The 288358-nt window shown below is 42.5% G+C and overlaps 5 protein-coding genes across 11 annotated transcripts; 3 read left to right on the top strand and 2 right to left on the bottom strand.

The window, feature by feature from the left end:
* Window positions 1-97528: 97528 nt before the first annotated feature.
* ERMARD (ER membrane associated RNA degradation) lies at window positions 97529-116887 on the bottom strand. Of its 2 annotated transcripts, none has more exons than XM_064445629.1 (18): window positions 116856-116887; window positions 115508-115676; window positions 114289-114428; window positions 113664-113765; window positions 110952-111041; window positions 109732-109829; window positions 109004-109140; window positions 107606-107720; window positions 106691-106793; window positions 106226-106255; window positions 105639-105707; window positions 104703-104873; window positions 103711-103794; window positions 102798-102877; window positions 101871-101999; window positions 100186-100395; window positions 99233-99346; window positions 97529-98574 (listed from the first exon to the last, which is right to left on the bottom strand). In XM_064445629.1, exons 2-18 carry the CDS (start codon window positions 115674-115676, stop codon window positions 98415-98417), a joined length of 2001 nt encoding a protein of 666 aa, XP_064301699.1. In that variant the 5' UTR covers window positions 116856-116887; the 3' UTR covers window positions 97529-98414. The 2 variants fall into 2 exon arrangements, 1 of the variants encoding a protein (XP_064301699.1); XR_010371933.1 differs by having other exon boundaries at window positions 98477-98574; window positions 100178-100395.
* DYNLT2 (dynein light chain Tctex-type 2) lies at window positions 116563-123527 on the top strand. 2 transcript variants are annotated; one of them, XM_064445636.1, is made up of 4 exons: window positions 116563-117166; window positions 120346-120552; window positions 121396-121505; window positions 122884-123527. In XM_064445636.1, exons 1-4 carry the CDS (start codon window positions 117080-117082, stop codon window positions 122972-122974), a joined length of 495 nt encoding a protein of 164 aa, XP_064301706.1. In that variant the 5' UTR covers window positions 116563-117079; the 3' UTR covers window positions 122975-123527. The 2 variants fall into 2 exon arrangements, with proteins under 2 accessions (XP_064301706.1, XP_064301705.1); XM_064445635.1 differs by having other exon boundaries at window positions 121396-121554.
* Window positions 123528-123819: 292 nt separating this feature from the next.
* On the top strand, window positions 123820-143372 carry PHF10 (PHD finger protein 10). Of its 4 annotated transcripts, none has more exons than XM_064445631.1 (12): window positions 123820-124805; window positions 127533-127639; window positions 128206-128336; window positions 129031-129108; window positions 130499-130632; window positions 130743-130892; window positions 132061-132170; window positions 133651-133804; window positions 136185-136340; window positions 141115-141223; window positions 141507-141695; window positions 143141-143372. In XM_064445631.1, the coding sequence occupies exons 1-12, from the start codon at window positions 124308-124310 to the stop codon at window positions 143224-143226; spliced, it is 1902 nt and encodes a 633-aa protein (XP_064301701.1). In that variant the 5' UTR covers window positions 123820-124307; the 3' UTR covers window positions 143227-143372. The 4 variants fall into 4 exon arrangements, with proteins under 4 accessions (XP_064301701.1, XP_064301700.1, XP_064301702.1 ...); XM_064445630.1 differs by having other exon boundaries at window positions 124293-124805; window positions 129025-129108; XM_064445632.1 differs by lacking the exon at window positions 136185-136340 and having other exon boundaries at window positions 124293-124805; window positions 129025-129108.
* Window positions 141859-147007, bottom strand: C3H6orf120 (chromosome 3 C6orf120 homolog). 2 transcript variants are annotated; one of them, XM_064445637.1, is made up of 2 exons: window positions 146802-147007; window positions 141859-145167 (listed from the first exon to the last, which is right to left on the bottom strand). In XM_064445637.1, exon 2 carries the CDS (start codon window positions 145121-145123, stop codon window positions 144566-144568), a length of 558 nt encoding a protein of 185 aa, XP_064301707.1. In that variant the 5' UTR covers window positions 145124-145167; window positions 146802-147007; the 3' UTR covers window positions 141859-144565. The 2 variants fall into 2 exon arrangements, with proteins under 2 accessions (XP_064301707.1, XP_064301708.1); XM_064445638.1 differs by lacking the exon at window positions 146802-147007 and adding an exon at window positions 146254-146483.
* Window positions 147008-147035: 28 nt separating this feature from the next.
* WDR27 (WD repeat domain 27) lies at window positions 147036-283398 on the top strand. Its single transcript, XM_064445639.1, has 25 exons — window positions 147036-148727; window positions 152412-152601; window positions 153486-153627; window positions 156025-156149; window positions 156623-156736; window positions 158762-158813; window positions 160419-160489; window positions 161387-161501; window positions 162779-162911; window positions 165901-166004; window positions 166434-166501; window positions 167441-167574; window positions 168955-169031; window positions 169464-169542; window positions 170076-170147; window positions 171351-171454; window positions 174331-174420; window positions 180188-180309; window positions 180905-181038; window positions 188740-188837; window positions 189144-189265; window positions 199265-199362; window positions 212590-212692; window positions 226868-226966; window positions 282642-283398. Exons 1-25 carry the CDS (start codon window positions 148717-148719, stop codon window positions 282687-282689), a joined length of 2505 nt encoding a protein of 834 aa, XP_064301709.1. The 5' UTR covers window positions 147036-148716; the 3' UTR covers window positions 282690-283398.
* Window positions 283399-288358: the final 4960 nt, after the last annotated feature.

Here is a 288358-nt window from a genome sequence, read left to right as displayed (position 1 = left end):
TCATCCATCCCATTCCTCAGGGTAACAATTGACTCTGTACACATGGCATTTGCCATGTGTACAGTGGGCTGATATAGTTCAAAGAGCTTCACATAATGAGAGTGGGAAAGACGTGGGGACGGTCCGCATGGAGACACTTTATCAGACTGGTTACTTTGCTTAGAAATACTCTGTGTCCACACAGAGCACTTACTAAAGCAAGTGATTTGGCATCACGAATGCAGTAGGTAGTTCTCCCTATGACGGGAATGTCTCCAGCTTTAGAGAGTTTGTCAGCTTCAGGATCTGGGTAGTCCCTTTCCTGTTACTCCCCCACCCTTGCTCTCAGCGTGCAGAGACCCCTGGCTTTGGCTGTCTCTGCTGCATGCCATCCCACCCTTTGACAACGGGGCGGGTATCCCCAGGGTGCCCCCAGATCATGGCCCCCCCCAGACTGTCTCGCTCCGATTGGTGCCCAAGACCACTTACAGGCCAGGGAGTCCAACCAGGGAAGATTTATGAGAGCAACAAAAAACTGTATGATCCATACAGGTACCCTGGAAAAGCAATCAATGAGTCTCCTCTGTCTGTTCCTCCTAAAAATGCCCTTAAGAAATTGGCTAAATAATCCAAAAAAAAAAAGTAGACGCGGTTCAGTAAGCAAAAGGCAAGTAATGGTTATTTGAAAGGAATCATCTGCAGAAATATAAGCTGAGAGAAAACACCTCTATAGCAAAAGACACTATGCTGTATGCAGCGTAGCGCAAGCTAAAATGATTCTGTAACATCATACTTGTGTAAAAAGCAAATTTCTTAACAGGAGTAGATAAAGATGATTATCAAGGAGTTAGACTCGAGTAGCCTTGCAGGTCCCTTCCAACTCAGGACATTCTATGATCACATCTGAGAAGCATTAAGACACGCTTCCAGTCTATCCAAGTCCTGACAAATACAGAGTTGAAACTTGTGGGCTTGGTCTTCAAGAAGGACGTTAATCATCTAAAGACAGTCTAGAAAACACCAAGGACGATCTCAGAGAAAAATGTCATCTGCCAGGAAAGATCAGGCAAAGTGAGGGGAGACTCAGTAGCACTTAGGAAGCCACAGATATATTAGAAGATGCCAGAAGAAGTTGCCACTATTCCCCAGAAGGGAATAATTTGTGTTTCATAGTGCAGAGGACAAGAAGTAATGAGGGCAAATTGCAGAAAAGACATCTGTATTCAAAATCAGGGAAAAAAAATTAACTGTAAGGACAGAGAATCACCTCAAGTTATTGCAAAGGTGCAGAAATGTGCCCATTTGAAAATATTGATTTGTGACAGAGTGGCTGTGCATATCTATGTACGTGCAAGCTGCAGACAATGCAATTTAATATCCATGGGTTTAGGAGAAGAACAGGAGGCAGGATTTTGTTTCCACCAGGAGATGAAGTGAAAGGGCTTTCTAGCATAATTCCTTGTGGGTAGTGGGGTGAATTACATCGAGCAAAATTGGTACCAAGCAGAAACAAAATGAAAAGCAGCCATACTGCGTGAAATAATAACCCCAGCACCTAGGAATATCCAAAGATTGTCTCTTCATTTATGAAAGTATTTACAAAAGTTCATTTCAAATATGTAGGAAAAAAAACAGGAGCCAGATGTAAATGCTGTATTTGGCATTTTTATAGTAAAACGCAATTTGCAAATTTTATTGTGTTGATAACTGTATTAATTATCCCTCAAAGAACAGAGTGACCCCCACACGTCCGGAACCCCCATGTGCACCAGAAACCCCCAAATTCTCAGTCACCTGCAGTCACTGTGGTGTAGTTTTCCTTCTGCCCCTTGCGGGCTGTCCCACGGTTGCGGGGTGCCGTGTAGAGGAAGCAGACAGAATACTCGTCCTTCTCACGTGCGGGTTGTAACTGAGACGGGACTCAGCAAAAGGTGGCCACACACAATGCCGTGAGATCAGAGCTTTCCAGAGAGTCAGGCGGGGCAGAATACTATTATGAGATCCCAGAGGTACTCTTGGGTATTATCTTTGCTTGCTCCATTAAATGTGTGATTTGAGAGGCAGATGGGGAGACAAATGCTTGCCTACCTTGGTGTTACTTACACAGGGATGTACTACAGCTCAGGAGCAGAAACTCTGCCACGTGACTTAGGTTATTTATCAACCCTATGAATTGCAAATATATTCAAATTGCAATTGACAGCTTGTAAACAATCTGCAAACCAAGAATTAGCCTCTCCAGGGCATCACATCTCTTTCTGAGTAACATATAAATATGAATATTTTACAATCTGGATAAAACAATTCATGAGCAGTTGACACAGTAACACGCATGAAAGCCATCAAATAATTATGTATTTACTTTTGCTAATTACATGTTTGTCTTTCTTTCCAAGCACTTTTTTTCCTGTCTTTTCCGGTTGTCTTCTCTGCAAAGAAAAAGAAAAAAAGAAAACACAAAAACCCAGTTGGCCTTAAATGCCTCTTCAGGCCAGAGAAGAGAGTTGTGGCTACATGCAACTCACAATGTCAAAAAAGACAAACCTCCTACAAAGACAGATTAGAAAGTGAGCCTTAATGACAAATAGAAACAATACTTGTTAAAAAAAAAAGAAAGAATCCCAGGCTCCCATCATACCAAACAATAACTGAGCATTATTGTATTTGTTTGCATACCAGCTGTGCCCACCGAGCTAATAGAAATGTTCAGAAAATGCCAGTAAAATCTGGTAGGGGGCAGACCCAGGGCCTTGAGAGTGTTCTCACTCCCATCATCATGTAATTATCGGTCCCCTCCTCGAACTAACACACACACACAGAGACGCTCACCAGCCTCGTGGGCAAACGAGAGGAGCATAAGGAGATTCAGAGTGCCCTCTTTCTCTCCTAACCGTATTTGCTCAGGGGAGAGCAGGGCTGGAGCTGCTGGCGGGGCCGCTGGGGCTCGTGATGCCCAAGTGAGAATATTGCTGGGTTAGAGGGGAGCTGCAGCTCTGACGCTGCTGCTGCTGAGCCTGGCAGATCTCAGGCCGTGCCCTTGCAGCGCAGCAGCGATTGCTACACTTCACCTCCGCGTTGCAGTCAGTGCTGGCCATTCTGGCTCGGTAGAGCAAAGCAAAAATGCAGAAGTGTTGGGAAAACTAATTTCTGACTGCATAAGGCTACAGCACAAAGAGAATCCTGGAAGATGAACGTTCAAAGGAGGCGGTTAGTGGAAGGGGTATTTTTCATACAATAGAAATGAAGGTCCATGCAACAGCGTGGTTACATCAGCTTCTGAGATGTTATTCCTGGTGTGCCCTCATCTGACTCCCATCGGAGTGTCAGAGCTGTGAGGACACACTGGCAGCCTGTGCATGCCAGAGACGTCCATGCCCAGCGCAGGCGTTGGCTTTAGACGTTTGCATGGAGAATAGGCCAGAGAGAAATAACCCTCCACGGTGGTGACACAAGCCACCTAGCCACAGCTGCTTCTGGTAAGCATCCTGGGTCACAACACAAAGCAAACGTGGTGTGCAGATGCTCGTATCACTGTACCTCCTGGGTCAGACCTGGGCCCAGGCTCAGAGCAAACCGTGGTGCCAGGCTGAATCTGGTGCCCTTGGAGCAGGAAAGGGTCCAGCTGGGCCTTCTGTAAAGCACAGGCTCTGCACGGAGACAGAAAATCCCACTGCGGTTTTCTACCATCACAGGGACTTAATCCAGATTTCTTCAGAGAGGAGAATATTCTTGTTCTCCCGTCCTTGTTGTCAGGTATAGCATACTGAGGATGTGTTGGCCTAGGAGATGCTGTATGTGCTACTGCTGGAAGTGCCTTGCAACAATGAAATCTGCTTTTTCAACCTTCCATCTATCCCTCCCTCCCCTCTTTCCCCTCTCTCCCTCATTGCAATGATGTTAACCACTGAGGCACCATGTAGGGGTTTCTGGAGAGATTACTGGCCGTTAGCACTATCCACAGCCACTGTTGTCCTCTCTTACCTCCCCAGCGGTCATTTGTCTCCAAGACAGACAACTCGATTCACGTGGCTGCCTCCAGGATCACCCTTTACTCGTCACCTAGCTGAAACATGAACAGGAGTAGCAGTAGACGGCCTGACCCACTGACGGGTGGTCTCTGCAGGCATCCCTCATCCCTCGGAATCCCTCTGGCTGCCTGGTGGATCCTGGGGTGATTACGGTCACAGGCACGCACACCGTTCAGCGCTGATCTGTTCCACTCCATCCTGGGAAACCTGATAGCCCCCTTTGCTCCCAACCTGGAGACAGCAGTGGACAGAACGGCGGCTGGGCTTTGCTCCCTGCCCACTGGATGCACACTTGACCCTTCAGGTACAGCCCCGGGTTGCAGTTAGCGTCCACGTGGCCGGAGGACAGGGAGAACCCAGTTTTCCCTTCGCGTATCCGATGAGAGCACGGAGTTTGGCAGCAGCGACCTTGGGCGGGGAGCTTAGGAAAGGCGAGGCACGGCGTGCCCTCCTACATCCTCACTGCTGGGTACTGCACCTGGAAATGGAAACTGAGTCTGTTGCAGGAAGCCTTTCCCCTGCCGTTTCACATGGCTCAGCAACATGTGAAGGACATTGCTTGTCCCTGCAGGAGCTGACGGTGGGGTGGGGAATTACAGATCAGGCAAAGGAAGGGAGTTGATAGTTATCTGACCTGATCCCAATCTAGAAATAGAATAACCTCATTTATTCCTCTTCACAATCTGCCCAAATAGGATTGCCTAATGCGAAATACTTGGAGGGTTGTGTGGCTCCCTTAATTTCAGATGCTTACTGAGAAAATGAGGTAAAATATAAGAAAAACCCACGCAGTATCTTTAGGTGTGTATCTGGACTGATATAGATATATCACACACTGTTGTGCCATATGGCAGAAAGCTGTAGGCAGCTTTTCACTGTCTTCCTGCAGACTTGGATTTTTACCCAATCTACCATTTAGCTCAGTGCCATAATTTCACTCTGCAGTGAAGATCTTTTCTACTCCGCAGTGTGTCGATGCAGTCTGGGGCAGTGGCTGTACATGAAGAGCTGTATGGCACTATGGATAACCCTATGGACTTTGGAGCATCCAAAAGGGCTTTGAAGCATGGGCCTCATGCACAGGAGAGTGTCACGGGCTCCATTAGGACTACAGAGCTTCAAGGTCTTCCTATAAACAGGGCATGGGGCTTCAGGGTTGCAGCTCTGCTACTACCCTGTGACAGCCCATTGGACAGGCTATTCCTCATTCGGTCCCACAGATGTTCTTTTCACCCGTTACATGTTTCAAACATTTTGCCTGCAAGCTGGAAACGCTGGCGTGATGCATGGTAGCCTAACAGCCACAGCCCCCGCGTACTCCTGTGCAAGAAACGGCAATGGCTGTAGGATGCTCTATAGTCCTTTTGCAGCAGCCGTGTAAGGAGAAAAGGGCTGCCACGACTCTGCCTTTTCTTACCCTTTGGCCCCAGAGCACCCTGACGTTGCAGTTCACGTGCTCCCCTGATCGCAGGCACTGTGACAACCCACATGGCATCTGCAAGGGGTGGCAGGAGAGAAACCTGCGTGTCGAGCGTAGATTTAATGGGGGGTGCCTTTACTATCCCCTTTCTTCATCCAAACTGGCATGTGCTTGGCTGGATGAGACAGTCATAAACCTTCTCCATTTAGGTGAGGGCTGAGACAGCCCGGAAACTGCAGAATGTCGTTTCTACAGAGGGAATTTTAATTCAGGGGTCTGAATCTTGGTCCATTAGGGTAACAGGCAGAAAGCCTCCACCAGGCTGGATACTTTTCTTTTCTTTGTATGATCCAAGCGCATTCCTTCTGGAGGGCTGGTAATCCAAATGCCAGCCCTTAGAGAGGTTCAGACGTGAAGACCTGACCCCAGGCCATCCTGCTGAGCCCCAGCCAGAGGCGGGCACCGTCAGCCAGAACAATCCTGTCCCCGCCGCCCTCCCCGGGGCGCCTTTCGCTGTGGAGACCGCCCTGTTCACAAAGCTTATTCATACATGTTGGGGTTTGGACTTGGTAACAAAGAGCCTGCTTGTGCATCTTATTATTTTTTCTTACTTATTTATTTTCTGTAACGGGTGGTTGGAGCTCAGGCCGATGCTAAAGGTCTGGGCTGACCTCTCCTCCCCATCAGGGGCTGTCTTCTTGTGCGATCCCTGCCTGCCGAGGCACAAGGCAGGGCTCCTCACCAGCTGAGAAACAGCTCTGCGGGACCATTGTTAGGCTCCAGGACTCCTCCACAGAGTTGGGGAAGGGTCAACGTTCACAGCGAAGGAGTATACGAGGCAATAAATTTTTTGTGTGTGTGTGGAAGATGCTAAATTAAATCTGAGGCATTTGGAAAACCACAAGAATAATCCAAGGCCATGAACATTATTCCTGCTATACAACAAGAAAAATAGAAGATTCAACAGACCATAAAATGAAGGGGAAAATCATGTTTTCTTGCCTCAGGAGGGTTTGAAAATTCAGTGCTGCTGCTGCTGCTGCTACCACCACCATTAAGGATTTTTCATTGATGTCAGTTTGGGGGCAAAGCTTAGGTGAACGATGGCTCAAGGGCATTTAACCCTCCCAGTGCTTCACAAGCATTAATTAATAGAGCTGGGCAAATAATTTGCAGCAGATCATCCAATGAATTCAGTGCCTGTGTCTGCTTGCAGAGAGCTAGTTTGTGCCCTGGTTTTGCTCTGCTGAGCAGAAAAATAAGTCTCCTTTCCTCAGAAGCGCTCAGCCTACATGGTATTTGGGGTTTGGTGAGGAGGGCAGACCCCTCCACCCAGGTGCTTTCCCTGTACAGGTGAGCAAGGCGAGGGCAAAGATGTTCTGCTCCCCTCTCTTCTAGGGTCAAGCTGCAGTAAAACGACAGCCTTTCACGGCATCCAGTGCTGCTGGCCTCGGCGGGGACCAGGCTGTCCTCCAAGGGGTGCCCCTTGCCCCCCTCGTCCTGGGGCTGCGCTTGTGGCTGGCTCCTGCCGGTTCCTTCCAGCGTCAGACAGTCTCTGTGCTGCCCGAAGTGCAATGAGCGACGGGACTACGCCGCTGCAAGTGGGTCTGCCGAGGTGTCTTGCCAGCAATCATCTGCCTGCCAAGGACCGTCCCGTCTCTGAGAGGAAAGTAATGAGGCATACTTAAGCCAATAGAATGAACAAAAATAGCTAATAAATAAGCACATAAGACTGTGCTTAAAAGATGTATAATATTGGTAATAATTTTTGACCTGAAATGTTATAAAATACAAATATCACAATTTTTCTCTGCAGATATTTGTATGTACACATGCATTTGTGAATGTGTTTGCGTGTGCGCGTAGATGTGCGCGTGCCCCTTGGTAGTCTATGAGGCTGCTGCTCTAGTAGAACAAAATTTAGCAGAGAGAATAAGATAACAAAGATGACTGTGACTATAAATTTCATCCACGTTTCAGACGAACAGTGTACAGTCCAAGGGAGACCCAGTATGTGACTCCCATAAGTGATTTGATGGACACAAAAGCCATAATGTGAGCTTGGCTCTCAGCAGACTTCAGAGAAGCCGTGAAAGTGAGAGGGAGTGGGAGGAAGGCCTTATCCCAGCCCCAAGGATAAGGCCACTGGGAAAGCTTTGCTTGCAGCTGATATATTCTTAGTCACCAGTTTTAAACAACCACAAGAAACAGATCTGTAGGAAAAAAATTTCATGGAGGGAGGAGGCAAGCATGGATGCTGCATGGTCTCCATCCAGAGACCATTTAAAAGCTCAGCTTGACAAGGACCTGAGGGCTTGGTCTACTCTTCAAGTAAGCCCTGCTTGGCCCGGGGAGTTGGAGTAGAGAGCTCCAAAGGTCTCTTCCCACCTAAATCACTCTGCGAACCGATGAAACCAGGCTTCATTTGTAACTGCGCCCATGGAGCCGCATACTCAGCCCGGTGAGGAAAGTATCTAAATAGCGGCTGATGGTGAGGAGTACCAGGCATGGCCACAGAGGAAGGCTAGTATTGCTACCAAGAGAGGAAAATCACAGAGATGACCTTGTTAACAACTGGGAATATCATCCGAGCACCAGAACTAGTTGCAGTGGGACATTTTAATTAAAGTTTCTTGGGGAAGGATGTGGAACAGCCCACAAGCCTTTGGAAGTCATCAGTGGCCGTTTCTTATTCAGAAAGTGGAGGTAAACAGAATAGGGACCTGTTCTACATCTGATTAACGAAGATTAACAAGGAGCACATGAACTGTAAAAGGGAGGTGAGGTAAAAGGTTCCATAGAAGGAAAATCTACTGGCAAATAGTGGCAAGAAAGCTGGTGCATTAAGGTATCTCTTATCTGGACTAAGAAAGAAAAATCAACTTCCAGGTAGTGAACACAACTACAGGCTTGAATGGGTGAAGGAATGGATGAGATAATACTTTGGTAAATTAGTGCTTTCAAGTTGGCCAAGGCTGATGCACTTCACTCTAAAATCTTTGAAGTATTGGCTGCAGTAAACCGAGGGCCGCTTCTGGTTGTCCGTGAGCACCTGAACAAGACGGTTGAGATATCGAATAACTGGAAAAGGTTTTCCTGATAATAAAAGCAAGACAAAAAAGAGGATTTGGAAGTTATAGACCAATCATCTTATCTTCAACTTCTGAAACAGTACTGGAACTAATAATTAAACAAATTCCTAAAAACTTAAGAGATAAGAAGATTCATAAAAGTCTACATGAACTTGTCAACAAAAAGCCTTCAAGAAATGAACTTTTTTTTTCTTTTCTCAGCTAACGACAAGAAAATTCAAAAAAGGCAGACAGACTGGTAAGAAGCCATATCATCCCACCTGGCACAAGCATACAGAGTAACTTGTGTATTGTCACACAGCTGGCCAGCACACCCACAGGTCTAGAGTCACTGTCGCTTCAACGCTGACCTAATGCTTTATAATCCCCTCAAAGTCCTGCTGCCAGACAGGCCCAGGACCCCACACCCCCTTCTGTTTCTGACTCTGGCCTCAGCCGGCAGGAGAGCAAAAGCAAGTCACATTCTTCAATGTCTGCCCTTCTCCTTGGCTTCCGAATGAAGCCGGTGTGTGCCACAGCAAAGGAAAGTTCTCCATAGTGCCGTGGCACTGTTCCTAAACACAAGCTGGAAGAATCCTGCTAGGAGAAATTCAAGTCCCTAAATAATACTCTTTATAATCTTAAAAATTCTCCTTGCTTGTCAGTCTCATTGTTACTTATCTAGAAATATCCTATTTTAATTAAAAGGCCTGGTATAGATAAAAAAATATTTCTTGTCCACTTTTTTTAGTATCGTCTAGAATGTAGAATCATATACTTTGATTATTCAAGCCAGGGAAACCATAGGGCATAGCAATCTGAGAAACCTAGAAGAGGTAATTATAAACATTTCAATAATAAGAAACAATCTCAGTGAAGACTTTGTTCTGTAGGTCAGCCGGCACCTCCCATTCCCACTAAGCTCAATCAGTGATAGGATGTAAATGCCAAGAAAAGGAAAAACTAGCCATCAGACCCCGGCAAGGAAAAGCTGAGCTGAACAGCATGTAGATTTAATCATCAAAGGTAACAACAACATTTGCACAATTTACCACACAAAATAGCCTTCACACTGAAAACTCCCTAATTAGATGCTCCTTACTGCTGGAAAAAATGACTTGATGGTATTTACAGATGACTATAGCAACGTCTGTAGTTAGTAACTAGCACCTACCTTGGTTAAAAGAAAAAAGAAGAATCCACAAAAAATGGCGTTGGCCTGAAAGCTTCCAATATAATGTGCGAAGGCCTCTAGGGAATCGAGTACGGCTGCCAGGGGGTCAGAGAAAATTGTAATGCAGAATCGAGAAAGGCAATAAACCTGGCGTTATTACAGAACATGGGACAAAGCCTCTGCCCTCAAGGACTGTAAATAAGCCAGAGGTAGCGCGGGGACCGGAGCAGGGGCTTGGGTGGGCGCGGGAGCCGGGGGGCACGGGGCAGGCTGGTGTCCATCGTGACCAGCCCTGCGGCCCGCGACGGGCCCTTCCACCCCTGCTTCTTCTCCTGCGTTCAGTTCAAAAGCTAGTAGAGGCAGAGGAGGAGGTGGGCAGTACTTTGCTTCACTGCTGCTGGGAAAAGAGAAAGCTCTGGTGCGTTTCAAAGCCACTCTGTAAACCCGTGGTCAAAAGAGCAAGTCACACCAGGCAAATGGGTGCAGACAGACTCCTCCTTTAAAAAGAAATTAATAACAACCCCAACACATCTCCAGTTATAACGTTTATCTGCTTCCCAATACCCTATCGCAGCTGGGAAGGACCTTCCTCCTTGCTAACACCTCCTCTCTCCCCCCTCCCTTCCCACAGTCACCGGGACCGGCACGTGTCCCGCAGCACCGGTATGGTCAGCACACCCCGACTGTGAAGCAGCTGAAGGCTTTGCTGCCAAACGGGATGCTGAGATAACTCTTTGGAAAAGGCAGGTTAGCCAAGAGGCCGTGGACAAGAGAGGGAGGGAAGTTAGTTCCAAGGATTTATGTGTATGGCAACAAACCTCTGCCTTGGGCTGGGCGCCAGGTGGAACGAGCCGCCTGGGGATGGGGCTGGTGGGCTCAGGTGTTAGGGCTGGGAGCGCTGATACCCCTCCTGAGCGGGGTCTTTCCCCGGAGCAGCTCTGACTTCCGAGATTGGAGCAGCAAGAGACAGGAAAGCATTAGTGGTGTTTTTCAAAGCCAGTGGTACAGGGCAGGCAATAGGTTTGAATTTACTACGTCCTTTGATACCACTGTCTCACGAGGCAGCACAGCACTCAAAAAATAGTTCAGATGGGCTTTGCAGAGACACAGACGTGAGGGACTAGGCATTGCCAAGTGGAATTAAGGAAAGCATGCATGAATGGTTCAATCCTAGTATACCCAGCTGTAGGGAGGTACCAGTCAAGAGACTGCAGTTGAAGGGGTTTGTTTGAAGGGGAGTTTTGAGGTTTGACCTGGATACACAAAATTAAATGAGAGACTACCTTGGCCTGAGTGATCTTCAGATCTTCAGATCTTTTTTCAAATAATCTATTAATGGCACATGGAATTAATTAATGACGTTAGCAAATGTACAGATGATGCCTAAATGGAAGAGATACAAAAACCTGACGGGAACAGGGAAATTATAAGGACCCAGAAAGGTGAAAACTGTGGGCAGAAATGAACAAAATTGTATCATAGATGGGAGACAAACACAAGGTAAATACATTTTAAAAACATAATTCAAAAGTTTAGCAACGCTGAAGCACGGCTCATGGATTCTGGAGTGAAAACAAATGGCAAATGAAAAAGTTCACCAGGTGCTTCCTCCAGTCAGGTTTCATTGTAATTCTCAGTTCAAACCTCACACTTGGGAGTGGGGAGGTGGGAACTTCTCTCAGCAGCGCCAGGGGCCGGCATGCAACGGTCTGCCCAGATGCGGGGGCGTCTCTGTGCGTGCACGGACAGACGGCAGGGAGCCCACGCGGCCACACCAGTGACCAGGGAGGCGGCGGTGCTCCAGCTTCCTCTCCCCAGCAACTGCCTGCAGGGCCTGTCAACCCAGAAAGACCCCACTGACTACACTCAGGTCTCGGTTATATCTATAGGTCTTGAGTAGAAATTTCCATATAGATTTCATAAACATAGGTCTTCATACCTCTGCACTTCACTTGGGAGTGAAATATTTAATGTACTTCTAGAAAATGGTCCTCTTTCTTATCTTGGTCCTCATCACAGGCAGATAATTTTAATTGGTGTTTCCCTTTGCCTAAGGAAATGAGCTTGCTTTATATTTTGCCATCTGTATTGAGCTTCCTATACTTCTCCAATGAAGAGCAGAATGCCGAGGCCATATGAAGTGTCCCTGCTTTCACTGGTGGCACAGCACTGACGGCTCCCAGTTAGGGTCCAGTCCCAGAAGCCTTCTGGATTTGGTGGTGCTTTGGAGGTATTTTACCACCTGTAGTGGCTGAAAGTGAGTCAGCTTCTGCGAGCGTCTTATAAAGCAGCAAGCAATATTTGGAACTGCCTTTTTTCTAATATGGATCAAGGAACTTTTTAAAAATAAGGCTTTCTCTATTTGATCTCTGAGTTCTTTAGTTGGACTTCTCTGACATCTCCTTACCTAGCTCCATGCTATAAATCTGGAAAAAACTGATGAAAATATTGGAAGGCATGGAAATAACACTGAACAGTGGAAAACTTAGATACAGATCCAGAAAGAGCAATGATTGCATTTTTACTGTATCAGGCAGTCTTCCCAAGTGATACTTCTGTTAACCTCCAGGTGGTTAGACCTAGACTCATGGTCATGGAAATATAACTGTACATCAGTCAAAGAAACAGACTGGATGCTAATGATGTTAGGGTGGTGGCAAGAAAAGTCCTAAAATCTCAACTGTTACATTAAAGTATTTGGTTTCACGTGTAACCATAAGGATCCAGGAGTATATTTTACTACAGGTATTTATATACCCAAGACATCTGAAAAAAGAGACAAAATGAAAAGGTTTTGTGAGGGTCAGTTTGAGTCTCAGTGAGGGCAAATTGACCTCCTCACGATTTAGGAGGGCAGAACCAAACAGGAACGTCTTACTATAGCAAACGTTACTAAGAGCACTGAGTGAGGATGGGTAGGACTTTCTCTTTTTGCTGCCTTCAGGAACTAGTGAGGACACTTGTGTACGTAGAGTCAAGCATATGGATTTCCTCACTGATAACACGGGCATCCTGGTGCGTAAGTGCTGCCGGATCAGGGCTGTGGGCGGCTCCTCCCATAGGCAACTCTCATGATTAATGAGTTCTTTCCAGAGAGGCATCTACTGTCAGCAGCTCACAGTGATAATAATAATAATGATAAAAACAATAGTAATAATAATAATAATAATGATAATCATCATCATCATCTTAATCATTATCTTATTCCATGGCTTCTGCCTGAAGTCAGTGACTACAGGCTTCGTAACGGAGCCGTCACAAGTCAGCGAGCGCAGATGTCAGCTCTGTGATCGGTGGTGGTGGACGGTGGTGCGGACCATAACCTCCCTGCTTCAAATGGGCTGGGGCTGGGGACACTGTGCTCACCCAGGGCTGCTGTAGAGAGGGAGGAAAAGCATTGCTGAGGCAGCTTGCGGAGCTGGATGTGTAACCAGGTCACTTCCCTTCTGGCAGCTTATAAAAGTGCCAGAGGAAGTCTGCAGTGTACGCTGATGTGAGGTGGAGGGAGAAGCAGGGGCGGGAGAGGACAACTGAAATGTGCACGCACACAGACCAAAAAAGAAAAGGAAAAAAAAAAGGAAGAACCCTAATATTGAAGTGTGTAAGACCTCTTCTTATTAAGGAGTGATGCAGTCATTTCAAATTTAGGTCAGAAAGCAAGCACCTCTCAGCAGTGCTGGACTGTGCATTATTTTCTGCAGCTTTGCAGCCGCTGTATCCTCTTGCCTGACCTTGAGTCTTAAAGTCTCTGAATACCGAGGATCACAAACTCATGGGAGGCGACGGCAACAAATCCACACTGCTGTCTGTATGAAGCTGGGTAGGGCCCCCAGGTTGGAAAGAAGTTGTCTAAAGACTGGGCTTCTCCTCAGGGGCTGGGGAAGGTGAAAGGTGTTGGTAGGCATGGCACGTGCGACGTGAGAGGGGCAGGCACGGCTAGGGGTGACATCTGGCTGCATCTGCTGTTTTAACTCAGCGGAGGGCGTGTAACTCTTGCCATATTGGAGCAGGGCCATGTTCACCGTGGCCAGCATCCTGCCGCTGACCGGAGCCGGCGCCGGATGCTTCAGAGGAAGGTGACGCCCTCCCCTCTCACCTCAGAAGGTGAACATGGCCAACGACTGCGCAACCCTCCACAGGGCTCAGGGCGGCCAGGCGGTGACTTCAGCCCATGGTGAGCTTCCAGCCTCGAACATGGAGATTAATGACCGTTGCGGTACCTGCCCCTGTTAGCATAACTGCAAAATGCCTCTGTAAGACTATTTAACTTTTTCCCGGATCCCATCACAATTTTACGTCAAGAGGACAAAGAGAAGTCAGGCTGTCTTTGCCTCCTGCCTCCACCAAGCCAGGGAGTCAGCAAGGATGTAAGACGTCAGAGTTACCGGAGCCTGGCACCTCGTGTTGGCCAACCAGAGCTGCAGCCGCTCTAGGTGCTCTGCTCAAGTTTTTAACACTTTTTACTGGGGGCTGAGGGGCAAGCAGGGAGGAGGAAGAGGAGAAACATTGGCATGATTTAAGGAATGAGAGGCAGTGCCTTATGGGCTCTGTCCTACAGCAGCTTGTAGTTTTCTCATGTTTCTGGTTTGGCACCTTGTGGTGTTGTCGTCTTAAAAATATATAGAAAATACAGAACTGGGCAACATAGTTTCCAGTGCAATGGTTATCTTCTGGCCTCTTTTCAGAGAGTAAGAAATCAATATGCAGCATCTTTTCTGCTTGCCTGCTTTCAAATGACAGTTATTTGCTTTGCCTCTGAACAGTAACAACGTGAAATATAAGTACTTGGCAACGAGGGCTGCACCCAGAACAGTTTATCATTTACTCACAGCAGGTTACACATTGTAAAGTGATGGAACTGAGCCCTGTGTTAACATTTAACCAGACGTTAACTCCACCCTAGCAGCGCTTGGATATCACTCCTTGAACAGATCTGCAGGTGCATTGCATTTCTGAACAGCTCTGGTATTTCCACTGCAGGGCACGTACGTTCAGGAGAAGGGGGATATGTTCCCCTATGCGCTGTACAGGGTGAAGTGATTGAAAAAAATACAATAACGTCACTTCCAATGAGCAACTCAACCCTAAATATTAATGCTAATAGTATACCTGACAGGAAGAACCCTGACAGTTTTCAAAGCAGTCTCCTATTAATATAGCATGCAATAGAAACTGCCCTGTTCACCAATATTGCCAACCCATCTGATCCCCACCAGCCCAGCCTGGTAAGTCCTGGTCTGGTCTTCTGGTAGTCCTGGTAAGGACTTCTGCTTTGGTCCAGTTTACTTTTAGTGTTCAGACGTGAAGTGGCTGCTACCCTTCTGGATTACAGCCAGGAGGGGAAAGCAAAGAGCTTGTGCAAGAGACTGTTCTCCAGGTATTTTTTAAAATCCTGACCCGAAACAGGATGCACCGATAATCTTGTAAGAGAGCTTGGACTCGTGATTTCTGGTGCAATCTGGCAGATTTAGGAGATGTTTGAATAATTCAATAAAGTCCTGTCATGCACACCACATTTGGGCGCTTGTCCTCTGAGGGTATGAATCTCTCTTTGTTCGCTCACTGCCTGCTACACTGATATACTTTCACTTAACATATCTACTGGGACAAGGGCTGTATCCACTGGTCTTTCATGGGAACTCTTCCAGGCTGGATCTCACCCTGATCCCATTCACTCCATGCGTAAGCATTTGTCAGGTCAGTTCCCAATTGCCTTTCACTTTTTAGTGTGCTGAAAATTTATTCTTTAGCCTTGTTGCTTCCTTCTCTCTGTCTATTCAGATATCTATATGATTCGCCTAACCCTGAATACCCCCCATCAGTAAACAGGACAGCAAATAGAGTTATCTTTCTACTGTTTTTTGCTGATATCAGAAGGATACCAGATGTGAGGTTGGGTTTTGGCTAAAATTAATGTGCTTTTCATCTGGGGAGAAGTAGAAGTAGTTACATATCGCTAAGATAGATGGAGGCTGGGTAAGTTAATACGGTAACTGCAGCACTGGATCAAGGCTTTGTGGGACCAGCTGGCATCCAGTTTTCCATATGTACAGTGCATGTAACACACTCTGCTGCTGCTTCTCAGGAATTTTGTGGAAAAAAAGGATCAGTGTGCACAGAGTTGAAAGAAGATACGCAGCAGCACAGTCACAAGATCCAAATTTGGTGTAGAGAAAATCCCCAAATATGTCGTTCTGAAAACTTTGGCTCAGCCTGAGCTGAACTTCTTGAGAGTGTGAAAGTCCTCGACCTTTTTCCCTCAATCTGGATTTGAAGGAAAAGCCCACGGCGCTTTGCCTCAGCTAAGCTGTACACAGAAAGCTACGCTGGACATTGGGATCTGCCTGGGTACGGTGCAAAGATGCTGTGAACAGCCACGCAGGCGAAGCAGAAGCAGCTTGTTTTGCGAACCATGCGGAGTGTAGAGGGAAGCCCTGGCAGGGACCAATGTGGCAGGGTGGACACCTCGGCTTTCCCTTGCCTTGGGATTTCCCAGGAGCAGAGGCTGCTGGGCTCAGAAAGCAGAAACAACTCAACCACGTGTTAAATTGTCACAACAGAATGGGTGAGGGGAGGAGGAGCAACTTTCCCACTTCCAGGGGTCTGTGAGATATGTGTGTGTGTATATATATGTATTTCCTACCATGTGGACTACCTGGCTCACGTGATGACTGGGAGGCAGGTCGGGATGGGATGGGGAGGGATGGGAAGGAATTCATGGGGCACTGCCGAGAGGAGCAAGGAGGAGGAGGAGAGGTGCAACTGTGTGGAGGATGAAGCAGCAGTGGCAGAGGTGAGGGGACCTTGCTAGGGGCAGAATTTAACAGGTGCTTTAGGAACCAGTTGTGCTTTTAACAGCCAGCCCAGCTGGCAGTACCAAACTCAGCCCTGAAACCAGCCAGCTTTTGTTCCTGAGGCATCCGAAAAGCTCTGCAGCTTCAGCTCAACAGAATGCGGTGAGCGGGTTTGTACCAAATACATCCAGGAGATAAATGCTCTGTGGAGATGCAGATCTCGTCCCTCACCCCTGGGCAGGGGGCTGGGGGCAGCCGGCAGCCGAGCAGCATGACAGCTCTCTCTCCCAGTGTGATACCTCTTTATTGGTGCCAGCTGAGTCCTGAAATCTCCGCTTTGGAGAGATGAAAACACACGCTCGTATATTGAGATGGGACAGCTCTAGGGCACAGCCACACTTGGCTCTGTTTATTTCATTATCTTTCATTTATTCCTTGGTGTTCACCCTACCAGAAATATAATAATAATCAGACAGATAGATTAAACAAACCAGAATCTCTACTTAAAGATTCAATAAAAATTGAGCTTAACTGTCTCGTAAGATCAAACAAACAAAAAAACCTCTTAGCTAATTTTCCTTTCTATCTTCCTCACTGTTTAATTTAATTAATAATACTCTGGGTCCAGAAGTAGAGCTATCAAAATCCTTTGGGAGAGACATCCATTTCCAGCTCAACCAGAAAGAAGTTTGCGCAGAGTCTTGTGTGGTGACTTGTGTTTTTGTGGCTTGCAGCCTGTTTTCATAGTAACAAAGAGACGTCGGTATCTCAGTACTGCAAGTGCCTATATCAGCAGAATTTCTGAAGCCCCCAAAGTTTGTCTGTTACTGGTGGTTTGTTTTCTTTTAAAAATTATAGCGCAAACCCCCGAAAGCCCAACAAAATGAAAGAAAGAAACCAGAAGTGACTGAACGGTTCTTTCAAGAGGGAGACAGGAGCCTGGCATGCCAAGCTGCTCTTGGATGCTGCACCCACCCATTCTGGTCAAATAAGTTCATTTAGCGAGTCTCCATCCCTGCTGGAGCATATATTAAAGCCACGATGACAGTCACTGCAAAAGTGACCAACCTGCCAACAAACAGCAGTAATGTTCAGTAAAATTCATTTGCTCCCGTGGCTCCCTCAACACAAAGTCAGAAATCAGATGTTGGAGGAGAGCTAGAGCGACGGCATGTTCTCTCAGGGTTATGTATTTATGCTACCCATGTCATCTGGGCTACCTGGCAATCCCAGCCTTTCCTTTCCGGGAGCACTGCTGTCCGTCAGGATGGTGGCAGTGGGGGGGATGATGTGACAAGACAGGATTGGGGATAATGCAAGGCCCGCTTGTCCCCATCCTCCACTGCTTAAATCTTGTTGTTATAGCAGTTATAATTAATTCACATAAAGATCTTAACGGCTCAAAGCTGTATTCACATTTTCCACCACTGAAGCTTTACAGGCCAGTGAAAGGCATTTCTAGGAAAGCGATACCCCGGGATATCTCTAGGCAATAAATTAACCTTTCCCCGCTCCCCCTCCCCACTCATCTCATTTAAAAGTGAAGGGTGCTGAGTTTTATTAGCCCCCCTCTTGTCATCACAGCCTGTGATTTGCAGTCCCAGGGCCAGACTTCTCTTCCCTTTTTTCTCCCAAGTGCCGCGAGATCACGTTACATTAGACGGTGAGGTCTGCCAGGTCACAGCCCCGGTCGCTGTCACCCACTTCCCATTTCCTGCAAAAACTATACGTGGGAACATTTTCCCTTCATCTTTGTGAAAGAAAAAAAAATGGCCCGAGGGTTTGTCTGTGCAAAGGCTGGCAAACAAAGACACTTGCTGTATTCGTGTGTTTGCGCATTGATGTAACCAGCCGTACCTATGAGCCAGATGGAAAGAAAACCTGAAGGAGAAAGGAAGGAAAGTGGTTAAATCTGGGTATCTGGAAAACACATTTCCCACTCTTGTACCACTTGTCACCACCTCTCAAGCAAGCCGTCACCCTGACAGCAATGCACCGCTGCTCAGCAGCATCCCCCTCACTGCCCGGGTGCACAGTGAGTTGGTCCAGCTGCCACTCCAGGATTTGCCAGTTCTTAAGCTCAAAGCAAAGTAAAACAAACACTGACACAACCGTCAATGACAGCAAGGGAGCAGACTACATGCTTTCCTTTCGGAAAGGATTTATGATGTGAGACCCCCATGGGGACCCAGGAGGATGCTCAGAGAGCAACATCTCTGTCCATCTCCTTGCCCATATAGGCATGAGTTAATATTGTATTTCATTTATCAAATAGCACATACACCCAAAGCTCAGACCAGTGCTTGCCAGCACAGTTGGGCAGCTAAAGCACCAGAAGGCATCCTGGCCTGCATGCCCGGCCGAGGAGGAGCACCGTGCAGTGCCAGGACAGGGATGAACCAGGGTCTCCTACGTCCTTCCCTGAGCAAGCACCTATGGCTGAGGGAATGCTGGTGAGTGACAAAAAAAAGACCTTAGGACTGGCCAAGAGAACCTGAAATCTTAGAAGCTTTTGCTCCCATGAGACTTACCCAGCGAGTTATGAGTTATAGACACTGCAGGGGGATCATCAAGGGTATCACTGCAGTCTCGGTACAGGAAAATGAAGACGGTTCCCCTCCGGGGAGTGGAAGAACTAAATAATTTTCTTTCTTCTGTGTCTCTTGCATTAATCCCTTGTGAGCTGCCTGTCTTCTTGCTAACATAGCCCACAGCCAGAGCCGAAACAGAGGGCTGACTTTATCAGACTCTGCAGGTTAGCTCATTCTCCTTTATGGAATCAGTAACAGGAAGGAATTTTCTTTCTTATCTAGGAACTGAACCTAAAATTGCTTTCCTCAGGCTTCTGGTTTAGCTGACTGGTATTTGCCATTAAGCAACAGCAATTGTTAGCTGTAGCAGAGTGGGGCCCCTTTCCCTGGGAGAGCAATGGAGATGGCTCTGCTAGTATCTGGAGTGAGGGATGGGAAGCACAGCAACCTTTCTCTTGTGAATGATTAGCAGCGTGAAGCGGGTTAGCAGTGGAGGTTTAACCACGTGCTTAGCCAGCATCTGAGGCAAACCCAAAATGGTGTGGACCTTCAACACAACAAAGCTGTGGTTTTGAATGTTTGGCATTTACAGTGTAAGACTCACCATATTTGGTGGATTTCTTAAGGTTCATCTTAAGGTTCATCTTGCCTAAAGGTCCCTCTCCTGAAGCAATATTAACAAGTAAGGATGCCACATTTCTTTTTGAAGGTATGTTTCCAAGCCTCAAGACCAAAAAGAAATCTGACTACACGAATCTTGAAGGCTTTTTAAGTATTTTAGGTGTATAAGAGTGTACTGCACATGAAGACAGCCATGAAAGACAAGCCCTGCAGTATTAAAACAGGACAAGGAATGAGGCAAAGCAAAAGCAAGAAAGTTGGCTGGAGGAGGGGCTGTATGGAGCTTCAAAGAGAAAGGCAAAAGAGGCTTGACTTGACCTTGCCCCAGGGTGCCAGTGAGAGTCGCGGAGATTCATGTGGGGAGTGATGTGTCTGAGGAGAAGGAAAGATGGTGCTGGTAGAGACAGTCTGTGTGAAGTCCTTCCAGAGCAGACAGGAGAAAGTGGCAAAGAGCAAAGCAAGAGTTAATCAATGACCAGGCAAGGGACGTCACAGTAAGCACAGGAAGAAAAACAAATGAAGTGTTGGAAAGGAAGAAAATACTCAACGGTTTCCAGTAACAAGCCAGGGTGATGAAAAGGGAGGAAAGAGAGGAATAAAATCTGACAGTGTTGATGCAAAAGGAGGTGACAGTGAAGTTAACATCAATGAGAGAGGCAAGTGGAGCATTGCAAAGGAGAGCATTCAGTGGCTGTCGTCTGGCTCTGCAGAGCCAGATGGGAGGGTGAGGGAACAGGCAGAAATGTTGAGTAGCATACAAATGGAGAAATCAGGACAGAGGGTAAGTTGGTCAACACAGGGTTGCTTTTGCAGTCCAAGGTGTTACTGAAGTCACCCGGGTTATAGAAGGCAGAGAAATAAAAAATGGATCAAAAGCCAAGCTGACAATGAACTTAAAAAGCAGAAGCAAAGATGATGCCGGCCAACAAGCAGCAAGAGGAAGAGGAGATCCCAGAGAATGCACAGAGCTCAGGAGGCGAAACCATTGCGTCCTGAAGTGAAATAGGGGGATGAATGGCCAAAAAAGGGGGTTCTTCCAGACAAATCTGCTGCACAGTAGCAGAGCAGTTTCCCCTCACTACATACATTCTCCAAGACCCAAGGCGTTTGGTTTTAGTGGCACACATTGGGGTTCTGCTCCAACACTAATTGCAGGCAAAAAAATAAAAACTGGTGGAAGTGTCCTGGCCTGGGACTCAGGTGAGAAAGATTGCTTGCCATAGCACAGGTTTGCAGAGGAGGGAAGCGGTAGCCCTTCGCATGTGGGGTATGAAAAGGGAGATAAGGGAGTGTCTGACCCCTGCCTGGAAGAACAGATCTTCTGTCAGCAGGGCAGTCATATTTGCAGGGAGTCTCAGATATCGAAACACAGCATGGCAGGAAGAAAAACAACTCAGGAAAAAAGCGAAGGTGGCCTGAGCAGACGCTGAAGAAGCATAATAACACTTCGCATTGTGCAGCACTGTTAAGGAATAGAAGAGCTTTATATAGCTGGTTAGCTTTTAAACCCATCTACTCATGGTGAGTCATCGGCATGTGTCTGATCACACATCATACAGTGTCTTGACAGGAGCCTAGCCTGGACCCTTTCTGATTAAGAGCTACCAGGTACAGCACGTTCCCGATTAGAGGCTTGGTCCGACAGGTCAGGGCAGAGATGCAAATGGTCTCAAAGACTCTCCCTCAGCGGCTGCTGCCTTGGTCATTATGCCCAGGCTAGCTAATGCAGTGGGTGGAAGAGATCTCTGTGAAGGCTGAAAAGTGAGTGTAAATATGCTGGGAGTTAAGTGGTGTGGAGCTGCCTCCTGGTGCAGCTGTACTACAGAGCTCAGCTGGGTTAAAGCTTGCTGGGAAGTGTCTCTGTGAGCTACCACCACCATGTAGGTGATGGGCAGGCTCCAGGGAGAAGCGGTCTCTTGCAGGAGGCGTTGCACCCTGTGGCACCACACCTGTGACTTTGCCTTGCTCTTTTCCACGGCACTGAGAAGCCAGCTTACGGTGAGACTTACAGTTCTCACGAGTTTCGCCTGGTTATCTAAGAGGAGGATTTATTCCAGGGTTCTGTTCCTTTTTCTGCAGCAGTTTTTCTACTCCAAGTATATGAAGCATTTGAAGTGAGCCTGATTTTCCTGGCAGTCCCAAGGGGAATGAGGGAAGCCTCAAGGAGAGGCAGAAACCTGAAGATTTAATGACTTATAGATGCTCTGCTCAGCCCCCTGCTCTCTGGTAAGATTAAAAACTTGACCTGCTTCCTATGTATCGCACGGCTGGATTTTTGTTTTATTTCAACAGAGCAATGCTGAGGCTGTAAGGCCTGATAGTCCATTTCTTCTGCTGGGAAATGCGGCGTAGGGAGCAAGGGTTCATGAGTCAGACCCCTCCGTGGGTCAGAGGGCAAACAAATGGGGACAAACTACTTTTAAAAGTAGACTTCAAAGTAACACATGAAACGTTAAAATCTGATTGAAAACTGTGAATGTGCCTCCTCTTCTGCTTAAGCGAACACCCTTGAGTTTCCAAAAAGTAGGGCATTTGGGGAAAGAGTTCAGGCTATTAAATTAACAGCAGACATATTTCTAAACAAATTTCCCAAGAATCCCTGCCAGGCTGGGGTGCCACAGACATTTTAGGATGCCTGTTTTGATTTGATATAATGAATTTCTTGAGTATTAACTTCCCTTTCATTCTTTCTGTTGCCCCGTGAATGGCAAAGATACTGTCTGAAAGAACTAGATTAAAATTTGGGGGTGAGCATTTAGGTTTATGTTCCCCAGGCTAGAATGTATATAAAACACCAGCACAACTGGTGACGTTTCTGGCCTGAAAACACACAACTCTCTTACACAGCACTCCCAAACCTACTGTGCATCTTTAGGGCTGTTTGTGGGCATCCTCCTGTCTCATGCCAGGGCTGTTACTGTGGCTTTGACTTTCACATTGGGAATACAGTCTTTCCACTCACATTCCCTCACATATGATTACCTGTAAAGTGAAAGGCACATTTATACAATTACAGTGGAGCAAACTTTATAAAAGCTTGTACATCCATAAGTATTTAAAAGCCTTTCATAAAGACCTCTAAAATCTCATTCTCGAAGTGTGCATGGCCAGCAGGGTGGGGGAGGGGGTTCTGCCCCCCTGCCCCGCTCTGTGAGACCCCCCTGCAGCGCCGCCTCCAGCTCGGGGCTCCTCGGCACGGGACATGGAGCTGTTGGAGCGGGGCCAGGGGAGGCCACAAACGTGACCCGAGGGCTGAAGCACCTCTCCTACGAGGCCAGGCTGGGAGAGCTGGGGTTGTTCAGCCTGGGGAAGAGAAGGCTGTGGGGAGACCTTATTGCAGCCTTTCAGTACCTAAAGGGGGACTATAGGAAGGACGGGGACAACCTCTTTAGCAAGGCCTGTTGTGACAGGACAAGAGGTGATGGTTTTAAACTAAAAAAGGGCAGATTTAGGCTGGATATAAGGAAGAAATTTTTTACAGAGAAGGTGGTGAAGCACTGGAATAGGTTGGTCAATGCCCCATCCCTGGGAACATCCAAGGCCAGGCTGGACGGGGCTCTGGGCAACCTGATCTAGGTGAAGCTGGCCCTGCTCACTGCAGGGGGTTGGACTAGATGGCCTCTAAAGGTCCCTTCCAGCCCAAACCATTCTGTGATTCTATGATTCTATGAAGTTTCTTGCTTCTCCTAAAACTAATTTTGAATTTGTCACAGCAAATGGGGCAAAACTTTGCCACAAGGATGGAGTTTTGCTTGGTGTAGGCTTTCACCCCCGATCAAACTGGGTTCACAAACTTCTGAAACATGTAATGAACCTGTCCCAAGTTTACAGTTTATACTGTTACCTGATAGTGTCAAAATCAAACCTGTTTTCATTGTGACAGGTAGCTCAAGGTTTAATTTTTAAGCTGACAAGGCACCAATAGACAGAAAAGTTGATTGTATTACATAGAAACTGACCCCCATGCTCATGATTCAAAATATGCTGGGCCATTCTTCGCTCAAGCACCAAAACACTTTTGCTTCTTTGGTACTTAAGGAGCATACAAATAGCACCATGGAGATCACAGATATGTTTAAAGTTGCATACAAATTAGTCCATTGCTGGATCTAGGTTCAGCTAAGCATGGCAGTGTATGAAATCCAACCGTGGAGGATCTATATGAACACTTCAGCATCCCCAATCTGTTTACTACATTGGAATTTTAAATATTCAGATATAGATGTAGATATAGATGAAAGAATTAGACATTTTTTCCTATTTCAATGTAACATGAACCTAGTGACTCTTTGAGTTTCATCTAGAGAATCCAACAGAGAAATTTTTCATCTTTTCCTCTCTGAAACCACTCTCCTAGTACTGGAGATAAAACAGCCCTAGTCTCTCACGTGGTCTCTTTGTCACCTGACCCAACCAGGCACAAAAGAGTCTTTACCATTTAACTGTTGTGCTAGAAGTGGTTAACAGGGGACTGATCTGGCCCAGCCCTTCGCTTTTTGTAGTTGAGCACAAGCGACCGGAGTCAGGCTATAAATGAGGATGTGGTGCTGGGTGACTGGCAGTGCTGTAAGTGTGTGTAGCTGCACGAGGAGGGGAGGGCAGAGCTGTTCACACACATGTCCGTGCTGTTTAGGCAAAAGTTAAAGGAGAACTATAAAAATTATTCAGCTCCATGCAGACTTTTAAGGTGAGAAATCACTCAGGCATGTCAAGCAGCAAGCAGAAGCGGCTTTTGGTGCTAATGCCTGAAGCTGTGAAAACGGGACATTTTCCCTTCGGTGCTGCAATAATCCACCACGCTGCTGCAAGGCAGGGTTCAATTTTATCTTTCGTCACATGCCAATCACTCCAAGAGTTGCTGATGTCTGAAACCAAACCTGAGTGTTTCCCCAGCTTGTGTGATGGTCCAGAACTCGCCTTTCTCTTCAGGTCTCCATCCCCCTGAACATGTCATCGCATTAAATATGTATTATTTAAGGTGGCCTGTGGGAGCAGCAGTGACTGTGTCATGTACTAATGGCTGTATTTTTAGGGTTGCATCTTGGCCACTGGCACATTGCCTGAGACCGTAACCATTATGAGCAGATTTGCACCTGACTCTCTAAAATATTATTACTCATTTGCTATTTTTATTTGCTCTCCTTCATCCCCTCTGCCCTTCCTCCTTGTATGCTCTGAGGCTCCAGGGATGCTTGCTGACTTCTGTGTTATGACTCCTGTATGTGCACGTCCACGCAGAGCAGGACCAATCTCCCCACTACAAAAAAAGACTGGGAAATAACAACATCTCGGTTTCTCCCTCCAGGACACAGGACTTAAAAAGACCTGTATGTGCCTCAGTGGCATTTTTACATTAACCTGGAAGCAGAATGCACACTTGAATAAGGAGATCCTTTTTGCCTTTGGGACTGTTCTCAGCAGGGGTTATTTGTGCCGTAACAGCCCAGGGAGGACACAGATAAACATTTGCTGAGGAGGAACCCTAAGCAGACAGAGGGAGGGGAAGACTGGGCAGGTGCCAAGTGGCCTGAGGTGTCCCGGCCGTGGTGGGAGCACAGGTCCCAGGTTGCTCCACCCTATGCCTTTGGAATAGGGAATGTCCTGTTTTGTTTCATTATAGTACTGCATCCTACTGCTGTGCTCCATGGACATAGTCGAACCAGAGGAAGACACAGATTCAGCTTCTTTTTTCCTCACAAGACTCGGAGGGTCTCACCCCATTTGTCCAATGCTTGCTACTTTTGCCAGAGCACTGGAGAGAAAATTTGTATCTCCTGGAACAACAAGGCAGAAATTCTCAGGCTTTGGCTCAGATTTGAGTAGATGTGTGCAATCTCCTAAGTGATGCAGTTTATAGAATTACATATTAGCTTCAAGAGGACCAACTAACGAACATAAATGACAATATATCACCCAAAAGATGTCCCACTGATAACCCATTGGGAACAAATTTCATTGCTAGTCCTGTGAAAGAACAGTACGTTGCCACTGTGAACTCACATTACCTTGCCGTGACATTTCTTCAAAGAAAATCACTTCTCAAGCTTGGACCACAACGTTCTTAAATGTCTTTCCAGGTTCTAGCTTCAATTCCCGGTTCTCCCAAACCTTTCTTTGCCCAGCTCTCACATTGCTGTGAAAATGTGTGATATGGGAAGGGTTTGCTCTAAGTAAGGAGTGGAAGTGGCAGTGGCAGAGTCCACATCCCAGCTTTGTCAGCTCAAGCATGGCCATAGCTGGCCATCAGTGTGCCAGTGGCCCCATTCCCTCCTGGCCTTCTGGCGAGGATAAGGGCACGAGGATGGGGAGAAGTGGAAGTGTGGGTAGGTCCAGGGCAGAGCAACACATGCAGAAGGTAAGAAGGCTTCTCATCAACCCACCATGCCAGGAGTGTGAAGAAGGCCATGTGGAGCCAGGGCACTTACCTCCATCCAATCTCTTGTGTGTTGATAAAGCTCATGGCCGTCTAACTCCAAGCAGTACTTCACCTTCTGAGTCCCACCAGCTGCTGCAATATTTCTAATGGGTACTTCCCTGCACAAGGGTAGCACAGCCCAGCTTAGATTTTGGAGCCTCTTGGAAGTCAGTGGAAAGCGAGTAACATCAGCTGAAAGCTTGGCCTTCTCTCCTTAATGAACTCTAACCAGTGAGTTCAGCAGAAGCTCCCCTATGCTGTCTTTCTCTATCATCAGTTTCTCTTGCAAGCCAACACTCAATTCAAGGCAAAAAAAGGCTGGATACACTGGTCAGGTATGAAGGCGGCAGATATTTCCATAGGAGGCGGGACTTTGGGTAGGGAAACGTGGGCCAATAGAGAGAGGAAAGATTTTTGCAGAAAAAAACTGGGATAGACAAGTCTGCTCTGAAGAGGCGTTTTAAATCTCGAAATGTATCAGACAAAGTAAATAAAAGGCCAAATATTTTCAAAATTGTACAGTTACATCTAAAAAAGTCTCTTACTTAATTCCTAATACAGTTTCAAGGACCTGCCATCACTTGAAATCTTCTGTTGAAATGCCTCTGATTTTTGTTCCGTTCTCTGAAATTTGAGATGAAGCCACTTGAAAGACAAACTAAAAACTCTGCAATAAATTAAGGAATATTTTACATTTTTGCCTGTCTAACTGGAGACGCTAGGATTGATAGACTAAGAGCAGTGCTCCCAGAACTCGATGCAGGGCATTCACAGTAAATCTAAATTAGTATATAAATATGGGTCATTTCCAAGAATTCCCATTATCGTGATAGATTAATCCAAAGAATAAAAGATTGAAGAAGTGGAAACCAGAGTATTTCAACAAGCAAATGGCAGGTCCATTCTGATCTTACTCATTAAAAATTAGTAAAAAGGAAGAAAGAATTAGGGAAAGATACTGAGAGGAAGTAAGTTAAGAAACCAAGAGCAAAAAGCTGGGACATCGCACCCTCATATTATTTATAGAGGGGAAGAGTTATGAATCACAAAGGAGGACTGCAGTAGGCCATTTACAGACAAAATTAAACAAAGGTCATTTCTTTCCCAGAGAACTGCCAGTCCAATGCCAACTACTGAGAATGATGGAAACCAGAATGATTAATGGGACAAGAAAGATGGACGTTTCCTGTTCCTTTGGTATACAGCCTTGCAAAATCAAAGAAAGGCTAAACGGTACCCTCCAAAGCATATCCAGAGTGTTCAATGATTTTATCTGGATAAAACAGGCACAGAAACAAAAGGGGAAAGCTATCTTAAACATAAACTCACCACCACACCTCTTAATCATTAACCACCTACCAAAATATTTTGATTACTTTTCTGGTCTTCTTCCTTTCCTGATTTCAAATTGGATAGAGCAAGATCACTGGAGGAGTCTGGGGGTCTGAATCCTTGACTGGTCATTGCTTATACCTACCTCCAGCTTTCTCTGACCTGGAGGAATTGATATACTCTCTCTGATTCCAGTTAGTATATATGGAGAGAGAAATAACATTGATTCCAGATAGGTGTCAGCACGTGTAAGTCATCTAGTGAGATGTGAATGCTTCTGAGCAGACAGCGTGGATATAATGAAATATAGTAGAAAATGCCAACAATTAGGGCAACATTGTCCAATGTTGGTGCTGATGCTTAGCATTTCAAGAGATTAGTTAATAAGAAATGTATTTATACATTGAAGTCAGTGGGCAGTCAAAGTGCTCATCACATTAGTATATGAGACCATTTACTTACATGCCTCATCAGAAATAAGGACTTAAGTCTCTGTGTTTCAAAATGCTGGCCTTGCTTATGAGCCAAAGTGTGTTATACCTCCTTTTTAGCACAGGGCGATTCTGTGGTTAGCTCTGACTGCAAGAGCAAGCAATTATCTATGACTGCAACTCTGTCACTTGGCGTCTTACAAAAAATTAATTTTACAAGAAAGCTGAAGAAATCAGCTATTTTTGCTTGGCGAAACAATGGGATGTGACTGCTGAGTAAATACATCAAGGAGCAGTAAACCTGAGGGAGATGAAAAGAGCTATTTAAGCTAAAAAGTAACATTGGCACATAAACAAACAAATGCCAACTGGCCATGAATAAAATTAGGAAAAGTAGAAGCAGGTTCCCAGTGACCCAGACAATGTGGGAAGGAAGGACCTTTCCAACAGAAGTAATGCAAGCGCAATACCAAAGTACTTTTAAGAAGGAGTTTAACTAATTCCTGAAAGGGGATAAGAGGATTCAGCCTCTTGCTGTGGCTAAGCAGAGAGGCCTGGGATCAGTTCCATGTCAGGCTGATATTCAGGTGAATAACCCCTTTCTCTGGCCTCCTTGCATCCTGCTTTACATCAACAAAGAGTGCAAGGCCAGTAGTAGAAGGCGAAGCAAGAAGGATGATGGCACAGCATTCTTCAGTCAGGTCTCTCCTGGAAATTCAGGGAACCCAGAGTTTAGTTGGTGCTATAGAGTGAACCCTCACCTAGTTCCCCCTTGTGATACTGGAGGTCTGGAGTAACATGCTCAGAAAGTTGCCTTTTATGTTTCTATCAGTTAATACGCCCCTATTTTTTGCATTTAGGAGATGTTTAAAGAAAAATACCCCAGATTTCATATATATAAAAAGGCAAGATGTCCTAAACAGACTTTGTTTTCACAAAGCCAAACACACTGAGATAGAGATGATCATTCCAACAGCTAAATAACTAATCCTTAGTTAGTTAAACTACTGGTTATTAAACTGAACCCCTGACTGCAATCTTTACAAGGGTCTGTAGGACCACAGGAGAGCTCTGATCCTTTGACTGGTACACTGATATGACTTTTCCTCTTTGAAGAGTACTTCCTTTTACAGATGCCACATCATTGCTGAAGTGTTTGTTCTATTGCCCAACTTGATTTTTACCCAGTCACTGTAAAACCTCCTTAATCACATATACTAGTTAGTTATATGTAAAGAACACAGCAACAACTTCTAGTGTGTCAAGTAAAGTTGCACCAGGTAAAAATGAAAGATCTAAAAAGTAGAGTCTGACTATTGTGACACATCTGAGGATGTGACACATCCTTTATTCAGCTGCAGGCAATGTCACTCCATTCTTTCCAAAACGATGGACCTGCCTCCTTGTACTGATAAAGTAATTAGATCTAAAGCATGATGATCAAACTCCATTTACAAAACTATTTTCTAGCTTTTTCCAAAACTACCAGACTACTAAGCCTCCAATAACTCATACACTACCATTTACTTTACCATTAAACTTCTAGCTGGAAAGTTCATTCATTTTCTCACCAAGAGGTCCCACAAACCACATTCCCCACCACTTGAAGCTTCTACCATGAGAATGTTCTCTGCAACTTTTATGGGATGTTGTCACTGTGTATGCCTTGTTTCTGCCCCTTGGCTGACTGACAAGCCAGTCTTGTATCCAGCAGTACAAGGCCCGTGTCCTCGTTCCTTGGAGGACCAACTCTCCCACCAATTTCAGACAGTCTTGTGGAGACAGTCACCCACCGCATCGCTTGGGTATTGGTGCCTAGCCACTTGCCTCGGGAAGCGAGCAGCAAAGACCCCAGTCTCACCATCATCACGAGGAGGATCTTTTCACTGTCCTCGTGAGCAGGTGTTCATTAACCTCATTTCCTGGGTGCAGAGAATGCAGACAGCCTTTGTGTCCTGGGAAGTGATCCATGCACAACTCCCTTACTTCTCAGGACCATTATCATCAACTCTTCCTCTTCGCTGATCCTTTGGAAAGGTGATCATTTTTTCCCAGGCTGTTCATTACTGTGAACAAGAGGAGGGGCAGGAACAGCAGCCACAGTTTGGCAAATGACCCTTAGTAACAGATTAAACAAATGGTAAAAGTTAGCCGTGCTACAAACTCCCTTAACTCCTTCTCGCTTTGCTTCTGCACAAGCACCTTCCTTCCCACCTGCAGCCATATAATAGGCTGAAAGATATCTTCTCAGGGTCCTTAATTAGCAGGAACACATTAATGGAGAGGAAGGATGACCAAAGCACACACAATTAGTCACTAAGTATAATTGTAACTCAGGACAGATTCAGTGACTAATTGATTCTCAAGTCCAGGATTGCCCAGGCACCAACAGGAATGCCTGGCGTGGAGCGCTCAGCCTCCAGTAATCACTTTCACACCAAAAACTGTGTCACAACGACTTATATCAACAAAAAACCCAGTGTGTTTGCAGCTGAGTCAATTGTTAACTTGCCCCACTCAATGGACCCTCACACTCCCTGGAAAAGAAAAGGTCCAGGGTTGGTGCAGACCTTCTAGCTCCCATTTGGAGCTGAGGAGGCAGCTAGGACTTCAGCACGATCAGTTAGTTTAGGAGCACAGGACCGGCCAAATTCCTCCTAACTCTGTCAGACATTTTTGAGAGACCCCCTCTTGTAGGAATATATTCAGACCTGGGAGCTTGAACACAAAAATAGTGGCTCTGCACCTGAAAATCTCTAAAGTGTAGATTAGTAGAGGCTGAGAAAATAGACCCCTGGCCTTATCCAGTTTCTTATCTGATAGTGGAGGCAGCGCAGGCATCCTTGCCTTCCTGCTCAGCCCGCTCCATCCTGTCTCTTCATACAACTGGCCAGCTGGTAGTGAAACCTAGCACTGGGGCATACCTTATACCCTTTGCATGATCCTGCTGACTTCTCATCTTTTTCTAAGCTTCATCTGAAACGGGCCATTTTCTCTCCTGCTGTTGCTTTACGTTTGTCTACTCCTTTTCAACACACCTTATTAAATTTCACAGTAATTTCCCATTCTCATTAGGGACTCTATAGGATGATGACATTACAACGCTCATGAGGGATGTTCAACAGGAGTACAGAAGTGACTCCGAAGTGCTGCGTTCAGGCCCTGGGTCCCATGAGCCCCTAACTCAGACAGTGTTCATGTCCACACTTGGTTGATGGAACTGCTGTGAGCAAGGCAAGTACTTTTAGTGTGAAGTCTGGGGCGGTCACGCAGCTTGAAGATAGCAAAGTAAGCTTGCTATAGTAGTGGTCTGAGATTTCTGCTGCTCTTCTGAGCTCAGGTCCACCCTTAGTAAAGTACTCCAAGGAAAGGAATTGCCTCAAAAAGGGCCAAGTTTCTAAAGAAGTAAGAAACCGAGAACTGAGTCATTGCCCGTTGCAAAGCCAGGTAACAGCTCTCCAAAGTTTTATCAAGAGAAACACATAGAGTCATAGAATCATAGACTCATTTAGGTTGGAAAAGACCCTTAAGATCATCAAGTCCAACACACACCGCCTTTTTTTCCTTTGAAGCATTAAGCTGACACAAGCACATTTATTTCATTAAATTAGCAAAATCTCAGTCTTCTCTAATTGTGCAAGCCAGGAATCCCACAAGAATGTTTCCCAGTGTAATTTTGAAAACATTGCTCTTAGGCTTGAAATCTTGTAAGAATAACCTTTTTTTCCTGGTGTTTTGGTGCTCGCTCTTCAAGTCAAAAGCAGAAGCACAGAGGGCTCAAAATGAGAGGGGGAATTCCAGCAAAATGGGAGTCAAATGGGAACTTTCTAAAAGGCTCACTTTGGTATGTTTGGTGATAAAATGGGCAGAAACAGCTTGTTCTTCACAGAACCCTGTCTGTGCCCTTGCCGGTCCATATGCCATCAGCGAGGATGGCGTATAGGGTTCGGTCCTGCCTGTTTGCAGAGGTCCTGCAAAGGCAGCCCCGTTCTGCACGGAGAGAGCAGCTGTTAACAGCTCTGTCGAGATCTGAGCTTCAGAGAGTTAACTCAGAGCTCACCTCTGAATTTGACCCTGTGAACTAACACAGCAGCATCCTTCAAACCCTTCTAGTATCTCTTTGATGAAAATATTTTAAAACAAGATACCAGAACAAAAGTATGGTAAAAATTATGTGGTTTGCGGAGAGTTTTGTCTACCCCTGCAAAGCAAGAAACTCTAAGCAAATATTTACAGTTTGCTCATTGGGAGTTTAGATACAAACCTACTAGGCCTATTTACAGTGTGCTTGTTAGGAGTTTAGATACACACTAATATCAGCACTGGAGAATTAGTCACTCTTCCTTTTCCCATTATGCAATGGATTCAAGAGAAGAGTTTTCTTCTCTGATGTTTGCTGCAGGAAAGGTGTGTTTCACCATGGAGAGTAACTCGGTCAGAGATGCAGAGGTCCCAGCAAGGAGGTCCCACCTCACTAGCATCCTAGGCAGTGTTATGCGAACAGTCTGAATCCTTTGAAGTATGTGTCTGGCTGCAGCAGGACATCCACAAACCCCAGCAAGATGCCTTGGTTCCCTTTTTTATGGGAGGAGGTTGAACTGAGGGTGGTTTGACAGCAGAAGAAACCAGTCAGAGGCCTTCCACATGGACACCAGCTCTGCTTTCCGTGTCACCTGCGTATGCACCGAATGCTCGCAGCTGCCCACCCTCCAGGCTGCTCAGTGTCTGCAAAGAAACCAAGCAAACAAACCAGAAGCCACAGGCAAGCTCTGCCTGCCTCTGTCCCAGAAACCAGTCCCGTATATCACAGCTTGTACTTCACTCCTGCACATGGGCTCACTACTTCGCATTAACCGCCGCAGATTTTGCATATGCTCACCATGCGCACGTTGGGAAAAAGCCTTTGGGAAACACAGCTCTGTAATAGAAAAGGTTCTGAAATACGACTGTGAAAATAGTTGCTTTTGGTTTTTTGTTTTCCTTGCAGCGTTATTTATATTCATCTTTAACAAGGCAAAAAGCTTCTACGGGAATCACCTCGTTACAGGAAAAGGACAAAGAACAGTGAGCTTGAAATGCAGCCTGAGCAGGTGCATGTTGCCCCCCGAATGCTGTTTCCCTTCTTCCCCAGCTCCCTTTTCCCCTGACGTTGCTGGCAGGCCGTTTTCTTAGCATAGCTGGAAAGTGGGGACGTTATGGCCAGAAGCAGGGTAATTTTGGGCAGCCACGAGTTAAGAATCAGTTAATATTAGTTAAAGTAAACAATGCTATTCGTTTTACCTTTCCAAAATGTGATAATAAAACAATAATGTAATTCACCAATTCCTGGCCTTTCTCCAGTATTCTGAAGTTTTGTTATGATTTACTGGACACAACAATGTCAGGCAAATCTATTATCTTTCAGATGGCTGTTTATCTCAAGCTTGGTCTCCAGACCTGGCTTTTTTTTCAAGGCGTGCAGCTTTATCTTGAATTCACAGAGACTGACCTGTCTGACTCCTGCTAGAGTATGCTATGGTTACTTTCCAAACTATACACAAATATATACATAAAAAGCAAAAAAAAGAAGCATATGGTGATGCCAGAATTTTAGCTACATTTTCTGTTGGGGCAAGTTTCGGTTTTATTTTATTTTTAATGCCTCTGGTGGAATGAAAAGGGTGGTATACAATAGTATGCCTACATCAAAACATCAGCAGTTATATAGAGTGACAAAATTTTCGTCTCTGATTCCACTGACATAAACTCCAGCACGGCTGTCTTTCTCCTCTTGCTACTCATTACAAGTTCCACTTTTGCTTTTCGTTTTGTTGTTTGGTTTTTAATCTGGGATGTGCATCTATTGCATTCCATGAAATACGACATCAGTAAGATCAGCTTCAGGCCCCGATAGATTAAAGGTGGGGTAACCGCAGCGTGCAATTACTTTACGCAAGGTGGGTAATTACAGCGTGCGCATCCAGGCCTGGTTTACATCTGCGTTCAGATGTCTAACTGAAGAGGACTCATACCTAAGTCTGAAAATATTTATTGGAAGCTGTTTGGCTCCCAACCTTTCCATCAGATCTGACTACTCAGCTGGTACGCTTTCTCCTCCCCACTGCGGTGGCCCGACACACCCTTTCTGTCCCTCACACGTTATTTCATCGAGCAGTTTGTCACAGGGTTGGATGCTCAGTAAAAAAACCCCACCCCACAAACCGTAGCATGGGAGCACAGTGTTTTAGAAGAGCACTGTGCAGAGAAAGTATATTTTGCGTTTTGTGGCATAATTGCTTAGAAGATTATATTGAATAAGAGAGCACTTAAAATACTGGGTTCGTGTTATTCTTGGATGCTCAGTGTATGGAGAGGATTTTTTTGCTACTTGTTAAGTATTGATTTTCTCTACCAAAGGGCTACAGCTGCTTCCTGGAGCTCAGAGGAACCTTTTCTGCTTCCAGAACCAGAACCAGAGCATCAAACAGGCACCAGAGGGCAATAACCCACCTGATTTCTTTTTGCTTCTTTGCAACACCTCAGCAAACATCTTCTCTCCTGAGCTGTGCCCCTACCTTTTCATCTCCCTTGATGCACCCCAGTAGCACACATATGCAAAAAATGAGCTACTGCAAAATGGCAATTATGCTTTTATTTCACGACAACACACTGGGAACTGAGAAGGCGTCTTTGGCCATGACAACCTAATTGTCGCATTCTTGACAATGTAAATGTGGAGCACGATGCTGAAAGGACACCGACTTTGGGCCTATATTTACCACACTACAACTGAGAGAGGTATCATCCCTGAGACGATCTTGTGCTGTCTCAGTGTTGTGCTCACGCAGAAGAACTATGCAGAGTATGAACCTTGAATGTGTAAGGAAATTTTTTCTTAGGCTCGCAGCAGCTTTCTCCTCAGAAAGCTGAAGTAACCAGAATGCTGATGAGGTTTTAACTTGCTTCTCTAAGAGACATGTCAGCCCACACTCATTAGTTCGGAGGGAGCGGAGGGTTAGCGGGGTGGATAGTTCCCACAGCAGCGGGAGGCGTAGCCCAGGAGCCGACTGTAGGCTGCTGGTGTTGCTCTCCTCGAGAACCTCTGTCCTTCCCCAGCTCCTTCAGGGGGGCTTCTCCTGAGCTCTGGCCTGGCCAATGAATGAAGAAAGATACAGCCTGCAGCCACATTACCCGGTCGTTTGTCCAACAAGCTGTATTAAGCCGGACATGTGATGGAAAATGGCAAAGCCATTGCCTATTTTGTTCACCAGGCTCCTCTGGTTTGGAAGATACAAGTCATTAGACGCCCCAGATTGAGGCTGAAGGCAGGATGTGAAACCTCTACCTCTCCTTAACTACTTTGTCTGAGGCAAAGTTAAAGCCACAGGTTCTTTGACTGCGTGAGGGAGCCATTGTCTAGGCTATGTATGCTCATGTCTGTATTTATTCCTGATCACTGAAGAATTTAACAGCAGAACTTGTGGCTAGTGTCCTCGGTACTGAGAGACGTCAGTGTGGTGCACACGCTGTAGTGTCGCTTAGCTTTTTTATGCAACCCCCTACATATTCTTTTGGTAAAAGCGTACTCAGTAACATATTTTATTTCTTCTAAGACATCACTTTTCAATAGCAGCGGCTGCAGAGGTTTCATCTGTTGTTGAGTGAAATCCCAGTAGCCCCACCCTTTCAGTCTGTTTCTAAAACTCTGGGAACAGGAATCTTCATGGAGGGCAGTGGCCGATAGCACTTTCATAGTCAGCATTTTACTATTAGCCAACACTAGCAGCAAGGATACCCCTCCTGTGTGTATGAACTGCCGTGATGAGCGGTAGATGCTCTCCTCCAGCAGCAGAGGCCAGAGGAGAAGCTGGTGACCAAACCTGTCCTAGAGAACCAGCTTTACCAGGTGTAGGCATTTTCCAACCAGATGTAGCAAGACGTATATTGTCTAAAAGGCTTGGGGTGCCTGGGAAGCACCTTGTACCGTACCTGGTGAGCAACAGCAGCCCCAGTTTGCAGCTCTTGTATAGGACTAGTGGTTTGATCCTGGTTCTGAAGCTGCTGAAAGGAGCTGGACAGGGCTTTGGCGGAGGACCCTTTGCCTAGGGTACTGGGGGAAGCCCGAACATATTGCACTAAAACCAGGGGTAGATTCAAATCAAAGTATTATAATGGTGGTGAGAAGGAATCACAAAGAGATTGTGTTAACACTTCCATTGAGGCAGTCTTCCTTCAGTTCCTGAGCCCTGATGATAGGGCTTGTAGTCAGCCTGTCACACTTGTGTTGGGCGGTTTCTGGAGACCGACGCCAAGTATTGCCTCTAGAAATGGAAAGGAGCCAGAAATGGTGTTTTTACACGCCTTACTCTAAAATACTATTAGTGGATTCTAAACGTAAAGCAGGAAAATACAAATATTTGCCAGGCAATTAGGCTGGAATTAAAAGTTCTCCTCCACTGTTATTACAAAGATAAACTTCTCTACCTTTCAGTGAAGTCTCTGCTACGAACAGGCTTGCCTTGAACTCCTGCCTGACTACCCAGGGCTGGATATCATGCTGCCATGCGCCTTTGCGAGACAGTTGCCCCAGATTAGCAATCATGTCTAGGTTTGAACACTGCAAAGTTCGGGGGGACATTTCTACTTCTGCTCCTCGAAGGACATTAAAATCTGACCAGTTTACCCACAGAAAAATACCCCTGGCTGAACTGCATTTAGTGTGTCTTATTCTATTTATTTTTTTTTTTTAACTATGATTCTTTAAACTAGTCAACATCATCTGGGAACGGCTGCAAACACCAACATTTTTTAATTATATGCACACATAATAGTGAACAAAGATTTGTCAGTGATCCTCCCGTTGGCACATCTCTGCTCAAAAGAAACGTCTGTCTTTTAACCATACCCCTCTAAGCCTTTCTTTTATGAGGCATCCTGTTATGCAAGACCTTGGCTGCGATCCAAACCATATTGGGCCCCTTTTAAGCATCCCTTTTACAACCTATCCTTTACAGTAACACACCAGTCCCTTGTTTCCCAACAACAACTTTCTGTACAGAAAGCTTTCAGCCCCAAAGAAGCCTTTAGACCCAGCAGTTGTGTGATTTTCACCATAAATAACAGCTCTTATTAATCAGCAGCATTAATCTATAAAGGCATTATTCGGAAAACTAGCAGCTTTTCAGAATTTGCTGAGAAAGTTACAGGAACAGTAACACCTAGGAAATCCCTTGGATTTAAATAGCGTTGCATTTCTTTCGGGTTGCACCGTTCAGAGCTGTTAAATACTCTCTCTCGGTCACCGCTTTGGTTGAACTAGAGGACACAGTGTATATATTAGCTACCTACTGATCTCCAGAGAAATTCTCCTGAACTAATCACTGAGCCCGTTACGGGCTTATTTCATGAAGGCTTAATAACTGAGAACGCGGAGATCTCGATATCCTGTTACACACCCTCCTCGCGCTGCCATCTGGTTAACAAACCACTACCCGGGAAAGTAATTAATCTGTCTGTAGGTCTCCATGAAGAAGGCAAAGAGAACAGATTTCTGAATGAAAAGTCAGATCATTCCTTAGGATATGGAAGAAATCAGAAAAGAGAAGGCACCGTCCGAGACTCAAATCTCTTGCTGTAGATGGAAATGTAAAATTTAGCAGCCTAGTTAAGAAACATTTCTGTCCTGTAGAGAGAATCCCAACTGTTCATTGCAGAGCAGCCCACCTCTAAATATCATAAATGAGTTGTAAACTGTTAATATTTTGATTTTTCAAGTCTTTCATTTAATTTTGCAAGCACAATGCAGTAATAGGTACATATGGATGCTTTCCTAGGGAGATTACAGTTGCTGTCTGGCAAATTATGACTCAAACACAGGCCTGGAGGAGAGGGTATTTTGGCAGAAGGACAAAATATCACTGGATGTTTTCATTATCATTAAGTATAATGGTCAAATGAGCAGATTTTATGCCTGGACTGGTAAATTTTCAGGCCAATTTGAAACCTGAATTACAGTACCTAGTACAGAAATTTCTTATTGTACCATACTAGTCACAGTCCCTAGTGGGAATCTGGAGGAGTCTGTATTTAAAGAGTGGGAAATAAAGCATAAGGGATTATTAGCTGCAAATGTGTTACCGTGACAAGCAGAATGGTGATCTGCTAGCACGTTCTTGAACCTGTGACACAAAAAGAAATCCTTTGGTCTGACTTTTATTGGAATTATGCTAGTGTAATTTAGAGACGATGGGTTGGATGAGAAAGGAGAATCAGAATCCAGTCCTGACATTCCTGCCGCATACATGGACACCTATAGAAGCAGGTTATGAATCACACTGATGCATGCATGCCTTTGCTGTATCTTCAGTGTTGTCCAGGCCAGAACATCTCTTAGGTTTGCTTTTTTTCACCAACCCTAGAGCCTGGTCACTCCATACACTGGGCCAAGGGCAGCTGGTGAAGAGGAACCTCCTCTGTCTTTAAAATGCACGTCTCACTGCTGAGTTCAGGTGGGGTCATTAATTCTGCTTTTGGAGCAGCCTCAGAAGAGAGAGATCCACGGCTCTGTGTAACGAGAAAAATCGGGCACTGCTCATACCTGCGTTGTATGACTTCAGGACCTCTTGCAGCCCTCCTTAGACTCTCTTTTCAGCCTCACCAACTCCATGAAGTTTCATCAATTTGTGAGGCTAGCCTCGTCTGGCTAATGTATTTAGGAACAGTTTTCAAGTTTGATCGCTAAATATATTTTTGGAAGGGAGTGGGAATAGAAACAGGGGAAGGGCATTTTTCCTATTAGTTTTTCACCTGAGGCTATCATTGTACAAACGTGATTGGAAAAAAACAAGGATAAGCGAATACATGACTTCAGCAGGACTTTAATTCCTTCACTCTCAGGTATTAATTTAAGCCACAACTAAAACAATGGGATGTTGGGCGCCATTGGTTCAGCCGAAAGCCTGGTGCACATGACTTTTCCACTGGAATGCTTTCAAGGTCTTTTTCCTCTTCCTATCCTAGCTGTGAAACCTTTATGCAAACGGTCTTAGTCACAATTAGATTACATCAAAGAATGTTTGTCTTGGTTTCAAGCCTGCTTGGGCTAAAACCAAGATAAATTGCAAATTGGCTAAAACCACCAACAAACACCCACTTTTTCTGGTCATTACAGATGAGGAATGTACAGTGCCTTTAGGTCTTATATTTCCACCGCCCTATCCTGTCCTTAGTCAGCAATTTGTTAGGTAATTGGAAAACAAAGTTCAATAGACTGCCTCAGAGTGGGTGGGGATTTTTTTCTTTCCCCTTTTGGCTTTTGTGCGTCACAGAGTACTTACAAAGGAATCATCTCACAACCGGGCCCATGCAAAAGCAGCCACATGTGAAGCACAAAGAGAGGAGGCAACTCATAATCCTCGAAGACAAGTAAAACTTAATATGACAAATGGCAAGGGAAGGCAACCCTTTTCTGCCTCTTCCTCTCCCTCCACCGTCACAACTGAGGAAAATAAATAGGTACCAAGTGGGCTTGTCCTTCTCCCTTGCTAATGTAAATCTGCTACCCTCAAGATTGTCCATAGGGTAGAAAATGTAGACAGAGATCATTTCAGCAGCTGTTAAAATAGAGGTGCCTCTGGAGGGACACACCACGACACGGCACAGCAAAGCCCCAGGTGGGAGTCTCTGAAGGCCGGTGAGAGTGGAGTTACACACCCTGCAACTGGCCAAGCAGGGGTGTGAAGAGTAGCTTCACATTAACAGGCCTTGGCACAAGGCGGGTGGCGAAGTCAGGAGCCAGGACTGACTCTACACCCTGTAGACTGGAAATGAAGAGCCACTGTTGGTGTAAACGAAGTTTTCGTTTCTGGAGGCTGAAGGGGGCCGTGCAATCTGACGGCGTTAGGGCTGTGCTGTTCAGCTCTCTCAGCACCGTGCCAATTTTGCTACATAAGTTTTAAATCTGTGTGGCTCAGTAGACACTTCTGGAGTTATTCTGGACTTACACCATTACTTTTTAGTAGAGGTGGCCAGAAAAAATAAATATGATCCATGAAAAAAAGTTGAAAGTAGAAAAATAGTCTTGGCTAGGTTTTCACCATGAGGAATATTTACTCCTTGACATTTACATTGGCCAGTCAGCCCAAAACAGACTGTTTTCCCAGAAAACAATTCTATGAAAGGTACATTTTTGAAGAACTTTTTTTCAGGCTCTTTCCCTTAAGTACTCCTCCCAGAGCTCAAGGTTGCTGCCACGGCTGCTAATGCCGTGCTGAAATCTCTGTCATATAACCATGCGATGGCATAAAGGCTGTGCAGAGAATTTTAACAGCTAGAACTTTGTCAGGCAGTAGTTTCAGCTGTGTGCTGCCGCATGCAGCAGATGAATCAACTCCTTGGAATGCAGAACAACCATAATTATCCCTTAGTCCAAACTGAATCAGTAAAGCGTGGCTGAGGGTCAGCTTCCCGGGTACCTGCAGACTCTCTGCTTCCTCACCTCCCCTTTCCAAGCATTCTTCACCTTAGGTCTATGTCCTGAACGCCAGAAGTTTTGATTCTTCACCCACTGCCATCCTTCTAATAGCAGCAAGATTATTCTAAAGAATGCAGTCAGAGCAGAGGGGTGAAAACTGGGCCCTGAGCTAGGGTGGAAATTACAGTTTTAAATGTGAAATAAAGAGATCCAGCTTTTAGCAGATAAATGTGTTACTACGTTTTCCTCCTTCATGAATGGTAACTGGTAAGCTAAAGGTCACTTTTGGACATTTCAAGGTGAATTTTTATTAAGACGTACTGCTTTACGTGGGGAAGTGATGCTGAGTTCAGTGAGGGAGAAAATGGCTCACTCTGCTCCCAGGAGTAACTCTTTCAGTAACTGTGCTGATATTGGTACACGTCATGGCCTGGTCTGGAACAGTAACAAGAACTGCAAATTGATGTTTTCGTCTTCGTAGTCACTGAAGCTGTCACCATAGACCAACCAAAAACGCAATGCGCCAAAAAATCCCCCAAAACACTTCTCGAACAAATCCAAGAACTATAATTTCATCAGATTGACTAGACATATGAGTAGTTTACAATGAACATTGAATTCATCTGTACTGTTCCATTTAGACCCGCTGTTCTACATGCAGCACCATGTGCCCTGGTGTCTTGACCACCTCCAACTGGACACGGGGCTCGGTGGCAGAAGGAATCTGACAGAGGAGGACAGCTAATGCCCAAATCTCAACCAGAAAAGAATCATTAGGTGGGCTTGGTGCTGCACCCAGATTGGGTGGCTCTCCCAATCTGTGCTTGTGAAAGCACAGGTGTAGTCTAGGGTATAATGGATACGTCTACTTGATGTGATATAAAAGTTAGGTACAAACTGGTAGGTATCCAATCCCAGTGCATTATTTTCTGATGGAAGAAAAGGTTTTCAAATGAATTCAGTGCCTTCCACAGACTTTGAAGGCCCTTATGTTTTATTAACCACACAGGTATTTTCTCCAAAATCTTGAAGTTCTAGAAAAAACAAAGTATCACTCTAAAAAATACAGCTGACATTAAAGAAAGCAATTGTTGTTATGATGAAGTGTTATGTTTCTAAGAAGGTTGGCAAATACTTCTTCCCTGATGCTTTGATAATGAAGTAGAAATTAAGACTTTTCAGAAAGCATGGGTGGTTGGGGGTGAGTTGTGTCTGTATGTCAAACTGGTGTCTGATTTCATGCCTGATTTTCAGAAATGCTGAGAAATGCCTTTGAGAAACAAGCCATCTAACGCTGTTGAAAATCTCAGTCAGAGTTCAGATCCAAACATAGTTACAAATTTCAGGAGTGATTAAGTCAGTGGTCTGTTTTTTATCCTTTACAATTATCGTGATGACTTACGAGGTTGGGATCTGGTTCCAGATTTCCCGAAAGTGTGTGACAGTTTTCATCTGGCATGTCCTAAGGCCATGTGCCCATTTAAATTACTTACTTGACTGAAAAACATGGATTAAAATAATTTACTAGTTTTTAAAGAAAAAGGTGTCGGCAGGCTACTGCAGCCTACGTACACATTTGCCAACCAGCAAAACATTTTCAGACTCACCGACAAGGCAATCTGAAGGGTTTGTTACCATCATTTAATAAGAAATTTCACCGAGCTCTCTTCACCTTATTTTCTGCATCGGACCCAAAGCTTCTTCGCACAAATGTTTTCTGATGGCAATGTGGGATCAAGTGATTTGGGGACTCCATTGACAAGGGTTTTATGGCTCTCTGTTGTGCCCTGCCTACACTTACCTTCTGTGAGCCACAGAGCAGAGTATGCCTTCCCGTCCCGCGGCTGCAGCACATGGCAGTCCCCTTCTGAGATCCTGTGCTTATTTAGGGTGAAAGACAAACGCATGCCTGATGTTAACCAACGTTATGGGATGCTAATGGGTCATGCTGCTGATCTCGTCCGACAGGACAGCTCGAGTCAGGTCACATACAGCATTCCCCCCTGATGTAACCACGCGGCTAACCTGGTTAAGGCTGGTGGGTCATAGGAAGGTTGGTGGTGGTTGGGTCTCCTGTGACTGAGTCTGGGAGTTTCTGCACTTTACTCCTGCCTGGAGATGCCTTGATAGGGATGAAACACACTCTCCCTGTCCTCTCTTTTGGGCATAATCCAAAGCTCGGTGCAGTGGCAAGGTTTCTTCTGAGCTTCACATCAGTCAAGGGTTAAACTACATATGTAAACCAGAACCTGACCTTTTGCGGCAGTCTGCTAACTCTGGGCCGTCCCTGCTTGCAGAAACGAAACCAGCCTCAGTAAGAGATGGATATGCTCAGTAAGACAAAGAAAACGAAGCAGATCTACTGAATATAGGACACTATATCAGAGACAAAAGCATAAGCCAGAAAATTATTCTGTTCAACAAGATGAACCAAAAAATTTCAGAAACATACTCTTAGTGTACCTGTTTTCTCCCTCCTCATGAAACAGACCAATGAACCAACCAGACCTTCCAAGGAATGGTGTGGGTTAAGTTTTGAAGGAAAGCTTCCTGGTAGAGCTCGGAATACGGGACCACATTCCAATTTAAGCATGGATCACAGTGAGCTAGCGGGATGGTCCAGAACAGTGAGCAGCCACTCGGTGCTGTGTTGGAGGACGCTGTGGGAGAATTCTGCATTATTATTTTTTTTTTCAAAGAAACATTAGCCTTTCTTACATCCAGCCAATAGCATTTGTTGTTGGAAGTAGAGTGAACTCTACCCAGGAGTGTTTGCAGGACTCCCAGGTCCTCTATATCCTGCAAGTGTGACCTGCATGCTGTTTAAACTGAGTGCAACCCAGGAAGGAGAAGAGAATGATCCAAGCACTTTCCCTCCCACCTCTGCATTACACCCAGCAGGGCTTTAACAGCAGCAAAGGAGGCAGCTACTGTTAATACTACAGCGAACGGTCTGATCAGAAAGGGAAAGCTGATGGGGAAATGCCAGCCAGCAGTGGCTGTAGGAAGGCATCCGAGACTGAATTCCTGGCAGACTTGGGGTGTCTTTATAATTTTATTGCAGGTTTCCAGGAGTTTTGCTTTTTTCTTCTTTTTTTTTTTCTTTTTTTTTTTTTTTTTCCCTAGGCAGCAAACACATTCCTCACAGTGATTTATTTTGTTCCTCTCCTTCACTTCCTTGGGCACTCACGCATCACCGCACAATTTTTCTGCCTTGCTTGGTGGTGTGATGGGGAGGGAAGGTGCGGGGGGCAGATGAGTGGCTGCTCATGACCTGACAGTGTGGCAGCCGTTGCGGCTAGCGGGGAGCAGAGGAAAGGTTCTCAACAGAGCCATTGCCGAAGTCAGTTTTAATCAATTTAATTGTTAACGTTCGGGGGAGAGAAGGAGGAAGCAGACCGCAGACTAACACGGTGGGGTTAATGGAAAGAGAAGTGATAAAGTATAACCTTACAGCCTGCTGTGCAGCAAGTCTCTGGGAGATTAGAAAGTTATCAAGCAAGAGAACAATTAAACTGATTTGTAATTAACACTGCAGAGAGTAAAACCAGCAGAGTTAATGGAAGGCAAAATACTGCTTGCTGGGTTTGTCCCTAAAAACTGTTTCGGTCCCTAACTCTTTTCCTCTGTGCCCCTTTAGCAATCCCAAAGAGCTGGCAGGGGGTCTGGGGTGAGCTCGCCCTGCACGGGCAGGCGCTGGTGCAGCTGGGCTTGCTGCAAGCCCATGGCAGCCCTCGCCCCCCAGCCGCTGCCCAGCGCTGAAGAGGAACGACGGGAAAGGGAGGCAATTATGCTTGATGGTTTAGGCAGCTGCACAAATACTCACCATCAGCCCGGCAGGCGCACGGCCACAGCCCGTGGGTGAAGGCAGGCGGTGAGTCCCTGCCCCACACTGGTATGTAGGGGCAGAGCCGGATGGGCATCCTTGCTCCGAGCAGCCGCCGCGCAGAGGTGGGCTGATAAAAGGCAAAGCCCTGTTAATGACCCGGCAGCGGCTGGGTGGACATGGGTAGTGTGGCGTGGATGGATGGCCGGCAGCTGCCAAGGATGCCTGTCCTTGCTCCGGCCCTGGAAAGGCTCCTTGCTGCTCCCGTCTCTTCATGGTCATGTTCCCCGAGGCTCATGCTTGTGGCTGAGTTTGTTGGAGCAGCAACACCCTGCTTACCTGTGAAAACATTTGTTTTACTGGCTTAATGTAGGTGTGAGGATAACCCCAGTCAGAGGGCAATGCCTCCTCTTGAAGGAGATCTGCGTTTCAAGACAAACCCTGGCTTACTTAAACCCAGGTCCCATCCATGCCGAAAATCCCCTAACTCAAGGCTACCAGTGCATTTAACTACACCAGTCATCCTGTCTTTGGTTAGAAACTAAAACATCAGTTGCAGCCTATTTACTTTGTAGCGTGGCTATAACCCCCTAAACGCTACCAGTGTGTTCCTGCCTTGCCGTAATTAGCAGAGCGAAGGCACTGCAACCGCACGGCGGCTCTGCGGCGTGACTCCTCTCCCTGGGGCACACACCACGTGTGTGGTGCTAACCACCACGACCGTCTGTGGGGAAGATGTGCCATTAATTTCAAGCTTCCCACTTTTCTCTGGGCTCCTGGTGATGTGCAGCTGGCTCACACGGCTACTTGGGCCACAGAGGTGGAGGAAAGCCCCCAGGCGGGGGCACAGGCAGGAGAGATGGTCTCACCTCCAGCAATCCAGACGGACGGGAGAGAAACCTGCCTAACTGAGAGTTTTGCCCAGCAGCCCTCTGTTTCTGCAGGTTGTATGCCTTGCTTTGTGGCTTTTTTAGGCACGATGTGTTTTTTAGCCGCAGCGTATTGCTCTAAAGCTGCAAGTGGGCTAAGAAAATAGAGGGTGAAGCTTTTTTCCCCTTTATGCAACAATAATGTAACATGGAAGGAAGCAAGGGAAGAAACAAAGGAGAAGAGAGGGAAGTCAGGGGACAGTTAAAATAAATACAGAGGGGAAGGGGGAAGTTAATGAACTTGCTCCATCTAATAAACCGTTTCCTTCTCTCCCCACCCTGTGAAGGCTGTTGTTTCATGCCGGTGCCGTTCTCCCAGTGCTCCCTGCCCAGGCTGCCGGGGAGCGGGGCCCGTCCACCACACCCCACCTGGAGAGGGGCCTCGCTCCCCGCCTCAGCAGCGCCGCAGGCACAGGGGCTGCCGTGAGGAGGGAGCGGGGAAGCTGGCCTCCGTGGCCCAGACGGACCCCGGCCTCTTTTCTCAGCGTGCCAAGAGGGGCAGCAATTAATGCCAAGGGGGGTGGTGGCTTTAATGATGCGGACACCTGTTCCCCGAGAAATGGCCTCAGCTCTATTTGGCACGAGTCGCTGCCGAGGCTCCTCAGCCACAAATTGCTTTTCCATAAAGGCAAAGCAGCTTTGTTTATAAACTGCTGTAGATAGGCTGGAGTTTTCATGATGAGAGCACAGAAGCAACAGTCATTACAGCCGTATAAATGAGTTTATTTATTCAGCGAGAGCACATCTGCCAGGCTGTCGTGAGGTAATCTGCTGCCGCTACAACCCACAATTAATGGCTTCTGGGGGACAAACGAGATGAGGGAGCGGGGAAGGAAGAGCTCCGCTGGCTTTGCAGGGCACCCCATGCTGCCTGCCCCAGCACCGGTCCCCCTGCGTTGGGGAGGGTCTCCCCAGGGACCGCCCGAGGAGCCGCGACAGCAGACCTGGCCCCGACCTTAATTCAGGTGTGCGGGGCAGGAGCTTGCTTGAAAGAGGAACGGGCAGGGAATGCGGCTGTAGTGGCTCCATCCCAAAAAGAGCAGCCTGGAGAGTAGGGCTGTCCCTGTTTATAAGGCTGGGTGCTAAAACAAGAAGTAAGAGCAAACCTGGGCTGGAAATGGAGGGTGGATTCATGACTCCAATTTCAGATCCAGTCTGTAAAAATGGTATCCTTCAGGGGATTTTGGATCCAGAGCTCTGACTTGACTCACCAAAAAAGTTGGAACCGTTTCTTGAGTCTGTATCAGTTTCTTGGCTCCAAATTTGGGGTGGGGTGAGTGCAAAAGAGGTGCTAATCCAAGGGTTTGGCTTGGACTCTTGCTCAGCTGGAAATGAATACCCTGCCTGTGGCACAGCTCCTGGAGGCGAGTTGCTGGAGATTAGTTGGCTGTCATATATTTGACCCAATGAGGCCTGAAGAATTCGCTCGCGATGCCACTAAACTGGTCAAATGCTGAAACATGAAGGACAGATGGAAATAACTGTAAAATGCTGTAACCTGGCATGTCACCAACACTTCACAGCTTTCACACCGAACGCCAGCAGTAGCAGGAAAAGGCATTAACACGAAAAGCGAAAACTTAGAAGACCTCATTTGTAGGGGGCAATGCTGAGAGAGGTAATGAGTTGCTCTGCAGAGGCGGGTCTGTAATCTTTCGAATGGCTGGACAAACACGGCAGAATAAGAGGATGTCACATGCAAAGACCAGATGAAATCCCCCCGTCCTTTTCCTTCCACCTCTAGGGTGAGGTAGACGTGACTGGCAGGCCCAGCTGATACCGCTGCTGCTTGTCTGGTCCCATCCAATGGTCCTGACAGATGTTTTAATCTACTGTTTGAAGAATGACTTCTGCACAGCTCTGCTGTTCAAACATCTGTTTCTGTTTAGATAGACAGAGGCATTTCAAACTGCACTGGCCATGCCACACACTGGGAATTGTTTAAACGGCAACCCAAGTTGCTTACATTACTCAGTTACAGCATGAGGAGGATTTACTGCAGCAAACCTTGACATATTTTTAAGCCCTGTAAAATAGATCATTCATGAAAAGGGAACAGTTTTGCTTCCTAAATACATCCCTTTAAAAAAGGGAGTATTTACAGTTATAAACCCATAAAGGCATCTCTGAAAAGCCATGGATTTTCTACTTCCATCCCTGTTCCCATGTCAAGGGAGAAAATGCTTGTTTAATCATGATTTCACCGTCCTTGGCTTTCCTAGCTTTTGTAGTTGAGTGTGTGTGTGTGTTTTTGTTGTACCACCTCTTGCCCTGCTGTTGTCAACACCCTCTGATTACTCCTACTCCAAACAGCCCATGACATATTGCACGTCAGAAGATTTCTGTGCTGAACTTCCCCGTTTCTCAGTGGAGAGGAACAAGAAGCAGCTAAATTTCATATGATGCTGGTGAGAGATCAGTTCCACTAAGCCAGTAAAATTTAAAGGACTTTCTCCATTCCCAGGTTTTGTGTACCTACCTTCTTGCCCTTGAAATTAAAGATGGTGTCCTCTTCTTTTCCTCCGTCTTGCTTAGCTGTTCAAGCCTTGAACTACAAAGCACATGCCAAGATTGAATTTTCAGCTGGTCAATAATTGCTGTATATCACATGTAAGGAATATCCTGATTGCTGGCCATCAAGTAGGAGCTGCCATCATCCAGCCCTTTGCCTGCATTCTTGTAACAGGTGGAGTGCTTCGTTAATGCATTTGGCTGATTTTCAATGGTGAAATATTCCCCCGGGGTTCTGGTTTTAAAAATAGCAGAAATCGGAGCTTTGTCTACAAAGTGATAGAAGGAGCACACTGTGAGCTTTTGCCTCTTTTGTCCTACTGGGAATTACTGGGATAAAACCACATGCTGAAGGATCATGCTGCTTGTTTTCTTTAGCATCCTTCTCTGTGACTTTTCAGATTTGCGAGCCGAGGTAGAAGTCTCCCCGGTTGGCTTTTCTTTTCCAGTTGCCATCTCCCCTAAGAAGCACATCTCAAAATCAAACCTATGGCAATACTTTTGTCCTTATACACTGTTTCTATCCTCTGTGAACAAAAGAATAGGTTAAAAGGAAGCCCTTACACAAACATGCTGGTTCGTGGCTGGCTGTGTTTCTGTGCACGAATGGTATTTCTGTGCTATGCAATACTCAAGGGATTAATTTTCCTTTATGGGTTTGGTTATATGGCTCAGCTTCATCAAAGTCCTTAACTACTTGTGTAACTCTAAGCGTGTAAATAATCCCAAGCTGAACGAACAGCTCACCTTCTTTAAATCAGACGTGTTTGAATACGCTCCTCATTTGGGTCCTGCAGTAATTAGCCTGGAAAGAGCGAATAGCCAGTTGCATTGAGATGAACTTTTCTTTCAAAGAAGTGCCAAAAACAATTGAAAAAGACTAATGATATTTCCTGAGATCCACCTGTTGCTCAGTTTCCCTTCAATTAAGCGACAAAGGGGAGCTGCGGGAACCGCTTTTTGTTATAAACACAAATTAGTATTCGGACAAATGAAGCTGGGAAGAGAAAGGTGAAGGCAAGGCGAAACAATGAGAGAAAAGCTGCCTCTGCTTTATCACGGGCTGGCCATGCGCGGGGGCGCACAGGAAGAGGCACATTCCGATGCCGCACGAAGGCTGGAAGAACAATGCGGTCCTTCCTCAATAAGGCATTTGAACAGGCTAAATGATCCCTCTGGAGATTATATGGAAGTGAAATACATCAAAATAGGAAAGGAGGAAGAAACACATTTCTGCCTTGATGAGGCACAGCCCGCGTTTTGCTGAGACATGACAATGGACTTCTAGTAAAAACACCGAGCAGCCCATGGAGGTTTTTCGGGGGGTAATTGCCAGCCTGTGCTCCGCTGCCCTGTGAATGTGCCTTGGGGGCACCAAGCTTTTGGCCAGCTGTCTCTGCTCGTGCTGTACCCCCGGCTGCCCCCACCTATCCTTTTCCTCCATCCTCCAGTTCCTTGACAGTGCTCCCCTCTCCATGCGTTATTCCAGGTGTCTTTGACACCTATGATCAAAACATGGGCTTAAGGAGCTGCAGCTCCACTGCAGGACTATCACTTCAATGCCTGTAGGCACACAGCAGAAGAGGAGATGACTTATTCATGAGTCTTCAGGAACTACCCAGCACCCAGGAACACCTGCACAGTGTCCTGGACCCTTTTATGGAGTCACTGCTCCGTTACGCCGTGGCCATGCCTCTTCTCACTGCTTGTTAGTCTCCATGGCATGAGTGCCGTAGTGCCTGTCAGGCAATTACGCCCACCCGCCAGGGCACCCGAGGAACTGGGTATTTACTGATGGTTGCCAGTGCAGGTTAAAGGCCCTGTTTCAGCAAAGACATGGCCCAGGTCTGCACTACCAGCTCCCTCTGTCCTGCCTGTGGCCAAGGACGACAGTTATGGAGGTGCTTCTCAGCCATCCCTCTTGTGAGCCAGGATGATTCTCCTCTGTTTGGTGGCCCTTGCTTTGCCTTGGATAAGATGTCCAGCTCTGGTCTTAAACGCTGAGGAGAAAGGGACCCTTTGTTGTCTTCCCTGTTGCCATGTGGGATGTTGCAAGGCCCCTTCAAGCACAAGCCCAGGGGTCAGGAGGGACTTTGCAGGTATCCAGGATGCTGGGGAAGGAGCAGAAATCCTTAAAGAGGCCATCCCGTACCTCCTCCATTGCTGAACAGCACCTGGGCTTTGCAGAAGGCTTGGTGCTGTAGTTTTGAAACACTGCTGACTATTTTCCTCAGTCTCCCTGATAACTCTCTCATTTGCTGTAAGCAGCCACACTGAGGAGCATCGTGAATGCATTCTGAGCTGCAGAAGACCTGTGTCTGCAGAGGGGTGCAGGTTGCCCTGCAGTCCCTCCCAGGGTGCCACATGCAGCATTCTCTCACCCCTGCCCCTGCATGTCCTCATCTACTCTGGAAGGAAACCCAGCTGTACGCTCCCTCCTGCCTGGTGACCGAGGGACCGCTCCTGGGCTGTGCTCTATAAAGCACATTAGCCCCATGCGGTCAGCACAGCCTGGATGAGCCACCCCGACACTTGTCCGCAGGTGTTGCTTTGGGCATGTTTCATACCCCGTGGTCATAAGACTTCCAGACCCAGGTGATGTATAGGCACTGTTATGGAAAATCATCAGAGGTCGGTGGAAAGACCACTTACGACCTTTGCCTGGAAACCCGTGACAGCCCTTGTTAGTCGTCTCCTCAAGAAGCTCACCTACTCCTGATGTTCTGTAACTTCATGTAATCCATGTGCTATTCAAAATATCCCTTCCTTCACTCCAGAGATCTCATTGTTCTGGCACTGGGAGTCACCACAGCCAGGTACCTTCCCAACAGATCAGGTAAGAGCAAGTAAGTGACTCTTCAGGAGGACGTTATTCTGCTTTCAATTAAGGTAATTTGTGATGAGATTACACTGGTGCTGTGCCTGTGAAGCATTCAGCATTATTTAGCAGATGACTATCCCGGCGATGTCCGTTTAGGCAACTTTATCCTTGCTTTGACACGAAACAAGTTGCTGTCTGGGTGAACATTCAGTCAGATGGAAAAGAAAAAGCCCAACCTATCTTGAAAAGCACTAAGGAGCATGTAGGCCGGTGTAATTTGGGTATATCAATACAGGGCTCACCTGAGGTGGGTATGGAGGTGACGGGGACCTGGTGGAGAGGGGCCATGTGAGCTGGGGTGAGGTCACAGGGAACAAAATCTGCTAACAACCACAGCTCTGGCATCACACTGCCGGGGCAGTAAGTTCTCCTCGTGTGCAATGTTTGTGTATTTACATCCATTCACATCTTCAAACTGCAAAAAAAGCTGTTCATACCATTCTTGGAGCCTGCTGGCATCGTGTTTTCACAAGCCTGCACAGAAAGGGCCAACTTCTATTCTGACCTTGGAGCAATCTGTGAAGTTCTTTCTTCAGAAGCAAGGCTTCATTTTAAAACGGTGGTTTCCTGATTAAATGCTCTTTGGGGCAATTCCCTATTTTACATGAAGGTAGAAGATCACAGAACTATTGCTACAGAAAAAAAGATAAAGCTTCAGACTGGATCGCATTCATAAACGTATGAAACAAATGCCTACCTTTACAGAGAATATAAATACCTTTGACAAATGCCCGTCACTTCAACTCTCATGTTGGGGTATTTTGGGTACCCATGCACTGACAGTGTTTTGCTCAGGGAGAAAAAGCGTCTGAGACAGTTCATTCTGCCAATCGTTCCCTAAATGGTTTATATAATATTAGCAAGTGATTAGGAACTATTTAAAGTCACAGTGTAAGACCTTCACTTTTGGTTTTTTAATGTTCAATAGTACATGACAGTGAATTGTGAGCACCGGGTTGGGTTTGTCTGAGGCCAGGTACCTGTCGTCCAGAATAAAGATCTTGATGCAGAGGAAAGCTGTGCTTTCAGCAAGGTGTCCTGCTGACCTTTGCTTGGGAAGCAATGCGCATCTTTTGCCTAGATAGGTACACGCGTGTTTATTCAACGGTGGCGTGGAAGAGGTTTGTTCCAGCAACTGATTGCTGGAGGCAGAGAGGAGCTATCTGCCAGGGGAGACCTCGCGAGCTCCGTGAGACGCACAGCCCTTCGCGGGGCCGGAGCAGGAAGCGCTTAGCTCTGCCTCACACGGTCTTAATCCCCTATGGACCCGCAAAAGCCGAAAAGGTGTGTATGTCTGGGACTGGGAAATGGGAACCTTCCAACCTTCCCGTCTTACCTTGGCTCGGTTTGACATTATTTCTGCCCAAGAAAAAGCAACAGCTGATTATATATAATAAAGATAAATGCTACATTGCAGTACTGTGTTTATTAAATCACTGCATTTGTAGGGGAGTTCCTTGGCATTGTTTGTCTGTGATATAAATATTTTAAGTCTCTGTCGGTAAGTGAGGCTGGTGTGTGTATATTACATAATGTACTCTCTTATCCGGTTAAGAAAAGCAACAGATGCAAATTGTCCAAACAAACATTTTGTTTCTCCCCACAGCTGGCCTGATTGTCATCATTCCTTCCAGCCCCAGGCTCCTTCTCTGCTCTGGGTCCGACACGTTACTTTTACAGGTGTGGACTGCGCTGGTGAGGGACAATCTGAGCCGTGCATTTCCCCCTTTCTCTGCTGCTCAGATCATCTCCCGCAAGTTCAGCCCCCCGCTCCACCAGAAAGCCAAGGCTGCGTCCATCTGCAGCCCTCCACTACAGCCCATTCCTCTTGTCCTGTCCACAGTCAATATAGAGAAGAGTTTATTTCCTTCCTCTTTGCAGCAACCACTTACAAAACTGCATTTATGTTATTGCATCTCCTCTTAGCCCTGTCTTTATTCTAAACAAACTCAGCTCTTTCAGCCTTCCCTCATAGGTTCTGTTTCTGAGCTCTCTCTTTGCTGTTCCCTGGACTGTTTCCAGTTGGTCCACACCCCTCTAGAAACACGGTGCCCCAGCCTGGACGCAGCACTCTAGCCGAGACCTCCAAGCACAGAGGAGTTACTTTGCTTGTTCAGCACTCCCATTGTACTTCATATTTCACATTGCGAGAGCACAGCAAAATTACCCTCTGCCAAGAGGAAAGCAGGCTTTCTCTGCGTCGGAAATGATCGTTTTCTTACAGAAAGCCAAAAGATCACACCAGTTGCATCTGAACTAAATTGTAGTGCTCTACTATGGCTTATTTTAGGGTCCAGAGCACTTCACAACGCTTAACAAGACACTTCTTGATGAAACCAGGATGTGAGATTGGCAGTTGGGTCTTATCCTGCTCTACAGTGACCTGGCAGCAAAGGGCATCCTATTCTTGAAGTGGACCAGAAAGAAATCAACTTGAGGAAAGGTAAATTCCACTCAGCACCAAAGCAAATGCCTAAGAAAAGGTTATTTCTGATCTTGGCCTCCATTGCACAGAAACGATCACGGGAAATAAACGTGCTAGAGTTAGAGAAACCCCCCACCAGAGACTGACCTGGAGTCCAACGGCACTGACAGATCCCTGTGCTTCCGTACCCCAGTTGCGCCCAGGTCCATAGAACAGATTTCACATTATCAACAGAGGAAAAATTACTGGGTCTGGATGAATTGAGGGGTCTGAATAAAACGCATGCAGGGACAGCCGAGAAAAGTGGGACAGAACCACTTTCTTAATGGATTAGTAAAGATGAGTGAGAAGAGATGTTTGGCACATGAATATAGGAGAAAATACTAGAGTGAGTGTGCTCTGTGTGAAAACCAAGGCTAACACGGGGGCTCTTAGAGCAGGGGTGTCCCTGGTGGAGAGCAGCTGGGGGCTCGGGGTCTGGGGTGCAGGGGCCCACAGAGAGGTCAGGGAGAACCAGCTCCTGCAGCATCCCCAGCGCTGCCGCATCCCCAGTGCATATGGTGCTGCTTCATTTTAACAGTGCTATTTGTTTAATGAACTAAAAAGGCACCCGAAGCACTTTGGTGCAAAGATGAGGAAATGAACGTTATCTAAACTGCAAAAGGCAGCGGCTTCTCTAGCTGCTGAAAACACGTTTTCTCCTTTATGATCCGAGTAATTGGAAATGTCCCTTATCAAAATTTAAAACTTTAATTGCAACATTTTTTCACCATCTTATGTTATTAGAAGAAAGCAAATTATTTTGGTAAAAAGCCAGATGTCATGTTTATGTCAAGTTATAAACCAGAACAATTTTCTGTTGCAAGACTGATGAAGAAAGATATTCTGCAGTGGCTACTAGAGTTAGAAGCCCAGATGGATTCAAGAGGTGTCAAAGGAGTGGCCCAGGATCACTTTACCTCATTCTTTCTGATTTTTATAAAATAAATCTTGATGCCCAGGAGACACTCTGATGTATCGGGAAAGATCTCCTTGCTGTTTCCATATTAAAAATCTATATTGGATAACCCGGTGCCAGATAATGGAATGGTTCATATAAGATGCAAGCATTACTGCCATTGATGCAACCAACATGGGCTGATGGGAGACAGGTTCTGCCTAACTAGCCAACTTCTAGACATCGGAGTTTAGGTAGCTGACTAGGAATCTTTTAAGCAACCATTCTGATTTAACCAAGGAGGGTGAAAGCGTTGATGAAACTAGTAATTCATTTCCCTCATTTTATGGTGTCATTTTGACTGAACAAATCACTACGGCACATACCAAGGGGTTTAAGTCTGTTTTCTTTTTCATGTTACCAACTCATCATATTCTGAGGGGAAGGTTTATAACCAGCAGGAGACCCTGCTTTGTTTCTTTGGCTAGGTTACAGTCTGCAAAACCCAGATGGGGAATATATGTTTGAACTTTCCTTCCTACCTCATGAGGACATTATAGCTGTATTTGGAATGTGCCCCTAAAGCGTCCAGACTAACAGTCTCCAAAGTGCACGTATCAACTGGCATCTCCAACCAGTCTCAAATCCTTGAAGGCAGCGGTGTGGAGGGGTGGTGACGGGTACCCTGTGCATACAATAGCGCCTGCTAAACTCCTGGGGCCAGTATCCTAGAAACAAAGAATTAAAAAACCAAAACAAACCGTAAAAGTCCAGCAAAATCAGGACGCTGCACTGGTCGCCCTTCCCAGAGTATTTTCCAGCAGGTGCACTGTTCAATAGATGAAAGAAAGTAAGGTTAAAAATCAACTTGAAAAGAAATATTTCCTTGGAGGGGGCAAATAAACTAATCCATCACCTTATGCTTCCTTTTGAGAGTGACAAAAACACCAGCGATTAATATCCCAGCACAAGATCACATGAGGCATCTCTGCAGTAAGACTTACCATACATATAATAACACGCTGTCATTTGTCAGCCCCTGAGGTAACCTGATGGCTTTTGTTACTCATGCTTTTGGCAGTGGCTGTGCTGCTTCTGAATTTTTGCCATTAAAAGAAAGAGAGAAAAAAAATCAGAATGTGACATTAAAAATACAGAGGTATGTTAGAAATGGATTTTGTGATGTTTTAATCATGCTCATCATCCCAACTATTAAAAGCACTTTGGGTATAGTGGCTGCATTCAGCATTTGCTCAACGGTGGCTTGCTGTGCCGAGCTTTTTAAAACCTCCCTGCAGGAGGCAACATGACTGCATTGGTGAGAAGGGAGCGACCGCTTTGGGGAAAACCTCCATGAAATGTGTACCTGTGCGTTATCGCTTTATCCGGCACCCGAGCAATGCGCAATGTTAATGCACAAGCTTCATACGCCACGAGCCACAATAGCTGCAATACGGGAGCGATCTAAAGGGTGCTAGGGTCCATCCCCTGGCCCTGAGGCCAGCTAACGCAGTGTAACAAAGTCCATGCAGCTAAACCCTGTAGCTGCCAGAAGCTGCCCGTTGTGTCTGAGCTGCCTGTTGGGAACGGTCTGTGTCCCCCGCCAAGCCCTGGGCTGTGTCGGGATCTGTCTGTCACCCCTGGCCGGACGGGGCCAACTCCTTGCCAGGGCACACGCTAAGTATTTACCAGTTTAGGTGGTTGTGTTCCAGCGGACCTGCACCCCGAGTTGTTTAATTTAGTCGTATAGATGCAGCCAACAACCCCCAAACCCTAATTTAGTTACTGTTGTGACTCGGCAGCGCTGGGGGTACGCGGGGAGGGACGGCGCGGGGGGGAACGGGGCACTGGTCCTCAGGACCAGGCTGGGATGAGGCATCGCCCTGCCAGCGCTTCCCTGCGGGAATGGCCGTGGGAGCAGCTGCTGAGTTATATGAAATGCTAACAAGGGAGAAATTAAAACGGGGGAGCCTAGAAGGGGTAGGGAAAGGGGTAGGCAGAGTAGGCAGTCTGCGGGAATGAGGATGAGAGGGCATCAAGACATGAAAAGGGCATCAAGACAGATCACCCCGTGATGCTGGAGAGGGCTAGGAAAGTGGACAAGCAACAAATACACAGCAAAAGGCGAGGAGACTTCAGGGTGTTAGTACCTGCTCCGTTAATTTCGATGGCCTTCTGCAAAGGTCCTACTCACTCTGACTTTTAGAGTGATCCAGTCACAAGCATGTGACTAGATCCCTTTTAACAGGCTGCAGCTACTCTGTTGTACCATTTTCAGGCCAGGATGCTCTTGTCCCAAGCCCCACGGAGAGATCTGAGCTGAGGCTGAAGGAGGGAAGGCGGTGCTGGGAAGTCAGCCCCATGTGTGGGAATATAGCTGCAGTTCTCTTGTTTAGTAAATACTTCTCCTACTAAAAGTCAGTTTAGTCTTAGGATGACTGAGTTCTCTTGTGTTGTTTCTCAGCCATGACACATTTCCTACTGATATTGCTGGTAAAACTGTTCTTTACTTGATAGAAAATACAATGTTTAACAAACACTCCATATTTTGTATATTCATTCCTGTTCTTCAGCTGATTTTATCCCCAACCTATGTCAAGTTAAAAGAGAGAGCTGAGTCTAGGTCCACAGCTGACACTTGGGTGTCCAGACTGAATTCCCATATGCTGTTCTTGGCTGCTGGCACGACCCGTGGCGGGGGGAGCTGGAAGCGGGAGCCCAGCCCATGCCCATGGCACAGAAATGGAAGGTTTGCTCTCAGCCTCACCTCGAGCAGGATTTGGCGTGGTGTAACACTGTGGGAGTTTGCCAGCAGGGCAGAGGAGAGGTGTCCCGTGTGCAGCTTGGCAGGGATGTGAGGGCAGTTCACCTCAGCTCTCAGCCCTCCAAGGAGTCGCTCAAGCTCTTTAGGGCAGGGAGGGTCTCGCTGCGTTGGCGCTGCACAGGAAAGCTCCGCTCTTGAACAAGAACTCTAGCAGACCATATAATTAAACTCTTTTTCATTTACACTGCATATAATTTTTGCATACATTATGGTATTTCCTGGCACAGCTTTAAACGTGTGCAAATGCTAGTTGCAGAAGATTTACAGAGGTTTTCACGACATCGAGCCAGCGTTGCTTTCCGCACTCATTTGAACACCTCCTTTGCCCGTGTCATGTGGGATTCTTCAAGCTTTTAGCTAAAAAGGAAAGACAGAGCAAAGGTATGACATGATCAGGCCTCTGCACAAAGCTGCAATAGTTGGGAATGTAAATAGTCTGCTACTAGTCATCCTCTGAGCAGTGTCAGTATTACTCAAACAGGTTGTATATGCTGGAAGTGTCTTAGACATAGTTTATTCTGATTTGGGTCTCGCTGAGCTCTCTGCCTCGGGAAAGTTAAATACCATGCAGAATTGCACGGTGCCTCCTCGAAGGGACGTGGGTGATATGTGCAACTACTGCTTTTCCTGACCTGGAGAACGTCAGCGTGAGAGGTATCCAGCGTAGCAAGCAATGCACAGCCTACTGGGCATTTTCCAGGAACGAACGTTGCTCTCAGAGGATGGCTTATTAACAAGCAGAGAGCAGCCCGACAAATTTTGCATTCACATAAATCGACATAGGATTGTAACAGATGGGGTCTGTTTAGGTTTTGCTTTTTTTAACAGCACGAGGAAGGCTTCTCAACTGCATTAGATGATCCATCAGCAAGAGGGTTCAGTCGAAAGGACTGAAAGGGGGGAAAAAAAAATCCCATTCATTTACAGCTACAGCCATCCAAGTTAAAGCCTCTCCCGCCTGACAGCAGCAAGTGGCAAACTTAGGGAAGCAATGGGTCATGGGAAAGGTCCCATTAGATCAGTGGGAGCACACACTAAACAAATACAGCCACATGGATGCACACATTTAAATACTGCCCAAGGGAATATGTGGACATATGTTCAGTGTGGCTGAGAGAGGCAGGCTTTGGGCCTCGAGAAAGCTATGTTTAAAAATAAAATAAAAAAAAAAAGAATTCCATCAATCAGTCCCTGGGCCCTGTGAATTATGAAGATGAAAACTGCAAAGGAAACATGTGCTCAGCTCTCTCCACCAGCTGCCCCATTAAGCAGCGCTGCTCTGCAGTACTGCCCTGGAGACCCCATGACTTCAATTCCAGCCTCCCTTTAAGCCCGGACGAGAGAGGGAGAGAGAGGGAGGGAGGAGAAGAAGAAAGAATTAAGAAAAGAGACTAACATCATTTAGCTTTTAATGTGACCTGGGTTTTTGCCACTGATAATAAAATTTACTTTTTATGTTGGTCTCTGTCCTTTCAAGGGAGATGACTGAGGCTTATATGGTAATATCAATGCTATTAGCACAGCAAAGCAGGGAAAAAATAAAAGACAGGCACAAACTCGAACATGATAATCTGACTGTGCCAGCTCAGCTGGTGCCAGCCGGGGCTTTGTGATGCCATCTGCAGTGATGCTGTCACTGGGGCATTTCCCTGCTTAGGAAAGTAAGATCAAATCAAAGTAAAAGAAACAGATCTTCAACCCATAGTGCTGTGCCACTTGCAGATGTTAATTTAGCAGCTGAGAGTGTTCCCTTGCTTCACACCAGTCAGGCACATTGGCCTGGTGTGTGCACAAAGCCTCCTCCGGGGCCTGCCCATGGGGCAGGCAGGGAGGGGTGGCTGTGTCCAGGGGAGGAGGGATGGGGGGTGGCTGTGCCCATGGGGCAGGCAGGGTGGGGTGGCCGTGTCCAGGGGAGGAGGGATGGGGGGTGGCTGTGCCCATGGGGCAGGCAGGAAGGGGTGGCCATGTCCAGGGGTGGAGGAACCAGGTGGCAGTGTCCACGGGTCGGTGCTGGCCTCGGCTGTGGGGTGTGGGCCTTGCTTATTCTCCTGATGAGACATCAGGATGGCTTGGCTGGGAATAGCCCTAAACGACTGGACTGTCCAGTTCTGTCTCCCCCCCAGTGCCTTTAGAAAAGCCATCGAAATGACCTGGGACGTATCAGCATCAGCTTTTAGCAGTAGTTTCAAGGGAGTTGCACTGCAGCCAGGACACCTTGTTCTTCCTAGCCCTGCCACCCAAACTGGGTATAGGATTTGGTTTCTTAGCTTGTGCCAGGCAGGGGCACCACCACTGCAGCAGGATTTGCAGGATGACGTCTGAGGATGCAGGATGCTTCAACCACCAGAGAGCCCCCGGAGAGCAAAGGGACACTTTGAAGGCTGTCCTCTTGCTTAAGGGAGCACCCACTCCCGTGTGCCTGGGGGTACCTTCCCTAGGGGAAGGAGCACCCTGCCCTCTCTTTCCAGACCAGCCTTCCTGGTGGCTGCGCAGTATTTCTTTCATTCTCCACATCAGAGCAGGGTCTGGGTACAGGGAAAGCTGGTTCTGGGGACAGTGCAGTGTTAGGAGCAGCAAAGTAACCATGGATCTGCCGCCTCATTTGTCCCTGCCAGAGCCTGCTGGCCCTGAGGGCACCTGGGAAGAAGCAGGATACCTGCCGGGGCAGCGCTGCAGGGAGATTTCCTTTTTATGGCATGTAGGAAGAGAAAAACCTAGCCTTATGAGGATACGCTGCAAGCCTTCAGGCCCCACAGAAAGTAGTAGGGAGCTATGCTGTAGGGGTTTTCCAACAGGCTCAGCCCACAGCGATGGACGCTGCCACGGGCGCTGACAAAACTGAACTTCCCCTCCACAGGACCTTTTCTTGCAAAGAGAACGTGTTCTGTCCTGTGGGATCATCGGGCACAAAGGCCAGATTTCTAGCTTTGCTAGGCAGGAGCTTGTAAAGGACATGGGAGGTGGGAAGGCATTTCCAATGAAAGACAAAAACTAGACCATGGCTACGATGCAGAGCACACCCGTCCATGTGCTCCCTGCCAAAGAGACCTCCACGAGCTCCCTCCCGGGAACAGCCTGGGGACTGGTTAGCGGGTGGGGAAGAGGCTTGTGTGGCGAGCAAGGTTTGGGCAGGTTAAAATTTGTCACTCAGCTTTTTGTTGATATCCTAAAAGATTACTTCCCCTCCTTCCCCCACCCCGGCTCCTTCCCCCACCCCGGCTGCAGCCACTCAGAGGCAGGGAGCCTCCAGCAGTGCGGCCAGCCCAGGGGTCTCGTGCTGGAGGGGCACGGAGAGACACAGCCCCAGTCCCTGCTACAGCGCTGGGTTCCCATCTGCTCACTTCGGTAGGAGCTAAACCCCCAGCCTAAGGTTTCCCACTACTTGGTACTTTCCCTCTGAAAGACAAGACCTTATACGTTGAGAAGAAATACGCAGAGACCCACTAGACTGTAAGCTGGAATATGCAGCTCACCTCCACTACAGACTTAAAAACTTTAAAATAAATGAATTAATTAAAATCTATCTATCTCAATATATGCTTAGGAAACTGCTCACAGGTAATTATCACTCCCATTACACAGACAAGAGCGCTCCCCCCCTCTCCCCACGCTCAGGGCCCTTCACACACAACAAAGAGGGAGGCAGAAGCCTCCATTTTATGTCCCTTTTGACCTACAACATGGATCTGTTCCAATCTAGCAGGTAATTAAGTGATGAGGCATCTTTTTAATCCACATTTTATGTTCACAATCAGGTCTTTGGGGTATTGATATAATTAAATCATGTGATCCCTTATAATGAAATCCTTAATTAGGGAAAATATAATTAAACTGGGTTTCTTAAAAACTGAATGTCACAGCGCTTAAGTGTGTTTTTCTTTTAAACATGCACAGCATTTTCTTTCAAACATGCACAGCAATCAGGCTACATCTCCTGCTGATGCTTTGCTCAATTTTCTGTTTAAAATGGCATTATCTATAAGTTCAAATAAAACAAAAGGATTTTAAATTAATTGCTAAATATAGCTTTTAAAATTAGGTTTTCGTGTAAAATTACCAGATTCCAAATATTTTACTTTGCAGAATGGGAAAAAAAACGACCCAAGCTGAGGCCTGTGTTTGGCAAATTGCATGTTCATAATGTTTAAGTTTTCAACCATGGAGTACTGAAAATGAGACATATTTTTGGCTTCTTTGTTTGCTTTTTAGCATGAAACCATTTCGTTATGAAAGTTGCCACGCAGAGAGCTCCTGGAGACCCCGAGCGGATATTCCTTCCCCAGTCCCTAACCTTACGCCGTAGCATTTTTCAGCCAGTTTTTTAGGTGGAGGAAGAGGAAGAGCGGCAAAGGGGGGGACCTGGCCCACCTTTGACTCTTGTCTGTCTACCCCTGTAAGCTGCTGCTTGTTAGAGTTCAGGTTTTGGGGGGAGGGATGGCCTTTTTGTCCTCTGTCGGTACAGCCCGTGGCACAGCGCTGCCCTGCTTTGTACTTGGGTTTTGTGGTTTGTCAGGTGGTGGGAGCAGCGACGTGCGGGCGATCGCTGAGGGGCACCGGCCCCTGCCTCAGGCTGGGAGTCGTGGTTCGGCCCCCGTCGGCAACTGAACACGGCGCAGCCGCTCGCTGCCCCCCCCGTGGGATGGGGGAGAGGATCGGAAGGGCCAAAGTAAGAAAACTTGTGGGTTGAGAGAAGAATAGTTTAATATTTACAATAAAAAATAATTATAATAATAATTATGATGATAATAATAACAATAATGATAATATAATTAAATGGAAAAGGGGAAAGGGGAAAAAACCAAACCCACAAGCGATACAGCCGCTCACCACCCGCCGACCGACGCTGCCCGTCCCCGAGCCGCGATTGCTCCCAGTCCCCCTGGCCAGCTCCCCGCCCAGTTACCATACTGGGCATGACGTTACATGATACGGAATATCCCTTTGGCCAGTTTGGATCAGCTCTCGTGGCTGTGCCCCCTCCCCTCCCGGCTCCTTGTGCCCCCGGCAGAGCACGGGAGGCTGGAAAAGCCCCTGACTAGCACAAGCTCTGCCCAGCAACAACCAAACCATCGGTGTGTTATCAACATTATTTCCATGCTAAGCCCAAAGCACAGCACTGCACCAGCTGCAGTGAAGAAAATTAACTCTGTCCCAGCTAAAACCACGACACCGGGTTTTTCGGTGGGTGCACACTGATGCCCACCAGATGCGTACTAGCAGGTGGGCACTGTGGAGACCTGAGGACAAGGTTTCCAGGATAAGCTTCTAAGCACCCTGACACGAGAGCATCGGGACATGCCTTCGTGCTACCTGGCACACTCATCCACCGTGCTTTCCTGAGAGGTCAGTGGGAAAGAACCTGTTTTTTTCCGTCTTTGCTAATACGCGGCAGATTGGTGACAAAAAAGCTTTGGGTGTTCAGGATTCGCTAAAGGGATGAAGACCCCGAGGTGACAAGCGTCAGCATCTCCCAGCTGCTCAAGCTGCGGGGTTTGCTCTGGGGCTGCCGATGCCAGGGAGGGGGTTGGTACCACGTAAGCGACGGGCAAACAAAAACCCTGGCTGTGCTTTTCACATCCTACCCTGGATGCCATCAGGCTTTTGCTGCCAGTCCCTCCCGCGGGGGCTCTGCTCTGGTGGTGACGCCGCGGCTCCCGTTACTCCAGCAACACGCCTTATGCTAGTTTGGGCAGAAATGAAGAAGGAATGGAGGAACGGAGAAGGCGCTGTGTCGGGAACTGGTGGAAACTGGTGTTTGAAATGAGAGATATAATTTATGTATGGTTGTGCAGAAAACAAAGTAAGTTTTCTCTGTTTCTATTGCAGCAAAATCAGCAGTAGTGCCTCTGATAATGAAATAATAAAATGTAATAATAAAATATTATAATAATATCTATTCTGTTTTATTTTGATAGCCAGTGAAATGCACTCTTTTTAAAAACAACTTGTTTACAACTGTAAATGCTTTGCCACTTGAAGGCAGCGTCTGCCTGGTCATTCGGGTGCAAGGCAATCTGCTGAGAGGATAAACGCCACATCTTAGACTTGCCATTGCCGTTCCCCAAGGAGCTGAGTTTGTGAGAGGCTCTTCATCACTGATAGGTTTTCAGGGCCCACGTTAATCCCGACTCCTGAAGACAAGCACATAACGTATTTGCATTATTTCTGGAAATAAATAACTTCTTAAGAGAGCACAAGCTTCTGACCAGTCTCCCGAAGGAACCAGGGGAATCCCAAACTGGTGGTTGGTGTTGACGCTCCAAGCGATATTTGTATTTTAGGATTCATTTTGCAGGAGGGTATTAACGGTTCTGAAAAATAACAAACTTCACAAGACACGCGATTTTACCCGTAATCACTTTCTGACTGAAACAGGCAGTGAGATTGGCATTTCGTCTAAGGCTCATCCCCGTCGCCCTCCTCCCACAGACGGGACACCTAGTTTTCCACTGACGTTGGCCAAAACTCCGGTACTCCCCGCTACCTGCCGTGTGGCTGGTCACTGTCGGTGTCTCCTAAAGTGCATTTGCTAACGGGTGGCGTCGAAGCACACTCCTAACACCTCATAATCTTTGCAAGGTAGCTGTAACGAGTCGCCTTTCCCAGCCGCCTCCCTGAGCTTCAGCTTCTCCTTGACAAAGCAAATGTAGAGCAGTTCCAGTCTAAGGTGCTTTCACATTCATGTTTCATTTCGGTCGGTAGTGCAATTCTGAAGTGAATTTTGTGGCAGTCCCTGCTTCGGTTTGCACCAGGGAGCAGTCCCAGAGATCCTAAATTGGATTTCTTTCGTGCAAAACTAAGCCAGATGACATGTTGCGAGAACACGACGACCTAATTTGCTCCGGCCTTTAGCGGATATTCGGTCCACGGGATTGGATGAGGGCTAGAGTCAAGGGAAACTCCAAAACAAGTGTGTGGTAGAGGTCAGGTCCTCAGCACCAGGTAGCCTTGCCTGTCGTGCACTTGAGGAGGTGCCTCCAGGGCTCCTGAGCAGGCTGAAACTGCAGCCGGTGCTTCCTCCCAGCCCTGAGACACCGCGCCGTCCCTGCAGCTGGGCTGCCTGGGAGGGACAGGGCTGCCACCGAAACTCCCGCAGTAATCACAGACGTGGCCAAGGGATGCCCGGGAGCGGGGGGCGAGCCACGCTTACGGCAGCTTGGCGGTAAGTACCTAGAAAGCTTGAGGGAGGGGGCAGGAGGGCAAGCCCAGCATCACGGTGTAAACTCCTGCCTGGGAACTGCAGTACTTGCAGCAAAACCACTGGTAGATGTGGTTTAGTCTCCGGACCACAGGAAAAAAACGATCTGTTGTGGTTATATCTGCCCTTTACCACATTGCACCATGTCTGTGGTGCAGTACGAGAGAGGAAAGCAGATCCTCTGCGCTTGGAGATGCAGCTTCCAGCGTGGAAACAGGCCAGCGATGCCAGTCTTACCTTAACCCTGGCTTTGAACAGAGGCAAGCGACACGATGAGAAGCAAGCCAAGCGTTACAGGGCCAGCCCAGCCAAGTCCTTGCTGTGCTCACAGCCTTCAGGCTCCAGGGCACGGGCTCAGGTCAGGGAGGAGCAGGGCGGGTTGACACCCCGCTCCGGTGCTACAGGGCAGCCGAGGCTTTCCACAACTTATGGCTTCTGTGGTACTGAGTATCGGCAGGAGCTGGAAACCATGGCCACAGGCCAGGCACACAGCTCACGCAGCCGTTTCCGTGTGGTGGCCCTGATTTCCCAGTAACACCAGAGCCCCGGTGGGTCATCGCGACTGGTGTCATTGTAAGTCAGGATGCAAAATGCAAAGAGTAAGAGGAGGTTAGAGCCAGCCTGCTTTGGCTCATAGAATTAAAAAGCGGGTCCCTCCCACAAAGGTCTTGTCATGCTGTCTGTTGGAAACAGAAAAGAAAAAAAAATTCAAGTGCACAAGGCAGGTAAAGAGCAGCGTTGCTGAAAATAGGCGGTAGTTACCGGGCACCTCAAACCGAGCAAGCAGCGCAGTGTCGCTTTTCCGAATTTTTTCTCAGAGAGTGAAAAAAACCACATCCTCGACTGCTCAACACACTCATCCTATGACAGCCATTGAAAATAAACTATTCCAAAAGCTACTGAGGTCTCAGCTGGAGCACTGAGCCTGGCGTTGGGCTTTGAAGGCAGACACTAGAAGGCACGCCAGGTTGAGAAACCATGAAAGGCTGCAGGGAGAGGCTGGCAGAAACGGGTCTGCCGCGCCGGGGAGGAGGGAGAGTCCAACAGGCTCCAGGGAGAATATCCCAGTATATAAAGGGATGTTGTTTTAATGAGTATGATCAGCTATTCCTCATCTCCTCTGGCAGTGTGACGAGATCAACTGCGTTATGAAGTAACAAAGGAGATACAAGTAATGCAGAGGGAAAACACAACAATAAAAAGGGTATAATAGACTCTTTGGGTTGGACCAGTCGTCGGTTACGTCGTCGGAGCAGGGCAGCTTGCGAGCCCGAAATCCTCCTCACTAGTGCTTAGGCTCAGGGTCAGGAAAACCCATGGTCTCGGGGGAGCGGAAGCGGTCCGCTGCGGGGACCCAGGGGTCCTTCCAGCCACCCGTTCCTGTGCGTCTCTGAGAAAGAGACCTGGAAAGAAATAGGGAGTCTGTCTGGGTTTTTAGCATAAGATTCTTACTTTCCGGCTGATTAAGAAAGCAGCAGTCAGGAATGGTGGCAGTGATTAACAGATTTAGTAGAAACTAACAGCCAAAGTTCACGTATTTGGGTGATTGTTATTTTTCATCAGTATTGTATTTTAGTAAACAACAAAATTTACAATTTTTTGTTGTCGTGGGAAATGGTGTTGAGGCAGTCATCTTTGATAGATTATATATACGATCGTGTATTAAATTAAACTACTTCCATGCATACACAGTTATTTGTCTAACTTACTGTAATTGTTTGTGTTTAGCAAGAGGCAATTTGAAGGCTGTTTATCTTCTGCTCTGATCTGCGGCTTGAAAAGAAACAAAAAGGAGGCCTTCCCATGGCTTTATAGCAGCTCAGACCATCGAGTATGCAAGAGAGTAAGCTAAGTACATGACTCAGCATGTTTCTCTGCTCCAAAAAGAGCATTTTTAGCTGATGTGAGCAGAGAGGAATTGTTCCAATGCTTCTCTTTGCATTCTGCTTTCCTCAGAAAACAAGTTTGCCTCAACATTAGGGAGATGCATTTTCTTACAGTAACACTGTTGGCTACAGTTTTGCTAAGGTGCTCCACCTCCAGATGGATGTAGTGGCTGCTATTTTTTTTTTTTTTAAATAACATCCCTATTAGCAAAATTTTTGTTGTTGTCGTTGTTGGTTGCTTTACGATTTCTCTCATTTCTGAGGAGGATTTTAAGCTTCATCACTTTTCAGGTGTTTTAGATGACTCTCCCAAAGTAAGAGAATCAACGTTATTGTCCTCATGGTTGCGTACACGTTGTGCCGATTTCAGCTTAACGAAACACCACGTCAGAGCAACGCCTGGGCCGCACGCAAGCGTTTCACAACAGCATCCTCCACACAAAGATGAAAACAGAGGCTCTTGTTGTTTGCACATTTGAAGACTGTAGAGGAATTATCTTTTTTTTCCCCCACTCAGCACTGTCTTTAGCGCCGCGAGATGAAAAGCGCGTGAAGAACCCAACAAGCTCAAATGAACGTGGCTCCTAACGTTGGCTTCCATGGCACACAGGGTTTTCCCAGAGACTGTATGTCCCCCCGACTGCTGCCGCACAGCGGGCCCCAAACTGGTGCTTCCATTGAATCAACGCCTCTGACATTTGAGCGCAGCTTCTACGCTTCACAAATTTTGTGCAAAACCATTAACTGCTAAGGCGTTCCCCATGCCAAGCTTCCCGCCGCACCCTTGAGCTTCTTCAGCAACTAGAGAATAACGGAAACTTTGCAAAGTGTCAGCTCTTTGTTTGATAACCGTCGTATGCTTCAGGAAGACGTACGGTCAATAGTCATCATCTCAGGAGAAACGTTTAACGGGAACGCGTGTTTGCTTAGTAAAACTAACGAAGGCTTGAAAATCGAGCCCTCTCACAACACAAAGCACGCACGGAGTCCCACAGGACCTCGCCCACCAGATTTGCCTCTCTATACGTACATCCCAGGCACGGCGCTCTCAAGTTTTATGAAGTTTTTTCTCAGGCCTTAATTTGATGCGACTAGCAGATTTATTATTTTTTTTTAAAACTCTCCAGAAATCGCTTGATTTACCATTTGCTTCACTGCTACAATGTTTGTGGCTTGAAATCATAATATCCACACTGTTCCTTTTCTTCAAACATTTGCTTCCAGCTCTTTACACTCTGTGTGACGCTCTTTAGTGGCTTCTCCACACGTTCCATTCTCACAAACCAGCTTCGCATTTAATTAAATGTACATCTTTTTTGCATCTAAACATCAGGCTTTTATTGACAAGTTTGTTTTGGCAGGGAGGGAGCATCGGAGAGGAAAGCTAATTACAAATTGCTTCTTAAGACGAAAAAAACAAAACAAAACAAAACAAAAAGCACCACCGCAGTCCACCAGCGAGCCTTCTAGCGAGGAGTAGTGGGAAGGGGGTTGCTCCAACGCAAAGCACAGGAAAGCTGTATTTTGGATTATTGGGTACTGTTTACACTTGTCCCTCTCCTGGAGCACCCATAGTACGGGACTGTGTTACGGCACACTCAGGCATCTTTTCTTGCCGGCAGCCTTCTCCTCTAAGCAGTGAGGAAACTTCAAGGAGCACGAGGCCAAACAGAGGATATTATAGGGGCTCACCTTCTCTGGCTATGGATGAGACACACTATTTAAAGGCTTCAGGGAATACGCCCCTTTCTGTTCTCTCTTCTCCCACTCTCTAAGAACACCCTCTTTTCCACTGTGTTTCTCTTACCTTACGCAGTTTTCCATTCCAGGGAAGAAACACCAGCTAATTCGGTGGGCTCAGAGCCACCCCTGCCAAGAAAGCTACCGCTGCACATCCCCAAAGCGTCTTCCAACACCCAAACAACTCTACCTATAAGCCTCGTGCTTTTTTTAAAGAGCCCTGCAAATAACTCGCTTCTGTTCCTTGGCAAGCTTGCAAGCTCTGGTGCCACATGCTCTGCCCTCCCATCTCATCGCCCCAAAACCTTCACTAACCCAACACGCTCCTCCAGCATGCAGACCTCCTTCCTTATTGCTAGAGCCAACAACCTCATGCTCTGCTGATTACATGAAGATAATGTCACAGATAAAAGCAAATCCGTCTTTCAGCTGCAGCGCTGCCCTCCCCAGCACAGAATCCTCTTTACTCCCCAGGAGTAGGGAGCCCCCCTGTCCCCTATTTATCTGCACCTGTCCAATTAGTGCCTCATTAAGAAACACACCTGCAGTGGCTTTACTTCCACCCACTGCACTGTAACCATTAACCCTCCACGGTATGTTACGTGAATAGCATCCTCCGCTTCAAAGCCACTGAGACTTTTTCTTGCTGTTTTTTTAGCTGTTAATTGAGAATTAAGCTAATCTGAGACCCCGAACTGTAATAAGTGCATTGTAGCTCGAGTTCATACCTGAGAAGCACTGGAAATCCGCGCTGCTGTCGGTGAAGCGTCAGCCTGGCACTCCGGGCTGTTCGGTGGGATGTGCGCATCTAGGACACGACCCGTCCGAGTGCCACGTTGTGGGAAAGGGGGGAGTTATGCCGTGTGGAGGACAAAGACACAGGCACCTCTGGGTAGAGCAACATGACATTTCTTTTCCTTTTAATTATTTTCCATGAGACAGCACTATTTTAAATTCACAGGCAATAGGGAAGGGCAACAGTTCTGCGTGATTAATCTCACAGGCAAAAAATAATTAAGATATTCTCTCTGTACTGCTAAGGACATGAAAGTAGAGTTGTCTCTGATCTTTATTTTGTTTTATGTTTTTGCTGGTATAGCCTCTGAGAGGCAACAGCCAAGGGAATTTGTAAGAGTAAAACCTGTGCCAGATCACATCACAGCTGACATCGTGCCTCCAGCAGCGGCCTCCCGCTAGATGCTCCAGGCAAAGACAACAACAGAAAGCTCCAACCCAAACCTTGCTCCCGGTGGGCAGTCCCTCATCCTTTAGCTGCAAAAATACCAGGATCACAAAGAAATCAAGGGCACCACTACATAAAACTGTACGAGGACTCAGCTGATGGAAATTCTTAATAAAACTCCTGGTGTCTTTCATGAAGCAGGCTTAGGCGAAGCTCCCAGCGAACTGGTGTGGCTTCCCCTGCCTCCCGAGGCATTAATGAAGCACGTATCTCTCTTTCTAAGCTACCTGCGGGAGAAATGTCTTCTTAAACCTTCTAGCACTTGGTCTGTGCCCTAAAGCAAGGTCAGCTTATTGTGCAGATGAACACAGGATCTCCTGCTCTTCTTTTCTTAGGACCTGCACCCCAGAAATTAACTACTTGATTGTTTTGCCCCCAACGTAGAGAATTTTGCAGGCCGACCATCACTCTATGAACGAGCCTCTTCTTATTTTGGGCCTAAATTTTCTCCCTATTTATTTAACATGATGTTATAATTGCCCCAAAAATATCTCCAAAAGGAATGAACTAGCTCTCCCTCCGTATCCCGTAACTATCCCACAAATATTTTTTGATAAAGGAAACTGAAGTAAGCTCAAGATTTTCCTGGGTTTGTCTTCTGTTAAAATTGTTTTCTGTTCCAATGTATTCATAGGTTATAAAGCCAGCACCACTGTGACCATCCTGCCTGATCTTCCCTGTAACACAGCATGTAAAAGTTCTCTGAAGCAAGTAAAGCATCTCTTTTTTCTTTTTTTTTTTTGGGGGGGGGGGGGTGAGGGTGGGGTGTGGAAGAGATGAGGAAATTGTGATGTGATTTAGAAGTCTCCAGTGACAGAGAATCCACCACAGCCCTCAGCAGTTTCAGTGCTTCGTTATCCTCTGTCATGAACCTGCCCTTTAGCTTGGACCTGCCTAATTCCAACTCCTTGCTCTAGATTTTGTTACACTTTGGCCGACTGAGGACCGATGCGCTGCCACACGTCCTTTCCCAGGGTAGGTGCTTGGGCAGGGCGGGGGAGCTCTTTCTGTTACACCGAGGCAGACACGTTTCCCCTTTTTCCACTCCGCTTGTAGCTCTGCCCAGCTCCCTTCCCTGAAGCCTGCTCTTCCTTAACACCTCCCTTGCAAACTTTGCTCTCCGCCAATCTTTGTGCGTAACATGGCTTTTATTTTTCTTCCTGATCACTGATAAAAGTGTTGAGGAACTTGGTTCAAGAACTCATCCTTTGAGAGCCACTAGAAACATAATTTTTTTTGCTTTCTGTTAACTTTGGACACGTAACGGCTGGTTCCTGTCTGATCCATTTAGCACATTTTATATATTTCTAGCCTCTTCATTAACAAATCTTGCAAAACCAAAGCTTCCTTACACAGCCCAAGTATATTTAGTCACCAAAATGCACAAGTTCACTAAAAAAAAAATTAAAGAAATCACATTGCTTGGCTAAAATCTCTTTTCCTTACTTCCTAATTACTGGCACAAACTATACAACTCCCTTCTAATTCCCCATTAAGTAAATCTCACATTAGCTATTGACTCACTATTATTTGTTTGTTGTCACAAGAAAACAACCCGAAAAAATTTGAAAGGTCAAATCTAGGTAGGAGGGTGCGTGGAGGAAGAACATCTGTTCTCATTAAAAGTGTCAGTTCATTGCAGTGTTCGTTGCGGGTACCAGGATGATACAGCGGCGCCTCAGAGTGTAACCACTCAACACTCCAACGTTTTAACATCAGCACAGGCCTTTTAAACAGCTGTGAGCAAAATGAAAGTGCTCGTGCTGCTCTTCGCCTGTGTGAATAACCTTCCCCAGCAATGCACCTAACATGGAAAGCAAGGGCTGCTGCTCTGGGAAATCAGAGGAAAAATAAGCCCTGTCCAAAAAACACCCAGCACAGCCTTTTTCTCTTCTTCTTTTTTGCTTCTTTTCTCTTTTTTTTTTTTTTTTTTTTGTTTTCTTTTAAGGGGAGGGGGGAAGCTGGGAGAAGGCTCAGGCAGAGACAAAAGGCAAGATTTGTCTTCAAATAGCAGCACTTAAATGCTAAGCCCCCACCACGGCAGGTGTTTCAATCCCTGATGAGCAGGTGCAGTAAACTGGCTATTGGGCCTTGCAATGCCCTCCAGCCAGATTAGACCATTCATTCAGGGAAAGAAAAGGAATGTGTAAAGCCATCGGGGATCTGGCCAAACGCGGGTGACTCTCAAGACAGCCACCGCTCCGACAGAGCCCAAGGCCAAAATAATGGAAGCCTCCACTCTTGGAGCCTGCCTTGCATCTGTCGCCCCATCTCCCCAGGGGAGAGGTCTCACCCCGCACACCGTCCCCTGGTGCCGCTGTCTCCTCCTGCCCTGCCCAGGTCAGCCTGGGCAGGAGGGCAGGGAAAGGGGCGCTGCTGGGATGCCCCCATCCCAGGGATGAGGGGGGCATCGCTGCCATTCCCCCCGTCCCCCTTTGGGTCTGAAGGATGGGAGCTGGGGGGCCCGGGGAGCATCCCCTGCCCCGTGGATGGGGCATGCAAGCAGGGAGAGGAGCTGCAGGGCTGGCACAGCGCGCACGGGGGAGTGCAGGACTGTGCCACCCTAACCTGTGCGTCTGGGTTCACCTGAAATTTTGCTGAGAGTTCCTCTTGGTTCACATCAAGCCTACAGTTTGTACTGGAAAAGCATCCCACTGGTGAGCGGGGCCCCAAAGGAGCCCCTCTGATGCATGGGCAGCCCAGCTGAGGTAAGCACAGAGAGAGGGGCTCTCCCAGCATCACCCCCTCATCTGGCAGCAATAGGGGAGACACATGTTTCTCCTAAAACACTCTGCAAAATGCAAAGCAGCTGAGTGCTGCCTGCAGGGCATGGCATACCCCACGCAGCCCCGTGGCTGCCGGTGGTGGGCAGCATGCTGCATGTGTTCCCGGGGCGGGGGGAGCACGGTGCCCCTGCGCAGGCTTGGGGGCTGCCGGGTGAGCATGCGGGGCAGGTCACTCTTTGCTGCATCCACAAGCAGCACCTTTCGTCCTTTCACCTCCTCCTTGGCCGCTGGCCCCCATGCAGCCTCCCGTTTCCGTGTACCCTGCCAAAATGAGGCAAAGGCAGATGTACTTGAGGCAGACCTCATGATCCTGCTGCTTGTCATTTGTGGACAGGATATGTGGTTGCCCAAAAGCCAGCAAAGAAATCAAATCTGTTGGCAAAGGGCAGGATTCTTCCACCTCCTGCTTATTAACTCCACGGCTGCCATTAAAACAGACACCTCATTAACAGCTTGTAATGAACGCCAATAAAGAATGTGCTGGTAAATAATAAATATATGTGGTTATCCGATACGGCAATTACAGGCATAGCTGATGTTGTTGGATGACTCCGTTCTGGACTATTATGGTTGAGTAGGATCGTACTAGCTAATCACAGCTTGGTGACGAGGAGCTGGCAGTTTCACCAGGCCTTCCTTGCCCTTGGATGGTGCTGCCATGCTTTCCTCCCATCCTCACGGGTGGCACAAGCTGGGCTCAGTGGGTGAGATAAACAGCACGTTCTCTATTCGCACATAAAATACCTTACTGCCTTTTAATCCCTGCCATGGCAACATACATCTGTACCTACAGATCGCTCCTGCAAGGAGTCAGGCTCTATGGCTGGGACCCGGGAAAGCTCTTGCCAGCACGCTGAACTTCAAGCATCGCTTGCACCATTGCAACAGGCGTAGAACGAGGCACAAAGTCTTCGCAGGATGGAGGCTGAGGGTCCAGAAACATTTCCCAAATTAAGGTCCTGGGTCCATAGGTAAGGAGGAACAGTGCTACTCATCGTTTAGAGAAAGAAACCCAGGCCTGGGGGAGTCAAAACCCAGGAGACGTCGTCGCAGGGCTGAGCGCAGCGGTGGGTGACGGGGCAGGGGTGGGCAGCAGCATGGCAGCTCCCTGCCCATGGCAGCCAGCCGGTTGAGGTTGTCTAATCCCTGCCCATGGCTCGTCCTTGCCCTGTAGCTCCTGAAGGATTTTAAAAAATTCAACCTGAACTCCTACAGTGGAAAGCACAAAGGGTTGCTCTGACGGTGACTACACAGGGAACTGAAACCCAAGAGCTGAGTGTGTAATTTTGGTAGAGACACTCTCACGAGCCGCTCGTAAAGCGGCCACCAGCTCGGTGGCCACCCTCATGCTGCACGTTTCAGGTCCGTTAGCTTCACCGGGGACCGGAGCATCCTGCCAGGTCTGCGTAGCTGCAGAGGTGCTGAGCACGCCCAGGGCAAGGCAGGCTCAGAGACGGCTCTGGACAGAGGCTTTTCCCCAGGTTTTGAGTAAGGGCAGAGGGAGCCTGGGAGGACTATTACAAACCCACATCCAGACCCATCAGGACAGGCTTCCTACAGGCACCTCCATGAAGGAGCATCTTACTCAGACCCCACTGCCTCCAAGCATCCGTGTGCTGCAAAGGCTGCCTGTGGACGAGGCTCTGCTCAGCCCACACTCAGCCTTCACTTTACCAATCTTTTGCCACCACCTGATTAAATTACACCCATTCTGCCACCCACGAGCTTACAGGCCTAGAAAAGAGGGCTGAAATTGTCCCAACTGGTCAAAATACTACAAAAAAGGCTATTTTCATAATCTGCTCAACAAGTCAGTGCCAGAAAGCCCCTAAAGGAGCCTGAACAACAGCAGTTTTGTGAAGCTGGCTCATCAAAGAGAAAGGCTTTAAAAACTGAATCACATGCAAAGCAACCTGCCTTATTCCCTCACATGCAGGGGCAGAAGAAAAAGAAAACTGGTTATCCTCACAGCTGCCCTCCCAAACTGACCCCCGAGGCTGGACGGCCGCCCCTGGAAGGGCACGGGACAGGGACAGTTCGGATCGGCACGTGTGGGACAGCAGTGATTTTGCTCTGCAGTCATAGTAAGCATTCAGGGAGACTGGAAAGGGAAGATCAACAAGTTTTCACAGGGCAAATATACATCCCAGTCTGGCAGCAATGCATCACAGCCATCCTCTCTCAGGCTCTTTGGGTGGGCATGTTTACAGCAGAGAGCACAGAGCACTAGCAGGCCATGAGGAAAACATCACAGCTGCAGCAAAGAAAAGTTTGGTTAGACCTCCTGAGTTCATCAGAGCATTCCTGATTTTGGGAGTCAGATGACACCTCCCATCTACAGCAGGCGAGCCCTTGTACGCACAGGGTTTGGCAGAGTGTGGTCCTCGCCGAGTCCTGCGCACACCAGCATCACCGAGCGCGCAGCCGCGATCTGCTGGCTCCTCATCTGCCTTGGTACATGGTCTAATGTACATCTCAAAACGCTTTTCAAATGAGCTGCCTTGTGTACCCGGAACTTCTGATGCAGTAATGAATGAAAGGTGCAAAGTGGCATGTTTCCCTCTGAGTTCTCATGTTCCATAGATATCTCATGGTTTACATTTTGGAGGCATCTTTTACATGTTTCTCACCCCTTTCATCTACGCAGCCTTTCATGTCTGAGAAATCATTGATCAAAACTTCGAGAGCTTGGGTAGCTTTCCTTATCCAGCCAAGCTGTGCTGGGAGCAGGACGGGGCTGGGGAGGCAAGGGAAGAGAGCAAACTACTGTGGTGTTAAGTCACTCCACCCCGCGCAGGACCACGGGATGAGCAGCGCCGCCTTGGGTGTCTCCAGCATGCTGGGAGGCTGCAGGTCCAGGCCCATGATGCTCGGGTCATTCTGCACAATCAGAAAGCGGCTGATGAGGGTGAGCTCAGATTCCTGCTGGGATAGCTTGCACACTTCCAGGCTGCTTCCTTGCGAGAGGTTTTTTTACCTCCAAAGGAGTGTGTCTAGAAAGTGAGACCAAAGAAACCTAGGGCTTGAAAAAGCCTGACACACTATCATTTTCACCGCCAGTGCTGCAAACGCCTCCTTTGATACGTTCCAGAAGGATGCATTATTCGTGCTGTAATTTGGCATGGATTTTGCTCCCCTATTTGTATAGTGTGCCAGGTGCCTTGCTGTTCATGAACCCAACCCCGCTGCTACTAAGGAGCCAGGAAAGCAAACAAGCAGCGGTGACATGCCAGTGGTACAAAACGCTCTCATCTCCGAAGGCCAGCAGTGAGGGCAGGGGCGTACGGCATGAGCTAATACCAGAACGGCAGCCAAGAGGTTGAATGCGCCTTCTCATTTCCTCTGCTTCGGGAGGTTAATGGTGGGCCTTTCATGTTCCTTAAGTGTAGCTTTGGTTTTGATGACTCAAAACTAATCATACATAGTCGGACACCTGTATTTATAGTAGACTGTGTCTCCTGGTAGCTCTCGCCACTGCGGAGCTCTCTACCCTTTTAAGGAGGAGCTGGGAGTTATCAGCTAGTTGATACTCATTTTGAATCGTGTACTCATTTCAAAGCTTCGTCCTTTTTTTCTCCACGGCTGCTTGCTGCTGAGAGCCCATGACCTCTTGTTTCCTTATCTCGTGTGCCCCCCCTCACTCGCATGCTGTCCCCGGCTTTTTTGGCAGTGAGCTCTGCAGACACAGGACTAGTCCAAGTCCTCCTCCCAGCTCTCCCGGTAACCTTCGCAGGAAGAAGTGTCCCATTAAATGTGAGGTGTTAACTGCTCTCCTGCCTACATATTCCAAGATGTTTCCTGCTCATATTTCAGGAGCGGCCTGCAATGTTGCAACCCCCACTGGGGCCGTTCTGTCAGTCCAAGCATTTAATTAGCTAATTACAACCTGCTGACATGAATACACAGAATATGGTGTTCGAAGACCAATTTTTTTTTTCAATTCATTTATTATTAACCCCCAGTAAACATCTGATATGCTCTTCCCCGAGGGGACAGAGTGGTAATTGGTCCCTTGAACACTGAGTTCCCTTTCTAATCTGCCTGAGCTGGAGCTGAGTGTCACCATCTGTCAGTGTTTGCACATACAGCCCGCCGCGCGTTTCACGTGGTGAAAGGGGAGAAAGAGAAAAAGGAAGCAGGAAAATCTCAGAGAAGGATTTTGAATGTAGCCAGGTCCCAGCTCCTCTGCCTGTCACTCACCGCTCGCACATCTGCACCCAGCCCGGCAGGCGGTGCGGAGGGCCCAGCCGAAACGCCCTGCCCAGGGTGCTGCACTAATTGGGCTGGCCCCTCTTTAGCCTTGCTTTCTTCCGTGCTTCGTCAGGCATCGGTGTAACGCCTGAGGTAGGGGTGGGAATGAGTCGCCCCTCTGCAGCTCTGACCAAAGTGCTACAAAGCAGCAATAGCTGGGTTATGTTTTTGCAGGGGGCGAGGATGCCTTGCAAATGGGGAACGTGTATTGGGCATCTGATGCTGGGTGAAGCACCGTCGCTGGAGATTCTCTGGTGAGCACAAGATCTACGAAACGGGGCTCGGCTTGTCCGCTTGGTGCTTCTGAAAGGAAAGAGGCTGATGTTTGTATTAAAACAGCTCCTAACAGGCCCCCTTGGTGCTGTTCCGCTTGGAGGTGTTGGCAGCCGGGGTCTCGCATGGAGAGGGACAAGCCCTGCCCCAGAGAGCTGGGAAGGGCACGGGCAGCAGCAGGCGGGCAGGGAGGGGGACCAGGGAGCAGGGGGTCCCGGCAGGGCAGGATGGCAGCTCGGGTTTCCCCTCCAGCTCCCACCGCGTGAGGCTGCCTCCCCAGCGGTGTTAGAAAGACTTAAACCAAACTCCTAAGTATTGACATAAAAAAAAAGCTCAGAAAACTGCCGGAAGATTTGTTTATGGCTATTTTAAAGCACTTGGACTTCAACGGTATCCACGCTGCTCCAGTACCTGCTTTCTATGGGTGCAGCACTGATTCCCAAAATAAAGTAAATGCTGGGAAGTATCCAGAAAATACAAACTTTCAGGCTTTGATCGTGCCAGTAGAGACATTTCTGCTTAATGCGATGAGGAGTCTCTCCAATGGGTACTTTATCTGCAGTGTTTGCACAATGGTACACGTCACGGTCCCACAGTCAGACAGCAAAGGCAAGGTGGAGACATGGAAAGAGGCGGGTGAATCTGGGAAACCACAGGAGTAGAGGGATCTTTGGTTATAAGTAACAAAACCCAGCTTATAGTCTCATCAAATGTTTTCAAGTATTCAACAACAAAAATACACCTTTGTCTTTGGGCTTATAAAAACGTGATTTGTCCACATCTGCCTTGGAGGAAAAAGCAGCAGAATCCAGAGGGAAAAGAAAAGTAAATAAAAAAGAAATAAATGAGAAAAATAAATAAAAATTTGTGTCAAAGGGTGGATGGGGGAAGACCGAGTACCTACAGCTAACTGGCTGAAAGGCGGACGTCTGACTGGAGACAGCTGGTCTTGGCGCCATCCTGTGCAGATGGGGGAAGCTGGTGGTCACCCAGAGCTTGTCCTGTACAGGGTGAATCAAGCATGGGCAGGTGCAGGTATCGGCACCGAGCCTGAGACCCGCGTGTTCAACCCAGGGAGCAGAAAAAATCTGTAGTGCAGTGGCTAGGTGGTTTCGACAGAGACTAACTTCTGGCTAGAATTCTTTGGCTCCACACATTGAGTGTATCGGTGCTCTGACACCAACCCCAGCGTGGATTTTTTGAGGTGGTCTGTGAGCACGTAGCAGATAATCCATCACAAAGACACAAAGAAAATGGTATTTTCTACTGCAACATATTAATTTCTAATGTAAAGTACATGAAAAAGTTTCCTCTTTAGGAGACCTTGTTCCTTAGCAAGCCTTGGGCTGCAGTTCAAGTACAAACTAGTGACATTTTGGCACCCTGAAAGATCATTCCAAGCTGCTGAGGGAAAACCCTGTGCTATGCGCAGTGCTCAGGAGAAGGACCTAAGATCTAAAGCAGAAGGCCAGACACGTTGGTTTTACCCTACCTGTGTAAGAGCAGGGTCTGCTTCAGCCTTTAGACCTGGCAACGAAGTGTGACCTTCATCTTACTTCAGAGGCATTTGGGGGTTGGATCTGGTCCATCTCCTCCCGCAAAACAAACGTTCGGTTCTGATACAATTTTTTGCACGTGGTCCAGTGGAGCAAATGTGCGTGCGCGTCTCCCGTCGGGAAATGCTTTCTCTTCGGGTCCCGGCGGATGGACGGCACGAGCCTCAGCGAGCAGGCTGGCAGCAGCACCCCCTGAGAAGCACCCTGTAAAATGTCTCTTTTTGGTGCCAGGGCATCCCCCTGCGTGTGTCCGCAGGTGTCCCATTTTGCCCTCCAGCGGAGCCTGATGGACACCAGTCACTGCGAAGGGGGCAAGCCTCGTGTTTCTGCCCTGGGGGAGGTGGCATGGCCACGGCAGTGGGCAAGGGCAGAGGGCTGCCGGCAGCGGCACGTGGGAAAGCAGCTGCTCTTGGTGATTCAAGTAAAGCTGCCCGGAACGTTGAGGCATCCCTGACACCGCTCCATGGCCCCACTGCTGCTCTCTTCTATGTGCAGCTGCCCTGCGGGTAAAGCAAAGGGACCTCTGCCGCCCCTCGGAGCTAGGCTTGGGCAGGCACAGGCACTCCCACATCACATTTTTAAGCCTTTCTTCTGCGGAATGGAGATTTTCATGCACAACCCTGGCCTTTCTGGATAAGCAGAGGACAGGGCCGCTGTCGTGGGCCTTGGCGCGTTTGTGTTAAGCAAGTTTTGGGTTGGTGCCATGTACAGATGGATACGAAACATATCAGCTCTCCTCTTGTTGTTTGCTGCAACAAAGTGATGCAATAATTTCACTGAACCCTGCTGTTAGTTCAGAAAGTGCCTCTCTTCTCTTTTAGCCGGCCTTTTTCTTTTAATGCAGCATTATTCAAACAGGTTGGCTACTGACAACTGAGATCATGATAGCAAAGACAGTTTAAAAAAATATCATGAATTAATTATTTGCTCCCATGCCCGGCTGTATCACTTATCAGGCCTTCAATGGGAGCACTGGCCCAGCTCTCTTACCATGTGCACGCTAATGGCTTGCTCCTCTATTATCCCTTTTGATCAGACACAGGTGGACAACAAGGCCTCCTCCTTGTCTGTCGAAGAAGGTGCACACTGTTGTCAGGGTGATTATATCTAATTACATCCTGGTTAATTATCAGACATGAATAATTATAGCAGAGCTGCTCTCCTCCAGAGATAGGTGCACCTTCCAGATGTCGCACCGCCGTCTCCACAGGGCAATTTCCCGAGACCTTTTGTTGGGATGCACCGGCTGGCGGAAGGGGCTGCGGGGGAACTGCTGAGACCCACCGGGGACCAAACAGTCCAGTGGCCTTCACTTGCCCTCCCTGACCTTACGGCTAACTGGGCTGCGTTGCTTTCTCTTATTTATACTCGTAATAGAGTCACGCACCCCTACGGCTGGAGCAGAGCCTGCGTGGGGGCAGATGCGTGAGGGAGAATGCCCCCCCTGCTGCGACACAAATGCTGGCACGCTGTCAGGCTCGCTGCCGCCCAGCAGCTTGGGCATAGCCATGTCCCGCCTCTATCCCCTGCCCCCACAGCGCTGCCCAGCTGGACCCAGCACAGGGGGTCCCAGGCCCTCTTCAGTTGGCAGAAACCTTTCGTTTCCTGGCAGAGTCCTAACATGGGTCTAAACCTCCCCCAAAAGACTTCTTGTCATCTGAGTTATTGTGCTGGCTTGGCTATCAGAGCTGAGACACCTCTTGTCTCTCCTGGTCCTATTTACTGGTTCATAGCTGGTGGTTGGTAGATCTTCCTGTGAAAGATGTGAATATCTCTGACAACCTGAAAACAGCAAAATAATTTAAAAAAAAAATTCCTCTATTGGATTCGGCGTAACATATGACTGCTTTCACTTCAAGGGCTACTCCAGAGTCTACACTGTGGACAAGAGCAATAAAGAAACAGCAGCACAAGAAACACCGTACAAAATTATCTAAATGAATGCACGTTAAGCATGCATAAGTTTATCAAACAGTTTGTATTAAACACACCTGAGTATTTCATTTCATGCCATAATTGACTGGCTATGAAGAGATGTCAGAGGCTTCTGGTATAAGCGTCTTCCTTGGTCCTTCACCCAAAACGTTACATCCTCACTGCCACTCAATGAAAAGAAACAAAAGAAGAGTAAAAATAAAGTAAAATAAAAGAGCTATCAGCTTCCACGTTTCTTTAGTATAATTCTGACATTCTTTTTACAATACAAATGTCACGCCTTACTTTGACTCTTAGCATGTTCTTGGGCTCACAGGATACATCTACATTAACATTTGAGTTTGGATCTGAGGTGTGCTTTTGGATTGTTTCTCCCCGTGGTCCCCACGCGGCAGGCTTCGGTTCGCAGCGCGGAGCGTTCATTTCTAGCCAGTGCACTTCCTAGGGATGAAAATAAAGCGCAGCACGTGCCCGAGGAGCGTGACGGCCGAGTTGCTGCTGCTGAACGTTTGGTCTGTGGGATCCGAGCAGGTCTAGTCCAGTGTCAAAGCCCCAAAGGCACATCGCATGGGTGGTGGGTCCCCAGCACAAGGTGTTCACTCCACAAGCCCACTCCTGTCGTGACAAACCGCTTGCTGCTACAGGCTCAGCAACCGATGTCTGGTGGCATCGAGGCCAATGATACGTGAGCAAAACATTTTCTGTTCTTCATCGGCTCTGAAATTGCTCGCTCTCTTGCTCCTGAATTGTAACACAGGCCAAATAGGCTTTCTGCTGGCTAGCTGTATATCACAACCTACCTTTATGATATTTATACCAATCACCTCTTTTTCGCCTTTTTTTAAAGGTAAACCGTCCAGCCTTTTCAGTCGCTTCTCACATGGGAAATTTCACATGTCCCTTTCCATTCCTGTCACCTTTCTCTGAACTCTGTTTTGCTTTGGCGCAGGCTTCTTGTGAAACTCGGGAGTATTGGGGTGACCAGGCCTGCATGTGTTACTCCAAATGCGAATGCATCGTCGCCTTACGTTATTAATCGCTTGCATTTTACACATTATTCTCTATCCTGTTCCTTTTGCAGTCTAACATCTTGCCTGACCAATAAATTAGAGCTGTGCTCTGCATCCAAATGATCGCTGAGCCGTCCACAGCGACGCTCAGCTGCCTTTCCCAAGCCACTGCAGGTAATTGAGAGCCCTGTAAGGCATACGAGCACATCCTTTTTTTTTTTTCTCCCCTTCAGCGTGCAACACTTTGTCTGAACAGAGCTGAACTTTGTCTGACACCGTGTCACCCATTCATCTAGTTGGATTAGGTGCCTCTGAAGTTTCTCACAGCCTTTTCAGAATTTGACTAATTCTGTATTCTTTGCAGATTTGGTTGATTCACAGACACCCTTTTCCAGATCTTTCCTGAATATTCTGAGCAACCCAGGAGGCGGAACGGAACCTTAAATAACCCGAAAGGCAAATTTTGGCCGTGATGAAACACTGATATTTAAACACACTTTTTGTTTCCTATCTCAGAGTCAGTTAAAACTCTTCTATGAGCAAACGTTAAGTGGGATTTTTTTTCCCCCTTCTCATTTTTTTCTCTTCTTTCGGGACCCAGGCCTGTCCCACCCACGGTGCAAGCAGAGAAAACAAGAGTCCATTAAGGTCAGCAAAAGGAGGAATCTTTCCCCAAGGCCACTGCAAAACACTGAGGATAGCTCTGGTTCCCAGTGGTACCCACTAACAGCCCCATGCCTCCTAGGGGTAACTTCTCTCTACCCTATTGTAGTTAAAACACCACCGTTTTCCTTTATTCCTCTGTCAGCCCATATTTGCCTGAGGTTTCAGGAGCACTGTGTGTCTGTCCCTGTTTGTACTTCTGCTTTATTTTGAGGAAAGAACAGTGCACAATATGGCGTTGCCCAAGAGTGGCAGACTCAAACATGGCAAAGAGGAGAGGGACAGGAAAGGTGCCAAGCACGAATTAAGTCTGTATTCTGCCAGAACAATGCCGCATCGTACAGACGTGTCCTGGAGCACACAGCACCCTAGTGATAATTTCACAGAATTAATTTTCCCAAAATGAAAAAAAAAAAAAAAGGCAACAGCACAGAAAGGATGAGGCAAATTACCAACACTAATCAGTCTCCCTCTCTCTCTTCCCTTTCCCCTTGTATGATAATTATGATAATTAACAAGCTAACAAGCTTCTAGTAAAAACAGTTCCAGAATTTCAATGTATAATTAATATTTACATCCATAACAAGTTGTCATCTATGGTGCATGTTGATTTTCTTTTTTTCAAAAGAAACTGTGCTTTATACTCAGAAAAGAAAAGTCCTTCAAGAACACGCACTAAAAAGGCTTTCTAAATTCAGAAATCTTGTCCTTATTTGCTGCTTATTTATGCAGGGATGTGCGAGTGTTTTAACGTCTGGGTTTCTTACACGTTATGGGTGCACGCGTGTAAACTGATGCAGTTCCCTCCTTTTTCTTCACAGAAGAGAAGGCCACAAATCCACCACCACACTCCAAGTCAGAAAACAGATGCAGCCACAACACACCTGTGTGTCAGGTGGGTCCTCACGCATAAACCTTGTACCATTATTTAGTGACCTGTAAAGCCAAGTTCAGGTGACCAGTCATTTGCAGAAATTACGGACCCTTGGTATGCAAATCTCTGCTGCTTGTTGTTGCGTGTTTTCTCCAATAAAGCTGGATCTGTAGTTTTCCACCTGCTGGGGAACACAGAGCAGGAGGCAAATACTTCACTAAAATAGGCTCAAATTTCCCAGTGCTCCTGCAGGGTGGCAGCCGTGCTCAGATATCACAGTGATGATGGACAAGAGTTGCACACAGAAATAACAGTCACCAGCCACTTCTCTTTGAGTATAAAAGCATCACCCACCGGCAGCTGGATAAACTGGCTGCAACAAACACCTTCAATTTGCAGCTTCTGCTTTACAGCTGAAAGATTTTATAACCTGAGAAATAAGAATGGTACTATCTCAAGGGCAGGCACCGACTGAGTTCCTCTTAACCCGTCCGTATGCGATGGCTCTCATCTCAGCCTACAGCAAACGGTTGTCCTCAGACTCTCACAACACTACGGCACTTCAAAGGAGTAACTGGAGGAGGCAGGACAATGATCCACATGGCATCAAAAATAGATCAAATGATGAAGCAAATCTCTATGGGGATAGAGAGAAGAGAAGCAATGGGAGATACAGCCAAGACAAGTTCTATGAAGACTTACTGTCCTTATTCATTAATATTTGTCCCAACAACGTATGTTCTTTGGCCAGCTGGTTTCCAGGTTTTGCCTTCCCCGCAAGTGCAACAACCAGATTTTCAAAGGAAGCATGGGCGGTGGGGTGAACAGCTAGTTCCAGCCGCCCAGCCCCAGGGGAAGGAGGATGTGGCTGCGGGGTGGGAGCCAGCTCCCACCTCATCCTCCAGCTCCCTCCGGTGGGGACCACGGCCCATGCCCCTGGGGTACCTGCTTGGCAGAAGGGATGGGAACGGGGAACAAGGGGAAGAAAAAGGGAGGGAATGCACACCTGGAAAACTAGGGTGGCTTAGAGTCTCTCTAAGACACAGGTTTTCAAGAAGAGGAAAGGCACTGTAAATAGCCACAGCCTAGAGAGAAACTCATAGAAGTAGCCAAGTAGCCAACTTCAGAAGGGAGCCAACACTTGGTATTTAAGTTGGAGCCGAGGGTAGATTTCTATGTAAGTGAAGTTGGACCTGAATTCTGGCATTACTTCTTTGCTAGATGAGATGAAACATGTGGCCTAGATATACAGTCAAGTCCACAGAAGCTGAACTAATTAAAACATACTCATTAAATCAGTCGCTCGCATTCCAGCTGCGGAGGGGTGCATGAGCACTCACCTACCCAAAGTCACCATTTTGTACAATATTTTATGGCAAAAAAAAAGAAAAAAAAAAAAAAAAAGAAAAACTGATGAACTTGTGTGTCTTCCCAAACTACTCTGCAGACAGATCCCTGCCAAATGTTGATAGTGGAGTCACCTTGTGGCTGTTTCCCAAGTGACTAGCAGTCTTTGACTGAATTCTTTAGAAATGGATTACACCCATCTTGGTTGGATACTTGCACAAAGTTGATTAAACATGCACAAAAAGTCAGAACAGAACTAGGTCTTGTGTACGAACCTAGAAGACTCCTTCTAAGCTCTGACTCCTTCTAAGCTCTGACTCCTGTAGTTATTTCAACCCTGAAGGCAGGTACTTTGCCATGATGAAATGTAGAAAGAGTATTGTACAGAGGATGCTCAACAGCTGATGGACCGCACATTTGATTAATAAGGGCAAAATAATAACACAGGAGATTTAGATTTCTTCCACAAAGCATTTCACCTGGTACCATATGGCACTTTAATGAAGAAACTAGGACACTACAAGGTAAAAGCTTTTAGAGTAAAATTGGTTAAAAAATGTCTGCTAGCTCTCGAAGTGTAATTTGAAATGAGAAATCTTTGTCATTGGCATCAACCTCCAGTAAGTGGGTGTGACCTTTTTATATATATTTGTATTTTTTTTTAATCAGCGGGGAAAAATGAGTTTTAACATTGCAGGTGGCACAAGATAACACTCTTCTATTTATCTATGTGCAATTTAAGAATTATGGTAGAAGTTAGGCAGTTCATATGGCCCTGTTAAGCCATAAAATATTGTGACGTACTGGAATCCCTCTTTTACTGTGAAAACCAAAGCATTTCCCTGCTGGAAAGTCAGTCACTTACTAAGTACGCACCGAACCAACAGTGGGAATATTTAGAGGACGCTTAGGCAAGGAAATAGTTCAACAGGGTACAGCTATACAGAGGCAAATTAATAGCAGTAAAGCAAAGAAGCCTGCTGTCAGTAAGGAGAAGGGTGCAAAACTGCTGTAACAGTAACTAAATAATAAGCTTCAGATGAAAAAGGGGAAATGCAGCACACTCTCCTACAGGAATTTCAGTTGAATCAGGGAACCCCCTAAGGACAGAAAGAACAAGTCTACCCAGACATGATTCTGAAGGAAAATTACCAACTGGAAAAAGAAGTTGAATAATTTAGAGAGCTTCACCCTCTTCCAACTCTTCAGAAGGATGAGAAGTAGAAATAAAACATAGGTGTATTAATGTGTTTATCCTTTCTTCAGATCTCTCTCTCTCGTGTTCTGCTAAGTAGTTTGTAACACTACGTTAGGGTCAGGCGCAAAGCTGTCTGCGCCTCTGTAGGCTCGTCCTGGGTCTGTCTGAGGCCCTCGAGTACCCCTAAGGATGCAGCACTGGGAAGGGCTGGGTGTGCCGTAGTGTGCAGTCTGCAGCTCACAGTGCAAAGGCAAGACCCCTTCCTGAGATCCCGGAGCCACTGGGCTGAGAGATCCCACTGTGAGAAAATTCTGGTTGGAGGCGATTTTGGCTCGCTTTGGACTGACGCTAAATCTCAGACACACACAGAGATTTCTCACAGGTGGGAAATTTTGCTTCTTAGTCAGTGGTGAAGTAAAAATTTGGCCTGGTCTTTCTCATATCCTTGGAGGATGCCCCAACAAAGCTTTACTTACTGGACATGCAAGCTTTATTCTTGGCACGGGCAACTCAATTTTACCAGGAAAAAGAAGACCACTGACTGCTTTACTCATCCTATACAGTTAAGATCTTCTTGCTAGCCTGGGTTCAGGCCATGGGGACTTGGGAAACAGTGACTCAGATCTTGAAATCAAAAGCCATCACTGTTGCACATCCAGATTTTCAAAGGGACCCTGCTTGATTAAATGTGTTTTAAGTTAGAGTAGGGAAGGAAACAGATCTGTTCACACAACAAATAAATCTTCCCCTTCGGGTGCACAATGCAAGACTTGGTAGAAGCAAGAAGCCGTTCTCGTCTCAGGACATGGCTGCAACAGGGAAATAGCCCGGAGTGGCTGCCCTGTGTTAACTTCCAGCTTGGACACACTAATTTTCTACTGAATGCTGCCTACATTTAAGCCAGTGCTGGAGGTGGGTTAAGTGGAGTGACCAAAAGGCATTCTTTATGAGGAGTAAAGGCATTCGTTTAAGGAGCTGATTCAGAGCACTGTTTTAAATTCACTCCCACACACACACTCTCTTCTTCCTTATTTTGTAATAGCCTCCCCATGAGGACAGGCATTGAGCCTACAGAAACGTAGGTAAATTTGTTTGGGGAAAAAAACCATACTTCTTCATCATGATAGATGCACTGATGTCCTGTATTTTGCTCTTACTGATGTCATTTTAACAGATGCGATATCAGTAATAGGTGTGTTGTTTCCATTAGTCCTCAGGACTTCTCTGACCTTTATGTCATTCTATAAAAACACCTGAGCACAAGGTGGGATGAGGTCCCCGTGACTGCCAGGGCAGGACGGCTCTGCAGACTGGAAGGAGGTAGGCGCGCTCCAGCGTACCATCCTTCAGCCCCCAGAGAGGCTACAGCACGTAACCAGAGCTCCCAGCTTACACCCAGGCAATCCACTGCCTCACGGCCACGCCGGCTGAAGCAGAAGGTGGCTGGAGGAAGGTTTGCCCGGCTGTGGCAAAGGGTGATTCAGACACACGCCGTTAGCAAGGAGGGAGGGTGAATGGGCTTGATCTGGGGTCAATCTCAACTGCTTCGGGATCAATGGGAGATGCTCTCGTGCCTGCTCATGGACAGCAATAGCTGTGATGGGCACGGGATGGGAATGCATCATCATGCAACTCTCCTTCCAGCCATGGTAATACCAGCTCCTCTGTGGACAATTCTCAGCACCTAAGAAGAGCTAGTCGCTCTTGACGGTTGTGCTCTGGGTGGGATTTCCAAGGCAATGGCTCCCTGGAACATCCCTTTTGTTCCCAGGAGATGAAGCCATCTGCCACTCCCCTGACTGAGCCCAGGACTAACAGCAATCCTTCATTCTCTGCCAGCGCTAGCCCAAACAGAGCTTTTAAGTTAAGAGCCCCTCATTGCTAACACATGTGAATCTAAAAAGATTCCGTAAGAAACAATGTAAGTTTTTCATGTAAGTATGGGGTCTGCACACAGCAGAGGGGGAGAGAGAAGGAGAAGAGAAGAAAGGCAGGAAAGCAGGCAAGTCCATACCCAACACCAGGGACTTTGACTCTACCTATCACAAAACATACGGACAGGTATAATACTCCTCACTTTGCTCCTATGAGAAAGTGAAGTGGTCTCTCACGCCCATACTCTTTCTTTCTCTTAATGCTCTCGGAGACGTCTCTCTTTAGTCAGTCATCCTTGCTGTAAGTTCCTTTAAATTGTAATTGGATAATCTTCCAGATTCTGGGGTCCCCTTTGTCAGAGGAATTCCTGGACATCCAGCCCCTGTTTGGTGAAGTTCAGAGTTGCCAGATTAACACAGGACTGACTGAAGATACAATTCTTTTTTCATAGTAGAAATCCTGTTTTAGCAGCAACTACCTTTAAGAAACTGTATAATAAAATATGTATGCTTGTACACTCATGTTACTGTATTTTATTTTATGTCAAATAAGATTCTGAATTTATGAATACCATGACCTGTGCAGGTGCCTCATTGATAATTTGGACCCTAGGCTGCAAGCTTGCTACCCTCAACCTCAGAGATCCCAAACGTGTAGGCACCATTTGAACTGATTTCCCCAAATATGTTCCATTCCGTCACTCTGAATGTACACGTGGCTCTTAGTCACTTGCAAAAAGCCCCACGCATAACAAGCGAGCTCTCACTCCAAAGGAAGCACAGCGACGTGCCAGGGACACGGCCGCAGCTTCCAGACCCCTGGCTGCGGGCAGGGGCCCGCTGCCCGCCTTTCCCTCTGCAGCAGGTTGTACCTTCTGGCCTCCTCTCTGCACGTGCGTGGAAGGAATACGCCCATCGCCTTGCTTTCTTACAGGCCATTCACAGAAGGGAAGTTCAGGAGCTTTGCTTTGGTTGGGACGTGCCGGCATTTGAGTCGATGGCAAACCTGCTTTATTTTTCCTCCCAGTAGGTAGGAATGTGCTTCTGTGCAGAGTAACAGAAGATATCCTCCACCACCCCCTCCTCGCTGCCTATTTGTTTTCTCCCGGTTAAGTCTGTGAGGAAATCCTCTTGGTAAAGCCAGTTAATAAGATTAGATAAATGTCTTTGAAACCAAAATGCTGATATAAAAATCAGAACAACAGAGCACCAGCTGGCTTTCCTTTTGCTCATTCAAATGCAGCTGCAACGCCGCAGCCAGTAATGTGCAAACTGGGAGTGATAATCAATAAGCAGTGAAACAAGAGCAAGATGCCTCTGGAGGAATTTTCCCTTGGTGAGAAAGATGGATTAACTCTAATTCTCAAGGCAACTGAACAAAAACATTTGCCTAAATTCAGACATAATTTAAATACTGATCCAGAGAAACGTGACAGCCTGAAATAGCAGTGAAACAAGATCCTTCAGTCACAGCGAATTATGTTATTTAACGTTGGCACTGGCCTTTTTTTTAATGCAAGGTAGCTGCTGCACTGTCCAATAAGGAACATATATTAACAATATATAATGATTAAAGGCTGTTTGTTAAGGACACCAGGTGAGAGAATGATATTGCTGACCATTATAGCTCCGTGCTTACAGAGGCACACAGTTCTGGGCAGCTTATCCAGCAGGGTGCTGTGTACACAGCAGGCTAAAGACAGAAACATTAACTAAATCACAAGATTCGGATCATTTATCTTATCATCGCATGGGGGAAGAGTTTATCTTTCAGGCAAGCACACCTGCTCTCCTTGTAAAACTTTACTCGTGCCATTACCGAGCGTGTTATTGTTTCTTGTTCAAACATGCCGCCGCAGGAGCGGGATGGCGCCCAGGGTGGGCGTCTGTCCCTCGCTGAGCGAGCACCCAGCCCTGCGCCTGCACATCCTCACTTGAGCGGGAACACCTGCCCCGGCTCGGGGCACCGGCGCACGGCAGCAGCAGACAAGCTCCGCTACACACTCACCTTACCCGTGAGAAGGGCGCTGGGCTGAAACTGAAGATGCTTTAGAGGCTTTTACAGAACCAACACAAAGTTCTCTTTTGTGATTCTGCCCTATGGGATAAAGTGATGGGAATTAAATCTGGGAATTTGATTACATTTGAGAATTTAATGGGATGTATTAGTGTAGTGAACTGGGTTGAAAAATCTCACTGACCTGGATTTTAAAAGAAACCTGGAACGTCTTCGAGACAAAATTTACGTGAAATGTCAAATCTCTGGCCAAAGGAGGAGCTCTGTAAGCGCAGCACCAAATCCATGTGGATGAACGATCACCTCAAAAACTGTACTGGATTAAGCAAAGATCACCTAAATGCTGGAATTTGGGATTGGCCTCTGAAGAAATCACATTAGGGATGAGAAAGTGTGTCCCCAAAGCCAAAATTATTCCAATTGATCTGACCTTGACCTTACCCAAAAAAAAAACCAAACCCAAAGTAAAAAAAGAACCAGGCATTAAATATATTGAAAACCATGGAAAAATAGGCCCTTCTAAATTTAAAGACATCACAAGTGTTCTAGTAGGATCTGAAATCTAGATGAAGGCTTTGCCACCAGGCCTTGCGAGGGAAGGTGATGTAAAAGGTGGAAGAGAGGCAGGATGGCTAATGGGAAGAAGGCTGTGGCGATGGAAGCCGCTGCATCTAAAAAAGCTGTGAACTAAAAAAGCGACTGAGTAGGGTCCATCTCAGGAGCCTGAAAAAAAAGCATCATGTGAAGCTGTAAGATCAGTGGCAATATTTTTAACAAATATTTCAAGAGAGGTCGGTGCAAGGGAGTTCTGAATAAGTGCACGGCATTGTTCCAGAGCAAAAAAACAAAGCAAAAAAACAAACCCTGCATGCTGACTTAGGGACGAACGAGAGGAAAAAGACCTTTATTTATTAGATGATTATAGAATGACCAGGACCCATGAAAAGGAGACGTGGCAAAGGCAGATGTGGTCTTAGTGTGTCGCGTGTGAAGTAAAGCCAGTGCAGGCAGGCAGATATTTCTGCCATTATGGTAGATGGTGGTGCAACCTCAACCACAAGACTGGTAGGGTTGTGCAAGGCTGGTCCCATGCATGAGGAACTGAAACCAGAACAGGTGCAGAGAAAGGCTACTGGGTATATCCAGGAAATAACGAACCTATTTGATGAGGTTGAGCTTGTTTAGCCTAGCAATATGAAGACTGAGAAAGGATATGGTTCCTTATAAATAGAGCAAGTTGATGTGTAAATGTTAGAAAGAGAGAAGAGCTACCCGACAAGGGGACAGTACAGGCACGAGAACAAGTGAATATGAATGGGCTGTGAAAAAAAAAAAGGATACTAGAAAAGGGTTTCTAAGCAACCTGAGCAAGGTTCTGATACAGCAGCACAGCAAACAGAAAAGTAGGAGAGACAAATTATTTCTGGCACTTGATACAACCGGAAAAGATCGGGTTCAATCTGCATACAGCAGCCTACGGCACCCCAGAGGCCCCTTCTAGTCCCATCCTTGATATTTCTAAATGCTTTTTGCTAATTGGAGGGGAAACTACATATACAAAGGTCAAACTCAGGATCTTTGGAAAATTTGGATAAAAACACCTGAACAAATAGAACTTACATTAGGCCAGTCTGTAAAAGTCAAAAGGAAACGATAGCTTCCCCTTGATTGCTCACAGCTGCAGTCCCTGCCATCCAGCAAGGGTGTGGGCAGGTGAATCCCTGCCGTCACAGCCCCACCGACGTACACAACCGGTGCACTCATGCTCACACCCTGGTTCCTCCGAGCCCGCAGAAGCCCCAGCTATAGATCACCATGCTGCAGATGCACGGGTGCAGGGCTCCTTCCATCATGCGTCCTGTCTTTCCCGCAGACAGGACCGCGCCTTGCTTGAATGTCAATGAAAATAAACTATCAAAATATCCATAGCGTAGCATTGACACAGTCCATGTTAAATTAATCTCCATGAATCAAGAACACATATTTGCAGAGGTGGTTGCTCGCGCCTGATCTGTACATAGCATCGCATAATGAAACTGAGAAATCCAGTTCAGTTCAGTTACGATTTATAGTCTCACTTAGGACATCCAGTCACGGCCACAGCGCAAATAATACACAAAAATGCAGCTGTAACGCTCAGGCCAGTCTCCTGAGATCGGTAATGTCTCGCTTGCTTCAGTACATTAACCTGGTTTAAAGTAAGGGATGCTAAGAATCTCTGTTGGGCACTATCTCATATTACCTGGTGCAGATAGTCAACCGAAAAAAAAACCACCCCAGCAATAAACCCCCCTGGCTTTATACATATGCAAATCACATGGGAGACGGCAGCCAAAAATAAAAAAAAAGAAGAGGAAGGAAGGAAGATTACAAATCAGGTTAAATTGGCCAGTATTTCTAGCATGAATAATAGACTGTAAATAAATAAACAACAATGGCGTGTGGTAAAGCTTTAAAGCTCACAATGTGATTCCTCATGTCAAGCTGTCAAGCAACTACTGATTAATCTGAATAGAAATTAACAGCAAACTGGAAGATAATTGTGTAGCAGCTCTGTCTCTCCTGAATCCAGAGCGCAGGTGCTGGGCCACATCTGCCCCCGAGGATAGCACAGAGACCATTATTCTTAACCAGAAAACGCCCTGTCCCACTTTTTACAGCAGAAGACTCAGGAGGACAGAGCAATGCTATCAATTTGATGGCCATCAGTTCTGTAATCATCCCACAGCCATCTCCCCAGAGATGTATTTAGTATTAGATGCATTTTTCAACCAAATAAATATTCTAGACTTCAGCGTTAATACGCCATTAAAATGACACCGTCATGCTACACGGAATACTATAAATTAGACCTCAAATATAACAGGCCAGACAGAAATAGCTATTACTCTCTCCCCTACCCCACTTTCTCCACCTCCACCTTCCCTCCCGAAGGAAAATATTTGTAAAGGAAGGAGAAAAATTGCTTCCTTGTAACAATGCCTGTGACTTTGAGGTAGACGCTCATTCTCTGCCGATGCAGGTCCCTAAATATCAAGAAATAAGCACCAAGAGAGCCAGCCGCAGGACATTTTCAGTTCTGGGTGTGGTGCTGAAGAGGTGAGCTGGGTTTGCTTTATCTTCCCTCCTGCCTCTTTTTCCCCTCCCTCTTCCCTCACCTCGTCTCTCCTTACCCCCTCCCTTCGGCGCTATATAAACCAGAGGGCAGGGCATCCAGCTGCTTCCACAGCAGAACAATGTTTGGGCAGAGTCCATGTTGACACAACTGCATTATATCCTGAAGGGTCAACGGCAGCTTTTTAGCTCATTTTTTTGTTGTTGTTACTTTTTCTTTACCAACTGCATAGAATTAACCTTCCACTTTTGCACAGATGCCATTGGTCCAAAATATATGAGCTCATCTACTTGACATCTCCTACCACTGTACTATAGGGCCAGTTTAAGAGTATTACTATTTTCCCATTAAAACAACTAGAAGCCCTCCTGTTCCTTAACATTTAACATAAGTTACATGTAGAACATGAATGTGAGACTGGTCAGACAACCAAAACCTCTTTGTCCCATCTCGGGCTTTTCTGAGAAGGATTATCTCAGCTAAAGGTCAAACACAAAACCACAATATACCATCCCATGGTCCAAATCCTGGCTAACTCAGGACCTCAATATCTACCCCCTTGTGCAGCGAAGAGCTGTCCAAGGGCTTGGCATGCTGTACATAACCCCTCTCCACAGCACACCTGTGCTACTTGGCCTTAGGGATGGCAAACTTTACACGGGAGGCCCTACAGCGTACAGCCTGTTTGAGAAGTACCTTGGTAAAAGCACGGTCCTACAGCTCTGAAAGGGCAAACCAGCTTCAGCCACCTACAGGCAACAGCCCCGCCAAACCACTCTGACTGCTGTTTCTGGGAAGCAGAAACATTCCTCACCTCTTTCAGAAAACATCCCGCTCCACAAAACGCACGTAAGGTGGAGGTTAGCCAGTGGAGCTGCTGGCAGAGAGGTGTATCACAGTTCCACGGATTACACAAGGACGTAGCATTACTCGTAAAGGCCCTCTCAAATTTGAGACTGACAGTTTCAGAACAAGAAGCCCACGAATCTTCTAGCTATTCTGTGCACGTTTTCTCCACGCTGGATCTTTTTCTGGTGGCAATATACTCCATGGACTATTCAAAACGAGCTATCTGATGGTACTTGAATTTTTCTTCTCTAGTGGGATCTCTACTAAAATCAGCACTGGGAACTTCATAAACACACCCCCACCCACCCCGCTTCTAAATATTGGCTGCGCGTCAATAGTTCAGGGTCTAGGCATTTCAGATACAAAACAATAAAACAAATCAAAGGAAAGATGTTTTTTTGTTTTTCTTTTTTTTAAAAAAAGAAACTTCCACCAGTCATTTTTTTTTCCAGGCAAAGTCTTTGTGTGTTTGCTCTCCCAAAACACAATGCTGTGGTATCTCAGAGTTTCTGAAGTGGCAGTGGAGGCACTGTAGTCTTATGTTTCATTGAGTGCTCGTTCAAAACAGCTGTATGTTCTATATAAAACATGTTTACATAGTAAATGTACTTCCTGTAGACACAAAGAAATGTTAATGAATAACCATTCCTGCATTTCAAATTTTGCAGGGCTGTGGGAAGGATCAGTGCATGACAAAATAGTTAATGTTCACCCACTTTCTGGCACATGAAATCTGTTACTACGACTAATCCCTTACAGAGAAAAGAAAACATGGAAAACAAACTGGCACTGGCTGGTTCTACTGTGCGGGGATTTTTTTTTTGTTTTTTTGGGGTTTGGTTTTTGTTGTGTGGTTTTTGTTTTTTGTTGGGTTTTTTTTTTTGGTAGAGAAACTGTGAGATGCATATACATGGGAGCGGAACAGAGGAGGTATTCAGTGGAGAATGCCAGAAGGCATGGACTCCTTTTGGTAGGCAAGGCTGTTGCCTTTAATTGTATACATTGTCTTGAATTCTCACCTTCAGAAAAAACGCCAGTTTGATCTCACACAGTATTCACTACCCATATTTACATCCTGTTGCCCGGGGCCCAGGGAAGGCAAACAACAGGCATTTTCCTTTCAGTCAATTTCTATCTGAAAATCTATATGACTTAAAAGACTTCTTAAAGAACAGATCTGCATTTATCCTGGAAAATTTTTAAAAAGCAAAAATCAGGTGACCTAACCTATAGCATTGCCCCTGAAAAAGCCTCAAAAAGAAAACTGATTACTACTCGAGGTGAAGTTCTTTCTGAAACACAAAGATATTAAAGAATTAGGAATTCAGTAGATAGCTGTGAAGTCCCACACATGACCCCCACCTCCCTGCGAAGTAAGCCACTAAATTAATTAGGCTTTGCTATGCAGCAGTTTTATCTGAGATACGTAGCTCTTTCTTCCAGTCCCCTGAATACATGCAAGCCTGAAAAAGAAGCACAGATAGGAACCAATCCACTTCAAGGGAAACCCAAACAGCATGGGGCAGATCCTTACTGGAGTAAAGGATCTGCACTGAAGTAGACGGGACAGGAATAATTTACACCAGCCAGGAATCTGCTCCGCATCTGCAGACCAAGTTATGAAAAAAAGGTGATACACCATATACGGACCAGATGCACTAGTGTATGCAAGGCAAAAACAAGCTCTGCTGGGGATGTTCCAACATTTCTACACAAGATTTCACAGCATACAAAAATTAATTCATGTGAATGAAAAGCTTTTTTAACTGCAACCTCTCTGCATGGTTTCAAAGTGCTACCGTGGACAAGGTTTTCAAAGGCCACCCAACAAGCAACGCTCAACTGTATCTTCTTCACAGGGTGGCATATGAATAGCACATTTCAGTTTTAACAGACTGAAAAATCATTACCGCAGCAATAAGGCTGAGACCTCAGAGCAATTTTCTCAATAAACACATTCCTTGACAATTATTATTTTTCTTCAAAAGATATATTTTGCTTTGTGATAAGATTTTTCTTGATATCCCAGCAATTAACAAAGGACAATCTGGTTATTTTTCTTGTAGGAATGCCAACCCCTTCTTATGTTTTGTGATAAACAATAATTTATTAAAATAAACTATTTATTAAATTCAAAGAACTCATTCTCTTAAACTACCTGAGGAGAGGGGGGGTTGATGAACTTCTGGCAAATTTGAAAAGTCCTCGGCAAGTAACGCGGTGAATGTGATGAACCTCTATCTAATGAATAAAACGCTGTTTACAAAACAGTTTTTCAGAGGTGTTCAATTTCTCCAAAAGTGATCTGAAACAAATCAGGAGAGAAAAAAAGTTCCACCAGAAGCAATGGCCACAGTTAAAGACACGTACAACAAAGCTGATGAAATCAGAGGAAAACTTGATTCCTGTATACGCACTCTAAGAAAAGAGATAAGAGAGTGAGTGTCAGGATGCAATGCTATTTTGAATTACCAAACACTGCCACCGTGTGTTCACTTCAAAGACTATCAGGCTGCTTGAAAACAGCCAGATGATAGGTATTAAAAGATAAAGTAAATCAAATTTGTTGCTCTATCTCTTCACGTCCAATGTTTCTGTATAATGCAAAAGTAATGGTCACCTCAGAAAGGTTTTAACTATTTTTAGCCACTTGTGTTACGTTTGAGCAAGAACACATGGCTCTGCTTCCAACCCCTTCTACCATCATTGGGGAGAGTACAAACTAGAAAACGACAGAGAAAATGATGGACAAGCTTTGGTTTCACACACAGATGCCTACCGTAATCGATGCTTCATTCTGCTTGTGCAGTGCCCGCCTCGGTAAGCTTCTAGTTCGTCCTGATGGTCCCTAAAAGATACCAAACCCCACAAATGTTCATACAACTACAATATAATTATTTCAAGAGATTGGCTTTTCTTCAAAAGTTGATGCATATGAACAAAAACATTCCTATAATGGTGGAGAAAATGGATTCAGATGAATTCCTACTAGTTCTAATGTAAGCAGCAAAGGATCTCTACTTTTACTTGAAAACTCTATCTGTTCCAATCTGAATTAAGAGCATCCAATTTCTTATTATTTAATACAATCTCCCACCTGAAAACTCCCCTCGAGGTGGAACACAGGCAGAGGAACCGCATCTCAGTACTGAAAAGCTAAAAAGACTAGAGATGCTCCTCATTTAGCTGAGATATTCATGAAGATGCAAAGGAATTGCAATGACTTAGCCAAAAAGATGGATGCCCAATTTTCTTCCACATTTTCAAAGCTTCTGTCATAAATTCTTTGAGTTGGGATGCCTAACATTAGCTTGTAAGATCAGGAAGTGTTAGAAACACATTCCTAGCTATTTTTAATTAATATGTATACACACACACAAAAATTGATGAACTGAAGTGGGAAGAACTGGCTGAAAAATCATCCCCCCCTCATCAGCATTATCCAGGTAAACAAAAGATTTCAACCACCTTCCTCAGAGGATGCTGCAGGTTCCACCTCTCTGTGTAGAGATTCGTTGAGTGGGTGCCAGCTCCAGGAAAATGCAGACCTCAGGGAGCTGGGCCAGCAATTAAAAGAGACGCAAGTAATACTTTGATGAAATAGCACACCTGCAAGAAAACGTTCTTCGGCACAGTTGTAGATATTTGAAATTGCAAGAATGAAAGAATTTTGCAGAAAGACTGAACAGCAGCTTGAATGCCTAACGGACGACTATGCAGTTCTGGACCGCTCAGATCCAGAATTAATTCTCCGTAGGACAAGAAAAACCACAATACTTGCATTTAAACGTGATGTGCTTTGTCAGCGTTACTCATGCCTGTACCCGCTGGATGTCTTTGGTTATTCCAAGCTTCTTTTGCTCACAGGAATCCCGAGTGTTCAGAGTCAAGCTTCTAATACCTTAAAATTCGGTGTGACCCCAAACAGATGGCAAAGATGAAAAAGCGAGTGGAGAAGTCGTTTCAAGTAACTGATAAAGGACAAACCCCACGATATTTACCATGTCACTTGCCATTTGTTCTTCAGTGTGCATTGTAGAGTATATGCTTATCTACAGCTCTGTTCTGCAAGTCGTCTAACAGCAGGAAGAAACCATAAGCCCCACATGCAGCTCTACGGGCAAATGACAGCATTAAGTCAGGAAAAAATTGGGTTGTCCCAGTCTGTTCCAGATTTGTCTAACAATAGATGGTAGCAGCATTCCCATCAGAGAGGTTCAGAGGTAGGAAAAACAAACTGGAAAAGCATCTTTGACCAAGCTTCCAGAACTCCATCATGTTTCCTACTGCAGACTTAATGCAGCAAAACACATCTATGGCACTAATTAGTAAAGGAGAAACTGTCAATGGGCTCCATCTTAGGTAAAAGCAGATGAAGAGAATAGCATGAAAGATCATTTTAGCAAAGTTTAAATATAGGATCAAAAGGAGAACTTGTAGGAAACCGACATCTATGGTCTGTAAGGTGCTTTTCAGTACATGAACATACTTTCAAAAGGAGAAGGTGTGTCAGCTGTTTAGGTACTTTTAAACCATGACTTTGTGTTTTAATTTCTTGATCTCTTTCCTACAATAAATACATAAAGCTTAAATTAATTTTTTCCTTACAATACTTATCACCATCAAAGCAAGTGTCATCATCAATGTCACTACCAACCTACACTTCGCAGAAGTTCACACGTCTGAGTAAAGTCAGTGGGTACAAAATAAGCCTTCAAAAATGTAACCAGGATTTGCCAACTCAGGTGTTAAAAAAAGTTGACATTTCAGACTGTGGCTCATACACTGCATTTGACTCATTATTCTCTATTCCTAGTTTTAATCTTTTTTATCTAGTTCACACTTCTTCACATCATTTAGTTCCATAGAACAAAAACCCCTTGGAAAGCGACATAGTTAAATTTCAAACACACACAATATATTGCAGGAGTAGCATAAAGGAAGCAATATGATCTCAGTTTATATCCATCCCCCACACCAAATAAACCGAACTAGTAATTCTCTCACTGTGATTTCCAGTCAAGAAACATTGCAAAGAATCTTATTAAAATGTAACTTGAATCGCTAATCCTTTGTAGAGCCAAACATTCCCCAGAGATCACCCTCTGGTTTCACTCTCAATAGGAGAAAGCAAATGGGTAGAGATTGGCGGTCTCCTGTGAACCTGTTCTTCAGCTGATGCATTCCTTTGAACTTCTGCTCTTTCGGGATGAGAAAGGAGGAGAACTTAGTTTGAAAAAATAAATTATTCAAATGAGTGTTGTGTGCAACAAGAGCATAACTTTTTGAACCTCAATAAATAGGTGTCTGTGAGCGTGCGCATGTCAGTGTTCATATTTAATCTGCATTAAATGAACTCACTAACTAATGAAATATGTAACGGGAATGAGCAGATGAAATTAAACACAAACACATATTGTGCAAAAGTTATTCCACCCTGCCGCCTCTAAATCCTGGTGTATAAACAACTAGTTACTCTGTTCCCAGCTATACCTCAGTGCAAGATCTGACTCTGTTTTGAACTAATTACAACAACCACAGCTGCCAACGAGCACTACTTTACACTAAATGTTCCTCATTTCTTAACTTGTTGATCACAGTGTCTCACATTATTTCCAGTATATTTCAAAGTCAAAAATTACTCTTTGGATTTAAAATTTCCCAGAGCTTTTATTTGAACTCTTTTCTTAGATATTTTCAGTATAATAGAAAACTACCAAACAAACAAACCAACCTCAAGCTACAAAACACATAATAGACTTAAAGTAGAACTTGCATCATCCTGATTTAGCTCACAGTAAATCTTTTTCACTGGATTTGGCAAACAGTCCATCCCTGAAGTGAAGCTTGATCATTCAACTCCAGTCTCAACAGCCACCTTCTAATAAAAAGACCAAATTTTGCATCCAAAATTCGACAATGACTGATGAAGTTTGTCTTTGAATTAGATTTATAAAATTGGAGGACTCCAGAACTCTTAAGATATAACAATGTCCAAATAATCTTACACCCATTTAATTTATGTAGCTAGTTGCATTAACATTAGCTTTCTGTCACCAATTTTCCTTATTTTTATCAAAGCCTTGTTTGTAAGCTCCATGGTTTCATCCCACTTGTTTTTCTCGGGGCTTGTGTATGTCACCAAGTTCTCAGTATACTGCAAGACTGACTTCAAAAACCTATGAGACATAAAACCAAAGAAGAAAAACTCATTAAAGGATTTAAAAAGGAAAAAGAAATAAAGAAAAGTACCTCAATGCCTGATTTAAAGTGGCTAATGTCTGCAAATTTCCAAATCTCCTCAGGATGATCAATACACTACGGCTTCTTCTACTTTGGCAAGGAAACCACTCCCTAGTTCTCACAGTAAGAGGTGATGATTTTCAGAGCTGCAGTTAAACACTGCCATAGAAAGAACGCGGTGATAAAACATGTGACAATTTTCCCCAAATGGCTTCCTTTCCTTTCTCAGTCAAATGTTTCACAATGCCTAGGATATCCAACCAGCTGTTAACTGACACTCGAGGAGTAAAACCACCAACATATTAAATACAGCTTTTATGTACTAATATTTTTTGAGTGTGTGATCATTTTCTAAGGAAGAGTCTAATAAAAATGGAAAATTTGAATAACTGGACCATATATTTTTAACTAAGTTATTTTAGCTCTTGAGTGAACATTGTCTGAGATATTACGATGACTACAATGACAGAAAGAGGGATGACAATCTACTAAAAGCCATGCTGTTCCTTTTTTTTTTTTCTCTACACGATTTATACTACAGATCAAAAAGGAATGTGTACAACTTCCTATTTTCATAAAACCTAATATACTCACTTCAGATACTGCTGGTAATCAAAAGGATTCTTCTCACAAACCCAATGAATGTTGACTAGTTCCAGAGTAATCAACACTAAGACAAGCCGCAACACTGGAGACAAGAATTTAATGCTAGAAATAAGCAAAAATATTTTAAATAAACAAACTAAACCCAAATTAAATTGAAATTAGTAATATAAAAAAATTCTTCAGAATTTTGCATAGGTCCTCAATAGCTGGATATTGCACAGTTTGGGGGGTGGGAGGGGGAAGACTATGAAAAGTCCTTCAGCAAAAAGCAGAGCAAATACCAAACCTATAAACAAAGACCATAAATTAGGAAACCTCTAAAAGAGTAAAAGAGAGAAGCACATATAGTTAAGATTCCAAAGAAAACCTCACCAGCACCCATTACTTCATAAAGTGGAGTTCAACTGAATTCCAAATATGTATCGTCAGTTTTAAGTTATGCTTCTTAAATAATATGGTTAACATTTTTATGAAGAGAACCCGGCCAAGATTACAATATTTATAGTTTTCCCAGTTTTTAAAGTGCATTCATAAATTCATTCTGAATAGGAACAAAACTAATGGAATACGAAACAATCTCTCTTCTTGTGTAAAGATGCTGCCCCAGATATAACGATAAAAAGCAGCAGAACTAAAGTAGGTAGAGCTTTGAAATCTGTTTAACCTATTGCATTCAGATAAAACTTGAATGGCATTTACACACTTAAACAGGAAAAACTAGCAACTAAAAAATATAACCTAATGTTGAAATGGTACTTTTATGTGAAAGCTTATGATTTACAGTGAAGAAATCTAGCAGTGCTAAATGAAACGGTTAACAAGAACACGTGAACACTGTTGACTTTGAACTTGTAAGGCAAACCACCGAACGCCAGCACCAGCAGCACACAGCCACTCTCTCGTAAACATAACCACAAAGTAAAGAAAACCCACCAGCCAACCTGTTTAACATCCGAAGATAGTTATGCCTCTGGCGAGAGCGTAGAGTCTTGTTCATCCGCTGTTTGTATCTCAACTCAGTGCTGGCAATAACTTGTTCAGACACTTGATGGCACTGCGCGCTTATTTTACGGAGTACCACCAATATTTCCAGAACGGGTCGCGGAGAATAAAGTGTGCAAATACGCCTATCACAAAGTTCAATCAGCAGCCTCCAAAACAGGAAAGAATTGTTATTTTCAATCTTTTGTTAGCTGGGTTTAACATGAGATATATTTCACGTTCGGTGTGGTTTGATTCATAATGTTTTAACTCAGAAAGCCTGGAAACAGATTACTCTCACCTCATGACTGAAAAAAAGCAAGGATCTACTTAGTACGGGCAGTGATTGTGTTCTCTATCACTGTACTGAATATAAAGGCAAAACTGCTGATGCTGAATACGTTTCCCATTTCAGATCAAAGATACACAACCACAATAAACAAAACTGCCTGGCTGAAATGATGCACTGAACACAACAAGTCACAGCAGGGTTGTGGTTGAAGCCTCCCACCATAGCTCAGTTCACAACCAATTAACATCCACCATAATAAAACTCACTCAAACAAATGGTATTTATTAGTACTTTAATTAGTGTGTGGTCTTTCTTCTGGGCCGAACAAGAAGCAGACTTAACATTTCATAAAATGCAGGTGGTGAGGCCATTGTTTCCATCTACAGTGGATTATGCTTTGTTGAAGCACCCAAATATCTTTCTGCTGTCACATTCTAACCTGCTAACCTGATGTGTCACACACCACTCTAAACAGTGGTTGGAAATGTTTCTTAATCTCCTTCATGCTCAAATTATCTCTGAGACAGCAAAACACTAAATGAATAAAAGCCATGAAGGCAGAACACTCTAAAAATGGTTTAACACTTCAGTAATTAGACTTCTTTTTCATAAGCGAGAAAAGTGCAGATTGATGGGTAGGAAGCAGAAAGCACACATGCTACATAAGTAAAGCAACAGGTAAAGTCCTCTTTGCACTATCCCGCCCACGCCTAATGCGTTTGATCGGGAGAGTATTGCGCCAATGTATTCACTCAGTCACGAGACTCTTAAGACTGCTACAAGAGTGCCAATTAAAAGTCAAATGGTTTTGATCATTATTCCAAGTCAGATATAATTGGAACTAACATACCACCAAGTCTGACAAGAAGTCTAACAAGATATCTTCTATTTCAGAATCTTGATGCCAAAGCATGTAAGAACAGAACTCTGTAGCAGCATATTGTTATTTCAAATGCCACGCACAGCTGTGATACCAAGCACATTGAAACAGATTTTGGATGCAGTTTTAGCACACGAAACAGATTAAAACCAACTTAATCTACTCAGTACATAAATATTGAAAACATTTTGCCTCCCCAGTCTGAAAGAAAAATCATTATTTTTTCACGCTAATTTCCAAGAAAAATCTCTACCGTAATAATGTCCCAAATCTACAATGTCTTGTCTGCATTGAAAGATGACGTTCAGCTGCATTCTTCAGATTTTTAGATTAAATCAGAAGCAACATTAGGAAAGTGCATGCAACATTTCAATCATCCTAAAGCCAGGGAAATGAGTAACTTATGTTTGAGAGTTCTTGTGTTGGGCTGCATGTAGAAGCTGGCAGCGGGAACTGGGAGGCATCAAACTCACCTCTCTGTTAGGACGCTGTTGATTGGATCATCTGTACTACAGCAATTCTGGGGCATATATTGCTGCAACCGAGATATCATTTCAGATATCATCAAAATTAAAGTACTAGCTTCAGCATTTCCTTCCAACCTTAAAAACAAAAGAAAAAAAACTAAGATTTGAGATGATAAAACTGTGTAGTACTTTTGTTTCTCAAACGGCATATATCAAGATAAAGATTTTTTGGACAGCGGCGCATTCAATGTCCACTCTCTGATATCATGGTTCTTTTCCCTCTGCCTTATAAGCATCATTTTCTTTCTCCAACCAAAATCAATCTTTTCTCAGCCCCAGCAGTCTTCTGAACCCCTCTTAATCCTCCATTCACCAAAATCCTGCAGCATATTGAGTATGTTCCAGATGCACTGAATTTTTACCTCTCAGCTCTAAACAAGTACCATTTCCTCCAGTGATATTACTGACTTCCTCCTTTTCAAATGACAAGAGAATGTTACATTCTTTTTCTAAGTAATATCTCATGTAAAGTCTTCCACTGATTTGGTTACCAAGTCCTTTTCAGCACATGCAATTATTTTCTGTTTTACACCTGGTGAGCCATCTTTTGTTTTTACTTTGATGGACTCAAGCTCTAGTTTAACTTCCTAACAGCTCCTTCAGCACCTCTCCAGAAACAGAATATGGAGTCACTAACACCTTTGTATGTTTCAGATGTTCTCATTCCCTTCAGATTATAGTTTATAGTCTTTATAGTATCTGTACTGATGTGTATAGCACGATGAAGCTAAAAAGAACAAAGGGATCTTCTCATACCCCTCTGGTGTCTATCATCTTCCTAGTAACGTCTTTGAAGAGACCTTACACCATCTCAAATCCCATTTTTCGTAACTATTTTGAGAGACATCATCTTTTTTAATAGCATATACATACCCTTTAATTGTTTGAATGTGTTCCTCAGGTGCTGTTGGCAATTTGGGCCATAAGTGAATGCTCTTCATACATGCCAGCACCTCAAAATTTATATAATGAAAAATGTTACATGAAGTGGAGCCTTTAACAACAGGACAACACATTTTACCTTTCTTAGTGGCAATTTTAGAAAACACTACAACAGGTAGTAACTAACTTCTTCAGTAGCTGTAATTGTGTAAGCCAACACGAATTGTTAAGGTTCATGTCAGATCAGAAAGTCCTGATATACACTTTCATACTAAAACATCACCTGAATAAACTAATTTACTATTTTTCTTCCATTTTTTTAATATAAAAGATTAACTAACATGATTTTTGTAACATACCATTTGAATGCTGTCGAAAATGGAAAGTACTAAGCATGCCTACTGCAATCTCAAATCAATACAGGAACATCTTCAAGCAGTTCAGCAATTCATAAACTGACTAGCAGAGAACTACCACGACACTTGAAACCAGATTTTGCTACGGTGACAGACTCTGAATCAGCTGGCTTTCATACAACAAAAACCTTAGTTATAGCCCAATCCAAGATTCCTAGATACTTGCCCAGACTGTTCCTGACATAAGAAAGCACAAGGAGATTAAGAAAACTACAGAACAGCAAACATTCACGTAAGAATGAAGCTATTCAGTGATCTAGAGCTCAAACACAGCACCAATTGCTTCAACAGGAGTGTATGTGGTTACAGCTCATTTTAGCAACTGTAAATTGTGAAAGATAAAACTGAAAAGCTCATTAAAAAAAAAAGAAGAAAAAAGTAAGATTTTAACTTCTTAGGACAATCAAAGCATGAAGACACCAATTAGATCAATTTTAAGGATTCACAATTTTAAGGACCGAAATGCTTTCACAGTTGGAAGTACCTACCTGTTTCTTGAGTCGGGAAATTGGGTGAAATCGAGAACGGTAGCAACTTGCACAGTTCATCAGTGGTTTTATGACCATGTGTTCCTGATTTACAAAATCATAGACAATACACAACAGTTTCTTTAAACTGTCCTAATCATATGCAGACCTAGACTTGTACTTAATTTTATGCAAGCCACCTATAGCACTGAAGTCAGTAAAGACTTCCAAATGTCTGAGGGCTGAAAGCAGTAATCAGCACAGTGAGTGTTTAAAGCTTTATTTCTTTGACACATTTTAACTACGAAACCTGACAGCAGTTGACATAAAAGCAACCAAGTATTCTCTTAACGCAGCAGCACGCAACATATCTTGAGAAAATAAAAAGAGCTGCAATTAATAAATGGAAGATTTATCTCACAGGTTGCTGAATGATATCGAAAGAAGTAATCCCAAATATTAACAGGAAATTGGAGGGAGCAAATATAGTAACTGTTAATGTTGAGAAACATGTATTGCTAGACAAAAGGTGTTCATAAATTCACAGTATAGAGGGTGGATAGAGTTCACACCTGCATTAGTGAGCCAGCATTATTTATAGTGTCTCAGAGAAAGAAAATCTCAAATATTACATACCTCGGTGGCTGAGCTACAGATACTCTACATACCCTTCAGATAACTCAGCAGATAAACAGGCTAGGTATCGATCCAATTCGACAAATAAAATTAAGTGAAGTCACTATAATTTAGAGATCAGCCATGTGAATAAAGAGTGGTTAAGCAACCAAATTAAGGTACAGTAAGAAAAGGTAATTTTTTAGAAAACTTTGTGTACTTATTTCACTACAAAACTAGAAAAAAATATACTTCCACAATGTTTTACTTGGAGGAATACTTCATTTCCACAAAAAGATGCTGTCAAGAAAGATTCAGTCATAAGACTCTCTAAAATCAGATTTGGCATCCAAAGCAACAGGAAAAAAATCTTCTGAGAGCGTAATATTGAAACCTACCTTAAAAGCAAACATATCCTCATCTGAGAATCTGCAGAGAAGAGTAATTGCAAATGCAACTATCTGATTAGCTACTTCTCTGGGAAATGCTTCTAGATTGACCTCTCCATGGCTTAACCGATCTCTTACACGTGGACCCTCCTGGTGGTTCAAGAAATCCCAAAGAAATTCCTGTGGAAACATATGCCACATGTATAGAATTCTATTCTTTGTGTATTCACATAAAATAGAATATGTTCAGCATACAGATTACCTCTGAAAGATAAGTATGTGATCATGTCTATAAAAAAGGGCAAACTCGCCCACCTTGGCAGCTTCTGAGGAAATTCAAAACTAACATATGTGCTATTTTGTGAGAGGTAACAAGAGATTTCCTTGAGCTTTGCGTCCCAAGTCCTCCACAGCCCCACTGCCTCTGACACCAGGACAATAAACTCAGGTCTCCCCTACAGTCTCAAAAGGCCTCTAAATTCAACATGCCTAGTTTTCACGTTCACTATCTGTTTGGGTGGCAAGATGCAGGATGTGCTCTGGTAGGTTTGCAGCTCTGTTTTTGTGCCAGCTGCCCAGGTAGCTGGTGTAAGATGCGTCCCAGGAGCAGTCAGAAATAAGTTTTTTTTTTTCCCCTGTGTAAAGCATCAGTTTTCTTTCTGCTCCTTTCAGCTGATCTTCAGCAGTCTAAAGACAAATATCCCTGAGACTTCTATATTTAAGAAAGAAAGACAGTCTTACATCCTAACTCAATATAGCTTGTCAGGTACAACCTTGTATCCTTCACAATGAAAAAGTGTAACAAGCTTCTGCTTCTAAGCTGCTGGAGGTAAGCTGTGTGAAATAAATGACTATTAGCCATGATCATAAATATATTACTAAATTTAAAAACAAACAACAACTAGAAAACAAACCAAAAAGCCAAAAAGCTTTCAAAACACTTGCCATGGCAGGTTCCTCAAGAACTGCAGGAAGCTGGTTGACTTCTTCATTACCCAAATGCTTTGCTAGCATCTAGAAAAAGTAATTTGAGTAGAAACTTACTATAGAAAACCAAACAATCAAAGAAAAAAACCCACCAAGTTAATTAGTTTCCCTAATTTTAAGCAATTACTTCTGCCACTCAAGAATCAATGTGCCTATTTACTCCTGAACAGACCATTTGAGATAATTCAAGAGAATTGTAAAATTGAGGATTTCTGCTTGCAGTGTTTATTTTTATTTATTTTTAATAACTGAACCTAGGAAAAATGACAGCATGTTGGTTTCTGTGAGATGAAGAATTTAAAGATAAAAACATTTAGAAGAAATTAAAGTCTGTGCATTAAAATTTGTATTAATTTTGACATTTTTTGGTGGATTCCAAATTTAACATATTTACTGACCACCATCTAAATTTTGCAAAAAATGTAGAAATAATGTCTTATCCAGCACAAGAAAGTGCTTTCTGGTCTCTAGCAATGGGAAACACGAATGTGCTTAAATTGTGACATTGAAATATATTTTAAAAAGTAAAAAAAAATCACAAGTACCTCATCAAAAGTGGTGTAGAGAGCAGAAGGCTAGAACAAAAGAAAATTAATCATTTAATTTTCAAACGAGAACAATTAACTAGACATGTATACCCAACTTATATTTATTCATTTTCATGAGGTGCATGAATAGCAAAAAAAAAAAAAAAGCCTTACAAATGAAAAAGGGAATGCTGGATTTAGTGTCAAGTTTTTAAAAATAAATATAACATCATCTGCTTTCCACCCTAAACTACTCTTTCCAAACACTAACCTTCAAGTACTTTTTCATATCTCTTGTACTGGCAGACATCTTTACACACACAAAAAAAAACCCCAACTCTACTGGAAGCCTTTTAATAATGTTCTGAAATTGATTGAAAACCTTTTGGGTACAATCTGTAAATGTTTAGACACTACACCTCTAGAATATTTTGCAAATATTGCTAGCACTAAATCATAATTGACTTTAGACAGATATTTTACCTCAGCTGTTAGCAATCGATTTGGACATTTATTAATTGTAGTGAAGAGCAATCTAAGTCCAGCTTCCAGCTGAGGAAGTAAGAGAATCACACAGTCAGCGTACCTGAAAAAAATAATTCTGCCTTGTAAATATAATCCAAATGGAAAGCAGAGCTACCTCAGAGTCACACTCCCAGGCCAAACAACCCAGCCCAAAACTCCTTTGCAATGTACTTCGTAAATGAACAATAAACGACCACCTGTGCCCAAAAGACGCTGACCACCAAATCCAAATCAGCTCAGAGACGAGAACAACTTGCAAAAAGGAGGAGCATGTGAGAGGAAAACAAAACAAAGCACTTGTTTGTTTGTTTTAACACAACATGTTAATATCTGAAGATTTGTTTCCACTTGCTTTGTAAAGCTCTCCTTTTTGGCTTTGGTTGCAGTGGTTCTTTTTAGGTTTCAAAATATAGTTTAAAATCCTAGCTGGCACAAAATAGAAGTATTAAGTCCACAAACTTTCTGAGAGACCACTGTAACAATGCATAGCTATATGTTGTTAAGCAACAGGTTTAGCAAAAACTGTGGAATCTACAAACGCTGCTATTATTCTATAAATACAGAATCACGGAATGGTTTAGGTCGGAAGGGACCTTTGTCATTTAGTCCAACCCCCTGCAATGAGCAGGGACAGCTTCAACTAGGTCAGGTTGCTCAGAGCCCCGTCCAGCCTGGCCTTGAGTGTTCCCAGGGATGGGGCATCGACCACCTCTCTGGGCAACAAGTTCCAGCGCTTCACCACCCTTATTATAAAAGATTTTTTCCTTATAGCCACTCTATATCTACTCTCCTTTAGTTTAAAAAAATGCATATAGAATGTATTCTTTCTATGTTTTATTAAAGATAATGATTAAAATATAAATCTACTGTTACCTGCTTTGCTTGAAAGCTGTTAAAGCAGCCGTCCAAAATGGGAACATTGGTTTTAATACAAAACCAGACAGTTTTACAAGCTCTTCAGCTACGCAAAGTGTTTCATGATTAAGATCTGCAAGTTAGCAAAACAACATTGATAAACCATATACAATCTATGGTTTACTAACTCATTCTTAATATTTACTGAAAATGTAAGATTATTTCAGCATTTGTAAAGGGAGACTTAAAAGTTATCCAATTTATTTTAACTATGGAAGTTCAACGGTAATCATATTTAAGATCAGAAACTGAGTTTGTGACATTGCATTTTTAGTGACAACATAAAATTGCAGAGTAAAAATAGTTAAAAAGTCATGGCTGCTTTTTACTGAGACTAAAAGATGACACAGCAACTGGACCTAGCTTCTGTTTAGATGTTCTCCACCTGCTTCAAATACTTGAAAGAAGTGTAATGTATATATTAATCACTTTAATTTTGTAAGAATCAGCACAGTAGTATGAGCATTTGAACAGTAGCAGATTGCTCCTGCTTCATCAATTTTCTGTGATGACATTTAGCATAATAAATTAATACTTCATACTTCAATGATACCATTTAATGAAACTCACACTTATGAATTCACATAATAAACATGCAAGAGAAAGCTTAAAATGGCAAATGCAATTTGATTCCAGTAGGTGTTTTTTCAAAGCAAATCAACAGCTACAGGATTTATATTACATGATGACTGCAATGTTATCAGCTTGATTTGGTTCCCAAAAGCCCTGTCTCAGTTCCGTGAACAGATGTTCCACTGGCAAATTGATCACATAGCACAATCTGACCACGACCACCACCGACACCAAGATTCCCATAGGCTGTTGTTGGTTTAAAAATAGTAGGAATAAACCAAACAAGGTCTGTAGCCAGGGAGAGGTTAAGATTTTAATCTGACACTTCAGGTCCTTCCCTGAGAAAAGCCCCACTGTACTGAAGATGTGTCACCACCCTTCCCTGCAAGGTGCAGGGCACTCCTGCTGGGACCCCTGCAGCTGAAACCCACTCATTCTGGAATGAATTAGGTTTTGTAAAGCAAAGTAGATGACTGTTACACGAAAGGAAAAAACCGGAATGTTGAGTTGAAGTCTTTTAGAAGCAGTAACCATACACGTTTCAATGTGCTGCAATTATTTTAGAATGCAGTATTTTTTTATTCAATATTAGTGGAACTGCCTCCATATTCAAAAACTGTCCTACAAGCATGATTGATTCATCTAATGACAGCGTATATGGGTATCTTAGTTAAGATTCAATCTTAGAACTGTAGAAAATGCATTATTTTCAACTGCCCTTTCAGACAAGGAAACAATTACAAATATAGCATAATAAAAACTTGCTAACGGTTAAATACTTGCCTGGAAATACATCAAGCTCCTCTAAGCTAAAGAAGATCACATAAGGTCGATGTACTAAAACACATTTAGTTTGTCGAAGATATGTCTGTAACAACTGACCCAATCCTGCAGTTAAAAAAAGCAGCATAGCACAATATCTAGAGAGAATACCATAATATATTAGAAAAACGTATACAATTAAATCTTTTGCAGAGAATCAACATTTATGTGCTGGGGACAAAGGTTTATCTGCTCTTCAAAGAACGCCCAACCCCTACCCTCCCCCATCTCATTTGAGTATAGACACTTAATAATTAATTGCCTTCACAAACATGAAAAAAACAAAGTAGAATTAGGAAAAAAGCATCACTGTATTCTATATTATCTGCTGTTGCTCCTCCTCCTCCCCCATTCCTCCGCTTTTGGTTCTGAGTTATTCCTGGCTGCCCTGACAGGCAAGGAACTGGGTTTCAAAAAAAGACCTTAAGCTTCCCTCCTCTTCCTGCTAGTAAAAAAACCACCAGTCCTAAAACTGACGGGCTTTATAATGGCTGAAGCATTCTATGGAAACCCCTTTCCAAAAGAAGCGGTGGCAGCAGGGGAAAACTGTCAGGATACCACCAGAGGCCTTTGGACATTTTTAGGGTTTTAAAAATTGTTTTCAGTAAGAGCAGTAAGTTTTACTAATGGCTTTTCAAGCACTCTCAGGTCTGACTGGTAAGAAAATGAGATTCTTTTTGGTAACTTACTTTGCAGGGATTTCTTGTGGGGATGCAAACCCATGCCACAAAACATTACGAAGATTCAGACCATTCGGAGATCCAATGAATACCCTCAGTACATTCATCTAATTAATAAACAAAGTGATTACTGCATGAGGAAATCTATTATTGATGACCTTATATCTTTCCCTGACAGAAAATTTCAGAAGTTACTGAGAAATTACAATGTCTACTGTCAAGACAACTGGCCACAGCTTGTCGCAGTAACAGCAACTCACTATTTCAGTTCCCTGTATTCTCTAAAATGAAATCTTTCAGCTTACTTGTACATGCTCTAGAACATAACACGGGAAGAGCCAAATTAGTTATTAGACATTCCAAACAGTTACGACAGGCAGACAAATGAGATCAAGTTAAGCTCTTGCATCTTGTAGTATAAACCTACAATAATTTACAATATTATTAACAATATTATGTTATTAGAAATTAACATAAAAAAAAGAATTTGCATTCAGAGCTGTATTCGCAGCTCAAACAAAAAGGGAAACTTTGTTGTTTTTTTTTTAACTGTAAGAATTGAACTATTCCACATGCCATCAAAATTCAGGAAATAATCCTTAAAGCACTACCAGTCTGGCTAACAATACAAACTCCTACAGATCATACCCAACATTTTGTCCTAACAAAGAATTTACATTCGTAAAGCTGTATGACAAAGACCACCTACTCTGTTTACACAAGACCGTAAATGCCATCAGAATTTTGTTTTTATTAATTTTTTGCACACGGGATGAACAAATTAGTTTCCACTATTCTGAAAAATTCTAGTGTTGTAAATTTTGTAAAGCACCTTACTACAGGGGTGGTGAAGGGGAACACAGCTGTTCAGAAACAGCCGGTGCAAGATGTGTATTTTCAAGTAGCGCAGCTCAGAAAGAGGCAGACAAGTCTGCAGCTCGCTCACCTCCTTGACAGATATGTGAAACTTCACCTATGTAGGTTTTTCGTGTAGAAAAGCAAATAAGCATTTATAAGCTTGCCTTAAAAAATATTCCCATTTACAATATTCACTATTTTTGCCATCTATACCCCAGACTGAAACATGTATAAAATGAAAAATTTTCCAATATATTACAGAATTTTCAAACTCTTCTTCAGTGCAAGCAAAGGCTATCTTGGAAACCTGACAGTTGGCAAGAAGAAAACCAGTTCAGTATATATTACTTATTTCAAAACTAGGCACTTACTACAGCTCGTCCAAAGACAACTGCAAGCTGCTCAGAAGCAAGCAAGTCTCTTAGAAGGAAAGGGCAATCTTTACCAATCAGTAAATATACCTGTTTTAAAAAAACAAAACAGATAACACCAGTAATTCAGTATATTTCTTTGTATTTCAAACATACAACTCGACTATTTCACCCAATAACCATTTTCATTATTGTAAAAACACTAATTGAACAAAACCCACCAAATCCTTAAAAAGACTTGAAATTCTGTAATTTCATGACAAATTAAAACTTACAGAACATATCAGGAAAGAGTACCTATGCTACCTAACGTTCCCATAGTTCGGCTTTTCACAGTGTCTGTACACATCTCTCCCCCCAAAAAAAACCAGGAAAGCACAACAAGAACACATAATTAAGGGAATAAACCCTACCCAGGACACCATACTTCATCTTACCCTAGAAATCTATAGGGTCTGTCATTGTTAAAGGCGGATTTGTCACCCGGTGTGCAATGAGTCAATAATCACACACTAAGGAGAGACATTGCTGACTTATTTCAGGATTGTGCAATCCCGGGTGCTTCGCTTTTCGGGCAGCAAGGAGACTTGTGGTTTCTCTTCTGATTCTGGCTTATATTTTATCCTAGTTGGGCAATCTTAGCATCTCTAGTCTCAACTGTTATGAAGCCTTCCATTCCATATGTTCTCCCTGATGGTTTTTTCCAATCTTTGGCAATTTTTCATTACTTCATCACCCCCCATATTTGGGCAAAACTGGTTTGTCTAGGTGTGAATTAACCCATTGTTCTTTCTCTGGCATTTCCTTCTCCACGGAGGTTTAACAACCAGCTATTTTATCTTATCTGTGGGCAATATATCCCAGCAGCAAAGCCTCTTAAAACAGCTGCTGTTCCCTTCTCCCTAACCTGCATGCCCCAAGTAGTGGTGGATCTGTTTGGGTGGTCATGCAGTGAAGCAGATCAAGGAACTGATCCATCTGAAAACCAAACATGGGGGTAGGGAAAAAAGGTGGAAAGTTACCTGGACAAGTTCATCAATCTAGCTTGCTACTAGCCCTTAAAATATTTGCACTCACATAACATACAGAATCATAGAATCATTAAGGTTGGGAAAGACCTCTAGGATCATCAAGTCTAACCACCAGCCCAACACCACCAGGCCTCCTGAACCATGCCCTGAAATGCCACATCTTTTAAATACCCCCAGGGATGGTGACTCCCCCATCTCTCTGCGCAGCCTGTGACAATGCCTGACCACTCCTTCAGTGAAGAAATTTTCCCTAATATCCAATCTAAACCTCCCCTGGCACAGCTTGAAGCCATTTCCTCTCATTCTATCACTAGTGACTTGGGAGCAGAGACCAACACCCCCCTCACTCCAGCCCCTCTCAGGCAGCTGCAGAGAGCGAGAAGGGCTCCCCTCAGCCTCCCCTTCTCCAGGCTAAACCCCCCCATCCCCCTCAGCCGCCCCCCAGCACACTTGTGCTCCAGACCCTGCCCCAGCCCCGCTGCCCTTCTCTGGACACGCTCCAGCCCCTCCAGGCCCTTCTTGTCCCGAGGGGCCCAAACCTGAGCCCAGCATTCGAGGTGGGGCCTCCCCAGGGCCGAGCACAGGGGCCCCATCCCTGCCCGGCTCCTGCTGGCCACACCAGGGCTGACACAAGCCCGGGGGCTGGTGGCCTCCTTGGCCACCCGGGCACTGCTGGCTCATGCCCAGCCGGCTGTCAGCCAGCACCCCAGGGCCTTCTCCGCCGGGCACTTTCCTGCCCCTCTGCCCCAGGCCTGGGGCGTTGCCTGGGGTTGGTGTGACCCAAGGGCAGGACCCAGCACTTGGCCTTGTATACCAGCAAACAAGGCAGGTGGCTTCAAAGATTACTAAACAAACTTAAGCAATGCTACCACCAAATGTTGAACCACAGCCTAATTCACGTTCCATCAAAAAGGATTCACAATACAAGTTTCTTAATACCAGTCAGAATTCCTACGCCTAAGTCACATCACGTGTGCGCTCCTTGCCTCATGCTGGTCATGGAACTCCTGCAGTATTGCTCCTTAAACTTAAGAAGATTGCATACTTTTACTAACCGCTACAGGGTAAAGGAAAGAGGGAATGCGTTAATAAGACAAATGTTCAGGACTACAAGATGGATCCCAGCTCCATCCAGCTGATCAGTTAGGTCTAGAATTTAAGTTGTTAGCTGACTTCTAGATGTTTTTGTAGCACAAGACTCATGTCAAAGCATTTAAACAGATGTACGCTCTGCGAACAGAGCTCTAAGGAAAGACGTTACCTAGCAGCCCATTTCCAGCAGCACGGTCCTGCCTCTCCTCACAAAAGTTACTACACCATCAGATCTTCTGTGGAAGGTATGTTGCGCTCTGTTTCGGTTCAATAAATCAGAGTAACAAAGACCTACCATTATGTACGCTGATTAAGCAAACTTTGCTCTTTTTTCATGAAATTGCTTAGTAACAGCACTCACACAAGCAACTCTACCAGCACAGGTGAAGGAGCACCAGATGTTTCCATTAGCACAACTGGATCCAGAAGAGAACACCTCTCCAACTCAAAATGAAGCTGGGCTATTTGTATACTACTACAGTACGGGGTAACTTCACTTCTTCAGCATGCCAGAGCTCTTCAGGAGCCAAGAGCTCATTCCCATCTCATACAGCCAAATCTGCAACAGACTCCACATGTTGATACTTACATCACCCAAGGCTCGCTCCAAGCACGAAGTTAGTTTCATTAAGCCAAGAGCAACTTCTGTAGTTTGTGTATATTGTAGAACATCAAATACTTCAAGAAATAACTGTATGACCGGGGAGATGAAGAATGTTGCGTTAAATATACAGAAGGAAAAAAACAAAATGCCAAAAGCACACAGAAACCTAAATATTCCTCTGGGCTAGTTGCTATGCAAATGTAGAGAGAAGACCATGCCAAGGAGATAAAACTGTCGATGCCTGCAAAGAAACTGCCCTAAAGCACCTCTTGTATTTTCAGCCACAATGTATCTAGTGCCTTATATCTATAAAAACTATAAACAAAAACTTTACAAAGTAAAACTTGGTATTAAGCACAGATGATTAGAAAACACAATCCTACCATCTTAGGTCAGAAGAAGTCCAAAGCACCTCATGTCCTCTTTGTGATAATTTATACACAATCTGATTACAAAGTCAGGAAAATTAGAAGCAACTACACGTCAGAGAAAGACGATTAGTTACAAATTCTAAGTGTTTTGGTTTATTGATATCTCTTGTGAGTTCTTACATTAAACTTCCACAAAGGGCTCATGACAAAATACAAACCGTCAACAGATATGTCCATACCTCTGTGTAGTTTGTCCAGCGGAACCATAATGCGTACTGGCTTACAAATTGCTCCTTGGTCAGAGATTTGAAGTGCAAATTAACCGATTCACATACAGGTCCTAATGATCGTATGCTTTTGATATAATCCACACTTTGATCTTAAATTGAAAAACAGAAGGTGATTACAGGACCCAACTTCCCAAAGGTCCAATATTTTAATACTCAGTAAAACCTGCTACACCTTATGTACATATTTAGTACAGAGAATTTTATCCGGACTATTTTAGCATGGTTAGTACACTACAATTTACTGTCCAAAAGACCACATGGTAAGATACAGAAAAGTGCAGTGTGAAGCCAGGCAATACAAAGTACCTTCTCCAAATTAAAAAAAAAAAAAGAAAAAACTTAATGCAAGAAAATACAGAAGCAAAGAGGATCATTCTCTTCTGGTTTTGTTGAAATTGGAATAAGCAACAAAAATACAATAATAATAATAATAAATCCACATAGCTAAGCTGGAAGCTAGTGTGGGCTCAGAGAGCTCAGTCAAGGTACACCACTTACACCCTTTAAAGAACGCAGATGGATGTGGTACCTTACAGAGCAGTATCACTGCTCCTCTTCGGTGGGACACTTTTATAGGAAAATAAATGCTGCTGATTTACAGAAAGATACTGCTTGAGGCATAAACACATATCTGGAAATTATTAACAGAGCTTGTGTGATGCAATTTGTCAAATTAAAATTCAATGAGTTCATCAGGGCATAAATACTTTATTTTGGTGAAAAACCAATTATAAACTGTTCTACATACAGAAGGGAAACCAAACAGTACTTCTGTACGATCTAAAGTTGGGGAAACAAAACCAGAAGCAACAGTAGGACTACTGATGGCCCCAGAGTGTTTTAAATTTACTGCAAAAAGAATATAAAGAAGGCAGGAAAAAAGCAATTATGAGGTAGCAGAGAAGCTGGGAACCAAGATGAACGAGGAAGCAAAGAAGTAGCTACTTATGCAGCACAGATTACATGAATCTTAGGAGCCAGCAATAACCAAATACCAAACACGGACGAAAAATTTAAAGCTCCTTGTAGATATGAAGTGTATGCACTCTAATCCGGAGCAAAGCTAACGCTGTACTGTAATAAAATATTATAACTAAGCTAGGATTGCTATGAACTGTGCTGAGGTTCTGCGTCATTCTTAAATGTGCTGCAGCTGGTAAAAACCAACCTGATTCAAGGTAACACACATGCTCTGTAACAGCTTGCCAACGTACTTCACCATCTTCAGACAAAATACTATTAATATCATAGGTTCCTTTTTCCTCAAATCCAAGTTTGCAAATCATGTAATGCACAGGTGGAGAAAGACAAGTAGTGACTGAGCCTGGCAACGCCATCTAGAACACACGAAAAAGTCCTTGCGTTGAGAAAGTGCAGGAGAACAGAGAAAATTATTATTAAAGCATACCCATAAGCACAGATACACAGACAGTAACACAGCATCTGTGAACAAGTTAAGTTTTGCAACACACCCTTCATCTATGCATATGGTGAAAGAACTCTCTGAGCAGAACCGCCGTGTGGAAAACCGAGGGGACGGAGGAGGGGAAGAACTGCTCTATTTGCATAATGCCAGGATGGTGTGTTTCTGAATGGTTCTACTCAACCAAGACAGGCTGAAGCAAAAGATCTCAGTTTATGTGTACATTCTGCCTCATCTCTGAGCTTGCAGGAAAACTGATGTTACTTCAAGTAAAACCAAGGGCCTTAGGCCTTATGACCAGCAATATCATTGGCGGGGGGGGGGAACATGAATTCTGTGTGAACTGTTAGCAACGGTAGAACAATCTAAGCATAAATGTTATCTGCAGATTAGCCTAAACAGAAAGACGGTCTGATTCAGAAGCAGACGTAAAAGGAATATGCTTCTGATTTAGCAAAAAAGTCACGCTTCCCCAGTAATCAAACAGACAAGAAATTGTTTGAAAATAAAGATCACAACAAATAAAAAGAGATTACATCAGAGTTAAATTAAAAAAAAAAATCCTCTTTAATTAGGTGGTGGAATTGACAGTCACAGTACATAATTACTGAATTCATGGCTTCAGGGAGACTACATATTTATAGGGGTAACAGCACAGAGCAAGTCAGACAGTTTCTATAACAAACCGGTATAAGGTGCCATCAGGAGTAGCCTGTCCGCTTTAAAAAAAAAAAAAATAATCTAAAACGTTCATAAAACACACGATTCAGTCCTGCACCTTATTTTGCAGCACGCCCTGTGTCACTGTCAGAGGCAGGAGGCCGGAGCAGGACTTGAACCGCTACAGCCACCCTTTGCTGCCTAGAACTGGCCAGGCGAGGAGCCGGCAGCTGGATCTCGCAGGGAGGCTCCGTGACCCGGGCCCGGCTTCCCGCTGGCGGCAGCGCCTCGCCGCCCCCGCCCGGCCAGCACACACCGGCGCCTCCCCGGGGCCGGCAGGGCGAGGGCGGCGGCGGCAACCCCCGGCCCAGAGCCCCCCTCACGCCACGGAAGCCGCCGCCCCGCACCCGCCATGCCGACCCGCTGCTGTTACCTCCGGTACTGCCGGACTCCGCCCACTCTTGCGTCACGACGCTCCGTTAGCGCGCGGCGTCACGCCTGGCTCGCGCGGGAAGAGCCCCACCCTGGCACGGGGCTGCGCCACGCCGCCGAGCGCGAAGGCGGCGTCTCCTCGCGGCCCGTCGCCGGGAGCGGGAGGGGAGGGGGCCGCGCCCTCCCGCCCCCCCCCCGGGGGAAGCGGCCCTGGGGCCGCAAGCCATGGAGAAGCTCTCCAAGACGCCGCAAGTCGCCGCCGCCACCCCGGAGGGAGGAAAGCGGCGTCAAGGCCTGTTGGATAAAGACAGCGTGAGCGGCCACCTGGGCGGGGGCGGGATGGCGGCCCCGTGGCGGGCTTAGCTGCTTGGGGGCTGGTGCCGGCGGCGCCCCCCGGCTCCGGGGTGGGGGTGGGGAACGGGGGTGAGGGCGGCGTTAACGGCCGTAACGGCGGCGCCGCGCGCCTGTCACGTGGCCTTGCCTGAGGCGGGGGCGGCAGCCCGGGGCTGGAGCGCCTCCGCTGGCGGGGGAGGGATGGGGCTGGGGCCCGGAGGAAGGGCGTGCGTCGCCCCCCCACCCCCCCCTTCTGGTGAGACCCTCCCTGCAGTGCTGCGCCCAGCTCGGGGCTCCTCAGCACAAGAACATGGACCTGTCGGAGCGGGGCCAGAGGGGGCACAGAAATGCTCCGAGGGCTGGAGCCCCCCTGCTGCGAGGCCGGGCTGGGAGAGCTGGGGTTGTTCAGCCTGGGGAAGAGAAGGCTGCAGGGAGACCTTATTGCGGCCTTTCAGTGCTTAAAGGGGGGCTGTAGAAAGGGTGGGGGCAACCTCTTTAGCAAGGGCTGCTGTAACAGGACAAGGGGTGGTGGTTTGAAACTAAAGGAGGGCAGATTTAGACCAGATATAAGGAAAATATCTTTTTTTACAATGAGGGTGGTGAAACACTGCCCAGGTTGCCCAGAGAGGTGGGAGATGCCCCATCCCTGGAAACATTCACGGTCAGGTTGGATGGGGCTCTGAGCAACCTGATCTAGTTGAAGCTGACCCTGCTCATTGCAGGGGGGTTGGACTGGATGGGCTCTAAAGGTCACTTCCAGCCCAAACCATTCTGTGGCCATACCATGTGTGAAAGAATGCGGGCCTCGGTGCGTGTTTAAAAGGTGAGTGCAATCTTGTGAAAGCCTGTTTCAGAAATGCTGTTCCTATCAGGTTTACATCCCATCTGGGATAGCCCATCCCCTTTCTGCTTGGTCAGAGGCCACGTTCGTGTCCACCTCACAGCTGGTGTGCCACCTTTGGCATTGGGAGGTGAAGTTGTTAAAGCCTGTGAAGGTAAAAAGAAGGCAAGGGTTGTCCTTCCTTTGGTAGTGCAGTCCTTCCGACTTGGGGTACTACTGTAAGTTCTCTAAGTTAGGAGAAGGTGTGCCCTCTTTTGAAGAAATAAGAACTGTTTCTGTAAATTTAAAGCAACTATTTGTTGTTAAAACAGACTTATTAACCAACAGCATTTCTTTCAATTATCAAAACCTTTCTTCTCTCAGCATACTCACTTCCATATGTCCAAGGTTTAGCCAACGTAATGGAGTCAGGTAACAACAACAGGCTTATGTATAGTCAAAGGCAAAGTTGGCTCTTCAGTTTTTGAGTGTGCTTCATGGAGGATGTAAATATTATATAGAAATGTAATCACAACATTGTGCTAAAACTTGCAATTCCAGTATTTGTGTTGTTAAATACAGAAGTAGGTTTGTTTATTAATTGATTGGGTAGAGATACCAGTAAGGTTTTTGGTTGCCTCATGAGCAAATGGCTTCTTGCACATGAGGAATTGATTATGAAAACTTCTGTCACTAATAATAGCAGTTAAACTTGTAAGTAACAGCACTGTTAGAAGCCACGTGCTATAGACATGAATTTCCTTCCACCTGTAATGGTACAGGCTGAAGATGTGACTCATGCTGAACCGTGTTAGCAAAGAATTGCTGTTTGGATTATGACCTTTTTGATGGGTTCATTTCGGCTGACACAGATTGGGATGCTCATTTGGGCAGCTGAGATGGTGGACTTGAGGTGCTTTTTATTCTGTTAGAGGACCTGTGATGAGCAGGTAGGGGCTATAGTCTTTATATACCTGAGTTTCAGTTAGAAGATGATGAGAGTCTGCAGCTTAGGTGCAAATGTGTTTGCTCTGTGCATTTTTAGTGTAGCATGAGTACTGTTCAGAGTTTGCATTGTTGGCACGGCACTAACAAGCACCTGCAGCCAGTTTGCACTAGGGCCACCAACATCACTGGTTTTTAACAGAATTATCTAACAGTAAGGAACCAGAGGGGAGAGAGGGTAATGCCCACAGTGTTGACAGGGCTAACGTGGAAATGATTTCATAGAGAAGAAACTGCATTGCTTCCCTTATGTTTAAACTCCTCTGACTGAAAGATTTGTGAGACCTGGAGTAGTGCATCTTTTCAAGTGATTCTCACTAGACTTTTATATTATTCATAAGCGCATTTTTTTCTATACTACTTGGCTGTAAGCCTTGCACTGTGGTGTTAGGTCACCTTCCTGCTCTTTTGTGCTCCTCTGAGAAGGAGCTGATGATTTTCTCTCAGCAAAGTTTGAGCTGTAGTCAGGAAGTGGAGCAAGGGGCAGAAGAGTCAACAAACTTGAAAGTGGCTAGTCAGGAGGTATGGAATACCACTGTCTGTAGCATTTGTTCAATCTCAGTCATTCCGTGTGCTTTCTGTCTCTGCCTTGTTACCATCTTACAGTTCTGTTTTAAGCGAGCCATGGAGGACAGCAGGTGACATCTGTTGTGTGCCATCATCCGACTTGCTGCTTGCATTCACAGAGGGCACAATTTTGTTGTGTGTGTTGAAGAGAATGATAGTACATAGGCTGGATGGGGAGAAAACTTGGATCTTCAGAGTTCTGATGACAAATAAAAAGAAGTACTACTACTTTGAAGTTACAAGCAAAATTACAAAGCTTGCAAAATGGAGCTTGTTTGTCCTTTTTTTATTAATGAGCAAATTAAGTCATTAATACGTAAGGCATTTATTTAGTAGCTTCACAAGGACTGAGGACAAGTAAAATTATGTAGTAAAAAATAAACAGGGTATATATTTTGGGTTTTGTGTAGGCGGTTTGAATAAAAAACTTGAAGCTGTGGTTAACAGTCTCGACACATATGTTAATATCTCTGAGTTTCTGCTTGGAAAAGGGAACAGATTCAGAGTGCTAGTACGGTGTGTCTGACTGAAGTTAAAATTGAGCAGAAGCTAACCACTGTTCTCTCTTTTTTCAGTCAAAGCAGTAGTGTCAAAACAGCCAGAAGATACCCATTTTCTAGCTTTTTTGCTTTTTTTGGTGACATATTCCTAGACTAACTGTTTTTTTTTTTTCCCACTTAACTGCACACCATGAAGTATTAGTTAGAGACTGTTAAATGCTAAAATATTGACACGTCATGTGGATTTTATTTATTATTTTGCACAGACAAAAGGAAAAAGGACACAACCAAATTACGAAGCTTCGGGTGTGGCTCCAGTGGAAGAAGAGTGTTCTGGTGATTCAATGAAAGCTAAGCTGTTGGCATTCAAAGCTAATAGGGCAAAGATAAAATATGCTAATACATACAGACTGGAGTCACATAACAGATTTCGGGATTATTTAGTAAGAGACAAAGCTCAAGTGATACTAATGGTATAGTATATTTTTAAGCTAATTGTTTAATTTTATTGCGAAGTAGCTTGCCTTGCAAAGTTTATGTTAATGGAACGGTGTAAATTGCATAAACTTACATAAGCAGGAGTCTTTGCACGCCTCGAGTTTTGGTGCACAAATATAATGCGAATATGCTCCGATTTGCTAAGGGCAGAGGCCCCCTGCAAGGTCGCCAATGAGCACGTGCTGTTAAGATGGAGCTGAAGCTTCTTAAACTCTTACCCATTTCAGAGTTAAATGGAGCTACGGCACAGTGCAAAGTACCCTAATCTGCAGAATATCCAGTTTTCCAAAGATCCTGACCTTCATTTGTAGCATTCTGCTCCTTCCATTAGTTCTACTAATGTCACATAAAAATGTATGTGGTGTCTGTGACAGTCTGACTGACACATATAAAACTCAAGCAAAAATGAAGGAGACCGGCTGAGATAATACGTTGATGTTAGTGATACCTTGAATAGGTATAACGGACTCCTGGAACTGCTGTCTGGAAGGCGTGCCTTGGATATTTGGAACTGGTAACTGTAATTGGTAACTGTAGCGCTGTTTTCCAGTGAACCGAGCCCAAACGGTGGAGGAGAATACACTCCTGTTTGTTAAACGGAGGTTGGCTGGATGTGTTTCTCACTTTCAAAAAATAGAGTAAAAATAGCGCAGCTTTTGCTGTTTGAGAGCATCACCTATATTGACTATTCTACTCATTAGTTCTTCTAATGTTCTCGTAATGGAAACGACTGTAAAAGTTTGGTGTTGTTTTTTTTTTTTTTTTTGCAAAGGGCTGCCAGGATGAAAACTAAAATCTTTCAAAATTGTTTTTGATAGAGTAAACTTCAACAAGCCAAATACGATGGAGTTTCTAGTCCCTCCTTGTGTGCTTCAATCTCAGAAGAAATATTAACGGCTGTGAAGGAACTGGACTTTGACCGTTACAAGTACGTGGTATCGGTACTAATTGTGGAAAAGGCAGGCCAGGCAATGCATGTGAGCAAACATATTATTCATAATATCTTTTGCAAATTGAAAATAATGTTATCTCCTGGGTGTTCATCCGCATTCTGCAGCTTAACTAGTTTGAGGTGGTCTTGAAGCCTGTGGGTTCTTTTTTTGGGAGAAGTCAGTTTAAGGTGCTGCTGTGATTCTACCCAACTCTGAGAAGGCTGTGGTCTTTGAGTTCAGTAACGGTGGCAAGCAGCCCATGCTGCTCTTCCCCATCAACCAGTTATTGCTGCTGGGTGTTGCGCCAGTACAGTTGCATGACTGCAGTCAATTTTCTTTCTCCACCGTTTGGTTTGTTTGATCTCCAGTTGGGTCGCCGCATTCGGCGCAAAATGCTGTGCAGTTGTAGTGTGGGGTGACGTGGAAAGGAACGGCTGGGGAGGAGAGAGGATGGACACTGTTTCAACTGTAGCTGCCACCAAACATGCTCCTGGGACTGCAAATCACCATTAGTGATCTGAACTTGGCACACCCAAAGACTTCTAGACTTTTCCTGTGTTTTATATAAATTACAGGTACTTCAAGCTCCTGTTGGCATTCAGAACACTTGCAGTGTCTTGCCGAGTGTCAGAGCACTTCTATTTAGGAGTGTTCCTCATCAGCTCTTAAAACCTGATGAAACTGTAACTGTTTTTAGTGGGTTATGTGAAACAGTGTTTGAAGTGTTGTCAGCCTCAGTAATGAAGCCAGCGAGGGGCCTGCGTTTACCTCCCCTTCAGGTGCTGCCTCAGCACGCCGCCTCTCAGGTTGTACTTTGGCTGCGGAGCCGTGGGTTAAAACGAATTGCTGAAATGGTCCGAGTTAACCTTTTTTTTCCTCCCGAGGAATATGTTTATTCCAGCAGTCAATTCACATGTGTTAGCTTTTAAAACAGTTTTATAAAAAAATCTGAGCGCCAAGTAAATGGTCCTGAGCAGACTGGAATAAGCTGGAGGTGGAGGAGAGGGGGACGTGACTTCTTAGTTGTCTGTGTTCCCCAAACGAATGTCTGTTCATGTTGCTTTTGAAGGGCTGCTGATGCGGCACCCCAAAGGACTAACTGCTGGGAGAGAACTGCTTTTTTGGTGTAGAGATTTTTGGATCTATCGGGCTGGAAGCTTTACGGTGAAGCAAGAACGTGTATTTTAACAATGAATAGGGCTTGTTCATTTTCACTGTGATTTTTGCAGTTGTTACTACTTGTAACTCTCGTAATGCCATGATATCCGTATTGATATAACGCTGCATGTTCTTTTAAAAAAAAAAAAACCAACACAACATAAGAACTGTGCTGTTTATAGATTCACAAACAGCTTTTTCTTTTCTTTCCTTTAGGTTGCCAGCAGATGTGTCTGGGATGTTCAAAGAGACACTTGGGTTTCAGCTAAATGTGAAACTGAAACATTTATTGCACTGGCGTTGGTAATGGCTTGTTATTACGAGTAATAATCTAAAACCTACACCCGGTTTTGCGCAGCGCGTTACGTGGTATATTTGAAAACTTTCAGAATGTCATTATTTTAGTACTGATTTTTGTCCTGATCCTCTTGGCACATCAAAATTGACACGTAGTTGAGATAATTTTGCTCGTTTTTCTGTTTAAAAAAAAAAAACCCAATCAAAAAAAAAACCCGCTTTTGAAATGTGTATGGTTGAGTACATATGGGCTTCATCTGTCATAATGCTCTGCTGTGGAAGTTGAAGCAGCTGGTATAAGGCCAAACTTTGCAAAATTTTGAACGTTGCTTGTCTGTTGCATGCCTGGAGCCAGTAAAAAAATGTTTACAGTAAATTGCAGGTACCGGTGATCTTAAAAGTATGCTCTTTGTAAGAAAAGGCAGTGCTCAGGTTTTTTTCCTAGTTGCATCTCTGGCGAAATGCGTCTGTAGAACCCTTAGATATTCGTGCAAATTTCCAGTCGTTTGTCTTGAATGCAGTCTGAGTTGATCCCATTACATACCAGCTGTGTTCGGGCTGGTGGCAAAGTTGAGTTTGATCATTTCGGTTGAGTGGCTTCTGACAGCAACGGCGAGAGGGCGGCGGGGTCAGTAACGAGGCTATTGATGACTGGTCTGGAATGGGCAGGGATTTAGAAAATAAGGCTCTGCCAGATCTGTGAAGTGCATAGACACCTGCTTTTGGAACTGCCGTGTGCGGAGATGGAGCGCTGGTGTCTTTGGCATCCATGTCAGTTGCTTCATTGAGAGCTGGAAATAAACGTGCGCCAACGGAGGCGGCTGGCGGTGCTTCTGCGCGCCCCTCGGCCCGAGCCCGGGTGCAGCCCGCCGCGGGCGAAGGGCCGGGGGGCGGCGGGAGCGGGGAGGGGGCTCCGGCGGGAGCGGCTTGGCGCTTTGTTCGCGGGCGCGGCCACGGAGCCCGGCTGCGCGCCTGCGAGTCTGCGCGCCCCCCTCCGCCCCCCGCGCCGCCGGGACCGGGGGGTCTTTACTGCCGGGGGGGGGGGCCACGCTCCGCCTCCGCCGCTCCGGGAGCGGGACGCGGCCCCGCGGCGGCGCGCAGCTGGCGGGGCCGGCTTGGAGCGCCCTCCTCGCAGGGGCGAGCGCGCTCCTGCCGGCGCTCCGAGTGCGCCCCCCGCCCCCCGTACACCCCTCCTGCGGGGGCTGGTGGTTCACAAACGTAGCTCGTCCCCGGCTGACGTTCCCGGAGACGGGAGCCTGGCGGCGGAGCAGCCCAGCCCTGCTGGGTGCCAGCTCCCGCGCCGGGCGGCGGCGGCGGCGCTCGGCGCTCACCACCGCGGGGGGATGCTGCCCCTCCGCCCCGCGCTGCTGCCCAAGCGCTACCGCGGCGGCTCGGCTCCGCGATCGCGGCCGGGCCGCGCGGCCGCCCGAGCGGCGGCGGCGGCAGGAGGAGGAGGAGGGCGCGGCGGCAGCGGCGGCGGCAGCGGCGGCGGGGCCCCGGCGCTGGGCCCGCGCGGCGGCGGCCTCGGCCTTGGCGTTGGCTCGGGCCGCGGGCCGGTCCGGCGGCGCGGGCCGGGGTCGCCGCGGGCTGCCCGGAGGGGGGCGGAGCAGGAGCTGCGCGAGCCGCCGCGCTCGTGCGCGAGCTGGCCGGTAGGGGCCGTTGCCACCCCCCGCAGGGGGAGGGGGGGCGGAGCCGGGCGCGGCGCGAGGCCGGGTCGCGCGGCGGCGGCGCTTCTCCTCGCCCAGCCGGCGGCGGCGGCCCCCGCGGCGGTCATGGCGGCCGTCCTGTCCCCGCGCCTCTGCGACAGCGACCCGGCCACGCCCGGCGCCCAGTCCTTGAAGGTGAGAGCGGGGCCGCGGGCCCGGCGCGGCGGCCCTGGGGCTGCGGCGCAACAGCCGCCCGGGCGGGAGGCCTCTCCCGGCCCGTCCCACCCCCCCACCCCCTCACCCCCGGCGTGACCCCGCGCCCCGGGCTCGCCTCACGCCCCCCCCGGGGGGAGCCGGGCGGGGGGTCGGCGCCCTCCCGCGCCCCAGGCCGAACTTCGGGTGCGGGGCTGGGCGGAGGGGCGGCGGGGGGGGGGGGGTTGCAGGGGCGAGGGGCCCCGCTGGGTGCCCGGAGCCCGTCCTGCTTCCGAAAAGTCGTCGGGCGCCTTCCCGGGCGCGGCAGCTCGCTCCGTGCCCGGCGGTGCTCCCGCCGCCCGCCCGGCAAAGTTTGGGTCCAGTCTCGGGCTCTTCTGCGTAGGCCCTGCTGAAAGGCGCTGCTGGGGCTTGTGGCACCAAGCGCCCGGTGCTGTCCCTGCACCCGCGCTCGGATGCAGATCGGCAGTTACTTTTTGAAAGGCGTCTTGGTAGTTCAGCCTTTCCGATTATATAAGGGATCGTTACGTACATTTTCTAATTGATAGACGCCCCAGGAATTCGTCATGCAACCTTATTTCGTAAGGACGTTTTGCAGAAGCATGCGTTTTCAGGGGAGAAGGGGCTCTTTTGGCAATGTTTGACTTCCCGTGTACAGAAAGCCCCAAGACTGTCCCCAGTTATGATTTTTGCTACAGTAACGGTGGTTGAACTACAGTGTGTCTGAGATTGCAGTGCAAATGTTTCCACTTTTCTGCAAAGTGCTCTGCAGTGGGACTGTCTCGTTTCCTAGAGCGTTTTAGTCTGAGCCCGTGTGTTTGAGTTTGCTGAAGTTTTCAGCAGATAAGAAGGCAAGGATATAGAGGACACTCTTCTCTCCTGTGGTGCAGGTGCTCACATTTTTTAACAGTACCAGACTTAATAAAAGAAAATTTCAAAGCAAAGGGAGAAAGTGATGCAGGCACTTCCTCTTAACTGGCAGGTTGAGATCTATCTTTTAAAAAAAGTTTAAAGTCTCGTGCTAGCTTTGGCATAGCAAAGCTGTGGCCCTGTTCCTGTTTTTGTCTAGCAGTTGAAAAGGTTTGGAGTGCATTAATGTTCCGTGTGGGAGGTGGGGATGAACTGCTCGTGAGACAAAGCTGTGTCATGAAATACTCCAGTGTTTCATTGTTTTAATTGGGGACTGGTGCTTGGTTTGTCTAATTAAGTTTACGCAGGATATTCTCAGTAATGTTAGGAAAGAGTAGTATTAGTAGTACTAGCGGAGGTGCTGCTCACCTGATTCTTTAAGTAGAGCTCCATGAAGAAAGCACAGGTTCATTAAAGTTTGCTTTTAAGTTTTTGTTCTTATTGTATGAAAGGTACTTTTACTACTCCACAAGAAAGAAAAAAAAATTGAGACTTCTGAAAAACATGAAATAAACCAAAAATACAGGAGAACAAATGGTTTTTCCCTGTGGCCTGCCTTGATTATCATGCTGTGAAATGTTACATAATGTAAGTAATGTATTCTCATTTGCTGGAACCTTTTTAAAATTACATTTCAAGTGACACGATATGTGAAACATACTAGAATGAAAGACATGAGCCAAGGTAGGCCTAGTAATTGTTCTTGTTATATAATACATAAGTATAATTGTAGGCTTGATCCATTTATTTCTGACAGCTTAATTGTTTTTTCTTGAAGTTTTCACACAAGTTAGGAAATGTGATTCTTTCACACTACTCCGCTTTATAGTTTTGGTTACTTGAAGGGCTGTCTTGTCCTTGCCTCTACTACTGGAACACTTCTGCCCTCTGTTTCTCAGTTAGACTCGTGCAAGGGTGATCGCTAAACGCTTTGAGTTGTTGATGGTGAGCGCTAGGTAGGAGATGTGTGGCGTTATTAGACAGCAAAGCAGTGGAAGCACAAGAAGGCCAATGGAATCATTGGTCTGCTAGACTTTACAGAACTCTATTTTTAAAATTTTTTTTCCTTCGTACTAGACTCCCTTTCTTTATATAGATCTCATGAAATCTGAATAGTGACATCTCTAAGTTAACTTCTAAATGTTCCCTTGTAATAGAGGAGGCAAATTTCAGAACAAAGGTATCTGTTGTGATACAACTTCAGTTTTTATCTCCCCCCCTCTCCAAAAGACAGGTCTTTGCTACCTGCTGCAATCGTATCTTTTTGTAAACTGTATACCATTCCTTTTATTTTAACTGTGTGTCCATAATCTCCTGCGTTGCTTTTGGTAGTATTTCCCTTGATTTTATAAGCATTAGCTCTCAGCAAGGGCTCGGTGTTTTTGCTCTGCCCTTGCTGTTGCTTTTGAGAGCTGGCCTGATTGAGTGAATTGGTCTTGTCCCTGACTGTCACCGGGGGGGAAGTTTGCTGGGTCTACAGCTGTCTGGCCGTGCTGATGCCATAGGTAGTTTACATCGGGAGCAGTGAACTTGGTGGTCAGAGCCACAGCTCTGTTCAGTGCTCCACCTGCGCAACAGGTGAGAAACTATCCAGTTCTCCTTCTGTGCCACTGTGTCCTGCAGCTCGTTTACAGTAAAAAACCAATTTGCTACATAAACTGTGTTATGAGTTGTTTGTAAAGAGTGTTATTAAATAGCTCAGTAGTTCAGGTGGATTGCCTTGCAATATTTTTTTGTGTTTTACATTATCTGCTGAATGCTTTTAATTTTTTTTTTTAATATTTATCTTCATTTTCATTTCAGGATGACACAGAAGAAAATTCCAATGATGGCAGCCAGCCATCCAAAAGACGACGTATGGGCTCAGGGGACAGTTCGCGGAGCTGTGAAACTTCTAGTCAGGACCTTGGGTAATACTACTTTTTACACTTCCCACTTTTTTATTGCTAGTCTTATCGTATTGTTTGATACGCTTAAATATTAGCTCTTCTTTCTTTGCCTGTATATTCTTCGTATATCTTTCTGACTGGAGGCAATGTCCTATGAGTAGCTAGCTGTCTTTTTCTCCCAGCATATTTTAAGGCATTTTATTTTAAAATGACACAAAATGTACTGCATCTAATTTACATCCTGGAAGCACTGCTTATATGTTTTTAAAATATTACATATTTTTTTAGTGACTTTTAACACTGTAGCACCCGCTTTTCCTGCTGTCCTGTGTGCTCTCATGGATATCCCTTTCTTGGCATTCTGCCCCTCAGCATATTGATGAATTCTGGTTTGGAGAAATCTGTGTGAAGTGGGGAGTAACAAAGTGGCTTTGAAAGGGGTTCACAGGATGTGGTGTTCCAAAGCGCTTGTCCAACCTCATAGATGTTGTTCACTGACGTATAAATAGGAATTATTGAATTTGTAGAAATATAAGTAACTCTCTTAAGGCTTCTTTGAGTTGTTCTGACATCGTTCTTACGCTTAGATACAGCTATTTTCCTGCTGAAAACTTGATAGAATACAAGTGGCCACCAGATGAAACAGGAGAATACTATATGCTTCAGGAGCAAGTCAGCGAATATTTGGGTGTGACTTCCTTTAAAAGAAAATATCCAGGTATTTATTTTTAAAGTTTTTCTTCTCAAGATCTTGATCCTCATACAGTTTAGATGTAATCTGTGTCTCTGACTATGGCATGAGCGAACTGATTAAAAAAAAAGACCTGGCAAAAGCAGATCTGAATTATGTATGTGGTACTTCTTATTTTTGTTACTGGTGTATTGAAAAGGTATCCTGTGGTTTTCAAAGTAATTTAAGACTTTTTGGTATTGCTGCTTGAAAGTCTGTAAACAAATCTGATCTGGGGGTTAGACCAGTGAGTACTTTTTGATAACTGACCTCAATTTTATTTGTAAATGTTTTGTTAGTGATTTCTTACTATATAGCTGTATCTGTATGTTCTGTTCCCTGAATTGTGGCAACATTTCTACACTGTGGAAGAACTTTAAAAAATCAGTTGGGGGGGTGCTAGGATTTGAGCCTTCATTATTCAGAATTGTCAAATCTGGTTCTTCTGTCAGGGAATTTATTTTTAAAAGGCATATTAAAAGGAAAAAAAGAATGTACCTCCGGTGCTTCATAGTGTTGTCTGCGTCTATAATTTATAAAACTGTTTGTAGAAATAGTAGTATAATACAGACCCTTACTGCCCGGCAATAAAATCATTGGAATACCTTGACGCTGTTTATGGCGGAGGTTGAGTAACCACACACAGTTTTATTGCTGTTTTTTGTTTTCTTTGGAGATTTAGAAAGAAGAGATCTATCTCACAAGGAGAAACTCTACCTCAGAGAACTGAATGTTATCACAGAGACTCAATGCACACTAGGTAAGAAAACAAATTGTTAGGTTCCTCGTTACAATATTAAAAATATGAGACTCTGAAAGCGTGATTGGTAGAGAATTGCATCACCCTCAATTGAAAATGTAAATTCTGAAACGAAAACTGGTTCATTATTAATTGGTGTAAATTGGCCATGACATATCGGTATTCCAGATACATTATAAAACCAAAAAGTTTTGGATCTATTCTAATCACTCAGCAAAATCCCTTCTATGTTGTAAATTAACTTTTAGAACCTTTTTGTCCTAGAACGGAGGACGCCATAATTTTTCAAATTAAAAAGTACATCAGTTGTGTTTTGCTGATGTAGTAGGAACTCGGCCAACCTTAGTGTATCTTATATGGTTCGCCTGATATGTTAGAAGGGTGTGTATTAAAGCACTTTAATGTACTTGAAATGGAATGATGTCATTGATGCGGCTTGTATTGAAAGAGCTGGAAGTATCTTTTTCTTCCTCTTCTAATGCATGTGACTTGAAGCACGTTAGAGATTAAATGATGCCTGTCACATTTTTTTCTGTCTGTCATGGGTTTGTGCAAATGTAATGTCAGTTTATATACTGACAGTCTTTGGTGTACCACCTTTATTTCTCACCTGCCAGCTCTCTTGATTTTTGATTTTTTTTTTTTTTTAACTTAAATATGCGGGAGGGAACAGTATCTAATTTTTATCAATAGTAGCAAAATGCTATATTCTGCCTCATATCCAGTAGAGACGTGCACTGAATTAACTGCCCCTATTTTTTTTAAGGTTATAAATATAATTAGTGGTAGTAACATAAGTCAACCTCCATTCTGTTGTCAGTGTTCAGAGATTAGTTGTGTTGGAACCTTTAAAGGAGGAGTTCTGCGTTGTAGCTGCAAAGTAATGCATTCTGACTAATGAACTTCAAGGTCTTTAATGGGGGAGTCAGGAGTCTGTGTGCTGTTTGCTGCTCTGAATTGCCCTCACAGCAATTCTTCCTTGATTTGTACACAAGGATTATGTAAACCTCATAATTTCACTTCAGGTTCTGCAAGTTAATGAAACGAACACTTCACCAGTGCTGGAAATGGGAACTAACAGTTCTCCAGGTCCTGCTTAGAACAAAGGTTGTGCCTCACAGGGGAGTTCAGTCGGGGGCTGAGGCAGTGTGAAGGGGTCTGTAGCTGTAAGCAAGGGAGGGAATGAGCCTTGCCTCCTTGGGTGGAAGCAAGCTCCTGAACAGCCTTGAAAGCTGAACAGCACAAGTTCACTTCTACTTGAGAGAGAAGCATTGTGCACAGTAGGTTGTTGTCTTCAGCTGCTCAAAAACTTAAGCTGGTCATTGTGGGATATAAATAACCCACAGGTAGTTTTGCCAGATAGCATCATTATTGCTTTTTTCTGTTTTAGGTCTAACAGCTTTGCGTAGCGATGAAGTAATTGATCTTATGATTAAAGAATACCCTGCCAAACACGCTGAGTATTCTGTTATACTGCAAGAGAAAGAACGACAGCGAATAACAGATCATTACAAAGAGTACTCTGTAAGTAACTAGCGCATGAGCGAACCAGATCTGTAACGTGGAGTATGAGGAAAGGCTGTTCTCAAACTGGTAGAGATGTGTGTGAATTAATGAAATTGTTTTTATTCCAGCAAATGCAGCAGCAGAACACACAGAAAGTAGAAGCCAGTAAAGTTCCAGAATATATTAAAAAAGCTGCCAAGAAAGCTGCAGAATTCAACAGCAATTTAAACCGAGAGCGGATGGAAGAAAGAAGAGCCTATTTTGATTTACAGACACATGTAGGCAGATTTAAGTTTCTTACCAATGTCACTAGGTTGCTCCTTGCTTGTTTTAGTAAAGTTGGTTTTGGTACCATTTTATTATCAAGGGTTTTGATTAGTCTTGTTTCAGTCATGTAGGGACTTAAACAGTTTTGCTGTGAAATGGGCAATACTGCTAAAAATAATAATCTCAAATATATTTAATGTGTAAACCTTTTTTAAACTTCAGATACTTGTCTCGGGAAGCTTTAAAAATGTCAGTGTTACTTTCATGTCTTTGCTGGTGGTAGCATAAAACTAAGGGATGTATAGGTTACTAAGAAATTTGTGTTGCTATTGTATCTATTCATACAAATGGCTAATTCTTTTTTGGAACACCTCCAAAATTTTGCCGGAACAATACCTAGAGTAAATAAGTAAATTATTTATCCTCTAAGAGAGTGCTGCCTGTCAGTGTTATGCCCTTGTTTTCGTTAGGTGTTATGTTATTTTTATATTAGATATGTTTCATGCTTCTGTGCCCGATTAAAAAAAAAAAAAAAATAAAAAAACCAGAATTAGCTGCATTTTGCGGCAGGGCTGTTCTGCTTGTGTAAAGACAGTAAGGCAAAAATCTACCCCATGCAAATTATTACATGGCAGTCTCGTGGAAAGTTTACGTTATCCATGGTAGAGACAAGATAGTGGATAATGAGTTTTATTTCTAAGGGAAGGAAGGCTTCTGTGCAAGATTCTCCTTTCTGTATATTCCAGTTATTAATGGGATTTTTTATAGTACAGTCTAGTTTCAGAATTGGATTGACATGTTCTTGCTACCTTCTACCGATATGGACCAACAATGATAACTCATGCTGAAGATGCCAGTAACAAGAGTTAATGTTTACTGTTTCAGTTGTTAAATTTCATTTTTTAAATTATTTGGCATAATATACTGTTAGAAGTAGTCTTACCTAATACGCATTCAGTTCACTGGATGCTTAGCGATTGGATTTAATCCGTAATGGTACTTGGTGAGTGGGATCTCTTACCGTTTCGGTGGATTGGATTTCCTATGGGAGAACTCAGGCAGCTGTTCCAACTCAATAAAACGGGCTAGTTACAAAAACGTTTGGGGGTAGGTGGTGAGGAAGGCTCGAAAGCTTGTTTGTGAAACAAAAACATCATTGTTTTGTATCAAACAATACAGATTATCCAGGTGCCTCAAGGGAAATACAAAATCTTACCTACTGAGAGAACAAAGGTTAGTCCTTATCCAGTGGCTCTCATACCCGGCCAGTTCCAGGAGTACTACAAAAGGTATTTTGAAAGCATCCTAACTACCGATTCTGTCGCGCTGATGTATTTGCTCTACAGCTAGCAGATGGAAAACATTTCAGTGTGTTTACTGTAAGCTTTTGAGTTAATTTTATGCTTAAGACACTTGCTAGTCAAATAGATGCGTAGCGTGACAGCTTTTGTCAACAAAACAGTACTGGGTGCAAGAGCACTGTCTCTGCTGCTGTACTGCCGTGCCTGAGATTTGGCCTGCTTGGATATTTGCTGGGGTAAAAGGAGACGTTGATTTCACTCCTGCCGCCCTCGTGTGTTTACTTATCATCTGCCTCTGTGTGTGTGCTAAGATTAATGTTGCTATATCAGACTCTTGTAATGCTGGCTGGTGATCACGTGTTTTCCGTGTGACAGTCTTACTGTCCTTTTTCACTTTTTTTTAAAGTTTCTAATTAAAAAAAACAAAAAATTGGGCTTGTGGGCGGAGTTTAACACTGGATGTGTACTTGACTGTCTACACAAATTTAAGACTACCAGTAGCGTGCTCCCATTTGACAAACACACACTGATTTGAAAATTGTTGCTTAACCCTTACCATACAACAGGGATGGTACTCATCCTATACATGCGCTGTTTTGTTTGGAGGAGCTCTTTATCTGCATATTCTGCTCATTCCAGTGTGTCTGCGTACAGCTCACCCCAAATCCGCATGTTACGGGACATTCTTGATGGACTTCAATTTTATTAAATTAATTGAATGAAAAATACTAGATATCTGGTTTATTTTGCACTTACAAGCTGAAAGTGAAACTGCTTATCCTTCTTAATGAAGGACACAGCCTTCCAAAATACGCATCAAAATAATATCCTAGTCCTTATAATGCTTGTTCTTAATAGTGAGAGGACTTCTACCTTTTCTTGTAGTAGTTAAGGTTAAAAAAAGGGGGCAGATTACACATATTGAGCCGATTCTGACAATAAGTGATTAGATCTTCATATTCTTCTGAAATCCTATTTTTATATGCATTTTTTTGTTCTCCTTCAATAATCAAGGATCTCAGACATATACCTATATTCTTTACTTTGCTTTGGACCCCAGTGTGAGCCCTGGGTTTGAGGAGTTGTGCACATGCTACGTGGGCACTTCACATTTATAAACAAAGCGCGTAGCCTGTTGGGTGTGGTAATGTGAATTGGATAAAACATTTTAGTGGTTCCATGGCCTCTTATGATTTTGTAGGTTTGTAACATTGCAAATAATACTCTTCCTGTTGTTCTACAAGTACCTGCTAAACAAAGAAGACAAGTTACTAGATGGAATCACATTTGGGAGGAAAAAGTAGTGTTTCCGCTGTTTTCAGAGCTGCACAGTTTGATGTGCCTTCCTGAAAAAAGGGAGTTTTTCTTACTCTTTCTCACTGAAGTCCCTGTATCTTGTGTAACTTAATATTTATGTATAAAGAACACGTGAATTAATTTTATGTATTTATTTACTTATTAACTTCAGATACTCTCCAGATGAACTGCGTTATTTGCCATTAAACACGGCTCTTTACGAACCTCCTTTGGATCCAGAGCTGCCTGCGTTAGACAGTGATGGAGATTCAGATGATGCAGAGGAGGGGCGAGGTGATGAAAAACGGAAACCCAAAGGCAATTCGGTGAGACAAATTGAAAGTATTCTTCACCAAAAAAATCTTTTCCCTTCGCTTTTGTTGGTTTCAGTAGTTTCTTAGTAGAATTTTTAACATTTGCAAAATGATGGAGAATCATAAACTAAAAGTGTACTCCCTTTTTTGGTACTTTATTTTGTAATGTCGCTCTCCAGCTTTCAGTTTGGATCCATTTTAAAGTAAAGATTTGAAATTTCAGGCCCTTTCTTCTTTCTTTTTAAAGAAATCTTGAAGAATCTTCCCAACCGCAGCTCTTCGTTACGCCCTTTTCCCCAAGGGGAAGTTGCTAGTGTTTCTGAGGGGAATGAACGCTGTAGTTCAGGTCGCAGCACATTTTGCTGTCTAGGTCCCACAGAATCTGTCACTAAAGCAAAAATATTGGTAGCCTGATAACTTTTTCTTCTTGTGACGCAGAAGCAGGAAGTACTCAATACAGTTACTCTATTCCAATTCAAAGAGAAGGTAAAAAGCACTAGGTTTTTTTTGCATTACCATACATCTTTAAAAAGATGTTTGTGTTCTATTTATGCAAACGCAAAATTAACTGTTCCTGGAAGTTAAGGGAAACTTGCGCATGCCTACCTTGATGGTGTTTTAAGCGTTCAAGAGCAGCCGAGCTCCACGTGAGCTGTCTGAGCACAACCCAACCATTGGTTATTTGGTGTAGGTGGTATGTTGGTGACAACCACTTTCCAGAAGTTTTACCCTAATTTTAAGAGAAACAGAATAGAAAATCTCAAGTTCACTTAACAGTTGCTAGTTCGGTTGACGAATGTGTTAGATGGTGGGTATATATAATGCTAAATTTTGCCACATAAAGATGTATTTTGTCTGAATATTCACAAGCTACTCATAACTGAAGAAGAAAGGAAGGGGTCAGCTTGAAGGCTAATGGGGGAGAGATAGCTGTTAATACACCCTTTCTGCTTACATTTTTTGGAGAAAAAGAAATTGTATCAACTTGGCATGCTAAATGTCAACTCAAAATGTTGGTTTAATCACACTCCAGCTTTTTTACAGTTGGTCTTTAACCATTTCTTCCCAGTTCCCTTCTCCACTGACTTCCATTCCCCTTAATGGTAAAGCAAAGTAACTGGACCAAGCAGACTGTCCCTCCATTTTTCACAGAAGTCTTTTTGGTGACAGAATGCAGAAGGGGGAATGTCCGTGTGTTGGAAAAGTGTAGGGAAAACTTAAAATGAGATTCCTGTCAAGTGAGCAGGGATTCTTTGCTAGTCATTGGGGCATATTGTTGGGGAAAAACATCTATTGACCACAAAGGTAGGCAGTTGTCAGGCCTCGTTCCTCAGTTTTGGGCTACCTACCGTTCCTCAGATCTCCCTGGTGAGTCCTACAATATGCCTTTTTCCCCCTCCCCACTGTTGGAGTCAGGTTGCAATTTCCCTGCCCTGTAGTGTTTTAATGGGCCTGTCCTAAATAACCCTTCCCCTAAAATAATGGTGAAACATACCGTTCCTTGTTGCCACACAGTTTGCTTTGCTTTTGTGTTATACTCCTCCCTTTGCACTGCGTCTGTTTTGATTTTAGGCTCTGGGGCATAGGCTGACTACTACTCTGTACTGAGTGCCTTCTACTGAAGGGCACCGCCGTTATTTGGCCTTCTGGTTTTTATTGTAAAAAATGTGATTAATCGCATTGCTTTCTTCTGGAGCTTTTTGGAGGCCTTTATTAATGCTTTTCTGAGAAAAATCTTGTGCTGCTGCTCTTAATTATGCTTACATTGATCTCTCACCCTCTTTGAACCTCTTCCCCTCTTTCTTGCCTCCTCATTCCTCAAAAAAAAACCCGCTTTAACTGCAGCATAAATTCTGTTGTTTGGTTCTGTATTAAATATTGAAAAGTGTTTTGCCTTTGATGGCATTCTGCTGCTGCAATCCAAATGAAATATTTAGATTGCTCCTGGTGATAATAGTAGATGAGGGTGGCAGAGAAAACCTTCACATGTTTAATTCAAGGCAGTGCTATTTGGCGGTACACTTTAAATGCATGGCAAGGGCACTTTTAACTTTTTGCTGGCCCTTTACTTTGTAAACAGCATCTTGCATATAGTGGATTTCTTGCTGACTTAAAGGAAAATGGTTCAAAGAATTATTCTGTTGTGCTCCTCACTCTGGTATCAAACCAGCTGGAAAACATGACTGCTATTGCTGATGCCAGTCTCTTCGCATGAGAGATTATAGATAATGAAGGTTATGAGGAAAGCTGTTCTAGCCTGTGATGTACCCCGTGCTTTTGCAGAAGGAAAGATGTATCCTTCTCTTACCTCAGTTGGCCCTAAGGGGCATAGGAAAGACTTGTCTGTCTATCCAAAAAAATAAAAAATATAGCTATGGTATTTTTATTATAGGACAATTCGTCTGGCAATGTATCTGAAGGTGATTGCGCCACAGACAACCAGGAGGATTCTTTTCAGGGAAGACAAAAAACAAGAGACAAAAGTGCTACTCCAAGAAAAGATGGTTCCAAACGTTCTGTATTATCCAAGTCAGTTCCTGGGTACAAGGTAGAAGAAAAAAGCCCCTGACTGAACTTCTTTACTGACCAGCCTCTCCCTGAAACATTTGGTTTTTTCAATAATATGGAACTTCTGCTTGCTGTACTTCACTAGTTGCTCTCCTGTTGTGTGCTCCACCTGTTTGCTTCCTCGCTTCCTTTTTGCTTTTATTTCGTGTGGGGCTTTCCTTTACCCTAGCTACACAGTGGCCTCTGTTTCTGTGAACTTCTCGGATTCCCAGGCAGTGACATCAGAAAGGTCCATTGTGGATTTGTCATTGGAACTCTACATCTTTCTGTCTGCCTTAACATAGCAGTCAGAATTACTCGCCAGTTCAAAACGAGCATTCGGCATCCTTTTTTTTATTTCCCCCTACTATTTAGTATGGCAGCATACCAAGAGATCAGTGCTGTAAAGTACAGCTACGTGGCTGAACATATTGTTACAGCGTTCATTTTAAATACGGTCTTTCATCCTGAGGTGTTACGATGTATAGGATGGAAGGCAAGAAGCTTACTACAGTTGTACAGGCAACACTATGTAACCACTTAAACAGTATATGGAAAATGGCTTTTTATGTAGTTCATACTATGTAGAAATGTTTGTGGGCAATATGCTTTTATCCAAGCTAAAACCTTGGTGAGGATGTTAAGACATTTCAACTGGCAAGGAGTGATTGCCAAACCTAAGATCAGAATCATCAGTATTACTGTATAATAATTTCAAAAATTAAGGTTAAAAATAAGATCAAGGTTAAAAAACACTTTTCAGAAGAAATGGGAATTGACATGCATTATTTATGTGTTGTTGTTCTGCGCACTAAGAGAGGATCTGAATATAATGTAACACTTTTAAAGCACATCGTTGCCTAGTCCTGTTCCACTGAAAGGCATGAGAACTTTCCATGGACTTACGTGGGAGCAGGAATAGACCCGTAAAGAGGGAAAACACTACGCTAAGATAGGGTTTTTTTAGCAATCAGGAGTGCTGGTTAAGAGAGGTTGTGGAAAAAGGAACGTTTTTGTCAGTGACAAGATCTTATGTATTGAGAAACTGTCTCAGCAAGAGCGAGCTGTTGATGGCTTGCGCTTTATAGTCGTAAAGATTTACTATCTGTATTTACCAAGTTAACAGGAAATAAACTATAACTTAGGTTAAGAAGCTAATTTCCAGTAAGAATTGGACAGCTTTGATAAATTTTCTCTACATACAGTATCTGTACAAGTTCATACCAGATAGCAAGCTCCGGCTGCGTTCTCTCTTTTTAGGAACTTCCTAAGAAATATGCAAACTATGGAGAATCAGACTGTGGTACCATATGTAAATTTTTTTTTTATATTTAACTTTGCAAATTGTTGTAGACACAGAATACGCACCAGTATTCCCACGAACGTGAAATCCAAAGATGGAGCTTGACTTGGGTTTTTTTAGCTTTAGCTTGACATTAGAGATTGCGTGCCTCTGGTTTACAGAAGTTGCGCTTAGCTGTGAGATGCCAGTGTTTCATTAGTCCAATCTATGTAACAGCCTTACGAATGCAGAAAGAGAGGACCGATGGAGCAGAACTTGTTGCAAAAAGTTCTGAACTTCTAATCGTAGAAGAATAAAGGTAGTCTGCAGCGTTGCGTTTTGAAAATGGATCCCCGTAGCGATTCCTTACTGGTTCACAATCACCGACTGTGTTAGGAACAAGGTGTTGCTGTAAACTCACGGCGCTGCAGTGTCAGCCTCCCCCGCCTGCGTCGGCCGTCAGGCTGTTGATAAGTCAAAAGCGGTGTCATGTTGGGCGGGTGAGAGAGGATCAGCTTTCTTGTTTGTGGGAACATTTAAACGCTTTGAGTAAACCCAATTACATGAGCTGTTTTAACTGGTGAGACAGACAGATTCTTGCTTGTTGGTCTATAAAAACACCAGATAATGCTATACCGTATGTGCCTAAATGTTAAGGCACTTTGAGCTGAAGGCTTAACTCATTTCAAATGTCCCTGTGAATTCTAAAGCTTTGTAATACTTTTGTTCTGTATTGCTCTCTAATATCTGACTATTTTTGTAGGACAGTAATCTTTTGGTTACATGTAGTTAAAATTGAAGGATAACTGCTATGGCATCAACGTGCAAATGTATAGTTATAGCCACGTGATGAGTGTTACAGGAGTCACACATTTCCACTGAGTTATTTTTGAGTAAAAGAAATAATGTATTTTATAAGGAGCCATTTTTATTGTTAGTTCTTTAACAAAGAACAGTTATCGCGTGTTTTACATTTTGTCACGTTACGAGCAGCGAGTCTCTGTTGCTGCAGGACTGGCTACTGCAATTGCACACACAGGGTACTGTTAAAAGTACAGGAGATTTTTTGCACATAAAACAAATGTATCGAGAAACTCTATCTCACAACGCTTCTGTTTCGCGTCACCGTACGTTTTGCATTCAGAATAGGACCTGATAAAAATGGTGTAGTCGGAACGCCCACTTCGGGAGCTGCAGCGCAGCAGCGTGGAAGCGAAAGCTTTAGAGAGCAGGCAGTCGTCAGCTGGACCCTGCGTTCATTTCCTCTCCCTTCCTCACCCCAGTAAGATGAGGACGTAGAAAGCAAAATTCACTCTAATCAGATGGAATATTGTGACTTCCCATTTGGATTTGATAGGCTTTTCATTGCGTTTCTAAAAGCCACCTATGGTGGTAGGACTTGAACTGATTAGAAATGTGAATAGCCTTGTGTTATTGGGGTTTGGTTTTTTTCAGTTTTGTAAAAATACTCCCCTACTGTTGGAACTTCATTATTACCAGGCTGTGACCTCACACCCCCACCCCCCCGCAACATGCACGATTTCTAATGAACACAATTTAGTGAAGTAAGTGTAGATGGAAGCATTGTTAATAAATGCCTCTATATCAGTGTCTAACTCTAGAATTAGGTGTATCAGTGTGTGACTGCCCATACCCTAACGCAGGGACAGCGACCGAAAAGCAGCTCGCTCCGGCGCGCGAGGGAATATCCTGCTGTACGTTAGAGGCAGTAAAACACAAATCTGTAACAAAATTAGACGTCTGATTAGAAAAGTGCACTTGCTATCCTAGAAAGGCTTGGTTTACGTAGAAATAGATAAAGCCACAATAAAGGAAAAATACAATGTAGCCTAAACAACGGAAGGGTAAATGCTGCGACCCTGATGAGGCTTAAGCATGTGCCACTTTTGTTGGGAGGAGCAGGGTGTATAAAGGTATACATGTAGGACATGCAGAGTAGTTAACAGTAAAAGTTTGTGGTTTTGCTTCCATTATATTTATTATTTTGTAGAGTCGTTTGTGAATGTTAGACTTCTTTTATTGTTTTATTATATTTATGTATAAAACAGGTTGACTCTGCTTTTTTTTTTAAATAAATAAGCAAAAAAAAGTCTGTACGAACGCCTCTGTCATCTTTTGAAGGAAGTCACCGATAAACATCTGGTACGGTGTTTTGTTTTCTTAAATAAAACTCTCTAGAGGAGACAATTTGAAGCAGACTGTAGCAATGTTTTAACTTAAGATACAGGTTGCAAACTTCAGCAAACTTAAAGCAATGCACCCTGACTATTTAAAAATGAGTCAAGGAATTAATTATCTTGCTAGGTGCTAGAAAAAACTGGCCGGGGAAACACACACTTAAAGATCAGCTGAATTGCAAAAGATCTCGGTAATTTTTAGAGATCTATATTTCTGTGTTCACTTTTATTTATTTTAAAATTAAACTTCATTGTTCTCCCCGCATGGGGTCGGTAGTTGACTGGGGCTGCTCTTCCTTACTGACGAGCCATTCGGTTCCTTAGAAAGCCGGCCGTGCCTCGAACCCCCTCGGCCAGCTCTGTCTTCGCAGCAGCTTGCTTTTTTTTTTTTTTTTTTTTTTTGAACTCTGGCACTAGTCGATGCAACACCAGTGAGTCCCGTCTTCGTTTTAAACCACGTTTCTTGCTAGTTTCGTTACGCAGAGGTCAAAGGTCAACAATAGAACTCTGAAGCGTTTCTGAAATCCATGATGCGTTACCTCTCTCTGGGTTCTCATCGGGCTAAAGCTCCGCTGGCGTATCTCTTGTGCTGGGACACAGAATACGTACACAAACGTTGCTCACTGTAACAGCCTGCTGTTTCTCTCTTGCCTTTTGAATGGATCTCCTGCACCCAAATACACCCCAGATGATCAGTTAGAAAGATGATGAATGTAAAACCCCAGTTAAATGCAAGGGTGCGTATTTCTTAGAGCAATTATGACTGGATACAAGAATGGTAGAACAGAGCGCCATGCGCAGCATAGCTAACCAGCTGTTTTCAGACTAAAGATATAAAAACCAAGTTTATTGCTTTTGTAATTCATTTTCTCTATTTAGGCACGTCATGCAAATGGAAAATTGTATTTAATTTCTTCCGTAAACAGGAAATCTGCGTGGAGATTCATAAAAAAGTATTCTATGTTGGAAAAAGATCCTGGAATTCTTAATGCCATGTCACATTTGATTTACATTGAGGGGGTTGTTAGCTGATGAATTCATAGAAGAAACGAGTACGTGCTTTTGCTCCAGTTTGATTTACTTAACTCACGACGCGTGCCAAATGCCAGATTTTGTGTAGTTCATCTACGACTTCTTGTCGTTATGCTGCTTGTCAGTTACTGTCCTTTGTCTTAGGGTTCACACGTCGTAACAGGCAGTTCGTTAATTTTTAGAGTTAGGGAGATATGTGACATTTCCTTTAAAATCTGTAAATTCTTCTGGAATGAATTTATAGCCCTCTTCTACCCTTCCAGCCAAAGGTCATTCCAAATGCTATATGTGGAATTTGTCTGAAGGGTAAGGAGTCCAACAAGAAAGGAAAAGCTGAAGCTCTTATACATTGCTCCCAGTGTGACAACAGCGGTAAGTATCTGCAAACACTAAGCGGATTCCTAAGGGACTTTGTTTGAGAGCTCTTTTTGTGGAAATACTTAGCGTACTGCGCTTGCCTACCAACGGTTCAGTGGCCTTTTCTGTCCTTCGGTAAGACTCCATCTCGATTTAACGTACGTGTGCTAGCACATGCGGTGCGCTGTGGGATCTCGCCAGGAGGTGAGCTAAGCTTCAGCTTCTGTAAAAGCAGTCAGTCTAACTAATTTTCAATTTCATTTCAGACATAAAAGTAATAATATTGGTTTTAATCTAGGCCACCCTTCTTGCCTTGATATGACCCCGGAGCTTGTTGCTATGATTAAGACTTACCCTTGGCAATGTATGGAGTGTAAAACATGCATTATATGCGGGCAGCCTCACCACGAAGAAGAAATGATGTTCTGTGATGTATGTGACCGTGGTTATCACACTTTCTGTGTGGGGCTTGACGCTATCCCTTCAGGTAATAAAGAAAGAGCTGTTCGTTCCCTTCCCACCGCCTCCGAGTCCTGGGCTTTCTCGGTCAGAATTAACGTACGCGTTGCTTTTGAAAGAATAGTTTGAAACACGTGTGGAGGGGAGGAGTAAGCAATCCTGCAGGGAAGCATTCACACTCTAGCACCCAGCATTTTTAATAAGATTTATTCCTGAATATTTGGCTGTGCGCAGGAGAACCTGGCAGTTTATAGGAAATACAATTGGCTTTTGCAACAGAATCCGAACAGATTCACTCCGAACTAGGTGGGGTTTTTTTTTTTCCATATCCACAGAATACTGAGAATAATACTCTTTTTGTAAAAGAAACCTGTAAAGAGGCTGTATTGCTGAATATTGCTGGACTATAGCTTTCTCATTAATAAAGTGTTTGTGCTATTACTTCAGTCTTTTAAATTAAAAAGTACGCTCAATTTAATATTTGTAAACACCTTTTTAAACACCTTCCTTCCTATTTTTTTCTTAAACATCAAAAGCTGGAAGTGAAGTACCTGTACCTTTATGTTACCCGGCCGCTTGTATCACCTGGCCAACTCGAGGCAGCGTACAGAAAGTTTCAGGCGTATAAATAACTGGTAGTACTGATGCTTTTGATGTAATACTAGAGCCAGGGTAAGTTAGTTCATGAATTCAGTGGCTGCAAGTTGTGCAGTCACCGTATTCCCTGTGACCGCAGCGCTTCACATAGACCGTACGTGCCCGCTTTGGGAAGCGCCGGCCCCAGCTGTCGCCTCAGCACAGGTTCTGTGGCCCAGTGCAGTTTCAGGCTGACCCAAGGACCGAATCTAAACAAAACAGATTATACGCCTACAAAACTAGAAAATTACCAAAGCAGCCTTCGTGATTCCGGCTGTTGTAATAGAAACAGTTAAATGCTCTTTGCTCTACCCTTTATTGTTCCCTCCGTGAGTCAGTTTTAGTACAAGGTCCGGTGATGAACCCCTGCCAGCAGTTTAATCTGTGCTGCCTGACCGCACCGAAACAACCGACGCGGGTGTGGGGAACGGGACCCCGTACCTGTGGCAGAAGAGCAGCATTCCCCGGCTGCCATTCAGCCTGCTCCGTGTAACCTCCCAGACCTCAAACCGCGGCCGTCCACGTGAAAACGTAACTCGCAAACTCAAGTCCTTCCCTAACAACCACCTCCTTAGCGGTACTGGCACTCCCTGAGGCCCACAAAGATGAGCGCAGCCAGCTGTTAACGTGCAACGAGGCCGCAACGGAGCGTCAGTTTTAGGGGCTGCTTTGGGTACTTTTTAAAAAAGGTGAACGTTGTAAAGAAACACACGGGAGGTTTATGTTAAAGGAAGTACTGCAAATAGGTGAGCACCCGTTAGAGGGGTGAAAGGTGCGTAACTGGATGAGTAAGTAACAAAGGTAGTTTCCCAATAATTGATAACTTTCTTTTCTTAGGTCGCTGGATTTGTGATTGTTGTCAGAAAGACCCTCCCGTACCCAGAAGAGGAGGAAGAAGGGGGAAAAACAGCAAGGAGGGCTAAAAAAACCCAAAAAACTTGCTGTCCAAAAACTTAACTGCACAAATTAAAGTGATACTTTGGTGCTATTTAACCAACCACTCTTAAGAGGAATAATACCACTTTTTTTTTTTTCTTTTTACCAAATAAACTTAATTTTGGCTATATAATGATTATTTTTTTTTTTTTGTGATACAAGTGACTAATCGCATCCTGTCAGGTGTCTAGATAGAGACAGACAAGCCCAATTCCCAATTAAAAAGGCTTTCAGTAACAAAATTTAAATTGTACATGCGCTGTTTGTATAAAATTATAGTACCGTACTTATTCCAGTGCACTTGTCAGTAAGCTCTGCGAGAAGAAAACTGCAGAGCAATCTGAATACACGCTATTTGCATAGCAACTGGTTATTCTGAAAGACTCAACCAAAGCAAAAAATACTCCTGAAAAAACTACCTTTCGAGTGGGCATAGCCCGGCCTTCTTGCAGTGTAGCGCAAGTTTCTCGCAGCAGGAATCTTCTTTGCAAGCTGGTGGCTTATTCATGGAGATGTGATAATAATAATGAAAAGAAATCAATCACAAAAAGCTCTAAAGGGAGGTGTAAGGAAACAACTTTCAAGTGCAAGACGCTGTAGGCTGCGTTGCTTTTAACGAGGAATGAAAATGTCGTACTGACGAGTAACAACAGCTGAAGGCTTAACGTCCCTGCAGCGACAGCGGGGACGTAACGCGCCTGATTCACATCGTGGATGTGCAGAGGTGACGAGTGACTGGACAGACCGCCGCCGGACAGACGGCTGACTTGGTGGAGGGCACAGGCAGGCAAAACACAGGTCAGCTCTCCCCTTCGGTGACGGATGGGTTTTTCCTTCCTTCACCCTGGGCGCCCCAACTTGAATACGCTCAGAAGCCGTTGCTGGTTGGTTTTACTGGAGATACTTGCTCAGGAAAGGAGTGGCTTTGCTTCTTAAATATGCTCTAAACTGAGCGGGGGCACTGAAGTGCAGCAGTGGTTATTTTACTTTTCTTTATAAAAGAACATTAGAAAATACTGAATTGGAGCTAATTTTCCTAAGCACCTGTTTAAAGGGAATTTAACAAGATCCCAACTGTACATTCGTTTTTAAGCCCTGGTCTCTGAAGAACACTGCCAAGACTGCGCTTGCCGCCCGTTTTACGTATGGGGAGGATTTACAATATAAAATTAAATATGGCTTTTTCCCCCCCCCACTTCGTTCTGGTTTAGGAAAAGTAACCTGGATACCTCTTCAGGAAACATACAAAGAGTATTAAATATTACAGCAAGTCATTCACGGTCAATTTCACAGGCTGAAGTGAGATTTAGTCCAGTGTGTATCAATTTAAAAAAGAATTTCAAGTATTAATTTCAAGATTCCAATAAGTATAGTCCAGAAAACAGATTCCTCATCCTGAGATTCATCTTCTGCAGACCGTGAGTATTTCTGGTTTGCCTCCATCTCCTCGGGGTTGTAAGAAGCCTCGCCGAACGGATACTGTTCAACTGTTCGATCGTAGTACACTTTCATTTCAAACTCGCTCTCCAGGTGAGAGGGATGACCGTAAATCCCGATTCCCACCGGGCGGCGGAAGTGCGCGGGTACGCGGACAACGTCTTGGCCGCAAGTCGCAGACTGTAGCTCGTACTCGTCGAAGCTGGGGTGAAGCGTCACATCGGATACGTACAAGTCCGCGTCCCCTTTTAAACTCCGCATCTGAAGTACTATCTTTCCCTCGTGGTTTAGTCTCAAATAGCTGTAGTTTCCTGCTCCGATCTGGCCTTGAACAACGTGAAGAAGAATCCATTCTTCAGGTACGTCCTCTTCCCCAAAGGTATTTACCGCAAACAGTACGTGAGCTGCCGCAAGTATTACCAGGATTCTTCTCCAGCGTGCTGCCATGGTCTTCGGCTGTAGTCAGACTCTTCCCGTGTCCTGCGCGCTACCTGTGAATACAAAACATAATTTGGATTTTAGCATATTCCACTCCTGGAAGGAATCGATTCTTTTTTTTTTTTCTCCAATTTGATAATTTTTAGAATCTGCTTTAGTCCATAGAAAGTTAAGCAACTTCAATTTAGTATGTTCACTAACTTTTCTTCTTTTTTAGTAGCAACAAAACCTGTTGCTGCGATTCGGAGCTCGGCAGGATTAAAGCGGCTTGAATTTCTTAAAGAAGTTAAAGAGAAATTAATCAAGGGGGTGTTCTTTCACCCAGACCTGACACAGAGACTTCAGTTTCATTCTGCCTGCGTATGTGCCAGATTTGTCAGACACCCAGAAAAGGTGAAAGCCAGGGATGATTTTAGCCTCGGTTTTAAAAAAACAGAGTTAAAGAAGGCTTTTGCCTGCTTGAAGAAGCTGAACTTTGTATCAGGTATTAGGGCATCCTACCTGTTCTCCCATCCTCTCACCTTAACTTCAGAAGACAGTAAAGGTGCAAATCTGGATGTATGCGTGAAGCAGCATGTGTTCTGACTTGGAACGGAGTTAGAAATAAAACCAAATTACCTAGTGAGATAACACATTCATTTACAGTTCCGCTGTGTGGATTGTTTCTAAGACTAAACTTGGCATATTTTCCCTAAATAAAAAAGAATATGCATTTACTTGCCTAAAGATTTTCTTACCCTACAAACGCTCAGCTCTTTACAGCGCTTCTTACAAAACAGAAGGCTGAAGCTACCGGGGCAAGGGGGAGATGGAAAGGGCTGCTGCGAGGTTAAGGCTCTTGCACCCCTTCCCTCCTCGACGCACGCTCGCAGCCAGGCAGCCCGAGCGGAGCGTGCCTGCAGCGCTCCAGCCCTCGCAAAGCTGCACTAAGTGCCTGTGCACAAAGCAACACGCTCGGCACCTTGCTGAGGCTTCCAAAGCGCACAGCCGACTGCATTGGACACGCAAATCAGTCAAGTACAGGAGCCACAAGTATACGCTCTTTCATGTTTCAGGTGAAGATTTTCACCCTCTCATCCCTTCCATAACGATACTACAATTATCTTCAACATGAAAGCTACCGGTAAGCTGTTTTGTACCCTGCTAGCATCAGAACAAACTGCATTGCTTCCGCCGAGACGTCACTTAAACCTCAGAGCGTTCACAGTTGAGCAGATCTAGGGGGAAAAAAACCGTACAAATATTTCTGCAGCCCCAAGTTTTCCGCCCCAGAGGCCTCTCCATACTGCAAGGCCACAATCCCGCAAAGACAGCATAAAAGAAGGGAGCGCGGCATTCACAGAACCAGCCAGACCGACAGAAACCCGGCCTTTTGCCTTATGTCTCCCTGTCCCAGGGCACTGACTCCACGGTGATGAAATATCCGAGCGGGGGAACAGGAAAAACTCCACATCCGAGGAGCAAATAACGAAGTTACCCGGGGACAAGCGGCAGCGCCCCGGCGCTGGGAGCGCAGGCGGAAAATGAGGCGATTTCGGGAGACCTTGGACAGAGCCGCGACCGCCACCCCCCCCACACACACCCCCCCTTCCGCGGGCGCCTGAGGCGACGGCCGGCTGCGAGGGACGGGGGGCACGGCAGCGGCCCCGGCGCCGCCCCGCCGAGCGGAGGCCGGGGCAGGGCTCACCTCCGGCCCGCCGCGGGGCTCCGGCGACGGCGCGGCCACGGCCGAGGTGAGGCGAGGCGGAGCGGCGGGCTTCGCGGACGTGCGGCGGCGGGCGCCGCGGGCCAGCCCCTCCCCAGGGCGGGCTGAGGCGGGCCCGGGCGGGCCCCGGGGCAGCGCGGCGGGCGCGGAGGCCGCCCCTGAGGAGCCGGCGGGGCAGGCCCGCCCCGCTGCCCGCCCCGGGAGCCGCCCCGGCCGCCATCGCGAGAGCGGGCGGCGGGGCCGGGCCGCCGCCATGCCAAGGCGGAGCCCTCCGCACCCGCCCCGCCCCGCCCCGCCCCGCCCGCCGCCATGTCGGAGGGCCCGGTCCCGGAGGACGGGCCTTGCCCCGGCCCGGCGATGGCTGCGGCCCCGGCCCGGCCCGCCCCGCTGCGGGGGTATGTTATTGACGGCCAGAAGCGGGGGGACCCCACAGGAGGGGGGTCGGGCCGCGGCGGGTCCCGCCGGCTGCCTGTGGGGGTCCGAGTGCTGCGGGCCGGGGTCCAATCTAATCCACAGATGTAATTCATCTAAATTTGTATTTAATATTGAGTACTGAGGGGATCTTGACATGGGATTGTAAACTGGTATTTAACCCTTTTCTCCCTGAGGTCGCATCCACATCAACTCAAAGCAATCCACCAAGGAGTTCGTAAGATTCTTAAACTCCACACTTAATCTAGACGCCAGGTTCTAATGCCTCTCCCGCATGTTTGTAGAGTGCTCCTGTCTGACTTGGGAAGTGCTGCTGGTTGCTGGACGCTTCCAGGCAGAATTTGGCCAGAAAGCAGCCTTTCCTCCCTCTGATACTGGCCTATGACTTAACTAACTATAAATAAATAATTAACATACTAGGAAGGAAATGTTCTCTATATACCAGCAAGGCAGAATCTGAACTTCCACTTTGAAAGAAATATTTATATTAAATATATAGCTTTGATAATCATAACATATAGCCAAATATATAGCTTTGATAATCATAAATTATTATAATCATACTTTACATACCAGGCACTAGCAAGTCCAGTGAGGTAAGATTTGCTTAGCTGTGAATTCTGAGGTAAGGATGGCGCCTTCGAGGAGGATGGTGAGATGCTGAGTGATGGAATATGTACATTTTTCTACAACATGCTAAGCGTTTTTCACAATGAAATCCTAAAATTAGAGAAATTGAATTTTATCTGTGCTGAAATTGGATGTAATAGGCTAACTGGGGGATAGGTTGCCCTTCAACAGTTAGTGGCAGTTTATGTGGCTATCAGTGTAAACTTCACCTAAGATCACAGAACAGAAAAACGCAGTGTGAAGAGGAAATAAAAAATCATTGTTTTTGAACACCCATTGATTTCAGCACAGTTACCTTAACTTGACTGAGCTCTTTAAAATTGTAACCTAGACTGAAACCAAAAAGCAATCTGCGTGGAGTGTTATTGAGTACTGAGAGATTCAAGAGAATCTGTGTGTGTACCTCAGGGGTCACGTATTAACAGCATGAGCTGATGTTCTGTCTTCATAGCTCTCTAATTTCATAAAACCCATGTAACTTCCTACCTCAAACAAACAGGGTGCATAAACCTGCCAAATGTGGAGTCTGTTAAATTTGAGCTTTAATAAAATCAATTTCAGTCTTACAAACAGGCTTACCAACTGCTTAAAACATGCTAAAATATTAAAGCTGGTAAATCTCATTATTTCAAATTGTTCTTACAATGATTGAACATTGAGACCAAAATAAATATACTGTTGGACACAAAAGCATGATATGATAAAGAACCGGTGTTTCCCTAAAATGCCCTAAAATTTTAACAGTCTTTTTTTCTCTCGTGGCCACCAGTTCCGTAGGAAGTGGGAACGTGCTGGAGCCCAGGTCTGTTAGCACTGTGTTGCACAGAAAGAGGACATGGCCAGGAGGTATGTTTCATGGTGGTGTGGTGGGGTATAAATTTCTCGCTGCACACTTCCATGTCACCAGTGTTCCCCTGCGACTGCCACTTTGTCCCAAGAGGGCCGAAATCTGCTTCATGTCATGTTAGTGGGTGAGCGGCTCCTCGCTGCCGCAGCACCCATTGGAGGGGCAGAAAGCAGCGGTGGTCCACGCCTGCCTGAGCTGGTCTCCATCAGGTGGACTTCACTGGCTCAGGGTCCAGCTGCAGGAAAGGCACTGGTGTTCTAACTCCTGTTCGATCAGTCAAGAAATCAGTCCAAGGTCTCTGATACTTCCTTGGATTTCTACTAGTTCCCCAGTTGTTATAGACAATAGGTTGTTGACAGTATTGTAGCTACAAAGATTGAAAGATGAAAATAAACCACAGCGAAAAGAATTGGGAAAAAACACACTAAACTGCCCAGAAACAGTTACTGACAAAGACACAACATGTTTCAGAACAAGTTCTTAACTCGCAGGGGTTGTTTGCCTGTCTGAACAACACCTTTTTTCTGTATCAGCATTTATTTTTACTGATGACTGAACTGTCATAACACATTCATGACTGTATCACTTGTGAAAATTGTCATCAACACATTACAGTGAAACTTCTCCCTAGTATTCTCAGCCGTGACTCACGGCCCAGAAAAGAAACTCTCATATCAGTGCATTGAGTTACTTCTGTGCAGCTGGTGCTCCATGCAGTGTTTTTTCCTAAATTCACAAGGACACGTAAAAGAGAATTTGGACTGGTACTTTCTCCAGGCAAAATTAACACAAGGGGATTGTGTTGTCATCTATAACATATATTACATGCTCATATAGAGCAAAAATGCTTGTAGTGTTAATTGCAGACAGGCCCAAGAAAGACGTTCCTGTAGAAAGTGTCTGAAATGCAGTTGAGGTGGGTATTGAGTCCATAGATTGATGGCCTCCAAAATGGTTTAAATTGGGGCGGATCAAAGACTTGATCATAGAATCATAACTTGGGTTGAAAGGGACCTCCAGACTCCTCCAGTCCAGCTTCCTGTTCAAAACAGGTCTAATTAAATCAGGTTGCTCAGGGCCACGTCCAGCTGACTCTCGGACAACTCCAGGGGTAGAGATCCACAGGGTCTCTTCAGAAACTCATGGTGTTTTAAAAGTAAATAAATTAAAATCCTGACATCTAACTGGGTTTTCCCAGGTTCTAGCCTGTCTTACCACTGTGCGCCTCTCAGAAGAGTCTAGCTCCATCTTCCCTGTATCCTCCAGTTAGGTAGTTGTAGGCAGCAATAAGGTCTCATCTGTCTCTTCTTCAGGCTGAAGAGGCCCAGTTCTCTCGGCCTCTCCCTGTACATCACCTTCTCCAGCCCCCGACCATCTTGGTTGCCCTCTACTCAGCTTGCTCCAGTATGTCACAGACTGGTGGGGGTTGGGAGGCACCTCTGGAGCTCACCCCGTCCCACCCCTGCTGGAGCAGGCACCCCCAGAGCAGGGGCACGGGGCCATGTCCAGGCGGGGGGTGAATGTCTCCAGGGAAGGGACCCCACAGCCTCTCTGGGCAGCCTGTGCCCCTGCTCTGGCACCCGCACAGGGAAGGGGTTTGTCCTCATGTTCAGGTGGAGCTTCCCGTGTTCCAGCTTGTGCCCGTTGCCCCTTGGCCTGGCGTTGGGCACCTCTGAAAAGAGCCCGGCCCCATCGTCCTGACACCCACCCTTCAGATATTTATAGGCATTGATGAGATCCCCCTCAGCCTTCTCCAGGCTGAACAGACCCAGGTCTCTCAGCCTTTCCTCCCAAGGGAGGTGCTCCAGCCCCTGATCCCCTTGGCAGCTCTGCGCTGGCCTTGCTCCAGCAGCTCCCTGCCCTTCTTGACCTGGGGGGCCCAAAACTGGCCGCAGCCCTGCAGGTGTGGCCTCACTGGGGCAGAGCAGAGGGGGAGGAGAACCTCCCTCGCCCTGCTGGCCACGCTCCTTTCCATGCACCCCAGGGCACCGCTGGCCCCCTTGGCCACAAGGGCCTGGTGCTGGCTCAGGGTCACCTCGCTGCCCCCCAGCACCCCCAGGGCCTTCTCAGCAGAGCCGCTCTCCAGCAGGTCCCCCCCAGTCTGTGCTGGTGCGGGGGGTTGTTCCCCCCCAGGGGCAGGACCTTGCACTTGCTTTTGTTGAATGTCAATATCCTTCTTGTACCAACAACCCCAAAACTGGGCACAGTACTGCAGGGGAAGGATCACTCCCAGGACCTGCTAGCTACTATTACTAATACAGCCTGGGGTGGAGCTGGCTGCCTCTGCTGCAAAGGTGCAGTGGCAGCTCATACTCAGCTTGTTCAGCAGGATCTTCAGATCCTTTTCTGCAGAGCTGCTTCCCAGCCAGCCATCCTCCAGCCTGCCCTCCTGCAGGGGGTTACTCTGTGCCAGATGATGGACTTGGACTCCATGAGATTCGCATCAGCTAGCTTCTCCCACCTGACGAGTCCTCTGACTGCCAGCCCTGCCCACCACTGTGGTGACTGCTCCCCCGAATCTGGTGTTGTCCACAAACTTGGTGAGAGCAAGAGGTTTGTTTTTCTTTCCAGTGATGCTGCTCCATGCACTGTCATGGGCTGGTCCATGCTGTCTCTGCTGCAGCATAGAACCACAGAATGGTTTGGGTTGGAAAAGCTCTTTATGAATCATCTAGTTCCACCCCTCCTGCCATGAGCAGGGACATCTTAGAATCATAGAATCTTTAAGGTTGGAAAAGGCCACCAGGACCATCAAGCCCAACCGTGAACCCAACACCACCAGGTCTCCTAAACCATGCCCTGAAGTGCCACGTCTACACATCTTTTAAATACCCCCAGGGATGGCGACTCCCCCACGTCTCGGCAGCCTCTTCCAATGCCTGGCCACTCTCTCAGTAAAGAAATTCTTCCTAATATCCAATCTAAACCTCCCCTGATGCAGCTTGAAGCTAAACCAGGTTGCTCAAAGCCCCGTCCAACCTGTCCTTGGAACATTTCCAGGAATGGGGCAACCACAACATCTCTGGGTAACCTGTTCCAGTGCCTCACCGCCCTCACTGTAAAAATTTTCCTCCTTATGTCCAATCTTTTCTAGTTAAACACTGTTGCCCCTTGTTCTGTCACTACAAGCCTTGGTAAAAAGCCTCTCTCCACCTTTCTCATAACCCCTCTTCATATATTCAGAGGCCACAATAAGGTCTCCCCGCAGCCTTCTCTTCCCCAGGCTGAACAACCCCAGCTCCCTTCCTAGGAGAGCTGCTGGCGGCCCTCCTCTGGACCCGCCCCGACACGGCCATGCCTCTCCTGTGCTGGCGTCCCCCGAGCCGGACGCAGTGCTCCGGGGGGGGCCCGCGGGAGCGGAGCTGCGGGGCCGCGGGGCTTCCTGCGCAGCCCCGGCTACGGGGGGGAGAGCGGGAGCGAAGGCCCCTTCGCGCCGCCGCCATGTTCTGGAGGGCGAGGAAACGGGCCCGAGCGGCCGCTGCCGATCGCCGGGGCCGGCGCTGCCCCGGGCGCCCGCAGGGTGGTGCGGCGGAGCCGTTAAGCTCGCGCTCAGCCGTTGCCCGGGCGAGGGGGGACGCCGGCCGCTGCGGGCGGGAGGGCGGCGGGGCCGGGCTGTGGGGCCGGGCGGCGGGCGGGAAGGCCGGGCTGCCCGCTGTGGTGCTCCGCCGCGGGGCCCGTTTCAGCCGTAGGATGGAAAGAGACGGGGACAGTTGTTCTTCTGGAGGCAGCTGCAATCCTGACGTTGTCTGCGAGAAGCGCTTGTTTAAATCCAGAGCGTCCGAGTCCCTTGTGCAGCCGGCGTGTAGTCACCGTCACTGTGCCTTCCCTTTGAATGGAAACGAGTTGTGCATCTGGAATACAGCGGCTGCTCAGGTAAACCAGAATATATCACTTCATAGGCTGCTATTTCAGAAGAAGACTTAAAAGGACAATATAAATAAAATATTTGATGGTAGCGTAGGAGTGCCAGGTTTCGCTTTAATGCTGGGAAGGTACTAGCGTATGTTGCAAGCTTTGTTACTGTGATGAGAATCATATAAACTGTTGTGGTGGGTTGTTCTTGGTTGGCAGGCAAACCACCACCCAGTCTCCTGCTCACTCCTTTCCAGCAGGGTGGAAGACAGAATCGGATGGGCAGAAGTGAGAAGTTATGGGCTGAGATAAACGTAGTTTAATGAGTGAAGGAAAGAGGAAAAAAAAAAAAAGAAATGGTATAATGGCAATCCCACCACCTCCTACAAGCAGACCAACCCCCATAGAGGCTTTGAGCAACGTTCAACTTAGAAGACAACCCCCCAGCCCCCCGGCACTGTCTTCACCCAATACCCTGGTTTTCTTGCTGAGTGCAACATCGTAGGGTAGGGAATATCCCTGTGCCAGTTTGGGTCAGCTGGTCGGGCTGTGTCCCCGTCTCTTGCGCACCCCCAGCCTGTTTGCTGGGAAGGGGGGCTGGTACAGAGTGGGAAAAAGAGAAAGCCTTGATGCTATGCAAGCTGTTTGGCAACAGCCAGAACACTGGCGGGTTATCAGCACTGTTTTGGTCACAAAGCGCTGCACCATGCAAGTTGGTCTGAAGAAAGTTAACTCCATCCCAGCCAAACCCAGAAGAGCTATGCTGTAGCTGATTAAGTGATTTTGATACAGTAAAGAAAAAAATAGTTATTGTTTTGTTAATTGCATGTACATTATCTATTTGTAATTTTATTCATAATCGTAGTTTGAAGTGACTTATTTAAGTCTTTATCTACATTTGTCAGCCATTACATTTGTCAGGACATCATTGCTCAATTTCTGCCCTGTCATTTGGAAGTAAAATCAATCCACTTCTTGTCTGCTCCGCTTCTCGGGAACGCGTGATAGTGTGGAATCTTGATGAATGCAGACAGAAGATGCAAGAAGGTAAAGTATTGTTTATATAATATATACATATTATATATATAAAAAAAAGAAGTGATGCAAAGGCAATCACTCAGCAATGCCCAGCCAGTCTCAGAGCAATGGCCACCTCAGAAGACAACTCCCCAACAACTCCTTTTCTTCTACTACTACGTCTATAAAAAGATTGTTATTTCTGAGTAGCTTGCATTAGCCACTCAGACTCAGCAGCCCTAGCAGTGATAAATAGCGCTTTATTTCTCTAATTCTCCTCTTCGTCGATGCCAGGCTGAATCAGGCCAGTAGCCCAGCCAGCCTGGTCACCATACCTTCCCAGAACGGCCCCCCGCATTAACAGCCGCCGCGCTCCCGAGCGCCCACCGGGCCCCACGACCCCGGGAGGCGCGGGCCCCGCGGCGGGGGCTGGGCTGGGCCGGGGGCGGCCCCGGGAGCTGGCCGAGGTGCTGTGCGGGGAGCGCCGAGTGCCGGCAGCCTCGGGGGACAGGCAGGGAAGCTGCACTTTCAAGGAAGTTACGTTCTGCCGTTGTGGAATGAAAGAGACGGCAAAATTTTGAATCACAGCTGCACTGCATAACTAAGCGTACAATGCCAAAATAACGAAATGCTACCTTTTCTGCAGTACCTGTAGAACTAGTGTTTTACATCCTGATTCGTCTGGTCCTGCCTCTGTCTGGAACACTGTTGTCGTGTGTGTGTGAGCAGTGCAAGTATCTGGTCTGGCAGGAGCGTGCATGAGTGAAAGAGAGTTATGATGTTGTAAAAAGAAGAAAGTTCTAGTATCCTGACCACCATCCTGGGATGGAGCCTCAGCCAATGGAGTTAGATTCTAAGGAGCAGTGCTAACTTCAAGCTTAAATTGACGGGAAAGTAGAGGAATAATGCAAGAGAAAGAAAGGGAGCAAGACCCCCAGGGTATGACTCACTGGAGTCCCGGTGACACTCTGTCAAAAATATATTGCTATGGCATATTAAGTGAGAGGTATTACAGTCCCACTTCAGTGCTGATATTGAGAGCTGCATGGCGTTGGCCAACACTATTAAAAGTTTCCTCTTTGTTACCTGTAGTTAGAGATTTGCCTGTGAGTTGATGTGTGGGAGTTGACTCTTGTACTCTACGCCACACTGATTTTGCAAATCTACGTATTATGAAAATTAATGCTGTAAAGAAAATGAACATTTTAAGTGCTTTTATAATAAATATCATTAGCACATTTTACTACATTACTACATTTGAATTTTAAGAGTAATATAAAGAATCAAAGAATGCTTCAGGAAATGGGCATAAAATGGGACTATGAACTTGGAGGAAACAAAAATGGAAGTTAGGAATAGCCAGTTAGTAGCAGGCAGATAAAGAGTATGTGTAGTTTTAATATAAAGACATCTGACAGCCAGTTTCTCTGCTGCTGGATTTTCTTCTTTCTCTTTTTCTCTCTATCCACAGGCTCTTCAGCAGATGCTGTGTGGTATTTCTCTCCCCAAACTGTGCTTTGTAAAGTCTTGGCAGGTTTTCTCTGACCGTATTCTTATTGACTCTATCAAGGTAGTTAAGGAGTTCTTTGTGTGATCTATCTCTCTGTCCTGGTAGATCCTGACAGGTTGATCAGTTGTAGAAACATTCCACAGCATCTAGGATAAAACCTAGAAAAGGACATCAGTAGTTGTTTTGTCTGTATCGTAGTTAATTTATTGCCTGTGAAATCCTAAAATTTAATGAGATGTCCAAAATCTCCTCACATAGTTAAAGGCAGCATCATAAAATAAGGATCTGCAGAAACTGGCCTGCTTGAACCATTGAGATGTCCAGAATGAAGTCATGAAGAGAGGGATGAAACATGAGCCTGTTCTCAAAGCTAGTCTTATCATCCCACTCTGTAACGATATTCAGTGGTGTATTTCCTCTTCCAGCACTTTCCCACTGAAGAATTAAAACCAAGAGAAGGAAAATCCTCTTTGCTTGATGGCTGAGTGGCTGGGATATTCTCCTGGAAGAAGTATTTTCAAAGCCCTGTTTTGCTGGGCTTCAGTCAGGATTTCTTGTCTCCAAAACAAACGTGGCACTGCTGGGTTCCTTGGGCAGGTCACCCTACTCCAAAAATCCTGTCCCTGGCAGTCTTCAATGGAAGTATGATTTGATGGGCACACTTAGTAGTAGTACCTCAAAGAGTAGCAGATCATGTCTAGGCAACAAGGCAGATGGAGGAATCCTGCTGGCACATAGTTCTGTGCTTTGCTTTCCAGTAGCCTGGTATAATTAAACCGTGTGTTGTTCTGTACATCTTCCTGACAGAAACTGGAATAGCTCTGTGGTTAGATAACTGCTGTGCAAAGTTTCGAAGAATCTCACTGCACCAGAGTTTTATGTTTCATTGACTCTCCGTATCAACAAAATTGCTGCAGGGTTAACGCCTCGAGGAATTGTTATAGGAACCCTTTTGGGAATGGTGCTTCATGTAAGATTTAGTCCGGATGATCAACAAGTGGCAGTATGTGCTGGAAATAGGATCTACATGTTAAGTGCAAAGGTAAGATACCGTTCTTGGTAGCCACAGTGCTGATATTTCTTTTACTTATTCACTTTCAAATAAAATAATGATGCAGAAATGTCAGAATAATTAAGCAAAATCATTAATTTGTATCATAAATTAAAATAAGTATGAACTAATACTTGGTAATGCATCACATACTGGACAGAACACCAGAGTAAAAAAGTTGAAGTGAAACAATATCTCGATAACTTAGAAGAAAACATTCTGAAGACATCTGAAAAATTACTCCTGTATCATTGATTTTGAAGAAGCAAATGTCATGTGTAGTGGTTTTGCCAGCAGGACGGTATGCAGGGCTGCAGTTTCAATAATAAAATCTCATTGAATTAATATTTTGAATCCCAATCTGACAATTTTTAGGAACAGTTATTAATTATGAAAACATTTAACTAATTGTCATTTTTAGTTTGATACCTAATCAGGTCTTATTTTGACTTGACTAATCACAGAAGGAAGCTATACAAGCTGAATTGGCTGGCCACCTGGCTCCAGTGACTGCTGCCGAGTTCTGCACGTGGGAGAAAAGTATGCTTATATCAGTGTCTGAAGACAGAACCTTTAAGGCAAGGAAATTTTAGAGCTTCACTTTTAAAAAATATAATTTAGTGAATATGTGAAGTAGTCTTTTTTTACCCTTTAAATATTTTCTGAAGATTAAAGAAAAAACATCTTTGACTTCATACAGACTAGGACATTGTTCTTGGAGTCGCTTGGGAAATTATTGTAAAAATTAATTACTCTTTTTTAGAAGGACAATGCAGGTTTTGTATATTCAAAACTTCCTACAGCAAAGTATTAACTTTTGTGATTATTATAAACTAGCAAATGGAAATAATATATTTTTATCAGTTGGGCTGTAACTCAAGTATTTCAGTATGCTGAACCGAATGAAAGCATTTCACTTTGAGTCTGCTGACACTGATTGGAATGTTCCCTTTTGGGAATATTGGGGTTATTGCATGCAGTGGCTGGGGTTTTGCATACTGGTAGAATTTTTTTGCCAGACAACATTTTAATTGATGGCACCATGGATTGCTGCTACTGTATGTGACGTCAGTTGAAGAACACTTAGGCAGCAAGGGGAAATAAAGAGCCTGAGTGAACCCAGGTGTATCTTCCAGGAGATACTGGGGTGGGGACCTTGAGTAGATACAGTTTAGTCTACTACTGATTGTCCTTTCTATGATTCTAAACACAGCCCAACATTTGGCTGTACAAGCTAAAGTAAAATTAAAGTTCGCTGTGTCAAAGTTTGATTGTTTTGGGATTTTTTTTCCTAAATGTAATTTTTATATAACTCTTTGTTCTGGAGAAAATGTGATTTTGATTTTTGTCCTGCTCTTGGACAAAAAAAAATATGCAAAGATTGGATTGGAATTTTAGGAAATATTAGTAATCCTGACTTTCTGGTTGGTTGTTTCTTATTGAGTTTATGTTGATGTAAGAAATTAAATCAAGGTAAAAATGACTGAAAGAAAAGATCTATATGCTTCATATGAATTTAATGAAGATTTAATGAGATTTTGATAAATTTTATGAAATCCTAATGAATAAGTGTTGAGTTTGTTTGGTTTTTTTTAACCTCGATAAATGTTGGGACTCAAACTACCAGCAGATGAAAATACTTCGCAAGCCTCTCAAATAATTTAGTAAGTAAGTCTTCAACTTGTATTTTCTCTGCCTGGTTCTGCAGATCAGAGATAATACTCTAGGGCAGCCGTGCTGGAGTCTGTGATAGTTGGTTCCTCTGATTGCAGGACTTGCAGCATCCAAAACTTTACGCTCCCCTAGCCCTTTTACTTGGCTAAAGAAGTGGTGAAATAGGTGAGAATCTCTCCAGATAAATTTGTGAAACAAGATCTTAGGAAACACCTTTTCAGAAGAATGATGTTTACATTCAGAAAGAAATGAAACATGCATGCAAGGAAAAGATCGGGAGCTAAACAAAGGCTCGTAGCCGTGTTTAGAGAGCAGGGACTGTCTGGCTGTGATTTTTTCAATCCCAGCTGTGTTAGCTATGATAAATGTAGTGGGAGTATATGTGGAGGGGAAGGCTCATAGAAGTAGCAACGTGAGAGGAAAAAATTGTTTTTATTTAGCTTTCTTAATAAACTATTAAGCATAGAATACATCACTTAGTCACGATAATAACGGAAGTTGACTTTCATGTGCATCTATCAAGCATCGTAAGTATCATTATTATTAATAATGACCTCTTATCCCAGAACCTAATGAGAAAATTGTGAAATTATGCAAGCGTCCTGTGTGAAATCTAGAAGCAGTTCAAGTATGTCTTTTCATTAATCTAGCCTAAGTCACTAAGAGATCAACCTAAGCAAAGATGATAATAAGTGCTTCTAAGTACTTCGTATATCCATGCCAGGTGAGTTTCACCGTTTTCACTACGGATACTTATCAATTAAACAAAGCCCTACGCAGTTAGAAAAAAATGCTGAAAAAATTCCTTTACCATATCGCATCACTTCCAATGGCTGCATTTCTCTGTTTACACCACATGATGGCCGTTGACGTTTGTGTTTTCCTTAAAGGTGTACGTATGTGCCTATCTTTACCTTTTTTTCCTAAAGGTGTGGGACTACTCTACAGGCCGGTTAATGTATCAGTCAGGAGTATTAACAGGTGCGTTTTCTTTTTTATATATACTTTTTCATAGCAAAAAAGTTCTCTTTCTACACAATAATATAAAATTATTATTGGAGTATTTAGTTGATTTAGGGAAAATAGTTCTAGTAAACTAAGTACTAGTAAACTTATTATCCTTTAAAGCCAGTAATAAATATATTTCCCTTTAAAAGTGTGCTCCTGGGTTGTGCTGGTTTGGCTGAGAAGGGGTTAATTCTCCTCACCGTGGGGGGCGGCTGCCTTTCCGGCTTCCCGCGCTCTGCCGCGTGGCGGGGGGGGGGGCTGGGAGGGGCGGGGCCATGGCGGGGGCGGCTGGGCCCGGCTGGCCAATGGCAGGTTCATTCCATACCACGTGACTCCATGACCGGTATATTAAGGCGGGGTCGGTTGCGGCTGGGGAGCGGCGCGGCGGCGGGCCGGCGGGCGGCAGCGGCGCGGGTGGTTCGTTTCGGCGGTTCGTTTCCCTTCCCCTCTCCCCTCCTCCGGGGCTTTGCGCCTCTCGTTGTTCTCCTTTCCATTGCATTTCTGTTGTTGTTTCTTTTAATTTTAATTTTTAAACTGTTCTTATCCCAACCCACGAGCGTTACCCTGCTGATTCTCTCCCCCATCTGCCGGTGGGGGAGGGAGCGAGCGGCTGTGTGGGGCTGAGCTGCCGGCTGAACCACGGCATGGGTAGACAGTTTTAGTGCACTTCCATAACCAGCTCTTTTTGCACAGGGTGTGCTTGTAACTGCTGCCATTTACTGGGATATGCAAATTAAGCTCTCTTGTAGATACAGTTCCACTGTCTGAGTACTATGTGCATGTTTGCTTTCAAGTTTTCTATGCCACATCGAAGGAAATACTTTAAGAATATCATATGTAGATTTTTTTAGCAGTGTCTATAGCTGATGATACATATTGTCTTTAAAGCTGAAAGCTACTTTTGTGGAAGGATGAGAGCAAAAGGAGAGGAGGAGGAGGGCAGGCGTTGTCTCCAGTGCTGCAGGGACCCCTCCAATAGCACTTTTCCTGCAGGAACCATATAGTTTTCACCAGGACCTGCTCAAACTCCCTGTGGGTTTTTCCTGCTTGTGGTGCTGTTAGTGGTGATTGGAGCACACTTTGGGGTCATGAGCTGCCTGGAGACTGGTTGTTCAGCTTCGTGCATACATGTTATTGGATGACTTCATGTACACTAAAAGCTAAATCTGGGTGGTAGGAAAGGAGAGGAGGAAGGGAGTGATTCCCCCCGGATCCCTGTGGCAATTGTTTCCCTTGAAAACCTGCCTCAACTGCAATACCAGGGTTTGCAGGCAGGGCCATGAGGGTAACGACAAGGGCAAACTGCTGCTACACGGGCTCTGAAAACCACAGCAGCTTGGGTGAAAGGGTGCAGAGAACCGACAGCTCTGGTGAAAGGCAGGCCACAGAACTGCAAATGGAAAGCCCTTAGCAACACAAAGGCTAAGCCACACAAAGCATTGTGCGACCCTAAGAACTGCAGTAAGGGTTCTTTTCACCCATCTTTATGAATAGGAGGATTCAATTTTGATTCATGTATTTTAAGGAAATATCTGATTTGTATTTGCTCTGAAAAGAATTTTCTCTTTTTTGAAGCAGCATTTCCTTTGCTAAGTCTGCTAATTGATGAAGAAAATAAACAGATTATCACTGGATGTGCTGAGGGACAGGTAAGAATTACTCATCAAACTTAGTCTTTATGTCAAAGCAGTCGACTATCATTAATGTATGTCCATAAAAAAGCTTCACAGTCTGCACACGTTTTGAACTCTTACAACAGTCATTTCCGTAAGCATAATTCAATGCTTTGAGCATAAATTATATATAGCATAAACCATATATGGTATATAAGGCCTCTCTTACAAAATGGAAACTTTTTCCTGAAAACCAGGGAAGTTTTTAAGAGCGCAATCAGTGATTATATAGGAGGATTACACCGAGAGGCTATAAACATATCGGATTTAAAAGAAAAAAGGTGAAAACCAGGATTTTCCTATTTTGGCCAGTGAAACACATGACAATACATGGAAGAGACTATATTTTCAGTGCGTTGGAATTCTAATCAAAATGTGATAAATGTGCATACACATTTTACCTCCTCTTTAATTTAATGTTAATATATTTACATCAGATTTTCCAGCTGTTTTCCTTCAGTGTTACTGCTCAGTGAATTGTGAAGAAAATTGAAGTTATAACCATAGTGGTGCCTAAAAAGTGAAAGGTATAAACGAAGTTCACGTACATGATTCAGTGGGCCGTTACACACAGGTTACCTGCGATTTTTATTTGTGGGAAATAGTCTATGAGGAGTCGTTTTCAGACATGAACATGTGGGAATTAAATGTGCAGTTCAAATTGCTTATGGCCGCTTTTGCTAACATTGAATATATCCTTTGATAATCTTAGAAATGCATACAATTGAATTTCTGGTCCAAGGTGAGATTCCAGACACAAAAATCCATCAGTTAAGTCAACAGTTTTAAATATTGGACCTTTAGTTTGTTTTCATGCAAGCTTTATGTTTAGTGTCAAAAGGTTATTGCAATTGCTTTTTCTTTTTCTTGCAGCTTTGGACCTTCAGTTTAATCAGTGACCATAATTATCGCTGTGTGGCACATATCAACTTAAAGAAAGAGCAAGAGAAATTCTGTAATAAAGTGTGGAAATCTGGAAAAGGAATAGGTAGCACAGTGCTTCTAGAATGCTCTGTATGGTGTGTTCTAGTTGTTATTGGCCACTGAGCGTGTGCTTCTTATACCAGGAGAATTTATTACAAGTGATAGAGTTATGAGTCTCAGACTGTGACATGGAATTCTTACTGAAGCTTATATGAAGTTGGGTCTTGGCATTTCTGGAAAGAATTATTTGACATATCTGGAAGGAATTATGCATGTATGTCTGTAATATAATCTTGGCCAATGCAGCTGCTTGTAAAACATTGCACAATGGGAACTATTAAGATTTTGGGTTTTATTTAATTCATTGCCCGAGGCTTCAATAAGAACAGAATAAGTGCCTAAAAATTCATCCATTGTCTAGGTGAGTACCATTTCTCAGTTACCTTTGATGCTTCTAGGAATCTATTTTTTATATATATGTATCTCCATACCGGTGCCTCCGTGACATGATATTTCTCTGGCTGTGGTATTTCTAGTGGTATAACACAGAGTACTTACAAATCTCTAAAGACTGCACTGGTAACCTCAGCAAGGTGATTCCGTGTTCCCAAATGAGGCATTCAGACTACCTGCACACTAGCCAAGTGAGCTGAGATTCTCCTAAAGACAAGCAAGAGGGAGCTTTAGGCAAAGAGATCTGGTTTCCCTTGCTTGCTCTTTGTCTGGCTTCAGTGACTGTTGTGTTCTTAGCTGCCTAGTTGTCTGGCTCCAATAATCCTAATGCCCTAACCTAATGAGAAAGACTGCTACATTTCTTCTTATTATTTAAAATATATGGATGCCACTTGCATCTTCTGATGTTTGAAAAAGACATTTGGTGAACTTGGTGTTAGTAGTTCCTTGGTGTGAACTGCACACGCATAATGGCTTGGAGCCTCCTCAGGAAGATGGAACTGAGGTGACTTTCCGTCTTTGTTTTGGATTATGTTGCAACTTCAGTGTCAGGGGAATTTTCAGGCTAATCTGAAATGTACCCAGTGTATTTATGGGTCACTTTTTGAGATGAACACACCTAAATTCTGCCAAATCCTTTCCAGTCCTTAAGTAGGTTCTTTGGATTTTATCTCTAGGTATTTGAAAGAAGATGGTGCTAAAAATAATAATGAGGAAAGGTATTTCAAGAGGGCTGGTTCTTAGCATATATCCATCTTTTGAAACAAACTTCTTTGATGTGATCTTAGGTCATGTTACTTTACTACTCCTAATTCTCTCTTAAATCCTGCCTGTTTTCCTTTATTTCATTGGTTTTTGAGAGCTAGTATTGTTGATTGCCTTTCTTAGGTGAAGGGCAGAATACTTCCAAGCTTTGCAAAACAAACAACATGAGGCCAGCAGGATCAGTGGAAACATCATTGCCTATTCTTTTAATTGAACACTGCGACTTTTCTGTATGTTTCCATAATGAAGAAAACACGTAAGTCCTTTAAAATACCACCAAGTGTTTGGCTGGAATCTATTCCTAGGAGTTCCTGTTGGTTCTTGGATTATTTTCACTGCGTCTTACTATTTTCTTAAAAGTGCAGTAGGAAAATCAGAGAATGTAATTATGGATCCGCAAGCTTTGGTGGCCTACACTGAGGCAGATGATACACACAAACTGATACAAAGTTAAAACTGATTTCTAGTCTGAAAAATAACTTGATGGCATTGGGAATATCCACTGTAGCATCTATTGATACCAGTTGATCAGGGACAGTTAAAAAAAATTAAGCTTATTACAATTAAAAAGCCAAATTTATTTTTAGTTTGCTTTCTAAGGAAATCAGTCCGATGCAGTCACTGTGTGCCTGTGCCAGCGTGCCTTCCAATTTTAAATAACCTTTGAGCTACATAACCTGTTCTAGCCCAGCTTCTGTCAGAGACAGGCATTTTTGAAGCATGATGTTTTTAGTCCTTCCCGTGAAATTGGTTGGCCAGGTAGAGGACAGATACCTAAATTAATCCTTATATTGCATTTTCCTGAGGAGAAGTTTAACCATTTTATCGGGCGCCGGGGTATCTGTTCAGGATACTGCCACAAGAACTGTCTCGTAGGACAACTTATTTTTGTTATTTATAATTGTCATTTGGATAAATTTTTCAGCCATGTCATGTTTTAGGAAACACTCATTCCACCCTTTGCCCTGCGGTGGGTTGTACAGGTATAACTATTTATCTAACCAGAGGATGAATCAGTTTATATAAACAGCGAAGAAAAATATCCAGCAGTCCTGGATCATTTTGTTTGTCTTTATATCAAATTGAAGTAATTATTTATGAACAGTTATTTTCACGATGCCTACATTTTCAGAAGGACTGTCATTGAGGGGAAGGAAGTAGTGATTTTTAAGATGTACATCTCAGAATACTTTAATGGAATGTCAGAACTCTAAGGCCAGAAGATGAATTATTACAGTCAGCCTTATTGCTTGTATAATACCACTCTCAAATCATCAAAACTTTAGGTTTGATTTGAACTACAGCGCATCTTTAAAGAGGCTAGTTTTCCAGTGATGAGGAATCCACCATCCAGGTTAAGTTTTCCCAGCAACTGACTCATTCCATTTTACTTCTAATCGGAAACACCCTCTTCTCATGCATGGTTATTGCCTCTTAGTACATTTTTCATTTTGACAGTCTAGAACCAGCTACTATCAAGTTCCCTCCTTGCATAGCAAGTTATAGCTCACGAGCAAGTTGTCTCTACATTTCTGGATGAAATTGTTTGCACCTTGCATGTTTTCTGTAACACTTTTAACATTTGCTTTTGAACTTTTTCTGAAATTCAGTCTCATTTCTTGTTCAATGCCCTTTCTGGACATGGTTGCCTGCAGTGGATCCACAGCAATAGGTTAACTGAGAAAATTTTCTGAATTGAGATAACATCGCTTTCCAATACCCCCCCCGACACCGCCTGGCATTGCATGTCCAGGGAGTATTTACCTGTTCAGCTACCGCATTGTAGCTGGAAGTTTTGTTCTGCCTATAAACAACCATGACCATTAAACTCTTAATATTAATCCAGTTCCATTCTCTTTTGTTTTTAGTTTTGTATTTATAAGTAGTCTTCTGTTTAAGTTTTAAATTACCATGAGTTGGTTTTAGCAGGTGGTTCAGTTTTGTCTGAACAACTGACTAATCCCTGATCTACCCCTTCTCCTGCCCGCAATAAAATGCGACAACGAAACACTTGTGCAATACTGATACACAAAACGTTATGGCTGTTATACTTCTCGAAGCTTTTTGAAGTTGAATAATTTCATCGCTGTTGAAGGCATTTTATTGTTGTGAAGTAGGCATCAATTTTCTCTATATATCACTTGATATCATTGTTCATAATAACTTGGTAATGCTGCTTCTTTATAAATAATTCAGATAATCCACAAATTAAATCAGTCTTACTGCTGTATGTGAAAGTAGTGCAAACCACAAATAAAGCTCTATAGAGCACATAAAAGTATGACAAACAAGAACTGAAACTGTCTTTCCCAATCTGCTCTTTAAAGTATTTGACTGTTTCTGTTTGGGTTTTTTGTTTTGGGTTTTTTTAATAAAATGCAATAAACCACTGTGGCAACTCTTTTCATGCCAAGTTTCGGTATTTTTCCATACCCTTACTTCAACTCTTGTGGTCTGACTTTACAAATCAAACCGAGAAGTCTACTCAGTCTTATTTGGAAAATGTATTAAAATGTTGATGTCAGTTTTTATTTACCGTGGCATCAAAACATTTTTAGTTTTTGAGAATGAGCTGTTATTTTGTTATAACCTTCTTATGCTTGGTAACATTTGTCTTCTCTGAGGGTGTTGACTGAGACTGTAACCAGTTATCTGCTCTGTGGTGTTTGTGGAGGCTGAATTTCATTACCTAACCGCAATACGACTGCCCCTAAGCACAGACTGAGACACACATTCCAGGCTTGCCTGGGTTCTTTTCCCCCCCCTTAGTTTATGCTGGTTTTTCTCATGTACTTGAACTATGTACAAACACGCCTTAAAATTTCACTGCTTTTGTGTGTTCGTATTACAGGTGGTAAAAGTAAGAATATATGTGGATTTGCCTCTGTTTGAATTTACTCTTTGTGGGTACGGTGCTGTTACTGTGGTTTGTAACAGTTGGGAGATGCTGTAATTTTTGAAGAAAAGTATTTCCTAGGCTGTTTTAGACTTGCCGTGAGCACTTACATAAAATCAAAGATACTGTTTGCAGTTTTCAAAACTTCACCAATTTTGATTGAAACTTTTCAATTTAAGCTATGGATTTTAAAAACGGCTGAAAATTTAAAATACTTTTTTTGGGATGTGGTTTATTATCATTGTTGTACTGGGATTGGGTAAGAAGTATTAAAAAATTGCTGTCTTGTATGGTAGTAAGAAAAGCTTCTTTATCATACTCAGATAATGTTTTCTCCTTTTTTTGGTAGATCATCTGCCCTGAATACTAGCTATTTTTGGATAGGAAGTTCAGCTGGCTTGTTAATTATTAATTTGGCAAACTTTGAATTAGAAGCTTCTTTATCTTACAAAGGTATAGTTATAAAATATCTGACTGTGCCATAATGTGACTGCTTTCCTTTGTTATCTGAAACAAATAGTATAAGAATTAGTTTGTGCAATAGCAGACTACAGTAGAAACTAAGTGGCTTTATAAACTTTTTTCTAATAATTTTTTTAATGTTTTTCTGGCATTGCTGACTTGTCGCAGAAGACGTGTCAGCACTAGATTTCTGTAGTGGCCAGCAATGCATTTTTATCTGATTTTGCAGTTTAGGAGTGTTAAATACAAGGACTCTCATTCTACCCCTACTTTACAATGTGGGGGTAAGCTAGAAGGCTGTACAGTGAAGAGAGTGGATTATGGTGGTGTCAAATTACTGAGTTAATTTTTTTCCCCCCGATAGCTTTTTCTTTTGAAATGAAAATACAATTTTACAGCACTGTTTTCTTTTTGGTAAAGATTACAGTGACCTCAGCATTCGGTTTGCCAGATCATGTGCATTAACAAGGAAGGCAGTTAATGGAAAGGTGGGTATACAGTAAAAATTGATTTATTTAATGCTTAGAATTCCAGTTATTTTCAATAAATATTAGTTATGCATTTTATATATAGATTAATGTACACATTTGTTTTGCTTAATGTGAATTATGCAGGGGTTTCTCTGGAGAGGGTTGATTCTTCTTTATGGAATCTACTAGTTTAAATAGGTGGGTAGTTTTAAAGCTCTCACAGTTTGTATACTGTCCAAAGCGATTAATAAGCAAAAGGTGAATTGTTTTTTATAGTGTTTGATGGGTACCTTGAATGTCAAGAATGATCATTAGGGGAGCAGAGGTAATCTTTTAGGGCAAAAAAGATATGTGTTGTTACACCTTGTGTCTCAAACAAATGATATGATGAACTGCTTCTGAATCCTTCCAAGAAATCTGTGAAAACTATGTTGTGAGAGAATTTCTGTGGAAAGTCACTAAAAATGCTTTTAAGGAAATGAATGGCGTCCTTGTTTGTATACCCCATTTTTGATGTTACAGTTTTCCTACAGAACTGAGCTGAATCTAGGTCTTTCTACATATTTAATATAACAGTGTTTGTTTTAAAGGAGGATTTTGTTTTAAATTCAGTTCTTAGCATGCTCTCAGCATGTCTCAAAGTAATTTTTCTTCCACATGTGCTGCTTTTCTCACAACTCTTGCTGCAGAAATATCTCAATTGCAGAAGGTATTGGAATTTCTGTGACTGTTAGGTATGCGAGTCTAAGACATATTTAAGCAACATAAGCATATTTTTGAAGGACAGCATTAATGACTTCTTACTGCTTAATGCTCTGCAAGACTAAACCCATGGATATTTTCAACTAACTTTCATAAATGACACAAAGTTATTTCATTTTCCATTCTAAATGCTTCAGTGTTGGAGCTTCAATTATAAAATAAATGGGCTGTTATTTTATGGTATAATTGCTGCAGGTTTTATGCTTGATCACCTCAATGTTTGAAGGTATGATTGCTGTGTTGGAAGTTAACCTCGCTGCTATGGTGAGAGCTCAGCAGAGTAATTTTCTCCTATGCGGAAACAGGAACAGTCCATCAGTTATTGCCAGGTGCAGAATAACTTTAATTTTTTTTTTCCTCTGAGTTGGATTATGCATTTGTTTTCCCAACACTGAAGTGCATCAGATGGTTTTGTACAGTGCTATTTCTTGACATGTTTTTTTTTCTTGTTTTACTGTCATACTTTAGTTGTACTGAGTGGGAGGAATCACAGAATCACAGATTGGTTGAGTTTGTAAGGTGCCTCTGCAGGTCGTCCTGTCCGACTGCCCTGCTCAAGCAAAATCACCTTGAGCCAGCTGCCTAGCACCTTGTCCAAACGGCTTTTGAATATCTCCAAGGAGGGAGACACCACAACCTCTCTGGGCAACCTCTGCCAGGGCTTGGTCACCCTCACAGTAAAAAAGTGTTTCCTGGTGTTCAGGGGGAACCTCCCAGATTTCAGTTTTGGCCCGTTGCCTCGTGTCCTGTCACTGCGAACCGGGCACAGAGCCTGGCTCTGTCTTCCTTACAGCCGTACGCTGGTGCGTGGGCTTGTTCCTCCCCAGGTGCAGAACCTTGCACTTCTCCCTGTTGAACCTCATGAGGTTGCTGTCAGCCCGTTTCTCCAGCCTCTGGGCATCTGGGTGGCAGCACAACCTTCTGGTCTATGAGACGCTCCTCTCGGTTCTGTCATCAGCAGTCATGGCGAGGGTACACTGCTCCCTCATCCAGGTTATTAATGCAGATGTCAGAGCATTGGACCCAGCATTAATGCCTGGGGTGCTCCACCGGTTACTGGCCTCCAACTCGACTTTGTGCCACTGATCATCACAGCCTGGGCCTGGCTGTTCAGCTGGTTTTCAATCCACCTCACTGTGCTCATCCAGCTCGTACCTCATCAGCTCCTCTATGAGGATCTTATGGGAGAGAGTGAGGAAGGCCATAATGAAGTCAAAGTAGACAATATCCACTACTCTCCCCCATCTACCAAACCAGTCATTTTGTCATAGGAATTTATCAAGAGGATTGAGGATGACTTCCCCTTGGTGAATCCATGCTGACTGCTATTTTCTTGTCCTTCATGTGCTCGTAAATGATTTCCAGGAAAACACTGACATCTTGAAGATAATAAAAACCGTACAATATACGCTGAAGTGAAGTGCAGATTTCAGTGCTCATAAAATCATCAGTTAATATTTACAGAAATGGGATTTATTATGTAAATGGAATGGTCTGTGAATCTAGTCAGGGCCAAGGCTTGTCTGTACAGGAGGGTATCTAAGCTGGTAACTAATCCTCTGTGCCTGATTTGTATTTATGGAAATCTCACTGGTATCGCATATATACATACATGCACGCAAATAGCTAAAACGTTTTGACACCTTTTCCTAATCTGATGTTTTTGTCCGTTGCACTGATTGATTTTTGTGCTTGGTTTTATGACTTAGGTGTTCTTTACTGAGAAATTCTCCATTGTGCAAAGGTTTAAAGAAAAACATGAAAGAACCTCCTAGGAAAACACTTGGTAAGTATAAACCAACCTTGAGATTAATTAATAAACTTTTTAATAACAGTAACCTCAAATATTTGTTACCCATATATATCTGTGACTATAACTAGTGCCTGTAAAGTCTAAGCATAAAACAAGCAACTACAAAACATTTGTGAATGAATGATGAAAAAAGTTCCTCAGAACGATATTCTTGTTAAATCAAAGTTTGAAGGATTTCCTATTCCTTGATGTTATTGGAAGAGGGTTCTCATGCTGTGTTACAGTTCATATTTCTTTCCTTTCCTCAGTAATCATTATTTTAGAGTGAGTGGTCATAAATGTGTATTGTAACATGAGGAGACATCAAATATTTCTGCTGTGCAAGCTTAACTAAGTATCTACCTTAACTGTGAAAATATAATGTTAAAAAAATCACATTAATAAAAATTAAATTTTTTGCTCTAGGAGTGAAAAGCACGGTGAGAGACCAGCCGTTGGTTTTCCATGATAAAATTAAGTCATCAGGTTATACAGCAGCACCACGGTGAGTAGACACACTACTCTGGTCTGTTTTATTGGTGTGTGATATTTTGTCACACAGTAGGGCCATGTAGTCTCGTGACTGTGAAATTAATCACCCGTGGAAGATGGAAATTATGTTATCAAACAAAATATTTTAAAAAATACGTTGTAAAACAAAATTTTCACTGCTTCTGCTCGGTGTTCATCTTCTTTTTAAAATCTGTATTAGGCATCCTGTCTGTTTTGTATGATTAAACTCTTCTTGTTTCTTCAGCTTGCAGAACGAAATGTCTGAGGACTTTATATGAATGGATTTTGACCTTCAGAATGCATTATCCAACAAATAACTCACAGAAAGCAAAATTTAGGTGCAAACTTGAGCATTAGATCATTAGAAAGTTATTAATCTCGTTATTAATGTGCACATTTTCTTACCTACGGAGGCTACTAGTAGACATAAGTAATAAGAAGGAAGTAGGATTGGGGGTTTTATGTAATAAACTATCTCATGCAACATTTAATATTTCATATAGAAGAGTCTGTTCTTTCTTGTAGAATGATCATGTTCTCTCCAAATAATAACCTGAAGAAAAATGAGGTGCCAAAGCAGAAGACCAGTTGCAAACGGTAGGTAATCTAGCAGGTCCACTAAAGGAAGAACAAATTAAAATGCAGATAAATAGTTCTATTGGAAATATGGTTTGTAGCTGCTTCTCTCACTGGCACACTTTAGTTAGGAGTATCACCGGAACGAAAAGGCTTTGTAAATTTGCTATAGAATGACTGCAGCAAGTGATTCAGATTATCAGACTATTCATTACATTTGAGTAAGTCATATATAAAAGAAATTAGACATGTGCATTTTCTTAAAATTTTCTTGCTAGGAAGAGGAACAAGTGCTCAATGTGGTTATAGGGATAGTCGCAACATCTTCTTGAGCTGCTCTTCTAGTCGGAAAAATAAGTGAATGGGGCACAGTGAGACTTAGTGGTTTCAGATCATGTGCCTCATTCCCCCCTAAAATCATGTTCCCTTAAGCTAATGCAAGCTTACTCTAACAGATTTAAACCGAGTGCACATAATGGTACAGTTCAACCAGTGGATTCATCATCATTGTGGACACAAAGAACGAATCTATTTTAGAGCTGGCACTTCCATGTTAATTGGTGTGGTATGTTAAATGGAGTATTAAACACGTTATTGCTCTTCAGTATTATATAAAGGCATCGTTCTATGAAGTACAAACATAAAAGTAAAGAATGCTAAAAGCCATCATTTTTCTCTTTTTAAAAGCCTGTTTCTTAAACACTTAATATCTCAAGACTAAGTTTTTGTGATCCTTGCACACACAGGCAAGCCTTTAGATGAGCACTTCAGATCACTTCAGGATAGGTCTGCACTAATTTATGATAAGCTACTTAGAACTGTAAGTTTTGCTTGGGGTCTTTTTTAGTATCTTGTCAATGTAATTCTTATTTTATATATGGATATATTTTTCAGTTCGTTTATTGTCATAACAAGGTAGAATTCTTGAAATACTTTTATTAGAGAGCTAGGCAACTTAAGAAGTCTGATTTTATGTACAAGGCCATGTTAATTCTTGATCTCATGAATTCACAACCGTTGGTGATAGGAGTTATTTAAGTATGAGAAATTAAAATTCATTCTGCCTCTTCTCTTGAATTTAATGTGAGTTATCCAGGAAATATTTATATGACGATATTTAGAATAACTCCCAAAGCATATTTCTTTCATAACTGAAATGAAAATGTAGTGGGTTTAGATACCTTAATATTTTTCCTCTTTTTCTCTTTTTTTCCTTCTTGGAAGTAAAAATAAAGAATATCCCTTGGAAAGCTCTCCTCCAATCAAATATGAGAAAGAGATATCTGTTACTTGTAAACCAACCCTGATATGTTGCATTCAGTATTCTGGTACGTACAGACTTTATAAAATGTACAGTTCTGCCGAAAGAAAAACAGAATTTGTGTGATGTGGTTAATTAAGGCCATGGATTTACCTGGTAAATTCCCAGAAAACTTTCTGGCAATACCGTGTACTGTTAGATCAAAATCTTCTACCTTGCAAAACCATGCGAGCCCTAGCACATACGCAAAAGGATTCTAAGCCTTCTCTGATTTTACATCTTCTTTCCTTTTGTACTTAATCTATGATGTTCCCACTACAGCTTGAAAATTAGTGGTCTAGCAAGTTCTTTCACTAAGGAATTTATTTGCTGAGACATTTACTTAGTGTCATTAGGGTGTATGAAAAGCTGAAGTTTTGTTTCAAAAGAATCATAATTCTCCAATTTCTTAAGTAAATATTATTCAGTTTTTATATTAAAATATAAAAAAAAATTCTTGCACATAATCCAAAGGAGGGTATTTTTCTTAACTGCTTTGGAGAAGTGAGCGTTGTAATAGATTTAGTCATTTCCAGTCTGTATAAGTATTGTTATACAGAAACCACTTCTTAGATTAGCAAACAAACGTATTACCAAGTATATCATTATGTCAATGTTCAGTCTGCAAACCACAATATTTTCAAAGTGTTTAAAAATGTATATCTTTATAAATATTTTGGGGACAAGAGCAGCTTTCATCTTCAATAAATAAAAGCAATTAGCTGCAAACAGTAACTTTTCTAAAACATATTCCAGCCATAAGCGTTTCCTAGAGAATGGGGAGGAATTATTTTTATGGCTCCCGAAAGAAATTGTTGCAGAGAGGTTATTTCTGGGAATGTTATGTGAGCTTAAAAGTAAAGGTTCTTTTTTAGCAAAGAAGGGTGTCAGGATAGTTTCAGTAATACATTTTAAGTATAAATCGTCTTTTACTTACTCTGAGGAGGGAACATCCTTCTCTGTTTGTGTCTTTGTGTCTGTCTCTTGCACACACACGTGCACACACGCTTCAACGGCTACAGCTTAGCAAAACAAGGTTTAGCCAAAATCGCAGAGATTTTTTTTTTCTTGGAGTAAAAAAATATCATATTATTGTAAGCTTGTAAAGCGGTGTTCTGTTATTGTCGTGGTCTGTGGTGACCAGATGGTTCAGAGCTTTACAGTGTTTTCTGTTGCAAATTTGCATCTTGGAGCAATCTTTCAGATGGTCTTTGTAAAGTATGAACCACAATATTTAATATTTATGTGCAACTTTAAACATAATAGAGGAAATTAAATAGAAAAGTAAACTTAAGAGGTTGTAAAGTTGCATTAATGAGTTAATGCAAACCTTAGATTTATTAAGCATCTTTTTGTAGTATTGGAGGTGTTAGAGTTATGACTTTTTGACCTGTTAGAAAACAGTTTTCTTCTGTATTTGAGATGATGTTCCATTAAACGAGCCTCCAAAACTCTAGGCAGAATTATTTTTTCTCACTCTGTATGCACAAGGAGGTTTATGTATTGTTAATTATGTGTGTGTGACTTACCTTGTATCACTTACCTGATACACTTACCAATCAGCTCTTGTGCTGAAAAGACATACTGTCAAAACTTTAGGAGAAGGGGCGAATCTGCAGAGGAGCACCACCCTTTAGCTCAGAGACTTCAACACCTTTGAGCTTGTGGGGCATGCCTTTTTTAGGAATATTTGGTCCGGGACTACTTATCTTATTTTTGTGATGAAAATATTTAACAGCTTTATTAATACATGCAAATACTGGTATTTGGAGAAAAAGCCAGCTGAAATACTGCTTGTCAGATAAAATTCGAAATATTTTTATAAAGCAGTTCTTTGCCAGTTTAGTATACTGGTGCATTTAATAACGGGTAACAGAAAGATTCTGGAATGCCTCTTCTTAACACATCTGTCTACCCCATTGTGTGTCCCATTTAAAGTCTGCTTTTAGTAGATGACTCTTAGAGATCGGAAATACGGATCTCTTCTCTGTTCATATTGCCATGGCTAATTCGGGGAAAAACTGCATTGTGGAATATAGTATTCTGACCCTGCAACGTGGATGGTGCTTGGCCAGTGGAAAGCAGTGGGTAATGGTGAAGTCAAGCGTGACTTACATTCCCTCTTCCCTTGAAAAGGTGCTCAGAAGGGGGTGTTTGTTCAGGTGGTACGTCTTTCAGAAACACTTTTCCCACAGAACCTAGAAGCATTGATTTGAATTCTGCACTTCATTTCCTTACTTTCTCTCACTGCTGTCTTCTCTTGCTCCACCCTCCCTTGTTTTTTTCCCATTGGCTCATTTATCTGCTCTTTATTATTTTAAGTTTTTCAGGAAAACTTTGTGAGCAAACAGTTAAATTTCACAAATCACTGCCACTATGTGGACATTGAAGGAGTCTAGCCTGTCATTTTGTGCCCCCACGGATTACCAATATAAATGAACAATTTGAATGCACTTGGATAGCTTTTAGGATTACCTTAACAAGGAAATTTATCATCTTTAAGAAGTGATCCTGAATGACTAATGTTGCTTTTTATTCTGATAGGTAAGAAAAGGTCATGTAACTTTAATAAGAAGATACCAAAAAATGAGCGTAAGGAAGTAGATTTAAATGACTCCTAAACATTTCAGCATTTAAGTTTTGTAGCACTTTGTGAAAAGTGCAGTCCTGCCTTGTGATGAATAACTCTTTTGAGAATACATCAAGGAGCGAATTGCGGACAAATTCCTAGCAAATTCTGCGATATGAGTTTGTGACGTTCATACAAAAAATGTGCTGAACATATGAAATGAATACCTGGTGTGCGTTTCGTTGTAGTGACATATATGATTTTTCTGATTCAGAGAAACAGCGTATTAGGTCCTTGTTGCTTTCAGATATAAATCTTTAGACACTTCATTACAGGAGGTGGAGAGATGCTGGCTTGCGGCCTGGCTGACAAGACTGTACTGATATTCAATTCCAATCTCACCGACACCCATAATGTTTTTTCAGGTAACTTTATGAATTACATTATTAAAGGAATAGTATATAATTGAGCTTAACTTCAAATGGGATAGTAATGAGAAGATTCTACTTGCATCATGTTGAGAAGAATGGGGGAGAGGCGATGTTGCTCATTCAAAATGTAGAAGTTATTTCTCTGGTTAATTTTATTCTGGAATTAAACTGCCTACCAGGTTTTCCTATTTCTCAGTTTACTGAGAGGTAAATAGTAATGTATCATGATATGTATTGCCATCTGCATTGTGTATGTTTATTACAATAATTAAATAGAAATAATAAAACAAATACATTGTAATGATAATGCGTGTCTATATTGCAGTAATATATCGTAATAGATTATTAGCGAAAAATTGACTGCAATGACCGGGCAAAAATGTGCTTGGTTTGCAGCTCCAGACTTCTAAAGAGCAACTCCCTGGACAAAAAAGGGACTATTCCTATGGAGAAATCCATATTTGCAAGAGTGTATGCATGTGCAAACACATGTGCATTACTTAACCTTGTAAATGAATTCTTAAAAAATGAATTCTAAATTTCTGCAAGAACTATTTGTTAAAGCTTTAATAACAGGAAATGTTATGACTAAAAATTCATATAGCAGGGCTGATCTGCTGTGGAAGTTTGTAATGGAAGATGACTGTCATCTACTAGCAGGCCTTAACAAGTATAAAAGTAGTTTATTTTAAGTTATTTTAGGAAATTATTTCTAAGTAAAAGCTCTGATAACTGATTTCTGAAAACTGGTGGGTTTTTCTGAGTAATTTTCATTGTATTTTGTGGAAGAAGCTCTGGCACTGTGGCCACTAATGGCTTTGTGCGAGGAAGTTGATGCAAGTATGCCCTATAGGCAGGGTAGTTAGGTCTTTATTTTTCCACGATAGAAAATTAATAAACTTTAAAAAACCTTTTTCTTGTATCACAGACTAATTTGAACAAATTCATAGTAGGTTTTATTGGCATAATTTTGTTATTTATGTAGCACCAGGACAAAAGCAGTAATTTTGTCCAAAGGGACTCCATATATCTGAAATACATTTAACATTTTTTTCAGAACAGGATTTCTAAAAATGCAATTAACCAAAAAAGATCAAAATTCTGTATTTCCTTCCCTTACTTGCCACAAACATCTATAAAAATAATGACACGATACTGCTACAGTTTTTGGTACACAGCAGCTTTAGAAAGTCGTGCCCAAAGAATTGAGTGTGTCTTCAGATTATTAACACAGCTTTCTTAAGTAATCAAGAGCTTTAAAGCCTTTGGTTTTTTGGTAGCAGGGCTATTCCGAACATGAAGTAGAATATAAATGTTCATAAATGTTGCAGAATTATTCCATGAGGCTTATAAATTATCATCATACAGTATCTGTTCTGTAGCTGTTCTTTGTAGCTTGTCTTTTGCATCGCAGATCCAGCTTCTCCTTGTGAACCATTATCAAGAAATTAGGCAGGCTGCATTTACTTGAATGTATGTAGAGATTATGTGCTTCAGAAAGTGACATTTCAATTCTGTGAAATACTCTTTTTGGATGTTTTTTTCACTGGAGTTTGTGTTTATGCAGCCTACATGGATTTTGGGCTGGTAATAGCTCTGTTTCATCTTTGTTTCATCTCAGGAGAAGATACTAATGTCGTTGACTTTGTTGCGTCTATACCTCCATATACTTCCTACCTACAAAATAATATCTAAGGAAAGGTTTGATACTGGTAATAATAGAAAACATAGAATTTAATAAGAAAAAAAATTAATCTAAGTAGATACATTTGAAAGCAGAAAGAAAAAAGGTTAGTTTAGAGGCTTCTAAATTTGAAAGAAGACCTTAGTTCATGTTACCCTGCAAATCATGAAGGAAACAATACTTAGATTTTGACACATTATTAACAAAAGGCTTTGTCTTTCTATGAAGTAAAATTAAATATTATTTCATCAGATATTTCAACATTCAGAGCTCCCTAAAATACTGCAGTACTCTGCAAATGCAGGCTAATTTATTGTGATGAGAAGAATAAAGTGACTGGCACCAAACTTCATGCTACTACAGAGAAGCTTTTTGTGGTGCCAGTAGTTAAGTTGTCAAGTACGATTTCTTTGTCTTGCTTTAAAAAATTTGATTTATTCCAAAATTGTTCTTCTAAAAATTGGCTTAGTTCTGTTAGTTTTCTTAGGTTTTGCACTACCATCTAATTTGTTTCACTGATACCTTTAATTCTATATTCTATGTCTTTTTTTATGACGCACAGCCTGAAGAGACATGTAGACCACATTTTACCTCAGGCGTCTTAGGTAGCACGTGAATTCATTCTGTGCGTGTAGTTCTTTTCAAAAACAACATAATTGTGAAACTCCCAGTTACTGTACTGGGAGTAGGAACCGCAAACCATCACTTATGAGCTTATTTCATTCATGTAGTTCTGTACAGTTCAGATTATCATGAAATCACTTATTTTCTACTTTAGGTGCCTTTTGGTTTTGAAGTGTCATAAAAAATGTATTTTCCTTAAAAACCCTGATGCGTTGCTCTTATTCAGAGCTGCAGTCACCGGTAATGTAAAACTTTCTTTTTTCAAGGAACAGTAATGATATCTATTCTGTTAAAAAAACCTTTCAATTGCAAGGCAGCATTAACATCTAAATATAGCTGAATATCGAAAAATCATATTTTTGTAATGCACTATCAGGGAGAAGTGGTAAAACAACAGCAATTTTGCGATAAGCCTAATTTATTCAGTTTTGTTCCCTGAAGTACTCAGTTTTTAGTTCTGTGTTGCTCTTCAGTGGTGGCTCTCCAGGTGCCCGTGTCCTATAGCGACGCGCAGGGAGTATTGGCCCGCTTCAAGGGAATTACAGCCAGCATGGCCTTTCGGAAGAAATCGTTTTCAAAACCAGCTGCTGTCCTTCTCAACGTGCTTCAGGCCTGGGGAGCCCTGAGTAAGGCCTGTCTGAAGCTAACTGGCCTCTTGTAAGCCAGCTGGCACCTCCTTCACTGGGCTTTGGGACTGGGGGATCTGGAGCGCAGAGATTCTTAAGCTTTTTACATGGCTCTTCCAGTTCCTAAACCTCAGATTTTCCTAAAGTTTCTCATGTTCCTCCACTTTGGGAAACTGTTTTGTATATTCTGATAAGTTGGTTTTGGGGTGTCTTTTTGTTTTCTTTGTGTTTGTTTGGTTTTTTCTTTAATGCAGATAATTCAAGGCTTCCAAATGGCTTTGCAAAACCAAAGCCCCAAATAAATCTTCGTGTTGAGGATAAAATATGTATAGTACTTACATATGTACTTATCCAGTACCTGTGCAGTTTTCTGGTGAAAGTTCTACAGGTCTTTGATAACTGGGACTGAAAATAACTTGTTTAGAAGCCTTTTCATAGATATATGTTATCACAGAAGTTCTTAGTTGCTGAGATAAATTGATTAACCTTCCTGTAATTTAAAGCAATATTTTTTTAATGTAAAACTTCAGTTGACTAAAGAGAAAATGTGCACAAGAGGGCAGCATAAGAACTTTGAATGTTATAAGGTTAGGTGAAACTCATCAGACATCATCTGGAAAAAATAGAATAATATGGGCCAAAGTTTGTTAATTTTGTCTGACATGTTTTCTTCTTTTTTGACCTTTTTGATCAGCTTCAATATAATTTTAGATCAAATTAATAATTTTAGCTTCTGGGTTATGTTTCTGACTTTTGACGTTCATTCTTGGAAGTTTCTAATCTTTAACTGTGTGACACCAAACTGGAAAGTCTGTTCCTTGCAGAAGCTTTTTGCTATTAACCAGAGATTATAATGCTTTAAACTATATATTTAAACAGGCATTTACATTTTTTTTCATCTAATGAGACAGTCCTGCAGAAGCTGTTGTAGTGGCATGTTCATTGTGTTTTTACAAAAGCAGCTAGCTCAGTAATAAAAGCCTAAGGAATAAAATAAGGTATTGTAACTATCTGCAAGGTCTTAAGTGGTTTCCAGATCATGTTTAATATAAAATTCCATTATAATATAATACTCAGATTATCTTTTTGAGTCATACTGAATTTCAAGGATGTTTCTTGAAAATGCTCTTCCAATAACTTTCAAAAATTAAAGCCAGAATTTTCATTATCTGTAGATAAATTAGATGGTGATTCTTATGTAACTCCTTGTATTTTGTGTTTTAAAACCCTGAACTTCGACAAAGTCCAAGTCAGGTGTTCTCTTGCTGAGACTTCTACAGTAAATATTTATTTGCCGTAGCTGTGGTGAGTTCCTTTGTGTGATAAAATCCTTCTGGATCTCAGTAACCTTGCCTGCCTTTTAAAGCACCATTCCATCAATGACACTGTCTTCTTCTGGATTATATGGCTCTTTGCACCTCTGTAAAATCAGTTTCTAAGACCCTGAAGTTAAGCGTTCAAAATGAAGTTTGTATGAAGCCTGACTTCAATGTAGAGTAACCATCCTGGGACTCAGGATTTTACTTTGGGCTGAATCTTTCTGCACCAGTATGTTTCCTGGAGGTCCATGACAAAAAAATAAACCAGTCTTTACAAGCCCCAGTGTGGTAACTTCAGTTTTGCTGGACTTCCAACCCGCTGTTTTTAGGGATGGGCAGCGACGAAGCAATCTAGGCTGAAGCACTCAGGATGGCTTATTAGAGCAAAATAACACATGATCATCAACACTGGGGGCTAGATGCCAGCTTTGGGGCCTCTCCATGAGCCAAATGCTGGCTAACAAGCAGATGCAGAGCCCTGTGGTCTTGCATGATGGCCATCCTATTTTGCCATTTGGCTATAGTAGCAAAGTCATACGGTCTGGACCTCAACCATCCCAGCTGCACTTTGCAATGTTTGGTAGCCACGTTGTCAGTGATGGTCGTTTTCTTCACTCTGTTACCAACAAGGGGATGAAGACAGGTGAAATATTTCCCTGACTATCCCTCTTTGGGTAGTCTTTTTCAGACTGATGTTTGGATCTCTGCATCAGAAGATGGCTTTTCCAGCCCTTAGAAGCTTGATTAGAAGCATTAAGAGTTGATGGTCAAACTTCTATTTTCTCTGGATCTTTTTTGCCATGATTTGAAGTAATTTTAATCCAGTTCAGCCCTTCGCTCTGAGACAGTCAGTTTTTAATGAAAAAGATCAGAGATACAACTGTTAGCAACAAGACTCACTATTAATAACAACCTTAAAACCATGTCTGTGCTCTAATTCAGTTTGGTGTGGAGATAGAATTTGTTAATATTACTGAGACAGTAAAGATCTGTGAATGTGTTTTTGTTGTTAACTTGAAGGAAGTTGGTTTGTTATATATTTGTTTAGAACTATTTTATAATTCTGGTTAAGTCAAATCTGGTTTGCAGAAAGCTGAAGTAAGTTTAGATAGTAGTTTTTATTCTCTTAGAATAGAATGTTTGTAAAAGATAAATGTGTCTTTTTAATTTGTTATAACGTTTTCATACAAACTCCCTCATAGCAACGGAGGCAATGTCATACAAGCGCATATGAGACTTCAGGTAGAATAACTTGGTATTTCTCTGACCTTATTTAATTTTGTGAATCTTGATTATTAATGACAGACATTTTTCCATGGTTTTTTGGTGGAAGAAAAAAGTCAATAACTGGTTTACTGTTACCAGTTTCAGTCCAACCATTTGAAGCCTGTATTTAAAATGTATTTTAATATTGTGTATAATTATATTAAAACAATACGATTAACTCTGGAGAAATGTATAAATGCAAGAAATGAGATTTATGATATTTCCATTATTATTTTTATTAGGTCACGATGGTGCGGTTAACTCTGTTGGCTGGAGTCATGACAAGAAGTGGTTAGTTTCTGCATCAGAAGACAGAAGTTTAAGGGTCTGGTCAGTCCACAATAATGAACCTGCCCTAATTCTGGTAATTAGAAACTCCTGTCCGTTTGGTTCACAGAGGACACTGTGTTGCACTTTCATCTATTTCCATTTTAACAGCTCTGTAGAAGGAACATACAGCCTGATTTTTTGGAGCTACTGAGTGGTGGTGATTCCAACTGATGCTATGATCTGGGCGGTCTCCATTGACTTCACATTAGGCTTTTATCATGACAATTTATAAAAAGAAAAAACCCAATCTTGGTAGACAAAACTAGTGGGCATGTCTGGAAGTTTTGCTTTTACTCTCCGCTCTCTAGATTCTGTTTTCTCTGGCTCAGCTCTGTTTGACTTTATGGTCTATTCCCCGATTCAGTGGAAGTTTAGAGTACGAAGCTAGGTTGTATTAGGTTCAACTGACTACACATACTGTTAACTTTACTGCCAACTACATTAAGTAGAATGAAAACTTTATTTTGAGATTAATAGATGCTAAAAAGAGGAAGGGCCACTACATAGTAGGTTAACCTCCTGGCATATGGGCAGGGTAACAGGGAGAGTATGCCTTTACACTGGGAATCTCAGGCAAAAAATATTCAGTATCCTAGAATCCATTCCTAATAATTTACTTTGCATTTCAGGGCAAAGAGAAGTTCCATAAGACTGTACGCTTTGCACAATTTTATTTTATAGATACATTTATATTGCTGTGTTGTGGAGCTGAATTTCATCTATTAAGTTTCCATCCAGACACAACCAAGGATGACCTCAAACGGTGAGTAAAATTTCTCATTAAGAAACCAGTGAAAGTACTTGTACTCTTTGATCTGGGAGTTTTTTCGGGGGTGGGGTGGGGGGAAAGAATATTATAGAAGAAGAATTTTGAACAAGTAGTAAAAATATCTTTGTTCTGGCATAATAGTCCAAAATTTTCTTCCTTATCGGGTGCAAATACAGTTTTACTATTACTGTCAACATTTGGGACCTCCTGAGCTTTACCTTCTGCCTGTTTACATCTTAGTGTGCATCAATGTCTTAAAGTTACGTTTCAGAAGCTATTGCAAATCTTTCTCTTGTGGGAATATTTCTATATACTTTTTCTTTCAGAGAATCCAGCATCCTATGACTTCTTACTTCCTTCTCTGTCAAATGGAAGTAAATAACTTCCATAATTTTCACTGACTTTCCAACTGCTATATTGTATCTAGTTACTTTTGTTATTATCCTATTTTGTCCCTGTCTTCCTTCATTGCTAAACATCCTTCCTTCCTTCCAACTTGGAATGAGTTATTTTATTAAATGTCTGGTATACCTTTGCTGTTCCTTTAGTTTATAATTGGAGCTAAAACTGTCCTCCTATCCTTTTACTAAGTTTCTCTGCTCTTCATTTGCTTTTGCTGGTTTTCAGCAGTATTTGTGTAAATAAGACTTTATTACATTACATATATGTATATGCATGTATAAATGTAGATGTTTAGGCATAACAGCAGTTAAAAAAAACCTTGAAGAGATATTTTTCTTTGTCTGATATTATGACTTTATATTTTGAGGGAAGGACAAACAGAATTAAGGTTACAACGCTGAAGTCTTTTAGTTGTTATTGTGCATGATGTATCCTGTCTATTCATGATGTTAAATAGTATTGGGCCGCACCCTTAGATGGGAAAAACTAGCCTATTTCCTTGTAGTTTTACCACTGCACAGAAAAAAAGATACTAGGCACAGGCTTAAATAGGTTTTTGAATATGTTTTGAGTGCTTTCCTGGATTGAGGCATGAACCTGGTAGGTGGAACTTCACTGAAACTTTAAATGGTCATACAGGAAACAAAAGCAAGAGAAAAATGCCAGATTATATCACTCCCTTAAAATACTTTTTTAAGAACAGAAATTCCTTCTTATTTGGAAAAGCAGCTAATGGAACATGACCTAAGTTCTGTTTGTACATTCATCAAAATGGTTAATTGTAGTTTTCAGTCACCTGCTTGGTTTTACAGTTAATCGACTTTCACTTGTGATTCTTTACCTTCCATTTCTGGTCAAAAGTCCTTAATGAAGGTGTTGCTGTGGCTCTTATGTTATTGTAGTCATATACTCTATTTGGAATGGGAGTATAACAAATAGACTGGAAAACTAAATACAAAGGAATACAGAATTTCCTGCTTTGGTTTTATAGTATGTACATTACATTAAGAAGGTAAAACTAATAGAAGAAAATGCAGAAAAATACTGAAATATAGGCAAGCTCTTCTGAAAGGATTTTTTTCCCCCTTTGACTTTCTTTTCTCATAACTGGTTCTACAGAGATTTCACGTTCTGAAGTGCTTATTCTGTAGCAAAGTGTAAGAGTACAGGAAGAACCTGGAAGACAGGAAAGTGATTCCTGTTTGCAGTTTTACTTGAAATCTATTCATAGTGCAAACAAGCAATATTTGGAAACTGAGGCAGGCAGTTGCTTCTCTCATACCATTCTCAACTCTTGAAATTCATACATGCAATCCTGGAGGAACTTAGAAGATGGAAAACAATTCTCTGATCTTTTAGATCTTTCCCTCTTCTGATTACTTTCAGTTTTAAGATATGGTTAAAATTATTTTTTCCTTCTATTCACAGGGGCTTAGGCTTTAATAAGGAACTTTTTTGTAGTATATAATGTGCTGGCTCTGGATTTCTCTCATTTTTTAAACAAATACCCATGCCTTCTAGAGGAAAGTATCTAGTAACCTGAAGAAAATCCATACTGCAGTTACTGTTGCGGAAGACTGGCCTGAACTACCTTCAAGCTAGTTAGTTCAGAAGCTAAAGGCAGTACTATGGAACTTGATGTAACTGTCAAGCCCACTCAAGCAGTTTGGAAGGACTTGGGCATCAAACTTCACCTGTGTTCCGTGTTGCTCCGATTGCTTTGTTAGAAACCTATAACATCCTGATTTAAAGCTGTTGAAGCATGTAGGTAGGGTTGTGCTTACAGCAGAATTTTGTTATCACCATGGTGTCAGTATTTCTTTATGCATTAACACTAACTCAAAAATATGCAGTTAGACTCTCTGGGGTATTAGTGCAATGCCAGAAGACCAACCGTGCAATTACATTACAACAAATCCACAAACCAGCCTGAGGCCTGGATATATATAGCTATAGAAAAAGGTATTAAAGGTTAATTTGCTTTGACATTTTCTTGTGAATTCCCTCCAGTTCATTTCCCAGCATTTCTGTCTTTTATGCGTCATTTACTGCATCATTCATTTTGTTTCTCACAACTCTCTGTCTGCCTTCTGAGTCAAATTTAGAAGAATGCTTGAACGGAACTGATTCAAGAAGATGCTAGATCTAACCCCAAAGCACGCTTTATACCCGTAATTAGAAGGGCATGGCAATGCAGTCTGGCTAACTAATAGATCGCTCCTGTATTTCAGGGGTGAAAGCAGTGCAATGACAAATCATATCAGTCTTTCTCTGTGCAGAATTTTCAGAGAACTCCCCATAAGTATTAATTAACTAAGCATCACAGTCACTTAACGAGATGGTTAAATATTGGTTCAGTTTTAAAGGTGAAACTGAGAAATGGAAATAAGAAAAAGGTTATATTCCTTACCAGTTTATTAAAATATATCCTTATTTACAAATGCCATAAGGGAGATTTATTGCAGTTCCAGGAACAGAATTCAGATCTCCTGACTTCTGCTGCTGTGAGCAATTGCAAACGATTCACAACCTAATTGAATTTCTTTACCTTCTCCAAAATTAGTAACTACTGAATTTCAATTCTCATCAGCAGTTGTGCATGCTGATATGAAGTGTAACTACTAGCATCTTTTTTTTTAATTCTTAGTTACCTTTAAGTCACAGGATTTGAGCAGAACAAAACATCTATGGGTTATCTCACTTTTATAGTCGTATGCGTTGTTTTCAAGATCAGCGTGAACAATTTGAAAGGAGTTTAAAAAGGAGAAAATTATGTTACAGTAACAGAAACAATGCCTTTTAAAGCCATTAAATTTAGCAACTGGTTGTAGTAAAGATATATACAGTAAGGGAAGTAATGATAAAATATCTGCTCTGATGAAATGGGAAACGATACCAGCACATCTTATAGATGGACAAAACAAAGGCCGTGGTAAATAGGTTTAAAATTCAGCATGTAGCGTGGTGATGATATATAGGAGAGTGTTCATTTCAGGTACTTCTGGAAGGCTAATGCTTAACAGGATCATGATTTTTATGCAAACCACTTTAAGCCAGTTTAAACTTCTTAACTAAACGGGCTGCACAGACCTGATTCAGCGGTACGATGATAAGAATATTCTACTTGGTTCTTCTGAGCTTTAGCCATTAGATCAAAGAACTTAAACGCTTTTTGACGCTTTTTGACAGGAACAGAATGGAAACTAGTTGAGAAGTACGTAAGTCATAAGGTGAATCCTCACAACATTCTAACAGCAACCATCTCTAAATGCTTTGAATTTTCCTGTGCTTATCTTTTCTGATGCCTGGTTCATTACACAGGGTCAGTGAATGACATCCACCCTCCTCTGTAGTGTAAGACAGAATATTTTTTCAGTTATGATGAATTCTAAGCATTCCAGAAGATGAAATGATCCTTTTCCTTTTCATGTAACCGATTTTATTTTACTGAACTCAGGGCTGTGTCTGTAAATGTGTAACGGGACTATTGTTTGAAGATTAATGTTTACAGTGCATATAAAAATGTTTTTAATAGCCTGAAACCTTATGATCTGTTATACTGATGATGTTTGTGGTCTGTAACGTGCAGCATCTTCCTTACAGATCTGACATTTAACATTTTATCAAGCTGGGGTTTTGGGGAGGTTTTTTTAGGTGCCTATTCGTCTTCTGGTTTTAGCATAGTAACGTATTTCCATACATTGGCATTTTTTGTCTGTCATAATGTTTCTACTTTGTCTGGGTCCCTTGAACTGTTTTCAACAAAGGATTTCGAATCTGCTGGGAAGTAGGGACACTGGTCTCTGCAGTCGTTGCAGGAAGTGTTTGTATCTGAAGATGTACCAGTCTCCTGAAAATAACTATATACTGTAAAAGTATTCCCAAAAATTATTACATCCCCAAATTACACGCCATATAAGAGATTACAAAGATCAGCCATTTACGCTGTTGTCAGAATTCTAATGATTGAAGGCATTAAAGGAGGACAGCACAAATGTGATTTTATTTGGATACCTGACCTGTAGGATTGTCAGCTGAGATTATTTGCTGTGCATAGAATCGGAGGCCTGGAAAAATGTAGTAAGAAGATGCTATTCACCCATTTTTTTTGCCTCCATCACAATCTTTTCTATGGCTTGAGGAGGTGTTGGTCTAGTTTATACAATAGCCTCCAGTTGACTTGTGAGATGGAATTTTGCCTATATTTATTTCACACTCCTGACCTTCATCTGTGCAGCATTTTCTAGGGCTTGTAGTGTTTTGCAATAGTTGAAAACAACTTCACAACTGTCTGTGACAGTGCATTCATATCGGAAAGCCAGCAACAAAGGAATTAGCTTTGCTAGTGGCAGACTGCCAAATTATCCATGGAAAGTGGCCACATCTGAGATGGAATTCTTAATCTAGTTGTAAGTAATTTTATTATCAGAACTCGCTTCTGATGGCAAAATAAAAATCTCTTTTCTTTCCTTGTGAAGGTTTCTTATTTGTTGTTTTTTTTACTTACAAAGTAACCCTTGTTATAATCACAGAAATCTGTTGACTTTCTGCAGACAAAAGCACAGTTATTTTGTTAAATGGGCCTTCTTACTGATAGATTATAATATCTTTTATCAATCTAAAAAGATTTTCCTTGCTGTGCTCTTCACACCTTTATTTGGCTAAACGTTACACCTTCTGACCTTTACTGGATTAATTCCTCTAATTCCCAACAAGTCCTTTGTAAGATATATAACAAACTTTTCTATGGCAAACAGGAAATTATTTTAACTTAAAATGTAGGTCATGCTCTTTTGCTTATGTTTCATCATACATTTTTATTATCAAATTCTGTTCTTATATATTACAAATGTGTGGCACTTAAGCTTTTACCTTGTGTCTGTTTGATTTATGTAATACCTTTCTTCCACATCCTGATTACCTGCCTTCTGTGTTGCCTGTTTATGGAGGTGTTATTAAAGCAATAAAAAGTTATATAAACTTTAATCTCTTAAGAGGCAAGAACTAATGTACAGTGTCCAGCCCAGTGTGTCCACAAAGCCTGGCTGGATTTTAGCTGACTTGCATTTTGGATTGAATGTGTATAGGACATGTGGCAAATGCACTGTGTCCAAAAAATGTAAGGTCTTAAACATACTAAAATTCCTCTTTTTTTTTTGCTACTGGATACTCCTGCTCTATTTTTTTTCCTTGGTTACTTTAGTTCAGTTTTGTCCTAACTTGTATTTGGTGAATCTCAGTTTACTGTGTTGGTTGAAGATTTGCTTTCTAGGTGAGCCCCTACCTGGGAAGCACCCTGTGAGGTGTTTATCTATGTAGCAGACCGCACTGTACAAGAGAGACTTTGGCTAACTCAAAACAATTGTTCTTACATTCGGGAGCAATCCGTTTCGGTAAGCCTCTCTCAGCAGGGCAAATTAGACCACAGGAAGCTTCATGCTGCCTTCATCAGATCGTTCCTATTATGTCAGTCAGCTTACTTAAAATTAGCTTGGATATCTTTACCCAAAAATGGAGATAAATCAGTTGTTCCTGAAGTCTAGAGCAGTTTGAGTAGTTTACTTGAATAAAATACTTCTGGAAACCACAAAATGTTCTTGGATTAAATTGCAAAACACTATTTTACCTTCTACTTCACCATTGGTGCTGAACAGCTTTAAGGTCTATGTGGAAAAGCTCAGCAGATCATTGTTTGAGAGTGACAAAGAAAGGCAAAAGGAAATCATTAACCATTTTTCTTTTGAACGGATCCAGCTGACAAACGTATTGCTTTTGTCAAATGATCTCAGTTTTGCAAACTTTCAGACTGTTGGAAAGAAACTGTAATTATTTGTACAAGTGACTTTTGTATTGTCATTAGACAGACGTGCTAAAATGGAAGTATAATACTTGCAGTTACACTGGAATTATTTTACTGCATAGAAGTGGCAGCATTTAGAAATCAGAAACTTGGAGTTATTGTGGTGTGTTGAACTTTGCTGGCAGCTAGGCCCCCGTCCAGTTACTCCCCCAGTCTGATCCCCCAGTGGGATGGGGGTGAGAATTGGAAGGGCAAAGGTGAGGAAAACTCGTGGGAGGAGACAAAGACTGTTAATAAGTGAAGAAAAAAAGGAAAAAAGAAACCACCCCAAGTGATGCACAAGTAATCACTCAGTAGCTCCCACCAGCAGACTGATGCCCAGCCAGTCTCCAAGCAGTGCTACTTTCAAAAAAACTCCTTCCCACAGTTTTATTGCTGAGCTTGGCATTAAACGTTATGGAACATCTCTCTGGATAATTCAGGTAACTGGTCGTGGCTATGCCCACATCTGACCTCTTGCTCTGCCCCAGCCCCTCGCTCCGGGGGCACAGTGAGAAACACCGAATATCTTAATGCTGTGCGGGCACTGGTCAGCAATAGTTAAAATCATGGTGTGTTTACAGCAGTTTTCATCACAAATGTAGAACAGCACCATACAAGCTACTATGAAGAAAATTAACTCCACCTCAGCCAGACCCAGTACAGTTACTAACAACTCTGTTAATATTCATTGGGTGACTTCTACTGCAATCACGTCTTGCCCAATGTATCCACACCCATACCTGTATCCATATCCCTATCCATGGAGGAGTGTTTTCTGCTGACTTTGGATTTAAGATCAGATCCATGTGGTCTGTGCTGATATATTTCACTAAACAGAAAGACCTAATCGGACGGAATCACAACACTGCTGTGTGTTGTGTGACAGAAATGAGTCTGAAGCTGTTTTAGAGGGCTTGGCATGTCTGGAACTTCTGCGTGGAGCTGGCAGATATCCCGCAGGACCTTGAGGAGTCCAGTGTATGTTGGGAAGCCAAATTTCTTTGATATTGTATGTGATCAGCCCCTTGTTCCACTCCATCTAAGTGGAAATTATTCTTTCCTCACTATTTTATCCTAATTTTCTTTGTTGTTGCCCCTATAATCAGCACATGAAATGCTATACTGAAATTAGTGGTGTTTCTGGTTTTTGATCATAGGTACTTGACAGATACATTTTCTCTTCAGTATATTGAATATACATACATGATTATTTTAGTGTTTCATGTTGAAGTAAGGTCTGTCTTAGGTGTACGAATATCATGTTTCATCCAAATGATGTTTTGTTACCAAGTTTTTTAATACAGTTCAGCAATGATTCAAAAGGTCTGTGGCTTTGATTTTTAATAATGAAAACATTTTGGTTTGCTTTGTGATTCCAGTGGGAGTTTACTGGTGGCCACAGATCACAACTTATTTCATTAACACTAGCATTCATTTGATATTTTTTACAGATATAAACAGAGAAGTGTTTGTAAATTGGTTCAGAAATTTCCCATGGCTTCAACAACGGAGATTACCAGCCTGTCAGCAGTAAATGATTTCTACTCTCGTATCCTTTGATTTCTTATTTTCTTTAGAGTAGTTTGGACTTAATGACATGGCAATAACTTCAGTTAAAGTAATTAAGATTTGATTCTTTACTACTTTTTTTTCTAGTAGAGTAAAAATGCTGTAGTTTTTTGTGGTATTGAACTTCAGCCTTGGGCATAAATTTTTCAGGACTGCAAGATTTTTGATGCTGCTCATAGAACACTAAATACAACAGAGTCTTGATATCTACGTATCTGCATTTTTGTCTATCTATGTGCTTTTGTTCCTTTAGATCAGTTTAACTTTAACACAGAAAACTGCGCAGATATTGTACTTACAGCTGGCAGCAACCGAGCGTTGGAAGTTTTTGACCTGAATGCAGGCTGCAGCACAGCAGTGATACCAGAAGTTCATACCAGATCAGTCCATCAGATCTGCCAAAATAAGGTATTTACTTTATTGAGTTTTATTTGTAGTACCACTACAGCTCCATCAACAAAGAAATTGGATGCTAAAAAATATAATTTGTAGCAATCGATGGAGTTTTTAATATGTTGGGGAGGATGGACAAGGTCAAAAGTCTGTATGATAAAGGCACCCAGATCTCATTTGTTCTCTAGTAGAAAGCAGGGAGCAGTGAGAATAACTGAACAAGCTATTAGGGAAGCATATATTACCCTTTGCCAGGCTCGCACCAAACTGTAATACTGTAGTTCAGCAGGAACATTTCCTTATGTAACTGTTCTCCTCTGAAGTTGAATCTGAAGTAATCTGGTTTATTCTGAAACTTCAGAAACAGCAACCAAAAGACAAATTGCTCAGTACTGCACTAGAATAGATGACTTAAAAACCCTCATCCTTGCTCTTTTTTTTACCTGAAGATTCATTTGAGTGTTTGGAGGTCTTTTATGATACTGCTCATGCTGGAATGCCTACTGCATTAGGTTTGGTTGAGTATGGTTCTTCATTCCCAGTTGGAAAGTCCTTGCTTCTGTGGGTTTCAAACAGCTCCTTATTGCTACTTTTGTATAACTCTTTGTGGGTTTTCCTGAGAGATGTGATCTGGTAAAACACTTAAGATCTGTGCTAACTATTTCAGTTCTATTTGTAACACATAGAGGCTTAAAAGTCTGGCTTTTCTTTTTGCTTGGTCAGCTTAGTGGCTTCAGGTTATTTAATCAAAAAAACTTTAAAGCTGCGGGCAAGTATTCACTTGGGGAAAAAACCTAGAGGAATGTGGTATAGCAAAGAAAATTGACCATATTTGGGGAAAATTATAGATCAAGGTTCTCTATTTTTTTTTTTAGTTATATAAAATTAATACTTTTGATAAGTCAATAGGAAAATTACACATCAACTATTTTGTTACGGTTGTACAGTTTAAAGCTGTTAGATTAAATAGAACTCTGCATTTACATTAAGATACTATGCTAAAATATTTTATAGATTTATAAATTATGCAGAATGCTGTGTGTAAATTACACCCCATTTAGAGTGTGAAACACATTGAAATCTAAGGTTAGTTAGTGATAAGGGGTGGTGCAGTAGAGGCAAATCTGTGGGGCAAAAGCGTTGATGCGGAAGATCCAGTGCCTACACAACAACATTTATGAAGGCTGTTCTTTGGACTAGCCCTAGTCTCATCTTGTGGACTGAATGCTCATTAGTGATTGCATTGTATATTCTGGAAGTGCTTTTTCTGGTCTAGCTTCATGCGAATCTGTTTCCATCTTCCAAGACTGCTTTGTGATGCTACCTGGACAGTATTAAGTGGGGACAATCAGGAGATTTGTTCCACAAATAAATAAAAAAAGAAAATCTATTTAGAAGGCCTTGTGTAACGCTAAGGCAGAGGTGTTCCGGTGAAGTGTAGGAGAAACCTGTTAGCAAATTATTAAATACATAGGATATTCTAGAAGCATAGGTGAACAGCATGACATTCTCTTATTTCTGGTTTTGGACAGCAGCAGCTGTAAGCAAGATTATAATTTGCAATGTAATTACTTCAATTTTAAACTGTTTTTTTGGTCTGTTCTAGAGATTGTTTGCAAGAATTGGCAATTTGTGAAATTGATCTGTTTGCAGTGTACTTGATTAAGCTTATTATATCATTTGGAATACACTCTCTTCACAGCAGACATTGTCTGTGCCACCTCCTGCTTACACTAGGTCTTGGGAGGATTTCAGTCTGCACCTGAACAGCAGCCGTAGACGCCAAAGGCATGGCTGGGGGTGCTCCTGTTCGTGACAACAAACTCCACGTTATAGGCCATGGTGCCTTTTGCTTTGCCTGTGAGAACAGTATTCTGAATCTTCCTGCAGAACAGTTTAGCAGGAAATATTGGAAATATATATATATATATGTACATTCATATAAAAGATTTGGCTGCACTGACTGTTACAAAGTATATCTCTTAGAAGATTTTGGGGTGGGACACCCATTTTAATGGATGTCTGTAATTCCTGTTTCCTTTTCGAATTTTGGTACTCTAGAAGTAAAAATATATTTAGAAGGTAAGTATTGCTGTGTCTGACTTATTAATCAAGAAGCATAGACTGAGAGTGAAATTTAAATAAACTTGTCGCATTACTTGTATGTGCATTATAGGCTGCTCCTATATCAGTGTTTCTGTAAAGGTACTCGTAGATTATATGCGTGACACCGCAGAATTTTAGACCGTGCTGTAGGGAAACGTTCAGAGGAATATTCAAACATTTAAATATCAGTTGAATCTAAGAACTGGTTGCCTTACTCTCTTGTCTAATTTTGAAAATCCCTCTCTGTGGCCTTTTAAATAAAATTAATGTAGAAGTCTTCTGTCTCTCATGAATCAAGAAACCCTTGCTTTGCTTATAAAAATCTGCAGTAATTGCAGTGAAACCAGAGTAGAATTCTTTATAGTTGCTGCTCTTGAAATCTGCCCAAAATACACTGGCTAAAATCATTGAGTTCACCAACCACCCCCCAAATTCTCTAATGACTGTCGGTGGTCAGAATCATCACTTCGTGTTGAGTAGAGCACAGCACATCCCTTGCTGCAGTGGCAGTTATCGGTGTGATGAAGCCCTGATCCAGTAACGGTATGCTGAAGATGATAAACCCCCCGACTGGATCATTACTTGCTACAGCTTATCTTTCTTTAGCAGAAATGTTTTGAATCTTCCTGAGTGTAATTAGATTGTAAAATCAAACTGTATCCTTGCCTGAGATATTCAAACTGCAGCCTCTGCACAGATGTAAGTTGGTGGATGAAAACGTGTTCCTTCCTTACCTGAAGCTTGAATTATGCCAGGTAATCTCTGTTCGTGTTAACACTGAAGTATTGCAGATGAACGTAGGGTATGTACTCATACAGCATACATATATAGAATAAGTACATGGAGCGTTTGCTCTTGTGGGCTAGCAAATTGCTGCCGTGGTCCTTCTTTTCAGGTGAGGTGTGAATCTGGTGGTGGTTCTGCACATTTTTACTCTTCTCCCTCTTCCCTTGAGACAAGAACAGTGGCAGCAACCAGATGGGGCTTCTAGCTTGTCTTCTAACTTGTCACTCCTCTCCCTTTCTCACCAGCAACCTTGCGATGGCTGTACTGCCTCAGGGTTCTGACAGTTTGCGAGAGCTCCAGAGTAACCAACCTACGGTTGAAGCCTGCTCCTCTGATCCTGGGCCGCTTGGACCATTTACATCTCCAAACATACTTCACCAGCTGAAGCTAGGCTGTATCTGTCTATATCAGTACAGGAGCTCTGCCTCTGCAGCTATGAGTGTTCACTTCTCCACTTTCTACAGCCTATTTCCTTTCTCCTCCTTCTTGTACTTAATTTCCTCACTCTAGCAGAATCCTCCCCCCACCTCATACTGTTCCAGTCATCCACAACCATGTAGTTTACTCTTGTTCCTAGAGCTGCTTTGCCCTGGTTACGTCTTCCTTTCTTACCTCCTTGAACCTCAGTGTCTTGCAAGGGTCCAGAGGAGACAGATGAGAGAACTGGAAGAAGCTAGATTTGGGGAGGTTATGGCCATGAGGGAGGAGAAGGATGCAGGGAAGTGAAGAGAGCAGCATCAGTAAAGCTCATTCCCAGAAGGTTGGGACTTCTGCTTTACTTTGAAGAATAATTCTAAATGTCTTTAAATTAAATACAGTAGCACAGTTAGAAAGTCTCCCCATTTTAAACTCAAGTTTTAATCCAAAGGACTACTTCAGAAATGAAAAATACAATAGTATAATGGTAAAGAAAAATTAGAAAAATTGCAAGGAAGCTGTGGAAAAAAGTCGTTACTGTGAATCAGAGCAGAGAGAAATGTGAAAAAACCTCTTGACTGGTAAATCTTTAAAGATAGTAGTTCCCATATATGCACAAGGTAAGAAGCTGCCCTGTGTTGTTACGTGTTTATAGTGAGATGAAGAATAATGGATACAGTGAAAATATATCGGCACATTATCACATCAAGACAGAAAGTATATATTGCTGTACTTAACCTTTCCTTTATCATTGTTAATGGTAGGACTTGTCAAATGTCTTAATGTTACCCTCTTTGATATGAAAACCTTAAATTGCAATAGTGGTTGAAAGTAACATATGCATATATACACACACAGTGTATATATCCGCATGCTAATAGATACATAAATGGTTTTGTACTATACCTTTCCATCTATACTATTTCAGTGACTTGATTGTATTTTCTTCAGGTCTTCCCTTATATTCTACCAAACAGTATTTTATTCTGTGAATTTTTGTTATTTTGTCAACATCAGGGGTGGGAAATCAGAGCAAGAATGTAACAAGCATCTCTCAGGCGGGAGAGAGATATTCTGAAACTTATAAAAAGGCCATTTTAGAGCTAGACTTAGAGGGCTGTGACAAATTTAAAGTATTGGATGAATAAAAACAGTAGAAGAAAAAGAGGAAGCTGGGCAAAATTGTAACAGACAAAAACTCACCTAGGGAAGAAGTTGCTCTGGGTAGTGTGCTTACAACCAGGTTTTTGTTCATATATTTGTATTGCTTGTGGCACATTACTTCCGACCTGTCCTCTACTTCAGATTAGTACAGTTATTTAGCATTTGGTATATAAAGAAGCCTTGGTCCTGGATCCAAAATTGTGCAACTTAGCTTACCAAAGTCCAGGAGATGAAACCACAAAAGACATGCCTAGCTCCTGAAGCCCCATATATGATTAAAGCTTACACAAATTGCTTGCAAAACTTTAGGCCTCATACTGCTTCTTTAGAACCTCTATAATCTGGATTTAATTGAGCATATTAATGTTTATTATTCCAAACCTCGGTCTGGTTTTGTTTCTTTAAAAAGCATTTTAGCACCAAGTTCCCCTGAAGTGCTCAGGGCATACCACATAATGACAGCACAAACTTTGTCTTTCTTTGTATACACATTCTTCCAGCTGCAACAAGACTAATTAAGCATCCTTTCTAAAGGATTTGAAGCCTGTGTCCTTAAATATCACCTTCCCAATCCACACACATACCCTTCCAGTTTTGTTCCCTGAACACTCCTCCCCATCACAACCTTCTCATTGTGTCCCTATCACTAGTTGATGGAGAGGTGTGCCATACTGCACACCTGTTCCAAATTACTCTACAGTTGGGTGGTTGATGGCTTGTCAAACAAAATCACTTCTCTTAATGGCTGTGCTAGTTTGAATCTCTCTGCTAATTACTCATATACATGTACCTTGTGGAAACATACTGATCATATGACCTTTCTCTGTCAGATTGGATTTAAATAGTGAAGCAGGTTAAAAAAAATTCTGGGTGGCAATCAGCAGAGTTGCATAAGCATCATTTTATGAGGCAACTGAGCTAAATACATGGCCCTGTGAAGATGTGGTGGTGATACTGCTGCAGGTTCATGTAATAGCTTACTTTTCAGAGTGTTTGCTTAGGAGCTGGGGGAAGGAGTTCATTGTTCTCCCCAGGCTGAAGAAACTGGTGGAAATCTCCCACCTTTCAGTGATAGGCTGGTGTTGAGGGACCCTCCGCTCTTTTCCCTGAACCTGTGTCTGGTTTCCAGACCCTTCTCTCAGAACTGCTTGTGATTCTTTAGTGCTAGGTGTTACTAGACCCAGGTGATGTCATTAAGCTCCTTCTGAGGCAATGAGCAAATGTCACTCTTCTGGCTGTAGTAGCTTCACCTCACTCTGATAAGTAGTCCCTAGCCATCTTAGTCCGAGCCTGACAAGGCGAATATCCTAAGCTGATAACAATGGATTTACACTGTTGTAAGTTGTTTTATTCGACCAGTGATTTCCAGCTTGATGATTTTGGCTTGATACAGAAGGTCACCTAATGGAAGCTGATTATCAATGATTACCAGAGTGTTACGTGACTTCTCATGGTTCCATTGCTTTGCATACTAACTTTTAAGAAATGTAGTAAAATGAATTGATTGAAGTATCAAGATTGTGTTCCAGTCTTAAGGTTTAGGAACCTCTGAGATACAGAAATAGATGGCAATTTGAGATTAGACCGAGGAAGATTCAGAGATTTAGTGTTAGCAATACATTTGTAGTGCTCAAAACATATTCTTTAAACAGGAATCTGTCGGTGTCAGCCACAAACAGCTGAATGACATTATGTTCTGCTAGCAAACACAGGTATAGATTACGCTCATTTTCAGAGGAACAATAAAGTTTCTAAGTTTCTGCAAGGCCCTTTTGTTTCCAAATTCGTTTCCAAATTCATTAGGAAATGTACGTATTGTGAAGGCTGAAAAATGTCAAAGGAAACAGATGTTTCGGTCAGTTACCTTTTCACTAGTAGGTGAACCTGTCTGAAGGTATGTGCTTGCCTAGATGATGTGGAGTGTTTTCTGAGACATCTATTTGATCGACGCCTTTAGCTTAAGCCAGCTGCACTGTTTGGCCATTATTAATGGTGTTCATAGGGAATTAGTGAATCAGGTAGGGATTCTGTTGAGCCATGTCCTTCTTGGGGCCAAATTTTATGTGGAAGTTGCAACGTAGTTAGTCTAGAGAAAATCTGCAAAGGGATTTCAGTGGTGCATGAGGAAGATGATGGGGCGTAGGCAAGTGATCTGTCAGAATGAAAGAACATAGTTTGAAGAGTGTGTTGGAGTATGCTGTCTTTTGCATTATATCCTTATAAATTATAGATAATCATAAATTAATGGACTATAAAAGCATAAAGGGATAAATAAAATTCAGTGCACGTTATCCCAACTAGAATATATTTTCTTGTCTTCCACAGCAATGTTCAGTAGCAAATGTAGTTTGAAGATATAGCTTTATATTAGTAAGGTATATTACTGACAAGATGTTAGGGCAGGGAAGGAGCAAAGGGATTACACTTCTTATCTGTATTACTGTTAAAGTAAAGGAGTAGTGCATGAAGTAAACATGTATGTGTCTGTAGAGGTTTTTGTATTGGACTCTGTGATCATTACTGGCTGAAGAAAGGGGTGGTGGGTGAGTTTTAAAAGCACAAAAAGAAAGGGTGCTCTGTAACTTTAATGAATGCTATCCTTTGGACAACTACTACCTTTTACAATGATCCTTTTTATAGTTATACACAGGTAATGTGAGAATGTGTAGACTTTGTTGGGAAATCTTTTGGACAGTACATTTTAGTTCATCTGTCAGAGCAAGCTGTGGAAGTCCTTCGTTTAGGAAGGAAACCTGCTTAAAGCAAAGCAAGTAAAAGCTGCTATCGTCTTTTTAATGCCAACTGCCCCGCTTTGTCTTGTCATTTGGGGATTCTGTTGACTAACTACTAGAGCATTTTCCAGCTATATGCCAGTTTTCATAACGAGTAGAAGATTCCTGGCAGTCAAGCACTGATTGCAGGAAATGGCCTTGAGGTTTCTGTGATGTATTCAGCCAAATGAAGAACGTGAATGGTGGGGAAAGCAAAGAAGGAGTTTTAACTGTTTATATCTAGTTCCCTGGAGAAAGAAGTTTGTAGCCAGCAAAAAGGCCAGGATTTGCCAATGTGGATGTTAAAAAATCAGATGTTTAAAGATAGACTGGATTTAATTATTTAAAGGTATGAAGCCAAAATTGGTCCTGTTATGAATGAATGCAATTGCTACTGAAGTCAATGGAAACTGTGCCCGCTTATGCCAGGGCTAAAAATGGCTTCTAGTTAAACGTTGGTCTACTCGTCTGTATTATGTAGTTTGACTTTGTCAAGATAGCTAATTCCTTAATGTTTTATATTTGTACTTTTCTTGTTTCTCATGTTGGTGAAAATTATATTTACAGTCTGAAAAAGTAACTTTAATCTAGAAATTTCTAGAATGTCCCCAGCTTGCATTATGTATGTATAATTTCTGCTTTAATGTGAACATATTTTTAACTGAATAGTCGTTCTCTGAATGATAAAGTCGTCTAGTTAGCTGATGGAATTTATGATTTGCTAATGAATGGCCACAGACCATTTCACATTTGTATAATTGACCAATATTTTGGTTATGTCCATGCAAAAGTATAACATGTTTAGTTTATCTTGACAATGTGAAACTTCCTTGACATGAAGCTGAGCAATATTAATGCCTGCTATGGTTTGCTGCCCCCCAGTAATAAGAAAGTCTTGAATGAAGATAGAAAATCTGAACCTTCCTTTAAGGATCTGGGAAATTATTGAGGTCTCACTGCTTTTAAGGGGTTTTGATGGTTGTAACCTCAACCTTTCTTTGAAGACCTTGCAATGACTGCGAACAGATGTGAACTTAAGGTAGGGCATATTACAGGGAGAGGATTTTGGAATGATAGTTTTTGAAGGGCATCTTCTGAAGAAATGATGAATAACAACTATATAAGATAGGTCCAGGAAGTTTGTGTGAACTGAATCTTGTTTGCTGTGCAAAGCCAAATCATGCTTCTGAAGTTCTGATAAAAAATTGTTAGGAGTAAGTGAATCCAGTGGCCCAATGGAGTTGAGGCTGCTATAGCTCTCTGCCTTTGGGTCCAACCAGTAGCGAGGCTGAGCTTGTATTCCCCGTTGGCACATATATACGTATACACACAGCTGGCCACACAGATTGACAGAGACAGAAACACTCAGCACTCACAAACACAGACACCACCAACAGCCTCATCCTCTTCCCCTCTTTGGCTGATTAGGATGAAGGTCCATTGGTGGGAAATATATACATAAATGCAATGTGCATCGCTCCAGAAGCCGGGCTTAGACACAAACTATCCAGTAACTGGCCTTGGATCTCTGCAGTCCCCAGCTGCTGGCATCTGGGCATGTGAGCCCATGTCTCTCCAGCAGTTGGCCTGGACCCTTGTTCCTCTGGTAGCCAGCTCGTCCAGATGCTTCGCTCCCCAAGACACACACACACATACCTGGCTCCCAAGCCACTTCACCTGCTTGCTGACTAGTCCAGCTTGAACTTTGCTAGCGATCATGCTCTGGCTTGTGCACTCTCACTTGCCCCACGCTTGCTCCAGCTGTTTGGACGACAGACAGCTGGTCCAGCTTTAGTTGCTGACATTTAATTTCACTCACTCCAGTCTCTCCAGTTCTTGGCGCTCGGACCAACAGACAGTCTGGTCTATGGCTCCACTCCAGTTGGTGGCACCCAGGCCCTCCCTCGCTCCGGGACTCACGGGACTCTTGTGGTCCCCTGTCCAGTTGCAGACTCTTACACCTCCATATACACATATGCTGATAGAGTAGAAGGTCCCTTCACCCAGGAGAAGAGTTAGAAATGGAGTTCAATGGGAAGTCAAGAAAGGCTGTGCTGATCAGGTGCAGGCACGGCCGATTGCACTGACCAGCAGTCCGTTTACATACAACCAGCTACTTTTATTCCCTTTCCCCTCTATATTCTCCCAGTTGTTCCTCCACAAACCACTTTGATCCCTCCCATAATGTCTTGTGCAATCACAAAATGATCTTCCTTTACATCTGATAATGGATCCCACACCCTGAGAGGTGGTAATCCCCATCAGTCTGTGAGATGACCCAGGGAGCCTTTCCTGTTAACTCATCGTGGTGGGTGTCATCCCTGGACCAAAGGGCTCATGGCTGTCCTGGGACAACACTGAGAGGAGCTGCGTTAGTGCTCCATTTCTCTGACAGGGTTATGGGGGTTCCTCCACAAGCCAGCTTTCCCCTGCACTCCTTCCTGTGTGTGCAGCCAAGCTTTTTACCACATAATCAAACACACATTTATTTTTCAAATGGACTGAATTCTTCACTGAGAGGGTGGTCGGTCACTGGAACAAACTCCCCAGGGAAGTGGTCACAGCACTGAGGCTGTCAGAGTTCAAGGAGTGTCTGGACGATGCTCTTAGTCATATGGTTTAGTTTTAGGTAGTGCTGTGAGGAACAGGCAGTTGGACTCGATAATCCCTTATGGGTCCCTTCCAACTTGAAATATTCTATGATTCTATGCTCCTAGAAATATTTAGTGCCACGAGAATAGTTACCTGAAACTGATTTCATATTTTACAGGGGTCGTCATTCAGCGCTCAGCAACCTGAAGCTTACAATCTTTTCATGACCACAGCGGCAGGTGATGGCATCAAACTGTGGGACTTAAGAACACTGAGGTGAGGCTGAATCAGGTACCTTGGAATAAAAAGCCATGCTTTATCTGTATTCAGAATTGTCAAACCTGCTGTGATATAGTGGTAGAAATTTGGATGTGGAACCAGATCTACAGTCGGGCCTTTAAAAAAGGAAATTAAAGGCTAATTGGAACTTAAAATTAGTAAAAGACCAAAAAACAGCTGGATCCTCAGTTGTAGTTCGTTATGTGGAAGCCGTTAAATGGTCAAGATTTATCACCCATGTCTTGCCTAACTTTGAAGATTTGACTGTATATATAAAATAGCACATTAAACTGAATGCAAACGGTATTTCCAAAGCAGCGTGTCATTACTGCTAAAGGAGGTAAAACTTATGATCCAGCTTTTAAAACACAAATGTAACTGTAACAACAAATCACGTATGTAATGCTATAAATGTGCATAACACGTTGTCATAAACTCAGAATAAAATGCTACAGCTTTTCAAAAAACATTTCAGGGTTGTACTTGGGAAAGCTGTGGGACAAAGTGGTGGGGAGGGAACACTGCTCAGGAAAGGAAATGCTTAGGGCAATCTCTGCAGGCTAAAAGAATTATGTTTAAAAGAAAAGGCGTTTGGACAGGGAGGATGTTTAAGTTTTGAAGAATAATTTCATATTTACTTTGTGTGTATGCGGACATACGTAAACATATATTTATTGGAAGATGTAATATAGTTTTTCTAGGACTGAATTTTCTATTTAGGAAATGCTTAATGACCCTTCCAGTTATTTCCATCTTTTTATGGTAAGGATACATTAAACCTATAGGGGGCATATACGGTCCTGCCAAAAGCGTTGCTGTATTACCTGCATGTCAGAAAGTAATGAAACTAGAGACTGCTGGGGTTGGAATCTGTTACCTTCTTATGTTTTTCTAATAAGCTACTCACTGTGTTGCTGAAGAGTAATGAAAAAGTAGAAAGCTTTTCACAGATCACTTATCTGTCTCTTTGTTTCTAAATACTAATATAAGTAGAGCAGGTGAATGGTAAAATAGTTAAAGTGTAAAATCTGGGCATTCAATTAAATGAATGTGTCCTGGGAAGAGGGGAATAATTTATGTATGTTTCTTGCTCTATATTTAATTTGGCAAAGTCATTGTATTCTACTGTCCACTGAGTTGTATTAGCCAAACTTCAAAAAAGGCATTCAAGTCCTTAACGACACAGATTTTAAGGGTGCTTCTTAGGTATTATGTATATGTGTGTGTCTGTTACACGTTACACAGTGATCAATGGTAGCAACTGTTGTGGGGAAGGAATAGAAAAAATAAACCATTATTTTTCACTTGCTAGTAACTTTTAGGGGAGAAAAAAAAACAACCCTAATTTTTTAAAAATGAAATTTTCTCACTGCACAGACCAGAAATTGAGTCTTCTGTATTTTAAAATCTCTTCTTGAGTTCTTATAAGGAAGAAGACTGTTCACTTTTTCCTAATGTGTTCGCCGGGTGTTTTTCACATAAATAAATTTGAAATGGCTGAGTGGTCTGGAAAGCTCTACCTGAACTTGGAACGAATCTCCACTGAAGTGTTAGGTCTACTATACAGCTACACAGACTGAAAACTTTGGGGTTTTTTGTTCATAGGTCTTGTCCAATCAAATCCAGTCCACCCCTTGCACTGTGGGGTGCTTACAGGAGAGATTAGTTCCTAAACAATCTTATGGCAGGCCAGTACCTTTAATCTCTTAAAGCTGTTGATGTGTAAAGTTGGTTCACCAGCCATTGCTGTGTTTTGAATGGTCCCTCTGGAATGACCTCTATTTATTTCTGCTTTGGGTTTGCCGGAGTAGGGTTTGTTTAGTGAAATCTTTGTCCAGTGTTCTTGAAATATAGCCTAGGTAAGTCCACCTTCTCATTTATCCTGTTTGCAGTGTTGTGGATAGTAACACGAACTGCAAGATCTCAACTTTATTGTTTGCTGATTTTGTCCTAAATATTTGCCCAAGACATCCACAGTGAAAACTGGTTTGCTTTTGTTTAATCTGCTTGTTGCCCTTAATGAATTTGATCCATTGTTAGTCTATTTAATAATACTGTAAAGTAAGAAATTATGATTAAATAGGAAAAAACTCCTCCAGCATGGTGCTCTTGAAAGCTGTAGTTGAAACCATGGGAAATAATTTTCAGAGTAACTGCACAATTTCCCTGGGACTCCTAGTTGTTTGTTTTATTCAATTTCTTTGATGATGGTTCCTTTTTGTATTCTTCTGACATGCATTCCTTTTCTCTTAATTGACTGAGGAACCATAGCAGAATGCTCAGGTTCTTTTTTGATCTTTGCTTAGACTAAATCTTCAGACGTGGTATCCTGGCCTGCAGCTTTTATAGGTTTTGAATATATTGATTTTTTTTTTCCCCCCGAGTTCCACAATAATTTTTCCGTTCACTCTGTATTATCAAACTGCATTGTTTTTCCCAGTGAAAATTCATTCAACTTATCTTTTGTTCTTGAAATATATGAGAATATATTGCAACTTCCATTTTCATCATCCTTACTGGATAAAGCCGTGAATCTGTCTCTCTTTCACTATTGGTGATCTGGAGGTATTCCAAGATTGCTTCAGAGAGTGCCAGGAAGTCTTATGGGTTCCTCTGAAGGTGGTACAAGAAAAGGCATTTTAACTTTCTGATGTTTTCAGCCAACCTCACACAGCCAGGTCATCTTGCCAATAAATGAGGGAATCTTGGACACTGCTAGTGACTTTTGGATTTACTCAGTCTTTTGCTTCATTTGCTTTGAAATGCATGGATTTGTAAAATCTCATCTGAAGATTTTGACTATTTCTGTACTTCTCCTGCATTCTCCTAATTTATAACAGTGGCTAAGAAAAGGTCCAAACAATCTAAAAAGCAGATATATGAATAAAGAATCAAGGAGAATAGATATCTCTGAAAGAACCAGCTCTGGCTACTCTTCTTCCAGGCTAGGATAATGAACTCTGAGGCTTTATGAAAACATGTATTAGGGTAAGATAATTACCTTTGACCAACTTCCAAGAGACTGTGAAAAGCAATTTAAGTCTATCTTGTCTAAAAGAATGGCTAGTTGAAGAACAAGTAAAAATACTTTCTCTTGGGTACAAGGTGGAAACGGTGAACACAGGAGTTACTGAGGTGCAATGGGAACCTGAATGAGAAGAGCAATACAGTTACCAGCTTCAGGATTACCAGGAGAGAGTCAGACATACATTTAATGATCAAGAGGTACAAAAGGTTGACGCATGCTTACATTTTTTTGAAGGAGTTTTAAGTGTTCTTTATGATGAAACATTGTAGACTCTTAATTGTCCATTAGACACAAGAAACTTTACCATCCTACCTCCTCCTACTGTCTCTGTTGAACGCATTTTAGAGCCATCACAACTCCTTCTGAAGTCAGGAATCTAGCAATGATTCATAGGGATATGTACCTGTTCTCTCCACAACTTAATTTTAATCTTTCAGGAAAGTCTGGATAGGAATGACACAAGTTGGTGAGTCCTATATCTGGTCTGGGTGATCTATATCAGAAAATTCCAATAGACTAAGCCTCGTTATCTGCCAGTCCTACCCGTTTTCAGTGACTATATTCATGAACATATAGGACAGTGAAAGAGAGATATATTTCAGCATCCCAGTGCTGTAAAACCAATACACAGAAAAAGTGTAGAGACTTAGGAATTAAGAATTCCATTCCTTTGCTCAATAAACCCATAACCCAAAATGGCAGACTAGACTAAATACCAGCTGCTTTAATATCTTCACATGTCACTTAAGTTTAACTTGGTAGTTTTAGATGATGTTTTACCAGCCTGGATGCCTTCAATTTCTCATTTCCTCCCACTTGTAGATTAGATAATTCTGTGCATTAGAACATCCAGAAGGAAGGAACTTTCTTTCATTATGTTAGGAGGAAACGATCAATTCAAAGTGTTACCCTTTTCACTTTGTTAAATGCATTTACAATATTGACTAAACACTTAATTGTAACACCAGCTCACATTCACTTGCAAAGTTACAAGACTACCCTCATCTTCATGATCTCTCTTATATATTTCTCTCTTTAAATTGGGGAGATACAGATTTGATGGGTGGACTGTTTGGTGGGTAAGGAATTGGTTGGATGGTCACGTCCAGAGGGTAGTGGTCAATGGCTCGATGTCCAAATGGAGACTGCTGACAAGTGGTGTCCCTCAGGGGTCAGTGGGGCCAGTGCTGTTTAATATTTTCATCAGTGACCCAGGCAGCGGGATCAAGTGCACCCTCAGCACGTTTGCAGATGACACCAAGCTGAGCAGTGCAGCTGACACGCCAGAAGGACGGGATGTCATCCAGAGAGCCCTGGACAAGCTGGAGAGGTGGGCCTGTCAGAACCTCATGAGGGTCAACAAGGCCAAGTGCAAGGTCCTGCACCTGGGTTGGGGTATCCACACAGGCTGGGGGATGGGGGGATGGAGAGCAGCCCTGCTGAGAAGGACTTGGTGGTACTGGTAGATGAAAAGCTGGGCATGAGCCAGCAATGTGCACTCACAGCCCAGAAAGCCAACCGTGCCCTGGGCTGCATCAAAAGCAGCGAGGGAGGGGGTGCTGCCCCTCTGCCCCGCTCTGTGAGACCCCCCCCCTGCAACGCTGCCTCCAGCTCGGGGCTTCTCAGCACAAGGACATGGACCTGTTGGAGCAGGTCCAGAGGAGGCCATAAAAATGACCCGAGGGCAGGAGGCCCCCTCCTGTGAGGCTGGGCTGGGAGAGCTGGGGTTGTTCAGCCTGGGGAAGAGAAGGCTGTGGGGAGACCTTATTGCGGCCTTTCAGTACTTAAAGGCATATAGGAAAGATGGGGACAACCTCTTTAGCAAGGCCTGTTGTGACAGGACAAGGGGTGATGGTTTTAAACTAAAGGAGGGTAGATTTAGACTGGATATAAAGAAAAAATTTTTCACAGTGAGGGTGGTGAAGCACTGCCCCAGGTTGCCCAGAGAGGTGGTCGATGCCCCATCCCTGGAAACATTCAAGGCCAGGCTGGACGGGGCTCTGAGCAACCTGATCTAGTTGAAGCTGTCCCTCCTCATTGCAGGGGGTTGGACTGGATGACCTCTAAAAGCCCCTTCCAACCCAAACCATTCTGTGATTCTATAATTCATGGCTGGCTGATGTTGAAAAAACTCAACTGTCCAGATTTCTGCAGCAGTTTGCTGTTTCCCTTGCATGATTCATTCCAAAAAGTCACTTTCCTAAGAGAGGTTCTAGAATGTGAAGTAGTGTAAGCTGTTCTTCCCCAAGGTGGATTTCAGATCTTCTTCAAAGCTTTTAGGCGTTGATGTGGACCTTCCCTGATCATCAGTAAAATGTGGCTAAAGACATGGTGCAGTAAAGCTCCATTCTTCTTTGTGGCACTAATTGTGTGGCCTGGCTTGTTCTCAGATTTCCAGATGTATCTTTACTCAAGTTACAGACTGCACTGTGAGGGCCCTGAAATCACCACTGGGCCTTAATTGTCCTGACAAGCCTTAGACCCCCACCCATGCACTCTCTGCTACTTGCTTCAGGCACTCCATTCAAGCTCAGGCCTGGACATTTAGTCCTTGCCTGAACTATGCTGTCAGTGTACCTGTCTCAAGTCCTGCCTCCAGCCTTGTTTTCTGCATGGACCCTGACCTACCTTGCAGGTAGTTAACCTTGAGTTCTGTCTCCAGTGGACCCATGTTGCAGTCTTGCCTCCAGCCCTGTACCTGGCTCCATCTCTTGCTGCTCCTGACTGGACTCCTGGGATGGACCCTGGACTTGGTTCATCACCTTGCTTTTTCTGGGCATGTCAATGGACCTTGTAATGAGCACACTACTCTGCCCACCCTATTCAGATATGGTGGGACGGTGCTCTGGTCAGTGAGGACACTGTGCCATGATCACCAGTGGCTTCTCGCTCATTTTCCCTTTTGTAGCACTCTGACATGCGTATTCACCATTATATTTATTTCTCACATAAAGTGCATAGGTCTGCAAAATGCACACTAAGGAATGCCTTGTGATGTTTTCACTTTTGTTTCTGCTGCAAAAAAAAAGTGCTGATAGGTCAGTCCTGGTAATTATCAAGCATGTGATCCATGTAGTTAATTGGAATTCAAAAGCTGATTAATGTTCTAAGCAATACTTCTAACTTGAAAGTAACGCCTTCCACTTCTGAAAGGGATAGTAACAGAGGTAGTATGTACACAGCTCTGTCATCTATTATATAAACAGATGAAGAGAATGCAAGTCCAACACCTCTGAGCAGGGAAGCCATGCACTGATGAATTTGCTAGATTGTGAGCACAGTCAGCAGAGAAATATGCTGATCTTGGAAGCTAGGTGAATAATTGAATAAAGATTTACTGATTTTGCAGAGGTTATCTCATAGAAACATTTTTGGGTGAGTGAAGAGCTGCTCAGGGCTTTTCGTGTTCTAAAACATGAAAAAATGTCCCTGCTCTTATAGCCATTGCCTTCCCTTTGAAGGAAGAACACCTGCATCAACAGCAGATTTCTTATCTAAGACACCTAGTGTTTGGCAGAATATGAGATGAAACAAAGCACAAGTTGTCTTTGTAGCTACAGCATGTGTGTTTGTTATATGTTGCTGTACAATGTGTACTCAGTAATTGTTCCTATCTCTAACTGCCCAAGAAGACATAGTTTCTATAAATTTGTGAGGAAAAGGTCCTTCAGAAAGGGCAAGAAGGAGGACCCAGGGAACTATTGGCTGGTCAGCCCCACCTCAATCCCTGGGAAGGTGATGGAGCAATTAATCCTGGAAACTCTTTCCAGGCACATAAATGACAAGGAATCCATTGGGAGTAGTCAGCATGGACTCACCAAGGGGAAGTCATGCTTGACCAATTTGGTAAACATCTATGATAAAATTACTGGCTTTGTAGAAGAGGGGAGAGCAGTGGATATTGTCTACTGTGACTTCAGTAAGGTTTTGACACTGTATCCCATAACATGTGAAGCTGATGAAGTATGGCCTGGATGAGCAGACAGGGAGGATGGTTGAAAACTGTCTGAAGAGGAACCTCAGAGGGCGATGGTCAGTGGCATGAAGTCTAGCTGGAGGCCAGTATCTAGCAGTGTACCCCAGGGCTTAGTACTTGTTCCAATCCTGTTCAACACTTTCATTAACTATCTGGATGATGGGGCAGAGTGTAGCAAGCTTGCTGGTGATGCAAAACTGGGAGGACCGTCTGATACACTGGAGGGTTGTGCTGCCATCCAGAAGGACCTCAACAGTCTGGAGAAATGGGCTCACAACAGCATCATGAAGTTCACCAAGGGGAAGTGCAAAGGTCCGCTTGGCACCGAGTGCAATCCCCAGGCACCAATATATGCGGGGGAGGTGACTACCTGGAAAGCAGCTTTGCAGAAAAGGACCTGGGGGTGGAAACCAAGTTGTACGTGAGCCAGAAATGTGCTGTCACAGCAAAGACGGCTAATGATGTCCTGGGCTGCATCAGGAGGAGTGTTGCCAGCAGGTTGAGGGAGGTGATGCTTCTCCTCGGTTTAGCGCTGGTGAAGCCACACGGGCTGTTTGTGAGCATGGAGGTTGGGTAAGGTGACCTCCAGAGCTGCCTTCTAACCTCAACCATGAGGTGACTCTGCGATTCTATGAAATTAGCATTTGTTCTTCTCTACTTGCCACAGACATAGAGTTGGGAAACTTGCTGGGAGAACTGATGTAAGGTTGAATAAGAGAGCAGGTTGGACAATAACAGCTGAAATTGGGAGTTAATTTAGAAGGAAGGACTAGGACAGTTGTGTTGTGCTCTCAGGTGTGCTCGTTATCTACCCAGGGGTGGGGAGAGCAGGGGGAAGGTATTACTGCCCAGTTTAGAGGTCTGGGCTGCTGCTACAGTAGGTGTGGGGAGGTAGATGTGACAGCTACTCTTGCAGGTAATGACATTGGCAGGGGCAAGCTGTTGGGAGGAGCTCCCAACCACCGCCACATTAACACCTCTGGAGGCAGGAGCAGCCTGCCTGTGACTCACACTCTGAACAGTTGAGGAATAGAAGTTCAGCTGCTCTAATGCTGTTTGCTGCTGAAATAGCCATTCCTCATCTCTTTCTGGAAAAAAAGGCAGCGGGTGCTTATTGGACCACAGTGAAGATATTTGAAGAATATCGGAGTACTTGGACATACTGAATTTCTTCTGCAGAATACTCAGATGCCTGATAATGCTTTGATGCATGATCCCAGGGAAAATCAGTTTCACCCTCTTTCAGCCTCAAAAGATTTGCCAATTTTATAAAGATAGTCTTAGACATTAAGGTAAAACCTCCAACTAGTATTATGATCCTGTGCAACCAGATCATAAGCTCCCCTGGCAACATCTTTTAGTAGGATTCCTGCAGCCACATGGAACTCATCTCATACATTTTCTAACAATTACTCTTTGAGAACCTTAGGGTCAGACATGCAGTTTGAATGAATGGCCTTCCAATTTTCAGATACTTTTCAATTTGCTTTTCACTTTGTTACTGTGAACTAACTGCTTGACATCACCCTGAGCAAGATACACCTACAGACATACTTAGAATTTGATTAGTTCTTGGTGTCTTCTGAACATGAGGATCCCCTGGTTTGCCATCTTTTCTTCCCTGGCACTTTGAGTCTTGTTATCTGGTTTCTGAGGGAAAAAGGGATAAAGCAGTTGTTGGAGTTCCTCCAAGTTTGGGACTGGGATGCATGAAAGTATATAGGATGGGGAACATGTGGTCTCTGCTGGCTGCTGTTGGTGAAAACATGCTGAGCTCCTATGAAAAGGGTTTGGTGTGTTTTTAAAATTAAACCCATCTGTACAGGACATCTAAGGTAGCTACTATTACTGTCAAGTTATATTTGGATTTCGTGGAGCCTCAGTGGATCTGCTGGTACTGGAGGGTCTCTGAACAAATACCAGAATACAGGGAAAAGTGGTTAAAAAAAAAAGAGAACTTTGGTTTGCAGTCAAGATATTTTTTAATGCAGCAAATAGAATGAGATAGACTTATTTATGAGAGTATTCCCTGGTTTATAAAGACATGCACCATTCTGGTATCTTTCTCTTACAGAAAACATGTTAAATTCTTTCCTACTATTCTGCAAGTTGCTTGTGACATAGAAAGATACGTATTTTGGAATGTAGACTAAAAGCTGTACAATGGAGAACATAGGGAAAACTTGGCTGTTTGCTGTCCCATGCAATTACCAGATGTTTGTCATGGTAACCCCTGAAAAGCTCTGACCAGAAAAGCATTCTTAGGAGGCTGGACAGCATGCCAGCTGGCCACGTAAAGCTTGCAATATCCAAAATAAGTTTGATCACCACCTGTTGCTACTTAAAAAAAAAAAAAAGAGAGAAAGAAAAAAATATCCTGAAATAAGAGAACTCCTAGAACAAGCTAAAATTATATATATAATATCTATCTATTTATTCTAGGATTTTTTTATCCACTTTTTTCCCATTGCTGTGATACCTGAAGAAATCTGGAGTTAATAGATTACATAATAAAATTTCTACTGGATTCTGTGGAAAGTTTAATTAGAATCCGTCTTTTAAAATGTCTTTTTAGAGCAGGATTTTGAGGAGGTGGGGAAGTAGCTATACTTTTAATAGAACATACATCCTGATTATAATGGAAAAGTTGAACAGGAAAACAATTAAGAAAATAGAATCCAGGATGTTAGTTATTACTGCGGCCGTACTAGCACAAGGAAAAGCGGCACTGTCCTGTGACTCAGACATCGCTTTATATTGCTGTGCTGTAGCAGAGAAAAGCTCAGTGAAAGCCTTGGAATCCTGCTAATTCTTGTGTCTCCATTGATAGGTGGAGTAATTGAGTTACTGGTCACAGATGCAGAGGAGTCAAATTCTTTTGAAATAAAGTTCTTTGCAATGATTTATTATGAGGCTCTTCTGTGAAGAAGAAAGACCTTGTGGAGGAAGTTAGCTTTTACAGGCCCTGAGAATGAGTTCTTAAACACTGAGAACTAGTCCTGATGGCCATTGCTCTACTTAAGGAAGAATGGTGATCCTGAAGGCATATTCAGGAGGGACAGATGATGTAGAGCTTATTTTTTCTCGTGAGATTTCCTTCACGGGATGATGTTGTATTTTACAAGTATAAGATTAAAGAGAAACTTTGTCTTCAAACATTTCTATGAACGTTGTCCATATGTGACAATGAGAAAAATCACTGAGAAGGACTGTATTTTTTGGGGGACTCTGAAATTCACAGACAATGCGACTGGGACTCTGGCAGAGACAAGAAAAAAACATGACTGAGGCTGAGTCGTGGGAGAGGTCTACGAGGTCTGCTTTCCACAATGAATAATGTTTGGTAGGAGCCTAAGTGAGGGCAAAATCTTGCAATGCAACATCTGACCATGAAGGGGAACAGACAGATGAAACACACATGCTTCATTTTTATTTCTGCCTAAGATATTTGAAAAGAAAGACTTACCCAAAGTTACAATAATGCCTTTGCTGCTTAATCACAGAATATCATAATGATTGTGGTTGGAAGGCACCTTTGGATGTCATCTTGTCCAAGTGCCCTGCTCAAGCAGAATCACCTGCAGCTGGTTGTCCAGGACCACGTCCAGATGACTTGAATATCTCCGAGGAGGGAGACACCACAACCTCTCTGGGCAACCTCTGCCAGGGCTTGGTCACCCTCACAGTAAAAAAAGTGTTTCCTGGTGTTCAGGGGGAACCTCCTGGATTTCAGTTTTGCCCATTGCCTCTCGTCCTGTCACTGGGAACCACTGAAAACAGAGCCTGGCTCTGTCTTCTTTAAAGCCTGCCCTCAGCTCATTGATGGCTGATGTCATTGTGAGGCCACTCTCAATTATCTTCAAAAGATCATGGCAATCAGGAGAGGTGTCTGAGGACTGAAGGAGGGTAAATGTCACTCCTGTCTTCAAAAAAGGCAAGAAGGAGATCCCAGGGAACTAAAGACTGGTCAGCCTTACCTTGATCTCTGGCAAGGTGGCAGAACAACTAATCCTGGAAACCTTTTATAGTGTCTGAGCACTGGCACAGGTTGCCCAGTGAGGTTGTGGAGTTTCCCACCTTGGAGATATTCAAAAGCTGTCTGGACATGGTCCTCGGCAACCGACCCTAAGTGGGCAGGGAAGTTTGTAAAGATGACCTTCAGAAGTGTCTTCCAACCTCAACCATATCATTCTGTGAAAGACGTGGTATGGGAAGCATACGCTATCCTTTGTTTTCTTTTATGTTACCTCCAAAAAGTAAATTCTTTGAAAGTACAAATCAAATTATTCTGAGACTCGTCCTCCATTGCCTGACCTTCGGAGTCGTATATGTTAGAATGCTGCAGTTGAGAGGAAACTGAGGTAGCTAGTGTTCTCCTTTACTGTCAACAGGAAGCTTAAACAGAAGCAGGTTATTCAGCGACCCAAACCATGTGGCCATAGATTATTGAGTCTCCGAATATTCTTGCAAGAGCTACGTGCAAACTGAAGCTGAAGAATGTTCTTATGTCTCAGGCACAGTAATTGACTGTTGTTATAAGTTACTTCTCTGATCTACTTCTCTGTGATCTGTAGTGTTCTCTTAAACTGGGGTTTTTACAACAGTTTTAGGGTAGAACTAGCCTGAGGTGAAAGGTCTCGTTACTCTATATTAAAAATGTCCATTTATGTCAGTAGTTTTGTTATACAGAAATTCAGCCAAATATATACTATCTGTGAAAAGTTGGAGTTACATTCTGTAAAATGATGTATTTTCATGCATTCAAAAGTGTCTTTTTTCCAACGCTTTACTAAGTGATGCCCATTGGACCAGTCACAAAGTAATGTTTTTGTTTAAGTATGCCTGTTTCACCTGGGTGAACAAAACCAACGTGGCGTTCAGCGCATTCTTACACATATATAAGTGTCTAAAACAGAACGTTATACAAAAATTAAGAGATTCCTGCACATGGGTTTAGTCAATCGAATTAACACAGTGTCTGAGATTTCACTGGCCAGGAAAAAGTGTATATCACAAGTGCTGGCAGGAGATGTTACTCTTTCAAATTTGTTCCTGGATCTACCATACATTAAAAAAAAGTGTGACAGCTGTATTATGGTGAAGTATATGGACTGGTTTTGTAAGGAGAAGGGCAGGCTGATAGCGTTCGTAATAAAGGCAAAAGGAGAACTCAGCTTATTTTAAGTCTGTTTTGAAATGATACCTTGTGGGTATAAAAATAAAGCTCTGAAATGAGGAATAGATATGGAAATGATAATTCTGAACAGGGCTGAAACTTGTATTAAAATGTCTTTCAACATCAAAGCAATTCTAAATGCTACTTTTTTTCCTTAGTTTTGTGGTGACTGAAAAGCTATCACAGTTCTTTACAACCATGGATTTTATTTTTTAGACAGATATTAACCTTCATCTCATTAGAAACATTATTATTTTTAAATGGGCCAAGTGTGCTCAGCTTTCAAAAACTTACTCCGCAATGCTACTTTGCAATATTAACATGAAAAGTAAGAAATTAATTTCTTGCATTAAATTTAAATGCATTCCTTCCTTTAGACTGTGTTAACGCAGATAGGTAAGAAGTTATCTGCAGTTGTAGGGTAGATAGCTAGGTTTATCTGTTGGGAATATCATTTGGATATTTCCTTTCATGAATTTACAAGATGCAATAAATTAGTCCATCGGGTAGGAATGTAAATAGAGCAACACAGGTTAAATATCCAGATTTGAGCATAAGAGAAGGAAGCAATGATTGTTTAGGTTATGATTCCACATGTTGGATCTTCATTTGATATAAATTGCTTGAGGGAGATTTCTAGAGCTTCACAGAGCAGCCTGGCTTTTGCAACACCCTCCTTTTAATGCAGAGGGGTTTGGCTTTCCCTGCTGAGATGGGTAACTAGGGGCAGGCATCTCATCTCCTCATTTCTAAATCCTAATGATGTTTCTATCTTTGTAAACTAAACAAGGCCAAAGCATGGTTTTGGGCGTTGTCCTGGGGTAGTGTTGTGTGTTCATTTTATTTTTAGTTGTTAATATTCTTTAATGTCTTTCAGTTTTGCAAAATCCTGCTGGAGAGATATTTAAAACTTAATCTGTGGATTTGCCTTAATAAATTTGTAGACTAAGGAAAAACGGATAAGACTTCAGCAGAATTTCCTGAAAATGGCAGTAAAAGAGCTAGTTTTTAGTTGGTGTTAATTCAACTAAAATTTCTCTGAAGGTGTGAACGTCGTTTTGAAGGGCACAGCAGCCGCTGCTATCCGTGTGGAATTGCAGTATCTCCTTGTGGACGGTTTATAGCCAGTGGATCAGATGACAAATGTGTAAGTAATGTTTTTGCTTATTTTCCTCCCAAACTGTAGGAGCTCCTCATGTTGTACACACAGTAGTCGTCTTACGCATGTTTCTAGGATACAGCTTAATGTGCAAAACTGAGGCCTATTATGCTTTCATGTACTTCATTTATATGTAGCAGTTACATGATTCCTGATCTGTCTGTTCTTTATTTTGCCTGAAAAATCCCTGAACAACCAAATCTTAGTGCTCAAGTGTTAAAAACTTGTTTCTGAAAGTTTTCGTAGTGCTTGACTCTGAGTTCTCACGTGCCGTCGAAGGCGAGGAGAATGGTATCCCCTGTAGCACAGCTTTGTAGCGTGTACGTATCTGGCCACTAGGAACGATGTAGCAACTACGCATTAATTTACTTAAGCCGCCAAATCCAGGGTGATGGATCTTTCATTACTGGGTTCTTATGAACCAGTGAACTGACCACAAAATGAAAAGTTATTCTGGAATTACAACTTTTCGTAATTTGTGGTGTAACTTTGTGTGCGCTTCCTCCCAAGACCAGTTCTCTTCTCACTCAGTCTCAACTGTATTTAAATTACTACACTTAGCAAGGAGTCCTGAGTAAAAGTGTGTTACTCCCTTTTTGAGTATGCACCTAATTTTCATTTGGGAAGTCCTGCATTGTGGGCACAATGTTTTTCTTGGTGTTTGCTAAGAGAGAGGTGATTGCTAGCTTGTAGCATAGGCCTTTGAAACTGGGCTGGGGTTGGGTTCATTGTAAACACATCCTTTCGAAACAGCTGGGTAGGAAAGCTGTTTAACTTTCTTCTAGGTCTTTCTAGGTGACTCATCAGAACTGTGACACAGGGCTTCTGGTCAAATTCAGAGCAAGAGGAATTTACTGCTGTGGCTAGTTTTGAAATACTGGCTCCAATCATGTGTGAAGGTTAGAGATTTTATTGGCAGATTGCTGGAGGTTTGGCAATAGCTAATGTGCTCTTGATATTTCCATGATAAAATATATTTTTCAAGTTTCTGGTAATTTACATTTCAAAATGTAGTTTGCAATGCAAAAGAAAGGATTTTTGGTTTATCCATGAAACAAAATGCATTTAATATCAACCTCAGCTCATGATGCATGTGATATATATTCAATCGAGATTACTAATTAAGGTTGATTTTTAATAGTATAAAAAGAGGTGCAGTCACGAGAACTTTTGTCTTCTTTTTTGGGTTAAGGCTATTGTTTGGAATTACTATTGAAAGAAGAAAAGAAAGTCACAGAGCATGGTTTTGCCCTTACTACACATTATTGGCACATGGTTGCTCGTCATAGGAAGCTGAATAGCTGGACTGCATCCTGCTCCAGTTGGCATGTGGTCCCTGGTGGGCACAGTGCCAGTCAACACTTCTTAGTGTGGTTCCTGGGTCGGAATTTTGCATAATTTGCATCATATATCCGTAGAGAACTTTCATTGTTCTTGTTGTTGTCCCCTCAGGAAAACTGAGTTGAGCTTTGGACTCTTGCTACATCTGTGCTATTAGGACAACATACGGTTTTGGGGCATTTTTAGGAGGCTTCTCTTTGAAATGTTGAGACTGGATATACTTTTGTGTTTCCATCTGAAAAAAGAAAATTAAACGTGGCACTAAATACTCCATTCATATTGTTAAACTAACAACATCCTGACAGATGGACTGATGTGCAACTGGAATTAAGTGTATCAAGGAGCCACGTATTTTTGCAGATTGTATTCTATGAGTGAATGTCCATTGGAATTCAAAAAGCTGCATAAAAATTCAGCGGTGTGGATACAAGTGTTATCCTGAAATTAACGCATTCTGGAAATAAGTTATGTAACTTTCCACTGACCAGCAACTGCATCCTCAGTCGTCTTGGAGTTTAATTTATCAAGTGCAATGCTTGCACCCTGTGGTTACCAAATATGAATGATTTTAAAGCCAAAAGAGGCAGAATTGGAATATAATTGAGAGACATTAATCTTAAACAGTCGTTTGTATTTCACAATATCTGAAGTGTCGGACAGAGAGGAATATGTTGGCTGCATTGATTAATAGCACAATCAAAACCATATTCCTACAGGGCATGGAATCAGAACACCAAAATATGTTATTGTAAACAAAAGGATGCAAATTCTGTCTGCCTTTTTCTCTACTTACAAAGTATATGACCTATTTTATATGACAGCAGCTTGGTAGAGCTTCTGTGTGGCTGCAGTAGCCACTTGTTTTGTTTTGAACTGGTTTTGTGTGTGTTACCATAAGGTTTGTCCATACTGTAAATCGTGGGTTGAAAGCATTCCCCTAGCTGATTACTCCAGCTTCTCTAAGAGAACCTTTCTCAAGGCCTGTGTAGGACCTGACAGCCTGATCAAAGCAGCTACCAACAGCATCCTGGTTTTGAACTGTGATTATCCTTACCATAATTCACTGTGGGTAGAAAACATAGGAAGTTAAAATTTCTAATATCAGATCTTATCTTCATCTTAAACAGCCTCAGGTTACAAGTGACATGGGTTGACTTTTTCTTAACTGAATACACATAATATATTAATTTCTGACCATTTTACACGTGGGCAGTTTGAGGTTTCTCACTACCGGACAATAGTGTTAGGGATGTTGGACAAATACTGTAGCTGGGGTTAGATTGCCACTTTTCCTGGGCTCTGTACAAAAATGTTTACCTAAACATTTGGTGACCGAAGGAATTGTAGTCTAAAAGGCCAACAATATCTGGAGAGTGTGAAATGCTACTTTTTAAAACAGAAATAGCTGATCTTCTCCTGTGCTCCATGTACTGTGCTCCAGTTCTAGTTGGCTGTTTTACTTTGTGTCTCATTAGGTTCTTCATTTTTGTCTTTGAAGACCTTAGGGCTCTCTGAATAAATTCCAAGTTTCCAGAAATGAAGTAAGGAATGCAGAAATAAAGATTTGGCTCTTTAATTGTTTTCAGATTCATTCTTGCTAGCTCTCTTTGAATTGTAGACTTTAAAGGGCACGTTTTGACCCTAGTGCTGAAATGAAATTTGCTGACATAAAACCGTGTCCATGTCAAATCTCAAAGCCTGGGCTCGCAGTTCACACTGACTGACCCGTATTGCAAACCCAGAAGTTTTTCAGCATAACAGATTGCTACGTCAATAAGAAAAGTATGTGGGTAATGTATGAAGTTGTCTTCCGTTTTATTTACGCTTTTCTTCAAAGTATAGGATTTTGCCTGCAACATTGTCTTTGAAACACATTCTAAATCCAGGATTAAATTTATGCCTTCCAACTGTGAAGGCACCAAAGCTAGAGAGAGTAGGAAGATGAGTTCTTTTCCTCCAGAGGGCATCAACACTGAAAGGAGTAACGGGAGACAGGATAAGGCAATTTGATGCTTATACATAACAAGAATGTACTAACCGCTTGTTAATCCCTGAATGTTAACATCTGTGCAAAACTGGTTTTAGAGTACATTCCCATTATGCAAGTGATGCTGGGAACATACTGGTCAGGGGACATATCCAAAGAATTCTGCAGACCTGCGGGTGGTGCCTGGATGTAAACCTGGACCTGACAGGGCTTGCAGAGTCAGTTGTTTTCAGGTACACGATTCTGTATCTGGCATAACACAAACTAGAATTTGTTTACAGCTGGCACCTTAGTTTTAGTTACTGAGGTTGATATTCCAAATGGAATGTCAGTCCTCCTGAGCAATATACTTTAGTGTTGTGCTACCAGACATTTATTTAGTTGTAAAATTCACTGTCTCAAATCACATGTCTTTATGACTTTCCCTATTGGATTAGACTAATAACTTCTTTGATAAGGAGAAGAAAAATAGGTATTATATAACAGAACTCTTAGTTTTATTTTTATCTATTCTTACACCATGATGGGGAGCTTTAAAAACATTATTTCTTATTTTGTCACTCATGAATGCCATAAAAATGCAGCGCTGCTATCTGTTAAACTCATCATCTGCTTTACTCGGCCACATATATTTTGGCTTTGACAAGCCATAGTGAAAGGAGCTCTATAATTTGAAGTAGTTTAAATTTTTAAAGTTTTCCCCCTTATTTTCTCGAGTGTATGAATTGCAGCGCACTGGTGCAGAGTGAGCATCTGCTTTTTAGTTTGGATACGGAGTGTGCACACCCCTTCTTGAAGCACGTCTCCCAGTCCTCCCCGTTTTTTGTGCTTTGACTTGTATCACAGAGTGGCCTTGGATCATTGGATCATGCAGACCAGTTCCTTTCAGGTGAGGCTGAAGTGGAAGAGCAACTCCTTGAGCAAACTGAATGCTCTCTATATGCTAATGGTGTTCAGTCCACAGAACCAGAGATAAGCTAGCCTGAAGTAAAGCACCAAAATACATTTGGAGATTGGGTTGCCAGCACTGTTTCACTCTGTACATCTGCTCCTCTTGCACTGCACTACTTCCTAATGTAATTGTTGCCATAGGAGCTTATGATCTACTTCTTGCCTACCATAAATACATTATTAGTCATATTCTGTGGCTCAGTTATGATGTATAAAAGGAAGATTAGCAATGCTATTTTTCTTCTGGCCTTTTCTCTTTAAAAGACGAATTTAGATGAGGCCTGCCTCAGTTTGTTACCATTGCAGTCAGTTACTCTGATCTTATTTATATGAAATACTTCCACCCGTGTGTGGCTTAAAAACTGCATCTGTTTAAATACAAAATTGCATAAAATGGTCTAGATAGCAATGAGAAAACCACCCAAGAACCCCAAAATGTGAATGATAAAATTACGCGGTTGTCTGCTCTCCCTTTGAGACCACAACTTCACTAGAATTCTTTAGGTACTAATGAATGGAAGACAAAAGACTACCGATGAGGGGAAGGGGCGGGGGGGGGGGAAGAAAGATATTCTGGTACGGATGTGTGTAAATGGAGGAGACAGGACAGGCTAGTAGTTCAGAGCGCTTAGTTCATTATCGCTTGGGAATGTGTCTTGGAGGTATCTCTGATGTTTAAATTAGGGATCTCTGTTACAATAGGTTGTGCTGCAGTGTCCACTTTAATACCGGGTTTGGAAAAATAGGAGGTTATTTTGTTTACTGGAAAATCACTTTTAGATATGTCTTATAGTGGTGTTGTCTAGTATTTATTATCTTGGCCTGCACTTTGTACCAGAGGGCTTGCAGGACAGCATGTATTCTACGAAGCAGTGATAGGGACTATCTGGGATACTTTGGTTTCCAGTGTCATTGGTATCCCAATTATATGTTGCTTAGGTTTTATTTTATATGTCCATATTGTTCAACTACGATATGTTTTAAGAGAAAACATCTGGAGAAAATAGCGTTAGTAATGTTTACTGTGGAAAAAACAGGACTGACTTTGCTTGGCAGGAGGAAATCCATGGCAGAGAATGAATGACAGGGACTGCAACTGCCTCTCTGCCAGCTATTGCTGGAGAAGATCTATCGCTTTCCAAAGAAGAACACAACTTTGTGTTACTCTTGGACCTCAGCTTCTTGGATTCTTTGGTAGTGTGATTGGCTTTTAGGCCTATTATCCTAGGAGAGAAGAGATAAATATTGAGTTCTCATTAACACAGACATGACCTTACAGTGTGCTGTCACTTTGCAGTCTCTTTGGGTGTATCTTTGAAAACGATTGAAAATCTTAGCCTTGGTAGATTACTTTATGAACCATGGAATTATGTGAGCATGAGCACAGTAGCTGCTCTTTTCTTGGTCAGTTCAGGCTATTGTTTATCTCTGCCGATACACCTCACACCCGACCACCATAAAACCAGACCAGCAATTGAGGGTAGCAGGGGATTTTCTGCTGGCTGTAGACGTGTTTGTTTAACTACTAGAGAACACCTTTTTTTTTTCTAATGGCCTGTCAAACTGAGCTTTACGAGGCTGCAGTGTGTTGCTGTGTTAACCTTTAAGTTTGGTAATACTTCTGAGAGCTGGGTGGAGGTATGAGAAATTAGCCTTTTGCTAAAGAAAAATAATTTTAGAGAAAATAGCCCTTATTCAGATGTAGGCAAAACAGGAAGTCAAAGTAGATCTGAATACCCAAGGTCATTTTGGGGTGCATGCAGCAGTGAGGTATTCTAAAAGTGGATATGTATAGATTTATACCCGCAGGGCTTGGGTTTTCTATATGTATATCTCTCAGTCTACAACTCTGACAGCAGCTGAATTTTGTGTATCGTTGGTACGTACGCCTGTAAGCCTACTAGTTGATGGCATTGTGCTTGCAAATTTATTGACATGGGGTAGTCCTTTGGAAAGCTAATGAAATTCCCTGTTACGTCTACCTGAACGAAGATCCTCTGCACCACCCGAATCTCACAGCATTTCTGTCAAACAGTCAGCACCAGTACACAAACAGGGAATGCAATAATCGGTACAGCTGATACAGAAGACAGTTTTAGCAGCAGTCAGAAAAGAGCCATTTCCAGAGCGGGTGTGATCCAACCGTGCTGCTGTGCAATGAGAGGTGAGGTAAATTTTCTTAGAACAAAATCTTCAAGTTATAACTCTGTACTCTGCTAAACCTAAGTATGTTATAAAAGTAAAAGCAACCTAAATGCAGCGGTGTTTGGTGCTACACAAATTCCCCAGGCAGACAAATAAAAACAGTCATATAAGTGAGGCTTTAAAATTGGCTGATTAAAGAAAAATGAAAATCAGGAAATACATAAATTGGAAACTTCTAAGAAGGGTGGCTTATGGAGACAAATCTGAGATGTGGTTTCGATCTGTTTATGTAATCTTTTTTAGTGAGGAATATTCAGTGTGTTAGCTATGACTGTCAGCATTTGAACATTTGAAAGCTATCCCCTGCATCTTAAAAAATGACTGATCTTGATAAGATTCACAGTTTTAATAATAAAGATGATTATTAATTTTCACTGTTACTCCTTTTGTAGTTACGTTGAAGGAACTCAGGTGGAAACTGAGTTCTGGGATCTTGCCGCAGGGGGCAGTTTCCCATCACTACCAGAAAGGCAGCCTCCGTAAGTGGCATTGGAAGGGGAAGGGACGCTGCGGAGGCGTGTTGTACTCAAAGTTTTAGCCACAGGCTTGAACGGACTTTCCGTGCTACCATGTGGCAAGTGTATAAGATATCTCAGGACTAAAGAGCATTAATCAGAGCTTAGGATACTTGTGAAATCTGTTTTATTATGTGCGGATTTGGCACTGGTGCCTATAGTTAAGGTAGTCTAGCACTTTCCGCTATAATTCTGTTCTCAGTTGCTTATAATTGAGAACATTTTGGGTTGAAACTTTCCATGCTGGGTGTCTGCTTCAGGCTGATTGTTATTTTTCATTTTAGTATAAGTAGTTTAGGTGCTTTTTCAGCTTGAGATTGAGTCAAAATTCATGGTTCAGTGGGAGATGTGCCCCAGTGTAAATGGGATGGTGGAGCGTAAGCCAAAAAATTGTATCGTGTAGTGTGGGAGTGTGCACCAGGTTTGATGGCACTAATGGAGATAAATGGAGACTAATGCCTTATTAATAAATCCCGATGCTTTTCATAAAATTGAAGTATGATTATTTATTTATTTTTCTATCAAGAGGCTTTAACACTTCCATCTTCTGTAGCTCATTTGAAATATTAGAAAGAAGAGCCGCAGGAAAGGGATGAATTTGGCCAATCCATGCAAACCTTCTGAAGAAAAAAAATAATCTTTATTTGTGTGAGCTCAAATTCGGTATCTTAGATACCAGTGTCTTTTTTTCTTTTTCTTTGTCTCTCCTGTGATTTGTTTGTAAAATATGTGCTCCAGTTTAAACCCACAGCAGTTAGAAAGAGCTTTTCTTGCAAATGGTGTTCCTTTTCTGTCCCTGTGCAAGAGCTGATAAAAAGGCGAATTTTTCTGTTATGCTTTCAGTGTTTCTCCTTCTGATTTTCTTCCCCCTCTTTCCCTTCCCAGGAGGGAGCAGGAGTGTAAGCAGTTTGACTCAAATGCATATGGCCATGGATTGGGCTGGGGGCAGTGGGAAGAGATGGGGACATGTTTGCTTTAAAGACAGAGTATAAGAAAACAGAGAAAAGAATTTATAGTGAAACTCTGAAGATAAAGAGTCGATTTATTTAGCACACTCTCTCTACCAATGCAGTAGAACTAAGTAGTTTTCCATTTGGATACAAATTCTTCCCCTCAAGGAGGGACCTTCACCCTTCTTCCCTGTCTCTTGCCACGATTTTAAAGACGAAAGCCCAAGCTTGTATATACATATAAGGTGCTAAACACACCCTCACACTGTGGGTTAGTGAAAACTGACTACTCCAAATTTTCTTCAAACTTCATCTGAAAGGAAACGCAAGTAAGTGTGTGGTTATGGGTGCAGGAAGCTTGTTTGGAAGCTATTGGTACAGGTAAATGATTTTTACTTTTGGCTGACCCTTGGACAGAGATGGAAAGGAAATACCAATATCTACTGAATCAGTATTTTTATTACAAGAAATTGGTCTTAATATTAAAAAAAGGGATTGACTTTGGCTAAAGCCTGTAACAGATTATATGCACATATGCATTTTGGGTATTGCTGAGTACTTCCTAGACTGTTTTGCTTTCTTTATTATTACATTTGGTTTGCTGAAAATCTGTCCTTCCTCTGTCATTTAATTCATATTTTCAACTTCTTTTTTCTTCTGTGGTTAGTCTTAAGGTATCATTTATAATTCACCTACTGTTCTTTTTTTTCTGTAGAGAAGAATATACTAAAAAATCTAGTAAGTATAGAATAGAAAAACAATTTGAATGACATCAGAAATGTAGTAAAACTAGAATGATGGCAGATTATAGTAGGAGAATGCTTATACTGGAGTTATTCCACTTCTTATGAATACCTGAATGTCATTTCTGTTAAAATACAATTTCCTTTGCGTTGGGTTTTTGTTGTTTTTTTTTTTTTTTTACTATTGCAGTTAAAAATAAATTTACTGAAAAGTTTATTTTCTATCTTGCACTGTTAACTTTTATTCTCAGAATTTAGACTATCACTGGCCAGCTTAAATATCCGTGACTAAAATGACTTAAACAGAAGCTGGTCTTATACACTTTGTAATGGTGTTGTTTTTCTTTTAATCACATTTCATTGTGTTACATGTCAAAATGACTCTGATTTAAAATATTTGCTATTACATTCCTTAAAAGGACAGTTATTGGAAGAGAAGATGATAGCTACCACGACGTAATAAACTGTTCTGGGATATAGTCAGGGACTCTGCCGCTTTTTCTGTTGAAGCTGAACCCCTACAGCTAAATATTTAAGTTTTATAGGGCTAGAAATACAGTATTAGAAAGAAGGTTAGCACTAGTTCTGTTGGGATAGAATTGTAGGAGTGAGGTAGAGTGGGGAAGTTGTGTTTCCAGTCATGTTCTGTGTGTTTTATCTAGCGGCTGTTCAATACGAAAGTAGTCTCTGTAGTAAAGACCAGAGTAAAGGTCATTCCCCTGCTGATGAATGCTTCAGTGGTTAGCTACAGGTGGGCGGCTGCTTGTACTTGCTTGTCATTACTTTTCCCTGACGCAGTGAGTGTTGTTACACAATGTGACGATTCAGAAGAGCGCTGCGTCCCAGCCTAACCTCTAGCTCAGGGCTTAGAAAAATTTCTTGAAAGGTGGGAGGTAAGAGTTTGGATGCTTTTTTAGGTTGAGAAGTGTGATTAGCTGACATCCTATAGACAACCAAATGCACACTTGCTAGATTGTACTGAAGCTGCACAACTGCTGCATAACGTTTTTTGAAAGAAAGGTATGAGCCAAATGGTTCGTTTAGGAACTGTGTGGGAGAGCTTAAATTACTAGAATACCTGGGTTTCACAGACATTGGATCTGTCTTTAAAAAAACCCAACAAAATATTATCACACCTCCTTTACACAGAGAGGAATTGGGACATAGAGAGTAAGCCAAAAATGAATGTGCTTCTCCCCAAATTAAACTGAGAACCTGGAATGGAAAATTAATTTTTATTGGATAGATTTGGCAAAGTTCTGTAAGCCACTAGATTATGATGGAAAATGTTCAGCTTCGCTAACCATCGCTCTCTGTGATATGTTCTCTTGGTTAAAACATGGAGCCATGTTTCTTCTTGGCTCAGAAATTATTGGAAGGCATTGTAGACCTGTGATTCAGAGCATTTTGTGGTCTTGACTTTTTCTGTCCTTGATTTTGGCTCTTCTTTGTCCCTGTTTCCATGAAAGGGAGGGAGGAGAGTAGACTTGAAGAGGAAAAGTGACAGTAAGGCAATTTGGGGTCAGAAAGAGAAAAGACGGCGAGTGACAGAAAGCATAGTCCTGTCTGCTGCCTATACCTGTCTGCCAAAGACTGGTCTTAGTATATGCAGAAGACCTGATGCAGGCATGCAAAAGCTTGCAGTTGCAGAGTAATTGGCTTGTGAAGGGAAATAATTGCTTGCAATAGGAGTTTTGTAAATCTATTTCACTAGCTCCCCATGTGTCAGTTGTGTGGAGTCCAGAGGAGGTATGCTTTGTACCAAACACCTGAATTTTAGAGTTGATTTTATTCTCCTCAGTGTTTTCCTCATTGAGCTCTATTCTTATTAAGTTCTTATATTTAACAAAAGTTCTGTTGTGTGTTAAGAAACCTGACGTATTTGTCCTCTTTTGGTCATTCCCACGGTTCCAGAGGGGATGGACATACATACAATAGCGATGAGGAACAAGATTTGAATCTTTCATGATTGATACAAACACCTAAAATGTGTCATGGCATTACTGAGCGTTGTGATACTACTGAACCATTTTGACAAGAGGTCCATGGGATTTTGGGGGGCTGTTTGGTGAGAATGATTTCTCCCTTTTTTCATGAATACTCTCTTTCTTCAGTCAGTTCGATGAGGAGGAGCATCCTGTGCTGGAGACCACAGTGTGGCTTGTAGTGCTTCTTGCTCCCCTCTCACTCACTGAACATACTCCTTTCCTTTCTGGAGTCTCCCTGGAATATGGACTTCTACAGCATCTCATCTCTCATTTTCTTGAGACTTGCAGATTCCTATTAATTGTGTGAGCACGACGGCCGCAGTCTGCTCTGGCACTGTGGTGGTGGTGAAGTACAACCTGACTGCAGTCTTTACACCTCATCCTTGCTGGAATAAAAAGGTCATTGCTAGCTGTCATGGTTTTAGCTGGGACAGAGTTAATTTTCTTCACTGCAGCTGGTGCAGCGCTGTGCTTTGGGCTTAGCATGGAAATAATGTTGATAACACACCGATGGTTTGGTTGTTGCTGGGCAGAGCTTGTGCTAGTCAGGGGCTTTTCCAGCCTCCCGTGCTCTGCCGGGGGCACAAGGAGCCGGGAGGGGAGGGGGCACAGCCACGAGAGCTGATCCAAACTGGCCAAAGGGATATTCCATATCATGTAACGTCATGCCCAGTACGTTAACTGGGAGGGGCTGGCCGGGGGGGGCTGGCAGCAATCGCGGCTCGGGGACGGGCAGCATCGGTCGGCGGGTGGTGAGCGGTTGTATCGCTTGTGGGTTTTTTTTTCCCTTCCTTTTCCTGTTTATATCATCATCATCATCATCATCACTATTTTATTTTAAGTTTTAAACTGTTCTTATCTCAACCCACAGTTTTTTTCCTTTTGCTCTTCCGATCCTCTCCCCCATCCCACGGGGGGGGCAGCGAGCGAGCGGCTGCGCCGTGTTCAGTTGCCGACGGGGGCTGAATCACGTCAGTAGCACCCTCTGTTCTCGGGAGGACGTCCCGTGGGAGGTCTGGGCAGCAGGGCCAGGTGATACACAGTGTGACAAAGCTTGGCTGTGAAGAAGAGAGCACAATGTTACGGGCAGTGAGATAAGACAGTTGTCAGCATCTGATAATGTTGGTCCCAGTTGAGTCATGGTTTAGTACCATCAGAGTGAAGAATGGAAAGCCGGTTTGGAAGGAGGAGAATGGATGGATGGAGCCCTATAAAATAAGGGAAATTTTGAAGGGTACTATTATGTTAGTGCTCTGAAACCTTCTCTGTTAAAGCCTAATTACTTGGCAATATTGTAAGCTGTTTAGGATGTAAAGTAAATAACCAACACTACCTCTTAATATTTTTATGTCAATAAAGAGGAATCTTATGACAAACTGGAGGTATTTACAAACAGCAGTTGCGGCGTTTCTGTATAGAAACAGCAAGAACTTGAGCAGTCCTGTGTACAGCCTGAATTTGCTAATATATGGCCTTGTAATATATGTAATATATGGTCTGTACTTGTACAGACACATCAGAATGCTTTCTTCTGTGCCATCGTGCCTTACGTTTGGGTTCCCCTGACCTATCTGCTCCCTTGTGAACCGATCATGTCCCAGGTAGCGTAAGTCACAGTAGCTGTGGTATGGCTGTACATTTTAAAACAAAAAAAAATTGATTACTAACGATCAAATATTTTTATTATGACCAGTTTCCTGAGATGTTTTAAAAGTAGGGAGAAGCACCTTACTTTTTAAGGCAGAATTTCCAATTAGCGAGCATTCACTGTATCCTTTTAAGAAGAATGCAACGGTTTTAACACATTACTGGGGATTCTGCTACTTTCCCGGCTGGCATGGCAATGTCTGCGTGGAATGCTACAAAAGATCCGGAAGTTAAAAACAGATAACTATGTTTCTGTCTGGTTTTAGGTACTTAATTTATGCCAGTAGATGGTTTTAATTCCGTATCCTGGACTGAATCCAGAATATGTGACGTATATAAATTGGATGCAATTAAGTAGATTTACAGCTGGCTTCTTGGTTTTCCTCTCCGTGAATACGGTCGTATACGGAATATTTGACACCGAGGACTACCCAGTGCCTCTTTCGTGCTGGTTTGGGCGAGAGAATCTTTGGAGCTGGCTGATAAGATTTGTTTTCTGAGTGAGGCATCAAGTGTTTTTCAGGACTTGCATAGGTCCGTGAATCTTTTCATAAATTTGGAAGGCTCTCAGTTGAGTCCACAAGTTTTGGGGGCATTTATCTCGTAGCAGTTTGCCATCTGCTTGGGGAAGCTCAGCTGCCTTGGGTCTGAATGCTTAAACTTATTTTAGGGTATTATCAACACAACTCTTAAGTCACAGAGTAATGCGTTGTTGTAGTAGTGCCTATGCACCGTTTGATTTAGTTTATGTTAGGCTGTGTTCTGAACTCGGTGTTCCTAGGCTTAACTGCAGAGATTTAGTAAAGACAATGGAACATTTAAATTTTTTATAGAAACTGTAAAACTTGGATTATCATCTTTGACTATTTTTTGCATGCTTTACAATATTTTTTTTTCTGAGATACATTTTATTTATAATTTACCAAAGAAGTCTGCATATTTTCTACATATCTTATGTGTCTTTTCTGATGTCTTGTACATGCATACTGTCTGACTGTATCCTGCAAATAATTATTTTTACTAGATAAGTCTAGTCTAAAACAATCCTATGTGCCTGCACGTGACTGTCACAAGTGTTTCTTATGTGGAGGACTTATACTACAGGAGTTATTTTAAAACGTTTTCTGTTTTATTTATGTAATATAACGCTAATTTAATATCACAAGCCAACCACTTTCATAGTACCAGTACGTCTGTGACTTTCACTGAATTTTAGCTTGGCTCCTTAATGCAATTTTGCATCGGCACTTTTTCATTATTTGAAGCTGTACCAATAAGAATATAATTATTTTGCCTTTGAGAAGCAAAGGCAGGCAGCGTGCTTTTTCGCATTGACGATACCCGCATCACTCACAGTATTTATTGATTTGTTACTGAATTCTATGCTGTTCAATTAAAAACTGCAAAGACCTATGTTGAAACGGAAAGATTTCATTTAATGTAGCGACAAACATGAATTTTCAAATTTAGAAACCAAGATTTTGGATTCTACATATTTCTATTTAAAAGCAAGGGGTTAAATTCTGAATAACCCCCTTAAAAATATATTTTTAAAGGGTCATTTTTTTACCTGCCTACTTGAAATATACCTAATGTTTAGTTATTTAAGTGGAAAAGATTGCATTATTCTTTCTAAATCTTTCTCTTTCTTTTTTTGAGTTAACTTAAGCATTTGCTAAATTATCCTGAATTACAGAAATCAATTCTGTTTAGCTGTTATGAAAATTTTCTAACTTCTCTGTAGGCTAAATCTTTAGTCCTCCTATACTATAACTTAGTGCTTCTAGAATGCGACGTGTTTCTTTAAAGTGAAAATATAATCTCATTGTTTTTTAGGCTTACATATATGAAATGCATTCAAGCACTTTTTCACACAAACTGGGGGGACACACAGAAACCGTCACCGACGTGACTTTTAGTCCCTCATCTCCCCAGGTAAGTCATGGCTTTTTTTCCTCTTTGTAGCTAAAACATGTAAAATCTCCACTGTAAGATGCTTTTTACTACTCCTCTATTTACCTGCCAATATGCCGTGCAGCTGTAAGGCTGGTCATCTACTTCCAACTGTAGTGCGGTTATTGTGTCAATTATAAACCCATGCAGAATGATGGACGCTACAGAGGCAAATGCTCTGACAAACTGCCTGTAAAGAAGTATTCTGGCACGGGAACTATTGCAAACCTGTACTTGATAACGTTGGGAAAACGTACATCCGTCTCAAATGGACAGCGCAAAAAGACTACTCCTAATTCGGAGGGTTTAAGAGAGAAGGGAGAAGGGGCAGGGAAATGGCAGGGGGCTCAGGCCTGCCATAATTACTGAAAGGTCTGCAAGATTTAAAAAGCAGTGTTATTTAAAACGGGCTGTGTGACAGCAAAGAGGGAAATAACTTTATCACAATGTTTTGAAAAACTGCTGTTGTGTTTTGAGTCTTTCAGATATATGTAGGTAAAAAGTAATCTGAAGAATTTAGGCATTAGGCAATGACAGTTCCTCCTTTTTTAACCAGTAATTAATACTATGCTGTGTTAACAGCACTGTATTTCAGTGTAACACTTCAATTATAATGCAGCAATATATACCCAGGAGTCTGTTTTCTAAGTTTTATCTGGAAACCAGAGCTTCCTTACAGCTACTTTATGATGTGAATTCATTGTATATTGTTCTGAATCCTGTAGGCTTACCTTTGTTTTCATGTATTGAAACTGCATCGAAGCTTTCTACTTTCTACATTTCTCCTTACTTTAAGGAGACAACAATGGTCACTATCTATAAAAGAGTGCACAGTGGCTCCTCTTTGCCACCTCCTCAGCACTGGCTGTACTTGCTACTATTAAAAAAATATTTATGGAGTAAGTATAGTTTCCTTACACATGGGAATATTGTCATATTTACGTATCTCCTTCCATTTGTAAATAAAGATGCTAACATTACCTTGATTTTAGAATTTCTTGACGTTTTATTCCTTGTGTATATGTTGTTTGAACAGAGAAACTCTGAATTGCTATCTTGTGGGGCACTTTATGTATTTCTGCTCTTTAGATTCAGCAATGCTGTATTCAACTAAATGGTATAGTTTATTAAATTTTGCACCCGGATTAAAACTAGTTTCAGGTTTAGCACTGAACACAGTTCTGCAAAACAATGTTATATAGTGAAGAATAGAGCTGACTGTAGTCTTGCAGCATCCTGTGGTCCAGGTGTTGGAATGCCTTTTGGTGGAAAACATCTTATTAGAGTTAAATGTCCCGAGACTCAGTTGCAATAATACTGTGAATCAAGACTTTGAAGTAACTAATTTCAGGCAAACCAGTTGTTGATCAGGGCGGGGGCAGAATCTGTAAGTGGTGTAAAATAAGCACTGGCTGTAGACCTAAGCCAATCTGGTCTGTCTCTGAAAGTGTGCCTTGGGGCACAAAACCTTTAACACTGAACTTTCTGAAGCTTCACACAGTCCATTTCATGTTGTGGTTAAGAGCCAAATCTGAGGTTCAAGCACCAGAAAGCCTTTTCTTGAAGAGCACTTTCCCGAGGAGCAAGAGCTGTGGATTTGAACCAGCTTACAAGCTACAAGCTTCCCCACAGGTACGGTTCTGGGGGAAGACTTTGAAGCTGATGTTATCAGAAACACTTTACTAAAAAGTGAGGAATGTGCTGAAACTGATCCTTTGAAGGATTACAGCCGAAACGTAAATTCTGTTAACCAAGTCTTTTTGTATAATAAGCATTCCAAAATGCTTCCTAAATACTTATTTTTGTGAGTTGCAGAACAAATAAACAAATCACCTGGGCTTGCCAGCGTAGGATTTAGCATGAAGGTACATTCAGAGGCACTAGGAGAAGAAGCTAAGAAATACAATAGTAAGCTTGTAGCGTGGAAAAGATGAAAACCACAAATGAATTAGGAAAGAATAATCCAATCCTTGAAGGAAAGACCTTGTATTACGTAGCCAGGATTTCTGACACTGTAAGATTTTGATCCCTACCCCTACCACTAGTTAGGGATTTAAAATTGACGCTGTTCTTGTTTCATCCAAAGTTTGAATGAATACTATTAAGAATTATATTGGGTTCTGAATAACCTCTGTACAAAACCCCATTGCATTCAAAGGGAAACACTGGCAGGGGAAGGAGTAAGGGGTGAAAAAAGGGAAGTGGCTGATGAGTGAAATTCAAACATTATGGCTAAGCTTTCTGCCGTGGAAAGATCCAGCCAAGAGTGAGGTGTACTGGCAGCACCCCAGTTCAGTGGTCGCTTGCCCAACACCTGTCCGTGAGGTAGTTTGTTCCAACCATTATTATAACTCGCACTTGCATAAATGTTCTTCCAGAAAAAAAGAGAAAAACCCTGGGTGGGTATAATAGTGATATTTTGCTGATGTGGGGCATTGTTGCTTCCATCACATGGTACTCTGGAATGGTTTATAAAATAGTTGCTATGAAAGCTGGAGAAGGGGAATAAGACAGAAGCTTTAAATTTATCTTAGGTTTATTTTCTAGATGCTGTCTCAGTTTTAGCTTCTCATTGTTGTTTCCTGGTTTTCACTCATTGTTCAAATCTTATGTAGGGAAAAGGGGTTTGCTTACGAAAAATATTGAGTTTCAATCTAGTTTAGGGAATATACACTGAAGGATACTATACCCTTTAACTATAATAACTATAACTATTAACTGTAGCATATTTGAATCAAACTAAGTTAAAACAGGGTGGGACTCTTATCTTCCAAATATGGGGACAATAAATTGTATCTCTTTGAAATGTTTTTGAAGCAGGATAAAAGCAAATGGGGGCACTATTGTCCTCTGCTGGTTTTTGGTGGCTTTTGTGTAGTTGAGTGTCGGTTTCATGGGTGAACAATGTGTGGCAAAACCATCCAAGTACACTCTAGCACAATGTTGTCCTCATCGGCTTCAACAGAGAAGAAAAGAAGCTCTAAGCTCTGAGCCAATATGCTGTGCTGGAAGTTATTTTTTCATGACAGAATCATGGCTTTGAAACCAGTATGCGTTGCTACCACCCGACTGATATACTGAGAGGGAGCTTTGAGAGAGAGAAAAAACCCCACCCTAAACCACACTTAAACAGAATAAGCCCTGAGCAACCCAAGTCCAGCATTGACCTTATTTTGAGTAGAAGGTTGGATGAGATGATTTCCTGAAGTCCTTAGAAGGCTACCTGTCTGAAGTATACAGATATTTAAACACATGCTCAATAAGTCCATGTGGGGCGTTTGGTGAAAAATAATCAAAAATAGAATTTGCATTGGATGTAACGTGGCAAATCTGTTCCATTCTCTTTGACTGTAGATTTAAAGGAGGTAAATATATGACAGTTTGATGTGACCACCTGGCTGATATACTGAGAGATAGCTTCAAGAGGAAAAAAAAAAAAAACAAACAAAACCCCAAACCAAACCAAAAAACAACAACCCAAAACTAGACTATAATGGAAAAAGTCCTCAGCAAGCTGGTCTGAGTTCAGTGTTGACCTTACTTTGAGCAGGTTCAATGATAAGATTTCCTGAAGTCCCTGTAAAATTAATTATTTTCTGATTTTGTGATAGTGCATATTCCCCAGAAACCTCTTGGCACTGAAGGCATGGTAATTTAAAATTGCCATGTAGAAAACATTAACATCTTTCAAATACCGTGTAAGTTCAACTGTTGACTGTTTATCAGTAAAATACCTAATTTACATGCGTGGAAGGTATTAATTCAAATTGTTACTTGGTAGAACTTTTATTTGCATTAATTTATAAGTCTGATTTTGCGTTTAGAAGTGCAGCTAGATTTCAAATAACATTCATTTCAGGTATTATATTGTGGCATGCCTAGGTGAGGTGCTAACTGGCAATAACTTCATTACTTGGCAGCTGGAGAAAGTTAAATGAATAGTAGAGATCTGGAAATCTCTTTCACAGCTAGATTTGCATGGGAGCCACTGAAAATTTCATGCTGGTTTTCTTCTGACCTGCTTGAAGGGAGACTTATTTAATGTTCCCAGCAAGGACGTTTGCTTGTGGGTCTCTCAGTAGTACAATTTTGCACTAAAGCCACCACTTTAGTCAGAATCGGCTACAGGTGGTTTTGGATGTGTCTGGAAATATGAGTTATCATCTTTTGATAGCTACTAGCAAAGTATTCTTTTCCTGGTGGTCACATCTGGAGATTTCACTTTAGAACAACGTACACGAAAACTCCATTCTTTTGCGATTTTGGTTCACCATCAATGGTTCACTTAATCATAAATTTTTCCACAATGGAGGTGGCTTTTGTAGTGATATGGAAAATTCTTTTTCAGACTTTAATTTGCTGAGTTTTGGCTTTAGTATTGAATCAGTCTTGTCTCATCCCTATGCAGGGCACGTGTCTTCCAGTACGATATTCTTCCCTAGGACTCAGGACTGTCTTGTCACAGATTAAATCACGTGGATTTCAAACCTGTGACCAGCTCGACCTCTAATATTATCTCAGTGAAGTCAGGAAACCTCTTTCTCATGGTTCTTTGGACCCTACTGTTTGACCCACTCAATCCCAAGTACTCCCTCTCATAATCCACAAATACATCAAAACTAGATGTAAATGGAGTTTGGTAATTTTTCTTTTCTTTCTCCTGTAATTTTGTCTCTGAGCAGAATTAGCAGCCAGCTGTCAGCTTTTCTGATCTTGCGTTCCAGGAGATCAAATTAAAGGGCTAGAAAATGCCATCAAATTCTAAAAATTCTAGGTTTTCTCTTGCTTTTTTGAAAAGTGTTTTAAAGTTTTGAATTCTGCTGGAAGACTAGAGTAACTTTCAAAAATTAGGTTTTAAAAACTTTCCTCTAGACTTTTGTTGAAAAATTATTTGGTAGAATCCTTTGTCTTATTCAGGGCCCTTGGGTGGAACAGCCTTTATACTCACGAAAGAAGTAGAAGCAGAAGATGGAAAGTAAACTAGCTTGGACACCTAAGGGGAAGCTGTAGTTGTGTCAGAAAACCTTCAGAGGGAGCCTATGTGGGAGCGAGAGTGCTCTCGATGAACAAGCAAGCAGCGGGGAAGTGGCAACGAAAAGGCTTAAGGTGGAGGTCTGTGGAAAGAGGTCACACGTTTATTTTCAGGGCAGATAGCTCACTTAAAATCTGGCAACTCAGTAGCAGCCAATGGACAGACATCCTCTTGTACTATCTGAGGTAATAAAAACATCCGAATGTGTAAAGGTAAAACAGTTTACTGAAGCCTCAGAAAGCTGGACACTGAGACTAGGGGTGTAAGCATATTTGTGGAAAAGGACACCTGGTAAAAATCTGAAGACTGATTATTTTCTGTTGGATTTTAATTAGCTTCAGAAGGAACAGGCTTTTGCAAATAGGTCACTATTTGTCTCAGAAGAGGCACTTTCCTGGAATTTTAGGTCCTGAGCTGAACTGAATATGCCTCTACTATGTATGTTAAAAAATTTAATTTGATTATAAAATGGAATTCTCTAAATGCAGTAACGTCCTGCTTAGGGATTACTGGTAAAGTAGAAGAAAAGGGATGTTTTTTTATTTTGGATCAGAAATGGACTACTGAATTGCTAGTTATTCTTAAATACAAGAATTCCCAAACTCGCTTGTGGAAGTCTTTTTTACCATAGGCCTTTCTACTGTAGAGGCCTTGGATCATCTGCTGTGTTGTGCTGTTATCTTAAACTCTGTACTAATATGCCAGTGTAGATGTTAAACAAAGCATGTTTGCAACTGCAGGGGTTTAAGCTAGCATATTGTACTTCATTCTTTTGATGAGCTGGGGCTACCCAAGCAGTCAGCCAACTGGCTTGGCCGAGAACCTTCCGGTGCAGAGAGTGATTAAAACTGGGTGACAAATCAGGGAAGGCTGCGAAAGACAGAGGCTATTTAATGGTTTTCCAGTATGTCCTTGTGCATCTTAATATCAGGTCTTCGACTCTTCACTCATTTCACAAACCTGTTCTCTTTCTACCTGCTACTTCAAGCTGGTCAGGAAGACATTTCATCAGTCTGTTTTCTTTATGAGCAGTAGTGTGCAGTAATGCAGGCTTTGTATGAAGGCTGTCTTAGCCAAAGACTGCACTGCAGTTTGCATCTGGTGAGAAGTTATTTCTTTTACCCTCGTCCAGCCAAAGACGACAGCTGCATCAAAAAGGGAAAAAAAAAAAGCCAGCTGCTGACTTCATATACATGCTTTCTGAGTTTGAATGTATTTCTCGCCTTGTCTTCTCCTTGTACTTTTAGCCAAATCTGTGTGCTCTCATTTGTGTAATCTCAGTGCGTTGAATGAGGATTTGGAGTGGATATCTCTTAAATTTAACGAACATATCAGTCTAATTTTTCTATCCAGTTTACAAAAATAGCAGTCTGACTAGATTTGATTAACATTTTATTTTCATCCTCCATCATGTTAAACATACCTCTTCTTTTATCCTCAAATGTACAGATTTATTATAATGGTATTAACTGCGAAAAAAAATCGGGATGGCAGTTTTACAATTTATCTTAACTCTCAGGGGCTGAAGGCGGTTCCAGTTTGATCGACTTGTAAATGGCACCAAGACATTTCTGCAAAGTAGCCAAAGGCAGCTGCACGTGCCCTTTCTTATTCTTATAAGATTCTAAGATTTATGAGAGCGAAAAGTTGGATTCACTGGGCCAAACACTAGGGTAATAAGACCTCTGCAAAAGGTAACAGCGCCCTGAGTGCTACTGAGCAAATGAATCCTTGTGACGGTGAGTGAGACCTTTGGGGTTTTTTTGTGTAAGACGTTGCTTTTTTAAAAAATAGTTAGCAGTATTTGACCGATGCGGCTGTGTAGTTTACAAGCTCATAACTTGTTAATTATCTGTTAGATTCTCTTCAGATTTAGAGAATTGCATAGCCATTCAACTTTCAGCAGTTAGGTGGGTTTAGAAGTTCAGCAAAACCACAGAAGTACAACTTGTCTTTTATCCTGAGTTTAGTCCTAGTCTAAATGGCTTGGGGGAAAAGAGGGGCTTCAGCCTTACTCCCCTCTGGGAGATTCTCTAAGTGGACTTGATTTCTTACAGTGCTTAGCTTAGCTGCTGCCTTTAAGTCACTGGTTATGCTTGCAGATCTTGGCCCTTGCCTTTTTAAAAACTGCTTTGATGGAAAAGAATGAAGAGCTTTGGGTTGTACCACACTCCTGCTATGAGGGTGGTCGAGCCTGTGGAGAACCTATTAGCGTGACACAGCAGATGGTCCTACTGAGTTTGTTCCAGTCCCTGAGAATTCAGAATCAGAGTTCCTCGCTGCACGTGTATGCCTCTGCTTATAGCAGGAAGACCATTTCTTTTGCGGTTTCTAACAAAAGCTGGTAATGCTGCGTGCCCATTAGTATAGAAGCTGATGTTTAGCAGAGAAATTTGTTTACACCAGAGAAAGTGCACACAAATATAAGAAGGATGGCAGATTTTAAAAAAGAAAGAAAAAGCCTTCTCTAAGCTAGAAAGGACAATATAATTCAGTTTAATCATGGGATATTCCAGCCATTCTAAGTGTGTTGCCAGCAAACAACAGCTGCGCACCACATGATTTTAGATAAATATGTTTGCAGTGGCAAGCTTTGCAATTCATAGTACATTTGTCATAAAATCTTCACTGTACTTCTTACAAGTGTAGATATTTTATTGAATGGCACTACTAGGTTGAAAGGAGTGGTACTAAACAGTTGGTTGCGCCGCTGTTCCATGTGAATTCTGTTTACCAGGAATCTAGACAGGGAGGGTGGCGGTCACTTGTGGACGGGAGAGACAGGATTGGCTGGGAGTAGGAAGGAAAGGCACTAACTGTAGTCAGAGGGATGATTTGGAGAACACACAGCTTCTTGGAAACCGTCAGATAGAAAATGAGAGCGAAGAGGGAATAGTGGAGACTGACTGTACGCACTGGAGGGAAAGAACATATGTGTGGAGAGAAGTGATGATACTGGGGAGATGAAGAGAGTGCCCAGAGGCAGGGAGTGAAAGCCCTGCAAGGCAAAGTAAGAGAAGATAGCTGCAAGGTTAAGAATGATAGTTTCTGCACTTTTAGTTAAGCCTTATTTTCTGAAAAAGATAGCAAAAGAGAGATGCTCATGGCCTGGTTTTCAGAGCTGCTGAGAACCAGAGGTTGCTCTTGACTTAACAGTTCTGAAAATCACTGCGCTCAGTATCTCAGACAAAAATGCGTTTCAGAGGACATGAAGAGAAGCTGCCAGATAAAATAAACCTCTCCTGCTCCCTTCAGACACTACACAACTGTCTTCCAGGAGCCAATAACACAATATTGAAAGGGATAAGCTAGTGAGCATCTACTTTTTATGCTCCATGAAGGGGCGTGTAGAAAAATATTTTGTGAAGCGTACTTTGAACAGAGCCTTCTCCTCTCTCGTGAGAAGCTGAAGTGAGGAGCCTTTGCCAGGCAGGAAGAACTAAAGAACTAATCGTTAGGAGTTTGTTCAGCTCTGTTTCTTGTACAGAAGCAAGAATTCAAATCTAGTTATCTTACATAGCCCTCTAGGAAGCTGTCCTTCAGGTATCTCATTTCTTTTTCTCACCATCGTGGAAAGAGTGTCACTTCAATGCATTTCTCGTGCTCAACAAATGTATTCAGAGAATGCAGCTGAAAACTTGCTGATGCTTGGGGGAGGTTTCAGTTCTAAAATTGCTGGGCTTCATGTAGAACAGGTACAAAGCCTCTTCCCCCACTTGAATTAAAACGCAAGCATTTACACTCCGAGAATATTCTGCCTTCTTACATGGTCTTTGAGAAACTCGGGGCCAAATCGATTGGCAATTATGAGATAAATGTATAGAGGGTGTGTAACAAAGCAGGGCTCAGGCATTAAAAGTACAATTAGATGAAATAAAAGGAAAATCAAGTGCGGAATAAACTGCATTCTAAACGAGCTTTTGGAAAAGGGAAAGCTAAGTCTTAGCTAACAGATTAAATACAAAAAGAAAAACAGACACAACTTCTGTCTCAAATTAAAATAGCAACATAAAATGGTTCCAGCTGTCCGATGGAGTATGATATAGCCACACCAAACATTCTGGCCCAGCTCCTGCCTGTATCTGAACTGTGTACAGCATGGCGTGGGGAAGGCGGGAAGCAGAAATCCTTTAAAGCTGCCTTTTGTGCCTCTCTTCTCCCAGTCCGCTGCACAAAGTACAGCAGGCTCAGAAGCGCTCGATTCTGCGCTCCCTAACGAGTTTTCCCTGTGAACTCATTTGGCAGCTGGGGGGGTGGGGGGGTGTTTCTGTTTTGCCTTTCTCCTCTCAGGCCTGCAGTGTGTGCTGGAGCAGGTAGGGAAGGGTAGGTGCTCGTAAGGGGATCCTGCGACCCTTTTGCTTACGCCATAGAAATATTCAACAGCTGGAGTCACCGTTGTCCTAGTCACTGTCTTTCTGAAAAGTAGCATTTGAGATGTTTAACAGTTTTATGGTAATTCTCGCATTAAAATGCTGGCATTGTAATCTGAGGGGATTGGCTGAGCTATGGTTTTTCATAATTCAGTCACAATGTGTCTACTTTGTCTGAAATATGGTAGCCGAGACACCCTGTGACAGGTTTTTTCACAGAACTGTAGCTCTATCCTATCCAGCTAGCTGCTTACTCATTTAAGAACCTTGCTTGAAACAAACAGGTCATTTTCCCAGTGACAAACCATACCACACTGCAAACCCACATCTGGGACTTACTCCAACACTTACGACCTTCATTTGAGCTGCTCTGCTACGGACATCTGGAGAAAGTCACACCGACTCTTGCCACTGTCTTTTTTTGTCTCTGACCATGTAGTGAGTGACCTACACTGTGCATTGAAGAGAGGAGTTAGGTCTGGAGAAAGACAGATGATAAAGCTGCAGGTTGTCTTCTAAAACGTCACCTCAGTCTGTGTGTCACTCTTTCACCTGACTGCACTAAACCACTTTTTAACTCAGATAAGGACTCTGAAGAAGGATCAGCAGAGGATGACGGCAGTAGCGTGAAATTCTAGCTCAAATTATATCAGTGGCTTTAGCAATTTTACTCCTGGTTTCCCAGAGAAGCTAAACAGAACACTGGTTCAGCGCCTGTTATTACTGGAAGCAGGGAGAGAGTGGAAGAAACAGAAAAGTGATATGACTTCCAATTATAAGGGAATTACTTGAGACAAAATATATAGTTAGCATTCTTCCTAAGGCAGATTGATATTAAATTAGATAATGTTTTGTTTAATTTTACCAAGATCTCAGGCAAGTGCCCATCATTTATCTTATTATAAAGGTTCTAATTTTATCCTGTCCTATACCGTAATAAAATATGAAACATTTCTACTTAGTTACCACCTGCCATGCAATAATCTAAGATGTGAACTTAAAAGTAAAAAATGCGTCGTAAAAGAAACCGGGGCTCAATTCTTCAAGAGCTGCTCCTTGTAGCTAATTAGTGTTTTCTTGCAATTTCCTAGAGTTCCTACTCCTTGTTTATTAATTGCCCTCCATCATATTACAGAACATTTAATTAACAGAAGGAGAAAATCATTAACAATATAGCCTGTGTTTTAAAAAGTATAGGATGTAAAGCTGGATATTTTATATCCTTACATCCTTACCAATTATCCTTACATGTCGATGCAAAGGTAGGGAAACCAGATCCTCTGTAAACTCTTGTACGACTGCGACAAGAAAGCACGTGTATTGGGTGAAAGCCGATACATCGGGAGAATGCTGAGGGGGTGGTCTGGCAGGCCATTTGCTCTGCTGCACTGCCGCTTCCCTGGGTGAAATCTCACAAAGATCGTGTGCTCTAGAGAGAAGGTGCAATTCTGATTCATATTTACTCACGCACAAAATGGGCTTGGGGTTAACGTAAATCAAAACAGAATAACAGGGTGTTGAGTACCCGCAGCCTTCCTGTGTTTTCCAACACTGACTTGGGGTCTTCAGGCTCAGGGAAGAATCTGGCTCTTTGTTTTTAATTTATGTTAATACTAGCTTTATGTATGACATCTGGTTTTATTTACATTGTTTCCTCCTCCGGTTATGTAGAGTTATTTACATGAATGGTGTCACTGAGATCGGTGAAATTACTGTTGTAAGCAGCAGGGCCGTAAGTGAAGAAATTAGCCTCCATTATGCCGAAGAACTGTATCCATTAAACTGCCTGTTAGTTTAAACTGCCTCTCAGTAGTAGCAATTTTTCTTTATGTAGAGGCTGATAACAGGATGAAATTCCCCAATAATGAATGACATTTTCAGCAACAGCAAGGTTGTCAATGTAAGAGTGTAATAACTTCCTTTCTACATGTTTATTTTTCATTCTTTTATATCTATCTCTCACCCACTTAGCTGGTAATGTGTGTCACTTTTTGGTTATACACCTTTGGAGGGAATCTACCTTCCACATGTTCCACATGATCTCTCAAAGACATCAGAAAATATTTTCTCTAGAGGTTCAACCTGAAACCTATCATCATTACATCCTAGAAATTCTACGTATGTCACAGATTTGATCTTTTTTTTCTAATTCCAGTAGTTTCTGTATTAAGAGCGGCCAGGTAGAATAGCAAAACTCATACATGAACGGTTTGCGTAATGTTCACAGTTTAAAAGACCTTGGAAGTGATCACAAGCCTTTTACCATTGGTTATGGTGTATGCATTGTTTTAACAGATTTTCATGGAGGATTATTTTTCTCTGTTTTTAAATTAAAATCTAACCTTAGTTCCTGGAAAATTATGGAGAAGATCATGCTGGGTAGAATTGAAAGACATTTAAAGAACAATGCAGTCACCAGGCACAGTCAGCACAGGTTCACAAAGGGAAAGTCCTGTTTAACCGATCTGGTGTCCTTCCATGGTAAGGCCACCCGCCTAGTGGGTGAAGGGAAGGCGGTGGATGTAGGGGTTTTTTATTTTAATAAGGCTTTTGATACTGTCCCTCACAACATCCTTCTGGACAAGGTGTCCAACTGTGAGATGAGCAGGAACACAGTGCACTGGTTGGAGAACTGGGCAAACAGCTGGGCTCCAAGTGTGGCAGTGAGTGGAGCTACATCTGGCTGGCAGGTGGTCACCAGCGGTGTTCCTCAGGGCTCAAGCCTAGGTTCAATATATTTTATCAGTGGTCTGGATACAGGAGTCAAATGCACCATTAACAAGTTTGCTGGCCAATTCAAACTGGGAGGTGCTGGTGACTCTCTGGAGGGACAGAATGCCCTGCAGAGGGATCTAGATAGGTTGGAGCATTGGGCAATCATTAATGGCTTGAAATTTAACAAGTCCAAGTGCTGGATTCTGCCCCTGGGGTGGAGGAACGCCAGGCACAAGTATAAATTGGGAGAGGAGGGGCTGGAGAGCAGCCCTGCCGAAAGGGATCTGGGGGTGGTGGTTGATGGCAGGCTGGGTATGAGTCAGCAGGGTGCCCTGGCAGCCGCGAGGGCAACCCGCATCCTGGGGTGCATCGAACACAGTATAACCAGCCGGTCAAAAGAGGTGATTATCCCGCTGTATTTAGCATCGGTGCGGCCTCACCTCGAGCACTGTCTGCAGTTCTGGGCCCCGCAGTTTAAAAAGGGTGTTACGGTCCTTGAATGTGTCCAGAGGAGGGGCAACACAGCTGGTGAAAGGGCTGGAAGGAATGTTCTATGAGCAGTGGCTAAGGACTTTGGGCTTCTAGTTTGGAGAAAAGGAGGCTGAGGGGCAACCTTACTGCTTTCTGCAGCTTCCTGAGGAGAAGGAGAAGGAGGTGATGAGCGCTTCACCCTGGGATCCAGTGACAGGACCTGTGGGAATGGCCCAAAGCTGTGTCCGTCAGGGAGGTTTGGACTTGACATGAGGAAACATTTCTTTACAGATAGTACTCTAAACACTGCAACAGGCTTCCTGGAGAGGTGGTCAATGCCTCCAGCCTGGCAGTGTTTAGGAGGCATTTGGACAATGCTCTTCATTACATGCTTTAAGTTTTGGTCAGCCCTGAAGTGGTCAGGCAGTTGGACTAGATGGTTGTTGGAGGTCCTTTCCAGCCGAATTCTCTTTTCTCTCGTCTCCTCTTGTCTCCTCTCGTCTCCCCTCCCTCCCTCCTCCCTTCCCTAGCAGCACATGCTGAGGAGATCTCTGATGACATTTCTTCCCAGCCCTGCACTAGCAGAAGGGGCTGAAGGGGTAATCATGTCCCGCCTAGGCATTGGCTCTGCCACGCTGTGGGAGGGAGGCATGTACCTTCCGATGGGGTGAGAGCTGTGGGTCATCTCGAGATAATTTGACCATCTGAACAAACCGCGTGAGTGGAGTGTGGTTTTTGAAAGTCTGCTTTGGTGTTATTGTCAGGAAACAGTGATTGATTCTTCCATTCGTTCCAGGAGAATTAAGATGTAAAGAATCAAAGGGAAATGAAATACTTTATATTAAAATAAACGTTATCACTCGAGAAACTGCTACCATTTAAAAAAACCTGATTGTCAAAGATTTCTGTGTGAATATTTTAAATAATTTAGGAAAAATATTTAGCCTAGAGCAATGGAAATAATTATCAGAGCATGTTCTCATATTTTATTCCTGAAATTAAAGTGTGTAGAGTGTAGAACATAGAACAGGCCCTGTCAGCATAAAACAAATCCTTTGGCAGTTTTTGTTTCTCCACCTAGATCAATCCCTGATCCAATTCATGTTGCAGCCAAGTCTGTATGAAGACATGAGACATGGGGATAAGAGCAAACACTTAAGGAAGATGGCGATAGTTGTCATTGGATGCTGTCATTACAGATACGTCTGGGGAACTACAGCCTCAAGTAATTAGTCATGTTCTGAAATATACACTATTCAAATTATTTGTTCAAAATTAGTATAAATCTTCCACCTACAAGTAGCTGGGACAAATAATAAGACAGTAAATATTCTTAATAAGAACAGGTGCAGCAGACATTTCACAATTCTAACTAGGCAGTCAGTATTACTAGAGTCTGGGGCAAAAAAAAAATGAACGCTGGTTTCACTAATAGTCTATTTTAGAAAAAGTGATACACATGGTGAGGAAAAAAACATCCAACTTTATAACCTGATGGGCTTAGGGTCAGCCATTACTGATCTAGGACAAGACCTTGGGGTTCAATAGATGCATGTAAGCATCAGTTTCGTGTTCAGTAGCAGTCAGTAAAACAAAAGTCTTGGGAATTATTAAGAATTAAATGGAAAGCAGAATGGAGACATCATCACGTGATTGTATAAGTGAGAGTCTTCGTGCAAAGTCTGACTAGGCAATCACAAAAAACATTTAATAGAATTGGAAAAGTTTTAGAAAAGACTCACCAAGTTGATCAAAGACATAGTGTAGCTCTGACAGAGGAAACAACTAACTAGAGTAAAGATTCTTCAGCCCAGAAAAGAAGCAACTCTGAGGTGTTATATGAGATGTCTAAAAACATCATGAGTAAATTTTGTAGCCTGCAGAGGATGAAGGGGGAATGGTTGTTCACCTTGCAATACAGAATTAACAGATATCACATGAAGATAACCTGTCATAGGTAAAAAACAAATGAAAGAAGATGATTTTCCATAACATGGACTTAAGCTTTGGGATACCTTATCATGGGACGACATGAATGCTGAAATTCTGTATTCTGTATTTTTTTAAAGGAAGACTAGACAGATTCATGGCTGAGAAACCTGTTAAAGGTAAATTAAAATACATAGAGATACTCTCTTCAGAAAAATGTACCTGGATTTCAAATTCTACAAGCAGAATGTTAGGGATGATATACTTGGTCTATTCCTATATTATATCTTAATATTCTTAAAATTTCATTCTTTCCTACATTCTTATTTCCTGGACATCCAGTTTGGACCACTATTAGAGGCAGGTTATTAGTGGGCTAGTCTGACCCAGTATAGTCATTTGTGTAATCTACATGCTGTGAAAATCTTTGTGACCTTTCTGAGGTTTAGAAATTCTATGAGATGAAGACGTTCCATAAACTGACAAGACTGGGTGAAGGAGTTCACACATTTTCCCCAGCCCAAAGGCAGAGTCACCTCTAGATTTGAATTTAACAGCTTAGTTTTTATTTTACAGTTACACATCAAATAAATATTTTGCTGGTGATCTGAATAAAGTTATATCAGATCTTTTATTATGTCATAAAGAAAACAACTGAAACCTCATATATGTGGTTACAATGTAATTGAAAAATGTCAATATCATATGTTTAGACAATGCATAGAGCCGACAATTTCATTATTCTAGTTACTGTAACACCTGAGCTCTTTATAAAAATTGACAGACTCTCTCTTTTTAGTGCTTTCCCCATTTCTTCCTTCCTCCCTGGCCTCCCTAAGCATTAGGCTCTGCTCCACTTCTCCAAAAATGTTAACTATTTACTGTTTTCCACAATGAATATTCTCCACTATCTATTGGAGCAAAGCTGAAGTGCTCTATTGTGATGCTGGTAAGAAACAGCCGTTTAATTGTGAGGTTCATCTTACTTATTTTACAGCAATTCATTTTTCCACTGTTTTTTTCTAAACCCGAACAGATGGGTCGTAACAGTGGGTAACATGGACAGCGTCTAACTAATCCTCTTAGGGGCAGTGTCATCTTCGTAGTACAGTAACATTCATTCCGCACCTCAGGCTTTTTTCCTTTATTTTTTTGAGTGCTCAGGTTGATTCAGATGTTATCCTGTTACTTCTGTCTCAGGAGAAGTGCTCTCAGTAACAGCAACACCGGAAAATGTAGGGAATAAAGAACTCTACGTTACTCTTTGTGCCACCTTTTTACAACCTTAGTGTTAGAACTAGCTGTCCTGCTTCTTGTAAGAAGAACTACAGACCTCTGCAATACTGTCACTACTTCAATAGATTTTACAGTTTTTAAGTTGAAATCTGGAGAAAAAACAACGGAAGTCCAGTAGTTCTTGTGATCTTAAAGTATGATTTAAACTTGACCGTACGTAGAATGCAAGTGCAAGTGTCTGTGCGTAGTGTGGAATTTCTGTTCTCAGTTTTGGAAGCAGAAATCTTGGAGCGTTTTCTTGTCTTGTTATGAGTGTACAGTATGTTTTAAATGACTCAGAAACTCCCCTTTGATAACATTTTAGTCTGGATTTTATCACGGTGACACAAAAACCATCCCTGTGTGTTTCATATAAAATTTTTGGAGAAAAATTGAACATTTCATTATTTTTCAAGTAGGCTGTCATCACCACAACCAGATGATCTAGACAATATATCTAAAGAATCTACTAAACCTTAGAATAATTAGATATTTACATATGAAAAACTCAGGCAAGGTTTCATGTTTTCGCTTACTTAATCCTAGAACTATACGCAGAGGATCCTGAGTTCATCATGCCTTTAATAACTACTAAAAAAAAAGAGGAAGAAAGTATTTCTGCTATTTCAATGTACCTCGCACAAATGCTTCTGTCATATTCTGGAAAAAATGTTCTAATTTTATTAACTGTTCACTGAAACCCAAGTTGCCCACTAAACTAAGTGCCTTCTAGGTGTCCATCCAATTAAGCTAATAACTAAAAGGAGACAGTTTTCCATGTTTTCTTATGCATGTTTCTATTGCTTAGATTCCTTGAATAGCCTCATAATCTTCAGATTGTTCCATTATTCTTACATCTAATGTAGACACGTCAAATCTTTATATTTTAGTGGTCTTTTTGAACGCCAATAATGTGTTAAAAATAGATTTCTTCCTTATGAATTACTTAGTGCAAACTTAATTAAGATAAAAATTACTTTACAAGCTGAAAGAGCCATTTTTTTTCTGTTGTCATGACTCCATAGACTTGCTCTCATGAAGCCTGTGTCTTGTGTCTTACTGAAATGGAAGAATTATTTCTGCATGAAAAATGATTAAGGAAAAAAGGACTATTTTTAATCTAGAATTTTTGGGACAAAGTGAAGGCTTTTGCTTATTCTTAACAGGACTGAAGCTCAAGCTTCCATCTTGAAAATTACTTACCTTACTCAAGGGAAGTAGAATTGCTGTGAACTTTGAGAAATGGCAAGGACAGCTAAATCCTGAAGGAATATCTAGAATTGTTCTGTATCCGTATTTGTCTGAATGGGTGTATATATTTATCATCTATGTACACCATATCCATTATAACTAGATACATCAAAAATCCTTTTAAAACTAATGAAAGAAGCACTTTTCTGTTAAATTGTGAAAGCTACGTAATTCTACATTGAACTAAATTGTTAGTGCTAGAAGAGTTAAAAAAAAACTTTCCCCCCTCTGCTCTGCCCCAGTGAGGCCACACCTGCAGGGCTGCGGCCAGTTTTGGGCCCCCCAGGTCAAGAAGGGCAGGGAGCTGCTGGAGCAAGGCCAGGGCAGAGCTGCCAAGGGGATCAGGGGCTGGAGCATCTCCCTTGGGAGGAAAGGCTGAGAGACCTGGGTCTGTTCAGCCTGGAGAAGAGAAGGCTGAGGGGGGTCTCATCAATGCCTATAAATATCTGAAGGGCGGGTGTCAGGGGGATGGGGCCGGGCTCTTTTCAGAGGTGCCCAACGCCAGGCCAAGGGGCCACGGGCACAAGCTGGAACACGGGAAGCTCCCCCTGAACATGAGGACAAACCCCTTCCCTGTGCAGGTGCCAGAGCAGGGGCACAGGCTGCCCAGAGAGGCTGTGGGGTCCCTTCCCTGGAGACATTCACCCCCCGCCTGGACGCGGCCCTGTGCCCCTGCTCTGGGGGTGCCTGCTCCAGCAGGGGTGGGACGGGGTGAGCTCCAGAGGTGCCTCCCAACCCCCGCCAGTCTGGGATTCTGTGAAAACCACGTGGCTTTTTTGCTTTGACGAAGTTTGACCTTGATTAGACAGAATAGTTTTATCCATATGGTTAAAATATGTTACATTCTTTACTTTCAAATTTATTAATGTAATAAAATATAAATTCTTGAATCAAATGAGAAATATAATTACTCTGTTGTGCATCTGTTAATAACGCAGCTCTTAAAAACTGATTAGTGATACATGACTCTTCTTTCTCAGTATTATGGTGAGATAAATTTCATGCAAAGGTTTTTTTTAGTGTATCCAAAAGGAGAAAAACTAATAGTTTTAAATCTCAAATTATAAATGTGCATATTCAGCAGAAATATTTTTTTTTTTCCTGGCTTATAGTAAGGAAGAGTCATCCATGGCCTCACAGTGCGTACCCAGAACCCATGATAGTAAATTTAACAGTATTTGTTAGGAATAGATCTTGTCTTGTAATTACCTGATATGAAGTTTCCTGAGTTGTAGCACAAGCCTGTAAAGTACAGCATTTGCGGGCATAAACTACAGGGATGATCTAAGGGTTTAAGGAAGCTCCTTCTTCTCTGTATTCCATCATGCAGCTCTGGTTTTGCTCCCCTTTGAGTTTTTGGTTGGTTTGTGTTTTGGTTTCTCCTTTTAAGCACTTGAAAAAAATTAAGTGGGACCTTTCAGAACATTGAAATTGATATTTGATATTGATATTTGAGCATTCAGAAACTTCATGGGGAAGGGGAAAATTAGTAGGTCTACTATCAGTATAACAACGTCCTTTGCTAGTAAAAATGTTAAAAGTAAAATTATATATATGTGATATTTATATCATATATACTATATATATGATATATGATACATTATGATATATACATCTCGTATGCTGATAGCATATTACACAGGATGAGTGATGGACTCCACAGAGAGAATCGTTACCGTGTATCTATTGCGGTTCCAAAGCTTTGAAAGCCAGCCTTTCCACACCATTTTTTTCCCCCTATTTCTGTAAGGTCTGGCATTCTGCAGGCAATGAAAAATTATATATAATATGGACACTTTTATTATAGGCAAGGGATTCTGGTATAGCTACTGATCATATGTAGGCAGCTTGAGTCCATTAGCCTTTACTAGCTCCGTCTCAGCGGTAGCTGTGCGATGTCTGTGTACAGCTCTGTATCGCTCCATGTTAGCTTCTTATTTGCATAGAGATAACTCATGTCTTGCACTTCACAGAAACTACTTAGTTCTCCAAAACCTAAGTCTCTGAGAAGTGCAGTGCAAAGACACCTGAATGACCCCGCAGAGCTCTAGCTCTTGTCCCTCAGAGCTTATTACTGCAAGCCTTGGGCATTTACCTCCTCTCTCCTTACCTGTTTCATCAACTCTCCTCATCGACCTGATGGCCAAAAAAAATACGTAGCCTACTGCATTCTGTGCAGTGTATTCCAAAGCTTTCGGGTGCCAGTTAAAATGTCTCCTTTGCCCATTTCCATCCTAAAACCACCAGTTGATCTGCACTGCTTTAAAATAGCTCACACTAAAATGTAACGTGCCATCACAGAATGAGTTTATGTTTTTACAGTTAAAATTCTAGGTTTGAGCTGTGATGATGAGCGTAATAGAGGAGCCTTTGTAGGACAGGATAATAGGAATTTAATGGCCGATTTGAATTTGGACAGAACACTGGGGGTGAGAAGCCTGCAGTAGTGAGAAGCAACATCTGATCCCAATTATCAGATTTAGCTAATTTTCCTAAGTTAAAGGTTTTTCTAATAAATGTATAATGCCAAATATAAGAAATAATATCATAACAAAAAGGAAAACAGAAATCATAGAGTTCTCATTCTAAGAAAAGTCATTAAGTAAGACTACAGTTCATACAAATTTATGGAGAGTATGACATAAAGGTTACTCTTTCAAGCGTGCGTATTTGTGTTAGAATTTCTTAAGAGTAGTAGATATAGAACCAGCAGATGAATCTTGAGGACTTCCAAGAAATTGTACTGTAAACCAAATGTCACACTATGTCTGGCAGCATTTTATTGTATCTGGAGCACATAACATTTTCTCCTGAGTTTCTAACTGAAGTTGCATTCCTTCCATTTTATTTCAGGGCTGTTTTAATATGAAGTCTGATAGAAAATTAAGAAATACGTTTTTTGGTTTTGCTTAAGAAGCAGTCCAGAAGTCTAGAGGAATACAATAATGATAACAATAGATGCCTATAAATGTCTGCCATTTGTAGTTTACTTAATGTCAAGTAATAATAATAATAATAAGTACAAGATAGCGCTGCTTGGGGAAAATCAGTTTTTCATTGGGCTGTTTTAGTTCAATATCTATTAGGACTCATCTTAAGATTAAGAAAAAATACCCAATGATGGACACCCAAGCTGCCGTTCGATACAAAATTCATACGGATTCCCAAAATTCCTTCTCTGCCTTGCAGAATACTGTATTTTTAGTGTGAAGTATGACCATGGACTACTGTTTTGGTTTCCTTGTAAACTGCACTTGATCTAAATTTTCGAAGAGATTTCAGCTCGTATCTGGAATGTTTCTGTCTGCTCTGAAATGAACCTTTTGGGGTTCCTCCATCAGTAATGTATGTACCCAGTTACCATACTGAGTGAAGTGTTTCTCACTTCTAAGTGCATTTTCTTTCCAAATTTTAGATTTATTCTATATTTGAAGGTTGGAACAAATTCTGCCTACGAATGACTCAACTTCAAAATGTTTTGTTTGCACTGCAGAATATGATACGCTCTCCATTGGGAAGCTGCTAGTCTGGCAGGTTCAGCTGGTTTTCCCACTGACTTACCAAGTGTTGTGCAAGCATTGCTATCCCATGACTTGAACAGCTCCTGTTACTTTTACTTTAGATACAGAAACAGAGTTTTAAAACGTCTTGTAAATAATAAGGTCCTTCAAGAAAGTTAAGTGCATTGTTTCAAGATACAAAGGTCTGTATGGAATAAATATGATTTCACTTTCTTTAAGTGTGAATGATATACCTTTATTATTTTTAAACAGAATATCCTTTTCTCTTGAAAATCTTTAAATACGCAGTATGTCATTTAAGACCATGGTTTGGCTTTTGAATTTGCTGCGATCTGCAAAATATTTTCCTGAGGAAAAGGTGGATTACCCACCAATAAAATGAACTTTCTTTCTGTGGGTAAATAGATACGGGGAGGCATAATTCAGAAACAAGATGTGTTTTGAGTCCCAAGCTATATCATCCAGGCACATATACACATTATAAATCTCTCGGCCACAGAGGATGGGTACCATCCAGAGGAAAACAAAACCTTAAAAAAGGAAGCAATACTGAATTAATAAAGCCGGTTGTTACCGAGGTCATGCAGATGGAGTGATGAGGTTGCCTATTAAGGAATGGCGGCGGGTATTGGAATGGCGAAAGTAGTTCTTGCAATAGGTTATTTTAAAAGGCAAATCACTATTAACCTTTCATGAAAATATGCTTATTATATAACCGGTAAAAAACTGACCCAATGCAAGGGAGTTGTACACGGTGAAATGGGCCATATTATCTCCCCTTTGCAAGCAGGGAGAGCTAATATAATTCCCTGGGCTAGAGCTAGCATTTCTGGCCTCTTCAAAAAGGAAATGCAAACAAAAGAGACCCTGATGGAGTCGGGAGGAAAAGAGGCTGTTCTTTGGTTCTCCAGGAGCAAGTTAAAGAAAACAAACATTAATACATTTGTTTAATTACATAATTAAGGCTTGCACTAGAAAAGAGGGAGGCTTCCCTTTAACTTATTGCACTGCATGAGAAATGGTAAAGAAGCAAGAGATTTGTATTTTTTTCATTAAATAATTTTGTAAATAAACTATATGATATCAGGTCTGGAATCCATTTGACTGACATCACTACAGCTGGCCAGCCTGTCATAGTGCTTATGGCTGAAGTGAAAAACAGTCAGTTTTTAAGCTCCCACTTCTGTAAACATTTCCTGTTCCATTGAGTTATTTTCGGAGTTTTAATGTGCAGCGATTCCAAAGAAGTGGTGCCAATGAGTAGAGTATAAAAAGCAGTATTGAAAATCACTTACTTTAATTCAGTAGAATATTATATACGAGATGGCAAAGTGCCTTTCAACTTAACTGTGCATACTTTTTTCTGACATTATTTGATTTATTGAATGTTTGCTCTTTTGTGACTGCTGGGCACAAAGCACGGCCTCACACTTCAAAAGAACAAATGAAAGGGTCCATCAGAGTTATAGTCAAGACCTAGAATGAAGGGCTTCCCAAGAGCTAGACTTGTTACAGGTTAATGGACAATATTCAAACCATATCCACTGTGCATCCTCTTGTTTCATTTTCATTTCCACTACGCTTCTAAGTTAAAAATTTCTAGACTTAAAAAATTGGAACCATTTAAAAGTAAAAATAAATACCGCTACAGTTAAAACTAAGAGAACATCAAAGTGACTGAGATTTATTCAGTGGATGGTGGGGATAATATTCTGTAGGAAATTGAATTTGGAAGTGTAGGTAGTAGGCTATATGGCAATATTCATGACAGAGATGTCCACAAGACAACAGTGGCACTTTATTAATAGTAATATTGGAGTCTGGAAATCTAAGTATATTGCAAGAACATGCAACTCATTAATGTATCAGAGGTTTTTGTACTTTTCCAGGATTTCACGCATAAGAGTGTGAGGCATCTGCTACAGCTGCTGGCTTATGGACTAAACAGCAGGATATAAAAACACTCCAGTGATTTAGGCTTCTGAGAGCTTATAGATCCTTTTTGAAGATGGGATTGGAACCTACTCTTAGGCAGTTATTTAGTTATCATTTAGTTATCATTTAGTCATTTGTTAGATCTTTTATTCAGTGTTTGAACTTTTAGTCCTTTAGCTCAACTCATGGAGGCTCTTACTGTTTTTGTTGAATGGCCTGAGTCGCATTCCTCAAGCAAACCCACAATGGGTGGTCATAATACGTTGGCAGTCTGGGAGCGTCCATCAATAACAAATAGCTCTTAAACAGCATGTGTCATGGGTGGTCCAAGAGTTTCCTGGGAGGGACGGTGTCAGGAAGACACTGTGGCTAGACTGAGAGCAGTGCTCTCTGTTTATCGATGGATTCTCCGTTTAATTCTGCTAAGCATGGCTAACTTTGTGACAGCCACTCACTCCACTGGGAGGGAGAGAGACAGCACTGAAAAAGGAGATTCTGCATACATAATAACTCCATATGAGATGGTCTCATAGGGCACAATCTCATTCTAAGGCATACTTTGGTTAATTGATTTTTATTTTTCAGTGAGGAAAATCAGAGTTCACAACTCTAAATTTACACCCGCAGAGGCAGGTATAGTTACTGGATTGTGGTAAGGTAGGGACAGATCAGGATATCTGACGACACATCTTGTAATATCTTTAAAAATAGATAAATTACATTAATTAGTATAGTTGCATTCTTCTCAAGGAATACAGTTTTGCTCCGTAGCACTCTATACAATTGCACCCCCATGCTGCTCCCTTGCCAAACCACAGAATTTTTCCAGACCTTGAAGATGAAGGGAATTTGTGTGCCAAACTGCTGTAGGGAAACGTTGATTTGAATTATATTTGCTTCATATGGGAGTGAATAATTTCGGTTACCTCGTTATTAGAGCAGAGTTTCTTTTTGTTGACAGTTTCTAAAGAATGACACTACCCCCAGTCGTACACCTCCTTTCGTTTAAAGTGTCAGGGGTGCTGTTGCTAATGGTTTCAATGCCTTCCATGTATTCCCCATATGTCAATGCATTTATCCACTCTTGGTGGTTTATATTAACATGTTTATGTCACAGAAGGTAAACTGTGAAATTTAGCCGTGATGAATCAGCAAAATAGCCATTTTTTTCCTTTTCAGTAGTCTGGGTAACATGTGTTTATTCTGCATTAAAAGTAGTTTGCTGTCTCTTTTTATAAAAGCCAATCCTGCAATAGCAAAAGCAATTATGTTCAGTGAAACAAAATGAAGAAAAAAACAGAAAAAACATGTTGCTATAAACAACTATTAGGGTTGAATCATGCTAGAGTTTTGTGGATGTTTTCATTTTAGCATGTCAGTTGTTTATTAATTTCTGACATTTTTTGCTCTTTCAACAAATTATTAACACATGTTTTGCTTCTCAGCTCTCAAGTAAAAAAATGGTTTCAATATTTTTAAAGTAAAAAGTGAGCGCTTTTTGTGTGCTTGTTCTTGTCTGTCTTGAAAAATGTCAGTGCTTCAGCAGCATGAAATAGGTGCTAAAATCATAGCAAGGGTCTAGTATTTTCTCGAAGTACCTTTCATTGGTTTACTAGAAGGGACAGTCGCAGTTTTCCACTGCATCATGTTGCACATGTACGACAAACCTGACGTGAGTCTTTATGCTGCTTAATTTTGTGAGAAGAAAGGATCACAGAGAAAGAAACAATAAGCTACACTGCCTTAGTTAATTCTGGCACACAAAGCGGCCTTAAGGTCAGTTAGGAATGAGCGACTGGTAATTTCATGGTTAGTTATGCAAGCATATAAGCTAGTAGATTTAGGTATTGAAATCTGTAACGTGTCTCCATCTGTTCTTATCCCCCTACTTCTCTGATAATATAAGAATAGAAAAAAAACCTAGTGAAGTCTTTCTTTTAGCTGTAATTAGGGTTGTTTTCTTTTGTCATTTGCTGTTTAGAAATCCATAGCTAATTAGGCTACAAAAATGAAAGGTTGTTCCAAGATCAACATCAATCGTTGACTTTGCAAGTGCAAATTTGACAGTATGTTTGAATTTACTGCAAGTTTGCCTGATGAAGAATTCAGAAAAATTGGCTCTTGGTTTCGTTTCCAAAATTCCTAATGTGAATCTGAAACCAACTGTTGCCTCACAACAGATCGATTTCATCGTTGATTTCTTGGATGGTATGGTCACTCCTCTATATATTACTGTTTATGAAAGAGTAAACTCTCCCTTTCTGATTTCTGAATTCACATCACTGTTGTTTGGCACATGAAGAAGACAGACCTTCTGTATGTACACACGCTCATAGAGATCATCAGAAAATCGAGAATTTACCATCTTATTCTCAAGAAAGCTTCAGGTCTAACTAATATTGCCAAACTCAGGCATGTTCAGGGTTCTTACATGGCGTTTGAATGTTTGTTCAGCAAAAATGTGTGTCTCTGACTGAAGATGGTGAAGGAGGGTTGGGAATCCAGTCTTGTAAATTAACATTATTTGTAGGAGCCATAGTACTAGTATGGAGGAAACAAAGCTGTTATACAGCTTATTAATGGTCCAGTTCCATACCAGATCCTGAAAGTGTTGGCTTGCTCTATGGTGAAATTAGCCTCATAACACCTCAGGAAAGTTGTTGTTTGCTATATGCACTTGTGTACCTTTAACCCTTCGTGGCTGCCATTACAGCCTCCTTATAATTGTGGTGATATAAATATTGCCACTTGTCATCAAAGACATTTACTCCTTCATGCTAGTTAAGAAATGCAGGTATTTTTAAAAAGTTAATTAATTATTTGGGCAAAACGAAAACCTTTTTTTCTGACGGGTAATGGCAAAGAAATCGTTCATAGGATTGCAGAAAATGAAAGCAAATTAATGACCTATTTGTGCTTTTACATGTATTTGAACATTTCTAAATAGGAAGTTCATTTCGGCAGCAATCTTTTCCTGTCAGTACAGCTGAAAAACTGTTTCTACACACCTAGATCCTATGTATGATTTGATGCCATGCTGAGGTGGACAGGCTGGAGATCATTAAATCTTGCAGAACTTTTGGCAGCACTTTTTGTTTTCCATGCATCTTTATCCGAGCTGCTCCATTGTCATTTCAAAGAGTCTCTGAGTGGTTGGTAGCTCTGCTGGACAATGCATAACCTTGGCTTGAACACGGCTTTCCTTTGGGAATTCAGCATTGATGGTATGCCATTTTTGTCTTACTCTTGTAAGTCATCGCAAATGCTGTCGAATACAGTTTGAAAAGAAAGTACTTATTGGCCTAGCTACCAGTGCAGCTCCTGAGCATAACTGTCCCTACTGAAAGTCAGCTCAATATTAATCTTGCCTGTGATACTGAGGTGCAGCATTCTAAGAGTTTCAAGGACTGTTCACAAAATCTCTTACCAGTTCACTAGTGGATTTTTAAAAGATAACATACTAACAATTTATACTCAGAAAATGAAGATACAGCCCCCGGGCTTGTGTCAGCACTGCTGTGGCCAGCAGGGGCCGGGCAGGGATGGGGCCCCTGTGCTCGGCCCTGGGGAGGCCCCACCTCGAATGCTGGGCTCAGGTTTGGGCCCCTCGGGACAAGAAGGGCCTTGAGGGGCTGGAGCGTGTCCAGAGAAGGGCAGCGGGGCTGGGGCAGGGTCTGGAGCACAAGTGTGCTGGGGGCGGCTGAGGGGGCTGGGGGGGTTTAGCCTGGAGAAGGGGAGGCTGAGGGGAGCCCTTCTCGCTCTCTGCAGATGCCCGAGAGGGGCTGGAGTGAGGGGGGGGCCGGTCTCTGCTCCCAAGTCACCAGTGACAGGACGAGAGGAAACAGCTTCAGGTTCCATCAGGGGAGGTTTAGGTTGGATATGAGGGAAAATGTCTTTAGTGCAAGAGCAGTCAGGCATTGGCACAGGCTGCCCAGAGAGGTGGGGGAGTCACCATCCCTGGGGGTGTTCAAAAACTGTGTAGACGCGGCCCTTCAGGGCATGGTTCAGGAGGCCTGGGGGTGTTGGGCTGATGGTTGGACTTGATGATCCTGGAGGTCTTTTCCAACCTTAATGATTCTGTGATTCTATGATTCTAAGTATCTGCAGAATGGCTCATGTATCTCTATCTCATGTTAATGGACAATGGATGCCGCTGATGAATAATGAATAATGAATGGTAGCCTGATGTTATCAACAGTCTGTACTTTCGTCTTTGCCTTATATCAAGTGGTAGAACAAGATCAATCATAAAAGTATTTGCAACAAAACTGAACTGTCACCTCCATCTTTCCTGGTTTGTTTTTAATGACTTTCTATATAAAAACCATAATAATGGAAAATTGATGAGTTACCATGTTCTCAGGAAATTGTTATGTCAATAGCTGCATGCTCATCAAAAGCTTTTAGAGGGCAGTGAGATTGCTAGAAATATACTCACCATCTCTAGGCTTCTGCATAGCATTTGATCTGTAAGGAACTGCCCTTCAGAAACTGCATGGGTGCCGAGCCAGCAGTGGAGCTGAAGAGAAGTGGGAAGGAAGTAGGTCAATGAGAGTGAATTAAATGTAGGTAAGGAAGGAGTAACAAAGGAAAGGAAACAAAGGGAACCACAAGAAAAGAGTGGACAGAATTACCCATTTTGACTGAACTCCAGACATTTACTAAGGACGTACATCTCTAGGACCAGCACTAGGGAATTTTCTAATCCTCCAACAGATGAGCCAGAGAGTTCCCATCAAGGTAAAAACATACATGTTTTTAAAGAAATTACTTCATAAGCATCCATTGTGTGTCTGCTTGATTCAGAAAGTTTCTTGCCACAGTGTGTAGTTAAAGAAAATTTAGAGGCTGCTTACCCTGCCCTGTTATAGATTGTCTTTGTGCTATAGAGGAATTCTATGGTCAATGCGTGGGCAGCTGTGAGCATTGGAATTTCACATCAGACTCTCATGCAGCCTGCCCAAAGCTAAATATTCCAAGTTCCAAAGGAACTCTAAATATTGCAAGTTCCAAAGGAACTTAATCTGTAGTTGACATTAGCAATTTGTGTTGAATGCCCATTTTACGCTTCTTTTTTTGGAGACATGCAAGGCATATTATTACAGCTGATGTAATCTGGCCTCTTTTTTTAACTGAAAGGTTATATAAAGAATAATAATGTAGCTATAGATCAAATGTTTTGAAACTAGTAAATCTTTTCAATTTAAAGAATTGTGATATTAAAGAATAATAGCTGTCTGTCTCTGCATTTTTTTAAATCACAGTCATTTTTTCCAACTTGCATGTGAGTCCTCATTATGCTGCTCAGAGTAAACATGTAAGAATTTCTCCAGACCTGTGTGTCTGTAAGTCTGTATGGAGTCTTTGGTCGTTGTGTGAAAGAACTTTATCCAACATTGACATTTTCTATTAATAACCTGCAAGAATTGATACTCTGGAAGATTAACAGTATACCTTACATGCATGTTTTCTTTTACTTTACATTACCATAACAGGAAACCTCAAAGATTATTACAATTATATGTATAATCTTTTCAATGATAGTTTTCTTTGGCATTCAAACATCATCTTTTTGATTTTCCCATTTTTAAAATCTAGTTTTTAATCAATTAGATTAATTTCTATCCACAAATGTCAAAACAGATCACTGTAGCAGTAATAAACACGGCAGCATTCCACAATAACTGTTTTGTTCTTCTAAATAGGAGGGCAGGCTAATGAATTATTCATTGCAAAGGTGCCTGATGCAGACGAGTTGTGCTCCTGTGTAAGCAAGATGCTCAAAGCTTAATGCGGAAACAGGCTTCGCAGATTTGGTAGAGAAAACAAATAGCTTAGGTCTGATGCAGTGAAAAAAAGAAGGGAGGGTGGTGGCATGGTCAAAGTTTCTGACTGTTTTGAATCAAGGGGTGACAACAGTGAAGGAAAGGAAGGATGAAAGCAATTAGCAAGGCGAGCAAAAAGGATATTGTTGCGATGAGACCTAGATTTAGATAAATGTTTTAGCTGTTTAAATGAATTTGGAAGGCCATATCCTTGAGATGGTAAACAGAAGGAATTTGTAGGACTAACACATAGCCTAGAGGTGATGATGTAGAAGGAAACTGAAGTTGCAGACGATCTGTCCCAGTGACAAGTTGCCATCTACAATGATGGAGAAGGTTTGAGCAAAAATTGCAGTGAAAGAGAATCATAGAATCGTTAAGGTTGGAAAAGACAAAGTGAAGATCCTTGTTCTAATCTTGCTGGACTTGACATAATGGTGAATTATTAGAGAGGTGTGGAGAGACGTCAGGAGTAGAGGTTTAACTGTGAGTCACACTTAGAGAAATCGTAGTTCGACATTATCTGAAGTTAAGATGCAAAGGTGGGAAGGAAGAGAAAAATAAGAGGGGAAAAAAGAGAAAACACTTCTGTGAGATGTTGTAGAGAATCTACTGGGAAATGAGAATGCTCTTCTGAAGGACCGATTTATGAAGCAGAAAGATAGTCGGGACAGAGAAGAATCCTGGAAGCCAAGAGAGATCTAGACTCCAGGAAAAGCATTGTCAGCTGTATTGAAGGCAGCTTGATAGATGGAAGCAAATAAGGATGACACATTTAGTCTCAGTTATGTCTAGGAACAGATCATTAGAAGGACTGTCAGGAATTATTTCAATGAAATTCAAGGGCAAAAGGTACATTAGAGAAGAGGATTGGAAAAAAAACCCCACCAAACCTGACTGCAAACAGCACATTCTTTGTTATTAAGTAAATGAGAGAAGATCTGTAACTGGAGAAACAAGTGTGGACAACAGCAGGCCTTCTGAGGACACAGAAACTAAGGAATGTTTACATTGGAAGGAATAAAAGCCAGATGACATTGATATGTTAATAAGTAATGGAGAGCATAAAGGAAATAAGTTAATGTGTGAGACTAGGCCTCTGAGGCAAGGGAAGGAGAACAGGAGAGGAATTTCTCAACTGACAAGCAGGCGAGCATTGCAGTAGGGGAAAAGAAAAGGAAGACAAAAGTTGGAAAATGCTGTGGAGAAATAAAGGCAGTTGGGAAAGAAGCAGTGGGGATTACAGACATGAAATTTCATGCTAGGAAGGTAGCATTATTTAGCCAAGGTAGTAACCACACCAAAAGCAGAGAAAGAGAATTCTCGGAATCTTAACTGAAACACTTGCTGACAGTTCCTACCGCTAAAGCTGTTCTCATGTGCTCCACTGAAGCAGCACCGTTAGCCAGGTCTGGGTTAGATCGACGCCTCTGGATCCGTATATACTAAACAAACTTTATCTGTCGTTAGGACAGGGGTTTGCTGGGTTTTTCTATTGCAAATCCTGGTAACCTGTATTTTATCTTCAGTAGAATTTGTCTTTGAGCTCTGGCCTCATAAAGGTAGAAAAGATAACCCTTCATGGAATGTGCAGAGATCTTTACAAGTGGTTTTTTTTTTTAAAATCTTTTTTGGTATTATATATCATTATGCAAAGTGCTGTGAAGCTTATGCTTTTGGGGGAGAGGATGGAGTAGAGTTATCTTCTTTAAAAGTCTCTACAATTCTCTCAATTTTAATGTAGATAGTTTGAGCCTCTCGGGAATTTTGCTTTATTAGCTGTGTAGGACAATATAATATTCTTTATGGATTAAACTTGATAGGAGTGATGGCAGCTCTAGGATATGCTGTTCCAAAGTGATTCATCAGCCTTACAACTTCTTCAAGTTTTGACTTTTTCAAATGAAATGAGAACCAAGGGGAAGGATTTGCTTTATGGATAAAATTCTTACTAGTGTTAGCTTATGCCATTAGTAAATGTTTGGATAATTACGTGTCGAAATAGTTATACTTTATGTTCTCCCATAGGAAATACAGGACTCCCAGAAGGCTAATTGCACTGTCCTACTCTATGCTTATATAGGAAAGATATTATTAATCTGGTTGGTTGTGTTTATTCAAAAGGTACCTTGAAAGTTGAGGCATTAGCACTGTGCATACCTTTCAGACCTTGATGTTTTAATGTTCTTGACTTTGTATTGGCACTTAAAAAAAAAAAAAAGGTTTGTTTCCATTTGCAAAATCTTTTTGTTCCTGAAGGAAACACATCTACTAGGTAACTACGCAATAAGGTTTCTCCCTGTTTCTGGTATGTCTCTGACCAAAAGGAGACATCTTAGGCAAAAATACAGAGAAAAATGTATCTAGATCACAGGTTTGTTCTTTGTAATGTATTGGAATATATTTGACAGTGATTTGACTTAAAATTTTTCTTCAAAAGAAGTATTAGCAAGGTAGCATGCCAGGGTACTGAAACATTATGTAAAATAATTCTATACAATTAAAGTCACCAAATGTAACAAAAAAGAAACAGAAGTAGGACAGAATCTGGAAGGAAAGAAAGAAACAAAGAACAATTGTGTATTCACACACAATTTCAGTGCAAAGCTTTAAAGTGCAAGAAAGGGTAGGACTGGTATTTATTTTAGAAGGTGAAAAGTTCTTAAAACATGGAAGGGTAATGAAAAAATAGTAAAACAGAACAGTAAATATGAGGTGAATAAAAAAAGAGGTATGCCTTGTATTTGCAACTCAATGACATGAGAAATTAAACACATTTCACCAAGAATAGTAATAATTAAAAAAATATTAATTTTGCTCTAGTAGCCAGATGGAAGAATGTTTGTGTTATGGAACGGTGGATTCTCACGTTACTGTTTGCATAAAAAATGCAAAGGATTTTCTGGACCGCTGTGCACAAGGATGGACTAACAGTAGTGGTTGTGTCAAACATACTTTTGTGAGTAGATCCAATTTTCCAGAATTATTACTTGAAAAATATAGGTTTAAATCCCAGAGTTCTAGGAAGGAAATTGTTTTAGTAAGTATTCTAATTTTAAAAGAAATACCATATTATGAATTTACACCCGAGCCATTTTCTAATACATGTTAAAATTTAGAGAAAAACTGGAAAACAGCTTATTTAATTATACAAGGAATTTCAGCCCTTTAGAATATAAAATATACTCACAGGATTGAAAACTCTGGGTTTGACAAATTTTCATCAAATGTTTATAACAGATCCACAGCGCTGTTTTATTTGGCTGTGGAGTCAGCTTTCCAGGCCAACAGCTTGGGATTTGATTGGCCTAAATAGGACATTATACAGTACGTATAGTGAAAAGTCTTGATATTTGGAGACAGGATCTCTTTCTAAATGCAGGTCTTTGTTTAAAGGATAATCATGTAGCTGTACTTCATTTTACAGTGATTTCAAAACGTAGGCAAGGGCGCTTTCATGTTTTGTACAGGATCAAAACTATAGACCTTTCTCTTATTGACATTAGTGGAAGCAGCCATCTGTTTCATTTGGAGCAATGTTATGTCCAGAGGCTGTCATGAAATTCTAATGAACAGAGCAAAGCCTACTAGAGTAGTACCCAGAGCCACAGTCATGATGTTATATAGCATAATCAATGGGGAATTCAAATACACAAAATAACGCACTTCTTTGTGAAAAGGTGCTTATACTACAGGGTTTTTTCAGAACTTATTCAGGAAAATTTACAATCTTGAAAGTGTGAAGAAAGATCCTTGTAATTATTTCCTATGTATCCCACACAGGTGCAGTGGGGCTTATTTCCGTAAGTTTTCATGCACATCTAGGCACCTGCTGATTAACTTGACAGAGTTAGATGTGCAGGGATAAAATTAAAACCTGACCTGCAAACCTCAGCAGCAAACAGGAAAAATCTGGGTGTTTTCAGTAGAGAATTTTTTTCTAAATTTCAAGGATTTTTGTTGGTCCAGGCTTTGTAAAGACGGGCATTCTCACTTTCTGCACGGCTGGTGTACTACACAAGGAACTCAGGAAGAGCTTGGGTCAAAAACTGGTCCTTCTGTGTGTTCCACGTGAACCATTCAGGCGAGTATAGAGGAAAGAAAAAGCACAGAGCTCTGCTTCTCCTGAAACGGCCCGAGTCTGCAGTGGCCTCAGGCTGTGCTATTGGCTTAATGGCCGGAACGTCTGCTGCCATCCGGGGCTTGACCCCATAATCGACCTTTTCCCAGGGTCCCTCTGTTGCTAGCTCTTCTGCCAATAGGACTACCTACAGGAGGATGCCAGCTCTTCTGCTCCAGGACTCGTCTAGAGAGCCCTGTTGCGTCTATCTTTTGTCTTTAGCTGGGGCTCTAATACATGTCCTTTTGTTTCTGCTTTTTCAAACAGGGAGTCCCATGGAGAGGACAAGGGGGGAGGGACACAAGTTGCTCTTGGGGAGATTCCGATTGGACACGAGGGGGACATTTTTCACAGTGAGGACAGTCACCACTGGAATAATCTCCCCAGGGAAGGGGTTGGCTCGGCCACGTTGGGCACCTTCAAGAGTCGGCTGGACAGGGTGCTGGGCCATCTTGTCTAGGCTGGGCTCTTCCCAGAAAGGTTGGACTAGATGGTCCCTGAGGTCCCTTCCCACCTGGGATTCTGGGATTTGGTGATTCTGTGATTCTGTGTGAAACTGTTTTCCTCTCAATACAGAGGAAAGCAACGCTGCGTCTTTCCAAGAAAATTACTTCACATGCATGGTAGCAATAACTCATGATTTCAGGACCTACTTTGCTTGCCAGTGCAGTCTGTCACTTTGGGGACAGACTTGTCTAGCGGCTTGGAATGAAGCTCCCACACAAACGTTATAAATCTGCTCCGGACTACAGGAATATTGTATGACTCTGTGGGTTTACTTGGCACATAATTAATAAGGGACAGGAACCTGCAAATATGTAGTGAAGTGGACTGGCATTCTAATGATGAAGGTAATCAGATCCCTTTCGATCCCACAAGACCCATTTTTTCCCCCTTTGGCAGGAGGAATTCTGCGAACTGTATGAAGATGCACTTAGCATCAGCCTCTGCTCGGTACTTTTGTGGAAGAGTATTTAATTTTTTCATATGCTGACACCCTTAACTTCTTTGAGCAGTTGACATGTTCTCCTTCTAGAAACCATATCACAGAAAGGGATGTCACCTTGCTGTGAACCTTTATGTCTGTAGCCTAGTATCTTCACCTTTTAATGAAAATGACCTTTTGGTAACAATTGTCTTCCCTGGAAAAATATATAGATTCTGACTTTTTTAAAAGAACTACTGCATATCATTTTTGTTTTCCTTATATCTATAAGGCGTTCACTGAGTTCCTCTCCAAAGCAGTGCCAGCTTTGTGTGTATCTGCTGTGAAGGTCTGGGAGGGAATTATCAGCAGTAAGATGTCAGCTGAAGCCAAAGGGACCCCCAAGAAAATTCCAGAAACCTTTCTAAGCTAGTGATGTGCGCACTTGCCGCCTGAAGATTGACCCATGCTTTTGTTAGGAATTATGCCACTGCTAAAGTGAATATGGCCTCCTAGTATCTTCTGAGTTTTAGAGTAACCAGTTAGGCTAGGAGCGATACTGCTTGGGGTCACCCAGAGCACGCGTGTGCAGGGGTAACCACCTGAAGGAAAAGATCGTTTCTTTAAAAGCAGGGGGGTTCTGAGGAAAGTGCTGTGCATATTCACAGCTGCATCCCTTCCCTTTGGTTTGAAGTCCTTTTTCAAAGGGAGAGGTTGGGTTTGTACCCAAAAGGGTGGGGCACTCTCTACAGCTTTTATGCCATGTTCGGACAGCGGGACAGGGGAGTGCAAACCTTATGGATATCCCTGGTGTGAGATGCTCGCCTGAACGTGTGTGCAGAGACTGTGATTGTCTGTGCAGACTGCTCCACTTTAGCATTATTGAGAAACGGCCTCCTTTATCGGGAAAGACTGAAGTCCTTATAGCAGCAAGGACATATTTATGTCGGTGAGCGTGAAGACTCCAGCCCTACTTTATTCACACCAAACTCATCAGTGGAGCACCGGCAAGCCAGTTTGTGGCCTGGGGCATCTGAGCTGTTTTATTAGCGCTGTAGATGAGCTAATAACTCTTGTCAGCCTCCCTCACTGGAAGGTGGGACCAAACTAACACGGCTACGCTGCCTGTGAGCTCACAGAAGTGAGACCGCGTAGTGCTGTGTTAAACCGTGTGAACATACCGCCTCGACCCTGTGCTGACTCAGGGGTAGCAGCACCACGGCCCATATCATAGTATAGGCATGCCCTAAATTTCATCCCTTGAAGTTCTTTGGTTTTGTTTCTACTATAATATAAGTAGCAGACTTCTTGTAAGACTTACAGTTGTTTTAAAACTTGGGTTTAAATTTAATATGTGTACTTCTAACCGCCCCCCCCGAGTTACTTAATGCAAATGTTTTTACCTGTATAGTTGGGGTACAGCACACGGAATGAGCTTGTTACCTGACATGCTACATTTAAACTCCTCATCTGGCTGTACGAATCGTGCACTTAATCTAATTTCTCTTCTGTTTTTCTTTTGTGAGCTAAGAAATTCCAGGAAGCTAACTCTGGTTAGCCTTCTGTTAGCGTTCTGAGTATTTTGTGTGTGTATATTATATTAAGTAATTTTTTTTTCTTGCAAATTGCAATGTGGCATTGCATTTTTTTTCCTGCAGAATAATTCTCCATATTTACAATTCTGAAAAGGTAACAGGACTTGGTAAATATTCAGTGCTCTGAAAATGAAAATGTTTTTCATATTGTGTGTTCACCAGGTCACTTGCTAGCTATAGAGAATGGTTACTGTGGTGCATATTTAGGGGCTTTCATATTTTATAGGATTATAGTCAAAAGCATATGTAGGAAACCGAGTATTTGCCAATGAAATTATAGAGAACATAAATCAAAATATTTTAAAAATTCTATTCTGCATTTTTACTCAAAGATATTTTACATGATGTTCACATCAATAATATTGTATTTCCCTCATTAGTACAGGATAAAAAAGTCATTGTTAATGGAAACTACATTAAAGTAGAAAAGAAAAATATAATCCAGTGAGTCTGTAACACCTTAGTTTGAAAAGAACAGGAAACTGTAGAAAATTACAGAGATTTAATAATGTGTGTAAAGAACCAAACAGATCATTTATATAACATTTTTTTTACTCCAGAGGGGTTATATATGCTAAGATTTTAGCTTCCTGTATCAAATAATGGATTTTCCCAACTATAGTATACCTGCAAAATTTTCCTTAAAAATGAAATATGCCCTACAAAAAGTATTGTATTTTCTCTTGCAGAATAACATATTTGATATATGAGTCTTTGCCTTAGTGATACTTCTGTAAATGCTTGTATTTGAAGTCCCTGGGCTTTGGCCATGGAAGTTGGTTCAGATATCCTTTATGACTGTTGATCTAGTGCCTGGCTAGTGAAAGCTATTTGTTCCTAATAGTCTGGCAAGTCATTCGGTTCTTCGTGTGCTGAGCGCTGGGATCTCCAGCACTGAGTGCACTGAAGTCACATCTGAGGAATGTGTCAACCGAATAGCAATCTTCTGTTCTGAGAATTTTATTTCTGGGCAGTTTATAAACTCAGAACATAGTATGCCTTCTCGTCATACCCCTCTTCCCTCTCCCCCACACATATGATCCCTTTTCAAAGTGCATGACTTCAGATACAATCATTGCAGTTTTCCAGTGTGATATATTTATGTTATATGTGCTGTCCAGAAGGTATCAGGTTAATGAGGAACTAAAACAGCAAAGTGTATCATTTGTAGGAACCCAAAATATAGTCCTTATTTGCCAAATGGCAGCAAAAAAACATTAAATAATTCGTGTATAAATAATCTTCATATTATGAAATAAGTAATTCCACATGTAGAGCTGACTGTTTCATAGGCAAATTACAATGGTGAGGAATCTGAAAATTGCACCTTTGATGGGTTCATTTCAGCTACTAGAAACATTAAACTTCCTAATTTAACAAAGTTAAAATGTAAAGCGAAAAGCAAAATCGGTTCATGCTCTCCTTCTATTCTTGCTTTCTTTTGTGGGGGAAGAAGTGAAGAGTATTCCAGATGTGATGACCCACTCTTAGTAACAGTGCAAGGTTACAAAGACAAAAGTATGTACACCCTCATCTTTATTTTGCACAGGAACAGGAGACTATTAAAGAGACGTTATATTTAAGTACCGCTGACACAGAATGGATTTAAAAGATTAAAAAGTGAATCTGCACAAGATTGCAATCATCTTAGAAAATTCTTTTTAAAATTAAATTCCATCAAAACACAGGACTAAAGTTTTTATTATATTAAGTAACTAGGAACATATTTGTAAGCTGAAGAAAACAATACTTTTAAAAATATCTTGACCTATATAACACAAATTCTCCCTCTTTCTTGCTTATAGTATCTTGAGTGGTATATTAGTTTTTTCACCCTACCTGCCTTCACAGCAGCCTTAAGTGGTAGGAAAGTTGTCTTATCCCTGTTTTCAAATTGGATAACAAAGGCACTAAGAGGCTGGTTTTTTCCACTTGGTCATGAAGATTTGTTTTTCCTGCTGAAAACGAAAAGCAGCTTGAGTCCAGACAGTGGTATTAAAATAGGGGTTTAGACCTATCTCCTGATCTAACTAGTTTAGTTCAGGCTTGAAGACAGTCATGAGCTGGTGGCGGGCAGGGTTCCATGAGGGTAGGTCTGGAGAATGGAACTGCTTTTTCGTAGAATCATAGAATCGTTAAGGTTAGAAAAGACCCTTCAGATCATCGAGTCCAACCGCTAACCCATCACTGCCAAGCCCGCCACTAAACCATATCCTCAAGCACCACGTCCGCTCTTCTTTTGAATACCTCCAGGGATGGAGACTCAACCTCCTCCCAGGGCAGCCTGTGCCAGGGCCTGACAGCCCTTTTGGTGAAGAAGTTTTTCCTAACATCCAACCTAAACCTCCCCTGATGCAGCTTGAGGCCATTTCCTCTCTTCTTGTTGCTGTTCAGGAAGAGAGCCATGTGTGGTCCCAGCAAATGCACTCGCTGGGACACCAGCGCAATACAAGAGAGAAGATGTGCCTACTCCACGGCAGACCGAGTCCATCGGCAGTTCATTGCACAGCCTTGCAAGCGATCTTGTCCTCTTCGCATACCAGTGATAGCCAGGGAGGCACCGTGACCTGAGCTTTTGCAGGATAACAGACATGTAGAAAATGCCTGTCGGCAAGATGAATCATTGCACCCTGGTGTGCACAATTTTCAGATTACTTGTGAATCATTAGTCTGAGCTTTCATCATATAGTCTAGTTTTACAGCTAAATGCGTACTTTGCACTCGATCAGCAAAGCCAGAGGCAGCCTTTGCTGACTTCAGATAAATGGCACTTGTACTCTTTGAGAAATTCCACTTAACAAGAATGATCTACATTCATGTGTCCGCAGGTTTTCTTTTCATTTGATATGTGATGCTCTATTTTGCCAGGAAAACTCTGCATCCCAAAACGCTTCGTATAATTACTAATTTCAACAACGAGCGTCTCAAAATATATTTGTAAAATTTTAGAGTAATCACCTGTAGAATGGCAAAAGTGCAATGAATGTTCCCTCTCCTCGAGACAGTTATACAAACTGTCGTGGTCGTGAATGGAAAGTTCCTGCCATGTGGCTGATCCTGCGATAGAGCCTTGCAGCTGCTTTGTAGCTGCCTGCACTGTAAAAAGTCATCTTCCATTCTTTGACAAGTGGGCTTGCCCATTTTTAAAGGCAGGAAATCGCTCAGATTTAGGGCTCGTCCGTGCTTTTTAGTGCGTTAGATTCCATGTGACAATAGCCCCTGACTCTGAGAACATAGTCAGGGGAGGCTGTAAAGGCACATTCACAGCCCTGTTAATGAGCTACCTGGACTTTTCGTGTACAAACTGTTGCCACGTGTCACCCAGTGGTGGGAAGACACTTTTTTCATGGGGTGAAGTCTTGTTATGGTTTATGGTTTTTGACTGCCAACAACTGTACTTCATTATATATGGAACACACATTTGGCTTCTCCTTTCCATCAAGGGCCACCTTAAGAATTGCGTTCAATAGTTGCTTCCAGAAGTATTTTTGACACAGTGGAATCTCCCTGGGCCTTCTGTTTCTTTTGGAAAGTGATAGCATAATTCTACTGCAATGATTTTTTTATGAAAATACGTTTCCATGACTTCGATCAGGAAGGTTACAATTCTGAAGTTCACGTATAAATTTACATTTTACTCTCAGGTTAAACTTTGTTGCATACTTATGCTTATGGAAGATGCAAATATACATTTCCTTCTTGTCTACCGTTCTAGGCCACCTAGAATTTTTTTATTTAATCATTGTACTTTCACTTGAATAAATTTTGGATTTCATGTCTATTACTTTGTCTGCCTAAAAGTCCGTAGTAAATATTAAGAGGCTTTAGTAAGTTTAACCTACATAAAAAGATCATACTATATTTTGCAGGGGCAGGGCAGGCCTGAGGTTAACATTTCCATTAATATAATGTTCTTTAAAAATTAAATTGGTGTTATTTTTAGTATAAATTATGTATTTAAATAGACTTACATCTCAGCAAATTTTTGGTATGAACATATAAGAAGATTACAAACTAATCACTGTTAATTTTCTTTATTTAAATTGTTAACCCAGAAGTAAACTAAAACCTGACAAAATGTAGGACGCCTCCTGTCATGGTGGTGACTGCTAAATGTCTTAGTGATGTGTTTGCTTTGATAGCCCTTTCTTTTAGACAACTAATCTGAGCGAATGTTGATTTTCTATCAATAAGAAGTCTTTGTGTCTTTTAAAACCTTTTGAACTATGGTGACAATTCGAACTGTATGTGTAGGCACCCTTAAGAAATACATCCACTTGCACTTATTCAGCTGGGCCTAGATCTGCCAGGCACAAATGACTTCATTATGTTGCTTCGTACCTATGCCATCAGTAGTTAACACCTACTTTTTTAAAAAAAAAAAAAAGTTGCTCTTTCTCATAGTTTTTGTAACAGATGAACTTTATGCCAGTTGGAGAAATATTGTAAATACCATATGGGGATAGAAACAACACTGCCCAAAATTAATCATATTGAAAACTTCCATTTACTTTTCTATTTTGTTTTAGATGTTGAATGCAAAAAGTTATAGACGTTTCTTCATACAGAAGGTTTATTCTCATGACAGTTGTCTTTCTCTTGTGATGCATTATTTCACGATGAAGTTACTCTTTTAAATGCAGAAGTTGTACAAGAATGTCAGGGTTTTGAGAAAAAAAAAGGAAAAAGCAATATACTCTAAGTAAACATGTTCAGGCACTTGAATGTGGAAAAAGTAAAAGAAGAAATGTGAGCCTGTTAAGTTCTAATATGTGCTTCAGTTTTAGGAAGAAAAATCCATTCCTCTGGTGCATGAAGGATAAGCAGGGGTATAAAACAACTGCTTTAAGGGGAGTGCCTGGCTACGCTTGCGTGGCTAGGTTTGCATGGAAGAATTTGGGGGTTTTAGTGTATTCTGCTGTGAGCTGATGTCCAGATTTTGAAGTGGAATTCGAAATTATACACCTGAGCAGGACGCTGGTAAAAACTCTTTTTCATGTTTCCCTCAGTTTTTCTCGTTACTGAGCAAAGAGAGAGGATTGGGATGACAATGATGTCATGCAAACATTAGCAGCCTCAGAGATTAAGGCAGTCTTTTGAAGAATGTCTGAGATTACATTTAAGTTGTTTCAAACCCATCATTAAAGCAAATGATCTGGAAACCATTCCTGATCATTTGTCCAGCCATGTGAGCTCTAAGTGTGTTTTGCAGACTTTCAGAAATTGCTATTGTAAGACTATAGTAAGTTTTCTACATTAAAAAATGGTTTATTAGATATTTTCTTACCACTAATTACATATTTTCATTCTTTTGAATTTAATTAAATTTTGCTTTAATGTACCCAAGAGTTTGGCTAACCTTGGCACCCTTCTTTGTCATATAATGATGATCGAGGCCAATAATGTACTCGACTTCATTGCACTCTGTGTTGCTGTTCATCATGTAGTATCTTCAGATCCCTGCTTTACCATTCTGGTGTCACAGCGTCACAGAATTGTTGAATCACAGAATCGCAGAAGGGTTGAGGTTGGAAGAGACATCTGGAGGTCATCTAGTCCAACCCTCCTGCTCAAGCAGGGTGCTCAGGACAATGTCCAGTCAGTTTTTTAATATCTCCAAGGATGGAGACCCCACAGACTGAGGGGAACCTAACCGCTTCAAGATTGCCTCAAACACACTGTAATGATGACAAACCCTTTATTAAAGTGCTCCACATTTAAAGTGGGAGAGGTAAGAGATACATGTGGATACGTGGCTGAAAAAATTAGCAGCCGGATGAGCAGCTGTCCTCTGCTTTGTGCAGATTTGTGTCTGCTGCGGAGAACTTGAGCTGGGGGACTACGATGAAAGGAGAATTGCATGGAACTGTGGCATACTGTGGAATGTGGAACATGTGGAATCCTTAGTAGAATTCTTAGTCCAGCCATGAAACTTTCAAAAAGGATTCCTTAGAAACAGCAATCGTGGAAAAACTTAAAAACTCTTAGTTTCCTGCCTCAAAATCAAATGAGTGGAGACCTGGAACAGACTTCTAATCTGAGGTGTAGGGACAGACACGGATCTTGATAATATATGAAACAGATCAACAGTTCTTGATCTCAGATATTCTTCGCATTCCATGTTCTATACCCACTTTGTGGGGAAATGTCAGTGCAGGTTATTATTTGGTTCATCTGGAAATGAGTGACAACTGCTGTGCCCGCAGCTGCAGCCGCAGGCTGTAACATATACCGGAGGTTCTCTTCCTAACATCGGTTTCTCTTATGCAGTATCAGCGCTTTGATAGTACCCCAAACCATGGTAGTCCTTGTCTAGAAGAGCTGGCTGTTTGAATCATTTATATATATGAAATGAATACTGAATAAAATATTCCGAAGCTAAAAAAAAACCCTTCATGGATCACGGTGGCCAGCCAAGAGTTACAGCAACGCCGCCCGTGAATCCTGAGTGATCTTCCCACTGCGTAGTCCATGGCAAGGCACTGAACCCTGGAAAGGGCAGAAGTTAAGACATCCAGCTCCCTACTCATCCTGTTGCTCTCATGGAGTCCATTCTGAGGTGCATACATTTTCTGAGGTCACCATCTTGAGAATTAATTGCACGGCCAAATTTTGTGGTAGAAAGATCATTTGCAACTGAGGTGTAACCAACTATGATATCAGTCAAAACAAAGGAAATTTGGAGTTACAACATGGAAACCAGTCTCTCATTGTTCTTCCGATTGAAGATATTTTTGTGGCGTTCCTACTCCACATTTCAATATCCTCAAGATTTTTAAGCAAAGGTAATGCTTTGTAAGTCTCTTTTTGTGACTGCAGAACAGATGTAGCAATTGATGCAGATACCTGAAGGAGAAGTGGTAATCTTTGGTGGTGGTGCAAACCACGAACCCTGAGAGATTAATCCCAGCTTTTTGTAGTTGCTGGTGACTTTCCTTTTGATTCCAGTGGGATCAGGGTGTCCTCCAGGGACAGGGACATTCTTCAGCTTTTTATCGGAAAGCAAAGAAGCGCTGACTCCGAGTATGACCTCTCAAAGGAAAACTCAGATATGGCTGCTCGCGGGCTGTTTACGTACTGTAAATTCCAAACAAATAGTATAGATTTAGGTGATATTATTCTAACAATGAAAAGATGTAATCATTCTGTTTTTATGTACATGAACCAGTAAAGTAATACACCTTTAATTCCCTCAGCATAATATCCTGAGGAAAACCAGCTGCATTTTACATTGTGTTGTGTGGTTTTATGTTAATTGATGTGTACTTATAAAGACATGGTACTACTAACATCGCACCCTTGTTCAAATGCAGGTTTCTGAACCTTTGTGGGGTCAGTAAGAAAGGCTCTGAGGTGTTCTTTATCTGAAGCACAACCAGCACGTAACCAGCTTCTGAAGTTTGAAGTAAAACTAAACTTTATATATGTGCATGGACATGGACTCGTGCATCTATGCCCATATAAACATGTGTTGTTAATGTATGGCATGATTTTACCAATGGGGGATTAAAGCAAGGTCCTAGTAGAAGAGGAAATGTTCACAGTACGTTGCCTTTTGTGCACTGGGAGCACGTAGGGGTGTTCACAAAGTGGGTGGGTGTTCTGATGGCACTTGAAGGCAGCGGCTTTGTAACCTAGGTCATAGCCAGAAAGGGCACAAATATCCCCCTCCTTCTTGGGACAAGGGCATGGTTTATATCTCTGCTGTATATTGGTTTTTATACTTAGACTTGTTGTCGGTTCATTTGTGTGCTTACAGAGAAACAAATATTTTGGTTTACTTCTTTTTGTTTTTCTTTTCTCCCGGTGCACTGTGACCCCTACATTTTCACCTTGTTTCGTAGTACAAAATTGTTCTGAACTATGGCTTCTAGTACCATGCTTTCCTGCGGTTCTTGGATCTCTTTTTCTTTTAACTGTGTGCACAGTGCTTACTGTGTTGATTGACTCTTCACTCCTTTTTGCTTTCTTCTCAAAGTCTGTTCTCTTGGGAACATTATATATATTAATTTGACAGGAAACTTGGTAATTAGTCTAAGTAGTCTAGCGGAAGTATATTTATATAATTACGTCCTCTGAAGTTACTGTTGGCTTTCTGTACATCTGTAGTCTTGCAAAGGAAGTCAGAACAACTGATGAAGTGTCTTACATATATGGACAGTAAGTTCTTAATTACAGTCCTGGCCCCAGGAGGTCAACTGGAGTTTTGCCTGTATTATACTAAGGGATAAAATCACTGCCTTAGATATGAGGGCCTGTTTAGAAGTTTAAATAAGGCTGAATGCATTGGAAAGCAATAACAGTTTGCCAGAACCTCAGATGTCTGCATGGATTACACGTAAACGCCTCGCTCTTGTTTTGAAATGCCTTCTCTTTTTTTTTTTTAGCTTGATTGCTTTCGTCAACATTTATTGTGTTTCATTCCTCTTCTCTATCCCTTAACCCAGGAAAAGATTAAATAAGTTCTTCCACTTTCCTGTTTGGTTGGTTTTTTTTTCCTTCTAGTTCTTCCTTATTGAACCTTTATGTCTGTAGTTTCTTCACTTGAAACCTGAGACATGCAGTAAGACCCTTACCATGATGGCCTTTTGAGCAAATGTGCAGCAGGCAGCTGAATCTATTCTTCTTGTCTTTGATCCCTCATTACGTTTATGCAAGATCAATTTCAAATTGTATTCACAAAACTGGAAATACCGAGGGGTTTTTTTTGTCCTCCATCAATCCCTATCAACTCTAGATTTCCCCCCCTATTATTTTCCTCTGGATCTAAATAAACTGAAGGAAATTGAGCAGACAAGTATTTTTTCTTTCTGATAGTTAAACTGACTGATACATCAACGTTTGATTTTAATTAAAATAGAAAAAGCTGAGATGTGCGTTTGGAAGGACTGGATAATTCTGATGGAAGGCTACTTCAGGAATTGATTTATAGTGTATTTACCTACTTCCATTGCTGTTGCCTTGTAACTACACCAATGACAAATCAAAAATGTGTATTTTTGTACTGAAAATTGTTTAACAATGGTGTCTGCAATTCCAACTCAAGGGACTAAGCTGCATGTCTAAAATGATAATACGTAAAACTTAAATACCTCTGTAGCATAGGAGGTAGAGTGCGGTGTTCTCTTCTTACAAGAGATGTGGACTGTAAAGAACTTTCCCTTTTAACCACAAAGCATACAGAGTAATGAACTGCACTTCCCTTTATCGCTGTGCTTCGACACCTTGACTCTGGCCTGGGTGTATCATTTCTGGGAGAGAAAAGTTCATCCTCTAATCTCACACCTATTTCCTCAGTATTCCCATTTGTGATTTTGCTCTACACAGTACCGGCACATTGCCGTTGGCCGAGTGAGTCCCCAAGCCGTTTCGATACGGGTGGTACACTGTGTTTGATACATCCTAACCTGAAACGGAATTAGCTCCTTCAAAGTGCCAGGCTCCATGCATTCTTCGAGCGGTCCCCCGAGGTGTTAGACCACTGGGATGGGGTGTCAGTTGGGAGAGAACTTTATGCTGGAACCAAATTTAATAACTAAAAGATTGTACGAAAAAGCAATTGTACTTAACGAGCCCTTTCCTAAGTTTGCTTTTTTATTGCTAAGATGTTTGGGGTTTTGAAGTAATAATTCTTTTACACTTTAGCTTTCTGCTTGCTGTGGAATCAGTTACAAAAATAATAATAGTTTTTGATATAAAAACAGGTATGATGTCATAAAGCCCAAGCCAATATAATGATTTCATTAAAAAATAGAAGTCTGGAGAAAGAGAACATCTGTAGTGAGCAGAGTTTACACTAAGGAAAGCAAAAAAATAACTTCTTTAGGTTCGTGATCCAAATTTTGCATGAGACACTCTCCCCGTAGTTCTCCCGTCAAACAACACTTCGTACAGGAGAGTGCTTAAAACATGAATGTTGTGTTTATTGAACCATCGTTCAGTGTCGCCACTGCTCACGCCATCCTTTTATTAAGGCTGACTAATTTTTATGTTCAGTTATTTTTTAAGTTGTCTCCTTTCATTTGTATTTTCGCAGATGGGATTCGATGTACTGATATGTAATTAGTTGTGTAAGGGACATTTACCACTATTTTGTCCTAGTGCTCTGCACACATGAGGGTCTACTGCCAAAATGGCATGCTTTCTGGAATGGAAATACTGAATATGGTCTGTTGAAAGAAAAACGGGATTTCAGTTGTCATTAATCATACGATAGCAAGCAGTGAAACTAGATCTTTGATGGCTGTGAGTGGCAAAGAGTAACTCTAAATTGTTGTTCCAGTTATTGGCTTTTTTACATTAAGATCTGATTCAGTGCCCCTTGAAGTGAGAAGTAACTCTCTTGCTGGACTTAACAAGCATTGGTTTATATCTTAAAGGTGGAGAATGGGCAGAGCTTTCCATAAAATCCTGTTCTGCATCATCTGTCCTCAGAGCCTTTGCATTGCTGTGGTGTTGACCTATCTTCCAGTAGTGGTATAAGCATGATAACTACTTTCTGTCGTGTATTTGTTTCTTCATTAGCTCTAGAGGCAGAAAAATATGAAGCGGATTATATTCTTTGAGATGAGGGTGTTTAATTTGTTTTTTACTGTCTTGCTGAATGAGGGTTTTTATATACTTGTGCAGATTTTTATCTATATTTGAGAAGGCAATGTCAAATTAGATCCATTACAGGAGTCTGTAGTTATTTGGGGTAGCTTATTCCTTCAGGTTTCCTTCATCAACATCAGATTTAAACAAAAAAGATTTCTGAATGTTATATAGGAGCAATAATATAGATTTAAGATTGCTTCACATATTATATTTTGGTCAAGTCAATGTCACACATAAAAAGACTGACTGAGAATTCCTGGTTTTACTTGCCTATAAAAATGTCACATTAAATATAGATGAGAATTTTGCTTTTTTTTGAGCACATAAATAATACTAAAAGCTGACAGCAAGGACAGGTGCTGAAATGGGTAATACCTTTAAAAGAATGATGCCGTAGGGAAACTGCCCGGGAGGTTCCAGGAACATCTGTCCAGAAGAGATGAACTTAATCTGAGTTATAAGGAAACTAAGATTTTAATATTTAAGGTTTGGTTTAGGATGACACTTCTATGAAAGACCAAGATGCAGAAATGCTGTATTCTCATAGATATGGCAGAGCATAGATGTAGTCAGCTAGAAAGTAGAAGTTAGGCTGCCAAGAACAGAACTACTGATACATTTGCATGAATGCTAAGAAATAAGATGGGAAAATGGAACGATCAGTGCTGGGTGAAGGCAGCTCTGCGTGATCTGTCAGGCTTTTCACAAATTTGGCGGAAGAAGGCCGATCAGTGAGACGCTCCAGTACAAGGTTATAAAATGTATGGGGAGCATAGACTAAACTTTGCTGGGAGCAGAGGTGTGCTTTATATTAAAGACAGCATGGAAGAGAGACAAATTAATAAACCTCAACAATAAGGAGCCCTGTACAGGCTGAAACTCTAGGCCTGTATAAGAAGCATGCAGTATCGGACTTGTATCCAAATAACAAGACCAGGATGGCAACGCTGCCTGTGGTAGGATAGATCGGTGAGGGCAGGAGGTCCATTACCCTGCTGTTATCACGATGTATGCAGAGATCACGCTGTGGATGCTAAGAATGACTTCATGGTGAGGGAGACCACCAGAGTCAACCCTTGACTATGCTACCAAACATGTAGAAATTTTATCCGGCTCAGGAAGTCACAGAGTCATAGAATCATAGAATCACTTTGCTTAGAAAAGACCCTTAGGATCATTAAGTCCAACCATTAACCTAACACTAGGTTAGGACCTACGTTAGGTTCCCTAACATTGGATGTAGGTGCACTTACATTCAAGCTGCAGGAGTATCTCACTCTTTCCTAGGTATTTGTTTATAGCACGCTCTGAGAAGACTCCAAGATTGAGTCTAGCTAGGTGGATCTTTGCTCCAGTGTATCTATTCTTCTGCTCCAAATAAAAGCACTTGAATAAACACACTGAGAAGTCCGGACAGAGATTTCATATAAATACGTTCATACGGTATCTATTTGTTCTAACAATTTTAAGAACTTTAGATGACAAGAAGCCCAGGTGAGGCCATAAAATTAAGATCTGGTGCTATCAGACCTGTGTTTCTTGAATATTTTATTTGGAGAGAAAATGACACATAAGAATAGAAGGTTTTAAAAGTAAGGTTTTGCTATGAAGGTTCAGTAGGAAGCTAAGTTAGATGACCTCTCTAGGTTGCATTCAGTTATCTTTTTCTTCAAATGTATCTCGTTGATTTTCTTGAGTGACTAGTGAAAATATTGTACATGGTAGATCTGTTACATTATTCATAAGTTTTCTGATGGGGTTCCTCACTTATAGGTGGTCTGGAAAAATGTCTTTATTCTTTGGCCTCTTTAACAGCTCCAGCTTGCCAACTCTGAGGCATTGTTTGCCTGTTATAAATTAAATCTGTTGAATAATTTGGCTTTCTTTACAATTATCCTTCTTACCAATTCTAGAAAAGACTCCTTTTCAAGGCTCAAGACTTACCTCGAACATCTCTGTATATACATCACCAGTGACAACTTTAAACACTGATTTAATGTCCTATTCATGGTGGCCTCTGGACTTGATGCACAAGCCATCTCTGATATGCAAGACATATCAAATATAGATATTACAGACACTAAAAGGTAGGTGAGATGAATTCCACCAAAAGCGTCAACCCTTCTGATGTAAGCCACATGGATTTATTTTTCATACATGCTTGGATTCACTTTCTGGCAGTTTTCTGTTCTTCGGTGATTTCTGTCTGGAAATCAGAGATGTGGATTCTGTGTTTGAGAGAAACAGCAATGTACTTGATCTGCCCTATCCATGCACTGAGCACAATGAGAAGAAAAATGCGAGCATATCATCTGTGGATACTCTGAAGACAGAAAAGTCCTCAGCTCTTGAAAACATGACACTCCATGTACTTACCCCCATGATTATGTGTGCGTGTGCTACACCTCAAGGAATTATGGTTAAAAGCTGCTAACCTGTATTTTATATTTCCTCCTCAGTTCTCGTTTCTGCAATAGCAGAGCTATCTTAATGATAAAAACTTCTACTCTGTCTTCTGTCTTGATCGAAGCGATTGAACACTTAGAGTGTAGCTGTCAAATTAAGCAATCACCTTTCCAGAAAACAAATGTTTCCAAAGTGCTACTTACACATCTTCTGTTCTTGAATTAAACCACAAAAACACAGTTGGTAAAGCCTTGATGTGCTGTAGGTCTTCAGGGGTAAAGGTGGCAAATTCTACATTGCTTTAGACACCACTTTCTGAGCAGGAAAAATGTAGTAAAAGTCAGATCCATAACGTCTCCTTTTCCCTCTTGATTGTTACTATCTGTCAAACCATGCAAATTCAAGAGCACCAGTAAGTACTAGTGTAATGGTGGGTTTGTTGTCGTTGATAAACACTAGTGTTTAGTGGTATTCCTATCAATTTCATTTGCTTCCTGACAGTTTTATATGGCAGCTGTGAGCGTGCCACTAGTAATTCAGAGATTACATCTATCCATTCAAAGGTGGTAAAACCAAAAATCTGTTGTTTACAGATATTGACTATATCCATTATAAGAGAGATCTGAGTTGTTTCCTAAAATATGTATCAGTCTAGGTATGACCAGTATCGATGAAGAATCTGGAGTTTTATAATATTGTATAAGGATTTATAGGTATGTCGTATTAAAAAATGCACATATATACTTAGTTGATGTTAAAAATCATTACAATTACAATTTTATTTCTGATATAAGTTTAGTTCTGAGTTAATTCAAATTTGTAAGTTTTTAAAGGGTCTTGGCACGTAAAGATTTCCATTGGCATTTAAAGCTTACGGTTTTAAAAATAAAAACGGTGGTCAAACTCCTGTAGGATTTACAGCACCGATTTGGAATGTGGTTTGTTGCTAATGGCCTGAAATTGAGATTTATTGTATCAGTGAGTAATGTTTGTCTACTCTAATATGCGGAATAAAAGATGGTGTTTGTTCTTGTGTACCACTCTTCGAACCCATTGAGCAGTGCCTTTCCCCTCCCTGCTCCGCATTCTCATAATTAGCTGAAAACCGTATAACTCGCTACTGCTGCATGGCAATAGAGAGAGATGAGTTCTATCTATATTTTATCTGTGTGACTAATTTCAAGTTCATTTTCAAAATAAATACTTGCTAAGATGATATTTGGTTGTTCTGACTTCTGTGTAGGTTACACTTGAAGCCACACTGGTTATCTTGTGTTTGGTTATCCCGAGTGGATAAGAGAAATCTGTGACACTCTGAATCACATAGAGAAGGTTGAAGTCTTTAGTTTAATCTCCGATTTCTGAAATTATGTGGAAAAAAAAATGAAGGATAATGAGTTAAATTTGCTGGATGAGTCTCAAAAGAAACTCCAAAACTTACCATATCAAGGTGACTCCAAGTTGATTATACATATAAATGAATCGGGGTTTTTTTAGGTTTGAAATTAATGAAGAGCAGCTTTCACTTTTAGCTTTAGACCTGTCTCTGCCGCTCTGAGTGACACTCATCCATCCCCAGCCACTACATGAGGGAGACTCTGCCCCTTCTCCCAGCAGGGGCTGCTGCGGTTGCACCCTCTGTGCCCAGTGCCGCCGACGGCGGTGCAGTAGGACCAGCTGTGCCGGCCTGGGGGTGAGCGGGACACTGCTGCGGGACGGGGTCCCACCGCCCAGCCGCAGAGTCCGCGTTCCTGTGAGGGTCAACCGAAAAGCTGCGATGGCAGATCAGTTTGGCGAGTGGTTTATTAATCTTCCTTTTAGAAGGACAGAGATGGTTAGCTTGTAATCAGAATAATTCAGTATGTGATGAGCTCTGCCATAGCACTTCTTGGTTCTATGAAAAGTCAATGATTCTGGTTTTGAGTAGCTTTTATAGCTATTGATTTTGGTATATAAGTTGTTTATACAAAACATTGCAGGGAAAAAGTAATGTTTTTTTCTTTAATTTGATGATTGCTTGCTATTTATTACTGCATGGCTCAAAAACTGTGGTGGTTGGGAAGCACCTCCATATGACCAGTTTCAAAACATGCTAATTTAATAAAACAGAAGGTTACAGAAGATTACTTTAAACCCTGACCTTACTGTGTATGCTGTTTTATAGCTGTGTAATGAATTAGCATTTCCTTTGAAAAGCATATATCCCTTGTTAAGTTAGGTTTTGGTGTGTTGAAGCACAGGCAATGGCACACCTTTGTAACAAGTGAAGTCGGAGACCGGACAATGTCAACAAGGTGTTCTTGAACTAAAGTCTTTAATGTAAAAAATGGCACTAGGACATTCAAAAGCAGACGTCAAAAAGTGTAAGTGAAATTAGAAAATGTGTGTATTCATCTAACCGGTGTGTTTATTTTACTTCTCAAGTACATGGTGGAATGCAGAAAGGCTCTAAACTTCCAGTTGTCGGTGAGCAGTTGCAGGCTCTTGCGCAAAACTTGGAGTTGCAATTGGTACTTCAACATTTCCATTATTTATATGTAGGTATTTCTCCAGTCTCATATGCAGATACTGCTAAACAGCATCTCAGTATGTTATACTTTCATTTCTGCTTTGATAATTTTTTTTTCTATCATATCAATACATGCCACATAAGGAAGTGAAGGGAACAATAAGATTAAGTGACTAGCCAAACCACAAACAGGCGCTTCCCTGAACGGCGATGGCTACTTTGAAAACACAATTTGTGGCAACTGGACCTCTAAACCTTATATAATGGCTTGACCTGAAGAACTCTTTATCTTTTGAAGCTCGAGACATGACTTTACAGAGACATCGTGGTCCACCTCATCTATTTCTGGCAGTTTTCATTCTACATGTGCCCTCTTATTTTCAAAGAACAGTTTGAATAATGAAAACTAAAAATGGTAAACCCCTAAACACTTATATTCCCACCTGGTGTGCTGAGATACTGGATTTTTGGCAAGATGATACTTTTTGCTGTGCAGCTAGTGGACCTTTTCAAGATTGTTATGTCTATATGCATATTATGCATATTTATGTGTTTGTACTACTTAAAAGAAAACAAAATCATATCATGTGCCTGTAATGTGAAACTAGCTGGAATTGCTTTGATTCCTATTATTTCCCGAAGTACAGTATGTCTTGAAGCTTACACTGTATACACATAAGTGTGTTGTGTGAAGTGTTAAAACATTTCTTATGTGCATTTTGATACAAAGTCAACTGTTTGTGTCTTTAAAAACTCCAGGTCTCTAATTTGCAGCACATTTTTTTATGTGGCATCACTGCCGAAGCCTATTTCCCACTCTCAAACCCAAAAGATAATTCTAAAAAAAAAAAAAATAGTTTTATTGTAAGAGAAAACTCAGAAGGCAACCTCTTGAAACTCATTCTGTTAGTTCACTGGCAGCCTTCCAACTGGGCATGTCACTGTTTTAACCTTATTGCAGAAAACTTTTATATCTTCTGCAGCCCATCAAGTAGAGGGGGACCGTGTTCAAGGACTTGTTCTCCCCCCGTTCTGGCACCAGATGTCATAGGTGCTTTCTAAACCTTGAAACTTCTGTAAAAAGCTCTAAAATGCACAAAAACCAAACCCTCTTCTCTGCCCTACTTTGAAGGTCTTTTCTTCACTATATATCCATCGATATGAAAAATAGTCCATGCTGTCATATGCCCTCTACTATTCCATAATGGTCTAGTGTTTGTCCCACAGGAAACCTTTACAGAGATTTCAAATTATTCACAGAACTGATGCCAAAATCTGAATATGTAATAGCAAGACAGATTTAACAAAAAAATTTAGGTAGTATATTGACTTAACTACTATAGGGATTTCAAATATAATTTAAAACACAATTTTGGAGCAGCATCATTGGGAGCTGAGGGGTTCGAATGAAGTTTCATGTTTGCACTTTTTGCAAATGTAATATTGGCATAAGTTAAATATTTTTTCTTTCTTTAAAATCTTATTCAAATTTCTATGGATTCTAAATGTAGCTGAACATGCTTTATTCATCAATTTTGATACCCCTTAAGTGTAGTAATTCAGGAATTTCAATGGCCCTGCAGGTTAGAGTTTTAGTAGCTGTTCTGATCTATGTTGATACAGATTGCAAATAACTTTGTATTGTTATTCTATTATGTCGTGGTTTAACCCCGGCCACCAACTAAGCGCCACGCAGCTGCTCGCTCACTCCCCCGGTGGGATGGGGGAGAGAATTGGAAGAGTGAAAGTGAGAAAACTCATGGGTTGAGATAAAGACAGTTCAATAGGTAAAACAAGAGCCACACACACAAGCAAAGCAAACCAAGGAATTCATTCCCTCCTTCCCACGGGCAGGCGGGGCTCAGCCACCCCCAGGAGAGCAGGGCTCCATCACGAGTCATGGTGACTTGGGAAGGGAAACACCATCACCCCCAGTGTCCCCCTTCCTCCTCCTTCCCCCAGCTCTATGTGCTGAGCACGACACCATGTGGTGTGGGACATCCCTGGGGTCAGTTGGGGTCACTGTCCCAGCCGTGTCCCCCCCCAGCCCCTTGTGCCCCCCCAGCCCCTCGCGGGTGGGGTGGGCTGAGGGGCAGGAAAGGCCTTGGCTCTGTGCAAGCCCTGCTCAGCAGGAATGAAAACATCTCTATTATCAACACTGTTTCCAGCACAAATCCAGAGCACAGTCCCGTACTAGCTACTATGAGGAAAACTAACTCTATCCCAGCCAAAACCAGCACATAGTTCTATTGTACTACTAACAAAAATTTCTACATTGCCTGAAATGCAACACACACTAGAACTGTCGTTATGGGTGTTCTGCATTCCTCTTCAGTCACTTCTGAGACAAGAATGCCACTTTTGCAAGTGAAAATGGTTTTTTTTAGCAATCAGACATAGAAATTTATTCTACAGTCTGAAGGCTGTGAGTGTGTAACAGCATTTAGTTTGGATCAGAAATGCGCTTTTGAAGTGAATGTCCCGGCTGTCCCTACGTACCTGACTTTGCTTCTCATTCCTCTACGCTCACTGAGGATGCGAATTGGATTTGTCTCTGATTAAATCAAACCAAAAGATGAACTCCAGGGATGCACTCGTGTGCTAACAGACTTTAAGTCTATGGGACCACGGTAGAGCTAGTCTACGTTAACCCATGTATTGCCTAAAAATAACCCAGGGGAACCCCAGTCGGAGGAGGAAGAAAATCCCCACTGTCAACGTTGCAGTCCTCTTGCAGAAGAACTCAGAATGCTAGTGACTCACTGACCCCATCAAAAACAATATTTTTGATGACACTTTTAAGAAATAATTAGGCAATTTTTGGATTATGAGTGTTATTTTAACTGTCTAATAATCGTTTATTTTGATTAGGCTTTTAAAACATTGGTTGGACTTTAAAAAATTGCTGGCTCTGTATATAGGGTATATTCCTTTTGTCCATTGCAAGATACTGAGTGTAATACTTCTCAGGAGAATGATGCAATCAAAGGGCAGCCTCTTTCTTCTACTGCCAAGGAAAGCAGGTGGAAAAAGCAGTTGCACCTAGAGCAGGAAGGCGGACCAGATTTCCTCCTTGGGTCTAGTAGAAATTTAGTTTGTTTACAATTAATTTATTTTCACTTGAAAACTAAACAAGGTTTCTACATTCTCTCCTGTAATAATGAATCTTCAGTTAGAATAGCATCTATCTCTGATTTCTCAGTTTAAGTCAGTTCTTTTGTGATAAGATGAAATAATCACAGGATCCCAGAGTGGTGGGGGTTGGGAGGCACCTCTGGAGCTCACCCCGTCCCACCCCTGCTGGAGCAGGCACCCCCAGAGCAGGGGCACAGGGCCGCGTCCAGGCGGGGGGTGAATGTCTCCAGGGAAGGGACCCCACAGCCTCTCTGGGCAGCCTGTGCCCCTGCTCTGGCACCCGCACAGGGAAGGGGTTTGTCCTCATGTTCAGGGGGAGCTTCCCGTGTTCCAGCTTGTGCCCGTGGCCCCTTGGCCTGGCGCTGGGCACCGCTGGAAAGAGCCCGGCCCCATCCCCCTGACACCCGCCCTTCAGATATTTATAGGCATTGATGAGATCCCCCTCAGCCTTCTCTTCTCCAGGCTGAACAGACCCAGGTCTCTCAGCCTTTCCTCCCAAGGGAGATGCTCCAGCCCCTGATCCCCTTGGCAGCTCTGCGCTGGCCTTGCTCCAGCAGCTCCCTGCCCTTCTTGACCTGGGGGGCCCAGACCTGGCCGCAGCCCCCCAGATGTGGCCTCACTGGGGCAGAGCAGAGGGGGAGGAGAACCTCCCTCGCCCTGCTGGCCACGCTCCTTTCCATGCACCCCAGGGCACCGCTGGCCCCCTTGGCCACAAGGGCCCGGTGCTGGCTCAGGGTCACCTCGCTGCCCCCCAGCACCCCCAGGGCCTTCTCAGCAGAGCTTATAATAATAATAAAAGCATTTTCTTTTTACCCACAATATAAATGGGTGCAGAAACTTAGAAAGGATACATGACTTAGATATTTTATAGGTGTATCATCTTTCCAATAATAAGTTACAGAGGTAGATAAGGAGCTAATCAAAGTGTTTGGAAAGATATAGTCTTGGATAGCTGTAAAAAATACAGTTTGAGGAATTAGATTGGACATTTCTAGGTCATCTATACTTAAATATTACGTAAGTAAGAGTGAGAAAGAAGAAACTAAGAGAATAAAAGTCACTGTCTTGGGACATAACAGTTGTGAGAGATTAAGAGAATTTGTCACTGGAGATGCTGGAGGAGGGAATACAAAGCCAAGAAGATAATTTATGGACCACAGAGCCACTTTATCCAAAGGAAGACAACAAACGAATAAACACTTCAAACAAAGAACAGATCAAGAGAACTGAGGATGAGAAAAGTCAGCCAGATGAATCAGTTAGAGAATGAGATACATTTTTGGTTCCAGCTCTTCAGATTTTTCTCACTGGCATGAACAGCTGTAAATCCTAATATGCAAGGAGTAAACAACTTGACTAAAAGGTGCCATTTGTAGATCGTCACTTTCTGAGCTACAGCACGTTTTCAAGTGCTTGTTTGTAGAAGTAACTGCAGAAAACAGTATTTGCTCTTATTTTATAATTAAGGTTTTGTGAGACTGGTAAAAGAAAGCTAATGCCGTTGAAGGCTCTTTATGCATGTCCTCGAGGCTTGCCTCTTCGTAAAGGTTTGTGGCCTTTTTCAACACACTTTCTTACAAAGGAAATTCTTATACTACATTTAACACCAATAAAAGTCAGAAAATGGCATTTGTTGGTATGCCTGATTTAATTCATAATATTTTCCATCTTCATTTATTCCAGCTCTTTCTTATTTCTTCCACGCTCCCTTCTTGAGTCATACACGGCATAGTCTGTTTGAATTTCTATGCGGTTTAAACATATGCTTCGGTTTTACAGACTGTTGATGTGTTAGCGGATGTTGACACAAATTTGAAAATAGTTGGAAAAGAAAAACCTGAGTAAAATGGAATTTTCAGATTAGCTTGGTTGAGAAGAGTCTATAGGTTAAGCTGTTCCTTTTTCAAAATGAATCCTGGACCTCTTAACATAGAAGTAATTTAAATATCTTCTTAATGATCTTCATTCGGTTCATTGCCCTAAAGCAAACTTCTCTCACGGGAAAGATCTTTATTAAAGCCATATGTTCTTTTCTTTTGAACTGCAGCTCGCCACAGCCACCTTGGATGGCAAACTCCAATTGTTTGTACCCTGATATTTGCCAGCCTGTGGAGCTTTGGCCCCGGCGTTCTGAGAACAACGACTTGCCGAGAGAAAGGAGACTGGTAACTCGCCATTAGGCAAGCAACGGAATATTCGCTTTTAAACTACCGTTTTCTTCTGATTTTGTTTCTGCAAGTTCCTCAAGCTGTTCTCCAAGTTCTTCTGTTGCACAGTCTGTTACCTTTATTGCAAAACTAAGGGCAAAGATCAAGAGGAGAAAGAGGCTACTCATCAGCCTTCATTCTAGCACATCACCACGCAAGTGGCTTTCAGAGGGCTTCCTGGGTGCCATGGTTAGGTGTGTCCTGCAGTGCTAGACTGGGGCCACTTTACTCTCGATTGCAAACGCAGGTAAAATAGCGACTGTTCCATTTTTAAAGGTAGATCTGCCTGTGACCAAATATTTAAATTAATCTGAAAGAGAGAAAAATTGTCTGTCTTTCTGAAATGCCATGGGAGTCTTTCTGTTACACTCCTTTGGGGTTACTGGATGTTGTTTGAAGGCAGAATGTTACGGTTTTACCCTTTAAACTAAATTTTGTAAATTTCTTAGGGAATATGTAAGAAAGTTCTCTTTAAAATATTATCTTATTGCTACAGTCTGATATTATTAAAACAGCTTTAAATGTAAAGAAATAATTTCTGTCTTTTAATAACAATTTAAATATCTTTTTAAAATTTTAAGTACAATGAAAATAAAGTTATGGGAAAAAATGTTCATTTCTGATATTCTTCCTAGTTCATTTGTTTTGGTGTTAGAAAAGATTTGTTAGACACCTCATTTTTTAAAACTAAGCAATCTAAGTGTTCATTGACTAGGCAAGAGTAGAGAGCATGTATATGACTGGTGGAAGGAGACAGATTTTTGTCTTTTCCTTGCAAACTTGTGCTGCCGTTTCAGTTAAATTTGCCAGAACAGAATCACTAAACTTTATTAATCACATTACTTTAAAAAAAGGTGGAAAAAATGGAATTCCCACCACCGCTTTAACACCTGTCAGTATGGCCAGATCACTTTCAGTACTGTAAAGAACGTATTTAATAGGCATCCCCAATTTATACATATAATATTTAGTACAAGTGAATCAAGATACTTCTATAAGCTGTTTAATTTCCATAACAAATGTTCATTTGAAAGGGCTTTAGCTGGCTTTTGCTAAGCAAAATCATATACTGTCATTATGTGTCATATTCAGATATCCTCCACAATGCAACAGTCACATCAATAACTACAGGAGTGTAGTGCAGCTAAAGCACACTCAGCAGGAGTCTGAATATCAGAATCGGGCCCGGTATGATCAAAGCAAATGTGAAATAACCCACCCGAATACTTCTTCAGATCAAAATCAGGTTAACCAAGAGATCACCTTCTATGCTGTGGCCGCACACTGCTACGCTGTGCTCATGAATCAGCAGCTAGAGTGGAATTTTTAGCTCTACCACAGGGATCCTCAGCATGGTCTTCTTCAAACTTCATTTAGCTACCTTTCTCATCTGCGTGCTCTGGCCTCCACACCAAGAGTCACTCTTCAAATACAGAAAAATAGCATGGCCCCTAGCTGTACTTGCAAGGAAAGTGTTGCTGAGCCCTGGGTTGCAACGTGCTTGGTAGTGACCGACTCTTCGGAGCGTTTGAAACACCTGCTGAGAAGGTGTGAAGTGTAATTATGGCTTTTTTTTAAAAAAAAGCACCACATTTTTTAAACGGAAGAGTAACATTCTCAAGGCAGAGAACACACTCAGAAAAACTCTGAATCCTTGCTGCAAGCCTGAAGGTTGTCGCAATCCCCAGGGGACTGAAGTAAAAGGGGAAGGTTTCCATTTTATAGACCTCCTACCTTCCAGGACGAACTGTTGTCAGTCCCCAGTCAGCCTCTTAAACCTCCTCTTAATCTTGGGCTGGTTGGATCTGTGCAGGAGGAGCTCTTCTTCCAAATCTAATGTATTACCTCTCTTTCCTTAAAGTGAGACTCAGCTGTCTGATGCTTTCTGGACACTTTTATCGAGGACGTTTGCTGGACAGAAAAGCCCTTTGGGGCATTTTGGCCGTGACCACAGCATCGTCAGTCCATGCTGAACAGAGGCTTTCATCTGTTCAGGACTTGCAGCTCTTCGGTAGCCCAAGAATTTGTTAACCCCTTTTTCCCTCAGGGGGTGAGAGAGAATCTGCCCTACCACACAGGCACTAGAACTTTTCAAATGGAAATTCACTACAATTTTTTCATATGTTCAAAAAATAAAGATCATCCCCGCCCCCCGCCGGGCTCCTCAGAAATGCTTGAATGCTTGTGGTTTTGAGAATGGAAAACTTTAGCTGCCACACTTCAAGTTTGGCGAAGTTAAATGCTTGAAAGCAGGTTTTCTAATGGCAAATGGGGGGGGGGGAGGGGACTGTTGTGGATGATGCTACCATCTTATGATGTTTAAAATTTTCTTAATTACTAGGTTTTCCTTCTGAGATCCGTTTGGTAGAAGGACACAGGAGACTATATGTGATTACTGAGGAGTTGCAGTCATAAAAGATTACTCCTCAACATAATGCTGTATCCACAGAAGCACTATGCCTTTGGTTTTAAACAGGCAAACTGACATTTATATTTTCAGCTCCTGGCATAAAGGCAAGACTATTTGAAATGAGACAGTCCTAAAGGCAGATAGGAAAAGCTCCTGATTAGCAAGGCGGGTAGTGAATCTCAGCTATGGAAAATGGACACATACAGCTGTAAGTGTAAATATTTAATAGGTCATTGTGAGGAATTTTGGGTATGGTTTCAGACTGCTTTTATGAAAAAAGATGACTATAGTATATCTCCCATATATCTTGTGAAAATGAGAAGTCTGGCTTTGAAGGAATACATGGTAGTGTGTGAGGAAAACAGTTGGCAGAAGAATAGTCTGGTTTAATTCAATATTTGCTGTGTCATTATGTAGCATCTGCCCTTGATTGCTCTATACGTTGGGGAGAGGAGTGGCGTTTTTGTGACTTTCTGTGTGCTGTTATGCGGGGGACTTTCCCAGTGAACACCTCCTACCAAATGGTGCAGAATGCTTAAAATGGATTTACACAGGAGCTCGGCTTGGTGCTCAGAGCCAGAAAGCACAGGGGGACAGCCAGCACCGTTCTGAAGTGGATCCTGTTAAAAAAGATTTGGGATTAAGTGGTTTGCAAATACTAGGTGCCACCCGTTTTTCTGTGTAGAAGGAAAGGAGATGGACAAGTTTGGGTTGCACTGTCAAGACGAGGGGAAGAGCAAGCCCACGAATGAACTCTGCTTTCCCTTGGCCATTTCCATTTCCTTAATTCACCATGGAAGAAGTGCTCTTTAGATGTATTCTTCAAGACTATATTATTTTCCATTATACATATAGTTGCATTTAAATACTCCTGGAATATCTGGAGGTAGTCAGTGGCACTTACTCTTTTCTTCCTGCCATTATCCCTTCATTTAATCATACCCAATTATCTTTTCAAAACTGCATTGTGAATTGTATTTTCCCTTTTAAAGAATGAACAGATCTGTTTGTCTTATGGTATTTAATTGGAGGAAGGAAAAAAGATCAATAAAAATGGCATTAAATAATTTCAAAGAAATGTTGGGGTATGCCTGACAAATAAAAATAATGTGCTGTGAAATTACTATGAATATAATTTAGGATGTCTTGCTTCAGTGCATGAGTGGCAGTTTGAGAATAGCTGTCAGCAGAAAGGGAAGACTAACATAGTACCTTCCTGGAAATCCTTGCAGTTTTAAAAGAGTTATCTTATTTAAGGACAGTAACATGTTGCTCTGTGAGGTATTACCTTTTATTTTCTAAACTGAACTTCTACCTGCCAGTACTCCCACGATCATTTAAGCCAAATTCTGCTCTTCAGAGTTCTGCACTTCAGTAAAGCAAGAGTAATTCTGCTTACTTTTGTGAACATGGTGCTGCTGGGACCGGACTCCATCTCAGCTGTTTCACTAAGTTTCAAGGGAGAACAGTACACTTCTATTAATAACAAATTTTTGGTGACAGAACAGCGTAAGCTCTGAAAGCTGGTTGCACCTGAGGAGGCCTACAGAAGATACTGATGGCAAGCAAGTTCTATGTTAACTGTTTTATGTTAAATCTTTTTATGTTTGATATCAATATGGTATCTTTACCTGAAAAAAAATCTTAAAATCCAAAAGGTAGCGTTTAGCTGAAGGCCTTTATTGTATATATTTTCAGGAAATCTAAATCTTTCTAAAAGAAAAGTATTGGACCAAACAGAGTAAATGATGTGGCATGAATGAGCAGAATTATAGCTATGATGAATTTGATTTAACATAAACTGATATAAACTTCATTCCCAGGTTCAGAGCTTCCAGATCAATCTTATGTTGTGACCAAAGTTGAATGGACCACAGTGAAACATTTGCGCTGTCTTAGTTAATGAACTCATGCCTTCCCTTCTGTTCAGACAAGCGACAGTTTGTGATTTGTTGGGGTTTGTTTTGCTTTGTTTGTTACTGGACAAAAGTCTGTTCTGAGCAGAAAAATATTGTAAGATAATGTGGCAATTGGGTTGATCCTGACATCCAGTCACAGAAGAAAGACGAACCCTTGAGAAGTCACCTCCATAGGCCATCCCACTAGCCCGAAGCAGCTACTCCTAAATCATTCTTGACAGATGTTTGTCTAAACTGTTCCTCAAAACCACTGGTGACAGAGATTCCACAGCCTCCCCAGGTGGGAAATCCCCTTGGTGCAATTTGAACCCATTAGTCTCCGACTTAATCCATCAGGCACAGGAGATAATTCATCACCTTCTCTTTGTACATACTTGGCAATTGTCATCATGTCTGCCCTCAGACTTCTTTTTTCTAGTCTAAACAAAGCCAAGTCTTCCAATCTGTCTTCATAGGTCATGTTTTCTAGACCTCTATTCATTTTTGTTGTTTTCTGTACTTTCTCCAGTCCTGTGTTCCTCTTTCTGGAAATGCAGTGCTCCCAGGAGGTTGCACCACTACATGCGATGTCGGTGCTGTGTAGGCTGAAGGCATGGCTTGGTGCATCTTAAATATGGCACTCATAATTCGACATTCCTTCGTGGTGTTGAGTTTGTCTACTCAACATGGCATTACTGACTCACGTTCACCCCCTAGGTTTGCTGGATCCTGCCAAATTTCAGCTCATTTTTCCAATTGGCCAACATCACACTGAATCCTGCTCCTGCGCTCCCAAGTACCCCAACCCTTTCCCGATTTATTATTGTCTGTAAATTGAATAAGCAATGATTCTGGAAGGCGGAGGAAGTCAACCGCCTGGTGACTTGGCTCCTAGGTTATATATTCACTGCAAGGAAGGTGTTCTTTTTATTTCACTTACTGTAGATGGGGATGGGGGAGAAGACATTCAGTGAGGTAATTAGCTGAAATTACTGCCTTATTCTAGCAATCCCGTGAAGGTAGGGCACTTCTGCTTTTACTGATGTTGAGGTCAACAACATGTGAGGGTCGTTACTACTTTACAGTGCAAATTTTTTCTTCCTTCACTCCTCAGGACTTTGTGTAGATGCGTTAGTCCCCTGCTGTAAAAAACAATCAATCATGCATGCACTTACATGTATGTATTTTAGTTCTATGTGAAGGCATGGGCTTTGAAACAATTCATCGGCCTGACCCTCCTGTCAGGTTC

Source organism: Phalacrocorax carbo, chromosome 3, assembly GCF_963921805.1.
Source record: "Phalacrocorax carbo chromosome 3, bPhaCar2.1, whole genome shotgun sequence".
Classification (NCBI taxonomy): Eukaryota; Metazoa; Chordata; class Aves; order Suliformes; family Phalacrocoracidae; genus Phalacrocorax; species Phalacrocorax carbo.
This window is presented reverse-complemented; position numbering and strand designations above follow the sequence as displayed.

What these genes read in the sequence shown, in the direction of transcription:
- ERMARD (XM_064445629.1), bottom strand. Translation starts at nt 115,676, where the DNA reads ATGGCGTTGCCAGGCTCAGTCACTACTTGTCTTTCTCCACCTGTGCAT. An exon ending in TGTGTGTTACCTTGAATCAG is followed by an intron (nt 114,429 to 115,507) that starts GTTGGTTTTTAC and finishes TTTCAATTTAAG; the next exon opens with ATCAAAGTGTGGATTATATC. An exon ending in TATCTTCGGATGTTAAACAG is followed by an intron (nt 99,347 to 100,185) that starts GTTGGCTGGTGG and finishes GCTTATTTCTAG; the next exon opens with CATTAAATTCTTGTCTCCAG.
- DYNLT2 (XM_064445635.1), top strand. Translation starts at nt 117,080, where the DNA reads ATGGAGAAGCTCTCCAAGACGCCGCAAGTCGCCGCCGCCACCCCGGAG. An exon ending in GCCTGTTGGATAAAGACAGC is followed by an intron (nt 117,167 to 120,345) that starts GTGAGCGGCCAC and finishes TATTTTGCACAG; the next exon opens with ACAAAAGGAAAAAGGACACA. An exon ending in AGGCAGGCCAGGCAATGCAT is followed by an intron (nt 121,555 to 122,883) that starts GTGAGCAAACAT and finishes TCTTTCCTTTAG; the next exon opens with GTTGCCAGCAGATGTGTCTG.
- PHF10 (XM_064445630.1), top strand. Translation starts at nt 124,308, where the DNA reads ATGCTGCCCCTCCGCCCCGCGCTGCTGCCCAAGCGCTACCGCGGCGGC. An exon ending in CTTTAAAAGAAAATATCCAG is followed by an intron (nt 128,337 to 129,024) that starts GTATTTATTTTT and finishes TTTTCTTTGGAG; the next exon opens with ATTTAGAAAGAAGAGATCTA. An exon ending in ATCATTACAAAGAGTACTCT is followed by an intron (nt 130,633 to 130,742) that starts GTAAGTAACTAG and finishes TTTTTATTCCAG; the next exon opens with CAAATGCAGCAGCAGAACAC.
- C3H6orf120 (XM_064445637.1), bottom strand. Translation starts at nt 145,123, where the DNA reads ATGGCAGCACGCTGGAGAAGAATCCTGGTAATACTTGCGGCAGCTCAC.
- WDR27 (XM_064445639.1), top strand. An exon ending in GGAATACAGCGGCTGCTCAG is followed by an intron (nt 152,602 to 153,485) that starts GTAAACCAGAAT and finishes TACATTTGTCAG; the next exon opens with CCATTACATTTGTCAGGACA. An exon ending in CTGAAGACAGAACCTTTAAG is followed by an intron (nt 156,737 to 158,761) that starts GCAAGGAAATTT and finishes TTTTTCCTAAAG; the next exon opens with GTGTGGGACTACTCTACAGG.